This window comes from Hemicordylus capensis, chromosome 3, assembly GCF_027244095.1.
Source record: "Hemicordylus capensis ecotype Gifberg chromosome 3, rHemCap1.1.pri, whole genome shotgun sequence".
Classification (NCBI taxonomy): domain Eukaryota; kingdom Metazoa; phylum Chordata; class Lepidosauria; order Squamata; family Cordylidae; genus Hemicordylus; species Hemicordylus capensis.
The window spans coordinates 248,974,081-249,262,438 of record NC_069659.1 but is presented as its reverse complement, the minus strand read 5'-3'; the positions used below and the strand labels follow the sequence as shown (position 1 = coordinate 249,262,438).

The 288,358-nt window shown below is 44.3% G+C and overlaps 1 protein-coding gene across 2 annotated transcripts; it reads right to left on the bottom strand.

Moving 5' to 3' along the window:
• Nucleotides 1–98,625: 98,625 nt before the first annotated feature.
• LOC128348722 (heparan sulfate glucosamine 3-O-sulfotransferase 1-like) lies at nucleotides 98,626–236,170 on the bottom strand. Of its 2 annotated transcripts, XM_053304323.1 has the most exons (4): nucleotides 235,579–236,170; nucleotides 137,702–137,846; nucleotides 125,227–125,300; nucleotides 98,626–100,936 (listed from the first exon to the last, which is right to left on the bottom strand). In XM_053304323.1, exon 4 carries the CDS (start codon nucleotides 100,808–100,810, stop codon nucleotides 99,881–99,883), a length of 930 nt encoding a protein of 309 aa, XP_053160298.1. In that variant the 5' UTR covers nucleotides 100,811–100,936; nucleotides 125,227–125,300; nucleotides 137,702–137,846; nucleotides 235,579–236,170; the 3' UTR covers nucleotides 98,626–99,880. The 2 variants fall into 2 exon arrangements, with proteins under 2 accessions (XP_053160298.1, XP_053160297.1); XM_053304322.1 differs by lacking the exon at nucleotides 137,702–137,846.
• Nucleotides 236,171–288,358: the final 52,188 nt, after the last annotated feature.

Sequence of the window (288,358 nt, the reverse complement as noted above, 5' to 3'; positions counted from 1 at the left end):
GTTTTGACATTTGGTAAGTGGAAAAATATATGATTTGTTGTGGAAGACTTTTGCCATTCATGATCCACAAATACATTTAGCCAAGTGAGCCATGGAGGTGTTTAAAAAAAAAAAAAACTCTGGCAGTGGGTTATGCATTAGAGCTGAGTGCTGTGTATGAAAGCAGTAATTAAAATGGAAGTGTCATTGTTACCTGGTTATGGAACAATTGCTTTTAACGAAAGGCATATTAGCAAAATAATAGGAATGTGCATTGGTTCATTATTCGCTGTAATGAGGAATTTAATTAGATTGTAGTTTTTGGAACTTGGCATTTGGGTTATGTTTTGTTATTAATTAATTCTGATACAGAAAACTTTCCTAAGGTTCTCTCCTTGACATTGGAAATTAATCAAATGTAGGGTGCTAGTAGATGGCTTGAAAGGTGATGACCCTGAAGGAAGAAAGGTCAATGCAAATTATTTCCTGGCAGTTGAAATGCTTTTTCTTGGCCGAACAATATAAAGGTTAGGTTGAGATAAGACCTCATTGCTGCTGGAACTGCTGTGTTAAATTCTTCTACCTTTAGGCTCGTGTGTTCTCTGCCATTTGCAATATGTTTTTATTACAGACAGAATAAATTGCTCTAATTCCCAACATGTTTTGCAATCCTTTGGGCTGCAATCCTGTACGCAATAGGAATTAGAAAATATGAAGAGTTCAGATGATATTTTAAGCTTTATCTCACCTACTAGCCAGCACAAAGGCACTTAAGACAGCTAACAAGAAATGTAAAACTACCCAATCACAATGCAGTAAAAACAAATCAACATCAAAACAACAAACCATTGGGGAGTCCCTATTCCTTGTATCCACCTCACGTATCTTACTTTAGAAGGTTTGAGCAAGGCTTCCTCAGAAGATCTTGGGGGTATATATGGGGAGATATATGTCCCATTTGGGACTGGAGCATTAAAGCTCATGTGGTTTCTTCATACTTATGCTATCAAAATCTATAGGATGGACCATGGGAGAGCAACAACCAATAACCAATCTAGTTTTTATAACACAAGAATTGTTCCAAAGGCTGATTGGTTGCTGCTTCCCTCTGGCTCCATCTGATGACATTTCAGTTAAATAGGAAAGCAGAAACAGCATGACAGGGGCAGGAACATATGGGAAGAGCCCTGCTAACGATAGAGACTGGACTGTGGGCACTGGGCAGCATTCATGTAGCTCTTCCATGTAATTATTACTACATTTTTACAATAGCAGAACGTGTGTGGAGTGAAGCCCTAGGGGAGTGGCAATCATACCATTCTCATAACATCTGTCTATCACATTTTTATCCTCCAAGGAGATCAGGCCAATGTACATGGTTTCCTCTGTTTGGTCCTCACAAGAATGAGGTAGCCGATATCGGGCAACTGGCCTAAGTAATTCATGGCCTTTATTGCTGAATGGTGGTTTGAAACCAGATTGAAACCTAATGCCGCCTCTATAGCCGCTATACTGCAGTCTAAAGCTAGCCCTTAGAAAGATGAACTACACTTTCAGAAATATCATATGGTATATCTTTTCTCAGATGGTACCTCTTAAGAACATAAGAACATAAGAACAGCCCTGCTGGATCAGGCTCAAGGCCCATCTAGTCCAGCATCCTGTTTCGCACAGTGGCCCACCAGATGCCGCTGGAAGCCACAGACAGGAGTTGAGGGCGTGCCCTCTCTCCTGCCATTACTCCCCTGCAACTGGTACTCAGAGGCATCCTGCCCTTGAGGCTGGAGGTGGCCCACAGCCCTCTGACTAGTAGCCATTGATAGACCTCTCCTCCATGAAGTCATCCAAACCCCTCTTAAAGCCATCCAGGTTGTTGGCCGTCACCACATCCTGTGGCAGAGAGTTCCACAAGTGGATCACGCGTTGTGTGAAAAAGTACTTCCGTTTGTTGGTCCTAGACCTCCTGGCAACCAATTTCATGGAGTGACCCCTGGTTCTAGTGTTGTGTGAGAGGGAAAAGAATCTCTCTCTCTCCACTTCCTCCACGCCATGCATGATTTTATAGACCTCTATCATGTCTCCCTGCAGTCGTCTTTTTTCTAAACTAAAAAGCCCAAGGTGTTGTAGTCTTGCCTCATAAGAAAGGTGCTCTAGGCTCCTGATCATCTTGGTTGCCCTCTTCTGTACCTTCTCCAGTTCAACAATGTCCTTTTTAAGATGTGGTGACCAGAATAGTACACAGTACTCCAAGTGTGGTCTCACCATAGTTTTGTATAAGGGCATTATAATGTTAGCCGTTTTATTTTCAATCCCCTTCCTAATGATCTCTTCAACCTACAGATTGGGGATCCACATGTTTCAGTACTCTCACATGTTTCAATACTCTTCACCAAGTATGTGAAATGGCATTGGTCACCTTGTTGGATGACTTGCATTGCAACCTTGATGTGGGAAGCTCACCTCTCTTGGTTCTCCTTGATCTCAGTGGCCTTTGATACCATCTACCATGCTATCCTTCTGGAACGCTTAAGTGGGCTGGGCCTTGGGGGCACTGTTCTTCAGTGGTTCCAGTCCTATCTCACTGGGTGATATTCCAGTCGGTGTTGATTGGGGTTGAGTATTCTGTGCTCTGGCCCCTTTCTTGCGGGGTTCCACAGGGCTCGGTCATTGCTCCCATTCTTTTTAACATCTACATGAAGCTGCTGGGCCTGGTCATCCATCAGTTTGGGGTATGTTTTCATCAATATGCCGATGATACTCCACTTTATATATCTACCCCGGGCCAAACAGGTGATGCCATCCATGTCCAGGCACAGTGCCTAGAGGCTGTCAGGACCTGGATGGGCCAAAACAAGCTCAGGCTCAATCCCTCCAAGACCGAGTTGCTCTTGTTCAGTTTGCAATCTGGCCAATTGCCGTGTGTGAGTTCATCTCTCGACAGGGTTATTCTTTCCTTGAGAGAGACGGTTTGTGATCTGGAGGTCCTTCTGGACTCGCGGCTCCTGCTTGAACAGCAGGTGGAGGCCATGGCCAGGGGTGCCTTTGCCCAGCTTTGGCTGGTTTGCCAGTTACAGCCTTTTCTCAACTGGCAGGCCCTGGCAACAGTAACTCATGCCTTTGTTACCTCTTGTTTGGATTACTGTAGCATGCACTACCTAGAGTTGCCTTTGAAAATTATTTAGAAGCCTCAAGTAGTCCAGAATGCAGCAGCCTGCCTCCTTATGCGTGGCCATAGATTTGATAGTGTCACACCTCTTTTATGGTCGCTGCACTGGTTGCCTGTTCGCTTCCAGGTCCAATTCAAAGTGCTGGTTCTCATCTACAAAATCTTTATGGAATTAGCACCTGTATATCTCCGGGATTGCCTGTCTCGGCTGGTTATATCCTGTCCTGTGAGGTCTTCTCAGCTGGCCCTCCTTAGTGTCCTGGGCCCTGGTGTCATGTGTGGTGCCTTGGCCTGTAGGAGAGCCTTCTGTGGCTGCCCCTCTTCTTTGGAACACTCTCCCCCTACAGATTAGTTCAGCCCCCTCCTTAGCTGCTTTTAAGGCCCTTCTTAAGATGTACCAGTTTCGCCAGGCTTTTGCCCTTTAATTTTTATTATTTTTCTTATTATTTTGTTTTTAATTGTTATTGGTATTGATGTTCACTGCCTAGAGTCCTTGGAGGAGGCAGTATATAAGAAATTTTTAATAAATAAAATAAATAATAAATGTGTATAAATCAAGCACAGTAGGGAGAAATATTCTCGCGTACCCCCGCACACAGACAAATTTTAATAGATTGTGCCCATTGGGGCAGACTAGCAAAACTGAGATCTTTATTTCCTGAGTAAGGTACTTCAATAGAAGTAATCTTTCCCCAGTTATTCTTTACAGAATCATTTATTCACAAACTTTAGACTATACAAAGCTACACATTTATATACAACCATTTGCAAAATGCTTCTTTTTGTACATGTATAGTAACACTAGATGGCAGTATTAGCTAACAAAAAGGGATACTGTTTTGCCTAGACTCTGTGGTCATAGCTGGGACCTTATTATTTACTGTATTTGAAATGCTTCTGAGACAAGGACATTGTGGTTTCCATTTTCTCTGAATTGTGGGCATGTTGCTATCCATACAGCTGGAGTTTAGCCTTGGCTTAGGGAATGACTGACAAAGTATCTATTTAACTTTAGGAACATTTCTGAAGAACCAAGCTTATCGACAAGAAAAATCTCATATTTCTGTGAGTTCAAACTGAATTCAACACAAGATGTAGGATGTTGTATTGAGATGTATGGGAGTCATTTTAGGCTAACTTGTTCCTCTGCTAATCCTACTGAATAGCAGTAAGATGTTGATCCTTCTTTGGTCAGGAATAAAGCCAAACAGAAGACACCACAGTAACATTTTTCCTTAGATAAGATAGCTGTTTGCTTAAAAAAGTTTATATATATATATATATATATATATATATATATGACATCTTGCTTTTGTCTGCCACTATCAGAGTCTCTCACAAGAAATGTGTGGCTAAGAAAATTAAGGTTACCAACTTGCTCCCTCTTAGCTGCAGCCTGGCCCATGGAGACCAGGGAGATGCATGGAACCAGGTGAGGGAGGTTAGATGGTGGGGGGTGCCGCTCTAAGAGCAGGGGAAGGTGCACTTACTCCTCCCTCCGCTCTTCCCCCACCTGTGCTCCTTTTTTCTAAAATCTATCGGGGTGACAGTGTACCTCCCTGCTGTCCCATTGCTCCTGTTTACCAGATGCAACTGGAAGTATCCGACGTGCCTGTGTGCACCGGGCACAGGTGCACGCACTTGCCCTGCGTGCTCAGGCATGTCAGATACTTCCAGTTGTATCCAGTAAATGGGGGCCATGGGGGAGCAGGGAGGTGCGCTGCCACCCCAATGGACTTGAGAAAAAAGGAGCTCCGTCAGGGGAAGAGTGGAGGGAGGAGTAAGCACACCCTCCCCTGCTCTTAAAGCAGCACCCCCCATCATCGAACTGGCAGAACCAGCCGCCTTTCGAACCGGTTAGGAGCTCTGAACCGGTTCTGTGCACATCCCTAATGGAGACTCAGCAGAAGCAGCTTGCTTGGCATGGAGATAAGTGGTGGGGAAAGTTCTCTGCTCAGTTTCTGTGTGTGAGGCATAGGGCAAAGATAGGTAGCAAAGAATTATGTGTGCATCTCTGAAATATGGGCAAATGCAAAGTTCTGTGCTGTTGTCAGCAACTAGATTTCGTATGTCTTGCTTGCGCTGGGTTATGCAGACAGGTAGACAAGAGCCTGTGTGATGGCAACAGGGCGATGGGAATTCTTCATACCAGGGGCCCCACCACATACCTGGAAGTGACTTTCCATACTTTATCCACCTAGCAGAAACTGTTAAAATTTTGCTCCAACCTTTCTTTTCTATTGGGAAACCTAAGATAAGGCAGGAACTACTTGTCACATAGATTGCATAGACCTATATCTGTTCTGCCTGTAATGAGCCTATCTGACAAATGATCCACTAGCTGGTACTCTTGAACTCACAGTGCAGCTCTACTTCCAGCTGGCCTGCATGATATTTGAGGATAAATGTTGGCCTTAGTGGGGGAGGATGGGGGTGGGCCATGAAGGTCAACATGAAAGCTTCACTTTGCTAGATCTAAAACTTGCTATCTGAAGGTGTGAATATTAATTGTTGGGGAAAGTATATGTAAGAGCAATACACCTAGTGGACACACAGTCATGCAATCTACTTTAACTGTATGGATGGGCATTACCAGGAGCAGTGTTGGAGCATCCATGACACTCCAGAAGGGGTGATCTTTCCATGACCCAATGTGAGACAGTCACCTCAAGAAGTGGATTATTTGGGCACTAGAGGGGCAGCAAGATGCCCCTCCTGCTGCTGCTGCTGCTGCTGCTACTACTACTACTACTATGAATATTTATATGCTGCTCTTCAACCAAAGTTCTCAAAATGGTTTACATAGAAAAATAAATAATACATCAAGAAGATGGCCCCCTGTCCCCAATCTGAAAAGAAACACAAGGCAGTTACCAGCAGCAGCCCCTGGAGGGATGATGTGCTGGGGTCAGAGGTGTACCTAGGTAATTTTGGAGCCTGGACCAAAAGGCCTTTGGAGCCCCCCTCCCCCCCACAGGTTCTTCATACGATCGGTGTTTTGAGCCCAACGGGGTGCTATGGGGAGAGTGAGTCAAGCCCATTCTCCCTGCACATGATCAGGGGGCTAGCCATGGGTGGTTGGATTGGCCGCCCACATGATTACCAGCTCTGTCATGGAGCTGGTTGGGGTTGTGGGGATTAGGGGCTGCCCAGCCCCGGAAGTCCTAGAATGCCCTACACAAGTGCATGGGGCATTCTGGGGAGACCACCGAGACCAGGAGGCTTTGTCTCCTCATGAGTCACCACAACACAGAGCCATGCCATGGCGACTCATGATCACAGAAATGGGGTTAGCAGAGAGCTCACTCTGCTAACCTCATTTTAGGGGAGGGGCATTTAGGCAGGCTAGCCACTGCTGAACTACCAGGCTCGTGGTTTTCACAACTGCTCTAAAGCGGGCTGGGTTCCCTTAGCCCGCTTTCGAGCAGTCGTGAGAATAGCCTCACAGTGTTTTAAACACATTTTTAACAAGACCACACCACCCAGGACAAACTAGAAAGGATTTGGGGGGCCACAGGAAATGTGGAGGCCCTGCTCCAAGGATAATAATGCCTCTGGATAGGGCCAGTTGCTCTCCCCCTGCTAAATATAAGAGAATCGCCACTTTAAAAGCTGCTCTTTGCTCAGTTAGCAATTAAAGTTTGCTCACACACATTAAAACTTGCTGATATGTGACTATAATAAAGTCTGCCGTAACATATTTGCTAATATTCCTGACAATAATAGATTAGAAATTGCACATGTTACCCTGTATTAATCTGCCATGTAGATGTGATTAAGTAGGGCTGGCACTGGGGATTAAACTTGTTGGGTCCCTGCTGATCCCCGTTGTGCCCATAGCCTTTGTGTTGTGGCATCATGGCTGCAGAGACATAATCTGAGGTCTGGGACAAAATATAGACTTGGGGCCCTTCTCCTGCACTCCACCAAATGCTGTCAGTATGAGCAAATATATTGGGGGGCCACAGTCATGTGGAGACCCCAAGCAGTTTGCCCTCCCTGCCTCCCACCCCCATGTGGTGGTGGTGGTGGTGGTGGTGGAGGAGCAGCTGTCTCAGGACTACCCAAGTAGGAGAGGTTCCCTGGAGGACAGTTTCTGACAGCCACTTGAACCCTGGAGACTAAGGACTGGCCCTATCCATCCCGAGCACAACATCCCTCCAGTGGCTATCTTGTTTCTTTTTTAGATTGTGAGCCCTTTGGGGTCAGAGAGCCATTTAATTTAATTTAATTTAATTTAATTTAATTTAATTTAATTTAATTTAATTTATATCTATGAAAACCAATTTGGGAACTTTTGCTGAAAGGTGATATATAAATATTTGTCGTCATCATCATCATCCTCATCATCAGGACTTGCATGCATTTTGTGACTGCCATTGTGGAGGTTTCTTTAAATTGCTCCTGTCATAGCTGCCTTCACTTGGTAAGTTATAATGCACAGGGCTGGGCAAATGTCTTCCTCTTACCACACATTTTGTTGACTTGCCTTATGAGGGATAGTGAGGATGTGGGCATGCCATTAGTGAAATGCAATTTTAAATCATTTTCTTCAGTGATCTTGCAGTAATATAATAGAAAAAGACAAAGAACACATTAGTTACTTTGCCTCAAACCCTTAAGGACATCTCTGAGATTCCCTCCCCTTTTTGTCTGGCTGAACTAATAACATTTGGAAAGGCAAAGAGGAAGGTCAGCACTTACCCTCAGCTGCAATATAAAACGTTCCTTATCAGTGAAAAATGGCCAAGCAAATATTGCTGGCTAGTTAACTACTCCAGGGTTGCATTTTTCGCTTGCTTCCACTAATGATCTCTTCTCTTCAACTTAAATCTTTAATCCTTTTGATCTTTCCTTAACTTCAGTTTCATTGGAGGTTACAAGGCTACATGTATAATCAGTTATTCTCCCTCTGAGTAGAAGGCAGCCTGTCAGGGGTATAAATTATAGGCCCAATGCCCACAGAAGTGGGAAACCTGCTCTCTGAGCTGTGCCACAGTCTGCAGACAGAGATGCGCACATGTTTTCCCTACAAATAAAATTCTCTCCACATAGAAAATGATGTATTGGACAGAAGGTTTCCAGTCTTACATCCCCATTTCCCTTGCAACTAAGGGTGTGTGTGTGTTGTGTGTGTGTGTGTGTGTGTGTGTGTTTAGGAACATTAAGTCATTTAAAACTTCCACTTGTACTCTGAAATCGTGCAGTCATTTAGCAGGTTTACTACCTCAGTGAGAACTAGATCATAAAGAGAGATGCCTGCTCCCCAACATATGTTGGATGTGCAGGGTGCTTTCCAGATTAGCCCCTGCAGTAGGGTCACGTCAGATCTTCGAAGTGTGCTTTCACACTTCCTGTGTTGTGACACTGCAGTCCCTATGCAGACAGCAGGGTGCCGTTCACACTGCCATAGTCTTGTCTCGAATTTAATTGCTGTGATATAGAGCTAGGGCGTCGTATATCCGGCATAAGGAAGTTGCTGTTTTTCCGGGTTGTTAGTTGCTATGAGACTGCTCCCGCTACTGTTTATGTTTTCAAAGCAACTTGCCTGAATGGAGGCATTTTGCTGCTGTTGAGCAGCTAGGCTGGAAAGTGCCCAGGAGGGTTGATCCTCTTCATTGTTCCTCCTCTCACCCTGTTCCTTTTTAGAAATCCCATATGGCGCCAGTGCCTTTCTGTATTTTATATCTCTCTTTAGTGTCATGTCTGCAAAATGCAGTACTCACTTGGGAACCACTTAGGACAGGGACAGACAACCTTGCTTCTATAGCTCTTGTTGAACCATCTCCCCAACCACAATAAATTGTGCCTGGGGATGATGTAGTGACAACAATTATAACTGGAGAACCAAGGTTGCCTACCCCTGATTTAGGACATGGAATAATCTCACTAAAGAGTAGAATGTTATTATCAAAGTAGCCTGTCTAATTCTTAGCTTGCCAAGAACACCTGCTCACCCTCCCATTGATGAAGTCATCAGCAGAGATATCACTTTCTTTCCAGTCCCACTGCATGCAGAAACAGCTGCTTGTGTCTTTTTAGAATGACCAGTTGAAATGACCTAACAGAGTGGCATGCATGTTTCTGTTGGTCAAATCTGTTGACTTGTAGTATTGCGGGTGGGTATTGCCTGAAAGCAAATTAGTAAAGTTAAGGATTGTTCTCAGATAGTTGTCTATGAAGGGGAAAGTGTTTTAAGGAGGATCCATAGCCCAGTGATAAACATACACATTGCATTCAGAAAGTTCTAGGTTCAAATCCTGACATCTCCACATAGAGTTAGGAATTACCCTGGAAAACTGCTGCTAGTAAATGCCAGCAATACTGATCTAGCTGGACCAAATAGTCTACAAGTATAGTTTTTTAAAATTAAATACATGTGTCCACAAGCATTTTTCTGTACAAAGTATATACAAATACAGATATGAAGCATGTAAAATGTTCCACATTAATCCAGCCATGAACCCAGGGGGCAACATTCTTCCTTGCCTCTCTGGGGATGCTGATGGGGAAGGTGAGAGAAGGAGGGAGGAGGAAGAGGTAGTGGCTGCCACTAACGGGTAAGGGGAGATCGGGGTGGGGTGAGGGGACTGATGCCGTTCAGTGAGCAAACAATGGGAGGGAACGGGGAGGTCTGGATGTGCGTGGGGTAGCACTGGCATGCAGTTTGTGGGTGTCGTGCAGCTCATTATATGGCGCTACCTTAGTAGCTGGGGGTTTGGACTGAGCCTTATTTTTTTCTTTTCTTAAAGGAACAAAATTGAGATTCTCGGGAGGGTTCTAAATTCGAAGCCTGATGTTAAATCCCACAGTCTTATGAAATATTCATAGCCTGGGTGTTATTGGTGGTGTTTTTAGTTAATCCATTCCTGGGTCCAGGTGGGCTTTCCAATGGTGCTTTAGTTACTTTTAGTCCAGTCCTGGAGCAGAGGCGGGGCTAACAAACAGACAGCGGCAAGAGCACTGAAGGCAGACTGCACTTGCCCAGAGGTGCACCTAGGTAATTTTGGAGTCTGGACCTAAAGGCCTTTGGAGCCCCACCCCACCCCCCACTACAAGTTAAGTGACTTAACATATAACATATCCCCATCCTACATATTTCTTTCCGCACTCTCCCCTCTGTCTCTAAAGCACCTGGCACAGGTCACAATCATACTCGTCTGCCCGGTGCAGTGCAGGCCTGCAGCGACCACACTACTTAGTACAGACTAAAGAGGATTGGGGGGCCCCAAGGGGTGTGGAGGTCCTGGACGTCAGCCCCAAAGTCCAAGGGTAAGAGTGCCACTGCACTGGCCTCTCTGTAAATAATATATATTTCATTAAAACATTTAATATTCCTGATTCTACTCCACTGCCTTGTCCTTGCGTGCCACAACTCTTTCTTCTGGATTCTTTAACTGGAACCTTCCCATGCAGCAAATATCAAGGTGCATACAATCCAAAGCCCTCCTTTAAAATGATCTTTGAACAAGCGCAGCAGGGTTTGATCTCACATTCTGGTTGCCTTATGAAGTCTTTTAGAAATGAACGTGGGGGAAGAGCAAATACGTCTTTGCAGGAGTACTTTGCATTATGCCAGCCAAGGGATCCATTTATTGGAATTGTCTGAATAAATATCTCCTCACTGTAGCCCTGCATTTAATTTGGCTCAGAAGAGAGGCTTCAGTGAATGAAGCTCTTTTCCATTGTTGCCTTAAATACACTTCAGGCTTATGCTACCCTCTCTCACTTCTGCCCCCAACAACATGCCAACAGAAAACAAATTTAGTCGCTTCATCCTGTTTAGAAGGGCTCTGTGTGTGTTATACTACTTTTGTCGGTTCCCTGAGCCAAGCGTAAAATTTTGTGGGGGAGAAAGAGCTCAGCTCAGCCGGCTTGGATGCCAATAAAATGACCTTAAGAAAAATGAAAGTGCAGCAAAGCAAATAGTTGAGAGTGCAGATTTAGAGTTAAAAGTGGGGGGGGGGGAGAGGAGGCATCCTGCTAAATTTCGATAAGAAAGCTATAAATTGACAAGATATTATTGTCCTCCTAACATCCCCTCCTCCCCACACTTTTCCCAACCAAAAGAAAAGCAGCCAGTAATTACACCACTGAACCCAGCAGCTGGAAGTAACATTTCACAGATCTTCAAACTGCTACTTGATTAGCGCTTCAACGCTAAAATTAAAACGGCGAGAGCTCGAGATAAATTGCCTGCTCAGCAAACCCCACATTTTGTTTGCTTTTTAAAATAAGAGAGAGAAATTGCGACACAGTAAGGCAAGTCCAAGGAGAACCTTGTTAAAGGATTAAAAGGAGATACTACAGAATGCCACCATCAGCCCTGCCATTGTATAAATTACAGGGAGGAGGGAGAGAAGAAAAACAGTTATCTTAATATGCCTGGTCAAAGGGCAATGTGTTCTCTCACCCTACTATATCTTACTTCCTCTCAAAGAGACATGAAATTGGAATAGCATGATGAATCAATGGCTCTCTGCGTGGCTGATATATAGCATTTTGCACAGGGAGCTTAGCTTCCTGGCACTTTTTGTCCTCCGCCTATTCCCACAATGCTTTGCCTCGACTCTCAACCCCTATAAGTTTCCCTAGGCAAGGCACATGATGGTTTTGTCTGCAGTGCCTAGATACTGTGGCCTGTTTATGCTGTGTGCTGCTGAAAAGCTTGCCTTGTATCCACACTTAGCATTTACGTAGTACTTGTATAGTGTTCAAGGTGTTGCATGTACATTCTTGTAAGTCACCCTTAATACAGCCCAGTAAGTGAAGTCAGTATTATGATCCTTGTATCACAGAGACAATGGTTTGCATAAGCTGTCCTGGGACGTTTACACACAGCAGGCTTTACTGTATGTTTACGGGGAAGCTTTACTGCGAACTTGAAGTTTTACCAAAAAACCAATGCAAATAGTGGGGTTTGTCTTTACTCTTGATATAAATTTGGCGATACTTTTAACTCGCAGTGAAAAACCCGAATTGTGTGCAAACTGCTCCCTGATAACTCGCAGGGACTTCAGGGTAAATCTGGCCACTATGTGAACGCACCCCCTCCATTCCGGAGGAGATGCGAGTTAAAGGGCCTTAAAAGCCCAGTGTGAAAAACATCCTGGTGCATTTGAGAGATTTCTTTTTTTTTAAATTAAAAAGCAGCTGAGAGGTCAAACCAGATCAGGATCACAGTGTGTGGGGGTTAACCCTTTATTACTGTACTTTCTTACTATGCCCAGTTTGGATGGAAATCGTCCCCCGAAGCTGTCATTGGTCCTGGAAGGAAAGCTGCTATTGATGCCACTATGTTACACTGACTCTTACAAGCCTCTTTTCCTTGGGGGTTTTAAGGAGGAGCTGCCCTCTGCTGTCTTGGTCCTATTTTTAGACAAATAGGTTTTTTAAAATCATTTTCAAAGCCAGGAAGCGGAAAGTATTCCATAATGTATGAACCCCCTTACCCCCCGCCCAATAATCAGCATACTATCCAGGATCCTATGGGGGTTTGGGGAAAAGGTTAACAAATTGTCTTAAATTGCCTGCTGCCCATTTCTTTTGTGGGTTGGGTGGTAGGTAGCCCCCCACCATGCCCTACCACCCAGCCCACTTTGGTGCTTCTAGGAGCTACCTGTTGGAAGTGAAGGACTTTGCGCTGTCTCTTGTCTCAGTGACATAGGAGGACAGACTAGTGAATCAGAGGGCTAGAGGGTCAAGACATTAGTCATCCCTTCTCTACTGCTCTGACACTATCCCTTTGGAAAGTAGATTGCTAATCTTAGGGAGTTCCTTCCTTCCTGCCAGTTCCTTCCTCTCCCCCTTCTCTTCCTGTTCCTTCTGCCTTGCAACATGCAAGCTCCTCTCCCCTGCACCATGTGTGCAGAGATGCAGAATCCATCTGCATCCAGCTAGCTAGCTAGATTAGAGATCCTAACTCACTTTCCTATCTAGAATGGAGTTCTCTAATAAATACCATATATATTGATTTGAAACTATGAACTGGCTCCAAGTTACTTTGCTCTTAGCATACACACATGCCTAACTAAATTCTGCTGTGTTGTGCCTCTGTGCACTCTGCTATAATGAAAAAGGGATTCTCTTACCAGAGAGAATTCCAACACTACCTATGGGGAATAATGGGATGTTTTGTGTTTCCCCATTGTTCCCTATGACCAGAACACTCAAAACACTCAAAACGTTCAAGGTTGTTTTGTCAGAACAGCCAGCTTGACCGCTGTTTCGATGATACATTTTGACAATTTTGTGTTCCATTTTGAGCTTGAATTGAAATGCAGAATCCATTTCATGTGCATCCCTAGAACCTAGTAGAGCCAGCCAGCCAAATTAAGCAAAATGTCTATGGGTGACGCTAGTTAGGGCAATTACTTCAGATTGCTTTATGGTGCAATCATTCACATAGCTATCAATCATCTGAATAGCATTTTGCCATGTTTGTTACATGGTTACAGCATGTATATGGTATGAGCAGTGCAGCAGATTGTGGAAACTAATTTGCTGGATGAGGAAAGGACATTAGTTGACAGATTTAATGTGATTTATTCATCCATCCATTATTGATTCACAATATAGACTTGGTTCAGATTTTAATCTGAGCAGATTTTAATCCTGTTAAATTGTGGTCAGTGATGACTGGTGTGATTGCCACAACTTTATGTGCAACTCTTGAGTTGAACATTAGTCCACGGAGTTGAACATTGGTCCATGTGGCAGAATTTGAACTTTGCTCCATCACATGCAGGACCTTGTGATGCTCGTCTGGTTCTGTTCAATGGCTGACACGATGAGGAAAATTTCTCAAAATAGTCCCATTGACTACTTTGCCTATGCCATTTACCTAACCTATCCTTTTAATGTCAATGTGATTATTCTGAGTAATTTTCCTAAATCATGCCAGCAAATAGCAGGGAGTAATTGCTATTGTCCCACCTTAAGTGGCGCAGCGGGGAAATGCTTGACTAACAAGCAGAACTGGTTGCCGGTTCGAATCCCTGCTGGTACTATATCAGGCAGCAGCGCTATAAGAAGATGCTCAAAAGGCATGATCTCATACTGTGTGGGAGGAGGCAATGGTCAGCCCCTCCTGTATTCTACCAAAGAAAACCTCAGGGCTCTGTGGGTGCCAGGAGTCGAAATTGACTTGATGGCACACTTTACTTTTACTTACCTGCTATTGTATGTGTGAGGAACACTTCCCTTTATCTTTCAGATGAGAGCAGGAAAGCCCTCTGAGTTCTTCTACACACCCAATGCCTCTTTTCATAGTCTTTCTCCCCTGGTCCCATCATAATAGCATCACTTCAAAGTAAATCTTTCCATTCAGAAAGAAATGGTTCCAGTCAGACAAAAATTCATTATCTTTTCACTTTCAGCCAATTCACCTTAATTTTGGAATATCTGTGAACTTAGTCCGACACAAATACCAATGTCTGAAAGATGGTCCCCTCCCTCATTTGTTCCTTATTCATACAGTGATTTTAAAAAAAACCTAGAACCCTGTTAGTCAGTAACAAAAATTGTGGTGTAAATAACTCATTGGTTGTGTGATGTGAAGTGATTATTTATTATGAGCATGTACAGGTGAAACTCGGAAAATTAGAATATCGTGCAAAAGTCCATTAATTTCAGTAATGCAAATTAAAAGGTGAAACTGATATATGAGACAGACGCATTACATGCAAAGCGAGATAAGTCAAGCCTTAATTTGTTATAATTGTGATGATCATGGCGTACAGCTCATGAAAACCCCAAATCCACAATCTCAGAAAATTAGAATATTACATGGAACCAAGAAGACAAGGATTGAAGAATAGAACAATATCAGACCTCTGAAGAGTATAAGCATGCATATGTATTCAGTACTTGGTTTGGGCCCCTTTTGCAGCAATTACTGCCTCAATGCAGCGTGGCATGGATGCTATCAGCCTGTGGCACTGATGAGGTGTTATGGAAGACCAGGATGCTTCATTAGCGGCCTTCAGCAATTCTGCATTGTTTGGTCTCATGTCTCTCATCCTTCTCTTGGCAATGCCCCATAGATTCTCTATGGGGTCAGGTCAGGTGAGTTTGCTGGCCAATCAAGCACAGTACACTGTATACTTTTCAGAGGTCCGATATTGTTCTTTTCTTCAATCCTTGTCTTCTTGGTTCCATGTAATATTCTAATTTTCTGAGATTGTGGATTTGGGGTTTTCATGAGCTGTACGCCATGATCATCACAATTATAACAAATTAAGGCTTGACTTATCTCGCTTTGCATGTAATGCGTCTGTCTCATATATCAGTTTCACCTTTTAATTTGCATTACTGAAATTAATGGACTTTTGCACGATATTCTAATTTTCCGAGTTTCACCTGTATATGCTGTTTATGAAAAGAAACCCAACTGTGGTTTACAATAGACATACAGTAATAAAAGCATCATTAGTAAATGATTGCACATCCTGCCGTGCACATCCCTACCGGATGAGGGCTAATGAACTGAAGTAGAAGAGGGGTTCCCAACAGGGGATCCATGGACCCCTAGGGGGACTTGAAGGGAGCAGGTGGTACTTGGAGCCTTCCTGCCTCCCATGCTGGAGCTGGTTACCTCATGATGCTCAGCGCACCCTTCCCCTCATCTTGACTGACAGGTTTCAGAAAATTAGCACTGAGTACTCTAATTCAGGGATCCTCAGCGCTGGGCCCCCAGATGTCCTTGGACTTCAACTCCCATAATCCCCAGCCAAAGGCCACTGGGCCTGGGGTTTATGGGAGTTGAAGTCCAAGAACATCTGGGGGCCCAACGTTGAGGATCCCTGCGGCTAAATAAACTCAAACGCCCTGAAAAGTCTGGATGAATAAAAGAGGCTTCACCTGCTGCTGAAAAGATACAATGCCAGGTGAGCATGCCAAACACAGGGAGCAGCAACAGAGATGGCCCTGTAGTGGACCACCACCCATCTCATTACAGGTGGCAGGAGGACCCATAATAGGGCTCTGAGGACTGTCTCAGTACTCAGACAGATTCATGTGGGAGAAGGTGGTCCTTGAGCCAACTTGGTCCCAAGTTTTTCAGGGCTTTAGATATAAATACCAGCTCTTTGAATTGGAAATTCAAAGGAAATGGAAATGGATGGAGAGTCAGTGCAATTGTCTTAAGACTAGCATGATGAGTTTTCTCTGCCTGGTTCCAACTTTAATATTGAAATCTGTTGAGTCCTGAGTCCAGGGTGCTTTCCAACTTTAATATTGAAATCTGTTGAGTCCTGAGTCCAGGGTGCTTTCCAGACTAGCTGCTCATTAGCAGCAGAATGTCTCTGTTCGGGCAAGTCGCATTCGGGCCATTAACAGCAGGGGGAGCAGTCTTGCAGCAACTAACAACTAAAAAAACCCAGCAACTTTTTCACGCCAGATATAAGACGTCCTTGCTCTGTATTGTAGCAATTAAATTTGCAACAAGGCATTGGAAATGTGAATGGCACCCTGCTGTCTGCATAGGGACTGTGGTGTCACGATGCAGGAAGGGTGGAAGCACACTTCCAAGATGCATCCTGACCCCGTTGTAGGGTCTAGTTTGGAAAGCGCCCAGAAGGCTCCAGGATGAGACTGGGCACATGAGAGAATTGGAGAAAACAGTTTCACTTTTGCAGCAGAGGTTTGTCTGAATGGTTGAGCCTGTACAATCTCCTCAGGGTCTGAGCCCAGATGGACCAGTAACCACAGACAGGCTTCAGCTAAGTTATATTTTGCTATTTCACCAATCTAAGCTTTTCTGCTCTGGGCCTTTTCAGTAAGTTGTAAGCAAAACATAGATGAGTTTTTAGGAGGAGCCTAATGTGTGCAGCTGTTTTCACATATTCATCATTCCTAACAGCAGTTCCCAAAACAGTCTTCAAGGACAGTTCCATATAAAATGCACTTCAATAGTCCAATTAGTCCTACAATGTTTCATTTTTCTCTATGACTAATTGTGGTGCTGCTCCCTATACTTGCTTTCTTTCACATTTCCTGCTATGTTTTTTTAGATTGCAACTTTCCATTCACTTACATGAGCTCAGTACATACCAAATGGCAAATCTGTTTAACTGATGGTGCCTGAGCTTTGGGTTCCCATTCTCCAAGTACTTCTCTGACTTGCTTGTTTGTGGAACTTATGACTTGCCATTACATCTCTGAACAGGATGAACTTGTTTTGCTCAAACCATGGGTTTCCTGCAAATTAGAACTGGAAGCACAATTTTCAGATCTGGTGTGCAGACATATTATGATTTTCACAACCCTAGTTTGTCCCATTCAGATGTCAGGGCAAATTATGGTTTCCACAAACAAGTAAGTGGGGGAGGAGAGTGAAGCAGTAAGGGAAGAAGATGGAGGCTGTGCAAGTAAATTTGAGATTTGTTTTGGGGATGAAGGGCCAAATCATGGTTTGCCTCTATGTGTGAACCAAGCTATTATATGGTACCTTCTTCAGTGAAGTGGTCAGAAGTCTCCATTGTATGGCTGAGAGTGCTACGGTCTGTAATATTCAATTCCTCCTGGTTCGATCCATTCAGCCAAAAGAAATTAAACACAGCAGATCCTAGAATTCCTGGTGATACACTGAAGGCACTCAGAATTCTCTGAAGCTTTCAATTATGTTGTCAGGAACTCTATATGGATAAAGATGGGCCCTCCTCTGTTCTCAGCCTATCCTGGTTCCAGTTTCCTTCCTCTCTTTCATGGGAATGAAAGGAAGGAGGGAAATCAGGGGTATGGAAAGCTGGGGGCAGTTGATAGTTGCTGATATCAGCTAATTAAGAGTAAGTGACATGGCTTTTCTGAACTGGGAAAGTTGGGTTCTAAACCTCCCCAATCTGAAATGTGATACCATCCCCAATTGAGCTTAATACAACTTACTCTGGCTAGAACATGCCCACAGTGTCTAAATGCATTCGAAAGATGACTTGGCTTCAAAATGAAGTGTCGTTTTATGCCTATTGCACAGAAGCAGTTGATTTATTCGAGATCCATTGCTTGTCAAGGAGTTGTCATTTCTAGTCAAAGTCATCCAAGAAACCCCAAAGCTCAAATGAAGCAAGGTGACTGCCTTCTTAGAAAGGTCCCTGAAGGAGCTGGGCTGATTATCATCCTTTGAAGGGGAGGCTAGTTCCTCAACGTTCTGAGAAGAGTGTCAGGCTCCAGGCCAGAAGGCTTTTCCAAATATCTCTTGGAATTAGCATAGATGTGCTGTTGCGAGCTTTGCAGCAGATGTAAACATACTTCCAAAAGTTGATCTGAGCTTTAAATAAAAAACATGACAAGATATCTTGGTGGAATTCTTGTCAGACATCGACAGCTCTGTGTCAAGTGAGTATCTACAGAAGATGTTATCTGACAATTACACAGGATAGAATCTGCTACCAGGGAAGAACTTACACATAGATTTTATGAAGCACCTCTAGGCTGGGTAGCCTTCCCTTGGTTAATTTAAACTTTCATGTGAGATGTAGCACAACTTGTGATGTGCTGCTAGAAGCACATGCAAGTAGGTCATGATCATTTTGATGGAGTTTTTGAGCATTTGTTTAGACTCAAGATCTTAAGTGTCATCAAGGTATGGATGCAGGAAATTCACTTGCAAAAACAAGGGAGGCATAACATAATTTCTAAAGTTTATGTCAACAGGACATCCCATACAGATATTATTGTTTTTGTTGCTGTTGTTATTCAGCAAATAGCAATTGATAAGTAATAATGAAGTGGTAGGTACCAACAGCCATAAAGTAGTATGATGTTAACTATCCAAATGGTTGCTTACATACTGCACAGACCACCATATTTCTAAGGGTAATACACAAATGCTGCTGAGTTCTGCTCAAAAGCAGGCGGGCACTGGCCACAAAGCCGAGGGGCACCTCCATGCCTCCTAAGCACCGTGTCATCGTTGTTCTGTCATTATTCCCAAGAGAGCAGCAATGCAACAGCAATGATGCTCTGCTTAGGAGGCATGGAGGGGCCTGTCTACTTTTGAGTGGAATGCAGCGGTGTTTATGCATCTCCCTTAGAACAACCGTGTACTATGCAGTATCTTAGCCCCTGTATACCACTAAATATTCCAGGATTTTGTGTGCATATGTGTTACAGTAATGAGACAAAAGCTGGGCAGGATGGGTGGGGAGGCAAGCTCCTGACTGCCTCTTTGCACATGATCTCCTTTACCTGACAGCTCTGCTGTTCGCCTGACACACGAGCAGCACTGCAGTGAGCGGCAGAGCCAGGAGTCAGTGGAGGATGTCCTGCAGCATCCACTGTGCCAGCAGTGTGGTGCACTGGGGGATTACCCCGCTGCCAGGTGCTCTTGACACCTGGCTTCGTGAACACTTGGGCTGTAGGCAACATGAGCATTCACACGACGGGGAGTAGAAGGGTGTGCTCATGCTCTTCTATCCCACTATTAGTCCGGGTAATTATTGTTGCATGTATTGTGTTCAGTGGCTTTGGATACTAAGGCTTTTTTTTTAAAGGCATAAGCCCTGTTCAGACATTACAAACATTGGGTGAAGAGTAGCATGACAGGTAAATGCATGAAGGAAACTTCCCCGCATTTGACACTGCCCTATGCAGACAAAAGGCCAAATGCATGAAGACCCAGAATACAGGGCTGATGAGTGTTTGGCCACTGCATGAGGCAGGATACTGGGCTGGATGGGACTTGGTCTGATTCAGGAGGCCTTTTCTTATATTCTTATGCGCGCATCAGTGTGCGGTTTGTGGCTAGTAAGCACTGCTCCACCATTGTCACTTGCTGCTCCGTTGGGGATCAGGGAGGAGTGAGAAGAGGCACTGCTCTCAACTCAGGCTTTCCTAGGCTCAGGCCCTGAGACTCAGCAGGTAGAGAAGGTGGTGAGAGCATGTGCTTGGCACTCCTCCGGAAGTGGTGGTATGATGGGGTGGATCTAGTGACATCTCAGAAGGGTAATTACTTGAAAGATATGGGGAAGAACCTCGCTATATCAGAGCCTCAGGGATGGAGCCTGATGCACATAGTGGTGGAACCCAACAACCTCAAGCCAAGCAGAAAAGAGCATGCTCCCTTGACTCCGGCCACTCATTCTGAAAGAAAGATTTTTCCTTTGCAGGTGGCTTCCCCATCGCAAACAGATCACCTGAAATGTGATAGTTCTGCTCTAGCAAGCTTCTGCAGCTTACAGGCAGTGCTACTGCAAACCATATTCTCTTTTGGGGGGAGAGTCTCAGCAGGGTTGTGGCTGGAGCAATAGCACTGGGGCAGGGGAGTCTGCCCACTCTGTTTTCCGGACCCCAATTAGGGTTTCTGTGTGTGGTGTTTCTAGTTAATCCATTCCTTGATCTAGGCCAGTTCTTGAGTGATGATTCCATTACTATTTAGTTTAACTTCCATGTAGTTTAGACTAAATAGTGCACAGACTGGATACAGGCCAGCAACAAGCAGCAAGAGGATAGAAAGCAGCCTGCACTTGCCTTCCTGTGTAAATAATAATACTTACTTCATTAAGGAGCACGCTTAATTCTGCTCCACTGCTTCGTCTTTGTGCATCCAACTCTTTCCTCTGGATTGTATACAGTGGAGAAATCATTGCTCAGCCTGCACAGCTGTACCTAACGAGCAGCCAGCCTGCAGGCAGCACAGCTCTCCTTAACATTGGGGCAGAGCAGGATGGTGGGGAGAGAGGAGCAAATTGAGCTCTAATCCGTAGAGGTAGCTGTGCCTCCTCTGGCACCCCCTTGGCTCATTAGGATGAGCAGCTCCTGCCCACAGGGTGGCTGTGAGAAGCAAATGGAGAGGCATGGATACTGCCTTGAGCTCCTGGGAAAAGGTTAAAAGTTGAATGTATTAAATAAAAACTGATCAAAATTACTGGCTGGTATCCAGACTGAGCTCTTCATGAGCAGGCCAACTGAAATTATTGGGACACAAGTTTGTCTTGACTAGCTTGCCCCATTAATTTCAAGGGGATGACTCATGAGGAACTTAGCTTGGATGTCACTGAATTGTCACAGCTTCCTCTCACAGAATCCTGGGATTGTAGTTTTGTAAGGCTGCTGAGCATTTTCTGTTAGAGATCCTCGCCTGCTCCATACAGAAAACTACAACCCCCAGCATTTTCTTGCAGATGGGAGGAGAAGCCAAGAGACTTTGAGCAGCTTGTGTCTACAGGCATGTTCTTAAATGGATACAGAGTTGATGGGGCAATGTGCCAAGGCTGGCATGTGATAAGAAAAATAGGAAAGCTAGATGTCAGACTCAGTGGTGTCACACTGAATTATTACTTTTGAGATCACCTTGGGGAAATAATGACTAGAAAACAAAATTGCACATTGTGAGGTAGAGTAATTGACTTGAGTTACCACTTGATGTCATCCTGGTGCTACCAAACACAGCTGGAACGGAAAGGCATTTGCACAACCTTGACTTGTAGGGAAAGGATGTTGGATGTGACCATTTCAGGAAACTTGGCATATTTCTAGACTTAAGGGTTTTCTTCTTCAGCTCTCAACAGAACTTTGCTGCCAGTTTCAAAACTTCCTCAAAGACAGCTTACTGGGAATGTGACTCTTCATTTCTGCTGGGATTGCGGAGGGTGGGGGGAATTACAAGTTTTCCTTGGTCTGGGAGTATGATGTGGATGAAGCTAACATTCAGCTGAAAGATGGTTCCCTTGTCCAAAAGTCAGCTTTAGGTGTTTGCAGAGCTCTGCTATGAGTCTGCAGAGAAAGGCTGGAAGTGCGATAGACTTCAAAAAATGGCAACAGCAAAATGTTCAGGACTTTCTTGATCCCATGGCACTAAAATACCACTCATAACTAAAAATTGCTTTAGCTTCAAGTTTAGAGTGCCATTGTGCCAGAGTCTAGCATCCAAGCAAATGTTTTGCTAAGCAGTGCCACTCTCTTAACTACAGTATCTGGAATAAAATAAATGTCACTCGTTTACTTGGACAGTCCTCATCGTTGGTGAATGGTAGAGCTGAAATGAATGTGGGTGGTGATGAAGAGGTAGAATTTGTCAAGCAAAAATGTATTTGCAAAAAGTCAGGTATATGTTCTCTAAATTAGATTTTTCTTTCTTAACATTCCCAATTAGGTATGGATATAAATAGATGTAGGGATTCAACACACAAACAAATCTGATAGAATGTTATTGCCTTAATGATCGTTATGATATTTATGGTTTTAGGGTGTGTGTGTGTGTGTGTGTGTGTGTGTGTGTGTGTGTGTGTGTGTGGTTTTTTAAAAAAAGAATCCTTCAAAGTTGAGTTTAAAGTTTAGAATTTCAAGTTTAAAATTAAAAACCTTTGAATTCTGAAATTTTACAAATATGAGAAAATTGTTCATTTCAGTTCTTTTGAAAGGATATTCAGTTCATGAACAGCCTGTAAAATTTGCTGTTTTTTCATGCCTCCTGCCCAAATAACATATCATTTGGGGAAGTGTGGGTTATTAGTTAAAATAAGAACTTTCACTAGGGGTTTTTTGTTTGTTTTTTTTGCATAGGGTGTCTGTTCATCAAATCTGTATTGCTATACAGCCAGTCTAATAGGTGCACACAATACTGTAACTAAATGGTCAGTACTCCAAATAGCAGTTTAGCACAAGTGTTGGTTTGATAGTGTCTTATGGGCACGGGCAGGGGTCAAGAAATGATGGCTCAGTTCACCAGCCAGACAGATGGTTCTTCTGTCTATGTTGGTACATTATGTCAGATGGCTCTTCAAACTATGTTGGTATATTACTAATCAACATGTTTTTCACTCATCACGCACCATTTTTCACTCATCACAGACTAGTAGATTTCCTGGATCCTGCGTATGGGTCTTTATGGCAGCAGTGATAATTTCCATGCTACTTTATCCTCATGCAGCATCACCCATTGTTTACAATGCAGCATAGGACATCATCTATTGAAAAATGTCTTTTTGTAGTTGTATCTCTATTTCAACCCCTAAGATGGAAGAGTTCCACAAGAGTTAAGAATCAGATATCTATCATGGGATGGGATTTATTTGTATATAAAGCTACCCTAGTATATCCTCTGCTTCCTGAGAAGCAGTGGGAAGAATGGAACGTGTAGAAACAAACTAAGGAGCCACCGTGCAGAAAGTATAGATTAAAAGCAACTGTTCCTTGGTTCCAAAGGGATCACATTGAAAGTGGTTGATCATGCTAATGAATGTGATTAGTGAAAGTAAACCCCTAAGAGCATAGGAAGCGGCCTTATCCTGAGTCAGACCATTGGTCCATGTAGCTCAGTACTGTCTACACTGACTGGCAGTAGATCTCCAAGGTTTCAGCCAAGAGTCTCTCCCAGTAGGGATGTGCATAAAACCGGTTCTCCCGGTTCGGTTCGGGTCCGAACCGGGTCCGGACCGGACCGGGGTGGTTCGGTTTTGGTTTTGCCAGACCACCCCCCGGTCCGGTTCGGTTTCGAACCGGTTTGGATCTGAACCGAACCGGTTCGGATCACAAAAAGTGGCTGGTTTTGAAGGGGACATTGTGTTCTACCTGCCACCCAAATTTCAAGTCGATTGGACCTTCCTCTGATTTTTTACAAATTTTTTTCAAAAAATAAATTTTTGCCCATAACTCACAATGTGGAGCCCTTAGGGGCAAAAAAGCTGGGGTGGGTGGTAGCCACCCATGGGTGTCCTCCACCCCAAAAATCCCAAGGCAATTGGTGGCTCCTAGTATTATTGGTGAATTTCTGAAGAAAATATTTTTTCCCATTGGCTAGAATGGGGGTTCGGGGCTGCCCCAGACCCACCTCTGTGGGGTGGCAGCACCCCCAAAGTGGGTCCGGGGCCATGGCAAAAATGCCCTCAGTCCCTCCCAGCAATCCCCGTAGAGATAGGAGTGATGGTTCTGTTGTTTTTCTGAGGTATTCTGAGTGTAGATTCTATGATAGCTTATGAGATTTCCAATGAGACACCATGAATCCACTCTCATTTGCTATCACAGAATCCACACTCACTCAGAACACCTCAGAAAAACAACAGAACCATCACTCCTATCTCTACGGGGATTGCTGGGAGGGACTGAGGGCATTTTTGCCATGGCCCCGGACCCACTTTGGCGGTGCTGCCACCCCACAGAGGCGGGTCTGGGGCAGCCCCGAACCCCCATTCTAGCCAATGGAAAAAAATTTTTTCTTCAGAAATTCACCAATAATACTAGGAGCAACCCAACAATTGCCACCCCATCTTTTTGGCCCCTCTCTCTGGGCGCCCTAACACGTAACACCTAGTCAGTCCATCTTAATGCCTACCTACTACCACCACTCCTATCCAAGCAAGTAAGAGGAGGACACTCAGAGAGACAACACCCACTCTCTGATCTAACAAAAAGGCCACTGCTGTGCTGCCTGCCAGCACAGCAGCAGCAGCGGAGCAGCACACTAAGCACAAGAGCAGCACACACAGAGAAGAAGCAGGAGGCGGAGCAGCAGAGCAGCAGACCTGCCGCTCTGCATGATGGGTGACGTGATGCCCAAAGGAACCACCGCCTCACTCAGTGCCTGCCACTGACTAGGCCCGACAGACAGAAGCCAGCCAACCTGCTCTGCTCTGCTCTGATGCTCCCCATGGATGATGCACACACACCCTACATCTGCATCCCAATGACCAGACCAGACCAGACCAAGTGCGCAGAGTCAGCACAGGCCAGCAGCCACCAGCCCAGCAACAACAACAGCTACTACTGCTACCACCACAACCAGTGTTGCCGCTACAATAACATTCCCAGTCCAGTCACGCGCGCCACAGCCTGAGCCTAGCACACAGCCAACAGCTGCTGCCAGCCAGTGCCTGGCAAGCCCAGCCAACATGAGGAGGAGAGAGCTAACAAGTAGACGGCGCACGCACATCACCAACCCATCACGACGGCGCAACTGCAAGGGGAGAGGGCACAATTACAGGCAGGAGGAGGAGGAGGAGGAGGAGGAGGCGGGCGAGGCAATCCTAGCACAGATTTGAAAGTTTAAAATCCACCAGGACATCTTCTAGAATCTAGACTTCTGTTTTTTCTACCACCAGCTGTAGTGTCTAGTTAGTCAGTGTGCTGTGCAGCTGAGCTGAGCTGAGCTGAGCTGAGCTGCATGTGAGGAAGGGTGATTGTAGCTAGTTCTTTAGTTTCAGCAGACTGAGCATTGAGCATGGGCAGTGGCCTTGGGAAGCAACACAATTACACGACACTCACCTGCTGCTGCTGGTTCTAGAAGTTGCCTCTTCTCGTCTTCACCTCTTCGTGTGTGTGTGTGTGTGTGTGCAGTGAGTGCATGCCTTTTGCCTTGCTGGAAAGAAATGCTTCTCTGGTCCACCACCACATATCTGCTCAAGGACACAGAGGCCCAAGGCAGAGGTGGTGGCACCAGTGTGAGTGCATGTGTGCTGGTGGTGTTTGCCACCACAGGTGTTTTGTGTGTGTATGTGTGCGCTGCTAGCTAGGAGGGGGGAGGGAGGCAGGGAGGGAGGCTGGGAGGCAGGGGGGAGGAAAGGGGAGGGGGAGAGGGATGTAGAGGGGATTGAAGGGGGGAGGGTCCGGCTCAGAGTTGGTCAGCCACATATTTGTGCACACACGTGCTCACGTGTGTGCTTCGGTGGGAGAGACCAGACTCTCATCATCTGCCAGACCGGGGTTGGGGGCAGGTGAGGCGGTGGTGGGCTGGAAGGGAGGGAGGATGGAAGGTGGTGAAGAGGAAGGGGAGAGGATGAGAGGGGAAGGATGGAGGGAGGCATGGGGGGGAGGAAAAAAAACATGTAGACAGACACACACCACACTACACACAGAAAGCATCCACACACAGAGACAGTGCTAGGCATCCATTCACACAGACAGACAGACAGACAGACACACAACAGGAAGAGACAGACTGAGCCTGCACCACACACACACACACAGACCCAATTCCCCCCCTGCACAGTTATCAATCAATATGTTGTGTTGGCAGCCAGTTCATTGCTATTCTGATGGTTTTGGGTTTTTTGCCATCAGCCAACATCAACAGTGACCACAATCAAGATGAACATAAGATGATAATAATTCATTCGTTTCATTTCAAAAAATCACCCAATCATCTTCTCCATGTAAACCAAGCCCCCCACACATGATTTCTGGTGACATTTTCAATAAAATCAATTCATTTGGCATTCATCATTTTGTTCTCCCTTTGTCACCTTTTTTTCTTTCTTTTGCATAATTTTGAGGCTTGATTTTGACATGGGGTTTTTAAAGAAAAAATTATTTACATGTTTATTTACATACAGTATTTACATATCTACACTGCATTTTTGAACGTATACCCGCCGCTGCCGCTAAGTCTAGTACTCCGTGGGCTGTGCTACTTTGGGGGGGTGTGCCGTGCCCACGCCAGGTCCCCAAATGCTGACAGGTGGATAGATAAAGGGCCTGTGCTGGTCAGCATTGGGTTTCTTTTTAGGTGGGCGTGGGCATTGTAAACATCTGGCCAGTCGCAGCACTACAACTACTACTACAACTGCATCTCTGTGTGGGCACACTACACGCTGCGACTGGCTGGCACGGCTCAGCATCTGTCACGTCAGCTCAGCTAGAGGTGGAAGGGGGGAGGGTAGGGATAAGCACAGAGTTCGAGCCAGGCAGGTGACCAACCATGGGGCAACCCACGGTAATCACTCGCCCGTCTCAAACTGCAGCTTGGGGTAGCCCAACAGGGGGAGGTTCACCTTAAGGAAGACCAGCTGCTCCACCAGACCAGGGTCCAAGTGGGAGCGAGAGGGTGTCACCACGTCCCCGGCACGTGAAAACACCCGCTCGCTCTGGACACTGGTTGGGGGGCAGGAGAGGAGGCGCACAGCCACCACCGCCAGGTCCGGCCAGACTTGGCGGCGGCTCGCCCAGAACTGTGCGCAGTCCACGCCGTCTCCCTCCACAGGCTCCTCCAAGTACTGCGCAACGCATTGCTCAGCACTGGAGGGGGGCCTGGCAGGTCGAGCCTCCCGCATACCAGGCATGGCGCCATAGCAGAACCGCTGAAACCACTGGGCGGATCTCGAGTCGGTAGCAAATGGCTGCTGCGATGGCGCCGCCTGGGATGCCGCGCTGCTGGACTGGGAAGAGGGAGGGGAAGGGGAAGCTGACGCCGGCTGGCCGCCCATGCTGCTGCTGGGTGCGGGTTGGGCCGCAAGGGCTGCCCCCGCACCACTACCAACACCCTGGTCTCTGCGGGCCCTAGCGGCCTCCTCCTCCCTAACCTTCTCGACCAGGATGCCCTTCCACCTGGGCAAGTCGTCGGCACTCACGGCATTGCCCTTGAGGGCTGGGTGACAGAGACAAGCGAGGACATACTCCTCCCTGTCTCCCAGCACATCAACGAGCCGCTTGTCAACCCCAGACCTCAGCCTCCCAGCCAGAGCACGACCCTCTGGCGTGGTCAGAGAGATATGGAGTCCACCCATCAGCTTCTCGAGACCAACAGCTGTGGGCAGCGCCTGGCTCAAGGGAGTGGTGTCGCCACACAAGCCCTTCGTGGCAAGCTGGAAGGGCTCGAGTGCCGACACCGCCTCGGACATCTGCTTCCACTCTGCGTTCGAGAAGTCGCAGACATCCAAGGACTCGTCCCTCGCCAGGGCGACAAGGGCTCTCTCCTGCTCCAACAGGCGCTGGAACAGGAGGAAGGTGGAGTTCCACCGCGTCTCCACATCCGTAGGGATGAGATGGCGAGGAAGGCCAAGGTCATCCTGCTTCTGGCGAAGCAGTCTCCTGGACTTCTCGCTGCGGTGGAAGTGGGCGGCCAGCTTGCGGGACTTATCCACAAGCGTAGCCGTGGCAGCAACAGCACCTGCGATGGGGCGGGCCCCCTTCTCCTGGGACGCCCTCAGCTCCTTAAGGCCAAGGGCGTCCCTGACGGTCAGATGGAGCGTGTGTGCCATACACCGTATGTTCACACAGTCCATGACTGTCTTGACAGCGGCGGTAACGTTGGCTCCATTGTCGGTGACAATGAAGCCGCGGGAGAGGTGTGGACACCCGCCAATCCACTCCTCTATCTGGCGGTTGAGTACGGCCGCCACCTCCTCCGCGGTGTGCCTCGTGTCCATCGTCTCCACGTGCAGGACGGCCCACCTGTGCCGTAGTGCATCGGGAGCCGCGCCGGACCCGGAAGCATCGCCCGCGGAGGTCCCCTCACTTTCCGGTCCCCACCAGTGGGCAGTGAGGGCCAGGAAAGAAGCGTGCATCCCACTGACACTGGTCCAGAGGTCAGTCGTGAAATGCACGCTTGTCCCGGCCGGAGCTGCACGCAGCTCGGCCGACACGAGCTCCCTGCACCAGCGGTACAGGGAGGGGACCACGTTCCGGCTGAACGTCGTCCTTGAGGGGATGACGTATTCGGGAGCCAGGTATTGGAGAATACGGCGGAAGCCGTTGTTCTCGACCACCTGAAACGGCTGGTCATCGGTGGAAATCATCTCCCCTATGAGGCGGGTGAGGTGATGATGGTCCACGCGAACAATACGCTGGCTGCCCGAGGACTGCGTCCACCGCTGGACGGGCAGTGTAGCCTGCCTGCTGGCTGGCACACTGCCGCTGCCCGCCCTAGTGGCAGATGCACAAGGCGCACTAGCGCTGCCAGCCTGTCCCCTGAGACCTGGGTGGTGACGCTCTAGGTGTCTCCACATAGGCGTCGTACCCAGGTGCGCAGGGTCCCTTCCACGGCTGACAAGCATCCTGCAGTGGACACAGCGGGCGTGGAATGGGGCATCTTGAGGGACCTCAAAATGCACCCATGCACCACTGCCCTTGGCCTCCTGCGCCCTGGGCGCCGTCCTAGGCCGTTTCTCGCAGGGTGGCTGCAGTCCTAGGGGGGGGGCGGCCGCCGCTGCCTGCCCACTGCTGCCACCCAACCCGCCCCTTCCGCCCTCCACAGCGGAGGAAGGGCCCGGCTCAACTGGCATCGGAGAGGCAGGCCTCTCCTCCTCCACCTCGCCAGACCGCTCCCCACCAGAGTGTCGGGCTTCACGAGGGGGGGCCCCACTGAGCGGCGAAAGGATAGGGGGAAGGGGCCCCAGAGGGAGGGAGAACCTGGCTGCATCGCTGCCAGCCGCACGGTCCTCACCGCCCTCTACCTGCTCTTCCAACTCCACAGTCTCCTCCACCTCAACAACTGGCGGTAGCTCAGCAGCACCTGGTGCCGCCGGCGAGGAGGGACCCGCCACAGCCCTAACAGTGCCTCTGCCTCTGCCGCGATTGGCGGCAGCAGGCGTGGGGAACTGAATCCTGCGCACCAAAGATGGGGCCGGAGCAAAGAATTCTCCAGTGGGGAGAACTGGGGTGTCCTCAGGCTCCCCGCGTCCTCTCCCTCCCCGTGCCGCAGGCGCACCCCGCACCTGGCCTCTCCCACCTCTGCCTGCCAGCCTTGAGCGAGCCCTGCCCGCCACACGGCGCTCAGACATGCTGCTAGGTCAGAAGGAGGGAGACTTTAGGAGGAAGGCCAGACAGGGTCAAAAAAATAATTTGGAGGGGCTTAGGGGCCAAAAAAAAGGCAGCTGATTTGGAGGCGGCGGGGGGGAAGTTTGTTTTCAAAAAAGGAAGCCAATTGGGGGGAAAGGAAGACTTTTTGATATGGGGGGGGAAGCCAATCGAAGTGAGGGGGAGGGTGTCCTTTTTGAATTTGGGAGTCAACCACCAAGCCAATTGGGGAGATGGGTCTGGGAGGGGTTTTTTTTAGAAAAATAGGGGGTTAAAGGGTGGAACCCCGGTGTGGGAGGGTGGCACGGGCAGTTGGGTGGAGTAGTTGTGGTGTGGGTGGCAAGTTTTTAGCTTTTTTGGGGGGGGAGAGTGGATGGGGGGAGGGCACAGCACCTACCGGGGGTGGGGGAGGGATGCAGTCAACGCTTGGGAACCTGCAGATCAAAGGAGGAAACCCTTATTTAGTGAACTGGAACACAAAGTGTGGGTTCTGGGGGGTGGTTCTCAAGTAATGCTCCTGTGGGGGGAGCATCAAACTCAATGCAGCCTATTTAGTGACTCTAAATTGCACACAACCAAAACCAGAACCCAGTCACACCAACACAGAGGTTGAACCCACCCACTCTGTGACTCTGCCTGCCCAATGCCATGGCAAGCAAGCAGCAGCAAACACTTGATGGCAGCCTCATGGATTGAACATCATGATCATCATCATACGTGTGTATTGGCCCAGCATGTAGTGGCAGCATCAGAGCCCAGCCAGGACCCCACTCAGACTGCCCCAGAGGCAAGGAAGCACTCTGGCATGGCATGGGCCCAGCATGTAGTGGCAGCATCAGAGCCCAGCCAGGACCCCACTCAGACTGCCCCAGAGGCAAGGAAGCACTCTGGCATGGCATGGGCCCAGCATGTAGTGGCAGCATCGCATCAGAACCCTGGACCCCACTCAGACTGCCCCAGAGGCAAGGAAGCACTCTGGAAGGCACCTGTTCAAAAACCACCTGCAAGACGCATGCAATGCAACGCAACACACAGCAGCAATTTCTTTACTGGGCATGGGCATGAAGACACAAGTTTTACAACAGTACATCTCCTCTCCAAGGTTCCCTCCCTCCTCCCCACACCCAAATGCATTTCAGAATAGGGGTGTCCCTATTTAAAACCGCCAGCTAGGGAGAGAAAGGGGCAACAAAAGGTGCACAATCGCACACGCACTAACCCCTCTTCTTCCGGTCCTTCTCCTGCCACTCACTGCTGGTCACGGATTCGCCGCCGCCAGCCAGCCACCCTGGGCTGAGACACAGCAGGGCGGCCGCACGAGGCACACAGGCAACCGGGGTAGTTCAACAACGATGGAGGGGCAGAAGTGAGGAGACAACACTATTTGTGTCGCTCAACTCACCCCCAAGCAGAGACAAAATCAACCAAAAACTATAAAAAGAAAAAAAAAACCGATGGCAGCCGCCAGGTGGGTAGGCTACTGTGTGCGGCTGCAGCTGTGGGAGAGGAGGTGGAAAGTGAAGGGGAGCAGAGAGAGAAAAGACTAAGAGAGAGAGAAAAGAGAGGGGGGGCAGGGACAAAGAGAAAGAGAGGAGAGAGAGAGAAAAGAAAGAGAGAGAGAGGAGAAAGAGAGATGATAGAGAGAAAGAGGAGAGAGGAGAAGCGCAGCGCAGCAGGGAGGGGGGATTCAGGTGTGGGGGGAGGACACAGCAGTAGCAGCGGTCCAAAGAGGTGGGGGGAGCAGAGAGGGTGTGTGTGGTTGGGGGCTAGTGTGTGGCAGGGGGCCTGGGGTAAGTGGAGAGAGTCGGGGGCAAGGAGGAAAAGAGGTGGGGTGGGGGGAGCAGAGAGGGTGTGTGTGGTTGGGGGCTAGTGTGTGGCAGGGGGCCTGGGGTAAGTGGAGAGAGTCGGGGGCAAGGAGAAAAAGAGGTGGGGTGGGGGGAGCAGAGAGGGTGTGTGTGGTTGGGGGCTAGTGTGTGGCAGGGGGCCTGGGGTAAGTGGAGAGAGTCGGGGGCAAGGAGAAAAAGAGGTGGGGTGGGGGGAGCAGAGAGGGTGTGTGTGGTTGGGGCTAGTGTGTGGCAGGGGGCCTGGGGTAAGTGGAGAGAGTCGGGGGCAAGGAGGAAAAGAGGTGGGGTGGGGGGAGCAGAGAGGCTGTGTGTGGTAGGGGGCTAGTGTGTGGCAGGGGGCCTGGGGTAAGTGGAGAGAGTCGGGGGCAAGGAGAAAAAGAGGTGGGGTGGGGGGAGCAGAGAGGGTGTGTGTGGTTGGGGGCTAGTGTGTGGCAGGGGGCCTGGGGTAAGTGGAGAGAGTCGGGGGCAAGGAGGAAAAGAGGTGGGGTGGGGGGAGCAGAGAGGGTGTGTGTGGTTGGGGGCTAGTGTGTGGCAGGGGGCCTGGGGTAAGTGGAGAGAGTCGGGGGCAAGGAGAAAAAGAGGTGGGGTGGGGGGAGCAGAGAGGGTGTGTGTGGTTGGGGGCTAGTGTGTGGCAGGGGGCCTGGGGTAAGTGGAGAGAGTCGGGGGCAAGGAGAAAAAGAGGTGGGGTGGGGGGAGCAGAGAGGGTGTGTGTGGTTGGGGCTAGTGTGTGGCAGGGGGCCTGGGGTAAGTGGAGAGAGTCAGGGGCAAGGAGGAAAAGAGGTGGGGTGGGGGGAGCAGAGAGGGTGTGTGTGGTTGGGGGCTAGTGTGTGGCAGGGGGCCTGGGGTGAGTGGAGAGAGTCAGGGGCAAGGAGAAAAAGAGGTGGGGTGGGGGGAGCAGAGAGGGTGTGTGTGGTTGGGGGCTAGTGTGTGGCAGAGGGGTGTTGGGGGGAAGGGGAGGGGGCAACAACAAACAGCAAAGGAGAAACTGGAACAACTCGGGCAGCAGCAGCGATTAGGCTGGATGGGGTGGTTGGGGGAGGAGCTGGGCCTGGGCTAGGGTAGGGTCTGGGAGGAGGGAGGGTGGGGGGGGCAGGCAGGGGGGGGAGGAGGAGGAGGAGGGTAGCAAAATATATAAAGCAATATATATCAAGAGAACACAAGCCAGAAGTTTAAAAAAAAATTAAAAGAAAGACTATAACCAGCAGAAAAAACTTGGGGGTGGGGGTGTGGGGAGGTGGAACCAAACACAGACTCTGAGGGGGGCCACTAAGTGAACAGAGACAATGAAACCACAATTGCTGCAAATTAATAATAGCAAATGAATAAGTGGAACCAAGCAAAGAAAACTGGACTCGGTTTGGCAGCAGCAAACTTGGGAGAAGGCTGGATGGGGTGGGGTTGGGGTGGGGTGTGGTTGGACTTGGAGGGGCAAGTTTGGAGCAGGGAACCAAAACTGATTATATGGGACAACAAGAAACAACAACAGAATCCTCTGGGGGTGGGGGGGAGGGATTCAGGGAACCAACTCGCAGGGCAGCAGCAGTCAGCAGAAACAAACAAAATGGTACAATTTAAGCAAAACCAGCAAGCAATATATAACTGAAACCAATGGAATGCAATGTGAAAATCAAAAAGTTGGACAACAAGAAGGCAGGACAAAGAGCAATAATTAATGGAAGAAGATTTAAAGCAATGAGGATGCAGTGGGTGGGAGTGGGGGAGGGGGAGGGTAGGCCCAAAGGATGAGAAGGGAAAGGGGGGGGAGGGGGGAGAAAAGCAGACAGACAAGGAACAGGGAAAATTGGGGGAAATTAAGAAGAAAGTAAAGTGAAGTAACACACAGTATACAGACAAGAGACAGACAGAGAGAGGAGACACACAGAGAGTCACAAAGGGCAGGTGGACAAAGGATTAGACAGAGCACACAGAGAGAGACACAGGACACAGTCAGGACTCACAGAGACACCAGAGCAGCCAGCAAAGGGCAAGCAGGTCTCAGAGATGATCCCACAACTGCAGCCAAGAGAAGTTTCCAGAGAAGAGGCTTGGGTTTATATAGGTTTGAAATTCCCTCCTTTGGGAGCCCCCACCTTTGCACTCCCCCCACGGCCAACAGGGTGCCAGCTCTCAACAGTGCAACAGCCAAGCAGCCTACCAGACCAAAGGACTCATTCTGGCCAATCAAGGATCAATAGCGCAGCCAATACAATGCCTGGAAATAGCATCACAAAATGGATGCAAGGAGGAGCAAAAGTTTCGGGAAGGAGACACAAAATGGAGGACACACTTTAAAGAGACACTGAGTGAGACTCAATTTCATTCCCGAACCGGTTCGGGAAACCCGAGCCGGTTCGGTACCGAACCGGCTCGAATTCGGTCCGGCTCGGTCCCCGGGAGGGCCCGATTCGGTCCGGGATCGAGCCGCCGGATCCGGACCGGTTCGGACGAACCGGTCCGGATCCGAACCGCACCGCACATCCCTATCTCCCAGTCCTATCTGGAGATGCCATGGATTGAACCTGGGACCTTCTGCATGCAAAGCAGATGTTCTACCAGGCACGGAGGGAGGCCAGTGGCAGCCCAGGTTCAGCCTGCTAACCCTAATCCCCCTAGCCCCACCCCCTGCATCAGGATCTGATGCAGGGAGCAGTTAGTCCTGCCCCCTGCATCTGACATCAGATGCTGGGGCATGGTTTAGGTCCCAAATGGGGTTGCGAGGCCCCGTTTGGGAGCTAAATCAGCCAGTGCTGCTGGAGTGGTTCTCCCTGCCTTTTAAAGTCAGGGAGAGCCGCTCCTGGCCGCGCTGTGAACATGGCGCTGGAGGATTTAGCTCTCAAATGGGGCTGTGCAGCCCTTTGAGGACTTAAACCACAACCCTGCGTCTGATGTCCGATGCAGGGGACATGTCAGGGGCACAAGGCATGCCCCCTGAGGGGTGGCAGCCTGGGTTCTTTGAACCCATTTGCTCTATGGTGGCTCCACCCCTGTGCTCTGCTACAGAGATACTGCCCCATCCCCATCTCACAGAAAGGAAAAAGGGAGCTGGGCGATCCAACTGTGCCAATACATGAAAGTTGGAGAGATAATGCTCAGTTATGCTTCACATTCTATGCTGAGAATAATATGAAGAGGAAATAACATGTCCCAGGGATGCAACCGTTTGCTTTGTAAAGCTCACCATTCTTTCCAACTTCTAAAAACCATGCATCATCATCACCACAGCAGTGACTGAACACTGAAGACTTTTCTCTTTCTCTTGTTGATACCTTTTAGCAATGGTTTTCATCACACTTCATCAAACTACTCTTTCTTATTTTCAGCTGCTACATGGATAAAGGAAAAGATGGGTTTTAATCACTCCTCATTGAAGGAGCTGTGCTTACTTTAAATCAGACTTTAGATCAAACGACTATAAACCCCCCACCAAGTCACCAGATGCCAAACATACAAAGCATTCATGTTCAAATGAGAATAAAAACACCTGGACAATAAAGAAATTGGTCGGGGGGAGCAGATGAGCTGAGCTGTAGGGACACACAGGAATACTTGTCTGAGGGGATGCTTGTCTTTCTTAGCATCCTGTGCAGCTCATAATGCATGCAGCACATAATGCAGCTCATAATGTATGCATCCTGTGCAGCACAGGATGATGATGATGATGATGATGATTGATGATGAATAATTCGATTTCTATACCACCCTTCCAAAAATGGCTCAGGGCAGTTTACACAGAGATATAATAAATAAATAAGATGGATCATAATAATCCTGTGCAGCTAACTCTTCTATAAAAGCATCTCTGGCATAGACTGTAAAGCCATATCCTAAGAAGAAGATAAGTATACAAACATGAGTGACCAAGAATGTTAAAAATGCACAAAAGAGACAAGACTGAATCCATTTTAGATAATGGGACTCCTAAATACAGTGGGACTCCTTGCCCTGGGGGATTCATCTCTCCCCTTCCATTTCCTGCATCCACTCCCAGATGAAAATATTATCTCCTCAGAACCGATTTTAAAATACCCCAAGTCAGCTCTCTTAATTGGTGCCTTTTGTATTGTATTATCATATTTTTGATTATTTTTTTAGCCTACTTTCCTTAAGGGAAGTAAGCTTATGAGATCACCCAGCATGGTGTGTGTTGTGTGCGTGTGTGTGTGCATGCGTACCTGCACCCCTCTATCAACTTCGCAATGCCCGGACTGTTATGAACCAAATTGGGCACAGCTGTAGGGGCACATAGGGGACACACCTCCATGACATAGTTTGTGATGATGTAATCCACCCCAATTCAAGATGGCAGATGTGTGAACATTTGAAGTGCATGTGGGTCAACTTGTGAACCGCCTAACCAATTTGAACCAAATTTGGAACAGCTGTAGGGACTAGGGGTGTGCACGGAACTGGCTCATCTGGTCTGGTTCGAGATCAGACCAGATCCAAACTGGACAGGGCCAGTTCGGTCCAGTACCCCCTTGAACCAGACAGCGGATGTGTGGACTTTTGAGGCGCAAGTTGGCTAACTTGTGAACCACCTAACTGATTTGAACCAAATTCACTACAGCTGTATGGACACATAGAGGTAGCTCAAGGGCATGGTTTGTGTTGATGTCATCCACTCTGATTCAAGATGGTGGACGCATGAACATTTGGTGTGCAAGTGGGCTAGCTTGTGAACCAAAGGAAGGGGAGGGGGATTTCCAAAGGTGCTGATGAGATTTTGTAAATTAATTTCTTTGGTAATTCCCCCCCACCCTTTCTTTTAGTTCTGATTTGTTGGTGCTGTTTCACCACCCCTACTTTTCATTCCTAGCTTGTGAACCACCTAACTGATTTTAACCAACTTGGGTACAGTTGTAGGGACATCTCAGCAGCAAAATATGTGATGACGCCATCAACCTAAATTCTAGTTGGTGGATACATGAACATTGAGGCAAAAATGGGCAAACTTGTGAACAACCTGACTGATTTGAACCAAATTTGGTACAGTTGTAGTGACACATAGGGACACCTCAACGGCATAATATTTTTAGAGGATGCATGCATATTTGAGGCAGAAGTGGGCTAAATTGTGAAGATGATAATTATTAATTAACATTATAGTGATAATGAATGTAGGTAGATTAGTTCTTATCAGAACTTCTTGTTTTTAATTGATTTTAAATTGTATTTTAGAGATTTCTTGTTATTTTTACTGTGAGCCACCTAATGTGCTTTTTAGAGAGGCAGGACAGAAATATTTTAAATAAATAATATCTACAACTTGGAACCAGGCCTTAAAGCTATTTTACACAAGTTGAATTTCAATAGTTTGTCATCTGTGATTTTGATATTAGAAATTGCTATCTGACTGTTGAAATTTTTATTATGTTGTAAGCTTAGTTTACTATTATTACTCTCTGTATGTATTTAGATGCTTTTTCTTATTTCCTGGTCAATGACCATAATAAAGACTGACTATATATATGAATGGCCCCATGGGTGGCAACTTCCTGCCATTGTGTATTATTCTTTATTATTTACATTTTATATCCTGCTCTTCCTCCTGTTGGAAGTTAAAGGACTTTGCACTGTCTCTTGTCTCAGACAGTGGAGGACAGACTAGTAAGTCAGAGGGCTAGAGGGTCAAGACATTGGTCACCCCTTCTCCACTGCTCTGATACTATCCCTTTGAAATGTAGATTGCTAATCTCAGGGATTAACTTCCTTCCTCTCTCTCCTTCCCTACCTGCCCTTCTACCTTGCAACATGGCAAGCCTCTCTCCCTGTACCATGTGTGCAGAGAAGATGCAGAATCCATCTGCATCCAGCTAGATAGATAAATTAGAGATCCTAACTCCTCACTTTCCTATCTAGATTGGAGTTCCTTAATAAATGCCTTATATATTGATTTGAAACTATGAATTGGCTCCAAGTTACTTTACTCTCAGCATACACACATGCCTAACTAAATCCGCTGTGTTGTGCCTCTGTACACTCTGCTATAATGAGAAAAGGATTATCTCACCACAGAGAATTTCCAACACCTCCAAGGAGCCCAGAGCAGTGTACTGCATACGTAAGTTTCTCCTCACAACAACCCTGTGAAGTAGGTTAGGCTGAGAGAGAAGTGACTGGCCCAGAGTCACCCAGCAAATATCATGGCTGAATGGGGATTTGAACTCGGGTCTCCCTGGTCCTTGTCCAGCACTCTAACCACTACACCATGCTGGCCTTTTAGACATAGTGAAATAGATACTCAGGTATTTATCTTGCATGACAAATCACACCCATAGTTGTCTTCAAAGAAGTGGCTTTTGTATACAAAATTTTGTTTTGCGTGATGAGACTCTAAATCTGGTCCAGGACAGGGGTCATAAAGCTGTCAGTGCCAGGACACAACCCTGTGTGGCACATGAAAGAATAATTATCCCTATCTGGATGTTACATTGTACATGTGTTCAGGCATCTGTACACATGCACATGTGTTTGTGTGAATGATTGTACATGCATGCATTTTTAAAATGAACCTGGATACAGACCTTCTCAAATTCAGGGTAGAGATAGAAAGTGTATTGCTCTACTCAGTGGAACATAATGTGTGAATAACTGTACTTGTGTATAGATCTGTACATGTGCACACTGCACATGGATTATCTGTGCATTGGACCTAATGTGTAAATAGGGCTACAGTATAATGAACCACAGAACCATGGACTGCTTCTGACAATGTGGAGACAATGGGTGGGTTCACACATAATGGCAGCAAGTAAGTATGGGAGAACTGCCAACTTCTGCCTGGCACATGTTCCCACTGCCACTGCCATTTCCCTGGTGTGTGTGAACCTGGAATGTCTGGGGAATGTTGGGCGGAGAACCTCAGCCCCATCATCAAGACAACTTCCAATGACAGTTAAGAATGTCAGGCTGAGGTGGATAAGCAACATTCTTTGCCTGACACTGGAGGAAGTTTCCATGATGTCACAGAACGTGGTGGTAGTGGGAGCACACAGCCAGTGGCAATCTGCAGCTCTTCTGTACTTACTTGCCACTGTACATGTAAAACCACCCTCCATTGTGTGTGAACCTTACAACAAAATAACCCCATACATAAAATAGACCTCATGCCTCATACATAATCTTATACATAAAACCTCATACATAACCTCATACACAAAATAACTTCATACATATCTGTGATTAGAAAAAGAAGTTTCTGGGCCAGAATGCTGAACTTGGCTGGAGCCCTGGCCTCTTAACTGAAAACTAAATATAGAATTTCAGCACTACTACAAACTAAAGTGTGATGTAGTGGCTGGAGCCAGCGTGGTGTAGTGGTTAGAGTGCTGGACTAGGACCAGGGAGACCCGAGTTCAAATCCCCATTCAGCCATGAGACTTGCTGGGTGACTCTGGGCCAGTCACTTCTCTCTCAGCCTAACCCACTTCACAGGGTTGTTGTGAGGAGAAACCTAAGTATGTAGTACACCACTCTGGGCTCCGCGGAGGAAGAGCGGGATATAATTGTAAACATAAATAAATAAATAAGGACTCAAATCCTATTTTAAAAAAAGGACCCTTTCCTCATTAAATCCTGGGAGGGAAGTCAAATGCCTAACTGGGTGCAATCTATCTTTCAAGCAGAACTCAAAGGATTTAGTGTGAAGGCTTCTTGATCTCTTTTCATGATGCCAGTGACCAAGCCTCTAATGTCTAACCTTTTGCTCCAGAAGAAGTCTTTTTACCACAATGGGAAAACTTTTGAGGACATTATGTGTTCAGTGAGTCCTAAATCTTGCAATTTCTGCAGAGAGGAAAAATAATCCCATCAATGGTAGCTTGAATGAATTCCAGTGAGACTTGGATAATAACCCCCTAACAAGCTATACACGACGGATTGCTTAATCTACTCTGTTTGTATATAAAGTGTGGTGGGTCTAATTTTAGCAATATGAAAAGCAGGAAATGGGTGGAAGGGGAGGGGGATGAAACCTCCCTGCCTTACCTCCTCATGGTTCATTGTAGAAAGTCATTCCCTGCCCCCTCCCCCCAGGCCTGACTGATACCACAAGTGAGTCAGGCTCAGAGAAAAAGTGCACAGAGTGATGTAGCATGAGAGCTGAGGGGAAAATTTTTAAATTCCCCTTACCCACATGGTGCATGTCACTTTTGATGCTAAAATGAGACACTCTTATCTCCTGCATTACATGGGTTTAGAGCACACATGTTGCTGTCACGTCTAGTTGGGCCCTATCCAACAGCCCTGTTAAAGGTAAAGTGTGCCATCGAGTCAGTCAACTCCTGCCAACCACAAAGCCCTGTGGTTGTCTTTTAGTAGAATACAGAAGGGTTTACCATTGCCATCTCCCACACAGTATGAGATGGTGCCTTTCAGCATCTTTCCTATATCGCTGCTGCCCGATATGGGAAACATACCAGCAGGGATTTGAACCAGCAACCTCTGGCTTGCTAATCAAGTCATTTCCCCACTGCGCCATGTGGCATTATAAAAAGTGGACACAATAGCATCCCCAAGAGTGTGCTCTGAAGCTCTCCACCCTCCTTGTTCGTGGTTACAATGTTTGTCTCTCTAGACAAACACTACAACCATAGACAATGGGTGTGTGTGCGTGTGTGCAGAGCTTCTGGGCATGTTCCTGCTTTTTATAATGCCTGAACAGAGCTCAGATCTTACCACAGAGACTGATTCCACATATACATACATAACTTGATTTTCTCAGTATCTGGCAGCTGAATGTATTTATTTAACAACCACCAAAACCCCGAAGCAATCGGACACTCCTATGATTTTTAATGAATTTTTGAAATATTTTTAATTTATTTTTGTCATAGGGTATAATGGGACCCAAACCAGCCCATTATCCCTTATTGTAGAGCACCTAGGGGCACAAAAGTGGGGTAGGAAGCTATCAGAATTATTTGAAAGGAATTGGGAAAAAGGCTGATTTTTAAGTGATTTTTGAAGTTTACGCATCTTTAAGGTTTTTCTCCATAAAGAAGCATGGAGGTGTCAGCAAATGTATAGCTTCATGTCGGGGACAAAGGGGTGTCCAAGAGCAGAGTGTGGTGGGTGATAGTGCCCAAGGGGGGCAAGGAAGCTATCCGAATTATTTGAAAGGAATTGGGCACTATTGGGCCCTCTGTGCACTACACCACCACTCACTCTGGGCCACCCCAGCACCCCACAAGTGGCTTTAACGTTTTTCTCCATAGGTAATAATGGAGGTTTTAACAGCCCCATAACTGCACTTGGGGGGTGCTGGGGTGGCCCAGAGCGAGGGAGCCAACCACCCCCATGGGTTGCTAACCCATAGGGTACTGGGTTTTGTTGTTTCTGAAGTGTTCTGAGTGTAGATTCTTTGGTAGCATATATGTTTTTCAATGACAAACCATGAATCCACTCTCATTGTTAACATTAAAGACACATAAATTTCAAAAATCACTTAAAAATCAGCCCTTTGCCCAATTCCTTTCAAATAATTCTGATAGCTTCCTTGCCCCCCTTAGGAACTACCACCCACCACACTCCACTCTAGGACACCCCTTTCCCCCCGACGTGAAGATATACATTTGCTGCAATCCTCATTATTCCCTATGAGGAATTCCAAAATACTTTTAAAATTCACCAATAATCAGAGGAGTGTCTGATTGCCTTGGGGTTTTTTGGGTGGTAGGCACCCCTGGGTGTCTACCACCCACCCAACATTTGTGCCCCTAGGTGCTCCACAATAGGGGATATGGGCTGGTTCAGTTCCCATTACACCCTATGAGAAAAAAATAAAATAAAATTCAAAAATTCATAAAAAATCATACGAGTGTCCAATTGCTTTGAGGTTTGGGTGGCAGGTAGCCATGGGTGCCAGATACCACCCCACCCACTTTTGGAGGTTCTAACCAGTTTTAACCAGTTCAAAATGGTTTGAAACAGTTCAAATTCAAACTGAACCGGGGGGGTTCGAGCAAAACCAAAACCGAACCACCCCATCCCGGTTCAAACCTGGTTCAAATTAGAACCAACCGGGCAAACTGGTTTTGTGCACATCCCTACAAATCACATCAGAGAGCAGGAGAGTGAGAGAGATTTTTTGTTGCTGTTAGTTTGACAGCCACGGAGGAGAAGCAGAATACGGGCTTGGAGGCTTCACTGCTTCTGTTGCTGCCGATGGACTGTGGTCTGCAGAAGAGGTCAGCAGCAGAAGAGAGCCAACCCACATGTCCCAACAACACAATTAGTCCCTCCCTCCCTATGCAGGCATGGGGTGGGGCATGGGGAGCTCTGGGCGTTTTAGGGCTGCTTGATTTCTTTTTGTGCTGGCCACCCTGGATAGAGAAGAGTGGGGGGAGAGAGAACCCCTGTGGTTGCTGAGATGTGGCAACACAGCGGGGGCGGGGGGAGACAGGGATGGAAGCCTGGAACCATGTGTGTTGTTGTTGACTTTGAGTTTGCAAGATGCAGTTGTATGATAGCACTTCATGAACTTAGAAGCCAGCAAGGGTGTGAATCCCGGCTGGATAAAGATCTATTATTTAGAGCTCAGAGATTTTAGTGGGAAGAAGCAGCTGCTCCCCCACTGAATCTTTTGCAGAAAACTTGCGTTTACCCTGGTGTCTCCCAGCCCCACCCCTCGTCAGTGATCATGCACTGTCTAGTGATGCAGAACTAGCATTGCGGGGGGCAGGGGGAGCAGAGTTGGGTGTGTAGTGGTCTCTGATAGCCCGCAGGGATGTCAGGGTAAACAAAACTTATATGTGGACTGGCACACTGAATCCGGAGTGGATTCAAATCAAAAGCCCTGTCTGTAAAGCCGCCTTGGGACTATTTGTCCAACATACGTATTGGAACTATCTGACTGCACAGGCCTAATAGCCTCTATTGTTTTCCTTTGGATACCTCTTTGGCCTGCTGAGTACATTTTGCCTTTTACTGGCTTTCCGCACATTAAACTGACTGCCCCAAGAAAGGTTATACTGAAAGGTTTTACATTACGCTAACTCCTACTGCTGCTAGGTTCTGTCTTGGTATATGCAAATTGTAGAGGTTTGTAGCACATCTGTGACAGGGGCAAGCATTTCCTATGCTGAATGCCTGTAGACCTTTTATACCTCTGTGTCTGTAGACACAATTCTTGAATCACATTTTGTGAAAATGAAATGAAATAAAATAGCAAGGTCTGATTGCTTTGTCTTTTGAAACATTCACAGACTCAGACTTGCATAAAAAATGGGGAAGAGCAGAGCACCCAACGAGCACCTCCGTTAATACAAGAACATTCTGAGTTTTGTTGAAATGTCTTATGGAATGGCTGAATGAGTGCGCCATCTCACGTGTGGTCGGAAGCCCGCAGCGAGCTGCTGTCACTCACGTCGCTATCTTTATGAGCAATTTTGTCAAGCATATATGATTCCAATGAGTTTTTCACAGCAGCTGAAGACAAACAGAGAAAATGGTGAAAGCCTCCAGGAATGCAGAAGGAAAATGGAGAGAAATATGGCTGCATTACCATAAGAACAAGCAAGACACACAAGTTCAGAATAATCGAGTATAACAGGAAAAGTGGAGCTTGAGGTGAGAAGATTCTAAAGCGTTTTGGAGGAACTGTTCAGCTCTTCCTTTGAACTTTATGCTTCATTGCAAAACTTCTGGCAAGGATGACTGAAGGAAAAGCAAGGCAGTGTAGCATAGAGACTAGGGCTGCATACCTAGGCACATTTACTTGGGTGTAAGCCCCACTGAATTCAATGGAACTTACTCCTCCTGAGTAAGCATGCAAACAGTGCCTTTCTGCTTCAAGTACCACCTCTGCCATAATTATATGGAGGCTCAAGAACAAAGAGAAAGGAATATACAGCTTCAACACCGTATAGTAAACTGGAAGCTACTATTAACCATGATGCTCTGTGGATGAAGATAGGAAGATCATTCCACCCCTGTATCTTTGGGGTGCAATTCTATAATATAAATTGCCAGCATTAACATCGCACTTGAATTAGGTATAATACTAGAAGGGTCAGTTCCATTGGGATTGGGCCCTCTTGGAACTCACTAGGTAACCTAAAGCAGATTAAAAACAAAACAAACGAACAAATGGATAGGGAAGCCAAGGCCCAAATGTAGCTGATGAGGCCTTGCAGAAAAGGAATATTTTCAGTCTCTGTTTAAAAAGGCCAAGAGGGAACTGTAGTGCCACCCATGAGAAAACCCTGGCTCTGTCCCCGTCAAACAGATCTTACCTAAAGGCAGGACAGAGAGTCGGGCCTCGGGCTTACACAGCCCTCAGTCCATTGTCATTCCTAGAGAGATGCACAAATGCTGCTGCATTCTAATTAAAAGCAGGGCCCTGGCTGCAGAAGCAGAATGCCTACTAAGCACAAGGTCCTCGCTGTTCCAACACTACTCCACTGGGGATACTCGAAAGAAGTGATGGAACAGCAATGATGCTGTGCTTAGTAGGCAGGGGAAAACAGTAAATGCAGGTTCATTTGAGAGGAGGAAGTGTTCAAGATAGTCATAGGAACATAGGAAGCTGTCATATACTGAGTCACACCATTGGTCCATCTGGCTTAGTATTGTCTACACAAACTGGCAGCGGCTTCTCCAAGATTGCAGGCAGGAATCTCTCTCAGCCCTATCTTGGAGATGCCAAGGAGGGAACTTGGAACCTTCTGCTCTTATCTGAGCAGCTCCATTCCCTAAGGAGGATATCTTACAGTGCTCACACATCAAGTCTCCCATACAAATGTAATCAGGGATGACCCTACTTAGCTAAGGGGACAAGTCATGCTTGCTACCACAAGACCAGCTCTCCTCTCCCAAACTAGCTCTCCTCTCCCATTTAATCAATTTAGACCATTTAGGACCATAAAGATTGCCTCAAACATGTCAACTTTCCTGCACAGCAAACACTTCAGTGTAGGAAACTGCATGTAAATTGCAAGTAGGTCGTTATATATGATGACTGTACATGTGTTGAATAAGCCAAGACCAGGCTGAGCTTATGCCACGAGTCTCAGAGCACAGAGAAAACACAAAACATGGTACTGACTGCTAAAGTCAGCTGCCCAAGAAACTCAGCTTTTTCTTTTTTTTAATGGTTTCTAGACTTTATGGGTGTGAAAATATGCTTGAAAGTTTGTGAATAGTGCAGGTAATCCCAGATGCCAAAGGGATGGAATAAGTTCTCAGTGGTTACATGTATGGCAGAAGGAGAGGGTGCTGCTTTGCCTATAAGATGACTAGGCAAACCTGTATAAATGATGGAAATGATCTATGCTCTACAGTGAGTGAGGTGGCAAATGTACCCACTGTATATGGTGTTAATGCTTGTAGATAAGGGGGGGGGGAATTAAGATAATCAATAGATACCCAAACTGGCAAATTGCCATCTTTCTTTATTGAGGCTATTAATATAGTGCAGCTTCATACGTCTTCACGTTGGATGGCTGGTTGCTCATTCTGGACAGTTGCAGAGTTTTTACCATGTGATGGTGAAAAAACAAACCGAATTGCATCATTTATGCAGGTCACAGAATCCAGATATTCTGGGTGCTGTATTTGAAATGTTTTAAAGCACAGAATATCCACAGTGCAATCTAAGGCTTCCCAGTACATGTGCCGTACATAGCTAGGGTGGCCAACTCTGCGTTGCTGAAATTGGGACAGGGACTCGGGGGGTGGGGCTGGGGGCATGGCCACCTAGGGGTGGAGCCATCTAGAGGCAAGGCTTGTCTTTTTAAAGCCATGCTGCCACTGAGTGGCGGTGGAGCAGGACAGGCGGTGAGAGCAGAAGCCTGAAATTGCCCATCTACCTCATTTGGAGGAAGGCAGGGCTGAGGAAGGGAATCTTTCGCCTGCCCTCTTTCCGACTCCCTCCTCCGGCTCCTGCAGTCAGTGTCAGTGCTGCAGTGAGTGCTTGAGAGGGCTTTTCTTAATTCTTTTAGCTGCCTGTCAGCATGCCCGCCCCAGCCAGCCCTGCCCTGGAGCAGCCATTCCCAGAGTTTGGGAGGCACCAGGAGAGCTCTTGCCACCCATCCTGCTCCACCGTCATGACTCTACAAGTTTTTTTAAAAAAACATTTCAAGTTCAAAAAGTGGGAGAAATTGCATCCCAAATGAGACAAGCATTTACCCGCTGCAAGTCGGGATGTCCCGCACAGTGCGGGACAGTTGGCAACCCTGGACTCTGCCTTATTCCTGTCCTTGGGAATGTGATTCAAATGTTTTTGTGCAACAGCAGGGGACTGTATTGGGAGCAAGGAACCCTCCTGGCAAAATGGCAGTGCTAAGAGAGATGGCTTTGTCAGTGCTGGGCCCGGGATCAGCATAAGGCTATGCATTTTAGTAATGGGTTGGCACAAGGCATCTTGTGTCCCATCAAGAAGTTTTGTGTGTCATTAGAAGAGAATGAAACAGAATCACCCCTAGCTTGAGTGAAGGACTTGAATGATCTGCAACAGTTAAAATTCACACAGAGATACTCATTAATACATATTTGAAATAATTCCTAATATTCTAAAAAGGGAGCAAAAGCAGAAGAATGACAAATTGATATATGAGGAACAATATAAGTGACATGGCTGATAAATTATCTTCTGATATGTTAATGAGTTTCAGTTAGAGAAGCTGGCAAGAGAAGATTTATTAAGATTTTAATAAAAAAAATTAAATGAAATGGTATGAATGAATGAATTCCTCTGTACTGAGAGGCAGATGGGTACCATTTGAAGAGAAGTTTAATGTTCTAGACTGAGAAAAAGAAATGCTACTATAATTTCGCAAGCCTTTCAAATATGCATACATACTTTCTGCATTTGACTAATTAAAAGTTTTAAAAAGACTTTATTAACATAAATTTGTAACAAACATAATGAAAAACAAAGTCTGTATGATTTGAAATCTACATATTTGATTAATTCTTTATTTTAAAAAGATTAAAATATACATGCATTTCAGATTAGAGCTGAACTGAATATTTGCTAAAGTTCTTTTTGGTAAGTTTAAACTGATTATATTAGGGTTTAGTACATTTTGAAATCCCCTTTGAAGTTTTCATGAACTTCTGTGACTGAGCCCAAAGCCAAACAGCTAAATGATAACAACAAAAGGATAAATAATTAAATGTTATCCAAGTAAGAATTGCCATGTAGACCCATGGTGTCATTGTGGATTGAATTTCAAACTTTGAGGTGCTTCACACAAGCAGTGAGAAGTGCCAAAATGGGGTCTGCAAGGAAAATGGTTTTGACCCGCTCGACCCAAAAACTATCAGGCTGCCCAGACAATTACTGACTCCATCATGGAGCTAGTTGGGGTGGTGGGGTTCGGGGGCCAGGAAGTCCCAGAATTCTGGGGAGCCCTTCTTGTAGCCTCCCCATTGGGGGGCTACTCATGAGTCGCTGCTGTGTGGAGCCATGCCGTGGCTACCCACGATCAGATAACCAGGGTTAGTGGGGCATGCACTCCGCTAACCTCATTGGGGGGCACATTTAAGTGGTCTTGCCACCAGGAGCAGCATGGCTCCCACTGCAGCACACGACCAGCTGAAACCGCGCTGGGCTCCCTTAGCTTGGTTTTGGCTGGTCATGAGAATTGCCCCTTTGAGTCAGGAGATCTGGGTTTAAATCTTGCTAACCCTTGATAACAGAGACAAAGATACACCTTTTACAGTGGCGATTGTTATGTTTAGCCAGTGGGAAGCTACAGTCCCCATTCAGTCCAGTACAGCATCTTTCCAGTATCTACCTTGTATTGCTTTTTAGATTGTGAGCCTTTGGGGACAGGGGACCTTTTCATTCTTTTTTCTGTGTAAACCACATTGAGAACACTTGTGTTGAAAAGTGATAGATAAACCACCTTCTTCTTCGTCTTCTTCGTCTTCTTCTATAATTAATAAAATTCCTGTTCAGCTGTGAAGCTCACTGGAAGACTGTAGGCCCCTCACTATCACAGAGCCTAACATACATCAAAGGGCTGCTGGGCCTTGTTTTATTTAGCTTGTAATTGTTTTATTTATTCTGTTTTTTTATTTCAAGCTTTTTTGTTAGCCACCTTAGACTATTTGGAAAGGCAGGATATAAATCCCAGCAATAAATAAATATGTACACTGCCCTGAATTCCTTGGCAGAAGAGCAGGATTTAGATATATTATTAATATGGTTACTTGCCATGCTGCGCCAGAACACAACTTTAGGTGAGAAAAATATGATTCAAGAAGAATATAAAATTTGAAGGTAGTAGCTGTATTAGTTCATTGGAGTGGGGAAAACCCAACGCCACAATATGCTCAAGACTGTGTCATTTTGGTTGATCCTAATAAAAGTATTACCAGATTGTAGCATAAAGAAGAATACATTTCTAATTAACATTCCCCAGTTCCAGCAAAAGAAAAAGATTATGGGTCAATCCAAAGAACTGGGAGTACAACAAAATATGATAAAATATTTGATCTGCTCTGTCAAGTTTGATAGCTGTTAACCCATGGTTAGGGGGAGATGTCTGGATTACAATGTTCAAATTAAAGCCATTTTAGTGGTATAAGATCATTGTTCCAAGATCCAGTTTTAAAGGTCAGAAAGTACATTTCAAACAGAAAGAGGAAATATATTATTTTGAGCTTATGGATTCATGGCATTTGTTACTAATCTAAAGTTAATACAAAAAAAGTTCACTGTTAAAGGAAGCAAGGAAGTTTATCATGAAAGAAGATGGTTGTGTTTGTTCTCAGTATAGCAACATTATAGAGTTTAAGAGGTTCCAATGTATGTACAGTAAGAGATGATGCCTCTGATGGCTGGCACTGCAGCAGCTCCAGTCGTGTCATTCACCTTTTAAAGACCAAGGAACCCTCCTCCAGGTGGGATTCCAAAGGAAGGGGATTTAGAATGGAGCAGAGAGTGGCAGTTAAATTCAATTTCTGTAAGCTCAGAGTGTTAGATAGGGATGGATAGGGCTAGAGAGAGAATATCTAGATAAATAAGATCTGTTCTGGGACTGGTGGGGTTCCAGGGAGGAACCGTGTAGGACAGGATCTGTGTCTATAGGTTACAGGCGATCCAACTGTGGCTCCCTCAGTCATATTGTTTATCTATCTGTCCATGCACACTGTGTAGAACATCTGCCATTGGGTGAAATCTTTGTGTCATAATCTTACATCATACCATATATACAGAGAGATGCTTCACAAGATCAAAGTGAAGTGCCTTGAGGTGGTTTGCGGGGAGAGCAAATGTAGCCCATTCTCCCCTCAAATGAGCAGGTAGCCATCCCTGGGTAGCTGGATCAGCCGCCCACACGACTACCAGCTCTGTCACAGAGCTGGTAGGGGTGATGGGGATCGGGGAGCCTCCTGGCCCCCAGAAGTCCCAGGATGCCCTGTGCTAGTGCACGGGGCATTCTGGGGAGACCCCCAAGGCCAGGAGGCTGGCTGTAGCCTCACAATTGTGGGTTACTTGCGAGTCGCCGTGGCACAGAGTGGTTTTGTGTACCCCCGAAAACTCCCCCCGGTTTGGCTCAAATTTGAGCCAGTCCAGGGTTCAAAAAGTTAGAAGTGACCTGGGCATGCAAATAGTCCATATGCATGTGTGGCATCCTTCAAAATGGCTGCCGTGAGCTGGGAGAGGGCCGGAAAGGCCCCAAAATGGGCTGAACTGGCCCCGTAAAGAATGGGGGAGGCCGGGGGGGTGGGGGGAGGAGAGGAGAGGGGAGTGCTTCAGAGACCCCTCCACAGCCATGGCAGCACCCTACAGAGGCAGCAAAGTTACCCCGGGCCAGGTGGTGAGTTAATTTTTAAAAACTTTTCAAACCCTGGAGCAGCTCCGAGCTGGCCCTGGGGGTTCAGCTCAAGGAACCAATTCAATGCTGAACAGGTTCAATCTCGAGCCAGTTTGCGCATCTCTACATTAACTCTGTATTTTTCTTCTTTCCTCCTCCTCCTCCTCCTCCTCCTTTTGATTTTATTATAACTCTTTGTAAGAAATACCCAATATTGTTGGCAGTAGCATGAATTGGCTTGTGTGATTCTTCCCCCCCCCCCCGCTTATGACTCACCACTTGATGTTGAGAACTATCAACTAACTCTGGGCCGGTTCAATTTAATGTTGTCCCCAATGTATGTTCCAAGTCATGCTCAGAGCATGCCCATCCTGAAATCACTGAAAGATGTCCTGAAGATCCTGTGGGGATATTCTTTAATTGCATGAGAGGGGTGTTCATCCAAATCACTCCCCTATGCATGCTCCAAAATCCCATTTAAACAGGGTTTGGAGCACATGTAGAGTGGTGATTTGGATGAACACCCTCTCATTCAATTGGGATGTCCTGCAGTGACAGGTTAGGATGTCCTGCTGTGAAATCATGGTGGGCATATTCTTGGCAGATTCTTGTCCTGATCGCATGATAAGGCTGTTTACTGTTTGAACCAGCCCTCAGGGATTGGCAGTTCTAAGGGCCCTTGATGGGTAAATGCCATGGGCCCCTTCCTCCATAGGGGGTTTCCTTGGGAGCAAATTAAAGGAGGTGTGGGTGGAGAAGGGGGACCTCTGGCACCTCTTTCTCCCACCCTGCACCCGCTTCAAAGCCTGCAAGGGTTAGATTGGAGGCCGATCTTATCCTTACAGTCATTGCAAAGGCAGGAGGTGAAGAAGAAAGGGAACTTCTCTCAACCCCTTCTCAACCAGCTCCCCTTTCAAAGCCTGGATGAGGTAGATCAAGTTCTTCTCACCAAATCACATCTAACTACCCCCCAGTATAAAATGTGGTTTGGTGATCTGAGAAGAGTGTGATTTGCTTCTGAAGCAACAACAGATGAAAAGACCCGAACAAGCCCATGCAAACCCTGGTGTGCATAAAGTGCCTCTGCTATAAAAGCACATCAGAGAAGCTGCCTTGCAGTGATATATCGTGAGAGATCTTTTTGATTTTCTTTTTTTGTTAACACTAATGTTGTGAGATATTAACATGAACACTATGCAAAAACCTCAACAAACGAGCTGTGGTTCCTTTCTCACTAAACATGTAACTTTATTTGTATTAGCTAAAGCCCTGTAAAGGGGAGAGATGAAGAGTAATGGCAGGAGAGAGGGCACGCCCTCAACTCCTGTCTGTGGCTTCCAGCGGCATCTGGTGGGCCACTCTGTGAAACAGGATGCTGGACTAGATGGGCCTTGGGCCTGATCCAGCAGGGCTGCTCTTACGTTCTTAGTTTCAGCATTCTCCCTAAATCATTGTATCTCCTCCCTCCACAGATCATAGCTAAGGTTTGGCCAGTGGGTGCACTGCCATACCTAACATGTTTTCAAACAGGTTTTTAAATGTATGGCAGGCAACTTCCATTTAAAGAATGAAAGAACATTTTTTAAAAATTAAAAATTAGCAATAATTCTTGTTTAAAAAAATCAGTAGAAGGTGTCTGTTACCTTTTAAAATGCTGTTTTTATTTTCTATTTTCCCATTTTTATTCAGCATTAAACCAGCCAGCTCCCAAATGATAAAAACAAAGTAAATTGAAATGAAATAGAATTTAAAAGTTCCAGGCCCTGGGCAGCAAGCACTACTGAAAATGTACACTGTGTGTGTGTGCAGGGCCAATGCCAGACTATTTTGTGCCCTAGGCAAGGCAAGGCTAAGTACTTGCACGCCCCGCTTACACCCCCCCCAACCCTACACTCTGCACCCCTTTGAGGTCTGTGCCCTAGGTGGCTGCCTAGTTGGTCTAATGGTAGCACCGGCCCTGTGTGTGTGTGTGTGTGACCATTCCTTTCTTATACAGATTGCTGGTTAATAGTGCAGAAAGAGTGGTTAATGGTTCATCAGTGGGTTAAGAAATGAGCTCCAAGACAACTGAGAAATGGCTGACATGATGTCCAGCGCTTTGTATCGGTAACACTGTACTGCCAGCTTGCTGTGCCCTTCAGAAGTAGTGTTGGGACTGTTCAAAATGGGCAGATGTGCAAGCAGCACTTTTACAGGTCCCCCCATTGTGCTAAATGGGAAAAAATGGAGGAAATGCTGCCTTTGAAGTGCACAAGAGCCCCACAAAGCAGCATTATGGACATAACAGAGCATTATGTAACACTGTGCATAATGTCAGCCAGTCTTTCTTGTCAGCTTTGAAGGAGACAGCCGTTAGAGCTTGGAGAAAATAACACCAACGGAGGAAAGCGGATGCAGGGAGAGAGAAACAAGAGCATGCGTGAGAGAGAAGAATCAGCAATGAGCAGTTTCAAAGCAAAAGAGTGAGGGGCAGGGAGAATGGGCTGTGTATTTATAAAATTGGAAATAAGAATGATGTTTTTTAAAAAGTAACTAGGCTGAAGCTATCTTGGGGGTACAGGTCCTCCCTCTGGTACTCAGAGGTGCTCTTACCCCTGGACTTCAGGGCCAAAGTCCAGGGCCTCCACACCCCCTAGGAGCCCCCAAATCCTTTTTAGTCTGTCCTGGGTGGTGTGCCCTCAAGAACCTATGTGTTAAAAAATGATGCTTAACTAGCAGGGGTGGGGGGCCTTCAAAGGCTTTTAGTCCAGGCTCCAAAACTACCTAGGTGCTCTATTGTGGGGTAATGGATCTGCTGCCTTGTAGAAGTGCATCATGTTTGTGCTCTTCTTGTACATTTTTACTGTAAATGAAGTCAATATTACAAAAACACCATATGTCCTCAGTGCTCTCTTACAGAAAGGAAACGAAAGTCTGGTTACTCCTCCTGTGAAATTGCTCAAGAATGTTGAGGTAGTGTGACAATATCTTTGTCCCATTCTTGCTGCCTTCAAGAGGATCATAGCAGCCTTGGTATCAGTGGGCATGTCTTGCTCCTAATGCAACATTGTTCTGAAAGTGCAGAATCTGAAAGAAGCCGAATTAAAATACCCACCCACCTTCACACACCGCAAGGTCTCCTGAGCCAAACAGCCTGGCCCTTGCCCTCCTTATCCCCCCAGTGTCTCTTCCAAAGGGGTGACCCCCTTTGGTGGTGACCCCACCGGCAGTGGCCCACCACCACAGCCAACGTTCCTATATAGTCCGGAGCTAGGCAGCTGACCCCAGGAACTGCTGAGTCACCCACCCCTGGCCCCAGTTCTGCACACACTCCCCAGATGTTACCCAGAGGCAGCAGGCTGCAGTCTCACAGGGGGAAGCAGAAGCAGGCAGGTGGTAGCAGAAGGAGCCAACAGCACACACTCGGTCTCTCACCCCGAGCAGCACTAAAGGGGAAGCAGATGGTGACCTTCTCACTCCTCTGCTGGGCTTCTAGGGGACTGAGACACAGGCAACATTCCTATAAAGCCCAGAGCTATTGTTCCATGCACTAGGTTATGTTATTTATTTATTATTTTATTTTATTTTATTTGTATACTGCCCTTCCAAAATGGCTCAGGTGCATGTTCCATGCACTAGATTCTAAACTAATTCTCATTTTTATTTATTGCTATCCTTTTTTCATTAATTATGCTTTCAGTGGCCAGTTAAGAAATGCTGGAAGAACTGCAATGGATGTTATCATGATCCACCCCCAAATGGTGCCTCTGTGCCATCCCCCTCCGCATGAGTTTCTCTGGGTTTTATTTACCAGCAGAAACTGGTGGATGACACCCACATGTAGCAACATAAAGCTGCTACATTTCACACAACAAAATGTGCACAGGCCTAATTAGGTATAATTTTATACACCGCTGACCTTTTCCAAATTCAGCAGAGGTCGAAAGATGCTCTTACTGAAGACAAGTGAATGTGCCACAAGCGTTCTATTTTAGAATCCCTTTTAGCTCCTGGAAGAATAGCATCTGGTCCCATCGACTTGTTCCTATTTTGGCTGCCAGTGTGTTGCATCACCTCTGCTTGATACATTGTGTTGGACAGCGAGAGCAGGCCCTGAAGGCTTTCTGAGGACAAAATAAATAGAGGCTGCAGAGGCTCCAAGAACTCTGTGCCCTACTCCACAACAAGAAGTGTCATGTTTGGAAAAAAAAATTGAATCTTAAGCCCCTCCATCATTGGTGATATTATCTGCAACATGTTTAGAAATAATTTGGATTTACTGTATCAATCTCAACTAGTGTTTAGCTGCTGTTGTACCCTTATTTCAAACATATTTTCTAGAAGCAGAGCCTTCTGAAGTCACAGGAACTGTTGCAGACCTCTCTGGTACCCAGAGCAGCCAGTCAGCCCTATTACCAGAGTAAGCCAGGATTCAAGCAAGCACCTCTCAGGCTCCTATGAGCAGAGGCGTAACAAGACTGGAGTGGGCCCGGAGACAAAATTTTAAAATGGGCCCCTCGCTGATACACACACACACACACACACACACACACACACACACACACACACCACAATATATCGTCATGTGACATGCCTCTGGGGGGCCCCTCGAGGCGTGGGGGGCCCCAGACAGCCGCCTCCCCTTGCCTAATAGTAGTTACGCCCCTGCCTATGAGCCTGACCGCAATCCCACCCCTGCTCCCCTCCCACTGCCAAGGAACTCCTGCAATACCTTTGCTGATCGGAGGACCCTTCAGGTGTTATGAGGCAGTCTGTGTAAGGAGAATTCAAAAATACCCCTTGGTATCTACCCCCGTCAACTGAGCAAAGGGTGGTGTGTCGGAAGCCCCTTGTGTCCTGTGATCACGGTGACCTTGGCTCCAGCCTCAGAGGTTGGGCTGTCCAACTAATCTCCCTTCCGATGCCTGTTTGCGAGACAGGCCACACATCCTAGAGCTCTTGCCCCTTGGCCCTTGCTTCCTTGATCTCCCACTCGCTAGGCAGCTCTCACCAATCTGGCCCCTCATCATTGGCCAGTCCGTATTTATATACTGTCGAAATCCAGCGGGTAGTCTCGCGAGAGTTCTTAGTCATTAAGGTCACATACATTGCATTGCATTGAAACTACACAATAAGTGTGTTCTCATGAGAAGCCTAACCCAGCCTGGGTTGAGCTGCTCGTGTGGAGTGCCAGGATCCACGTGGATCCCCATGCTCCCGCCCAGCCTAATCCTACTCCTAAGCCCAGCTCTAAGCCAAGGATAAAGGCATGCCCTTAACCCAGCTGCTGGGGTCGTGTATCTCCAGATGATCCCCATTGTTAATGGAACTGACCCTGGAGTATTTGGTCAGCACCCCAATGTCTGGGTTTTGGGGGGGAAATAACTCTTAAAGGGGCCCAGTTCCACCAGTTTTAATTTGTGTAAACCTTTGGACTCAAGAAATGACTAGATTGAGGTAGGATATAGTTTATCAAATAAAAGGATTTATTTGATAGAGGGGAATACCGGAAGAGAATTGTGTGGTTACATAAGTTAAAATGCATTTCTAGATAAATTTACTACTAGGAGGCATTTTAGATTAACCTCTAATAAAAATACGGTTTCCAAGTAAACCAACTGCAATGAGGCATTTTAGCTTAAAGTATAATTTGTATGAAATCCCAGGCGAGCAAGAGAGAAAAGGAACATAGGAAGCTGCCATATACTGAGTCAGACCATTGGTCTATCTAGCTCAGTATTGTCTGCACAGACTGGCAGTGGCTTCTCCAAGTTTGCAGGCAGGAATTTCTCTCAGCCCTATCTTGGAGATGCCAGGGAATGAACTTAGAACCTAAATGCTCTTCCCAGAGCAGCCCCATCCCATAAGGGTAATATATTTTTCAGTACTCACACGTCTAGTTTCCCTTTCATATGTAACCAGGGTAGACCCTGCTTCGCTAAGGGGACAAGCCATGCTTGCTACCCCAAGACCAGCTCTCAACTTGAGAGATAAATGCCAAGGGGGGTTGGATTTAAGAAAGGGGAGCAGAGAGAGTTTCAGGGCCCAAGTTGGGGTGAAGGCTCATATTCACTTGTTCTGCACGGTGAGTCCCAGGGGCTCCTGGAGGGATTGCCGAGTCTCACTCTTCAGTGTGATAGAAAGCGGGAGGGGTGTAGAGATTAATAGAGGGAGAGATGCCAATGAGAAAGGTTTCTCCAAGGGTTCAGCTTCCTATGGGTGCGAGGCAAGCTGGATGGATTGGCACAAGGAACGATCCGGATAATGATTTCAAGCTCTTTGTAGGAGGGCAAAAGCAGTGCCCAATGGAGTCCCAGGTAGAGCATAAGAGGGAGCATGAAGGTTGCTGGATGGAATCCCGAGTGGAGCACAAGAGAGTGCTTATTACAATGGAGTCCCAAGTAAAAGGGACAAGGGGACACGAAGATCGTGGGGAGCATCTGATGGAGTCCCCAGTGTAAAGCAGGAGGGAATACACTGGGTCCTTAAACTGGGGATACTTCTATCCCAAAACATGCCTTGGGGGCCTATTCCTGCTGTTGTATTTTGCTGATTAGAGGCCCAGGGTGGGCCTGGATGGAATGCATTGTGTGTGATCACTCTTTCCTGGGTGTAACAATGTGGGGATCACCTTTTGTGTGCAAGTCTGATTGAGATGAAAATCAGAGTATGCAGGTGTGCCAGAGAGCATCCATGCCAGGATGGGCTCTTCAGTAGTTTTATCAATAATTTCAATGGGTACACCTCTAGGCCCATGTCACACTCATCTCCTTTGTGGTGGGGAGAACATTACTTCACCACCTTATCTACTTTTTCCTCCTTGGCATAATCAGCTCCTTAGCATGGTATTATCTCCGGTGAAAGCAGGGAGGGGAGCGAGGTAGTTCACTCTAAGTTTAGAGTGGCCTTGGGAGTGAACTCACTATAGCTAACCCTCAAGTCTACTTAGCTGGGACCCCCACATAGGGAGGGCAGGGCGTGGATCTGATCCCCATTCCAATTTACTTTGTAGCCAGATCTAGGGGTGACTAGCCCACTGCCAACTAAGTGACCTGTCCCCATGTATACCATAAACTGAGAGCTCACATTGCAGTGCAGCTCCTGAGCATATCCAATGTTCAAAATCCAAGCCTGGATATGCAACTGCAAACTGGGATGCTCCTCGGAGCTGGGTAGAATAAGTGTAGCTGGTAACACCATGCCCTCTCTGCTGCCTCCTTGCCGCACAACTTGGCCATGCACAAGAGCAGCATTCCCAGGAGTTGCACAGCTTTCCAGAGGCTGTCCTGGCCTCCAGTAATCCCACAATGCACTGCCGAATGAACAATGAGTGCAGTGCATTGGAGGATTCCCTCATCAGAACAGCACTCAAGGTGCCAATTTCTGTGCCTCCTCAGGCTGTGTGTAGCCCGAGAGGGAAGGTAAATTCAGTACAGCCTTCCCGCTCACCCACCCAGTTTCCGATCATGTGAATACTAGGGTCATCAGGTCCCAACATGTGGTTTGACTGTAAAATAATCAGATCCTAAGTGGACCAAAAGCAATTCCTAAATGATGTAAGAAAGTGATACAAATGACGAAGTTTTACACACGTGGCTTTTCAAGCCCTTTAACTCACATCTCCTACATAATGGAGGGGGTAAGTTCACTTATCGGCCAGATTTACCCCGAAGTCCCTGTGAGTTATCTGGGAGCAGTTCAAGCACAATTCAGGTTTTTCAGTGCACCTTTTTTGTGTAGCCCGATTTATATCCGGGTTTTTAAAAAAATCCACCTTTTGTGTCAATTTTTTGGGACAACTTCACTTTTCCCGTAAAGCCTCCCAGTAAACTCGCGGTAAAGCTTGCTGTATAAAAGTCCCTGGCGTAGAGGGGAGAAGAGACAAACATTGCTCTTGATCACTAGCCAAGCTGTCCTGGGCACATTTTTATTACCCCTGTTATGGCAGCTGTGAATGTAAAGTGATGCCTACCCACATAGCATCCTCTGCACATTCCCTAAAGAAAAAAAGCAAGCGAGGAGGGTACTCCTCCTGACCTCATAGGAACATACAGCAGGAGAGAAATAACCTGATGCTTAAATGCTAAATAAACCCCAGTGATTTAGTAGACAAGCCAGTCTATCACTGTTTCTCCATCTTCTGCATGCAAGGAGAGACCGAATAGTCCAGGGTTGGGCAAACCGGGCACTCCAGATGTTGTTGAACTACGACTGCCATCATTCCCAGCCTCAGTTTATACTGGAGGGCCAAGTTTGCCTAGCCCTGGAAATAGACATATTTAACGAGTTTAGAAGAAATTGCTTACAAAAATTATTTGGCTTATCTTACACATTTATCTCTGGAGTTGTCTGTAAATAAGTTGTATCTGGCAACTGCTCCTTGTTTGATTGAGAGATTTAGCATTTCTGACACAAGATTTACATGCTATGTATTGGTAGCGTTTGTTATAAGAAACAGAAGTGCAATGCTTCCTCTTCCCAGAAAGTTTCTTGAGAGCAGGGCCGGCTATAAGAAAGGTGCCATTCAACATGGCATCCTGCCACCCCAACCAACACTGCACAGCGCCCACACAGCTACGCTCTCTCTATATATATCGCTATCTCTTCCCACTTTCCTTTCCTCTGTCAATCAATCTAATTTTTTTCACCCTGACGTGGCTTCTGGTAGCGCTCTCATGGAGAGAAATCATTTGGAATGAGAGTTGTGAGTGTGTTAAACACAGGTGACCGGCACTCACTCACTATGCAAGGATGAAAAACTAGTCTTTCTGGGGGTGTGGTGATGAATCTGTCAGGCTTCAAAGCCGGTCACAAATTTGGATCCTCCATCATGCAGTGACTCCTAGAAGTTAGATCAAGGGAACCAAATGGCTCCCCCAATTGGTTTTTATGTTGCACACACTCAGGGTCATTCATCAAGGCTGCCAGCAATACTGACACAATCTTCCTCCATCTTCCAACCACTGAATCACTCGCCAGGTCAAAAGACGCCCAACTAGAGATTATAAGCACTACCTCTACAGCCAAGGTCTTAATACTTAATGGCACAGAGGGGAAGCAACCTACCTAGAGAGCAGGAGGCTGTTGGTTTGAATCCTGCTGGTGTGGTTCCCAGAATATGGGAAACCTCTATATTGGGCAGCAGTGATATAGGAAGGTGTGAAAGGCATCATCTCACACTGCACGGGAGATGGCAATGGTAGACCCCTCCTGTATTCCGCCAAGAAAACCACATGGCTCTGTGGTTGCCAGGAGTTATTATTTATTTATTTATTACATTTATAAACTGCCCCATCCAGAGGCTCTGGGTGGTGTACAATAACTTTTTAAAAGACATAAAACCCACAATTAAAACAATGCTAAAACAATATAACAACAATTCAAAAATGATTAAAACTATTTAAAACCAATTAAAATACTTTTAAAAACAACAACACTTTATAAGCCTCGGAAGGCCAGGCCAAATAAATAGGTTTTTAGGGCTCTCTTAAAGGCTGACAGCGAGCCTAAACTGCGGATATCTGCCGGGAGTGCATTCCATAGAGCAGGAGCAGCTACAGAAAAGGCCCAGTTCCAAGTCGCCACCAGACGTACTGGTGGCAACTGGAGACGGACCTCTCCAGATGACCTCAACAAGCGATGGGGATCATACCGAAGAAGGCGCTCTCTAAGGTAACCCAGACCCAAGCCGTTCAGGGCTTTAAAGGTAATAACAAGCACTTTGTATTTCGTCCAGAAACATATTGGCAGCCAGTGCAGCTGTTTTAAGACAGGCATAATATGGTCTCTCTGAGTTACCCCAGAAACCAATCTGGCTGCTGCATTTTGGACTAACTGAAGTTTCCGAACTATGTACAAAGGCAGCCCCATGTAGAGTGCATTGCAGTAGTCAAGCCTGGAGGTTACCAGCTGATGCACCACTGTTTTGAGATCATTCTGTTCAAGGAATGGACGCAGCTGTAAAATCAGCCGAAGCTGATAGAAAGCACTCCTGGCCATAGCCTCCACCTGAGATACCATGGTGAGGCCTGGATCCAAGAGCACTCCCAAGCTGCGTACCTTCTGGGGGAGTGTAACCCCATCCAGTACAGGAAGATCTAACTCATCCCTTAAATTCCGATCCCCCACAATGAGCACCTCCGTCTTGCTTGGATTCAGCTTCAATTTGTTATCCCTCATCCAGCCCATTACTGCCTGTAGGCAGGCATTTAGGGAGTGAATGCCATTTCCTGATGATGAAGATGAAGATGATAAGGAGAAATAGATTTGGGTGTCATCAACATACTGATAACACCCTGCACCAAATCTCCTGATGACCTTACCCAGCGGTTTCATGTAAATATTAAAAAGCATTGGTGACAAAATGGAGCCCTGAGGGACTCCATATAATAGTTCCCATTTTAAAGGGGAACTGTCACCAAGCTCCACCATCTGGAATCTGCCTGAGAGATAGGAGTGGAACCACTGCAAAGCAGTGCCTCCTATCCCCAATTTCCCCAGGCTATCCAGAAGGATACCATGGTCGATAGAATCAAATGCCACCGAGAGATCCAAAACAACCAACAGAGTCACACTCCCTCTGTCGATTCCTCGGTAAAGATCATCCATCAGGCCGACCAAGGCAGACTCAACCCCATAGCCTGCTCTAAAGCCAGTTTGAAATGGGTCTAGATAATCGGTTTCCTCCAAAACCGCCTGGAGCTGGTTAGCCACCACTCTCTCAATCACCTTACCCAACCATGGGAGATTGGAGACTGGCCTATAACTGTCCATCACTGAGGGATCTAGAGAAGGCTTCTTAAGAAGTGGTCCAATAATTGCCCCTTCAAACAAGGAGGCAACCTACCCTCCCTCAGCGATGAGTTGATGATATTAACTAAGCCATCCCCAACAATCTCCCTGCTAGATCAAAGCAGCCAAGTTGGGCATGAATCCAGAGAACAAGTGGTAGGCCACCCCGCCCCAAGCAGCTTGTTCACGTCATCAGGCATCACAGAATGAAACTGATCCAAGCTAATACTGCAAGAGGGATTGCTGGACACCACTTTAATAGACCCTGCAGAAACAGTGGAGCCCAAGTCGGCCTGAATGCAGGAGATTCTGTCTGCAAAGAACAGGACTTGACACCGACTGGACAGCACAATGTTTCCTTTCCTTTCCCACAGCCAAACTGGAGATGTCAGCACCTACCTCCTTATATGCAGATCTGTGCCAACCACATACAAAGCAGGGCCTGGAACTTTTTCTTTTTTTACAAGCAAAATGCATGTGCAGGAAGGGATGATTGAGTCCTCTCCCTCCTGTGGGTCACCCAAGGCTTAGTCTCCCCAGGCTCTTTTCCTTCTGCTGGACTCTGATACCTGAAGAGAGCCCAAATATGAGCTAAGAGCCTGGGTAAAGCAGCCACGGGAAGGTCAATGGTGGACAACAGGAGGGTTCAGTACCTTTCACCCATGCTTTCCATTTGCTTTTAATCTCAGACCTGCATCTGATTTTATAAATGGTCAGGACAGATCCATCTATGAAAAGATGGGTGCTGTCATCTCTAGTTTGGCTCTAAGGGGAAAACTACATGCTACAGCAGTGAATAGCAAAGCTTTGATGGCCTCTTCTCCTTTGCAAGGGGGTACTCTGATGTGGAGAAGGAGCAGCAGGGAAATAAACAGTCCCCTATTAGCCTTTTCCCTCCCAAATCTTCTCCTCCCCAGTCTTATCTTGCAATTAGAGATCTGGAAACCATGAAGAGCTGGGGGAGGAGTTTTGAGGGAAACCAGCTGGCAAGGGAAGGGTTAAAGACTCCCTTCCCTGCCACCCTTTCTACACTTCAAAGTGTCCCACCCTATGGATGTTTTGCAAAGGAGAGGGACCCTTGGGGGCTTCCTTTTGCACAACTGTTGTGTGACATGTCGTTTGTCCCTATTAAGCTGCCATCCTAAGCACGCTTGCCATCCTAGTCAGCTTACTGCTGACTGTGCATAAGTGCATAAGAACTATCTTGATGGATCAGGCCAGGGTATATCTTGTCCTGCCTTGTACAGCTTATGGCCGGCAGAGACTGAATGCAGCCCACCAGCTATTTACTCTGGCTTAACAGCCTGCTTGTTTTTGCAGACCCAGGCAGTCAGCAAAAATAGGACATCTATCTAGTCCCTGGTAGGTTTATATTGACTTGCTGGGCCAGGCTCAAATCCATGAAGCTCAGAGGGCAATTCTGGGCCAGTCATGCTTTCTCAGCTTAACCCACCTCACAGGGTCGTTGTGAGGCTAAAATGAAAGATAACCTTGTATGCGGCTCTAAGCAACTTTGAGGAAGGGGTAGGATATACATGTAATTAATTAATAAATGAATACACATAAAACAGGGTACATCTGTTATTTTTATGTGTATCTGGGTCATCAAGGAGAGACCATATTACTCCTGTATTGAAGGAGTTACCCTGGCTACCAATATGTTTCCGGGCAAAATACAAGGTGTTGGTCATAACCTATAAAGCTCTAAACAGCTTGGGCCCTGGGTTTTTAAGAGAACAGCTTCTTCATAATGAACCCCGCCGCCCATTGAGATCATCAGGAGAGGTCCGTCTGCATTTGCCACTGGCTCATCTGGTGGCTACTCAGGGACGAGCCTTCTCCATTGCTGCCCCGAGGCTTTGGAATGCGCTCCCTAGTGAAATAAGAGCCTCCCCATCTCTGACATCCTTTAAAAAGTCCTTAAAGACACATTTCTTCACCCAGGCTTTTGACTGATATTGTTTTGATTGTTTTGAATGTTGTTTTTAGAATATTGTTTTAAAATTTTAAATTGTGTTTTAAATTTCTTGCTTTTAAGTTTTGTTTTGTTTTTGTTTTTAATTAATGTTTTACTTTTTAATCTTGTTGTAAACTGCCCAGAGACGTAAGTTTTGGGCGGTGTGAAAATATGATAAATAAATAGATAAAACAAAATAGTCTATCATTCTGTCTGCACAAATGGCTAACCAGATACAAATGTGACACAAGGGAAGGAGAGCTGGTCTTGTGGTAGCAAGCATGACTTGTCCCCATAGCTAAGCAGGGTCTGCCCCTGGTTGCATATGAATGGGAGACTTGATGTGTGAGCACTGTAAGATATTCCCCTCAGGGGATGAAGTCACTCTGGGAAGAGCAGAAGGGCAAATAGCCACATCCCATTTTTTGCCCCTAGCATAAGGTACTGAGATATATTCTGCTTCTAGACACTTGGCTCCATGTCTAGCAACATTCCTAAACCCAACCCATCCTCCATGAGTTTGTCAAGTCCTTTTTAAAGCCATCTAAACTGGTGGCTATTGCCACACTTGAGCCAGGTTGAACAATACATCCGAACTGGACCCACCTACCCATGATTAGGGGAATGAGTGTGCAAGCCCCCCTCCCCTTCCAGTACGCCATCCCCCCTTTTCATAATCATGCGGGGAGGCATTTCATCTCAACCACCACTTTCCATGCAATTTAAATACTAAATAAGCTGTATTTTAATTATGGTGCAATGACTATGGGAAGTGGAATGGCGCTTCAGGAAGGGCATGCTCACTCCATAATCACTTGTGGCAAGGCTGGTGTGGATGTATTGGCCAGCAGCAGTGCTGGCTCGAAGGCATGGAGCTGGGCCGGGCACAGGGCTGCCAGGGGTGGCGACAGCGGATTGGGGCTGGGCACCATGGCTTTGGTGGCCAGGAGCATTGAGGGCAGCAAGGGACGGTCCACCGTCTGGGAGGAGGAAGTGCAGAGGGAGGGAGGAGAAAGGAAGCCCAGCTCCAGCATGCTTCTTCTCTTCCCATATCATGCTCAGAAAAAGAATGTGCACCCCAGCTGTAGGGCACCCTTCTCCAATGGACCCTACGCCCATGCTTGAGGACCTCTCAAACCCTATGGGCCCAGGTGCAATCATCCACCCTTGTCCAATGGAAGCTACACCCCTGCTTGAAATGATAGTTGGAACTCACAGAGGACCACTTTCCTCTGCTGTGCTTTTTATTTACAGATGTATATGCTTCAGCATGCTTATGAGATGCCCAGAGAAGGAAGTTTTAAGGCAGTCAAATATATTTTAAATCAGATTTGTTTTTATATTTTAGCTAAATACTTTTAACTGTCATTTTTATTATATGTGTTTTAACTTTTGTAAACTGCTGTGGGATTGTTTTTAATGAAAGGTGGTATATAAATTTAACAATCAATCAATCAATCAATCAATTTGAGAGAAAGAGAGAATATGGAGTCCCATGCATATGCAGAAACCAGTATCTTATGTTTTGATGGCCCTGTTTCATGTCCAGACTATTAGAATGAACAAGTAGGAGAGACAACAAAAAATGGCATCATCACACGTGTAATGGCCAACTCTAGGATACTGTGGTATAAACCACTAAACGCTCAAGCTGGACAATTCTTGACCTGATCTCATTCTCACCCACCCCAATGTTCTGCTCCTGTGCACCCCTCCTCCCCACAGTGGATATCGTGTTCTGTACGGGAGAGGGTCGGTAGTCCAAAGAACTGCTTGGGAGGAGACACCAGGCATAGTCAAAGGAGCAGGAGGTCAAAGGCAGAAAGTCAATACATGTCAGTTCTCAGGAGCAAGTGAAGCGCATAGTCAGGGGAAGCCGAGGATCAGGAATCAAGACAAGCTTGGCACAATGGAGAAGGAGCCTTTGCAACAAGGTTGCTTCAGCAACTGCTTACTGCAGACTGAGCTCTAATATAGCCCTGCTGCTGGGTATAGTCCTAGGCTCTGCCCACACTGCGAGAGACAAGTTAAAGGCTAGTTAAAGGGCTAAGCCCTAGTTCTTAATCACAGACTCCTACGGAGCTGGGGTGGTTCTTCAGTCTCTAGAGGAGGGGAAAGGTCCTCCTCTGAATCGGAGGAGGGGGACAGCAGTGTCTCCTCAGGGCAAGGTGTGGGTGGTGGCTCTGCTGGACCTGATGCCTCTTCAGTCCCCTCATCCTGGGAGCTCTCACCACTAGGTCCAGATAGAACTGGGGGTATGGATGGTCCCCAGAGGGAGCCTCAAGGCTGGATTGTGCAGGTATCTCATGGGGACCAGATGTCTTGTCCTCAGAGATCTCACTGTCTGCCCCCACCTGATGTGGCAATAGGTCCTGGTCCTTGACACCAGGAACCTCAATAGTCTGTGGCTTCCGATTGCCACTGAGCATGTTCAGTCCACCTGAGGCTGCTTGGGGGTGGGGGGCGTGTCTCTCCCTTTTTTCTTTCTTTACAAATTTATGTACTTAGCAATAACAATAGCAATAGCACTTACATTTATATACCACTCTGTAGGCGGAGCTCTCTAAGCGGTTTACAATGATTTAGCATATTGCCCCCAACATTCTGGGTACTCATGTACTTCTGTGTATAGGGACCACCTTCTCTGACTATGTAGAGCTACTACCTCATTTGTGGTCTTGCTTTTCCACCCATCCCCATTTTGCTTCCAATCTGATAGCATCCAAGCATTCGAGGCTACTATTAGTATAGGAAATAATTATGGTGTTTAGCAAATCCTCTGTTGGAAAGTCAACTGCAGTCACCTTTGCAGATACAACCACAAACTGTCATTCCCCTTAAAAATGATTTAATGATTTAGACAATTTAAAATTATCTGAATAAAATAGCCCCCCAAAAGAACTCCTGCTGTTAAGATCATGAACACCAAAAAATACAATAAATTATTTGAACAGATCAAGATAATTTAATATGTAGCACTCAAGCAAAGCAGCTGTTCAAAAGAATTACTTGCTGACTGTGAATCTTGCAGTGCCATAAATTCTTTTTTTATAAGCTGGTGTAGCTACTTTGCAAGTGGGGAGAGGAGAGTGGAAAAATGTTTTGTAACATTTAGCTCAGCTTCAGGCAATTAGACGTTTAAACAATGATGATGATGATGATGATGATGATGATGATGATGATGATAATAATAATAATAATAATAATTATTATTATTATTAGAAAGGACAATTTCACCACTGTGTTGAACATATGCAATCTTCTCCAAATCAAATTAATTCAATATTAATTCATTTTATATGTGCCAGAAGCATCATCCTATTATTATTAAGTTGGAACTGACAGCAAGGAATGGGAGACCCCCCCACCCTTTGCATTGCCAGGATGCATCATCATTAAGTATCCAACAATCTATATGATATGTTGACAGAACAAGGAAAGGGCTGCAAACAGCAACATTTTCCTCCTTGCAGTAAATGCAATCATATATATCCAAGTGGGGGTGGGGGAAAAAAAAGAAACACACAACTTATTGCTTATCATTTGTGGACTTATTGTATGAGAGTTTCTCCTGAAGACCTAATTCAGGAGGTCTGTCTGCAGCTGCCACCGGCTCGTCTGGTGGCCACTCAGGGACGGGCCTTCTCCACTGCTGCCCCGAGGCTTTGGAATGCGCTCCCTAGTGAAATAAGAGCCTCCCCATCTCTGACAGCTTTTTAAAAGTCTTTTAAAACACATCTCTTCACCCAGGCTTTTAATTAATGTTGTTTTGGTGGTTTTAATTCTGTTTTAGAATATGATTTTTAAAATTTTAAATTGTTGTACTTTTCCCCCCCTTTCCCCCATTTTTGTCTTAACGAATGTTTTACTTTGTTTTTATTCTGTTGTGAACTGCCCAGAGACGTGGGTTTGGGGGGGGGGTATAAAAATGTTTTAATAAATAAAAATAATAAATAAATAAATAATTGAGGGAGAAATGGATTTCACATTATTATGAACATTACTAGCTGATGTTGAATTCATACGCCAATGTTAAAATGATACTTCTTGTGGAAAACCAGATCATTCTGATTGGTCAGATGTTGCGAGCAAGCATGGGTTGTAACATGAAGTTCCCTTGAGCATTAGAAAAAAAGGCCTCCAAAGTGGGAAGAGCTTTGAGTGAACAGAGATGAGCATTTACCAAAAAGCCCAAATAGCAAGTGAATACAGTGTGGAGAGATGATAATTTGTTAAGGCAGTAGCATCCGAGAGGCACCTTTAAGAGTAAAAGAATGGTTGCTTACCTCTGCTCTCGCCACACCTGAACGCTGCTCGGAGAAGCAGCGTGCTGCCCAGCACCCCCTGCGGTGGGAGATCACCTCCGCCACTCACCTGGCTTCCACGGAGCCGATCCTCTGCCCGCGGCCAGGTGAGTGGCAGAGGCGATTCCCCGCCGCAGGGGGTGCTGGGCGGCATGCTGAGAGAGCGGAGGTAAGCAACAATTCTTTTACTCTTAAAGGTGCCTCTCTCCGCTCCTCCACTGACGCCCTCACCGGCCACTACTGTGGTCAGCTCATTGTTGGTGGGCATCTTCTCATATTGATGCTGCAGCAAGGGAGTGCAGTTCTTTTCTCCACAATGAAGGTAATGTCCAAAGTCCCAGGCAGGCCATAAGGGAGAAGCCCACACTGCATCCTCTTCTCATGACAGTATTGCTCTTCCTAGCAATGGGAGCAACAAGAGGGCCTCTCCCAAACCAGGATCACAGATAGTTCTTTGCCACATGGACCAGGACTTTTAACATTATCTTAGTAAATACTGTAAATCAATTAATTAATTATAACAATTACTATTACTACTACTACTACTACTACTACTTTTATTTATTTATTTATTTATTTATTTATTTATTTTATCTGACACTCTATGCAGCCCTCTGGCGACCTGTGGGCTGTGGATTGTCAAGAATTCTTTGCATAGTGGGACAGGTGCAGAGGGGTAGAGGGAGTGACATTTGCCTCTCTCTACTCACTCCAAAGGCCCTTTCCACTTGTATAAATAAATACGTTTCTCAGGGCTGCACAACAAACTTATAAAAGTTGAAAGGACTTCTGGAGCGATGGGAGGGTTGCAAAAATCACTTTCCCCTCCCACACTCCCCCTCCCTGTCCAGTCTGCTGTGGAACTAAGCTGAACAGGGCTGTCCTTAGAGAGCCCTAGCGGGGTGTGGGGCCTGGGGCAAATCAGCCAGTGAAGGCCCCCCTTGCAGTCAATTCTATCGGGGGCTAAAAAAGCGGGGCCCAGGGCAGTTGCCCTGCTTGCCATGCCCTAAGGACAGCCCTGAAGCTGAAAACTTCTTGTGTACCTGCAGCCTCTTTCTGGAGGCCAAGGACAGCAGAGAACGTTGAGCATTATTATCATTGGCTTTCATACTGTGCAGGAACTGTAGATCTAATAATGATAATGGCTTACCATGCAGGACACATTAGATCTAAAAAATCTAAGGGAGAGGTGCGCACACTGCTGTAATGCACTCTGAAGCATGCCCACATGGCTGTTCCATGCCTGCTAAGTACTGGGTAAGCATTGCTTTTGACCATTAAAGCCCTTAATGTTTTGGGCCCTGGATACCTGAGGGGCCACTTGCTCCCAAGGGTTTCTCCCCACTTGTTCAGGTCATCGGAGGTTCTGCTCCCTGTGCCAACAATGAGGGAGGCTCAGCTGTCACAGAGGCGGGACAGGGCCTTCTCAGTTATTGCCCCCAAACGTTGGAATGCTCCCCCAGTGTGTATGCATTCCTCAGTCTCCATCAGAGTCTTCAGAAAGCAAGTGAGACCTTGGCCCTTTACCCTGGCTTTTATATGAGTGTTTTTTGTTGTTGCTGCTGCTCTGTATTTTATTGACCTATTGTGTATGTTTTTTAAATTTTTAATTAGATTTGTATTTTTATATTCCAATGAAAGTTGGTAAAAAATTTAACAAACACAGTTGTAATGCTGCTCTCATCATCCCCAATGGGAGTAGAGTCACAACTGCTTTTATGCAATGCTCAGTAGGCATGGAGAAGCTCCACCTCTGCAAGCAGTGCAGGCGTGCTTTAGAGTACACTGCAGCAGTGAGCAAGCCTTTCTCTTGGATCTACCTGCATGGCATGTACACCAATATTATTATTATTACAATTAGAATAGAGATGGGATAGGTCTTTCTGTTCTGGATGGGGTAACACTCTCCCAGAAGGAACAGATACACAGTTTGGGGGTGCTATTAGATCCAGGCCTCGTCCTGTTCTCTCAGGTGGAGGCTACGGCTAGGAGCACCTTTTACTGTATCAGTTTCAACAGCTGATTCAACAGTTGCGACCATTCCTTGAAGAGAATGATCTCTTTTAGTTTTAGTTTGTAAACTGCCCAGAGCCGTTCGATGGGGTGGTGTAGAAATGTGATAGATAGATAGATACATACATTCATGCTTTTCAACAAAATAAAAAAGTTTACAAAGCTGTTTATGAAGCTGTTTTACATAGGAAAAACATGGAAATGTTTCCCTGTCACACAGCAGTTATAGTCTACAAAGAAGTGCTAGACTAGGACCGGGGAGACCCGAGTTAAAATTCTCATTCAGCCATGATACTTGCTGGGTGACTCTGGGCCAGTCACTTCTCTCTCAGCCTAACCTACTATACAGGGTTGTTGTGAGGAGAAACTTAAATATGTACACTGCTCTGGGCTCCTTGGAGGAAGAGCGGAATATAAATGTTTTTTAAGAAATACAGGAGAGAAACACAAGTGGATGCTATACTAGACCCCTGCTAACTTGGCAAAGAGGCACCTTTTAATGTGGTGATTCTCTTTATGTAGCAGGGGGAGAGTAACTGGCCCTATCCACCCCCAGCACAGTACCTCCAGTGACTGTTGCTGGTGTCTATCTTATGTTTCTTTTTAGATTGTGAGCCCTTGGGGACAGGGATCCATCTTATTTTTCTGTGTATACCGCCCTGAGCCATTTTTGGTAGGGCAGTATAGAAATTGAATTATTATTATTAATAATAATAAATAATAATAATAATAATAAATAATGGGTTGAATAGAAACAGTTGCTCTCCCTCTGCTAAATATAAGAAAACCATTGCTCTAAAAGGCCTTTTTACCCAGTATACTATTATTATACAGTATACTATTACTATTACTATTGCAACATAGGAGAAAAAGCAAGCATGCAAGCAAACACACTGTAACGGTTCTGGCTAGTAATTCTTTTCAATGTTATCTCAGCTGAAGAACATTCTTCCCAGTACAGTTTACCTGGCATCATTGTTACTGGCTGACATACTGCACAAAGCACCATCTTCCTAATAACAGAACTTGTGCACAGTTGTGCAAGAGCACTCTTGCACAAGCATGGGAAATTGTGCAAATGCAGTTGTGCAATCAATGGCCATTGGAAATAATGGCCATTGATTGTGCAACTATGTTTGCACAATTTCCTGCATTTGCACAAAAGTGCTCTTGCACAACTGCTCACACATTCTGTTACAAGGCAAATGGAATGTTGCACAGTATGTCAGCCGTGTCTTTTAGGCACCACATGAAAGCTGTCCTGTTTACTTGCTTAATATTATCTTATATTAAAATTTCTCATACACACCCCACACAACCCTAAACATGCAGAACTTTTATATACTATGTGTTTTTGACTAACAATAGATTAAAAAAAACAAACCAATTTGTAAACCACTTTGAGTGGTATGTTCAGTGGAAAGGCTTAGCAAAATTTTGCTAAATCAAAATGAAAAAAACATACAAGAGAAGTGGAAACATACTTAGTAAAAAGTAAATTAAAAGCATGAAAGGAAGAGCAGCCTTAGTAGGTGCTAGGAAAGTTAAGTGTTAAGGCTAACAAAAAAAAGTGTTAAGTCCAACAAACTACAGATATGAAATCCCTTTTTTGGAGCAACTCTCATGTAAGTTTTTCATAGAATGATGTCTCTTTCACTGTCTTTGAATGAAAAGAAAAACGACGGATAGCTACACCATAAAGAATGTCCCTGCTATTTCTGCAAAGTTTGTAGTTACTGGCAGTAATTTGATTGCTTAAACAATAAGTTATGGCAGGAATAACTACTGGAAAACTCAAACATAATGCAGTAAAACAAATAAAACTAACAGAACACATTATAAGATCTGTTACATTGGGCAGACGTTCAGGATTTTAGCTGGCATAATTTGAAATAGGAGCAGTAATGATATCTGAAAAATATATGAGGTTAGTAGGACAGCATTTCTTAACCTTCTTCCATGTTTGTGTATGCAACTGCCAGCAACATTAATGCTCTCTAGCTATAAAACTTCCATTTACAAGTGAAAGCGGAAGAACTAGTTAACAGTGGTTTTGCTGTTGTTTTTATTCTCTCAGCTTTGGGAGAAGCATTTTAAGGTCAAATGCCTTCATTTCATGAATTAGTAAAGTCAGAATTAATTCAAAATTTCAAAAGGACTCTGTAAAGGGAGACAAATCAAAGCCAGTCATTGAATGACAGTGAAGATGTGTTTATGTAAAATAAACACCTTGGGCTTCAGTATTAAAGCTGAGGCAGGGAATCCTACTTCCTTTGATCACAATGCACAGAAGCGTTACCAGATCAACATTTCAAAAATAAGGAGCATTCTTGGAGCAGAGGTGTCTGTTCTACACAGCTGGTGTCTGAATAAAGGACTTCCCAAAATGGGCTTGAGAGGCCTTGTGTTCTGAAAGAGACCTTAAAAGGAAGCTTTCCAAACATCACCTCAAGTAGGCCCAGAGCCAGCAATTCTGTGGTGATGGCTCCTTAGGGTGTGGGAAATCTTTGCAGAACAGCTAGAAGATAAATATCGGCAGCCAAATACATTTAAGGTTACTTAAGGGCCAGTTCAGATGATACGTTCAATGCATGATTAGATTCCTCTGCCCATGTACGTTTCTTATCCAATGTATGGTTTTCATCCAAATGGAAAACCATATACATTCTCTATCCTGGGTTTAAATAGTAGATGTAAAGTAGGATTTAGAATGTGGGGTAGTCACTATCATGTGATTAGATGACTGTCCGTATTGCAGTGTGGTGTTTCCCCTACCTAATAATAGAATTCAAACTGTAAAAGCAACAGAGACCAGAACTGGATCATCCCGTTTTGTAGACAGGACTTACTTGTGACATAATTTTTTCCTCCCTGCCTGAGGTAGAGAGATGTGAGGGTTCTTTTAATCTCTACCACACTAACTGACACAGGTGGGAAATGTGCTGCTTAAGACAAGCATGCTGTTTACAAGTGTCACCCACTTTCTGGGACCAATAAATGTGAAAATCTGTGTGTATGCCTGTGTGAGTGTTTGAATTTCAAACATTAATTTTTATTTTTTACTGTGACAGGAAAAAAGGGCAGTCCTACCCAACAAGGAAGAGCCACCTAATGGTGCAGCAGGGAAATGACTTGCCTAGCAAGCCACAGGTTGCCGGTTCGAATCCTCGCTGGTATGTTTCCCAGACTATGGGAAACACCTATATCAGGCAGCAGAGATATAGGAAGATGCTGAAAGGCATAATTTCATACTGCGTGGGAGGCGGCAATGGAAAACCCCTCCTGTCTTCTACCAAAGACAACCCACAGGGCTCTGTGGACACCAGGAGTCAACGCCGACTTGACGGCACACTTTACCTTTACTTTACCCAACAAGGAAAAGCCTTAAGGTATGGGGGGGTCACCTCTGGTCCTTAGTCTTCACTCCCACACCTTCCAGCACCCCACTTACAGTCTCTTCAATCACTCCCCACCCACACCTCTCCCTGCTTGGATCTGACAGAGCATTTTGCCCAGGAAGATCCCAGACAGGTATGGGGTGAAGGATTGAAACAGAGACAGCAAGAGGAGAGTTCTCAAGGTGTGGAGTGGGAGACCCAGATCACCAGGCAGGTTCCTTTAGACATAGGGTCCCATGCCTTCTCTTCTTCATCTTCCAGCACCCCACATACATATTACTCCTGTGTAATGACCATATTATGCCCCCAGTAATACTTTATTACACCTTAAGTGGCACAGCGGAGAAATGCTTGACTAACAAGCAGAAGGTTGCCGGTTCGAATCCCCACTAGTACTATATCAGGCAGCAGTGATATAGGAAGATGCTGAAAGGCATCATCTCATACTGTGTAGGAGGAGGCAATAGTAAACCCCTCCTGTATTCTACCAAAGAAAACCACAGGGCTCTGTGGGCGCTAGGAGTTGAAATCGACTTGATGGCACACTTTACTTTTACTAATACTTTATTAGTGTATGACCATATTACTCTCACAGACCATATTACTTCTGTGTTGAAAGAACTACACTGGCTGCCGATACATTTCGGGGCAAAATACAAGTTTTATTTTATTCTATTACCTATAATAGCAATAGCACTTACATTTATATACCGCTTTATAGCCAGAGCTCTCTAAGCGGTTTACAATGATTTAGCATATTGCCCCCAACATTCTGGGTACTCATTTTACCGACCTCGGAAGGATGGAAGGCTGAGTCAACCTTGAGCCCCTGGTCAGGATCGAACTTGTAACCTTCTGGTTACAGGGCGGCAGTTTTACCACTGCGCCACCAGGGGCTCTAAAGCCCTAAACAGCTTAGGCTCTGGGTATTTAAGAGAACGTCTTCTTCAGCATGAGCCCCACTGCCTGTTAAGATCATCTGGAGAAGTTCATCTGCAGTTGCCGCCAACTTGTTTGGCAGTTACTCGGGAATGGGCCTTCTCTGTTGCTGTTCCTGGACTTTGGAATGCGCTCCCTGTTGAAATAAGAGCCTCCTCATCTCTGGCAACTTTTTAAAAGGCACTGAAGAAACATTTATTCACCCAAGCTTTTAATTAAATTTATGGTTTTAAAATTTTAATGTTGGTTTTAAATGATTTTGTTGTTTAAATAATTTTAATTGATTTAGTTTTGATTTTAATTGTTTTGTTTTTATTTTGTTGTAAACTGCCCTGAGCCAGTTTTGGAAGGACAGTATATCAATCAATCAATCAATCAATCAATCAAACAAACAAACAAATTCAGATGCAAAACTGTGAGGCGGGTCTCAGAATCAAGGAGACCTGCCTTGTCCAGGTTTGCAGGGAGAGCGGGCTAAGCTCGCTCTCCCCGCAGATGAGCAGAGTGGCAGCCCTGGGCGGCTGGATTGGCCAACCACACGACTGTTGGCTCCATGATGGAGCCAGCGGGGGCTGGAGGATTGGGGGCCGCACGGTCCCGAGAGACCCCCGAGCTGGGAGGCTGCTTTTCAGCCTCCTGCCGAGGGTCTACCTGTGAGTAGCCACACCACGGCCATTAACAATTGCTTAAACCGGGTTTGCGGAGCTCTTGCTCTGCAAACCTGGTTTAAGCACCGGGCTACAGAACTGGGTGACCCACTTGTGAACCACCAGGCTCACAGCCGAGCCTGGTGGTTCACACGATGGGAGGAAATCAGGCTAGCCTCTGCTAGCCCGATTTTCTCCCATCGTGTGAATCGCCTCTGTGCCTTTTTATTCTCCAGGAGAAATCTGGGTTGTGGGCTTGGAAACTGTGAGGATCCTCTCCTCTAAAAGGGTTTCTTCCAGTTTGGAGCTCACCGTCTATCTCTCTATCTCTCTATCTATCTATCTATCGCTGCTTAGACCTCACTCACTGACATGATACCCCCAGACCAAACCACAACAGGTAGAAAGATATCATTTTTGCTGTTAGGTTCCAGACCTCGCCCAGACTAGCAAAAAAAATCCCAAACTCTGCAAAGATTCATTACATTTCCAGAAAATGCAGAAAAATTATCCCATTGAAAAGCATGGAAAACGAAGCACAGAGATAGGAAAAAGACTAGAATCACAGGGAGAGAAAAGAGGTTCATATTTGGAGAAATGCTTGCAAGCTGCAATCCTTTTACTAATATATAATGAAGCTATTCACACGATCCGTGTGAAGAGCTAGCAGGCTATCTGTGGGGAAGGAGGGTTCGACATACCTTCCCCACAGATGATCAGAAGTGGTTCCCTGGATGGGCAGATAACCTACCCAGACGAGTGGCAGCTCTCCTGTGGGCCACCCGCGCCTTGCTCGGCTGCTCCAGGGATTGGGCTCAGGGAGATGCCGCCCTGCCCCGCCCCGCCCTGCCTTGCCCAGCCCCACCCCACCCCCTGGGACCCCAATAATGCACCACATAAGTACGCAGTGCATTACTGGGAGCCCCCTCCCCCCTGAGTGCGTCCACCACGGCTGCAAGCAGCTGCAGCGGACACAGGATCACTTAGCCCAGTTTGGGGGCATGCTCTCACCCAAAACATGGGTTGAGCAGTGGGCTACATAGGAGAGCTCGCCACCACGCCATCGCATTGCCTCCGGGAGCCATGCGGCTCCCAGCGGTTCACATGAGCAACGAAAAAAGGGCTGGGCTTTCCTAGCCTGGTTTTCGCTGCTTGCGAGATTAGCTTCAATATATATTCAGGTGCACCCTAAAATCTCCAAACAGGGTCATTTAATTTGGGCACTTCAAGCCAGGAGGCAGGTAAGCAAGTCTCCAGGAAAGACGAAGTAGCCAAAGCTCTCAATTCTTTCTGGGAAAATAATTGCATTGTGCCACCTCAATTCTGCTTTGGAAACTAATTGCATATCAACAGCTGATCACTGTACATGGCTACATCATTTCACATACTCATATCTATGGGAAGGGGTTGTGTTTGAAACAGGAAATAAAACATAGGAAGTCTGAGACAGGAACCACTGAGAAAGAGGAGGAGAGGGATAGGCCTGCATCTGTGAAAGGAAGGTATAATAGGATTCTGAACATGTGACTGGAAGAAAACATTCTATCCACATCAATCTATTCATCTGAATTTGTTTTCCAAGTGGGTTAAGAAACCACAGATATATTGAATGTATGTTGAAAAGCATCATCTGAACTGGCCCAAAGACCAGTTTGCATGCACAGAGCCTGTTCACATGAGCAGCCCTACCCTGGCTTGAACAGCCCTACCTGATTAGGGCTGCTCATGTGAAGTGATGGAATCAAGGCTGATTCTGGTGCTGTCTCCCCAGGTATCCCGAGAATTTTCCCCAGGCTTTTACCCAAGTCTGGGGTTGTGTGTATGCTCAGGCTGCAGTCAACCCTGGCAAACACAGAGCTCAGCACCTAGAGCGCCCAGCTTGAGGGAAAATCCCTCAGTGCACTGAGCTCCCGTGCATGTAGGGATATCTGGAGGCCGGGCTCCATTTTGCCAGCATCTAGAGATCCGTGTTTCTCAGAGAAGTACGGATTATGTGGGCATGTGAGCCACACACCACACAGAAAATAAATGATCCTCCGGGGGGTGGGGGGGAGGTTACACCCTGATGCATGCCCCACCCCACCCGAGTAACAGTTGTGTGAATGACCTTGCTGACTTCTCTCTCCATCCATTAGGAAGAAGATTGAAATTAAAACTGCTAATATTATAATGTCCTTATACAAAACTATGGTGCGGGCACATTTAAAGCACTATGTACAGTTCTGGTCACCATACCTCAGAAACGACATTATAGAACTGGAAAAGGTGCAGAAGAGGGCAACCAAGATGATCAGGAGCCTAGAGCACCTTCCTTACAAGGTAAGGCTACAATACCTGGGGTTTTTTACTTTAGAAAAAAAGACAACTGAGGGGAGACATGATAGAGGTCTATACAATCATGCATGGTGTGGAAAGAGTGGATAAAGAGAAGTTTTTCTCCTCCCCTCATAACATTAGAACTAGGGGTCATCCGATGAAACTGACTGCCAAGAAATTTAGGACCAGCAAAAGGAAGTACTTTTTCACACAACACATAATTAACTTGTGTGGAATTCTCTGCCATATGCTATGGTGACTGCCAGCAGCCTGGATGATTTTAAGAGGGGTTCATGGAGGACAAGTCTATCAATGGCTACTAGTCTGGTGGCTATAGGCCACCTCCAGCCTCAGAGGCAAGATGCCTCTAAATACCAGTTGCACAGGAGCAACAGTAGGAGAGAGGGCAGCTCTTGCTTGTGGGCTTCCCAGAGGTATCTGGAGGGCCACTGTGTGAAACAGGATGCTGGACTGGATAGGCCTTGGGCCTGGTCCAGCGGGACTGTTCTTATATGTTCTTATCTCCAAACATGACCACTTAATTTGGGTACTTCAAGCTAAGAGGCAGGTAAGCATGCTTCTGGAGAAGACGCAATAGCCAAGCTCTCAGTTCTGATTTGGAAAATAATTGCATATCAACAGATGATCACTGTGTATGATTTTATCATTTTGCTTACCTATATCTATGGGAAGGGACTGTGTTTGAAGCAAGAAAAACAACAACAAAGACAGTCTGGGGCAGAAACCAGAGAGAGAGAGGAGAGGGATAGACATGCATCTGTGAAAGGATGGTACAAAGTATTCCATACACGTGATTGAAAGAGTACACTCTACCCACATTGGTCTGTTCATCTAAATCTGTTGTTCTGAATCTGAAACCACAGATATACTAAAGACGTTTTTAAAAGTATTATCTGAACTTTCCCTGTGTTTTGTTTCTTAGTGGCCAGTTGGGTAGAATAGTGCCCGCATGGTATTCTTATATTTCTACAAATAAAAGGACTTAAAGAAACTTCAGTTGTCATTGAATGGGTTCAGAATATCCCTGGGCGTGGCAAGCCCTCACAAGGTCCACTGTGGCTACAGCTCTTGTGTACCATACTGGGAGGACTGGTTCAGATGATATGTTTCTGGCCCATGTAATTAAAAGGGGCATATACAGAGTGCCTGCTCATTCAGGCATGTTTTTGTGGATGTTCGGATGTGGTTCCAGCACATTCCTCTATCACATGTTAGGGGTCAATCATCCTATCCATCCCTCTACACACTCCAAATACTAGTGGAGTACATGTAGAAGGGTGGTTCAGATTCTCCTGTGTCTGGCGGGCAGCTTCGTGGAAGGCCCCGCCAGACCTAGTTAGTGAGCAGCTAGCCATAAAGCCCGGAGCACAGGGGGTTCCTGATGTCAGAGCACTGGAGTTTCTCTGAGCACCTCCTGGATCATGGGAGGTTCCTGACGTCAGAGAAGGCACCTCGTGGAGAAGGGCGAGGCCAGGTGAAGGAGGAGGGAATCGAGGGTCCGGAAACAGCTGCCTGTAAGGGAAGGGAAAAGAGTTAATAAAGCAGGGCAGAGGCCTGAAAGGAGAGGCGGGGCTGCTCAGCATGCCAACAACTATTTAAGATGCGGGCAGCCAATGATGAAGAGTGGTGGAGTCTTCGGCAGAGAGAGAGGTGGCCACAGTGACCCCACAAAGCCAAGAAGAGGAGGAATTGGGTGATGGTGAACCCACTCCCCTCTGAACTCTGAGGCCTCACTGCAAGTGTGTAAGGCAGCCCCGGTTGTGACATCCACCCTCCTATTTTCATTTTTTAGTCACCCCAGCAGCTCACATAACTGTGTCTGGGCACACCTTCTGTGAAGTGCTGCTTCATAGCCATGCCAAGAAAAGCTTTACCCATTTTCTGCCTGCAAGCCAATACATATAATTTCAGCAAAAATATGCTATAGCTATAACTTATATGTAACATTAACATTAAAGAAAAAAGCTTTGACATAACCTAAAGATGTGTGAAAGAATATCTTTCACAGCCCTGAAATGAACTCTTGGTTGAACTAGTCAGCTATTAAAGGTTTTCCTTTTTGCCCCTGATTAAGCGAAATTTGGAATTGGGTTATGGAAGAGTAAATGAAAATCAATTGTATTAGCGACCCATGTACTGTAACTAAGAGACAGTTTGTTTGGCCAGTCACTCAGACACTGGCTACTAGCCATTGGGAGTGATTTCTTTAATGGGCTATTTATTGATTTTAATTTACAAGGGAGTGCATTTTTACCAAATGCAAATAAAGTACTTGGAGGACTGAAGGATAACATTTATGACCGCAGAGAAAAAACACACACATTACAACCAAGGAATCCAGGCTTCAGCTATAAAATTCCAGAGTGCAGTTTGCTTATGAGAAGCCGCATTCACATGTTATGTTAAGCACTCATACAACAATTGCACAGTGTTCACAGGTACAGATCTGTACACAGGTACAATTATTCACACAATATGTTGCACACAGGTACAGCAGTACATTTCCTACTTTTAAGGATCCTGTACCCAGGTTTACTTTTAACATGAACTCAGGTACAGTCATTCATACAAAAATATGTACAAATGTACACACATCTGTACATAATGTCTGAATAGGGCTTTAGACACTTTCCTAGCGTTACACTAGCCCTAGTCAGACATTAGGGCTATTCATACAAGCACGTCTGAATAGCGGGGAGGGCCAGGGAGAAGGCAAGATCCAGCTTACCTTCCCCCCAGATAATTGTCGATTATTTCTGCACACAATCCATGCTGGTCCTAGCAGTGTGGATCACTGGGAACTGGGACAATGGATCCCAGCCTCCAGGAATCCCACAATGCACCATGTGAAAAGCATGGTGCATTGGGAGATTCACCCAGGAGTTGGGTGCCTTAGGAACCCAAATCTGTGCTGATACACAAGACCCCGTAACCGCCCTGAGCCATTTTTGGAAGGGCGGTATAGAAATCGAATATAATAATAATAATAATAATAATAAGAAGAAGAAGAAGAAGAAGAAGGCCCACAGAAATCACCATCATAATAGGGGCCACCATAATAGGGGCCAAAATCACCCAATAGGGGCCACAGAAATCACCACACCATAGGGGCCACAGAAAATACCATCAGCCAATAACAAAAAGCAACTTTACTGGGAACAGCCTATATTCTGCGACAATATCTGTAACAACAGCAACAATATTGATAATAAAATTCAGCCATCTCAGGTCCTGGGAAGGACTTGATGTCTGGATAAAACAAACCAGTCAATGACACCTATCTGACTGTGTAAACAATAATAATAATAATAACTGGGGGAAAGGGCACACCTGCACCCTTTAACCCTGGAGAGCCAGCATGGTGTAATGGTTAGAGTGCTGGACTAGGACCAGGGAGACCCAAGTTCAAATCCCCATTCAGCCATGATTCTAGCTGGGTGACTCTGGGCCAGGCACTTCTCTCTCAGCCTAACCTACTTCACAGGGTTGTTGTGAAAGAGAAACTCAAGTATGTAGTACACCGCTCTGGGCTCCTTGGAAGAAGAGCGGGATATAAATGTAAAAACAACAACAACAAAAACACCAGGTAAAAGCCTAGGTTAAAAAGTTGGGCTTGCTGTGGGGAGAAGAGCCGGGATCAGGCTTGATCCTGGCACTGCACACAAGCAGCCCTACCCAGGTAGGGCTTCCCTAACTTGCACAGGACTGCTCATTTGCATATCCTTATTATGTTGTAAGGGTGTGCCGATGTCGGTACATTTGTACATGTTTTTGTGTAAATGACTGTATAATTCAGTACAGGCCCCTCAAATGCATGGCACAGATAGGATTACTGCTGTACCCACATTCAAGATAATGTGTGAATAATTATACTGCTGTACAGAACTTTACCTCTATACACTGTATACTTGTTGTACAAGTGTTGAACATAATGTATCAATAAGGGCTACTGTAGTATGGAAGCCACTACAGCACTGCTGGGGACTGGAGTTATTTAAGAGGCCACAGGCCATGTGGAAGGAGTCTATGCTGTGACTCCATCCCATTGCCTTGTCAGAAACCGAGATGGTGCTGGCATGGTGAGGAACCAACATGTGGGTTTCTCTCATTAGCTAGAAATACAGCACTGCAGTGGCCACTGGCATGAGATTCTACACTTAGTATGAAATTCTCTAGAGAAGGAAATACAGCTCAACGAACCTTCCACATTATTTTGTTTTGCACAATAATTGCACAGTTATTCACTTATTTGATGCATGAAGTCCAGAAATCTGTCCTCAAGATAACATGCAAGTTCAGGGAATATTGCATTTTCCAGAGAGCAATACCTTACAACAGCAAGTGTGATTCTTTAAGCAACTACTGGAACCATTTTCAAAAAGGACTGTGATTATGTGGCTGTCATAGGCAGCTGGACATTGCCTCCTATTGGAAAGGTGACAAGTGACACTACTTCTCCTCCCATGCCTGTGCCATGTTTTATATCAGTGTCTCCCAGCATTTTTATCTGGTGAAATACTTAATTCCTTGCCTCAAAATTGCAGCATGCTGGCCCTCCGATTGGCTCCTCTCCCCAATCGGAGAGGGAAGCAAAGCTGCTGCATGGTTATTTTTTAAGGAGCCAGCTTGCTCTCTTATGCACTGAGAGAGATGTGCCCATCCCAGCGCATTCTGGGGTGAGCGGGCAGCGAATGTGGGGTATTTATGTTCCCTGCTTTTGAAGCTGGTTTGCTCCATAATGTATGGGGAAGGGCACATCCCTCTTGGTGCATGAAGGAGTGAGCTGACTACAAAAGTGGAGCATTTAAAGGCCTCACTTTAGGAGCTGACTCAGCAAGTCAGCTTGGCACACCAGTCCATGTCCTATGGCGCACTAGCATGCTGCAACACACCAGGTGGGAAATGCTGTTTTATATTACTAATTTTCCTAGAACCTTAATATTCTCTCTGATTTACTATTCTAGTGATATAGGAACACTCACCTTTAAAAAAAAATGGTGAATGCTAGCAAAGCTAAGCAATACCCTCCATTTTGTGAGCCCTCCATTTTTGTGTTTTTAATTTTGATTAGTTCTTTGACGGTTGTGCTGATTTAATATATTTAGGACTGCCCGCCCAGTCTTTGTTACCAATTTTATGGCTGCACCAATTAATCTGTTATTAGGTTTGCTCTGAAGTGTGGTAGTTACCACCCTTCATGACTATGCATTGGATAGTCACCACCAGCCAGCGTGGTGTAGTGGTTAGAGTGCTGGACTAGGACCGGGGAGACCCGAGTTCAAATCCCCATTCAGCCATGAAACCAGCTGTGTGACTCTGGGCCAGCCACTTCTCTCTCAGCCTAACCTACTTCACAGGGTTGTTGTGAGGAGAAACCTAAGTATGTAGTACACTGCTCTGGGCTCCGCGGAGGAAGAGCAAGATATTAAAAAAATGTAAATAATTAATGTGAGGGATTTAACTCAGTTTAGTGCAAACCTTCATATAGCCAAATTATACACTGATGTAGTGGGAAGGCTGACTGTCGATAGGATTAGGATACACCCATGTTAGAGCACTCAGAAGGGCACCATAAAATACAGGCACATTTCTTGAAAGCAAGGTTAGGTTTTACTGAAGAGCAAGTATTTACAGTAAAGGCAGGGGTTAGTGAATCAGCAAGGTTGCTGGTAATGATTTTAATACTCTGAGAACGGTACAGAATGGCCTTCAGTACATATTTGCCGGTTATCTCAGAGAGACAGGAGTTGAGTTGGTTGGGAATGGGGATAAAGAGAGAGACATAAAAGGAGAGAAAGAAAGAGAGACACTGATCTGTAATTACCTATCCCAGGCCAGGGATGTGGATTCCAGGGGTTGCCGTTTCAGGCTTCCTTTTGTTCCAGATATTGCGCTATTAAGTTGGTACTTGGGGGAGTAATGCATACCTGTTAAAATACAGAAAATGTAAGCACTTCCTGATTGTCCAGAGGATGCCTTGCATCATGAAAGAAATGGAGAAGCCCAGAAGCACTGGCTGACATACACAGAAAGGATGCACTCATGCAGTGATAGAGCAGCCTAACATAACTTCCCAGCTAGGTACAGAAGGGAAGCAGCAATGATCAACACTCTCCCCTCGGTGGCATTCAAAAAAAATTTTTTTAATGAGGCTATATGAGGCTATGCAAATATTTGAGGAAGTTGCTGGTCATAGACCGTAATCAAGTTTAAGTAAAAGTGAGCATCAGGGACTTAAGAACATAAGAACAGCCCTGCTGAACATAAGAACAGCCCAAGACCCATCTAGTCCAGCATCCTGTTTCACACAGTGGCCCACCAGATGCCTCTGGGGAGCCCACAGGCAGGAGTTGAGGGCATGCCCTCCCTCCTGCTGTTACTCCCCTGCAACTGGTACTCAGAGGCATCCTGCCTTTGAGGCTGGAGGTGGCCTATGGCCCTCCGACTAGCAGCCAATGATAGATCTGTCCTCCAGGAAGTTATCCAAACCCCTCTTAAAACCATCCAGGTTGTTGGCTGTCACCACATCTTGTGGCAGAGAATTCCACAAGTTGATTATGCATTGTGTGAAAAAGTACCTCTGTTTGTTGGTCCTAGATTTCCTGGCAATCAATTTCATGGGATGACCATGAAATTGTGTTCTAGTTCTAGTGTTATGGGAGAGGGAGAAGAACTTCTCTCTATCCACTTTCTCCACACCATGCATGATTTTAGAGACCTCCATCATGTCTCCCCGCAGTCATCTTTTTTCTAAACTAAATAGCCCCAGGTGTTGTAGCCTTGCCTCATAAGGAAAGTATTCTAGGCCCCTGATCATCTTGGTTGCCCTCTTCTGCACCTTTTCCAGTTTTACAATGTTCCTTCCCTTTTCGCTGTGGTGACCAGAATTGCACACAGTAATCCAGGTGTGGCCACACCATAGTTTTGTATAAGAGCCATATCATATTAGCAGTTTTATTTTCAGTCCTCTTCCTAATGATACCTAGCATCCCTAGGCCCCCTGCTAACTGGGCAAAGAGGCACCTTTTACCATGGTGATTCTCTTTATTTAGCAGGGGGAGAGTAACTGGCCCTATCCACCCCCAGCACAGTACTTCCAGTGACTGTTGCTGGTGTGTGTCTTATGTTTCTTTTTAGAATGTGAGCCCTTTGGGGACAGGGAGCCATCTTATTTGTTATTTCTGTTTGTAAACCTCCCTGAGCCATTTTTGGAAGGGCGGTATAGAAATCGAATTATTTATTTATTATTATTATTATTATTATTATTATTATTATTATTAGCATGGAATTGGCCTTTTTCACAGCTGCCGCACATTGAGTCGACAGTTTCAATGAGCTGTCCACCATGACCCCAAGATCCCTCTCCTGGTCAGTCACCGACAGCTCAGATCCCATCAGCATATACTTGAAGTTGAGATTTTTCATCCCAATGTGCATCACTTTACACTTGTCAGCACTGAACCACATTTGCCATTTTGTCGCCTACTTACCCTATTTGGAGAGATCCTTTTGGAGCTCCTCATAATCCGTTTTGGATTTCACTACCTGAAAGAGTAGCAAATTTGGCCACCTCGCTGCTTACCCCTACTTCTAAATCATTTATGAATAAATTAAAAAGCACAGGTCCCAGTACAGATCCCTGGGGGACCCCACTTATTTCTTCTCTCCAATGTGAAAACTCTCCATTTTATACCTACCCTCTGTTTCGTGTCTTTCAACCAATTAGCAATCCACACATGTACTTGTCCCCTTATCCCGTGACTGCTAAGTTTCCTCGGGAGTCTTCGATGAGGAACTTTGTCGAAAGCTTTTTGGAAGTCCAGGTATACTGTGTCGACTTGATCACCTTGATCCACACACTTGTTGACACTCTCAGAGAACTCTAAAAGGTTGGTGAGGCAAGATTTACCTTTTCAGAAGCCATGCTGGTTCTCTCCCAGCAGGGCCTGTTGTTCTATGTGCTTTACAATTTTATCCTCGAGGATGCTTTCCATCAATTTGCCTGGAATGTATATTAAGCTAGCAGGCCTGTAATTTCCTGGATTGCCCCTGGATTCCTTTTTAAAAATCAGTGTTACATTGGCTACTTTCCAGTCCTCCGGTACAGAGCCGGATTGCAGGGATAAGTTATATATTTTAGCAAGGAGGTTGGCAATTTCACATTTGAGTTCTTTGAGGACTCTTGGATGGATATCATCCAGCCCTGGTGATTTGCTATTTTTCAGTTTTTCCGGACAGTTTGGAACATCATCTCTTGTCACTTCTAGCTGACTCAGTTCTTTAGCCTCCATCCCAGAAAAGCCTGTTTCAGGAACAGGTGAAGACAGACAGACACAAAGAACTCATTTAGCTTCTCTGCAACCTCCATATCCTCCTTAATAATATCTTTCACTCCCTCATTGTCTAATGGTCCAACCGCCTCCCTGGAAGGTTTCCTGCTTCTGATGTATTTAAATAAGTTTTTGTTATTCCCCTTGATGCTTTTAGCTAAATGTTCCTCAAACTCTCTTTTTGCTTACCATATTATCACCTTGCATTTCTTTTGCCAGAGTTTGTTTTCCTTTCTATTCTCTTCATTTGGACAGGCCTTCCAATTTCAGAAGGAAGTCTTCTTCCCTTTTATCGCTTCCTTGATGGTACAGGTGAGCCATGCTGGCATCCACCTGGAATTAGTGGTACCTTTCATCCTTTTGGGTAAACAATTTAACTGGGCTTCTAGTATTGTGGGTTTGAGTAAACTGCATGCATTTTGGAGCAAAGTGATTCTCCTGATTTTCCCTTTCAGCTTTCTTTTCACCATATTCCTCATTTTGGAGAAGTTTCCTCTTCTGAAATTTAAAATGTCTGTGTTAGACTTCCTTGGTGATTCTCTCCCTGCCTGTATGCTGAATTTGATTGCACTATGGTCACTGTTCCCTAAACGGTCGTAACACTGATATCACACACCATGTCCTGGGTGCCACTCAGGATTAAGTCCAAGGTCACCTTCACTCTGGTTGGTTCCAAGACCAACTGTTCTTGGGCACAGTTATTCAGCGTACCTAGAAAATGGACCTCTCTGTCCTGACCTGACTGTGAATTTAACCAGTCAATGTGTGGATAATTGAAGTCGCTCATTATTACAGCCCTGCCTCTCCTTTACGCCTCCCTGATTTCCTCCTGCAACTCCCAGTCACTGTCAGCGTTTTGATCAGGAGGGTGATAGCACATCCCCAGTAGCACGTTCTCTTTCAGGCCTTGTATTTTCAACCACAGGGTTTCTTTGGAGGGCTCCAGTCCACCTAGGTTTTCTAGCTTGTTAGATTCTATGCCTTCTTTAACATACAGTGCTACTCCACCTCCAAGGCACTCCTCTCTGGCCTTTCTATAGAGTCTATATCCAGGGATAACAGTGTCCCACTGGTTCTCACTGTTCCACCATGTTTCTGTTATGCCCACTATATCTATTTTTGCATTGGCAACCAAGCACTCCAGTTCACCCATCTTGGCTCGGAGGATTCTGGCATTGCAATATAAGTACCTATACACTGAATATCTCTCCTGATGTATGCTATCTTTCTTCTGACTCTTTGACCAGCTGGCATAGCCTCCTGTCTGCTCTTTATGTGGTTCTGCTCTGTCTCCTTCTGTTTTATCTGAATCCTTTGCCCCCTTGCATTTTAAAGGATGGCATTTGCTGAACCGGATACTGCCCAGCTCCTGTCGGCTATTCCCCAGGTGTCATTATTTGAAGAGCTGCTCTGCAACCTTTTTTATTTTAAGCACCAGCAGTCTGGTTCCATCTTGGTACAGTTAGTTGGGAAGTTCTGTTTGGCTGCTCTCTCATTGCACTGCTGCATCCTTGCTCTGTGTATTAGCCACTGGCTGAGACACTACAGAATACTCTAGGGATGGCACAAACCCTGGTCCATATGGACTCCTACAGATCATGTTAAATTGCTTATTAATAAGATTACTGGCAGTGGTCCAGTGCTGTTTCCTATCCTTAGTAGGAGATATCCTGGGAGATTTCTCTGGAAGGTGGAGAAGCCATCAAAGGTTATTCATCCTCCCCATTCCAGCTAAGGGGAGGAGTCTGAGCTAAACAGTGTGTGTGTGCGTGAAGAACAAAAGAAGCAATCTGAGACAGACAAGCAATGTTAGGTGAGTCAGATAGAGACAGACACTTTTGGAGATACTGAGAGTTGAATCAGCTTGGGGTGCAGGGCCATTCTCTGGGGGTCTGATGTGATCCATTGCTTTCCTGTATGAACTGCTGCTTGCCTCCACCTGATACTCATTTTGTATAGTTGTAAATAAACTAAATATTACAAAGAGACGATCTCCCCTCCAAAGGAAGGCAAAATTTAGGTAGTGCTGCCCTCCTCGCCAAACTTCTTATCACTCGGGGAAGTGGAGTGTGTGTGCGAAACAGCAGCAGTCATTATGGACAGAGCACCCACCTTTAATAGGATGATCTGGTAGGAACTGCATTAAATAAACCAATATACTTTGCAAAGGTTTTTGCAATCTTTCCATAATGGAGGTACTGCTACAATTATTGCATAGTTACAGAGCCATTATCAAACTCAAAGAATTGTTGCAATTACAAAAATAGATAAATAATAGAAGGTCTCAATACAACCTTCAAAAGCTGCAATCAGGCAGGCAGTGGTATTTGAAGAAAGCATTCACATGTTACCTTGGGGAGTTTGCACCCATCAAGATAAATGGAACAATAGCAGGTGGGTTGTGAGAATAGCCTCCAAAGTATTAAATCTGGCAGTGATAGCCTGTCATAGGGATAAACAGATACGTGCGCAGGGAAAAAGAGTTCATTTTATTACGGCCATGGTTAGTTTTCTGCAAACTGAGAGAAAAAGACAAGCAACATCTTGATGGCAGTATCTTAGCAACGGGAAAGGGGATCAAATTAATTTTTAATAAGCAACAGCTTAAATTTTCAGAGTGCCAGAGAGTTCTTGAAGGCATACACTCAGAAATGTTTTGTGCAGAAGCTTAAGCTGAAAGGGAGCCCAAGGGTGATTAGGCACAAACCACCATCCTAATCAGAAACATCAACACCGGGATCATTTGGAGATAGATGTCTATCCAGTTCTTCTCCAGGCAGCTCATTACATTCTTAGAGGAGGCATGTTGTACACAATATTTAATCAAATTGTAAACTATTCTATAGGGGCATAGCAAGGTTGAAGTGGGCACTGGGACAAGAAGATGGGCCCCTGGCCTTGCTGGGACGATTGCTGGTCTTGCGGTAGTGAGCATGAATTCTCCACTTTGTTAAGCAGGGTCTGCCCTGGTTTGCATTTGGATGGGTGGCTACATGTGCACACTGTCTGTTGTAAGATATTCCCCTTAGGGATTGGGACCACAGCTCAATGGTAGAACATCTACTTACATGCAGAAGGTCCCAGGTTCAGTCCCTGGCATCTCCAAGTTAGGGCTGAGAGAGGCTCCTGCCTGAAACCTAGGAGAGCCACTGCCAGTAAGTGTAGACAATACTGAGCTAGATGGACCAATGGTCTGACTTGGTATAAGGCCGCTTCCTATGTTTATATGCCTTCTCCACCCCCACTTTGCGCCCTCCACTCCACCCTGTGTGTTTGCTGCAGAAGAAATATATGGACATGGTGGAGAAAGAAAGAAAGAAAAACCATTCTTACCATGCCCTTTCTCTTCGGGAGGGAGTAGAGGAGAGTGAAGAGTGGCCTGTTTCCCAGTCAACACACACCCTCATGGGCCCAGGGGCATTTGTCCCTTCTTGTTCAATTATAGCTACGCCTCTGCTTTTCAATCTTAAACCACTCCTTAGTGTCCTAACATTGTCCTTAGTGTCCTAACTGAACCAACTATTGCTGTCTCTCTTCTTGATGTCTTTTTAAATACTTTGAAATCTGTCAGGATTATCCTTACTTCTCTTGCCCATGTTTTCCATTCTCTAAGGGCTGATGTAATAAATCTTGTCTGGGACTGCACCACTGCAAGACTGCAGGTGAGGAAATAACGTTTTGAAGTGCCCCTAGATGTAAAATGTGTCCTATATTATTCAAGAAAACCTTTCTGTTAATACAACCCAAATAGTGTTGCCCTGGTTTGCTTTGAGTCACACTGTTGACTCACATGCAATCTGCTATAGTTTCTAAATTAGTTTTGTCAATCCTGGCTGCATAGCCTAATGGAATTCTGATGACATCTCTTCCACCCCCATCCTGCTTATGTTTATTCCAGAGTTTAATTTGTTAGGCTCATATGGAGGTGGTTTAACTCTCCTGCAGGAAACTGTATCAGTGGCTGTCAAAAAAAGGATCAGATTGGCTTTCTCAATCTTGTCAACAACGCAGACGAGAAGGAATAGGATTGTCAGTTCTGCCAACACAGTTCATAAACAATATGCACTTAATAACTTCTGCCTCTTCATTTTGATGCTCAAAAGGCAAGCATAATTAAATGTTTGTAAAGTGCATTATGGGGGAAATATTGTAAGTCCCAATTTTGATTAAAAAGTAAAATTTAGAAATCATTAAGATTGTTTCAGCTAACTTCAAGAGCAGAAAACCTCAAAGCCTTCTGACAATTTTCCTAAGTAGCCTAACTTTAGAATGGAAATTCTACCTAGGGCACTGTTCACACATTCATTTTTGGGGGGGGGGAGGGGGGATATGTTCCACATATTTTTTCATTCACCTAGCACTGACAATGTGCCAGAAAGAAGTGACAGAGAAGCTAGAGGGTTTAAAACAATCTCTCTCTCTCTCTCTCTCTCTCTCTCTCTCTCTCTCTCTCTCTCTCTCTCTCTCACACACACACACACACACACACACACACACACACACACACAAATGGTCAGTGAGGCAGTGGAAGGTCAGACTTCTCCAGAATTTTCTTAAGTAATCTTTATCCCATGAGAGTGGGTAGAGGGGAGTAGACAGTTCTTGAAAGGTTGGAACTTCACCCACAGCAGCTATTGCCATTCACCATAAACTAGGTGGTCTCACCATTCCACATTACAAGCGACATCTGCAGGGGAGTAGCTAGGGGAGAGAGGGCCCATGTTTGCCCCTCTCTCCAGTGGTCCCTTGGAGTGAGGGAGATAATGAAGAAGATAGGACAGGGTCAAGTTGGTGGGCCCTCAGTAGCTTGGGGGCCCGGATTCTTTGAACCCATCTGCTCAATTATACCTACAACCCTGGATATCTGTGACACTGGTAGGGATGTGCATAAGCAGTCACTGTACTGCAGGTTCAGTTGTGACATTCTATAAAGAGAGGTAAGCCTGCCAGAAGCCACACCTCTGTTCTCAAAGGCCTTCTCCTAATCCTTGATAGATGAGGTAAAAAATGTTCTCAACAGGACTGGCATCACTGGGCAACTACCAAGGGCTCAGGGACCAGAGAACAATCCACTGATGATCCCTGAAACCACCTCTGTATTTATAGCTGTTGGGTGATAGTGGTGGAGCAACTCTCTCAGGACCCACCCAAGTAGAAGGCAGTTTGCTGAAGCCCCACTGAAACCTTGAGATCTGGTTCTCAAACTAAGACTAAATTCTGTAGGTAGTTATGTGGGAGAAAGCCCCACTGAACACAGAGTGGCTTAGACTTAGCTACAAAAGCAACTGGGGTGTATGACACTCTTTACTACTATTTCATATATTTTATTCCTATGCTTTGGCATAGAAAGAAGACATAAATGTTCTGGGATGAAGTCCTAACTCAGTTTAAGCTCTGTTGCAGCCACCAATGTTAATTCTTTGCCCAATAATTAATATATGGATACCCACCATCAGATAAACAAAAAGAATTCATAGAAAGTGACCAAAGCATTAAATTATAGACACTAATCTTCAGTTTCATTCCTTGAAAAATTACCTAGATAACTAATTTCAGTGTTACTTTCTACATTTTTGCAGTTACAGGTTTACTTCAAAGAGTCATGAACTGAGTGGGTTATGTTATTTTGAAAATGTTGGTTTTGTAACTCTACAATTGCTTAAAAGATGGAATTGGATCAACATTTTGATTTTTTAAAAAGTTAGTCATTACGCTTCTAATAAGCAAATCAGAGCTCCTGATATTAGTAAATTCTTTAATTGAGTTTATTCTCCCAACAGTTTGCTCTCAATTGCTGAATAAATAATGGATGCAGCCTCTGCTGGTAAGCCAGGTAGATTTATGCATCAGTTATCCATCCAGATCAGCACTCCTTCAGATGTAAATTTCAGAAAAAACTAGGCATTAACATTTCCATACACAGACTTCTTACCAACTGATGTTTCTGCATCAGGCAGGGCAATTCTATGGTGCAGCTAAAATGGGCACCACTACACCAGACCTTCCTCAGTACAAGTAGTTTGGATCCAATATGCTGCTGCAGCAGCATCACCAGCACAGTAGCTTCAGTATAGAAAAGAGAGCTAACAAAGCAATGACAGCCATTCCTTTGGCATCTTTTTCAATTCCTTTGTCACCCAGCAATCATGAAGTCCTTCCCAATGATGCCCCCAGATTAGCCATGTATTGATTTGATTTGATTGATTGATTGATTAAGTGCCATCAAGTCGGCGTTGACTCTTAGCCATGTATAGAAGGCACAAATTAATAGGCAGGGGAAGTGGGAACACTGTGATGATGTCACTTGGCCCATTCCATACTCTCTTTCAACAGAACAAGCACTTAACCAGCAAGAGTGTACAGAACTCCCTACAATGCATAAGAACATAAGAACAGCCCTGCTGGATTAGGCCCAAGACCCATCCAGTCCAGCATCCTGTTTCACAGAGTGGCCCACCAGATGCCCCTGAGAAGCCCACAGGCAAGAGGCGAGGTTGTGCCCCCTCTCTTGCTGTTGCTCCTCTGCAACTGGTATTGAGAGGCATCTTGCCTCTGAGGCTGGAGGTGGCCTATAGCCACTAGACTAGTAGCCATTGATAGGCTGTCCTCCATGAAGTTGTCTAAGCCCACTTTAAGCCACCAAAGCTAGTGGATGGTTTTAAGAAGCCATAACCCAATGGTTTGGAGGAACAATAATTATTAATGTTATTTATTTTAAATATTTACATCCCACCTCTTGATCATGATGATTCCTGAGATGACGAAGAAATAGAATTGCAATAAAACTATAATACCTCAGATTTAAAAAAAGAAACCACAAATCAGAATAGCAGTTGGGTTAAAAGCTGAAGAGCAAAGCGGCATGTTCAATTCATTTCTAAAGCACAGCAGTCAAGGAGCCTGGTGAAAAGACAAGAGGAAGGTTTCCAGTCAGCATAACATCCTCCTCAGGTAGGAGTTAACAATTCCCTAGTTCCCAAACCGGGGCCCCCCAACAACCCTCTTGCTAAGAAAGCAAGGCTGTACTTCACAGCAAAGGAAAGGCTACCCTTCCTGTCTCAACAATCAGGCATCGCCAGCGCCTGAGAGGAAGTCTCCCTATAGAATGCCCATCAGTGAAGGGCTCTCCCCAGAAAAGGACTCGGCTCCCATTTGAGGGCCAATTGCTCCACACAGACAGTATGCTGATAAGACTGCATGTAACACCTCTCATGAGGAAAGCACACTTTTTGGGAGGAACTATTTGGACAAGGAAGAAAGGAAGCTACAACAGCAGGCTCTAAGAGATGCCTGTAGACTACAGTGGGCAAGAATGCTGCAATGGGGCATGGGGGGTGAGGAGGGGCTTGAATCCTCTCCTAGGAAGATGGAAATGCACTTCCACAGGCCAAAGTCTACCTTTTGAGGGAATAGTGGGCAACCATTTTAGATGGAAGACAAGAGGAACAGAACTGATATTAGCTACCCAGGAGTACTCTATCCAGTAAAGAAGTTTCTGATGGGGGCTTTGCCAAGATCCAAATGAGTGACATGCCCACCCACTCCAGTCTCACATAAATGGTGATTAGCAAGGGAGAGCAAGCAAAGCAGTTGGCCATAGTCAGCCCCAGCAATGCATCCCTCTAGGAGAAACATCCCCACACCAGAGATGGTTAACTGTTGCAGCCAGTTCAAGTGAGTGGTGCAAGACCGTTGGCCTCATTCTGGTAGCTGCCTGTTCCAGCTGGGGGCCCAGATTGCCTTTCACATTATCCAGCCCTTCATCCCATCCTGCTACATCTTCCCTGTGTTGATTTGGTTGGTTACCAATCATACGGTGGTGATTTCCCCACCCAATCTTGTTATCCATTTGCCCCCTCCACCCTCCATTTCTTGTAGTCTAGCTGCAAGGTTGATCACACTAGCAGTAACCAAGCAGGGAATCAGGAAGACACAGAGCTATTGGAGCCTACCCCTTCACCCTTGCTGTTGTGCCAGTGGCTGGATTGTGTATGGAATTCAGACTTCTAGACTCTTGGTGGGGACTAGGATATAGTGCTGGAGAACACCCTGAGTCTTCCAGTTGGATATGCTGTCCTAAGGCAGTAAAAGTGAGTAAGAAGTGGGTGAAGAATCAGTGAAGAAAGTCCCTAACAATCTTCCCTCTACAACTCCCAGAATCCCCAACTGCAATGCCTTTTGTTTGGGGATTATGGGAGTTGTAGTCCGCAACATCTGGGAATCCCTGTTAGAGGGAACACTGGTCCCTCTCTGTTAACTCTCATTAAAATAAATACACAGCTGCAACAGCCAGTTTATAATCAACGGTGTCACTGCTATGATGAGTTCTGATAAGAACATAAGAACAGCCCTGCTGGATCAGGCCCAAGGCCCATCTAGTCCAGCATCCCATTTCGCACAGTGGCCCACCAGATAAGTGTTCTATCTGTTCTAGCAGGGCTCCCGTGTGCTTAATAGTATGAAAGGAGCTTTGCAAAATGATGGGCATTCTGAGGCAATTAGTTGGATGGAGATATTGCACTGCCACAACTCCCTTTGAGTAGTTATGGTACTGTACTGGTGTTTGTGTGTGTGGGGGGGGCGGTTGTGGTCTCAGGGGCAGCTCTATCATATGGCCCTATGAAGAACAGGCGGTGAGCATCCCTCTGTTGAAGGACTGGAAACAGAGAGAAGGAATAAATGGAACGTTTTCACAATGAAAGTAGGTAGGAAGTGGGGTCCCCCAGGGAACATAGGAAGCTGCCATATGCTGAGTCAGACCATTGGTCTATCTAGCTCAGTATTGTCTTCACAGACTGGCAGCGGCTTCTCCAAGGTGGCAGGCAGGAATCTCTCTCAGCCCTATCTTGGAGATGCTGCCAGGGAGGGAACTTGAAACCTTCTGCTCTTCCCAGAGCGGCTCCATCCCCTTAGGGGAATATCTTACAGTGCTCACATTTCTAGTCTCCCTTTCATATGCAACCAGGGTGGACCCTGCTTAGCTAAGGGGACAAGTCATTTTTGCTATCACAAGACCAGCTCTGCTTCCCAAGAAGCAGTACTGGGACCAGTGCTCTTTAACTTGTTCATAACTCATCTAGAAGTTTAGATTCAGATAAAGCTCACTCAGCCCTGGCCTATATGGCTTGTTATGTACACTAGGGGATTCCAAAGGCCTTATTTTTATTTATTTATTTTATTTATTTTTGCATTTTTATACCGCCTTTCGTTAAAATATAGCCCCAAGGCGGTTTACAAAAGTTAAAAACATACAATAAAAACACAATAAAAACAACATGCCAAGAGTATAAAAACATATAAAAACAGGCATAAAACAATACAACAAATAAAAACACCCAGAAGCAGCAGTAAAAACGATTATGTAAAAGCCTGGGTAAAAAGCCAAGTCTTTACAAGCTTTCTAAAAGCCATGATGGAGTCCGAGGAATGAATGGCCACTGGGAGAGCATTCTAGAGTCTGGGGGCAGCAACAGAGAAGGCCCTGTCCCGAGTGCACGACAGCCGGGCCTCTCTCATTGTCGGCACCCGGAGCAGGACCCCCTCAGATGTCCTCGTCAAGTGGGCAGCAACCCTTGGGAGCAGGCGGTCCCTCAAATACCCCGGGCCCAAACCGTTTAGGGCTTTAAAGGTCAAAACCAGCACCTTGAATTGGACCCGGAAACGAACCGGTAGGCAGTGCAGCTCTTTCAAAATGGGGGTGATATGTTCCCAACGGGCAGCTCTGGATAAAACTCTCGCTGCCGCGTTTTGCACTAGCTGCAGTTTCCGGATATTCTTCAAGGGCAGCCCCACTTAGAGCGCGTTACAGTAATCCAGCTGCGACGTGACTAAGGCGTGGGTAACCGTGGCCAGATCTGCCTTCTCGAGAAAGGGACGCAGCTGGTGCACCAGCCGAAGCCGTGCAAAGGCACCCCTGGCCACCGCCTCCACCTGAGCTTCCAAAAGCAGAGCCGGGTCCAGTAGTACCCCCAAGCTGTGTACTTGCTCCTTCAAGGGGAGTGCAACCCCATCCAGAACCGGTAAAATCTCCTCATCCCAATTGGCTCTCCTACTGACCAACAGTACCTCCGTCTTATCCGGATTCAATTTCAGTTTGTTAGCCCACATCCAACCCATCACGGCCTCCAGCTCCCGGTTCAGGAAATCCACCGCCTCCCTAGGATCAGATGACAAGGAGAGATAGAGCTGAGTGTCATCCGCATATTGCTGACAACTCAGTCCAAATCCCCAGATGACCTCTCCCAGCGGCTTCATGTAGATGTTAAACAGCATGGGAGACAAGACCGAACCCTGCGGGACCCCACAGGCCAATGGCCACAGGGCCAAGCAGTAGTCCCCCAGCACTACCTTCTGGACCCTGCCCTCAAGAAAGGACCGGAACCACTGCAATGCAGTGCCTCCGATTCCCATGCTCGAGAGGTGGCCCAGAAGGATACCATGGTCGATGGTATCGAACGCTGCCGAGAGGTCCAGCAGAACCAACAAGGACGCACTCCCCCGTCTAGTTCCCGGCGTAGGTCATCCACTAGAGCGACCAAGGCAGTCTAAGTCCCATACCCGGGGCGGAAGCCAGATTGAAAAGGGTCCAGATAATCCGTATCATCCAAGACCCTCTGCAGCTGGGACGCCACCACACGCTCTATCACCTTGCCCAAAAAGGGAAGGTTAGACACAGGTCTATAGCTGTCCAGGCTGGAGGGATCAAGGGAGGGCTTTTTAAATAGAGGTCTTACCACCGCCTCCTTAAGGCACGATGGCATCCTGCCGTCCCTTAATGAAGCATTAACGATCACCTCCAGCCATCTGCCTGTCCCCTCCCTGGCAGCTTTTATTAGCCATGAAGGGCAAGGGTCAAGAGCGCATGAAGTCGCCCGCACACTGCCCAGGATCTTGTCCACATCCTCAGGCCGCACCAACCAAAAAGAATCCAACACAACGGGACCAGATGGTACCAAAGGCACGTCTGCCGGAACTGCCAAAACTCTGGAGTCCAGGTCAGCACGGATGCAAGCGACTTTATCTGCAAAGTGACAGGCAAACCGATCACAAAGAGCTGTAGATGGCTCCTCCCCCATTGTCCGGGGGGATGTGTGGAGCAATGTTTTCACCACACGAAACAGCTCTGTTTGCCTGCACTGAGCAGACGCAATGGAGGCGGAGAAAAAAAGTTTCTTCGCCGCCCTCACCACCACGGCGTAGTCCCTAAAATGGGTTCTAGCCCGTGTTCGATCGGATTCGTGACGACTCTTCCTCCAGCGTCGCTCCAGCCGTCGCCCGAGTTGCTTCATCGCCCTAAGCGCCGAGGAAAACCAAGGAGCAGAACAGGCTCCACCAAGCCGGAGAAGGCGCTTGGGGGCAACCGTGTCAACAGCCCGGGCCATCTCTCCATTCCAGAGATCAACCAAGGCCTCGACAGGGTCACCAGCTCTGGACACTGGAAACTCCCCGAGGGCTGTCTGAAATCCAAGCGGATCCACAAGCCTCCGGGGGCGGACCATCTTAATCGGCCCACCACCCCTGCAGAGGGCAGACGGAGCAGTCAAACTAAACCCCACCAGGTGATGATCTGTCCATGACAAGGGAGTGGTCTCAAATTCCCCCACCTCCAGATCATTTATTTCCTGGTCGGCAAAAACCAGATCCAGAGTGTGTCCCCGCCACGTGGGTAGGGCCCGATACCAATTGAGACAGGCCCATGGTTGCCATGGAGGCCATGAAATCCTGAGCCGCACCCACTAGGGGTGCCTCAGCGTTGACTTTGAAACCCCCCAAAACAATAAGCCTGGGGGAACCCAAGGCCACCTCCGAGACCACCCCCGCCAGCTCAGGTAGGGAGACTGAAGTGCAGCGGGGTGGTCGGTACACCAGCAGAATCCCCAGCCTATCTCGGAGGCCCACCCTCAAGGACAAACACTCGAAATTCTGAGATTGCCTGACCGGGCACCTGGAAACGGGGATGGTCTCTCGAAAGATGACTGCAACACCTCCTCCCCGACCCTTGAGGCGGGGCTGCTGCACGATCTGGAAACCTGGAGGACAAAGCTTAGAGAGACCGACCCCGCCCAGTGCATCCAACCAGGTCTCAGTCACACATACCAGGTCAGCATGCTCATCCACAATCAGATCGTGGATGAGAGATGTTTTTGCATTAACTGACCTGGCATTCAGCAGCAGCACCCTAATCCTCGAAGGAGTGTTCTCAGAGCTCCCTAGGGTCAGAGGGTTGGGAGAAGGGCCGGAAAAAGGAACAGGCCTCAATTGCCTGGACCGTTTTCCCCTGTAACGGCCTGCCCAACTCCCACCGCCATACCTCCCTCTGCCCGCTACCTGTGATATTGCTGCCCCCACTCCAGACCCACTTTTTTGCTCCCCCAGACACATCTCCCCAGACTAACCCACCACGGCTTCTTGGCTTAATTAAAAAACAAAACAAAACCAGGCTTGCGTAGTCTCCTGCTGACTTCTTAATTGTGAGAAGACGACTCTTCAGGGCGGAAGGAGAGAGATCTTCTGGGCCTCAGGCAGCTTGCCCCATGGCAGAGAGCCACAAGGACGAGAGCCCTTGTGCTCTCGCCAATAGGCTCGCGCCCTTGGGCTAGCCTGCCCTATATAGCAGCAGCAGCAGCAGCCAAAGCCCCAGCAGCAGCCCAAGGAAATGTTACACACACCTGAGGAAAGGTGGGGCAGGGGCAAAGACAGCAGTCAGTCAGTGCCCCACCCAAGCTGTTCCCCTTCTGTCTTCTTCCCCCCGGTCTTGTGTATGCTTCCCCCCCGGTCTTCTCTGGTGTCAGGGAGCTGCTCTGTTGGCTGGGAGGTATGAATCCGAAGCTTTATCTTCTCTACCGTTTTAAAGCATTTGAAGCCATTGTTGCGAGCCAGACAACCCAAAAATGAGTTTTATTTTGTTGTGATCAATTCAGCGTTTCTCCACAGTAGAACCCAAACCCTGGCAGGCACATCCTGGTATTGAGCCCTTTGAACTTCCTAGCCTTGTTCCCATTATTCCTTGTGCATCTTGTCCTCCATTGCCAGGGGCTTGTTTCCATCAAAGCTGTGTTGTTTAAAGTGTCTATATGATGTCTACAACCACAGTAGAAATTGTGTGGAACCCATCTGACCAAGGTATGGCAATGTTGTTACCAAACAGCCACCCCCAACTCCAGGAAGGAAGGATGGTGGAGGCCCCTCCACCACACTACCGCCTCACAGACCCTACTGCCATTGTGGTCCCCTCCAAGATTGCCTTGCCCGGCATCATCTGAACCCCTCACTGCTGCCTTTGCCCCCACCCTACCTGTTGGGGTCAGCAGCACTTCTAGATTTTGATCTGATCACACCCCTTGCTGGGGCTTTAAGAAAAGAAGTGTTGTGTGTATTTGCTATGTAAGGTGATGTCCTGGGGTCATTCTGATATCACTATATTTTGACTGGTTTCTCTAGCACATGGCTAATGTGCAGGCATCCTCACTGCACAATGATGTGATTTGTGGGTGGTGAGAGGGTTGTTAGACACTGTGGACATGTCATTCAGTGGCTCACATACAGAGCAGCTAGTAGTGCACTAGCACAATATCATTGTGTAAGTGCACCATTAGGGTGTCAGCCAGAGAAATTTAATAATGAGAAACACAGTCTTGTAAATAATTTCACAAAAGTAACTAACATCCCGCCCCACCACTTAATTTTACTTACACGGGTTCACACCAGCCATTTGTGGTCTAAAAGAGAAACAAATCTAACTTTTGTAAAACTTCCCTGCTTGGTTCCCTTTACCACAGTGGACATGCAAGAGGCTAAAAGGTCTGGCCTATCTGGATGCAGGACTGCAATTTTGGAAAACAAAGCTTCAGGATGTACAAGTTGTCCTTTGTCAACAGTGGCTGTGCAAAACTACGTCAGCCAAGTAACACTGCATTAGGGATGTGCACCAACCAGTTCAGCATCTCCTCTGAAAAGCGGCGAACTAGTTTGGGTGCTGGCATTTGAACTGGCTCAGTGGGGGAAGGAGCGGTTCTCCTAAGCAGGTAAGGAGCTCCCTACCTGCTTGTCCCCACCTCACAGCTTTTCAGCAGGGGTGCCCACTCTCCAAACAGCCACGCAGGGCTGCAGCACGGTTCCCTGAAGCCTCTGCACAGTGCCAGCACGCATATGACCAGCGTGCATGCCATGCCACATGTGTGCCAATGCCATGCGGAGGTTGCGAGAACAGTGCCACAACCCTGTGCAGTGGTTTGGAGAGTGCGTGCGGCTGGTGGGAAAGTGGTGGGGTGGAGCTCCTTACCTGCTTTTTGAGGGGACCATTCTTCAAAAGGCTGCCTGCGGCTGTGGCGCTCTTCTGTGGAGCCTCCACGCAGCGTCGGCATGTACATGGCCGGCGGGTGCTTTTTAAGGGATCTGCTCCCTGCCCTGCTGGCAGCTGCACGAATGGCTTGTGCATGTCCCTACCTTGCATGCATGCAAGTTGCACAGCTGCACAAATAAAGTTACACAAGAGTGAGCCCCTTATTTCCAAAGAGATTACTCTTGCGAAACATCATTTGTGCAACTTGTGTACACACAACATTACCAGGCTGACATACCTTTCTGCAGTATGTCAGTCAGTATATACCGTCTTAGCCTATTTCCGCATGAGGAAAAGCAACTGATGTTATATTGATTATTCAATTAACGCTTTTTATAAACACCTAAAGGAAAGTTAACGTTATTAAAATGAGAGACCACTAGTACATTGTCAAGTAAAAATATATTATAAACAAATCATAATGCATTCATGAAGACTTCTATTTTTATAGATAAATCAGAAACCTATAGTTGATATTTTGAATACTGTGTGTATAGTACACAATACCACATGAAGTTACTTTGCACTCTTAGTACATCTTATGATCTGCAAATAGATATTACAAAAATTACTCCACAGTTTGGAGAGCAGGCAATTAAACTCCTCACCCCCCAATAAACCTTATGCCAAATTAGTTCTATAAACTATTGGAACAACTGCTTACAAAATACAAACAAGACTAATATCTGTGTACTGATGAAAGGTATTTAAAAAAAAAAAGTGGCTCATGGTTTGTGTGATTAAATGGACACTTGTGTAATTTTGATGTCTACTGTGTAACATGGGATTATTTTTAGAGCCCTCATTTGTTTGCACTGGGAATATGAAAAGCTTAATATTTATTCAAACAGGTTAAGTGATGTATTGCCCATGTGGGTAATACATGTATTAATTAAAAGACCCTCCTATATAGGGAGCTTTATCAGAGATCAAACTTTTAACCATTCAAAAACAAAAAGTCAAACTTTAGGCTCCTTTAAGTGGGATATACTTTACAATAATTTTTTTCTAACAAAATAAATAAATAAATAAATAAATAAATAATAATAATTAAACATAACCACTTCCTTTCTCCCTTCTAATATATAATTATTTAACTGTATGGAAAGTTCTAGAAATCAATCCCAATGTCATGGAGTTGGATAGAAAAATAAAAGCAACCAACAAAACCTGAAGGTTAGAATAATACAATTTCAGTTACACATTTTTTTTTTTTAACATTAAGGAATGGTTTTCTGTAGAATGCCATTTGTTCATAAATTCCTTAATTCAATTAAGGAATGATTTTCTGTAGAATGCCATTTGTTCATAAATTCTGAATAAAAAGAAAGAAATGAGTCAGCTCGGCTATACAAGAGTAAATCTGAAATAACTCCATTTAAGTCAGTGGACTTGGACGGGTGCAATCAAGTTCACAATAGTTAAGAGCCAACGTTAAGCCTATTTCCCCCCCACTGACACTAAAGAAGAGTGTGCCATTAATGCAATGGACTCCTAGTGTTATATCCCAGGGAAGCAAACTCTAGTCTTCATGTCAGGGCAATTGCAACCCAGAGTTCATCAGGAAGTGCTTGAAAATACTTTACCAGAAGACATTAAAAAAAAAAAATCCTTTCTTCCACCCGACCCCAAAGAAAAGTTGCTAATGCCAGTCAAAAGAATGATTAATCATTCTATAAAAGTTTGCATTGTGCTCTCTGAAATAGGAGTACAGTTGCTCTAAAACAGTACTGTTGACAACAGGATGTGGACGCCCTTTTGATTCATGTAAACATCTCTCTCTTCCATCACTCCTGATGCAATAGAACCCCTTGGTCTGGTTAAAATAAAAATTTGAAGACAGGATTCTAGAAGGCAGGTTAAGAAATCTTTCTACTTTTTGTAATTCGGGAAGAGGGTCCTTGATTAAAGTATTCCCATCGACTATGTGAATCTGATCCAGGCTGAAATGTTGAAGCCACCTCTCCATATGGATGTCATACAGGCTTCTCTGGATAGCCTTGTATCTGGTATTAAGTGCTCCGTTTTTAATAACAATGTCTTCAAAGAGTTGAACAGGCTTGTGACTTTCCAGTCTATTGTAATAGACTTGGGTATAATCAGAGATAACTCTCTCTGTGGGGTCTCTTAGAATAAGCAGCAGTTTAATAGAGCTATTCATATCATGAATCCTTAAGGGAGCCTGTGGTGAAGTAAAATAGCCTGGTGTTTTCTCAATAGTTATTTGATTTTCATATGAAAATGGCATCAGGCTTCTATACCAGTCTATTCCTTTCAAATAATTCTCATCCCAGTCAAAAAAGTGAACTTCAGTAGCTGCTACCACAATGTTTGGGTGAACATCCAACATTTCAAGTAAGGCCCTGGTCCCTCCTTTACGAACTCCAATGATGATTGTCTGAGGTATTCGTCTGTTTGTTCCAGGAGGTCTCACTTGTGCCGAATAGTGTTCACTTTTATTGCTGAACAATAGGCCTTGGGACTTCAGTGTCTCCATAAGGACCCCATTCTCAACTGGAGCACCATGGGCACGAGTCAGCAAAAGGTATGCTGACACTAGTAGAAAGGCCATGTGGAGATAAAGGAATGATCAGTGCAAAATGCTGTTGTGCTTGGCTGATGAAACAATGTGCACATTTCCTCTTGAGGAGGCAGCTGATGGAACTGGGGTCAAAGCAGCAATGGATTTCTCAAGCACCTGAGGATTGAAAAAAGCAAGACTGTAATCAGTATCCCGCTGCTTGCAAATGATAACAAAAGGCATACATATGAAGCTTGACTTCTCTATAACTATCTAAGAAAAAAATAACATATTTTATTTAGATAATTTCTCAGACTCTCTTCAGTATAGGATTCCTAAAGTGGAGTATACTGATAATGAAATTACAATGAAATAGTATTAACACAAAAAGAAAGATGAAAAGCACAGAAAAGGCAGTCATAAAACCAATAAAATCCAACAGAATCATACCATAAAATTAAATTGGTCCTAACATATACTGAAATGCCTGGACCGAAAAAGGAAAAAAAAGGTGGGGAGAAAGCCTTTGCCTGGCACCAAAAGGACAATAGGGTTAGTTCCCATAAATTTTCCACTAGGGATGCACAATCAGTTGGGAATAAGGTGATATTTCTTCCAAACTTCAAATAAATGCTTGGCTTTTACAAGAGGCTGGAGCATGAGTAGAAAGACATCATAATGACGTCCCCCCCCCCCAAAAAAAATTCCCTGGTGTCCCAAACAAAGTATAAAAGTAAATAATAAACATAAGCCTCCACCTATCCATCATGCAGCCTTTACACAGGGCTAGGTCTTTCCTATCCAAAATGTACTTCACCAATAAACCTATTTAGCTTAGATTGTACAACAATCTCCATGCGTGTTCTTTGGATAATTACAGCAACAAAACTCTGCACTCTACTCTGTAACTGGAGAGGGCAACTTCCGTTGTTAGCGCTTTGAAAAATTACTTACAAATTCCAACACTTAATTCTTCCCCCACTGACAATGAAATAATGTTTGCATCTCATCTGTATAAAATCTCATGGTCCAGCTTTTATACCAACAATACTACTGGTCAGCAAAAGATGATGCTGATCAACCCAAAACTTCTAAGTGGCTTATGTTTATTATTTACTTTAATACTTTGTTTGGGACACCAGGGCATTTTTGTTGTTGTAATGGTGTCTTTATACTCATGCTCCAGGCTCTTGTAAAAGCCAAGCATTTCTTGGAAGTCTGGAAAAAATATTGCCTTATTCCAAACTGATTGTGCACCCTAGTGGAAAATATATAGGTTGGCTGCACAATAACAGATCCCACTATGATTCATAATTTGAAGTGCAGAAGAGTGGGGATCTGCATAGGCATCAGTGCTGCATAGGCTAAGAATGTTGGGAATTTATCAGATGTACATCTAACCCTGTAAAAAGCACTCACACAAGCGTGCACTTACATTCCATCTTATGATGGTTCATTCCATGATGGTGCAAACATCAGATGGGCTTGTGGAATCAATATGACTTACAAAAGTAGCTTGCTAAATTGAAAAACCCAGTCTTAAAATTTATCCTTCCAGTTGTTGTTGTTGCTGGTGTATATCTTACGTTTCTTTTTTAGATTGTGAGCCCTTTGGGGATAGGGAGACATTTTATGTATGCATATATTTATATCGATGTAAACCGCTTTGGGAATTTTTGTTGACAAGCAGTTTATAAATATTCATCATATTCGTAGGTTTATAGACAACCTCCTCAATCTGTAGTATCTCCTAAAGCAACAGACTGAGAATTGGAGTCCAATCCTTTGTACTTTTTATATGTCAAAGTTACTGAAGGAAGAGAGAGAGAGAGCAAGAGAGTGGAAAGAAGCCAAAAGAAAAACAATATCATTAGGTCAGGATTACACAGAGATAGTACTTCAGTAAGCCTTCTGAAATTCTGATGTTATGTGCTCCTTGGGAAAACTCACCATATTGTAAAAGTCATACAGTAAAGTTTCTCACACCACTATATGGTACATTCCCAGCCCTGTCTGGGAATCCTCCTCCCATATAAACTTTCCCAAGCACTAATGTTAACTTCTGAGGAACTTCTCCATTTCCCAAACCTGCTGTCAGAACCTTTTTGGTCACTGGAACTACTTAGCAACAGAGGTATACCGGACCTTATCACTGCTCTCTTTTAAAATAAAACTTATTATAAAATTATTTTAGATGAATTGTTACTATGTTTATAAATATTTAAGATTTACATATAATTGTTACAGATTATATACCTCTTGCATTTCATAAGGTTTTAACACAACTATTTTAAACTGTTTTCTGCTGAATTTCATAACTCAGATTTCTCAGGTTCAAGAAAGGATCCAAACTTTTCTTTTTCTCTAAACCCATGCATGTTTATATTTTACAAATAGGCATATTACACACACACACACACACACACACACACACACCTGAAGATAACACATCATGGATCTAAGGAAATGGACTGTGATTCATGAAAGCATACATACGTCAATAAAATGTTAGTCTTTAAGATGTAACAAGACTCTCTTGTTTTTCATAATTATATAGTTTATCATCTGATCTGCTGAAAATATATAAAAGGGTTTAGTAAGTTCATTTCCTACTAAACATATCAAATAATAAATATAGGTGCATGTAGTCTGTGTTTATTAATTCAGATGTTCACCATTTTGTCATTACCTATCACACTGGAATCCCCAGGGAATGTTCCTTTCCCATGGTCTTGTAATTTTGACTTGCAGTGTAAGAACAGTTACAAGCACCTTGTACTTTCAAGCCAACACTCTTTAGGAGCGTCAGCTGTGTTCAGTTGTTCATTTCTCCTATTAATCTCAACCTCTATGATCATTAGAGTTAACACTGCAAGTGAAGTTCAATGGATCTAGGCTCCCAGGAAGATAGAACTGTCTTCGGGATTGCAAGTTGGTAGTTTTTAGAAGTTTCTACATGTGGTAGGTCACAAGCTCATAGAATAAGACCCACACAAAATGTCAACACAAAGAATCCCTCATCTGTTATTTTGGGAAGGTTACATTTTCAATTTCAGCAGGTCAGGTTGAGACTATAGCTCTACTAAAGGTGTGAAGCAAATGATAACATAGCAATAGGTAAAAGCTAGCTTAGTTTCAACCACCTGAACAATACTCCAAAAAGAATGCCAGCCTGTCAAGCAGAGAATCTTTTGTCTGTGTAGCTTGAAAATTTGTATATTAATGCAAAAATGAAAGACATGTCTTTGAAATGGAAATAAATGCCATGTGTTGTAAGAAATGGCAATTTTCCCAAGGAAGCTGAAAATGGCACTGAAAATGTTCAATAATTGACTTTAAGTGTAAACAAGATCTGGTCTCAGATTGATTCACAATGTCCTAATTAAGACTATGGAAAGACAAATCATTACACATGGGGAAACAGTTCCCTTTCAATATCTGGCACTGGGGAAACAAAATTATTCTTATGCAGACTAACTATTCTCACTACAAGAAGAAATATTTTACTTCTAGACTACAGGTTTCAAGCTGCATTTTAGAAACATTCATGTAAACGTGAATGTAAATTATTTACTGAACATATGAGTCTTAACATAAAATGTTGACTTGCAAGTGTCATCCATAAATGATCTTGCTTTTTAAAATTGTGTTGAGCCTTATGTGAAGTCTCTTCCATTTGGAACCACCACAGCAGTGGCATGAACCACCATACCAGTGGTAGTGGTATAGAAACTGAATGAATGAATGAATAAATGAATGAATGAAGGCTGCTTCCTCAAGATGGGATTCCCTGCAGAGTGGTAAGCACATGAATCCTGGAGCCATGGGCAGGGCCAATTGTAATGGTTTCTCTTACTTGAGTGTTGCCCAGCTTCCTGGTGCAATTTAGGGAGAAATGATCTATGCAATTGACTTCTCACACATACACACACACACACACACACACCCGGCTCTGATTTCTTGACTACAAAAGATAGCAACCCAGGGAACCACTTCCTAACCCTTGTTAAATGGGCAAAGAGGCATCTTTTAAAGTGATGGTGGAGAGTGGATCCACTCTCATTTGCTACCAGAGAATCTACTCTTGGAGCACCTCAGAAAAAACAAATTCCAGTACCCCATGGGATTGTGGGTGGTTGACACCCTATGTGCACTACACCACCACTCACTCTAGGCCACCTCAGTGTCCCTCAAGTGGAGTTATGGGGCTGCTGAAATTCCCATTATTCCCTAGGGGGAAAAAGCTTAAAGATGCACAAACTTCAGAAATGCTTTAAAAATCACCCCTTTGCCTCATTTCTTTGAAATTTGAGTGGTAGTTTCCACCCATTGGGCACTACCACCCACCCCACTCTTTTGGCCCTGGGACCTTTTTTTGCTCAGAATAGATTTAGAAAATTCGGGTACAAATTATATCTGGGGTGATTCAGGAGGGGGGATCAGATTCAGACCCAAAACAAATTGGGGGTGTTTCAATTTGTGTACAAATCAAAATGAAAAAATCGATTCATGCACACGCCTAATAGGGACACAGTTTCTTTATCTGTGGTTTAAAAAACAGGCAAAAAATTTCTCAAAAATCTGGAGGATATGCAGCTTTTGGAGAACCTTTTTGGTGAGCTGGAGGCTGGTCAAATAAGGTACTATGCTTTATTCACTTTATTTCTGGGTTTTTTGGACCCTTTTAAAGCTCAAATAACCTAACTCGCCAATTCCCACGGACTCAAAGTTTCATTATTCGCGGTTTCCGTATTCACACCTATAGATGAGAGTAGAATCCCTGCAAATAATGAGAATTCTTTTTTCCTCTCAAGGTGATGTATACTTTTATAATGTATATTTGTTTTAGAAGTATTTTGGAAATTTGTATTGTATGTGCATAAATTAAAATAATAAAAGAGAGAAAATAAATAAATCTCAGTTATCTTCTGCATTGCACAGGGTAATGATGAGATACATAACAACCCCTGTTAGAGAGCTCATATACTCTAGCAAGTTTGTAAATTCATTGATTATTCTACATCGCAGAAGTTTCTGCCAAAACAAAACGTTACCTAGGAATGGGGAATAATTTGATTCAGAATGCATTATAGAACTGAAGCCTAAATGGATCAAAATTGCCTTTGGGAGCAATTCCATCAGAACAACATTCCAGATTCAGCCTAAGAGAATTGATTGATTTTTATGAAGCTCAGAGATGTTGTTTCCTGTGGTTATGCTATAATTAGTACATAAACGTAAAGAGGGTTTAAACTGGAATTAGAGTAGGTAATTTGGATATGTTATCTGAATAATGTTTACACATCTGCAGAATTAAATGCACAGTTTTAGAAGGCAATATGGATGACCTTGTAATGAACAATGGATTTGAAATTGTAACTGTGCATTTCCGCTATCTCACAGTACATTGCTTCATGGAGCATAATTAAAAAATTAGTTCTGTCTTTTCCCCCACTCCCAAGTACAGCATCAAAATTATAGCACCTTATTACACCTTATGTTTTTCTATTATTTGCTAATGTTGTTGCTTAGTAACCAAATGATATGGTATGTACCAGGCAAAAAGAAAAAGCAATGCTTGTTAGGAAACTGAGGTTCCTGAATGAAGAAAACCAAAATATTTGAACAGCAGGTAATATTTTAGTCACAATCCTTACATGAAAGAGTCTATCCTTATGTAACAAAAGAGCAATTTAACTGTTTGAAAGCATTCAAATATATTTTGCCAGTATTTAAAACTGCAAGCATCAAAGAGAAAAGGGAAAGCCGACAGGAAAGAGTAAACTTGCAGGGGCCAAGTGAGAAATTCCACAGGTGTCAGAAAAATGGAGTGACTGAGAGCCAAGGCACTGCTAGCACTAAACCTGAAATGCAATTAACCAGATACCTAAACCTTGGGGGGAAATGCAACATAACACAATCTTGTTTAAAATGAAATCGATTTATGAGCCATAGGAGCATCAATTATAAGCTAAACAGGACAACTGTGAAGCACTACCACAAATCATCCCCTCCGCCTGATATTGCCCTGCATTAATTTTGTGCAGACATCCCTGCAAGATCACAGACTACACATGCATGTCTCCTGGCCCTATCTCTGCATTTATAATTGGTTCTCTCTGCATCATTAATATACTGGATCTACACGCCACCCACCCGCTTTCAGTATTTGATGAAGGTGGAAGGAAGATATTCCTTGAATTCAGCATCCTATTCAAATTCTCCCCCAAAAGTTAATTGTCATGGTCACTTTGTCACCATCGGCTGGGAAGCTAAGGACATACAGATAGGTGGACCTATTTGCTTGAAAACAAATCCAGGTTTGAGCATTTGCAATAAGAAGCAAAGCCCAATATATTCCTTGAGACTATTCTTGTTGTGACTATATTTCACAGCATTTATTGATTCCCCCACCCCATGTAAGCCACTTTGAGAACTTCTTGAAAAGTGTTATATAAATATTCATACTCCGTATTCATAGTCAGCACAGGACAGAACTGTCATGCTATAAATGATCAGTTCTTCATGTTCTTAGAATCGCCACTTGTTTAAGCAGAGAACACAGATGGGAAGATGGGGCCATAGGTCAGCGGCAAAGCATTTGCTTTGCGTGCAGAAGGTCTCAGGCCTCCTGCCTGAAGTCTTGGAAAGCCACTGCTAGTCATTGAAGACAATATTGTGCTAAATGAACCAATGATCTGACTTGGTATAAGGCTCTTTAGCTTATTCATAAATGATCTAGAAGCTGGGGTAAGCAGCTAAGTGGCCATATTTTCAGATGACACTAAACTATTTAGGGTAGTGAAGACCAACACAGCTTGTGAGGAACTCCAAAAGGATCTCTCCAAACTGGGTGAGTGGGTGACAAAATGACAAATGTGGTTCAATGTAAGCAAGTATAAAGTGATGCATATTGGGGCAACCCCCCCCCCCAAAAAAACTTCACATATATGCTGGTGGGGTCCGAGCTTCCGTGACTGCCCAGGAGAGAGATCTTGGTGTTGTGGTGGACAGCTCGTTGAAATGCCAATTCAGTGCACGGCAGCTGTGAAAAAGGTGAATGCTATGCTAGGGATCATTAGGGGATTGGGAATAAAAATGCTAGTATTATAATGCCTTTATACAAATCTATGGTGTGGCCACATCTGGAGTACCGTGTACAGTTCTTGTCACCATATCTTCAGAAGGACATTGTAGAACTAGAAAAAGTGCAGAAGAGGGCAACCAAGATGATGAGGGGCCTGAAGCACCTTCCTTAAGGCTGCAGCATCTGGGGCTTTTTAGTTTAGAAGAGGTGACTATGGGGAGACATGATAGAGGTATATAAAATTATGCATGGAGGAGAGAGAGATATATCTTTTTCTCCATCTCTCACAATACTAGAACCAGGGGTCACTTTTTCACACAGTGCATAATTAATCTATGGAATTATCTGCCACCATCTAGTGGTGATGGCCACTAGCTCGGATGGCTTTAAAAGCGGCTTGGACAAATTCATGGAGGACAAGTCTACCAATGGCTACTAGTATGGTGGCTATAGTGCACCTCCAGACTCAGAGGCAAGATGCCTCTGTATACTAGTTGCAGGGGAGCAACCGCAGGAGAGGGGACATGTTCTCAGTTTTTGCCTGTTGGCGTCTCAGAGGCATCTGGTGGTGCACTGTGAGAAACAGGATGCTGGACTGGATAGGCCTTGGGCCTGATTCAGCAGGACTGTTCTTATTTATGAAGGCTTATTTATGAAGGCTTCCTGTGTTCCTAGATCAAATGTTGATTTTTTTTTGTTTTTATCCTGCATATTGTCATTTTCAGCAAGTGCTCATGCAGTTACTTTGAGCCTGCAGTTTGCTGATGAAACTTCCTCTAGCTTATCAGCTCCCACCTGAGCTGGAATGGAAGGTATGGAGCCCCACCTCTCTCTCTCTCTCTCCCTCTCTCTCTCTCTCTCTCTCTCAAATATTTCTATACCACCCAAAACTTGCATCTGTGGGCAGTTTACAATTAAAATAATGTAAAACATTGAAAACCTTTAAAACCCAATATTAAAAATTGAGATAAAAATATTTAATCTCTCTAAATGCTTGCTTGGAATCTGTAATGGGCTGGATGAGGGAGAACAAACTGGTTGAATCCAAACAAGACAGAAGTACATGTGGGGAGATGGAAGTGGTTTAGATCTGACTGTTCTGGATGGGGTTACACTCCCCCTTAAAGATCAGGGACATAGCTTGGGAATACTTATGGACCCAAACCTTTCCCAAATATCTCAGGTTGAGGCAATGGCCACGAAGATTTTCACACAGGGCTTTTAGCTTTTAAAGCCCTTTGGCTCGCATCTGCTCTGGAAGGGAGGGGGTACGTTCACATATCAGACAGATGTACCCCTAAGTCCCTGCAAGCTATGAGGGAACATGTCACATGCAATCCAGGTTTTTCACTGCACGTTAGAATGCGGCCCAATTTATATCCGGGGTTTTAAAAATCCACTTTTTGCATCAGTTTTTTGGGATAACTTTTGAGTTTGCAATAAAGCCTCACAGAAAACCCACGGTAAAGCCTGCTATGTGGAGAACTCCCAGGTGCTTTTTATCAGCTTCAGCTGATACGTCAACTACGTCCATTACTTGAGACGAACAACCTTAAAACAGTGGTGCATATGCTGGTAACATCCAGGCTTAGCTACTGCAATGTTCTCTATGTTGGGCTGCCTTTATGCGTACTTCGAAAACTGCAAATGGTGCAGAATGCAGCAGCCAGGTTGGTCTTCAGGGTCACCCATCGAGACCACATTACTCCTATTTTAAATGTACTACACTAGCTGCCGATCAGTTTCTGGGCAAAACTAATTTTGCTAGTTATTACCTATAAAGCCTTGAATAGCTTGGGTCCAGGGTATTTAAGAGATTGCCTTCTTCTTCATGAACCCCACTGACTATTAAGAGCATCGGGGGAGGTCCAGTTGCAGTTGCCACTGGCTCGCTTGGTGGTGACCCAACACCAGGCCTTCTCTAGGGTTGCCCCAAGGCTCTGGAACACACTCCCAAATGAAATTAGAATCTTCCCATCTCTGGCTGTTTTTAAACGACTTTTGAAAACACACCTGTTTTATCAAGATTTTAGTTTATGATGTTTTAAAGTTTTATTTATGGTAATTTTAATCTGTTTGTATTATTATTTTTTCTATTGTGGTTGTTTGATTGGAATGTAAAACACCCTGATATTTTATATAGAGCAGTATATACATGTGACAAACAAATACATAAATAACTTGCTTTCTGCATATTTGTGACTAAGCCTCTTGTCTGCTGTGCTGTTTGATACCTGATCCTCTCCTCTGCTTATTTCAGCCTTCATTTCCCTTCCCTTCCTTTATTTCCCATGTGTTGATATCTAGACTGAAATCTCTCAGGGTAGGAACCTGTAATTCTGTGTTAAGCACCATGTACATAGATGCACTGTATATATTATTATTATTATTTATTCGATTTATATACCGCCCTTCCAAAAATGGCTCAGGGCGGTCTACACAGAGAAATAACAAATAAATAAGACGGAACCCTGTCCCCGAAGGGCTCACAGTTTAAAAAGAAACATAAGATAGACACCAGCAACAGTCACTGGAGCTACTGTGCTGGGGGTGGATAGGGCCAGTTACTTTCCCTCTGCTAAATAAAGAGAATCACCACGTTAAAAGGTGCCTCTTTACCAAGTTAGCAGGGGTATAGAACATTAATGATCTTAGAATTACTAAGATTATACAAGCTGTTGGTCAAAGTCTCATTGGAATGATTCTTCATGAATTTTTCAAGTGATAATTCAATGAAAATAAAGCAGTTTGATTGGTTTGATTTATTACATTTGATCATGTCCTTGCTCCAAAGAGCCTAGAAAGGGAAACACTGTTCCTTCTCTCACCACTGTATCATTACAAACACCCTGTGAGATAGGCTGGGCTACTGCCCGAATTATTAGATGGGGGGGATTGTGTGTGGGTGGGGTTAATGAAATCCACAAGCTCTACCCTGGAGACCTCCTCCCAATTTTAACCAAATCATGCCCTACCCCCCACAAGCATTCTAAATACAGCAACTCGGGAGGCTGGCACAAAAAGCACTACAATTTGAGCACTGGGTTGGGCTGAGAGTTATCATCTCCTGGTCACTCACTGAGTGGTGGACTAGTGGGGATCTGAACTCATGTCTTCTTGGTCTTAGTCCAACCCCCTAACCACTATACAACCTCTCTTTTCTCATTTGGGCATAGTTCTTTTACATGCATATGTTTGCAGCATAAGTGCTAGTCTTTATCTTAGCTAAGAAGTTGTGACAACTTCACTGATTACTGCTGAAACTGGAATAGAGTGTGAACACTGAATCGAAGCAAAATAGCTGAAGGCTAAATTACATGCTACGTAAAATGTGTAGTTTGGGGTTTCTCCCCTCCTGTTAAATAGCAACTGTGTGAGTGTGAGTGATGAGGATTGAGACCATCAACATGAGAAGGAGCAATTTAACCCATTCCTGATGCATCAAAATCCTGATGAAAACTGTGCCCCCAAAGCTGATATTAGCCCCAGGTGGGAAGTCTTCACTAGTGCCAATTGAAACTTATCTTCTGGAACTAATAATAGTTCCAGGGGTACAATTTTTGTGGGTAATGCAGCATAGTGGGAAGGGGTAACTTTCCCATGTGCCACAGTCTTGATCCTGATCCCTGATGGCTATTTTTTAACTGCCGGGTTGGAGGAGGGGGGCAACTCAGGTAAAATTGTGCATTTACCCTAATACATAGTTTGGCCCTGACACATGCTTTCCTAAACACCCTCTACAAATTATATCAAAGGGGCAAAATAATGGTAACTAGTTCCATATGCTCAAGGGGACTTTCAGCTTATTCCAATGAAGAGAACGCTGTCCTTTTCAAATGGAAACCTCTTTTTAAAACTGATGGGACTTACAAAAGCAGTTTGTGATATAAGAACATAAGAACAGCCCTGTTCGATCAGGCCCAAGGCCCATCTAGTCCAGCATCCTGTTTCATACAGTGGCCCACCAGATGCTGCTGGAAGTCTACAGGCAGGAGTTGAAGGCATGTCCTCCCTCCTGCTGTTACGCACCTGCAACTGGTACTCAGAGGCATCCTGCCTTTGTGGCTGGAGGTGGCCTGTAGCCCTCCAACTAGCAGCTGATGAAAGACCTCTCCTCCATGAAGTTATCCAAACCCCTCTTAAAGCCATCCAGGTTGTTGGCTGTCACCACATCCTCTGGCAGACAATTCCACAAGTTGATTATGCATTGTGTGAAAAAGTACTTCTGTTAGTTGGTCCTAGATTTCCTGGCAATCAATTTCATGGCATGACCCCTGGTTCTAGTGTTATGGGAGATGGAGAAGAATTTCTCTCTATCCACTTTCTCCACACCATGCATGATTTTATAGACCTCTATCATGTCTCCCTGCAGTCATCTTTTTTCTAAACTAAAAAGCCCCAAGGTGCTCTAGGCCCATGATCATCTTGGTTGCCCTCTTCTGCACCTTTCCCAGTTCTACAATGACCTTTTTCAGATGTGATGACGAGAATTGTACACAGTAATCCATGTGTGGCTGCACCATAGTTTTGTATAAGGGCATTAAAGCAGTTTTATTTTCAATCCCCTTCCTAATGATCCCTAGCATGGAAATGGCCTTTTTCACAGCTGCTGAACATTGAGTCAACACTTTTAACGAGCTGTCCACCATGACCCCAAGATTCCTTTCCTGGTCAGTCACTGACAGTTCAGATCCCATTAGTGTATACTTGAAGTTGGGGTTTTTTGTCCCAATGTGCATCACTTTACACTTGCCAACATTGAACCACATTTGCCATTTTGTCGCCCACTCCCCTAGTTTGGAGAGATCCTTTTGGAGCTCCTCACAATGCGTTTGGGATTTCACTACACAAAAGAGTTTGGTATCATCTGAAAATTTGGCCACCTCGCTGCTTACCCCTACTTCTAGATCATTTATGAATAAATTAAAAAGCACCGGCCCCAGTACAGATCCCTGGGGACCACACTTCTTACTGCCATCATTGTGAAAACTCTCCATTTTTACCTACCCTCTGTTTCCTGTCTTTCAACCAGTTAGCAATCCACACATGTACTTGTCCCCTTATCCCATGACTGCTAAGTTTCCTGAGGAGTCTTTGATGAAGAACTCTGTTGAAAGCTTTTTCAAAGTCCGGGTATACAATGTCAACTGGATCACCTTGATCCACACACTTGTTGACACTCTCAAAGAACTCCAAAAGGTTTGTGAAGAAAAATTTACCTTTTCAGAAGCCATGCTGGTTCTCTCAGCAGGGCCTGTTGTTCTATGTGCTTTACAGTGTTATCCTTGAGGATGCTTTCCATCAATTTGCCAGAAACGGACGTTAAGCTACCCAGCCTGTAATTTCCCAGATCGCCCCTGGATCCCTTGTTGAAAATCGGTGTTACATTTTCTACTTTCCAGTCCTTCGGTACAGAGCCCAATTGCAGGGATAAGTTATATATTTTAGCAAGGAGGCTGGCAATTTCACATGTGAGGTCTTTGAGGACCCTTGGATGGATGCCATCTGGCCCTGGTGATTTGCTAGTTTTCAGTTTTTCCAGACAGTTTAGAACAGGATTTCTTAACGGGCCCCCAGATGATGTTGGACTACAACTCCCATCATCCCCAGACATGGCTTTTGTGGCTGAGGATGATGGGAGTTGTAGTCCAAAGACATCTGGGGGCCCAAGGTTAAGAAACTCTGTTTAGAACATCATCTCTTGTCACTTTTAGTTGACTCAGTTCTGTTTCAGGAACAGGTATATGCTCAGTATCCTCTGCTGTGAATACAGATGCAAAGAACTCATTTAGCTTCTCTGCAACCTCCATATCCTCCTTAATAATCCCTTTCACTCACTCATTGTCTAAAGGTGCAACTGCCTCCCTAGCAGGTTTCCTGCTTCTGATGTATTTAGAGAAGTTTTTGTCCCCCCACCCCCGTTGGTGCTTTTAGCTAAATGTTCCTCAAACTCTCTTTTTGCCTCCCTTATTGTCACCTTGCATTTCTTTTGCCAGAGTTGGTGTTCCTTTCTGTTCTCTTCATTTGGACAGGCCTTCCAATTTCAGAAGGAAGTCTTCTTCCCTTTTATGGCTTCCTTGATGTTACCTGTTAGCCATGCTGGCATCTACCTGGACTTAGTGGTACCTTTCCTCCTTTTGGGTATACAATTCTAACTGGGCTTCACTCGTATGGCATTGGAGTCTGCTATTCAAAGGGGTGGGGAAAGTCCAAAAACCTTTATGTATGACTTTTTGAAACCAGGACAAGGCCTCTAAGATACACCTATTTGTTTTTACTTTCAAAAAAGAAAGGAAGGGGAAAATCCTTCAGTAGTAACTTATTTAGTCTTGAAGACAGATAGGGCATAAAATAGATATAATCACAGAGAAAGGTGATGTAGTAAAAACTCATGAACCAAAAGTCTGCAATGAACTTGTTTGGTTGACGCTTCCATTAAAGAGGCAGCATTTTCTTTTCCATTAAATGCTCATAGTAATGAACCTTGAGGAATACGAAGAAAAGAGGAAGCCCGCTTACTTTGGAGATACAGATATAAGCTACAAAGCAATTGCAATTGGCTCCGGGCTTCTTTCTTACCTGGTACACAGACAGGAATAGATTAAAAAGTAATGCTATGGAAGGCTAGCATAAACTATAAGTACATTAAATGGTTGGGCAGGTGATGATTCCAGATAGGCATTTTAAATAGAGTTATTTTCCCAAGGCCAGAATAACTTTTTTCTTAATTTCTGTTTCTGATAGCTTTAGGTGTTTCCTGATGTAAGCATGGCTTCTAAGAATTTCTCATTTATCCTGCCGTCCCCCGCCCAAATGCATACACATCTAGAATGTTGTGCATCAAATTATAAGGGTAACTAAGATGTTTGCACATCAATCTTTATTTATGGTTTTCAAATAGCTTACAAAAACAAAATTACAAAAACACCATCATAACATCTTGAAAATTGAATCTCCCATGTACACGTCATATTCTACTAAAGGCAAACTGGGTTAATGAGCATAGTTCCTGTAAATTATGTATATTACAAAACATGTAATGCTGTTACTAACTAGGAAAAAATCCAACTATAAGCACTATATCACAATATGGGCTGCAAATGTTTAAAGTATTGTTGAACCAAGATATACTCCAAAGAAGAGATGCTTCCTATTGTGAGGTTTTACCATCGACATTGGGATCAACACTCCAAATGGTTAACAAAGGGGGGCTGGATGTGGCTTTGGTCAGCGAACCCATCGTAATAGTGCTATTTTACTGGATCATTTCTTTTTAAAAATGTTAGGTTTATATATCTTGCTTTTACTGGTTGTTCATTTATAACACTAACTCTCTATTATAGGCTTTATAATGAGCATGCTTCATTTAAATATAAACTCTCATCTGTAAAAGATTAGAAATCATTTTCTGCTTAGCAAACAATAAAAAGAGACAAAAATATTCAGAAAAATGGGCCAGCGAGGTGACAATTTAAAAAGCAGTAACAGAAGTTTTGATCAATTTATCCTCTTTGGTCTTTTGGCCATGTCCACAACTTATTTTCAGTCTGAGGCAAAATGAATAGATGGCTAAATATATCAATAATATAAACAAAAGAGTTCTCATTTAACACTTGCAGCAAGAACCAGCTTGACCACAAAACAACGTGAAGTAGTTCCAGCTGAAGAGTCTGGAAAAAGTGCCATTAAAGTTCCACTTGAACTCTGTATGGTATTAAAAAAATGAGATCCAGTCTAGGGGGTGAAGAAATGGGAAAGTAATGACTATTTCTATTGCCCAGGAGAAAAAATGTCTAAGGCTGGCATTATTTATTGCAGAAATTGATACAGTTTGGGAAAAGGCACTAGTAACATATAATGTATTCCAATCCAACTTGTGATGTGGGGATGGGAAATAGTCTACTGATTTAACTTCTCCTATACCTGGAAGAAAAGATTGCTAGGTAAGCAGCCTCTCCCAGTCCCTTAATCTAGAATTTATTGCACAAACATCAGAAGATGAGAATATAAAATTGGGATATTTCCAATATAAAGAAGGAACTCTAGAGAACCAGATGTTAAGAAGCCTGTTTCTATTCCTAACAAATAATGGTACCAGGGGCTTTCCTAACTCTTCCTCTTATTCTTTATTGTTTCCCATCAATTTTAATTTTTTTTTTTTAAAAAAAGATCAATAAGTTGCACAAGGCAATGCCGGCATTTCTGACCCACAGGAATTGCTGCATACATAGTGTTGCACAAGAGCACAATTGTGCAACTACTTAAAACAGTGCATGACCACCTCTACAGTGCTGCTAATGCTGTTTCCAATGGAAGTAGCTGTTTTAAGTAGTTGTGCAACTGCGCTGTTGTGCAACACTGCTAGGGTGTGGCTTTCACATGCACAACAGTCCCAGTGAATCAGAAACTCCGGAGTTGCCTTGAGCAACATGTTGGCAATAGTCAACACTATTTAAATTTGTTTACAAATATTATTTGTTTATTTGTTTATTTATTTAATTTTTGTACCACCCTTCCAAAATGGCTCAGGGCAGTTTACAATTAAAACAAACCATTAAAACAGTAAAGAGCTAAAACAAAAATTAAAAAACAATATAACAACAATTAACAATTTAATAACATTTTAAAACAACAGTTAAACAGTTGCAGCAATTAAAAACCCTGAAACCGGGTTAAAATATTAAAACCGATTTTAAAACCCTGGAAAGCCAGGCCAAACAGAAATATAACAGAATACAGCCAGAAAGCCAGGCCAAACAGAATATAACTTTAGCTAACAGAGTTCAATTCTGCCAACCTGAGATGGACTTTACATAGTTCAGCAAGGTTGCCGATAACAACATGCTCCTTCTGAAAATGGAATTGTATTTGGCTGGTCTTGCTACTCTGCTACTCTCCTTATCAACATTGCTTCCCAACTTTGAGATTTTTTTGAGCCCAACAGGTTGGATAAGCTAATACTCTCGGCTTGGCCCATCTGCATGGCAATTGATGGATGCTTCACTTTATTCTCTAATCAGATCCATGGGCTACTGGCAAACCTCTAAATTTGTGCTCCATGGGATTGCTGTGGAATAACATTTGGCTCTTAAACTAGACTTGATGCCTCCACAGAGGCTTGCTGATTGGATTTTTCTGTGAACAGAGCTCTTGCCTATCAGTCAACTGTCAGCTTTAACTGACTAAGATTAAGTAGTTGTTGATACGTACCACGTAGAGTGCAAGTGAATGGACAAATGAATACACAGGCCTTTAAAAATAAACTCTGAAATCAATGTTTCTGACTGTGTTGTATCCCTAAAAATCTTTCTGCTTCAGCAAACAAGAAGGGTTAATGCAAAAAAGCAGTGAGACCAAATATCCTTCTCAGGAGATTTGCACATAGTTGCTTTAAATGGCCTTGCCAAAAGTGGATCAAGATGTTAAGTATTACCAGATTATGATGATGATGAGGATTTATGTTTCATAAGAAAACCCCTGCTGGATCAGGGTGAAGTCCCATCTAGTCCAGCATCGTGTTTCTCACAGTGGCCCACCATATGCCTCTGGGAAACCCACAGGCAAGAGTAAAGGGCATGCCCTCTATCCAGGGGCGTAACTACTATTAGGCAAGGGGAGGCGGCTGCCTGAGGGCCCCCACGCCTTGAGGCCCCCCCCAGAGGCAAGTCACATGACTATATATTGTGAAGTGTGTGTGTGTGTGTGTATCAGCGAGGGGCACATTTAAAAATTTTGTCTCTGGGCCCACTCCAGCCTTGTTACGCCCCTGCCTCTATCCTACTGCTACTCCCCTACAACTGGCATTGAGAGGCATCCTGCCTCTCAGGCTGGAGGTGGCCTACAGCCCTCAGACTAGTAACCACTGATAGAGCTATTCTCCATGAATTTATCTAAACCCCTCTGAAAACATCCAGGCTGTTGGCTGTCACCACATCTTGCAGCAGAAAATTCCACAGATTGATTGTACGTTATGTGAAAAATGTACTTTCTTTTGTCAGTCCTAAATTTATTGGCAATCAGTTTCATGGGATGACCCCTGGTTCTAGTGTTATGTGAGAGGGAGAAAATTTTCTCTCTATCAACTTTCTCCACACCATGAATGATTTTATAGACCTCTATCATGTCTCCCCTTAGTCATCTTTTATTCTAAACTAAAAAGACCCAGGTCTTGCCTCGTAAGGAAGATGCTCTAGGCTTGGTTGCCCTCTACTGAACCTTTTTCCAGTTCTACAATGTCCTTCTTAATATATGGTGACCAGAACTGCACTTAGTGCTCCATATGTGACTGCACCATAGTTTCATATAAGGGCATTATAATATTAGCAATTGTATTTTCCATCCCCTTCCTAATGATTCCTAGCATGGGATTGGCCTTTTTCACAACTGCTGCACATAGAGCTGACATTTTCTACAAGCTGTCCACCATGACCCCATGACTCCCCTCCTGGTCAGTCACTGATCCCATCGGTGTACATGTGATGGGTTGTTCCCCCCCCCCCCCCGAATATGCATCACTTTGTTGCTCATTCTCCAATTTGGAGAGATCCTTGCAACCTCTTTTGGATTTCACTACCCAAAATAGTTTAGTGTCATCTGCAAATTTGGCCACCTCACTGCTTACCCCAACTTCTAGATCATTTATGAACAAGTTAAAAAACACTGCTCCCAGTACAGATCCCTGGGGGATCCTGTCAATGTATTCCTACCCTCTGTTTCCTGTCCACACATGAAGCTGTCCCCTTATCCCATGACTGTTAAATTTTCTCAAGAGTCTTTGATGAGGAACTTTTTTGAAAGCTTTTTGAAAGTCCAGGAATACTGTGTTAAGTGGATCACCTTTTTCCACACACCTGTTGACATTCTCATAGAGGTTGGTGAGGCAAGATTTACATTTGCAAAAGCCATGCTGGTTCTCCTTCAGCAAGGCCTGTTCTTCTATATGCTTAACAATTTTATCCCTGAGAATGATTTCCATCAATTTGCCAGCAATTAGATGTTAAGCTAACAGGCTGGTAATTTCCCAGACTCCCCCGGATCCCTTTGTGAAAATTGGTGTTATATTGGCCACTATCCATTAGTCCTCCAGTACAGAGCCTGATTGTAGGGGTAAGTTATATATTTTTGCATGGAGGTTGGCAATTTCACATTTGAATTCTTTATCAACTCTTGGGTAGATGTCATCTGGCCATGGCAATTTAATTTTGAATTTTTCCAGACAGTTTAGATAATCTCTCATCACTTCTATCTGACTCAGTTCTTTAGCCTCTGTCCTTGAAAACCTTGGTTCAGGCAGAGGTATACAGTATGCTCAGTATGCTCTGTCATGAAGACATATGCAAAGAACTCATTTAGCTATTCTGCAATCTCCATATTCTCCTTAATAATCCCTTTCACTCCCTCATCATCTAACATGATCCACCTATAGCCAGGTGGGTCGTGGGAGTGGCTAATGCCTTGTTGCGGGAGGGAGCTTTTCCACCATCTCTTAGAGAGGCAGTGGTGCAGCCCTTCCTTAAGAGATCCTCCCTAGACCTGGAAGTATTGAATAACTATTGCCTGGTTGCTAATATACTTTTCCTTGGCAAGGTACTGGAGAAGGTGGTGGCAACTCAGCTTCAGGCATGCTTGGAGGCAGCTGATTATTTGGATCCTTTCCAGTCCAGCTTCAGACCTGGTCACAGCACTAAAACGGCCTTGGTTGCCCTGGTTGATGATCTTTACTGGGAGAGGGAGAGGGGCTGTGTTACCCTGCTGGTTCTCCTTGATCTCTCGGTGGCTTTTGCTACTGTTGACCATGGTATCCTTTTGGAAAGGCTTCGGGAGTTGGTGGTTGGAGGCACTGCATTGCAGTGGTTTCGCTCCTATCTCCAGGGTCAATATCAAAGAGTTGTCATGCGGGAATTTTGTTCGGCTTCCTGGGAGCTGACCTGTGGGATTCCACAGGGGTCGATCTTATCCCCTATGCTTTTTAAACTCTATATGAAGCTGCTGGGAGAGGTCATCAGGGGGTTTGGAGTGAGGAGCCATCAGCATGCTGATGATGCCCAGCTCTATCTTTCTATTCCATCTAAATCAGGAGAGGCGGTTGAGGTGCTTGACCATTGCCTGAAAGTGGTAATGGGCTGGATGTGGACCAAAAAAATTGAAACTGAATCCAGATAAGTTAAAGGTGCTGTGTGTCAGGGACTCTTGAGTCCATGAAATGGGGAGATATTCTATTCTTGAGGGGGTGGTAGTACCCTGGAAGGAACAGGTGTGTAGCTCAGGGATACACCTGGATTCATCACTGTTGCTGTAGGCCCAGGTGGCAGCGGTGGCCAGGAGTGCCTATTTTCAACTCAGGCTTGTCCGCCAGCTACTGCCCTTTCTGGACAGAGGTAGCCTGGCCACAGTGATCAATGAAGGTAACCTCCAGACTGCACTATTGTAATGCGCTCTATGTGGTGCTGCCCCTGAAGATGGTTCAGAGGCTGCAACTAGTACAAAATGCAGCAGCAAGACTGCGGATGGGCACTTCTGGCCAGAAGCACACCACACTGGTCTTAAAGGAACTGCACTGGTTGCCAATTTGCCATCGAGCCCGATTCAAAGGTTTTAACATTGACTTATAAAGCCCTGAATTACCTGGACCCCAAATACCTGAAGGAACGCCTTCTCCCATATAGACCTGCCCCTCAGTTCAGATCTGTAGGAGAGGCCCTCTTGGTAGTGCCACCATTGTCAGCCATTAAAGAGATAGGAGCACATGAGAGGGCTTTCTCTGTGGTGGCCCCTAGGTTGTGGAATGCCCTCCCTATGAGGTGTGCCAAGCTCCGACATTGTGCACATTCAGGAGAATGGTGAAGATGCACCTCTTTACTCTGGCCTTTGATTAGAGATGTAGTGGTTCTTCCCCTCTCAGGCACTGTATTTTTTACTGTATTTTTTATTTTATGATGCTGTATTTTAATTATGTTGTATATTGGTTTTATTGTAACCTGCTCTGAGACCTTTGGGTATAGAGTGGGCTAGAAATGTAAATAAAATAAAACAAAACAAAAATAAAAATAACAGTACAATCACCTCCCTGGCAGACTTCCTGTTTCTGATGTATTTAAATAAGTTTTTGTTATTCCCCTTGATGCTTTTAGCTAAATGTTCCTCAAACTCTCTTTTCACCTCCCTTATTGTCTCTTTGCATTTCTTTTGCCAGAGTGTTGATTTATGCTGTTTTAAACCACCCAGAGATGGCAGTTTGGAGTGGTCTACAAATCTGAGAGAGAAATAAATAAATAAAATATTGTCACACAGTGTAAAATCATTTATGCCATGCACCTGATGTGAAAGGAATTTAATAAATCTTTAAGTGTGTGTGTGTGTGTATCTTGCTGTAAAGCTAGCACACACATCTAAAGCTGAAGTATTTGGAAGTATATTTAGTCATCAGTCCAGAGCAAGTTTGGTATATGTGCACAGTTGTACACTCCAGTCCCATTGATTTCAGTTGGTGTTAGAACTGTTGACATTCTGAATCATACCCATTAGGACTAAATAACTTTAAACCTCAGGACTTCAGTTCAGCTGGGTTATGCTTGGCTGTAAAAGGCCAAATGTTCAATTTATCTTGCCTAATGATGCTGGTGGTTTAAAATATAATACTGAGTAGAACTTCAGAATATCAGGTTATGTTATCAATTTAATGATGTCGAGTAACATTCTCCCACCCCACAATTAGATTCAATTTACTTTTAGCAAGAATGTGGTATTTAGGCACTTGTGTCTAATACTAATTCCTGTAGAATGCAGTTTTAATTTTTTTCCCTTACGAAGTGTTCTTTCTTGTAGTTTTCAAAATCGAATGTCTCTTAAAAACATGATGGAGGAAAGTCAAATTTTGGAAATGGCCCTGTGAGCTTTAAATCCAGACTGGGACTAAGAACTTAAATAAGTGTTACTTTTAAGACTTTCTCCCTGTTTCACATCACTGGCAGCTGAACTACTTTATATGCTGAATTTCAGCTCAATTTGAATTAATATCCTAGAATTTAAAAACACTCAGAAACTGAGTTTATAATGGAGACAGTGACAAGAAAGACCTCCAGCTGTATGAAATCCATGGGGTTCCATATAATTAGAGCTTGAGAAGTCTTTGCTATGACAAATAATTCTGCTGACAATGATACATCTTAGCAATGAGGTAGGAATGGAATGAAACTATGAACTGGACAAGGCAGCATTAATACAGAAGTTGAGAGTCACAGATTTCTAATATCTGGATAATTGATTTTCTAGTTACCAAAAGTGATCGACTGGGTGTGCAGTAAGATAAAATGTCATTAAAATGTATTCATTCTTAGGTTATCACCCTCTTATGGCCAAACTATATGCTATGATAAGTGTGTACTTAGCATACATACACTTATGTGCATATAGTGTGTATACTAACATTGTGTACATCAATTTAGTGTACCTCATGTGTACATCATTTAGTGCTTTCATCTTTTTTTTGCACAGCTTTATTAAAAGAATAAAAAAGTGTGCTTCCATTTTGGAAAAAAACACCAAAACAAAATCACAGCCAGGAGGCCTGATATAGACTGAAACAGCAGCATGGTGGGGATGGGTGTTTAATTTGTTCCCTTGCATGATGGTACCAAAGATAAACCTCCTTCCTTTCTCCACACCACAGTCCTGATCAGGCCTCCATTGCTGCCCTTATAGAAAATAGAGAAAGGGCGGAAGCACAACACTTATAGCTTGGTATGTATATGCCATGCACATTAGTAACGGACTAACTGAGAATCCCTGATACAGCCTATTCGACTCTAAAGAATACTTCCCTTACTCACTCCCAAAACCTTAATTGTTTAAACATTTATTATTACTATTACTATTACTATTATTATTATTATTTACATTTTATATCCCGCTCTTCCTCCAAGGAGCCCAGAGCGGTGTACTACATACTTAAGTTTCTCCTCACAACAACTCTATGAAGTAGGTTAGGCTGAGAGAGAAGTGACTGGCCCAGAGTCACCCAGCAAGTATCATGGCTGAATGGGGATTTGAACTCAGGTCTCCCTGGTCCTAGTCCAGCACTCTAACCACTACATCACGCTGGCTGTGATCCAAAAACCCTACATTTTATGTCAGCAAAAAACAGGTTGCCAATGTGATTTCTGAATAAAGCGAAGGAGGAACCAGGTGATTCAGAGACAGAAGTGGCAAAAAGGGAGCTGTTTCACTCTTCCCCTGCCCTTCTTGGCCCACCTATTTCCCCACTCCCCCTCCTCACCAGCCATTTTGCTCCAGTTTTCCCCTCACTGAGATCCAGTAAGAAATAAATCCAGTTGGAGGCAAATAGCCTAGAGACATAGGGCCCCCTTTTCTCTGCAATTATCCACATGCATTCTCCATTATTCTACAGAGACAGGGCTGGGAACCTATGTTTGGTTGGATAATGTGTTCAGTGTGTGTGTGGCTCAGTGTGAGTCCCCTTTTGGTTCCTTTACCTTAGTGTTCAATTTCTAATTTTCCTGTGACAATTCTCTAACTATATAGTCATTATTCTGGTAAAAATAATAACTGCTCATTTAATACATTTAGGCCTGAAATCAACGGTTCATGTTCACTACCCATTCTTCAATTGACACAAAAATATGTCCTGCCATTCTAGGCTTAGATGCATGTATGGCAGAATCCAAAAAATGTTAGTGCATTTGTAAAGAACGCACTAAAAGTATTCATGCATGGTTTTCCATAACAAGCTGAAGAAAAGGAGTTATTAGAAATAATCCTAACAAATTTCAACCCAATTCATTATCTAGAGCAGCTATATTGAATCTCTCTCATAAATGCCTCTAATTGTGCAGGTCAGCCAGCAGGAAACAACAAATATTTGGAGCATCACTGTGATAGTATATATTTTCTTACTGCATGTAACACAGAGAGAAGAATAATCTCTATTATACTGCACTTGAACCAACATATACTTGGGCTTTTGCTAAGAGAAATGATAAATGTGGAAGACAACTGTTTAATCTAGAAGCTGAATAAATGGTGACAAGTGGATAAAAAGCAGCCAGGTCAGACAAAAGCTCATGTCATAGATGCCAGTAATAAAAACTGACAACTGCATCTGGAAATGAACTGTATCAGGACAGAAGTTAATCTCATTCAGGAAAGCAACAGGTGGAGAAGAAAAAGATGCAAATTTAACAAAATTACAGGAAGGAACTGAAGAACTGTGGGTTTTTACTAGGAATATGCAAAATGTTTCAATGTCGAAATGTTTCGATTCTGGGTTGCACCTCTCAGATCTCAGCAAAGTGTCTTAGGCCAGCCTTGACCTTGCCCGGCTCCCAGCTCTATAGGATCCAGGTCTTATGGCTCCACATCACTCTTGCTGGAGATATAACTGGACCTCAATCTCTGTCCTCTCACATAATTTTGTTTTTAAGTGAGTGTGTGTGTGTGTGTGTGTGTGTGTGTGTGTGTGTGCGCAGATAGGGCTTTGAGACAATCAAGAGCAAGATACACACTAACTTGGCTCACTGCTAACCACCATTAATATTGCTTTCCTATATATAGTTCTTTAATAAGCCCAGTTGATTAAACTGGTCATCACTATAGATCAGTTGTGTGATAACAGTATAGGAAAAAAAGTGTTGTGATAAAGCTGGCAGCTTTCATTAAGTGCATTTTGTGTTATTTCTAGCACCATGTAACAAATCTCATTTCTTAATATTCCCAATTGATATTTCTTTTGATCCTAAATCTTCTGAACTGACTGATTTCTGAACTGACTGACTGAAACCTTACTATTTCTTCCAAATATTCACCTAGAAGTTTTTCAAACTGGGTTTTTAAAGCCCTTTAACTTGCATCTCCTCCGGAATGGAGTGGGTGCATTCACATAATGGCCAGATTTACCCCGAAGTCCTGCGAGTTATCGGGGAGCAGTTCACACACAATTTGGGTTTTTCACTGTGCGTTAAGAGTGTAGCCCGATTTATATCCGGGGTAAAGAAATCCACTAATCGCGTCAGTTTTTGGGGACATCTTTGAGTTCGCAGTAAAGCCTCCCAGTAAACTCACAGTAAAGCCTGCTGTGTGTAAAAGTCCCTAGAAAAGAAACTAGAAAGTTCTAGAAAGTTTCCTCTCTAGGTTAAAATTGCTTTTTTGTGCTTCTTTTCTTTAACCTAAAAGTGCAAGGACTAAAGTCTTAGCAGTGCTTTGCATCTCTTTCCAAATACTGCAGTGCTGCATAGGATCTTTTCTTCTTTTTCTTTTTGGTATCAGAGGCTAAAGTTACATATCCATTAAATGTTAAGATTTTTAATATGAAAATTGTCTGGTAAAAACTGTCTGCTTAGAAATAATAATTTATTATATTTTCTACCTTTCTTTCTTTTAGGGCTTCTGTCCTTCCCACGCCTTTGACTGGCAACATCTGTTACATATTTTGTAGTCTATCTGGAAACAAACAAAACAAACCAATCATTATTCATTTAAAGTGATGCTGTGTTGAATTTTGTCATTACAAACCTTCCCTTTCAGAACTATTGATTATAAAATATACAGTTCCTACACTTCAGAAACATATATGCAGAAAACAATAAATCCAGCACTGAAATTGAAAATATGGAAGAATTATTTCTATTTATAACCCACTAAGACAGCAATGAAATTGAAGAATGCAAGCAATCAGTTAATGATGGCAGCTCTTTCAGAAAAATATGTATTTCCCAGAAATAAATTTGAGAAAAGGCTGTATTCTATCTCAAAAACTCCTGTTTATGTTGTTTAATGCTTTCTAGTGCAACATTATCATTTGAGGATTATTTACTGTATCTGCAGTATTCATATTTACTCAGTAAAACTGGTTTCATGCTTTGGTCCTGCTACTATTCAGAGTTTGTGTGTGCAGTAGTGTATAGTAGCAGTATTTAATTAGTCTGTTTACTCCATAGGACAAGCCGTAACAGTAAAAGTTAGGAAAAATCATGCACCATAGTCAGGAATAAGTGGACAGGCAAAGGGAGATTAAAAGGCCAGGGACTATGGGCCCAGACACCAAAGAAGGATAGGGTTGCTGAGCATAGTCTAGACCAGGGGTTCTCAACGTTGGGTCCCCAGATGATGTTGGACTCTCATAATCCCCAACCAAAGGCCACTGGGGCTGGGGATGATGGGAGTTGAAGTCCAATAACATCTGGGGACCCAACATTGACAACCCCTGGTCTAGACCATGGATTCCCATCCTTTGGTACGCCAGATGTTGCTGAACCACAACTTCCATCATCCCCAGCCACAATAAATTGTAGATGGGATGATAGGAGTTGTAGCTCATCAGCATCTACAGTACCACAGGTTGAGAACTCCTGGTCTAGACCTTAAGAGGACTTTTTGTATCCCTAAGATTTTCAACAGAAGTGGGATTCTGGCACTTGTAGTTTTTAAAAAATTAAACTTATTAAAATGATCTTTTAAAACAAAATTTTAAACAAAAAACAAAATTTGTACCCCTAACTACAGACATCAGTGTTATAGCCATAAACATAGCAAGCTTCCACACCAAAGTTAGGGTCACCAACTCTGCCTAAATCTATTCCTTGATATTTTTTCCAGGATTTTTCACAATACCAACCACTAAATTCTCTGGGATTGTTTTTAATAGTTACTTGGATATTGGTGCTAATTTTGGAGAGTCCAGATCAATTTTGGAGGGTTAGCAACCCTAGATATAACACAGAAAGCATACTGGATAGTAAACTTAAAGATGCAAATATCACAAGGCATTATTACATGAATACAGTTTTATATTTTTCAGGTTGTGATGCTGATATATTGATGTCTGTTCCATAAATAGAAGAGAGGCACAGAAGAGAGAAGAGAAGAGAGGCACAGAAGAGAGGCACCTTTCAAAGTAGTGATTGATTCTCTTTATATTAAGCAGGGGGAGAGCAACTGGCCCTATTCAACCTTAGTAGAGCTTTCGCACAGGAGCTGTTGCTGGTGTCTACCCTGTGTTTGTTTTTAGGTTTGGGGACTGGGAACCATCTCCTCATTACTGTATTCTTTTTTGCTTTGTGAGCTTTTGCTGAAAATAGTATATATTAATGTTAATAATAGTAGTAGTAGTAGTAGTAGTAGTAGTAGTAGTAGTAGTGAGCAAGAGGTTGCTGGTTCAAATCCCTGCTGGTATGTTCCCCAGACTATGGGAAACACCTATATTTGGCAGCAGCGATATAGAAAGATGCTGAAAGGCATCATCTCAAACTGCATGGGAGATGGCAATGATAAACCCCTCTTGTATTCTACCAAAAGCAACCACATGGCTCTGTGGTTGCCAAGAGTTGACACTAACTCGACAACACAACTTTACCTTTTTAGTATTTATTATTATTTCTTGTTTACACAGACAGGTGTTATTGACTGGTTTGTTTTATCTAGACATTGAGTCCTTCCCAAGGACCTGGGATGGCTGAATTTTATTATCAATATTGTTGTTATTATTATAGATATTGTTGTAAACTATAGGCTGTTCCCAGTAAAGTTGCTTTTTTGTAATTGGCTGATGGTGATTTCTGTGGCCCCTATGGTGTTGAGGTGCTCTTCAAGTTGCACATAGGGCGCCAATTACTACTGGGATTATTTTGTTCTTCTTCTGCCACAGCCTTTCAATTAATTATTAATTATTATTATTATTAATAATAATAATAAGGCAGATTATGTCAGCAGTGAGGAATTTCCAAACTTTGTCAATTCTTGTTTTGTTGCTAGTAATAAATAAAGGAAAAGCGCAGATGGTATCTGCTGACAGATATTGTAAGGCAGCAAAATGTAAACTGGATTTAAGTGATGCAGCCAGTCAGTGCTCAGCCTGCCAACTCTTTGAAGGTATTCTTGAAGATCTCTCCCCCAACCACCATATTTTCCACAATTTCAAGCCATTAAAATATGGCTTTTTATAATATAGAAAATCCACTTTTAATAGTTAACTATAGATTAATGCTGATTCCTCAAGACTCAAAGTCAGGAGCTGGCCACCTATTCACCACCCAGAAAAACTAGGCTTATTAACAAAAGGAAGAAAGGAAGACTGTCTGCACAAAAGTAGCAGTGAAAACTCTCAGAAAAGTGCTTTGGCTACCACCCCTTGTAGAAGGTAGATATTGTACAGAAATTTTCATTGTACAAAATACTCTCAGTCTTTTAGTCTGAGCATTCTCCTAGATGTGTAGATAAGTGTTTCAGTAAAATATTTTTTACTTAAGATTAATAGTTTTAAAAGTACATAAACTTTTGAAAGCAAGAAAAATTACCAGATCTCTATCATAACGCTTTACAGCTACTTCCTCCATATACAAAACAAGGAAACCTTATGTAGATTTAACTAAAGGTTTATGCAGCAACAACACAATTTTCTCCTCCTTTCCCTCCCATTCCCCCCCCCTCATATCCCACCCCTGCAGGACAAATGTCCAAACAAGCAAACAAACAGCAAAAGATTACTGGATAGAATACAACAGATACCCATCTCTGTTCATGTCTTAGCTATGATTGTAAAAATATATTCAACTAACTTTGCTAACTCTAACTGGAGCTATTTCTGGAGCTTTCCAAACTGTGGGTTTCCGACGAGTTTGAAGTTCACCCAAAAACCCAACACAAAAAGTGATTTTTTTTACCCTGGATATAAATTGGACTACCCTCTAATGCACAATGAAAAACTTGAATTGTGTGTGAAGTGCTCCTCAATAGCTCGCAAGGCCTATGGGGTAAATATGGCCAATATGTGAATGTACACTTCTATCCCAAGTATTATCTATGGGCCAGATACCATGAGATTAAAAAGCTGGTTTACTATCTTGTTCCTCCAGGGGTCTGCAATCTTTTTAACCCAGCAGCTATGCAAATAATGAGATCAGCCTGGGAGATGTGGAGATCTATGGCTTTGATTATGATTATACATTAGCACAATATTAGTCTAATGGAAAGCAGTGCCAACCATCCTCAAAGCTTCACTTTGCTCCTTTAATGCCAGGTTTGTCCAGAATAAATCAGAAATCTTCCATGATTTAATTCTGGATGAAGTAGCTGACCTAGTATGTATCCAAACCTGGAGTTTGAGTGAGGCTGGTGGCCCAGTCTAGTCCCAGCTTCCCCCTCGAGGGTCCTCTGTTGAGGAGCAGGTGAGAGGATGTGGGCGGGGAGGTGGAGTAGCTGTGGTCTATAAGAATAACATCCCCTTTACCAGGATCCCTGTTGGCATGTCTGACCATATTGAATGTGTGTACTTGAGTAGGGGGACCAATGATAGACTGGGACTTCTGTTGGTGTACCAATCACCCCACTGCCCAACAGAGTCCCTAATTGAACTGACTGACTTGGTTTCAGACTTTAGTGTTGGAGTCCCCCAGGCTGTTGGTGGTGGGGGACTTCAATGTTCACTTTGGGACCAATTTGTCTGGAGCGGATCAAGAGTTCATAGCGGCCATGGCAACTATGGGCCTAACCTAAGTCATCTTGGGACCTATGCACATTTCTGGTCACATGCTTTATCTGGTCTTTCACTCTGATCAGGGTGGTGAAACATTTCCATTTTGCAGTATAAGAGCATTGCATGGAAGGCTTTCTAGCAGCTGAAATAACTTCCAACACTGCTTTATCCTGAATTAAAGGTGGGAGATACTCCATGCTGTGAAGTGTAAGCTCTGGATGTCTGGGTGGAAAACTGACCCGCGTTCCAGGGTAAGGAGAGCTGGACGGTTGAGTAGAGTTACATACTGATCATTGGAGAGGTCTACCAATGTGGGGAACGAAGTCTGACGAGGCAACCAGGTAGCAATAAGTATGCAGTTTGCGGAGTCCTCCCTGATCTTCCTCAGCACCGCTAGTATAAGGGGCAGTGGGGAAAATAGGTAGATAAAACCTTCGTTCCATGGCAACAGAAAGGCATTCCCCCAGGGAGTTGCAATTATGACTTGCTCTGCTGCTGAACTGTGCAGATTGCCTGTTCTCCTCTGTTGCAAACAAGTCTATACTGGGATTACCCCAATGGCTGCACAAGTCTTTGACCACTGTGCCATTCAAGATCCATTCGTGAGACTGCGCCCGGTGGGCCCAGCTCAAAGCATCTGCCCTTACATTCTCTTTTCCAGCAACATGCATGGTACTTGGCCAAATTTATTTATTTTATTTTACTTAATACAGTTATATACTGCCCCAAACCGCATTAGTTCCAAATGTTCATAGCTAGATGGCATAATACGTAGGAATGTGTGTCTCCTTGCCGGTTCAAGTACAACATTGTCGTGACATTGTCTGTCATGATCCTCACAGAAGCACCTTTCAGTAGTGGAAGGAAGGCTCTCATCAGCTTCCAAATGGCTAAGAGTTTGAGGCGATTGATATGCCAGACGCTTTAGTGTTATCTCTATATACCTGACACACTGTGACTGGCACAGTGGGTGACCCAAACTGAATTGGAAGCATCCATTGTTATCAACGTTGTGAATGGTGGATGTACAAAGGGTCTGCCCATGGTAAGATTCGGGTGCCTCAACCACCAATGTAGAGTTGCAGATGGAGTCTGGCATCAGCAACATAGTGTTTTGACAATCTTCCTGTGTGCAGAACACTGACAGGAACCACTGTTGTAAGGGGTGCATGTGGAGGTGCGCTACCCTCAATATACCAGCGGTGGAAGCCATGAACCCCAACATTTTTTGAACAGATTTCACTGGGTGTCACTTGGAAGCTAGAATTTTGTGTGCCATGGTCCTGACATCCGCTATTCTTCATGGGGGTGGAGAGGCAAGCATGTTTTGTCAGTTGAGGATAGTGCCTATGAATTCTGTAGATCAGTTTTGACTTCTTCCAGTTGACGCACAGTCCCAGACAGTCCAAAAGGTCAATGTAGTTTGAACGTGTTGGTGCAAGTCCTCTGTAATATGAGATAGTAATATGTGAAAGGCCCTTTGGCAAAGATGAGCCATGACTGCCGACACACCCTTGGTGAAGACCCTTGGCGCCATGGACAGACCAAAGGGCAGTACCTTGTATTTGAAGACCCGTTTCCCAATGCAAAAGTGGAGATACTTTCTGTGTTGTAGTCTGATGGAAATATGAAAGTATGCATCCTGTAGGTCTATGGCCACAAACCAGTCATTGTGCAGTAGGAGTTGCAAAATCTGGGCAAGGGTGGTCATACAGAAACGCCTCGATAGAATAAATTGGTTGAGGTCTCGCAGGTCTAGGATGGGTCTCAAATCACCACCTCCTTTTGGGATAGTGAGTACCAGGAGTAAAAGCCTGTTGCGGTATTTATGCATACTCGCTGAATGCCATTTTTCTTGAGCAAGGAGTTCACTTCCTGTCACAAGGTTGGGATCGATTGCGTACAGCACATTCCTGAAAAAGGGTGTGAAACTTGATCGCTTATCCCAAACGTATGATGGTCAACACCCACTGGTCCTTGGTAATATCCTGCCAGGTGTTTGCAAATGGGAGGAGCCTGGAGGCAGATAGAGCATCAGGCTCTCTTGCTAAAGAACGGTTTGGTCCTTGGGTTGGTTTTGGAAACAGGAATGTACAAAAGCAGTTGTACTGTTGGTATCTATTCCTCTGTTGGTCCTGGCAACAAAAGGGCTGAAAGTTAGATTTTTGGCTCGCCTGTGTTGCCCATTGGCGTTGTTTGTTCTGCTTTTGCTGGAAGGACTGAATTCCCATGGATTTTGCAGTTGTCTTCAGTTTATGGATTCTTCCCAGGATGCCATTAGTTTCCTTTCCAAACAGGTTGTCCCCATCAAAGGGGAGGTCCTCAATTCAAAGCTCTGCTTCATGGCTTAGAGAAACGGATTTAAGTTAGGCATGATGACACAGAGCTAGAGTTGCGGCCATATTACGAGACCCACAACCTACTTTGTGCCATTCTGAATGACGTTGTTTGGTGATTCGAAGGCCTTCATTAAGAAAGGTCATGGTGGCTTCCTTCTTGTCTGATGGTAGTTGTTGCAGGAAAGGCTCAAACTTCTCCAAGACAAAATGGTTATAACCAGCTACACACCCTTGATAATTAGAAATACAGAGATGAAGGTTTGCCATTGCATAAATGTGCTTCCCAAACAAATCCAAATTTTTCCCATCAGGGTCTGAAGGAGCTGACAAAAGCTTCTGCATAGCACCATGTTAGGAGGATTCCATTCCAATAGAATTTGTTTTGGGGTACAGAAAAAGGTATGGGGCGTCCGACTGGTGGACCTGTCAGTGTTCTCTCTAATCTTTTTCATCTGTGTGCAGAATGAGTTTTGTTCTGGGTGGCAGTATCAAGGCAGTGTGTGTGCATGTGCATTCAGAGTGGGATCTAAAATTAACTGGTTGAATCCTTCTGATTCAACCTGAGTGGGATCTAAAATTAACTGAGCAGACATCAAAAAATGTGTGAGCATGTGCACAAGCACACACCTTAGAGGGAACAGTGAACCCTAGTTCTCCAAATTTTGGGATGTTGGTTGGATGGATGCTGGTTTGGTCCAGGTGGTCTTAATAACTTCTGAAACAGTGGGGAGCAGCAGCAAAGATACTAGTGCAAGTGTAGATGGTTTAATTAGTCCAAACACTGGGTCAGACATCTCAGGTTTCAATTGTTGAGTCTTCAGCCCCATGGCAGATGCCATACGCTGGATCTGTTTCAAATAGGGTCTATATTCTTCCGAGGGCTGGCCCTTATCCCCATCCAGGGTGTCTCCTGGCACTGGTGAATTCAGAACCACATCAGGATCCTTGCTAGTCAAGGACGTAGCATCCTCCCAGAGTCAGAAGCAGTATCTGCCAGACTAGCAGTGGCAGTAGGCTTGACATTCTGGCCAGACTGGGTAGGCTGCTTGCCCACCAATTCATTCTGTGGCTGTTGCAGTTTTCTCTTTTCCCTTCCTGTGCTTTCTGGGTATTGGGTCACCTTGAGAGTCCCTAGGTGAGTGGAACCTGGTCCGTTAACATGGCCAGTGCACCCTTGGGTCACTCTCTTCGCCATTCTCTTTCTCTTGGGCTCCAAGAGTGCCTTCCTCTAAAATCAAGTGGAGCTCTAGGTTCCACATACATATACTTCCAGGGAGCTTGGCCATAATCACAGTCATAGTAGCCAGGGAGGTAGAGCTGGCGCCAGTCAGTAGCATAATGCTGCCTCTTTTTGGCCCAGTGCCTGAAGGAGTATTCCCTCTTAGCCTGCTCTTCCCACTCCTGGTACTGAGATACCTCATCTGATTCAATACCGGAGCTGTCAGCCCCATGATCTCAGTCTGTGTTACCTCCCTCCTCCTGTTGCTCCTCCTCCAAGTCTTGCTCCCGTAGTATCAGGGAGGTGGCTACAGAGATGGTCAGTGGTTTCTGGGGCTCTGTATGCTTTTTCTTCTGGTGTTTCTGGTGGTCCTCCTGGTGCTGCTGGTCTCTTTGGAGCCTTCGAACCCAATGAGGAGGGGTTTGGGTTTAGGGCTACCTCTCTCTCCGCCAAGGCAGTAGGCGGGCCCTCCCTGGGTGTTGCCAGAGGCCTGGAGACCTCCTGTAAGGATGGAGGAAGCTCTCATGAAGAAGACATCTCGCAGCTAGTACTGCGCTGACAGAATGGCTCCGAAAGGTCAGGGGACTGAGCTGAGGTGGCAATTAAAGCCCTTTCCCACAACAATGCCCGTAGTCACGAGGCCCTATTCCTCTTGGCCTGGTATGAGAGGGGATGCTTATGTCACTTAGGGTGCGGGGCCTCTACCAGAGGGCTCTGAGAGATCTGGAAGGTTCCCCAGGGTCTGTCTACGCAGGCACAGACATCCTTAGTGTGGAAGACAATAGGGCCACTACCAATGAATATATATATATATATATATATATATATATATATATATATATATATATATATATAAAATATCAATATATAATGAGAGTGCCAATCTTGCACTTCCAAATACATTGGTACATCTGATTAACAAATGTACATGTTGGCCAACTTAGTGCTGCTTTTCCTTCTACCAGAATGTAATATTTCTCACAGCAAGCCCTTATACTTTGCTAATTTAGCTGAGATCAAGATTCTGAATGCTATAAATGATCCTTTACCATGCTGAGCAGTATTATCAGCTGTCAGGAACTGCATCAATTGAAAACACTGGAACTGTTTTAACTGCAAGTATTAGTGCTTGGCTCTCAGATATTGAATGTGTGGAAGCCCATAGGACCAAAGAGATATTGCAGATTTCTCTCTTTTTAAGGCAACAGTGGGAGAGAAATATTGCTTAAGATTAAGGGCTAAACAATATTGGAAGATACTAGAAGAATAGTAGGGCTGAACCAGATGAAACATTTAGACATATCATTGCCTAGTTAGAGGCTTGTTTCAATGTAAAAGAACACCTGCACAGCAGTCTGATCCAGATTTCGACCATGGTGTAGAGGTAGTAGTGTCTGACCCACATCGTTTTTCTATGGGGAATTCCTTCCAAAGCTGCTATAGCCATTGTAGCACATAAGTGGCTAATACACCAGGACTGTAGAATGGGACACAGGTGTAGGTGTATAGTACATTATAGCATTTTACAGATGCAGCATTGTACACTAGGTGGCTAAAACACCAAAATGCTGGCAAACCTAGTTGCCAACTCGCAGTAGCAAAGCCTACAGCACTATAGCAGTAGAAACAGTGTGAACGTAGCAACACAAACAGCCATTTCCACAGCATACCTAGAAACTCTGTTGCTACGCAACGATTATGGGATCGCACAAGAATATTGGTCATATACAGAAAGCAGAAAGCAATATGTGATGATGGCTGCAAAGTATGACATCGTCACTCTACCCTGTCCAAATCTCTCTTTCCCCTCCACCTACACTGGCAGTAAGTGCCTGAAGTCCTCCTCGGAGGCAATCAATGGCCCAGTGGCTGCGATATGCAATTTATTCCACCTTTGCATAAAAGATAGGAACATAGGAAGCTGCCATATACTGAGTCAGACCATTGGTCTATCTAGCTCAGTATTGTCTTCACAGACTGGCAGTGGCTTCTCCAAGATTGCACATATTCTTCTCCACTGTAAATTCCATTTATCCCCTAGGGAATGTCTTATTGCTCCTTTAATATGTAAACTAGTAGATCAATCCGATGGAAATCTTGTTAAACATCTGCTCTCAGATAAAGATGCTTCAATTTCTATTTCTGTAGCTAAGTTTAGTTATATTGCTTTAAAGAGGTATAATGGGACATTATCCTAATTGTAAACTGCGCGCGCGCACACACACACAGTTACTAGTTTTTATTCTCTGTTTGGACAAATGACTGTAAATAAAATTACAATACAATAGGAACAAAGGAAGCTGCCATATACTGAGTCAGACCATTGGTCTATCTAGCTCAGTATTGTCTTCACAGACTGGCAGTGGCTTCTCCAAGGTTTCAGGCAGGAATCTCTCTCAGCCCTATCTTGGAGATGCTGCCAGGGAGGGAACTTGGAGCCTAGATGCTCTTCCCAGAGTGGCTCCACCCCCTAAGGGAAATATCTTACAGTGCTCTCAAAGGTATTCCTGTAAGAAATAGAGAATAAAGGTGCTAGTCTATTTCCCATTGGTAGCCCCTCTCTTTGTACATAGTACTTTCCATCAAATTTAAAGGTGTTACATTACAATGAATGTGGTTTGTAGAGCACCAATGACATTTAAACAACAGTTAGTCAACTTTAGATTGTGTGAGAGTAGATGCAATGTACAAGATTGTGAAATTTGTGAGGAGCGGGAAGGAAATTATGGAAAGAAAGGTGAAATATATAAAATTCAGTGTTTAGGTTGCACTTCATTCTTTATTGGGGAATCCGGTAGACCACTGAAAGATAGATATAAAGAACATCTAGCAGATATGAGGCACTGTGCACAGAGAACAAAACCCTGGTCATTGCGTATGAGGAAAAAGCATGAAGGCAAAATAGTGCCTACTAAAATATCTATCTGGGGGATTGAAAGGAACCTACAAAGAAGGGAAATAAAAGGAAGCATTTATAGAGAAACTGAGACCTGACAATAATGCTCGGGAGGCACTAGGTGATGCCATAAGGTTTATTAACCTCTGAGAAGAATCAGGTGATTCCCCTTCTCTCTCCCTCTGCCCGCACATTATCTCTCCGCCAGTCATGGAATGGAGTGTTATCACATCTAAGGAATTTAACAGCTGGGAAACAGAGTAGATTTTTTATCTGTGTAGGGGTGTGCACGAATCGGTTTTTGTGTTTCGATTTATACCAGAATCAAAACACCCTCGATTTGTTTTGGGTCCAAATCTGAACCCCCTGAATCACCCCAGATTCGATATGTACCTGAATTTTCTGAATCTGAAATGATTTGGATCCCCAAAACAGGTCCCAGGGCCAAAAGAGTGGGGTGGGTGGTAGTGCCCAATAGGTGGAAGCTACCACACAAATTACAAAGAAATTGAGCAAAGTGGTGATTTTTAAAGAATTCTGACATTTCCGCATCTTTAAGCTTCCCCCCCATAGGGAATAATGGGGATCTCAGCAGCCTTAGTTATAACTCCGGGGGGGGGGGGGTTGGCACCAGGGTGGCCCAGAGTGGGTTGTGGTGGGGGGTATTGCCCAATGGGTGCAAGGAAGCTGCCACCCAGATTCCAAAGAAATTGTGCAAAGGGGTGATTTTTAAAAGCTCTTTGAAGTTGGCATGTCTTTGGGGCAGATTTGGGGGCAGAAAAGGGGTTGTGGGGGCAGAAGAGTGGGTTGGGTGGTAGTGCCCCAATGGGTGCCTGCTACCATCCAGATTTCAAAGAAATTGACGGAAGGCGTGATTTTTAAATGATTTTTGAAGTTTGTGCGTCTTTAAGCTTTCCTTCCATAGGGAATCATGGGGATTTTCAGCAGCCCCATAGCTCCACTTGGGGGGCACTGAGGTAGCCCAGAGCAAGTGGTGGTGTAGTGCACATAGGGTGCCAACCACCCCCAAACCCACAAGCCCATGGGTACTGGGTTTTGTTTTTTCTGAGGTGCTCCAAGAGTAGATTCTCTGGTAGCAAATGAGAGTAGATTCATTGTTTGTCATTCAAAAGCCTGGAAAATCTGTCAGAAGTGGCAAGAGCCAAAAGAGCCAATCCGGAACCAGGAGGGAATCATCAGCAGATCAGCTCATGCTTTCGTTCACCGATCTGAACCTTGGAAGGGCGGGAAATTCAAAAGGATGTCAAAACACAAAATGGAAACTACGTGGAAATCACCACAAAATGTAGGTCCGAAACAACAAAACATTTGGCTCCAAAATTTGGGTGATTTGTTTTGGAGCTGAATTTTGCCAGGCTTCCAGAGGTACGATTTGTTTTGTATACAAATCACTCAAAACAGGTAGATTCAGGTACAGATTGTTCTGTATCTGAAATGTTTCACACATCCCTAAATCTGTGCTCATTTGTTTGCTTAACTTAGAATGGTGTGTTACACACTAAAACATTTTATGTTTGTGTACCAACTTTTAGTTTTTTTCTTTTTGTGTGCAATAAAGGGTCTTTTTGTTGAGGAGTTATTACACGCATTGCATCGCCGACATATCAACTTATACTTTAACAATAAAGACAAACAGTTGCCCATATGTCTATTGGCTTCTCTGCAAGGGGAACAGGCTTGACTACTGCAATGCACTCTACATGGGGCTGCCTTTGTATGTAGTTCGTAAACTTCAGTTAGTTCAAAATGTGGCAGTCAGACTGGTCTCTGGGGCAACCTGGAGAGACCATATTATGCTTGTTTTGAAACATCTGCACTGGCTGCCAGTATGTTCCCAGGCAAAATACAAAATGCCGGTTATTATCTTTAAAGCCCTGTACAACTTATGCAAGTTACCTCAGAGAGCGCCTTCTTCTGCATGATCCCCACCACACGTTAAGGTCCTCTGATGAGGTCCGTCTCCAGTTACCACTGATGCATCTGGTGGCGACTCAGAGGTGGGCCTTTTCTGTAGCCGCTCCTGGACTGTGGAATGCACTCCCTGCAAAAATCCATAATTTGAATTCTTCATTGGCCTTCAGGAGAGCCTGCTTGGCCTGGCCTTCTAGGGTTTAAAAAATGTTGTAAATGGTTTTAATGTTGTAACCCGGTTTTTCAGGGTTTTTAAATTTTTCTGATGATTGTTTAATTGTTGTTTTATGATGTTTTATAGTTTTTGTTTTAACTGTTAATTGATTTTAATGGTTTTGTTTTAATTTGAATACATCCTGAGCCATTTTGGAAGGGTGGTATAAAAATTGAACAAACAAACAAGCATTTTGCAAGAGAGAAGGGCAAGGGAGAAGGGCATGAGACACATGGACAAGGAAAAATGCACGCTAAAACAGTAAGCTCACATCGGGCAACGTCTGATCTAGCCAGTAACTCAATGGAAAACAACAATGCGAGATTGTAGATGTACATATCAGGCAGTATAGAAATATGATAAATAAATAAATGCAATGAGAAATAATAAATGTGAAGTCAGGCTCTGCCTCAAGAGATTTAAATGTGGACAATGCCTATCTTTCAGGCATCATCATTATTTTATTTTATTTTATTTTATTTTAATATGAGATCATGCCTTTCAGCATCTTCCTATATTGCTGCTGCCCGATATAGTACTAGTGGGGATTTGAACTGGCAACCTTCTGCTTGTTAGTCAAGCATTTCCCCACTGCGTGGGGAAAGTAAGCAAAACTTTATTTCAGTCGTAGACCAGCAGTACAACAAATAATAAAACAAATAAAAAGAATAAGATAATCATGTAAAATCAGACTAGAGTAATACTCATTTGGCATATTATATAGCAATACTTTGCCACAATATGGATAACATCTGGGTTAAGGTGAGTAAGCAAAAGCAATATTTGGCTACAATATGGATAACATCCAGGTTAAGGTTAGTAAGCAAATAGTTTAGATAAAAATCATCTCCACAATCCAGAAAAATAATCAAAAGTGGGGCAATTAATTGGCGTCTTATGTCCTTGTGATATTCACAATACAGGAACATGAGCAGTTGTGATATTCACAATACAGGAACATGTGTATGGTGTACCCTGGAATCTCCCATGGAGAACCGCTGTTGGAAGAGCATTTACATGGGCAAGTGTTAGAGCTAGTCTAAACTTTGAGATTAAGATACTACTTAGATATGTAGCAGGCCTAAGCTCAGTGCCCTGACTTTCTATGTAAATGTCACTCTGTAACTTTGTGTGTTCCATCTAGCTAGCCAGATCAGCCGAATCAACCCGGGAGATCAATGGGGTGACAGATGTCGCAGCCAGATCACCCTCACATCTGTGTGTTCCATCTGCAACTCCACATCCTGGATGCATTAAACAATAATTCTTCTGGCCTGGTAAAAGCCTAATCTGATATGATCATCTTATGACACATGACACGAGCTGCCTGAGGTAACCCAGGCAGCTTGTGTCATCTGGAGCACTGGCAGTGCTCTGGTCTCAGCTGCTGCAGACTTGAGTAGCCTGGCTTCTCCCCCAGAACTTTACTGAAGTAGAATGAACTGACAGTTCATTCTACCGTTCCACCAACGGGTTGCTCTACCTTGGTAGGTGATTGTGTGTGCCATTGCTCCAGGAAGCTAGGATCCCCACCAGCCCACTGCTGTTTTAGGCAGCGAGCGGCAGGGGGCGAGGCTGCACGGAGTGGAGTGGAGTGGCAGCAATACTGAGAGAGGTCACTCTGCTGCTCCCGCAGTGCACTGTGGGATGTAGGAGAACATCCTCCTTCTGAACCCACCTTAGGACTCCATCACCACACTGATCATATGGGCACACAGCACGGGAGCCGCCGCGCATGGGAGGGTAGGGATGTGCACAAAACTGGTTTGCCCGGTTCGGTTCGAATTCAAACCAGGTCCGAACCAGGAGGGGGTGGTTCGGTTTTGGTTTTGCTCAAACCTCCCCCTGGTTCGGTTCAAATCCGAACCGGTTTGAACCGGTTCGGACACCCAAAAATTGGTAGGATGTTAGCTGGCACCCAGGGGTACCTGCCACCCAAACCCCAAAGCAATCGGACACTCGTGCGATTTTTTATGAATTTTTGAATTTTATTTTTTTCTCATAGGATATAATGGGACCCCAACCAGCCCATTATTCCTTATTGTGGAGCACCCATGGTGCCAACAACCATGCATGGTGCCAACAACCATGCAAAGCCTGAAGCAATCAGACACCCCTATGATTTTTTAATGAATATTTGAAATATTTTTAATTATTTTTCTCATAGAGTATAATAGGACCCAAACCAGCCCATATCCCCTATTGTGGAGCACCAAGGGGCACAAAAGTGGGGTAGGTGGTAGGCAACCAGGGGTGCCTACTATCCACAAAGTTCCAAGGCAATCGGACACTCCTCTGATTATTGGTGAATTTTAAAAATATTTAGGAATTCCTCATAGAGAATAATTAGGATTGCAGCAAATGTATAGCTTCACGTCGGGGAGAGAGGGGTGTCCTAGAGTGGAGTGTGGTGGGTGGTAGTTCCCAAGGTGGGCAAGGAAGCTATCAGAATTATTCGAAAGGAATTGGGCAAAAGGCTGATTTTTAAGTGATTTTTGAAGTTTACGCGACTTTAAGGTTTTTCTCCATAAAGAAGCATGGAGGTGTCAGCAAATGTATAGCTTCACGTCGGGGGCAAAGGGGTGTCCAAGAGCAGAGTGTGGTGGGTGGTAGTGCCCAAGGGGGGCCAGGTAGCTATCAGAATTATTTGAAAGGAATTGGGCAAAGGGCTGATTTTTAAGTGATTTTTGAAGTTTATGTGTCTTTAAGGTTAGCAGATGAGAGTGGATTCATGGTTTGCCATTGAAAATCTTATATGCTACCAAAGAATCTACACTCAGAACACTTGGGTGGTGCTGGGGTGGCCCAGAGCGAGGGTGCCAACTACCTCCATGGGTTGCTAACCCATGGGGTACTGGGTTTTGTTGTTTCTGAAGTGTTCTGAGTGTAGATTCTTTGGTAGCATATAAGATTTTCAATGACAAACCATGAATCCACTCTCATTGCTAACCTTAAAGACACATAAACTTAAAAATCACTTAAAAATCAGCCCTTTGCCCAATTCATTTCAAATAATTCTGATAGCTTCCTGGCCCCCCTTGGTCACTACCACCCACCACACTCTGCTCTAGGCCACCCCTTTGCCCCCGACGTGAAGCTATACATTTGCTGACACCTCCGTGCTTCTTTATGGAGAAAAACCTTAAACCTTAAACCTTAAACTTCAAAAATAAGATTTTCAATGACAAACCATGAATCCACTCTCATTGCTAACCTTAAAGACACATAAACTTCAAAAATCACTTAAAAATCATCTCTTTGCCCAATTCCTTTCAAATAATTCTGATAGCTTCCTTGCCCACCCTAGGAACTACCACCCACCACACTCCGCTCTACGACACCCCTTTCCCCCCGACGTGAAGCTATACATTTGCTGCAATCCTAATTATTCTCTATGAGGAATTCAAAAATACTTTAACAATTCACCAATAATCAGAGGAGTGTCCAATTGCCTTGGGGTTTTGTGGGTGGTAGGCACCCCTGTCTGTCTACCACCCATCCCGCTTTTGTGCCCCTAGGTGCTCCACAATAGGGGATATTGACTGGTTCTGGTCCCATTATACTCTATGAGAAAAATAATTAAAAATATCTCAAATATTCATAAAAAATCATAGGACTGTCCGATTGCTTCAGGGTTTGGGTGGTTGTTGGCACCCATGGGTGCTCCACAATCAGGTATAATGGCCTGGTTCGAGTCCCATTATACCCTATGAGAAAAAAAATTAAAAATAATTTTCAAAAATTCATTAAAAATCGCACGAGTGTCCAATTGCTTTGGGGTTTGGGTGGCAGGTACCCCTGGGTGCCAGCTACCATCCTACCAATTTTTCGATGTCCAAACTGGTTCAAATCGAACCACCCCTGGTTCGGTTCAAATTCAAACCTGCAGCTTGAACCTGATGGCTGTTTTGGTTCGAATTCGAACATTCAAACCACCCTGGTTCGAATTCGAACCGGTTCGCACATCCCTATGTGAGGGGAAGGAAGGTAAACCTTCCCCTTCAGCCCTCCCCAGCCTCAGAAGCTAAGGTCATGTGAATGACCTTTAGGTTTTATAGAAGATCTCTGTAAATATATATTTTGAGTTGCCTTGAGCAGTGAAGCAAAGAACTGAAGTTTTCAGTGAACATCATAAAACTGAAGGCAGTTTTGCCTTGGGTTTCCATTAAGGTGCCTAATAATAAGACTGCATCAGGAACCATAATTATAGGACTTTCACAAGAATAATGATTCCAATTATAGTGGAGTATTATTTAGCTACTTATGGGTTTCAAATCAAGTCCCTTTTTGTGACTGTGTAGGCAGTAACATCCATATGCATCATATTTAATCATGAACTATAATTCATGAATTATAATTCTTTGAATTTTAGTTAGAAGCAGACTATAGATATGTAGATACTATATTTAGGGGATAAGCAAAGGAAATAAAGCAATTCTTTAGTGTACATCAATTATTTCATGAGCCATATCATATATCCAACCGTGCACCACATAAAGAGTGTTTATGTACATTACAGTTCCTACAGAAGCAAAGGTTGTGACTCAAAGGTGTAATGGCTGCTGGTCATTTCTTTTATTAGATAAATTACTGGAAATAGCTTGGTAAGGGCTCATTTTTAATGTCTGGGAGAGACTACAGAGAACCTAGAATATGGGGAAGCCATGAGAGCTTCTAAAGCGACACATTATACCCCACTATGCCCAGCTGAAAAGAGGAATTGGGTGTGAGTGAAGAGACACAACAAGTTCCAGCTTGGGGATGTGAGTGAGTCTGGAGGGGCAGAGAGAGATTAAGCATCTTGGGGCAAAGGGCTGATCTCTGTGCATCCTTTAGAGACGTATCCCTAAATAAAGGATATTTTCATTTTCTTGCAACAAAAAGGGCTTTTTTTGCAGGGAGGGGTGAGAAGCAAAATTGCCTTCTTCCCCCACTCCCTGAATGTTGTGATTGCAAGGCAAGCCTCACCTGTACCTAGTTCTTAGCTATTTGCAAGGTTGAGAATCCTTTATCCGGACAGCTTCGGACCAGAGGTGTTCCGGATTTTGGATTCTTCTGGATTTCAGAATATGTTCATAAATGAGATATCTTAGGCATAAAGGTTAGTGGGTTTTTTTCCTTCAACAACCCCTGAAGTTCTTTCCCGCCTTCCAGCCAAGCTCCTTCCCCTCTTGCAGACCGGCTTGAGAAGCGTGTGAGTGGCAGTGCAATCCCATTCACAAAACCAGCTTGGCTCCACCCCGAAGGAGGGCTCTTCCCCTGTTTGGAGCGCCATTGCAGATGGAGCCCTGGGTGGTGCTTTGCCTCCCTGGCCCCTGCCCTGCCTGAAAGTGCCCTTAAATGCCATTAGCAAAGTGTTTGTCCATGTGGGAAGGGAAGAGGAGCCGAGGCTGAGGAGGGGTCGGGCAACCGCCATTGCAGATGGAGCCGCGAGTGCTGCTTTGCCTCTCTGTGAGTTGTGGGTGCTGCTTAGTTTGGGGCCTTTTTGCTGCTTTGCCACTGTTAGCTGCTGAGTTGGGGCTGGGATTGGTTTGGGGGGTTTGTGAGTGGTTGAAGCTATAGGTCAGGAATCCAAGCGGAAAATACAAGTGGGGTTTGGTTTTTTTCTTGGCGTGGTGTCCAGATTTTGGAGCTTTCCGGATTTTGGGAGTCTGGATAAAGGATTCTCAACCTGTAATGAAGCTCTTGCTCCACCATCCTTAGACTGTGTCAGTCTGTATCAGCCAGTGAATTTTCACCTCCAAAAGTGTATAGTTGAAGTTCACTGGCAGTGAATTAACTCAGATTAACCAGTTTCCTAAATAAAATTATAGTTGTATGCTATGTCTAATAATTCAAAATAAGAAAAAATTGAATGAACATGATCCATTAAGAAATTCCAGATAGCCATACTGAGAAAGAAGAGCTTGTTCTTAAAGCCAAAAACTGCAAATCTAAACAAGAAGCCAAAGTGGGAAAGGTGAACCATGGTGGATCTCCCAGAGTTACAGCCACAAGAATGGAAGACATGAGCACATAAAACTAAAAGAAAGGCAACCCCTACTGTATAAACAGATCAAAATAAGTCACATCAGAAATTGCATCTAAAAAACCCAATATCAAAACATAAGCTTGGATCCAAAAAGCCATGAGTGAAAAGAGAAAATATATTTTTCTTATGCAAGCACTAGCAGATCATGAGCCCTTTCTCATGATCACATGAGCAGGAGTGGGAAGGCGGCAGCAGCTTGTCTTTCCCGCAGACAATCTGGGTGCACGGATCATGCACCCAGATGGTTCATGGCTGCCACGGGCAGCGCAGAGGTACAGGGATCGGGATGCGGCGTTCCAGCCCACCGAAATCCCACAATGCAAGTGAACAGTGCATTATGGGGATCTCCCCAGCAACAGGTCAGTGCTTCAGCTCCAGTTGAAAGCAGCTGGTGCTGACACATGGCCAGGTAAACAGTTAAGAGAGCACTTGCTCCTTAACCCGGCTTCTAAGCCAGGTTTGCCGCTGAGGCACCTCTGGGAGCCAGTTCCCACGGGCAGCCAAGCCTGGGCTTAGCTGCCCTAGCCTGATCTAGGCTGCTTGTGAGAACAGCCTTGATATCTCACAATGAAGTGTTGCAGTATATCAGGAGTTGCATTACACTTACAAGAAACATGATGAATGAAGGTAGGTATGGGTTACAAAAATATATTGAAAATAACTTGGGCATAGTCTTGTGACTTCAGCATACAGAAGAATCTCTCTGGATCTGGGGTCACCTGTATTATGCAGCATTCTTTGAAAAGGTGGGAAACCTCTTTACCTTGAGCAGAAAAGGTTTTCCATCAGTAGCACCTTTGGATCCAAGCTAGTTTTGGTAAACACTAAGAATGAATGAAATGAATGGGGTGGGGGGGGAATGCAAACATGAACATCACAGTAACAAAGAGAGGTAATTTAGTAATGTTTGCTAAAAATAATTAATAGTTTAATAAAATGGAAGAGGCATCTGAAAATAGAACTGGAACCATAAGATCAGGAAATGGCATTGACTAATATTAGTAAAACATCATTAGATTTCCATCTTAAATTTAGAAAGAAAGAAAGAAAAATTCTTGGAAGTTACTCAGCTCCAGCATACTACTTTCCTCTTGTATTATTAAATAATGGCAATTGCTGGAGATGTAATTTAGAAGGAGGCTGGATTAGTTCGTTTATTTTTGGAATGTAGATTTGTAGGCTTATTCTGGAAAGATGTGTTGAAGGGAGTAATTATGGTTATGAATATCCGTTTTGTATTTACATCATAAACAGTATTGCTGGGGCTAATTCCAAATGCATGGAAACTGTCCAGATAGAAAAAGGCATGGTTTCTTTGAACTTTGATGCTGGCAAAGAATTTAGTACTCAAAACTGGAACATAAGAACTTCTTTGAGATGGAACAGTATTTAACTGATTTGCGGTATGGAGCTGCACATGAAAAGTCATTTATTTGGAGTGGGGAGCAATTATTTATTTTGTTTGCTTTGGGTGTTTAAGTGGGGAAAGGAAAAAGGGATGTGATATTAGAGTTATTTGCATTTTAGGTGAGAGTTTAAATGTGAGACCATTGCAATAAGGTGGGGGGCAGGGCAAAGTCAATTTTTATTATTTATTCTCTTCAAAATAGTGAATATTGTTTTGAATGCTGTTTTATGGAAATACATGTTTAAGACATCGTTAGTAACAAAAAACAAACAAACCCAATAGTTAAGGCTGGCCAGTGTGAAGAAAAAGCATGTTGAGGTCATTCTCACAACCAATACTGGTGTGGGGAGGGAGGAGGAAGGCAGAGTTCAACCTACTTCCCCCCCACATGATCGCTCTGAGCTTATTCAGTGCATGCACTGCACACACACATGATCTGTGCTGCCAGGAGCAGAGTGGATCAACAGAGGCTGGGATTCATTTTCCTGGCCTCCAGATAGCCCACAAGGCACTGCATGATGAACACAGTTTCTTGAGCAATTCCCCCATTAGATCGATGCTGTAGGCTCCTGTTTCTGTGTCTCCTTGGGTTGCATGTAGCCCGAGGAATTATATGATCCAGCAGCTGGGTTAAGAGTATGCTTGCACCCTTAACCTCAGCTAAGAGCTAAGCTCAGAAGTGGGGATTGGCTGAGAAGGTTGAGAATACCAGGATCCAAGCAGGTCCCAGTGCTTCACATGAGCAACCTAGTCCAGTCTAGGGGTGTGCACAAAACTGGCTGGGCCAGTTCGGTTCAAGTCTGAACTGAATCCGAACCATAACGGGCCAGTACGGTTTTTCTCCCCATCGAACCCCCCAGTTGGGGGGGGGGCCTTCGTGAGCATTTTAATGGTATTTTTTTACTCACCCCTCCAGGGGGCTTCTTCGAGGCCGCTGAGGGGGTGTCTACTGAGGTTCCCCCTCCCGCTGCTAGAGATGGGCATGGAACTGCAGATGTGCAGTTCGAAGCTGGCGTGGGTGCCACTTTAAGGGCGGGGAGGGTGCACTCAGCCCTCCTGCCACTTTTCCCTCTGCTGGCGCTCCTTCCTGGTAAAAACCTTCGGGGCGACAGTGTACCTCCCTGCCAACCCTTCCCCATCCTTGGCCAGAAGTACTGGGTGCATGTACATCCGTCGCATATGCGCAGGCACACATCAGAAAGGTGTACACGCATGGGATGTATGCACGTGCACCCAGTACTTCGGGCTAAGGATGGAGAAGGCGCAGCAGGGAAGTGCGCTGCCCCTGGAAGAGAAGGGGCAGCAGGGAAGGTTTTTACTGGGAAAGATTGCTGGCGGGGGGAAAGCGGCAGGAGGGCTGAGCGCACCCTCCCTGCACATCTGAACAGGTTCATGCACATCCCAACCCGCCGCTGGCCTTCCTGATTGCCTGGTTTGGGCATTCTTCGGCCCGTTCCGGGCCTCCCCCTCCTTGCAGCAGCCCTTTTGGAGGCCGTCACACATGCACAATGGGCCTCTGTGTGGCCTGGGTCATGAAGGTCCCATGTAAAAACTGCAAATCTAAACAAGAAGCCAAAGTGGGAATTTAGTACAAAAGAGCAACCATATGAGCACAAAGAATAAATAAAATATGAGGAAAATGCATTCAATCTAACCTGTATCATGCTGGGCCCTAATTCAGAGTCCTTAACAAGAGTCCTCTTACAATCACCCCTATTCAGCTTCTGCAACAAGCCTGGCTTGCCTCTTGCTCAGCCTCAGGTCCTGCTCTTCCTTCCCAGTTCTGGGGATTTAAATCTCAGATGGTTTCTTCAGATGCTTTAGAAGTGATTCAGTCCTCCAGAGAGTCACTACCCTCCCCAAATCAGTCAGCTCTCTTTCTAGCATCAGCTCTGATTATCTCTGACTGTGACAGCAACTTGCACTCCTTGGACTCCTTCACTTGAACCCTTCAGTTCTCCAACTTGCACACTAAAACTCTGCTGAAGGCAGCCTCCTTATATCTTTCTCCCTCCAAATATTTTCAAACAAACCATTCAAAACAGCTCATGTTCCTTCCATTATTTCAAAACATACCAAATCAAATCAAACCTCTGCTTCTCTCCAGAATTAAACCAGTATAATTCTCCCTCCAAAACCAAACGGTAGAACAGGAGCTGTGAACATTTGACCCCTGCACAGCTTTTTAACATAGGGAGTAAACAAAACAATTGCAATACTGAAATCTTATATACAAAAAGAGGAGCTTCAGGCCTCATTTCCTCACACTGAATGACACCACTGTTCCCTCTAAAGGGATTTCCAAATGTTGTTCACTACAACTCCCAGCATCCCAAGCCGCAATGGCCTTTGACTTCAGATTATGGGAGTTGTAATCAACAACATCTGGGAATCTCTGTTAGAGGGAAAACTTTAGGACACCAGCGGCACCATAAGGACAGATGCCCCAAACTGGAGAACTTTGACACCCAGCGTGGTGACATCAATGACCACGTCATTTTGACACAGATCTACATCAATGAAAACTGTTATCTGTCCAAGCTGGCTTTTGCAGAATGTCTCTGCAAAGGATGCATTGACATCATAATCTATTTAGGGCATCAGGAAAATCTGTATAGTAATTTAATCATCATCATCATCATCATCATCATCATCACCATCAGCCAATTACAAAAAGCAGCTTTACTGGGAACAGCCTATATTCTGCGACGATATCAATAACCATTGACAATAAAATTCTGGCATCCCAGGTCCTTGGGAAGCACTCGATGTCTGGATAAAACAAACCAGTCAATAACACCTGTCTGACTGTGTAAACAAGAAATAAATAAATTAATAATAATAATAATAATAATAATAATAATAATAATAATAATAATAATAATAATGCACATTTTAAGCAAATACAATCAGGGGGAAATTTGCATGGTAAGAATTTCCAGGAATCTTTCTGGAAAATCCTAATCTCTGCTGATGCATATGGGTCTCTCCAAGCATTTTATACTGACTGCAGAACTGGTTACCAGTCTGCTTCCAGATGTGGTTCAAGGTGTTGGTTTTTATCTTTAAAGCTCTAAATGGCTTGGGTCCAGGATGCCTTAAAAGTGTAATAAGCATGTTGGCAACATGATCAAAGATTTTGACTAATGCTTGTAGAAAGGCTCTATTTAGATGCAAACCAAAGGGGTCAATCTAGTCCATCATGAGTAGAGTGTTTTCACCTGCATAAAGGAGTATCCCCACAGGGCATAAGAGTGACCCTACTTCCCTCTTTCCCCTCAATGTGTGAGCTTAGATATGTGCACAGGCACCATACTATGTTCAGGAAACTGGGATGCATGTCTTCAAAATCTGTATACAGCCTATTCCCTCCACTTGGATCAAGAAATGTAAACTTACAAGCTGAACCTAACACTTGCTCTGACAGTTAAGTGGAGAGCATGTGAACAAATATTAAACATAATATCATTGAAGTAATGCTATACTAAATCAGGCAGATATGCTAATGCAGCTATTAGGGATTCTAGGAGAGCTGGTTTTGTGGTAGCAATCATAAGTTGACCCCTTTGCTAAGCAGGGTCTGCCCTGGTTTGCATTTGAATGGGAGACTACATGTGAGCACTGTAAGATATTATCTTTTAGGGGATGGAGCTGCTCTGGAAAGAGCATCTGGTTCCAAGTTCCCTCCTGGGCATATCCAAATAGGACAGAGAAAGACTCCTGTCTGTGACCTTGGAAAAGCCACTACCAGTCAGTGTAGACAATACTGAGCTAGATGGACCAATGGTCTAACTCAGTATATGGCAGCTTCCTATGTTCATTTGGGATGGCACTAGATTAAATCTATGATCTTCTTAACAAGAGCTGAATGAATGAAATATTGTTGCATTATACTGCACAGCTCTGGAAAAGATTAATAATTTGGACAAGTTCTCCAGTAGTAGTAGTTGTTGTTGTTGTTGGGGATTGGGGTTTTTTGCAGGCAAGCTTATCACTCCTTGCCCTTTTGAATACTTATTGCTAGCAAGTCCAGAAAAAGTGGAAATAGAAGGTGGTTACATATATGATGATGCATAGTAACATTAAAAGAACTAATAATACTAAGTATGTATGAGGGTAATTAGGTGTTAAAAATACGAGTACTAAAAAGGCTAAAAGTACTAAAATACTAAAAATGAAAATGAATAAAATAATAATAATACTATTAATATTATGTTTAAAAATCATAAAATGCATAAAAGACATTAAAAGGGGGACATAAAATAATAGAGTTTAAAAAACCCATAATATAAAAGAGCTATAAAACTCAGAATAAAAATTATATTGAGCGTTAAAACCAATAAAAAGGGAATAAAAAGGGAGGTGTGAGCAATTACACGTCACATCAGGGCTAAAAAGGCTCACAGCCCATCATCTGCTGACGGATGCCGATCACAGCCGCACAGTATCTGGCAACGCTATAAATTATGGTAGGCTTAAGGTCACAGAGTAGCAGGGAATGGTAGAACTGTCTTGGACATCCCGGGAACTTGCTTAACAGTGGAAGAATGAGAGAGGCACGAATGTCTCTCTAGAACGAGCAGTATAGGGGGACATGCTCAGTAGTTTCAATCTGCCCTGAGCCACAGGGGCATAGATGGTCTGCAAATGGGATCCTTCTATAGCAGCCTTCTAGCATTCCTGAGGGGAGGCCATGGCAGCGAGCCAAGGTGAATACCCTTCTGTGGTTTGGGACCTCCAGTTGATTGAGCTATGCTACAGGAGAAGCATAGTCATCTAAGCCCATCACTGATATAAAATTTTGAGACACTGCTGAGATCAGTTTGGTGCTCAGTGTCTGTAATGCACTGCTTGATGGTTGCTTTTGCCTGATCATAGTCCATACTGAGCAAGGTCAGTGGGGAAAGGCCCAGAGTAGGCATTTTGGCCTCAATTGACTGTATCCAACTGGAATGGTAATCATCCTGTAGAGTTAAGGGGGCAAGGCCAATTGGGCGAGAGGATAATCTGAGCCAATAACAAAGAGTGTTCGCCCACACCCTATCCTCAGTCTTGATCAGTCCTGTCTCCAGTCGCAGAGTGGCATTGGGGACACATCTCGGAACACAGAGTGCTGCCCTCAGGAATTCAATTGTTTTCCCAATTGAATTTGGGAAAGGGGCCCAACTGAGCACCATAGCAGAGTTAATTTAGGAGATTATTCTCAGGGCACAGAATATCAATAAGGGCACATAAATAGAACATATATTTTGATTCTTTTTGTGAACACTTAAGAAGATATGTGATATGATCTACTCTAATCCAATTCCTATGCCGCTATTGTGCACAACATTAAATGCTTTTGGCAAAATATGCTGAGGTCTGGTTGTCAGAACTGTGGCTGTAGTTTTCTTTTTACGAAGTTAATAAGTTGCCATTTCAGTCTTAATGAGTATACTATAAATGGAACACATTTATTTACATTTTAAATTTACAAGCGATGGAAAGGGATTTGTTAAAAAAAATAGGTCAGCAGCAGATCCTTTAACGCATATGATTAATAAGAAGGCTAAAGTAATATAAAAAAAGGAAAATCAACAGCAGTCACACTATCAACGTCATTTAAACTGTGCACACTTTACACCATTATGGTTGATCCTTCCTATATTAACTGGATAAAAGGAAATGTATTGATTATGGATACATTTACAGCACGAAGATGCTGTTTATTAAGGATTGTTTTGATTCCAAAACCTTTAATTGCATGAGCAGAAAGTCCCCAAAGCTTTTTGATCTAACACATTTCTCTATCATCCCAGTTAATCTGAAGGTGTGCACTTGCTATGAACTCTGAAGTCCACAAAGTGTTTCTGTACCAGGTAACTATTGTGTAGCTTACAGAATCAGTTAAAAGTGATAAAGAGGTTAATATGATGATAGGAAAGTCAAAAATACAATGAGCTAAAATTTTAAAATACCTGCCAAAACTTACAGTTAAAAGCAGGTTTCTATGAGAGAGAAACGCTGTCCACTTGTTCAAGTACTGGGTACAGTGGCCCACACATGACACAGTGCTGGGAGGACAGAGCTGATCTGTCCACATTGCTGCAGGCTCTCGGTGCATCCACCCATGCCCTGTACATGAGAATAGCATGCCCAGTTTCTAAAGGAGTGGAATTAAACTGGACTTACGCATTTTACTCCCTTCTCCAACCCCACATCATTCTCCCTTAAATACCAATGAGTTTCTTTTTAAGCACCAGTGCTATTTTAAAATACATTTATTTTGTATCCAGTGCAGTGCCCACAACTCAAGCAAATACCAAACAAGGCAATATACAGTAGCATTGGGACAACGGAGTGCTAATGGGATTGCCTAGCAGTTTCTGTTTAACAACCATACTATTATTGAGCTGTGTTTCAAATAGGCAAATGAATGTAGAAGGGGTAAACAAAAGAAAAGCACAAAGCATACAGACATTCAAATTGAACAGGATTATGATTAGCTCTTAACAGAGAAGTAGTCAGAGTACCAGGACACTAGACACATCATCGTAGAAAAAGAAACATTCCATATGCTGTCTTTATCATCCTGTGGCTGTGGAAAGGGAGCTGTAGCCATACAAAAATGTCAACAACCAGGAAAAAGGACTTGATAGTAGCACTGTGCAAAGCTTCAGATGGATATTCGATTTGGATGATGTTCACTCTAAATATCCCACTGAATATCTAAATCTGATTTGAATAGGTATCTCTGAATCAAACCAGCAATGTCAAAATGTATTTGAAGCTATTCAGATACTTTTTTTCTTCAGTGGCATTATAACTGATTGAAACTGACAAGAGAGGGGAAACGGGTGATGAGGGATGAAAGAGTCCTTTGAAACTGGTATATCAAGTTGGCCAGTAACTTCATCTTGAGTCTTTTCCAATAAGAACATTTTAAACCACCCAAAATTCAAAATACTTGTACAGAAGACTCTTGCACCTATTTGCTTAAAATGTCACAAGCATAATAACCTCAGAAAGGACTATCATCCTTGCTGTTCTCATCCTACTAGTAAATAACAAAAATGAATTATAAAGCATGCATCCATTCATTCATTCATCAATCATATTCATAAACCACCTAACACCTAAATCTCAAAATGATGTACATAAATTTTCAAAAACTTAAAATTAACTTTTTTCCCCAGGAATGCTGTGCCTATTTACATGAAGTTTTGCAGGTGTACTGCCAACGTAACAATTTACCATTCCTGCTGTTTTCATCCTATTTTGCAGAGATGTGTATGAGTTATAGACATTCTAATGATTCTCAGTTATAGTGTACAGATAACTATTCAGATGTATCAAATACTAGAATCCTGATATTTGAACAGGAAAAGCCATCTGAAATACTGAACTGAATAGGACATACACTGAATATCTGAATCTGAAATGAATACTTGCCTAGTTGCACAGGCCTACATGATATGTAGTCACATGAACACTCCAAATTGAGTATTTTAATAGAACACCTAAATTTGAATTAAGAAACAACAGGTTACTCACCGGTTTGTCTAGTGGCCATCTGTACTTCTACACAAATGGGCGATGCGGAGACCTCGTTGGAACCTAACAAGCTCAATTCTCCTGCTTTGGGCGGGAACTCAGCCCCCAGCTGCTATATGCAGCTGCGCCACTCCTCATCCCCTCAGTCACAGAGTCCAGCTTCAGTGAACCCTGCAGGGAGGACAGGAGGGCGTGTAGAAGTACAGATGACCACTAGAAGAACTAAAGTTAGTAGTGTGCACGGATCGGTTCGGAGGCCATTCTACTGGCCTCCGAACCGGTCCGGACAAGGGGTGGTTTTGGTTCGGGAGGGTTAGGGTGGGGGGTTCCATTAAGGGTGGGGGGGCTTTACTCACCCCTCCCGCGCTTTGCTGCTTTGGCGCCATAATTAGTTTAAAAAATGCGCCGCAGAATCGCTCGCCACTCCGGGGCTCCTTCTTGACTTCAAAATCGGGCGGCAGGATACTTCCCTGCCGTCCCCGAAGCCCCCTCAAGCCATTTTAGCTCTTTAAATCTCACCCCGGACCGAGTGCTAAAGCGCTCGGGCGGGCGGCGGGGAGATGTCCGTCCGTCCGCCCGCCCCCTTCCCTGCCTTCTGCGAAGTGCAGGGAGCCTTCTGCATGCGCGCGCAGAATGGATAGATAGTTTCCACTATTGAACTATGTTATCAATTAACCCATAAGCAGTTGCCTGCTATGTTTAAGGTACACTCTGTTAGGTCCATGGTGGCCTCTGTGGCCTTTGATCGGGCAGTCCTGTTGGACGCTGTATGTCAGGCAACTACTTGGGCTTCACCCCATTCATTTATTTGTCATTATGCAATTGATACTAGGGCACAGAATGATGCTGTGTTTGGCAGGAGTATCCTGCAATCCATTTTCAGTTGATGTACTTGTTTCTGAAATAAAAATTTCTGGCAGATTATATTTGCCTCTGTTCTTTCCTCCTTCTTGGGTGCTAGCCCATTTGTGTAGAAGACTGGGCCGAAACATGTAGACCTTTACGCAGCCCATCATATAGAATGAACAAGGAAGGAGATTTCCTCCAGTCAGTAGACCCCTGAATGTAGAATGATAATGCCCTTTGAACGTCCAAACGGTGTAACCATCTTTCCGCATCTGATGAAGGATTTTTTTTGGGGGGGGGGGACAGGCAAAGTAAGTGGGGACGAAAGGTGAAACATGGATCCACTTTGGGCAGGAACTGGACATCTGGCCTGAATACGACCATGTCCTTTTGGTACTGAAGGTATGGTTGGTCAACCCTCAGGGCCATCAACTCACTGATCCTCCTGGTGGAGGTCACGGCCACCAAAAAGGTAGCCTTCCAGGTCAGAAAACAAGGATCAATTGAAGCCAAGGGCTCAAATGGTGGCCGTAGCAGGCCAGCCAATGCCACTGACAGGTCCTAGGTCAGTGACATGACAGGATCATCTGGGAACATATGAGTCAAACCTTTCAGGAAACATGTTACCACCAGATTTTTAAACCATGAAACCCAGTCAGTGGGGGAACATGCCACAATGGCAGCCAAATACACCTTAAGGGATGAAAGCTTTAAACCAGATTCCTCAAGAGACAACAGATAATTACACATATCTTGAACGGGTGGATTAAACACATCAATGTTATGAAGCACAACGAAGGAACAGAAACAAGCCCACTTGTGATCATAGGATTTCCATGTGGACTGCTTTCTGGCAGGAACCAGAACTTCCCTAAGTCTCAATGGGAAGTCGGCAGGACCTTCCATGCCATCAGATGGAGGGACCAAACATCTGGGTCAAGCACCCATCCCTTCTCCTGCGACAGCAGGTCCAGCAGGGCAGTCAGGCATTTCCAATCCACTGCCAAGCATCTCAGGACCGGAAACCAAGGCCTCCTGGGCCACCAAGGGGCTATCAGGATTGCCCGGGCCCGATCCACCCTCAGTTTGCACAGGACTTTCGGAATGAGGGGAAATGGGGGCACAATACATAAAGAAGGGGACCCATCCAGGATAGGATGAAGGCATCACCCAGAGAGCCCTCGCCTTCCCCTCCCCTGGAGCAATAGAGGGCACATTGTGCATTGTCCCAGGAAGCAAATAGGTCCAGCGATTGGACTCAACAGTTTACACATATGTCTCTGAGAACACCTTGGTGTAAAGCCCACTCGTGGGAGACCACCGTCAATCTGCTCAGAGTGTCCGCTTAGACATTCAGCGTACCCCGTATATGAACTGCCTGAGGTGATACCACATGTGCCACACACCAATGCCAAAGCTCCAGAGCCAGAAACAGAAGGCTCCTTGAGGATGTGCCGCCTTGTCAATTGACATAGGCTTTTGCCATTGTATTGTCTGTTTGTATTATCACTGAATGACCCCCAAACAGGGGCAGGAAGCCTTTGAAAGCATTGAAAATGGCCAACAGCTCCAGATAATTGATGTGTTGAGTCCTTTCTTTGGGGGACCAATATCCACTCATACGTAGCCCTTCCAGTTGTGCTCCCCAACCAAGCTCCAATGCGTCTGTTGTGACCACCCATTGGGCTCGAGGGGCCTGAAAGGGAGTACTGACACTCAAGTGCTGAAACTCCATCCACCACTCCACTGTCGCCCATACCCATTGAGGGGCGTGTGTTCTAGATGGCCCGAATCCTAAAGGGGATCGGACACGTCTAAAAACCACCTCTGAATGACGCGCATTGGAAGATGTGCTTGAGGTAGCACATACAAACTCACTGCCATGTGACGCAGTAGGCGCTGTATGGAGTGCATAGTCTGTGGGCCACCGGCTAGGAAAGCGGCCACCAGTCTCTGCAGAGTAACTATGTGGCCCATCGGAAGGAAGACCTTTTCCAAGGTAATGTCAGATATCAGTCCAATGAACTGAATTCAACGGATGGGTTCCAACTGAGATTTTTTGAAGTTTATTTGGAAACTCAGCTCCTGCAGAGTATCTATCACGATCTCAAGGGTGTCCAGGACCACATGCCGGTTGCTCATCAAGATGAGCCAATCGTCTAGATACAGCAGCACCTGCAAACCTTGCTCCTGCAGAAACGCCACCCCCGAGGCCAGACAATTCATAAAGACCCTTGGTGCGGTCGTGAGGCTGAACGGCAAGGCCTTTAATTGATAGGGAATCCCCCTGATCTGAAACCACAGGAAGCGTCGATGCTGAGGGTGTATTGAAACGTGATAGTATGCATCTTTTTAATCCAGGGAAACCATCCACATGTTCTTTTCCAGGATGGTCATAATGGTCGGTACCGACAGCATTCAGAATCTTTTGTAGACCAGATGTTTGTTCAGGGTCCTGAGGTCTAGTATAGGGCGCTGCTGTCTGGCTTTGGCACAAGAAAGTACTGGGAATATAACCCGGGGCTGTTGGGGTTGGCAACTGGCTCAATCACATCCTTTTCCAGGAGAGCAGTGACCTCTTGATCCAACTCTGGGGTAAAAGGGGTCACCACATTCCCTGACACTGGCTGTGTCCCGCAAAACTCCAGGGCATAGCCCAAATGTATAATGTGAGGACCCACTGGTCTGTAGTCACTTTGTCCCAGCTCACCAAGAATGGGCCCAGGCAAGTCCTGAAGTGCCTTGAGTCATTGCTACTTCTGGGAGATATTTGGGTGCTGTTTCTGAAAGGCTGGCTTACTGGGCCGGCCACCCGATTTGTATCTTGGTTGGGATTTGTTGCCATGAAAGGACCATTCTGAAGGTGACTGTTGCTGGGAAGATGCCCCCTGTGTCTCGTAAGGATACCACATGGCAGTTTTCTGTGGTTTGGTAGCTGGTGAAGCATACGACATAGAATGTGTTTTGCTCCTCAGCTTCTGAACTTGCTGGAGCATGTCATCAGTCTGTTTTAAAAAGAGACTGGAGACCTCAAAGGTCAGGTCCTCGACCCTTGCACGAGCCTCCTAGTTAGGTCCACACGAGCACAGCCAAGCATGTCGTCTGAGAGCCACAGATGTGGCCATCACCTTGGCCACAAATTCCACCGAATGTCGGGCCGAATAAAGTTCCTGTATTGCCAGCTGAATGGCTTCACAGAAAAATGTTTTTGCTGGATCCCTCTTGTCCTGTGGGAGGAGATCCAGGAAAGGACCCACCTTTTCGCACAAAAAGTGGTTATTTCAGGTGTTATAAGCCTTATAATTGGCCAGCCTTAAGTGGAGGGCCGAGGCCGAATACAGCCCCCTCCCAAAGGAAACCAATTTTCTGCCTTCCTTGTCACTCAGTGCAAACTGCTTGTGACCCTTGGTCCTTTGAAAGGAAGCCTCCACAATGATCAAATTCGAGGTGTGATGATTTTTCAAAAAGGCCGTATTATCCTGCAGTTGCACCCTGTAGAAGTTTAAATGCCTGTTAGGCTGAGAAAGTGTTGTTGGCTTTTTCCAGTGAGCTCACATGACCTTCAGCAATGCCGAATTCAGGGGCAGAACAGCCGGTACCTTGGCCTCTGAGTCGAAAAGGCTAAACAAAGGTTCCAGTTCTACCTTTTGCTGGTTACCGAGACTCACTCCCAAGGCCGACACCATTTAGGCCACATAAGCAGAGTACAGTTTGAGGTCCTCTGATGGGGAGACAGGCTTTGAGCCAGACTATATGTCGAGTGGGGACAAGCCCAGGGAAACAACTTCAGAATCCTGGGAGCTAGTATTGATTTCATATTCGGGCTCTGGGGGAACCAGGAGGTCTTGTGTCATGGGTGCCGAACCAAAAGGGGAGCCTGGTTTGCTACCTGGGTTGTCCGGTACTGAAGCGGAATTATCTGCCTGCAAACTTTGGACGGGCACAGTAGCCTGATGCAGCACTGCAACAGAAGGGAGAGGTATGCAACACTCGTTATGATCCCTCGGGGAGCATTGAGGTGAGCGGGAACGCGGCCTCCCTTCCGAGTGTGAGGGGGGTTCACACCAATCTCTCATCATTACTGATTTCCCATAGGACTTTATGAGTAACAGGACCCATAACTGGGTTGAGCATAGTCCGAGTAGTCAGACTGATAGTCCAATTGGTATCGATCACACGACCCAGAGTCCCGGTGCCATGCACCGTAAGAAGGCTCAGCATCCACCAAACATGAACAATATTCTGTCGTCCGGTATCAATCTTGATACGATCGATCTTGATATGATTGATCATGATGGTCCCAGGATTGATCCCATTTGTAAGCTGAGGAGCATTCTTCTGAGTCCCAGCGGGTACCATGGGCTCTAAAAGGGATACCCTCTTGGTGCTTTCGAGGGGGCAGCCGGCATCTAAGCAGCCACGATGCGTCTTCTGCTGGCTTGGCTGGAGAATAAGTTTCCTCCTCCGATGAAGCACACCCTGGTTCATCCATTGCCACCAAATGTTCTCTACTCGAAGTAGCCCAATCGTGGGCTAAGTCCACCAACTTCGTAGCCACGGGTGGGCTAGGTCTTGTTGACACCGATGACTTCTGCGCTGGGTGATCCGAGGCCACTTTAGTCTTTTTGGCCACAGGAACCTCTGACATAGGAACTTCCTCTGATTTCTTCTTCTTGGGTAGAGGAGGGTGGTGTTGACCTGCTGGCAAACGACAATGCAGCTTCTTCCTTTTTTATCTTTGGTACCGACCCCGAGGTATTTGGAGAGAACTTCGGTACCACAGGCACCTGATGCTGAGGGAGGACCTCCGAGCGCGGACCTCTGAGTGCATTGGCTCGCTCAAAGCCATCAAAGGTTGAGCGGTAGAGCATGCCGAGTCCAGGGTCGGGTTTTTGGCCTCTACAGGAGCAGATAGCATGCACTCAAACTGTACCGATGAAGCCATTTTTTTACGGACCACTTCAATGATAGGGCTTCCAAAGAACCGAGAGCCAGATCCCACATGGCTGTGCACAGGCGAGAAGCCAAATTTTTGCGAGCCTGCTTCATGAACTTCTGGCAGTGAAGACAGGTCTCGACAGTGTGGGATTCCCCCAAGCACAAGAGACACTTGGTATGAGTATTGGGGGAAGGGGTCTCAGATCTGCAGCAGATACATTTTTAAACTTCGCCGTGCTCAGCATAAACGCCGAAGGCTGGCCGGCCACCATGCTCCATCCCAGATGGAAGCGAAGCTCCAAGGAAGGGAAAAACCTGCAAGAAACAAAAAGCCCAAGAAAAAAATGCTACTATGTGAAAGAATTAAAGAAACAAAGAAAGAAAAACTAAGAAACTAAAGATTAGGGAGAAAAAACAAGGGGATATCTTGATTCTACTCGTTGCCGAGCTGAAGACTCCACAATGTTCACTGAAGCACGGATGAAGAAAGACTGAGGGGATGAGGAGTGGTGCAGCCGCATATAGCGGCTGGGGGTGGGGTTCCCGCCCAAAGCAAGAGAATTGAGCTTGTTAGGTTCTGACGAGGTCTCTGCACAGGGGCATAGCCCATTTATGTAGAAGACAGAGACCACGTCGAAGAATCCTAGATTTCTAGCAACTTTAGTAGTGGCTTGTGAGTACTACTTTGGGGAAGAGGGACAGTGAGGCCGAGGGAATAAAACTTTAAATGGTGGCGAACTTACCTGCAGCCACCAGCTGGTATCTACATGGCAGTGGCCAGCAACTCAGCATCTTTCCCTGCCCCTGCTGCTCAGTTGACCTCCACACATGCACAAAGGCCATTTGAGGGGTTAGCATGGCAGGTTGTGCCATGTTAACTGCTCAGATGGCTTCCATGTATGTGCAGAGGCCAACTGAGCAGCGGGGGTGGGAGGTGCCACATGGGATGATGAGTCGGCAGCCACCGCTGTGTAGAGCTTACCAGGTAGTGGTGATAAGTTCGCCACCATTTAAAGATGTATTCCCCCACCCTCATCAGCCCACCTTGAGCGGTGCTCGCCAGCCCGTACTGAACAATTTAGGTATGCATTTGAGGGCCTCTTTACATGTGACATTTCCCTGCAGCAAAATAAGTTCCATCCTGTGGTAGTGTGGGGGAGAAAGAGCCTACAGAATAAGTTCATTGTCATCTGTGAGGTTTAGTGAGAACCAGCATGGTGTAGTGGTTAGAGTGCTGGACTAGGACTGGGGAGACCCAAGTTCAAATCCACATTCAGCCATGATATTTGCTGAGTGACTCTGGGCCAGTCACTTCTCTCAGCCTAAACTTCTTCACAGGGTTGTTGTGAGGAGAAACCTAAGTATGTGTAGTACACCGCTCTGGGCTCCTTGGAGGAAGAGCGAGATCTAAAATGTAATTAAATAAATAAATAAATAAAATAGTGTTCCTTTTATCCTGTTCCTACTAATTCTGGGGGGGGGGTCAATTTTGTGAGTCTGTTGAAAGATTAGAAAACCCCCAAACATGGATCAAAACTATACTTACCTGGTTTTATAGAGTAGCAGTTGTTACAAATACTTGAAATGATGAAAACTTTCCCCAGCAACTGTACTGTGACAGGAGGACTCCAAATATCATCGCTTGGAGTAATGTTTCTTTTTTGTATGGAATAAAACCTATAATAAAGAAATAATTCACAAAAACTTCGTGTTCTTTTAAAAAGAAAACCAAGCCCTCAGGACAAGTTCTTCTCAATTGAATCCTGGGCCACAGCAAATGTGAATGTCCCCAGAATGATGTGCTTAAGGGTAGTAAATGAACACCTGACAGTTCTCTGTTTTAGAGGAAGCAATATGCATGTTCTTAATGCAAAATGCTTCCTGACTGAATGAGAATTTGCCTTAGGAACAAAGACACGTAAGCACAGAATAAGATTCTGTTTTAAGTTCCCCTGCACAGAGTTCAGAAATATTGTTCTCTGTTCATTTTTAACATGCAAATATAACATGTATTCTGGTCTAAAGATTATATAGGCCACAAACATTTTTGATCAAGACTATGTAAGCTTACCAAAATATGAAAGAGGTTTTTTCTTTCCTTGACCATGAGAAAGTTTTAGTAGGCCAATTAAGATTTCAACTGAGGTAGGCAAGAAAGAATCTTGCTGTTGTGGAGAAATGATGACTTCAAGAGTACAGCTGAGATGCATGAAAAGTCATCTGTACCAAAGCAAAATTGCAGGTATGTGTTATTTTCCCAGAGTTGTTCAGTGGACATTTCTAGAAGTTTCCTAGAAATTACTGTTTTTTAAATGCTAGCAGTTTTGAAGTACTGATAGTATGGAGTTGATGAGATATTCTTTTATAAAAGCAGCTGGAGCATTAGTAATAGATTTCAGCAGTCTTCTAACTGCATCTCCAGGAAAAAAAAATTCAGTCTAATATATAAAGCTGAATTCCCCTTGGAATGCTGAAGAGAACATGTTTTCTTACTGCTTCAAGCACACCAGCAATAATCTGCAGAGGTTTACATGGCTTTCTTGTCAACCGCTTCTAGTCACAGTAGGTGGGAAAGCTGATTCTCTTATACAGTATGTTGTCGTTGTTAATTAAGTTTGGCAATGGCCATTCAGAATTAAACTTTCAACACTACTAATTTTTTAAAAAGGAAAATCATCAGGAAAAGGGATAATCAGATACAAAAGATTCTGCTCAGAGTGAAGGCCTGCTTTCTATTTTTATTTTTAAAAACCTTAAAAGCAAACATCTAGAAGCAGTATTCACAAACTGCCTGCCTTGCTGAGCTAGAACATGACTGAGTTTTTCTAGAAGCGGGGGGGGGGGGGAGCAGAGGAATGAAAAAGCACCAAAGAGTCAAGAAAAAAAGGGGGTGGATCCCCAAAATGTTGTGTCTTAGTCAAGGATTGTATCCTATGCCATAGGAATATCTGTAGCTACTGATATTCCTGTTGGTGTGGTTACAACCCCCAAAGAAAGATATGACACTAAACAATTGTCTATGAAGAAGAGACCTCCTAAGCATGAAATGTGTCAGGCAAGATATTTTATGACTGAATAAAGAAATGATTAATCCCCCAGCATCTTTGCAATCCCCCTCGCGCACTTGTTTTTCTTGGTTTTTCTAGAAGCCCAAAGTTAAAATAATCTGGAAAGTGGGTGACACTCAGAGGATTCAAATCTATCAAAGGCAACTTTTTTGTTGGAAGTTTGTACTATGATATTTGCTAGGGCTGTGCATAGCATCAAACCAATAACTGGTTCTGAAGTAATGCAAGCCCTGTCAGATCATTTTTCTCTGCAAATGACACCACAAACATCATATCAGCATTGCATTGAACCTATTGGAGGATCAGGGGGCTTACCTTAGCTGGCCTTCTGCAAAGAAAGTGGCTGTTGAGAAGACTGCCGTGGAAGCTGCAATTCAAATCACCACCTTTCCCTACATCTTCATGCTCTAAAATGCATCAGGGCAGGAAGCAACTTCATTATGTTGAATTTTTTCCCTGGTGCATTACGGGGGAAGAAATGGCCATGCCCTACAGTTATGGTCAATTCCCCCTGGCCCCAGTAATGACATTGTTTTCTGGTGCATTCTAGGGTGCAAAGATGAAGGGAACGGTGGCTATTTGAACTGCTGCTGATGCACCTGCCTTCTCAGCAGCCCCTTTATTTGCAAAGGTTTCTTTGTTTAGGGTAAGCCACCTCAGCCCGACATCTTGATGCATCAAGCCAATAATGATTATTGGCTTGATGCAGTCCTGAACACCTTCTGCATCATTAGCACGATGCGAGAATGGCCAGGATCAGTATCGTCAACAGGACAATAATTCTATCCATGCACAGCCCTAGTATTTGCACAATTATTTATGGGCAGCAAATCAATACAAAACTATTTCAGTAACTTCCAAGTGAAGTATTACTTAAGAGATTTTAGAAGTTATTCCATAGATGCCTGCCAGGTGCGAAGGTTGTGGATGTCATGCTGTGTCTAGATAGGCTGTTAGGCAGTGCTGGGAAGGAGTCAGCTGTTGTGGTGCACATTGGTACCAATGATGTTGGGAAATGCAGCCAAGAGGTCCTGGAAGCCAAATTTAGGCTGCTAAGTAGCAAATCAAAGTCCAGGACCCCCAGGTTAGTGTTCTCTGAAGTGCTACCTGTTCCACGCACAGGGCCAGCAAAACAGGTGGACTGAAGAGTCTCAACAAATGGATGAGATGGTGGTGCCGGGAAGAGGGGTTTAGATTTGTTAGGCACTGGGATACATTTTGGGGCCAATGAAACTTGTACAAAAGGGACAGTAACCACTTGAACCAAGATGGAACCAGACTGCTCATGCATAAAATCAAAAAAGTCACAGAGCAACTTTTAAAACGATACCTGGGTGATTGCCAACAGGAACTGGATACAGTGTTCCCCCTAACAGGGATTTCCAGATGTTGTTGACTACAACTCCCATAATCCCCAATCAAAAGCTATTGCCGCTGGGGATTCTGGGAGTTGCAGTCAACAACATCTGGGAATACCTATTAGAAGGAACATTGACTGGGTGGTATCTGGTTTGGTAAATAAAATCCACTAAGGTGTGAGGGTGCAAACGTTTCAGATAAACTAGAAGAGGACAGAGTAGAACCAGGAGTGGAGCAGATGGAAACATATGAAAGCTAGTCAAAAAGATCAAACAACAGTAAGGGAGATAGCACACACCAACATCAGGAAGCTTTTCACACGGGGCTTTTGCAGCCCCTTAACTCACATCTCCTCTGGAATGGAGGGGGTGCGTTCACATATCGGCCAGATTTACTCCGAAGTCCCTGTGAGTTATCGGGGAGCAGTTCACACACAATTTGGGTTTTTCACTGCACATTAGAGTGTAGCCTGATTTATATCTGGGGTAAAAAAATCCACTATTTTTTGGACATGGTGGTTTTTGTCCCCAAAAATGTGGGTTTTTTTGACAACTTTGAGTTGGCAGTAAAGCCTCCCCGTAAACCCATGGTAAAACCTGCTGTGCGTAAAAGTCCCTGGAGTTTATATACCAATGCCAGAAGCCTCTGAGCCAAGATGGGTGAACTGGAGTGCTTGGTTGCTAATGAAAACAGACATAGGAGGCAACTTGGAAACCTGGTGGAATGGTGAGAACCAGTGGGACACTGTGGGACCTGGATACAAACGCTATAGAAAAGATAGGAAGGGGTGGATTGGGGTGGAGTAGATTAAAAAATATTAATTTTTAAAATTAATATTCAAGCATCATGTGTCATGAAAATCTCCAACAATCTTTTTATTCTATGACTTGTATAAGATTTGAGAAATCTAATATATTTGTCACAATTACATTGTAAAAGTGTCTTTAAAGTTTGAACATTATTTTTCTATAAGAGACAGAATAGAGGTTCTTTAATCAATTAACTATATCAATTACTCTGTAGCTGGATTAAAAGCCTTAGAGAAATATATTATTAAACAACTTTGCTCTTCTCATTTTAGTTTTTTATGACAACTACTGTTTGTACATTGGTGCTGTAAGGATTGTAAAAGACCATTAAAGACATGCTACATATATTTAGAATAATCAGTGAAACAAATGTGACATTTTCTTCATATATACTGGGCAATGTCCAGACTAAATTAGTCATGACTAAAAAAGGTAATTCACACAATCAAAAATTGTGTTCTAACCAGGTTTGGGAGCTGTGTGTACTCCTAATTTTCGATTGTGTGGAAGCAAGGCAGGAGGAAAACCTGGGTAGCTTTCCCTCCTACCTTGCTTCCACACAACCAAAATTTGGGAACACACACAGCTTCCAAATTATTATTATTATTATTATTATTATTATTTTATTCAGTTTCTATACCGCCCTTCCAAAAATGGCTCAGGGCAGTTTACACAGAGAAATAATAAGCAAATCTAGGTACAACAGTTTTTTCGATTGTGTGAATGACCTCTAAGTTTCATTGAAATTAACAGCATTTAAATTAGTCATGAATAAGTGGTCTTATTGATTCCCAAGGCCAATATGATCTGCAGCATTCTGGTGCTGGAATGCTCTGCACTGGGGCTGCTGCTTATTTGTAAGGCAGCCCTAATAGTGTTGAGAACCAACTGGCTGCACAAGCAGCCCTACCATAGTTATTTCCATTGGGCAAACAGAAATAATGGTATTGCTGCTTGCACAAGTGCTAATCTCAAAAGAGGCAGGGCTTCTTTAAGAGACTGAAGAGGCCCTCGCATGGAGCATTCCGGGACCGAAACAGTGTGCATCATGTTGCCCAATAGTGCTTAATCATGACTAACTAGTCTGGATGTTGCCCAATGATACTATTTAACTTGGAATAGCAAATCTACATGTTGTTTCATAGTATGACAATGAAGTATTGACATAAAAAATACTTGATAAAAAAAAGTTTAAAAGTAAGTGTTATTACTACGCTGGTGTTAAAAAAAGAAGGGGGTTGGTGAGAGTATGCAGTCTCTGCACATCTGAAGCTTAAAGGTTTGCAAGCCCTGTTTGATAGAAGCTGATCCAACATATTTTAGTTTTTGTGATCCCAGGCCTCTTTGATATATTCAATTCATTTCAAGATGCCACCCATTAAATTATTGGAGATCTCTATAAAACATTACATTTGCCAAAAAGATTTACTGACTTCAAATTAATTAAATAAAAAGATAGATCACTAACATTTTCCTGTTTACAATAGAAAGTATCACACAATGTACTGAAACAAAACAGTTGTTCAGCTGACTTCATTTATAACTCAGCACAAGAAAACAAAACCTCTGAAATTAGCTAACAGGTTTGCCTTCAGGGGAAAAAAGGATGAAGATTAAAGTTTCATCACAAAGGCCACAGAAAATATCAGGAAAGAGCTAAACGTAAATAAGCCAGTGTGGTACAGTGGTTAGAGTGCTGGACTAGGACTGGGGAGACCCAAGTTAAAATCCTCATTCAGCCATGAAACTTACTGGGTGACTCGTAACCAGTCACATATCTTTCAGCCTAACCTACCTCACAGGGTTGTTGTGAGTATAAACATAACAATGTATGGGCTCCTTTGAGGAAGAGTGGGATATAAATGTAAAAATAAAAAAATAAGTTACCAGGAGAGTCAAGTTGTGGTAAAATACTGCTGAACTGTACCACTTCATCATACCATTTAACACCTGCAGTCTGGAATTCTCCCTCACATGAAAGACTCAATTAGCCCTTTCATATAACCATATGCGGGGTGGCTTGTGGAAGCAAAAGGACCACAGACAAGTAGAACCTTTGTATGGGTCTGCAAACTCAGCACTCACACAATCCAGGCAGCCGCAGTCTCCATCGCTGAAATTGGCAGCTGGGTCTTCCAAGGATCAAGACGCTATCCCAGCATGCACTGAACTGCCAGTAGACTGAAAACCCTAATTACACCATTGGTACTCCTCTGATTAGCCACAAAAGGGTGGGAGGCAGGACCAGCCCCACTAAAGGCATTGTAAGCAAAGGACCATAGAGTGTGCTTTGCGGAGTGGCACATTCCCAGTTGACAGCCCCTGTAGCCACAGCACTCTATTGTCATATTGGCTACTGCTTCCTGAGACTTTTTAACAAATGCAAACGCATCCAGACAACCAAAACATCATGATAGGAGTGCTCTCTTTTCTTCCTACCTGGGTAAAGAGCAGGTACAGGATCTAGGTTACCCAGATTTAAGTGAGCTGATTTGGAGGGATTCCTGTGGGTTCACATGAGCATTAATAGCCGGGTTTACTGCCTCCTACCCTCTTTTTGCTGGTTGTGAGAATAGGCTCATTAAGTGTGTGTGTGTGTGTGTGTGTGTGTGTTTAAGTGCCTAAGTGGCAATGCTAGCTTACAGTATTTATCCAGATATATATATTTAAACATACAAGTAACTTTTTAATGTACTTGCAGGGATCCTCAACGTTGGGCCCCCAGATGTTCTTGGACTTCAACTCCCATAATCCCCAGCCAAAGGCCACTGGGCCTGGGGATTATGGAAGTTGAAGTCCAAGAACATCTGGGGGCCCAACATTGAGGATCCCTGTACTAAAGCATTCAAATACATAACCTCCTCAGCTGTAGTCTGAAATAGTACAATTCATCAAGAACAGTGCCACAAAGAATCCTGATCATACAGCCAGGCTTTTAATCGTACAGAGGCTTGAGTCTCTGAATTAACACAATCTACATAGTGCTGTTCCAAGTGATTTAAGAAATTAGAAGAGAATCAGTTCATGTGGAGAAACGAGTGGTTGGGCCAACAAAGCCAACACATTACCCAGCCTTGAAACACAAAACAATCCGAACAGGCTGACCAGATTTCATGTTATTACCATAATTCAGAAACTAAAAACGTTCTCTCAGTCACTGTCACACTGGTTGTGCCAAGTGGGAATGTTAATGCAGGAAGAATGTGAAGAAAATGTACCATGTGTAGATTTCATATGTGTTTTACAGGCCACTTTCATGCAGAACATAGAGATTTCAAACTTCCCAGTCAACTCCTACAGTCTACTATTATCTGAAGTAATTAAAAGCTAAGTGACAGGAGGCTTATATGAGCTCAAATGCCAGCATCTTAATCTCAGAAGCAAAATTCAACAGATGTTTATTTTAGCGGTGTGGAAGTAAGAGTCAAAATATATGAGGATAAAACACAAAATATGCAACTAGTAGCAACCTCAGCTATAGATGTTTTTGGATGAGGAGTTTGGTTACAATATTGTTTACCAACAGTGACTCATGTTTAAAGATGTGACTCTCTCTTTAGCATGGGTAGAAGCTTTATTTTTAAAGTGACAAACAACAGAGAAAAAGCCAGCCCATCGTGCCAGGATACTCTCTGTAAAATAATTTTAAAAATAGACATGTTGATGGGCCGACTGAAGCTGCATCTCAGATGGTTGAGAGGGCCAACTGATAGGCACTTCAATTCCACAATCTTGCACAAAGGGAATCACATGAAGAAATCCAACAAGCATGGAGACGTAGTCACCTAGTATACTAATATGGATTTATTAGACTTCTATCTAGGTCATGATAAGAAAACTTTTTTGCTATTGTGAAGTATTTATTTATTATTTATTATTTCTTGTTTGTACAGTCAAACAGGTGTTATTGACTGGTTTATTTTATCTAGACATCGAGTCCTTTCCAAGGACCTGAGATATAGGTATCGCCACAAAATGTAGGCTGTCCTGAGGAAACTTGTTTTTTGTAGCTGGCTGATGGTGATTGTGTAAAAGAGGTTGGAAAATGTAACCAACAAATGCAAGATCTAATAATAACATGAGAACTGATAATCAAAAGAGCAAAGAAAATTGGTCTGCACCAGTTGATGATGAACTGCATGGCTTCTGACTTAGACATCTAACAGGCCTTCATAAACAACTATCAAAACAGTTCAATCACATTTTGCAAGGAGGAGATATTGAACAATGGTTAACAACTGGGAAAACTCACCTCATAATGAAAGATCCAGCAAAAGGTGCAGTTCCAAGTAATTATAGACCAATAACCTGCCTACCAACCAGGTTCAAATTATTCACTGGCATAATAGAAGATGAAGTAACACAACACCTATTAACCAATAAGCAGCTTCCAGTTAAACAGAAAGGAAATTGCCTGAACATCAGAGGCACAAAAGACCAGCTGCTGATTGACAAAATGATTTTAGAAAATTGCAAAAGAAGAAAAACAAATCTAAATGTTGCATGGATTGACTATAAGAAGGCCTTTGATTCACTGCCTCATACATGAATACTAAAATGTATAGAAACAACTGGTGTCAGCAAAAACATCCAGATATTTATATTTTAAAAGTAATGAGCATGTGGATTACACAGTTAACAATCAATGGCGAGACACTTGGACAGGTTAGCATCAGAAGAGGTATTTTCCAAGGGGACTCACTATCCCCTCTGTTGTTTGCAATCGCCATGACTCCACTTTCACAAATACTAAACAAAACAGGCCTTGGATACCAAGGATCTAAAACATCAAGTAAAATAAACCATCTGCTGTACATAGACCATTTGAAGTTGTATGGAAAGTCCCAATCAGAAACTGAATCACTGCTAAACACTGGGGCGATTCTCACGATCAACAAAAATCGGGCTAGCAGATGTTAGCCCGATTTTTGTTGACCGTAAGAACCACCGGGCTCGCAGCCAAGTCCGGTGGTTCTTGAGTGGGTAACCCACTCGAGAACCCCTGGTAAAAAACAGATTTGTGGAGCGAGCACTCCAGCAAACCTGCTTTTTACGATCGTGAGTAGCTGTGCTGCACCTTTGCACCACACCTACTCACAAGTAGACTCCCAGATGGGGGTCTCCCCAGTATGCCCTGTACGCTTGCACTGGGCATACTGGCTTAGCCCGCTCTTCCCGCTCACCTGAGGAAACTGGGTTTCACTGATCGTGAGACCCGGTCCACCATCTGCATATTCAGTAATGATATAGTAATGGAGTTTGGACTAGATAAGTGTGCCATATTAATAATGAACAGAGGAAAAATAAAAAGGAATAGAATTGCCCAATGGAAACAACATCAAGAACTTCGAAGAGAAAGAACATTACAAATACTTGGGCATTCTTCAGGCTGATAACATCAAACACACTGAAGTTAAAATAAAAATTGGAAGTGAATACATCAGGAGAGTTAGAAAAATTCTGAAGTCCAAACTCAATGGTAGGAACACCATATAAGCCATAAACTCCTGGGCTATACCCATTATTATTCTATTTGTTTACACAGTCAGACAGGTGTTATTGACTGGTTTGTTTTATTCAGACATTGAGTCGTTGCCAAGGACCTGGGATGGCTGGATTTTATTATCAGTGTTGTTGCTGTTGTTATTATAGATATCGTCGCAGAATATAGGCTGTTCCCAGTAAAGTTGCTTTTTGTAATTGGCCGATGGTGATTTCTGTGGCCCCTATGGTGTTGAGGTGCTCTTCAAGGTCTTTTGGAATTGCACCTAGGGCACCAATTACTACTGGGATTATTTTGGTCTGCTTCTGCCACAGCCTTTCAATTTCAATTTGTAGATCTTGAATTTTATTATTTTTTCTATTTCTTTTTCTTCTATTCTGCTATCCCCTGGTATTGCTATGTTGATTATTTTAACTTGTTTTTCTTTCTTCTCAACTACAGTTATATCTGGTGTATTGTGTGGCAGATGTTTGTCTGTTTGTAGTCGGAAGTCCCATAATATTTTTGCATCTTCATTTTTCAATTTTATGGTCCCACCAATCTTTGGCTACAGATAGCTTGTATTTTTTGCAGATGTTCCAGTGTATCATCCCTGCTACCTTGTCATGCCTTTGTTTGTAGTCAGTCTGTGCGATCTTTTTACAACAGCTGATTAGGCGGTCCACTGTTTCATCTGCTTCTTTACAAAGGTGGCACTTATGGTTGTTTATTATTATTATTATTATTATTATTATTATTATTATTATTATTAACAACAAACTGCCCCATCCAAAGGCTCTGGGCGGTGTACAACAAATTCAAGAAGACATACAAACACACACCCTTTAAAACACAGTGCTAAAAACAATATAAAAACAATTCAAACACAATTAAAAACCATTTAAAACCAATTAAAATACTTGGACCCCCATCGGCCTTAGAAGAGCACTGAGGGCCTTGTTGTTGCACTGCAAGGAGGACTGCCTCGAAATTAACTATCACAAAACTAAAATCATGGCTTTGCCAGGAGGCCCAAGATCTACTCTTGGAGGATTGAAGATCAGAAGATTGAGCAAGTTGCACATTTTAAGTACTTGTCGAGAAGTTTTCCAATCTGGCGGATCTAGAAAAGCCCATGGAGAACACGTGGCTTTAAATGCCCAGAGAAGCTCCTCTGCTATTCTTCAATACCTGCGGACAAGAGGAGGTCATTATCTACCCACAGCACTTGAACTGTTGAAAGCCAAGCCACTAGCTCAACTCCTCTATGGTGCTCAGTTAGGTCCTATTCCCAACATTGTGACTCTGGAATGGATACAATCCAAATTCCTGAGGGCAGAGCTCTGTGTTCTGAGATGTGTCCCCAATGCCACTCTGCGACTGGAGACAGGACTGATCAAGACTTTGGCTAGGGTGTGGGCGAACACTCTTTGTTATTGGCTCAGATTATCCTCTCGCCCAATTGGCCTTGCCCCCTTAACTCTACAGGATGATTACCATTCCAGTTGGATACAGTCAATTGAGGCCAAAATGCCTACTCTGGGCCTTTCCCCACTGACCTTGCTCAGTATGGACTATGATCAGGCAAAAGCAACCATCAAGCAGTGCATTACAGACACTGAGCACCAAACTGATCTCAGCAGTGTCTCAAAATTTTATATCAGTGATGGGCTTAGATGACTATGCTTCTCCTGTAGCATAGCTCAATCAACTGGAGGTCCCAAACCACAGAAGGGTATTCACCTTGGCTCGCTGCCATGGCCTCCCCTCAGCAATGCTAGAAGGCCGCTATAGAAGGATCCCATTTGCAGACCATCTATGCCCCTGTGGCTCAGGGCAGATTGAAACTACTGAGCATGTCCCCCTATACTGCTCGTTCTAGAGAGACATTCGTGCCTCTCTCATTCTTCCACTGTTAAGCAAGTTCCCGGGAAATCCAAGACAGTTCTACCATTCCCTGCTACTCTGTGACCTTAAGCCTACCATAATTTATAGCGTTGCCAGATACTGTGCGGCTGTGATCGGCATCCGTCAGCAGATGATGGGCTGTGAGCCTTTTTAGCCCTGATTTGACCCTGTAATTGCTCATGCCTCCCCTTTTTTTCCTTTTTTATTGGTTTTAATGCTCAATATAATTTTTATTCTGGTTTTTATAGCTCTTTTATATTATGCGTTTTTAAAACTATTATTTTATGTCCCCCTTTTAATGTCTTTTAATGCATTTTATTATTTTTAAACATAATAATAATAATATTATTATTTTATTCATTTTCATTTTTAGTATTTTAGTACTTTTAGCCTTTTTAGTACTCGTATTTTTTAACATGTAATCACCCTCATACATTCTTAGTATTATTAGTTCTTTTAATGTTACTATGCATCATCATATATGTAACCACCTTCTATCTCCACTCTTATTTACTTGTATTCTTTAACATGTATTTTTATGCTGGTCTATGACTTTAAGGATGATGATAATGAATTAAAATACTTTAAAATACTTTATGGATGTATCTCACACATCCATAAGCTGTCCATGTACAAACTTCAGCAATGAAGACATAAAACCCAGAGTCCACACCATACAGATGAGAGCTGTCGTCATCAAGTCTGCTTTGTAGCTTCCCAGAAACATCTGGCTGGCAATGGAATAGAGGACCTTGGTCTGAGCAAGATTAAGTTATACCTCCCTCACAGGGTTTAGCACTTCTGCAATTGGTTCTGCAATCGAGCAGAAAAATTAATAATCATTGCATCAATTCTATCCCAGTCACAAAAGAAAATAAAGCCAAAGTCATAATGCAAAAACTTTCAGAATGCCTAGCTAAATGTTATATGCAAACATAGACAATCAAACTCTTACAACTTTTTTTTTTAAAGAAAAAAAAAGTGCATCAGTAGGGGGAAATTTGGTGTAGGTAAGCAGTAGAGGGGAAGGAGAGGAAGTTCATAACTATTTCTTCACCTAGTGCTCCTCTGTTCCAAATCCCCCCAAGTGCCTCCCCCCACCACCTTATGGGGTTCCAAATACATGTTTGCAAACACATGTGTGAAATGCACAGATGGGAAAAATCTGCTCCACTGAAGATCTTGAAGTAGAAGAAAAGCATCCCCGCCCCTTCTCTGTTCCAAATTGTCCCTCCTGGAGTAGCTTCTCACTCTTATTACACAAACAAAGGCAATTGGGGAATCATTATATACATTTGTGTGCAGCACTTATTTAGGCTCTTAGTTCCAGATTGCAATCAAGAAAATGTCAGGTTGGAATACATTTGGCTTTCATGGAACCCTAGAGAAAATTCTGGCTAAGACCCCTTGGAGAAATTTACATGGAAGACACTACCAAGTAGTGGGGAAAAGTTTTTTGTTTTGTTTTTTTAAAGGAAATATAAGCAGCAGCTGGCAGGAATCTAATAACCTGTGAATTTTTCCTGAAAAATTCATATGGTCGACCAGTTCTAAGTTTACAGTGTTCAATTCTACAGGAATAAATTCTCACTGAAAACCTGGGGGTGGGGAATTTTTTATTTTGGAACCATCTTGAAAATCCTTAGTTCTTGTTGGTCTCCTTGTCACTATTTTAGAGGCCATCATTCTAACAGATTGATTTTTTAAAAAACTCTTGCCTTGGTAAATGAGGTAGGAGCTCTTCCCAATCTATTTCAATTTAGGTCACAATTTACAGCATTTAACCACAGAAAAGAATAATACTATATATAGGTCATCTGACAACCTTACTTGATGTTTGTTCCAAGGAATGTGAAACACTTTTCCAGGTATCAAGATAAACAGAATGTTACTGATTTTCTGGGGACTGGGTTTTGGGAAAAGATTGTTTCATACATTATGTGGTATGCAAGAATACAGCCTACCCTGGCTCCCAATGCATACCTCTATGACCTATGCAGTGGCAAATCTATGATTCTTGCACATATTACATTTCCAGATGAGCATGTAAAACACCACTATGAGTGAATGCATGAAAAGTGCAATATGTGAAGCAGCCACAATATACTAGAGAAAAGACTAGCATCCTAACCTTTAAGATAGCCCTAAAAACTTACTTGTTTGGCCTGGCCTTCCAAGGTTTTAACATTGTTTTAACGTATTTTATTGTTTTAAATGGCTCTGAATTGTTTTAAAATTGTTTTTATGTTGTTTTAAACTGCGGGTTTTTAAATGGTGATTGTTTTTATGTCTTTAAAATCCAGAGCCTTTGGATGGGGGTTGTGTGTCTAGAAATGCAATCAATCAATCAAAGTTGAAGTCCCTACTATGGTACAGGTATCTGAAAGTATCCCATACAGGCACTTTCCTAACCTGACAAATCTAGGAATTAGTGTGGTTCAACCCTCATCCATAATCATGATTTATTTTTTTTAAACACATGAGTAGGACTTCCAACTCCCAATAGTTACACTGGATGCCCCCCAACTTTTGCAGGACACAAATTCCACAATAATTTAACATTTCACTCCAGGGGAGTACAGCAGTAACCCCCGACACCCAAAGCATGGAGCCCTGTGCCATGCATGACTCACTGAGAATAAGAGCTGTTAGCAAAGCCCCACACTAATGAGGATCCATACTTCAACATCACAGCTCTCAGCATTTCAGCTGAAGGACACACTATGGCTGACCTAAAGGCAATCTGGGAGCTGATCAAGTACATTTTATAGGCCAGTCACCACAATCAACTTTTGTTTGTTTGCTCCTCTGAGCACAAACTTCCTGGATACACACAATACCAACATCTTCTGTCCATCCAAGCCAAACACAGATTACAGTGCTTCCCTTTGTGAATGGTGTTGCATATCTGGGGGTATGTTTGGCTTGTTATGTCTCACAGTGCATACACAGGTCAATCCCTTCCTCAAGAGAGCCCCTGCCAGCTATACACTGAAAAAACTTATCCCTTACCCCAATTCTCTGAGGGCAGGTTCAGATGAATATTTATTTATTTACTATTGCATTTTTATTCCCCCCCCCCCCACACACACACTCCCAATCTGGCCCAGAGTGGTTTACAAACCAAATAAAAACAGTCAAAATCAGTCAACAACAAAAACAAAAATCCGAAACTACCATAAAACAGTCAGTTAAAAAAATATTTAAAAACCCTAAAAAACCCAGTACATTAAAAAACCCTTACAACAATTTAAAAATCCTGGAAGGGCAGGCCAAACAGATAAGTCTTAAGGGCTCTCCTGAAGGTCAATAAAGAGTTCAAATTACGGATTTCTACTGGGAGTGCATTCCACAGCCCAGGAGCGGCTACAGATAAGGCTCGCCTCTGAGTCGCCACGAGATGTACCAGTGGTAACTGGAGATGGACCTCCTCATATGACCTTAACGTGCAGTGGGAATCATGCAGAAGGCAGCGCTCTCTGACGTAAGCTGGAACTAAGCCATTTAGGGCTTTAAAAGGTAATAACCAGCACTTTGTATTTTGCCCGGAAATATATCGGCAGCCAGTGCAACTGTTTCAAAACAGGCATAATATGGTCTCTCTGAGTTGCCCTGGAGACCAATCTGGCTGCCGCTGAAGTTTCCGAACTACTGAAGTTTCCGAACTACATACAAAGGCAGCCCCATAGAGAGCATTGCAGTAGTCGAGCCTGTAGGTTACCACTGTTTTGAGGTCATCCTCTTCAAGGAATGGACGCAGCTGTCAAATCAGCTGAAGCTGATTGAAAGCACTCCTGGCCAAAGCCTACACCTGCGATACCAGGGTGAGGCCTAGGTCCAGTAGTACTCCCAAGCTGCATACCTGCTCCTTCTGGGGGAGTGTAACCTCATCCAGCACAGGGAGATCCAACTCATCCCTCAGATTCTGAGCCCTTACATCTTGCTTGGATTCAGCTTCAATTTGTTATCCCTTATCCAGCCCATTACTGCCTGTAGGCAGGCATCAGGGAATGAACAGCATTCCTGATGATGAAAAAAAGAAGTAGATTTGGGTGTCATCAGCATACTGATAACACCCAGCACCAAAACTCCTGATGAACTCACCCAGCGGTTTTATGTAGATATTAAAAAGCATTGGTGACAGAATGGAGCCCTGGGGGACTCCATATAACAGCTCCCATTTTGAGGAGCAACTGTCACCAAGCTCCACCATCTGGAATCTATCCGAGAGATAGGAGCGGAACCACTGCAAAGCAGTGCCTCCTATCCCCAACTCCCCCAGGTGACCCAGAAGGATACTATGGTCAATGGTATCAAACGCTGCTGAGAGATCCAAGAGAATCAACAGAGTCAACAGAGTCCCTCTGTCGATTCTCCAGTAAAGGTCATCCATCAGGCCGACCAAGGCTGTCTCAATCCCACAGCCTGTTCTAAAGCCAGTTTGAAATGGGACTAGATAATCAGTTTCCTCCAAAACCACCTGGAGCTGGTCAGGCACCACCCTCTCAATCACCTTGCCCAACCAAGGGAGATTGGAGATTGGCCTATAACTATCCATCGCTGAGGGATCCAAGGAAGGCTTCTTAAGAAGAGGTCTAACTATTGCCTCCTTCAAACAAGGAGGCACCCTACCCTCCCTCTGCGATGCATTTATGATATTAACTAGGCCCCCTCCAACAATCTCCCTGCTAGATCGAAGCAGCCAAGTCGGGCAAGGGTCCAGAGAACAAGTGGTAGGCCTCACCGCCCCAAGCAGCTTGTCCACATCCACAGGAGTCACAGATTGAATACTGATCCTACCTAATACTGCAAGAGGGACTGCTGGACACCTCCTTCATAGACCCTGCAGAAATAGTCCAAGTCGGCCCAAATACAGGAGATTTTATCTGCAAAGAACTCACCAAAAGCATCGCAGCAGAGTGCCTCCAGGTTGCCCTGCACACATGGGATAGAAACCAATCCACCATAAGTAGCCCATTTATTTTGAGGTAGCTTTCTATCCTGTGTCATATTTTTATTAACAACAAATATAACTGGTGAAGTGCCATTCTTGTGGCACACCTGGAATTTCATCCAAACTGATCCAGTGCTACCCTTCAGTATAACTAGTTGCTAGCCAGAGTCATAGGGGATCAGAACTGAACCACATCCTCACAGCTTCTTAACCCTCATCCTGATTTTGGGGTGGACTTCTTACCCAGTTCTGTAGAGGTGTATAAACAAGCAAACCACTGCACTACCAGCTTTGCACTTGTTGTCATAGGAACATAGGAAGCTGCTATAAACTGAGTCAGACCACTGGTCTGTCTAGCTCAGTATTATCTTCACAGACTGGCAGTGGCTTTTCCAAGGTTGCGGGCAGGAATCTCTCTCAGCCCTATCTTGGAGAAGCTGGGGAGGGAACTTAAACTCTTACCTGCACTCTGGTACAGGATATATCCACAAGAATGGCACTTCACCAGTTATATTTGTTGTTAATAAAAATTTCCCCAAGCAAGGGAAAGATGTATGCACCTATACTCCTCTCCCATACCATCAAAGAGGGGCAACTGGACTTTTGTCCAAAATAGTCCCACTGAGGTGGTAAGGAAGGCAGGTTGAAGAACGTACTAGGGATGTGTGAACTGGCTTGATCTTGAGCTGGTTCTGTTTGAGGGCTGCACCTCAAACCAAACCAGGCCTGGTCTGGTTCAGTCCTGGTTTGGGGGTGCCAGATACAGCCACCCCCAAGTCTCCAGTGACCAGCTTGGCCCTTTTCGGGGCAGTTTCAGGACCACCACATGTGTGTGATCCAGGTTGTGGCCCCCAAAATGACCACTGCATGCACAAACAAGGCCAAAACAGCCCTGAAATAGGCCAAGCTGACCACTGGAGATGTGGGGGGAAGCCAGTGGGGGGAAGCCAATGGGGGCAGGGGAGCTGCCAGAGACTTCCCAACAGCTGCAAAAGCACCCCCCCCCAAGTACGCCAAAGCCCTTGGTGGCAGTAAGTCAACCTTTAAAAAAAAAATTTGGACAAAAAAGTAATGTTATCTGGCACCCCCGAACTGGGCCCGAACCAGTTCAAATCTGAACTGAATCAGGGTCCCCATTTGGGGTGGGGGGGAATAAAATATGCCAGTTCCAGTTCAGATTTGAACTAAACTAGGCAAATCAGTTTAGTTCACATCCCTGTAATGTACTGACAAGAAGTCCCATGGCCATAGTGAATGAATTAATAGATTTATTGAGATCATTGATCAGACATACATACACAGCAATGCTACTACATTCAGGTAAGAATTCAGTCATACAAAGTACACCAACATATAAGCCTTTTGTATCGGCATCTACGAAGTAGAGCCAGAAGTTAGCTGTTGACAGAGCTTGACAGCAGCCACACAAAATTTGGCAACATTATGAGTGACAGGTTTCTTATCTGCAAGTAGAAGTGTGGCATAAAATTCAGCAGTTCGGCAGGGAAAATGTGATAACAGGGGAATAATAAGATCATGCTGACTATCATTATAGAAAGAGCAAAACAACAGCACATGGTGGACAGATTCGACCCCACATGAGCAACAATATGACTGGCCAAAGGGATTTTTTAAAAAACCTTCCAGAAAAAACTGCTGATGGTGGGGCATTGATCTTGCTCTGAGAAACTCTGTGATGGCTCAGTAGAAAAAGTGACAATAGGAAGCTAGGAGGTTAGCAGGAAGCAAAAGTCACCAAGGCACTCTCTTATGCTCTCTGAAATGGAGCTTAAAACATTCTGGTGTGCAATGTCCAAGATCCTCTGTTTGAGGATCTCCTTGGTTTGATTGTAATCTAATAATGACAAACTAGCTGAACTAGGCATGAAGCATCTGTGCCTGTACTTCCGCTCCCCCCCCACTTTCTGCCCCCCTCCCCCTCCCCCTTGCTGGCTTGGCATTTGGCCAGCAGGCAGGCCCAGAGAGGGCGGCTGTGCTGCCCCATCTGCGCTTCACATTTTGGCCAAGTACCTTCCTTTGGGCCAGTAGGCAGGATGGGGAAGGAGGCTGCACCACTCTCTCTGCTGCCTGCCCACCCTTCACATTCGGTCCCAGTGTGGGCCATTCTTCCTTTGAGCTGGCAGGTGGGCCTCTTGTTCGCCACCGCTGCTTCCCTGCTGCCCGCCTGCCGGCCACTGTTTTCTTCCCGGCCTGCTGTTTTCTCTGCCCGACCACCCACTGCTGTCTTTTTGTCCTGTTGGCCTGGCTGCTGCCACCATTTTATTCCCTCCCGCCTGTGCCTGTCGCTATCCAGGCAGCTGCTCATGAACTCTCGCGAGAGCTGCCACACATGGGATTAGCGACGGGTACACCTATATATGAAGAAGATATTCAACAGAAAAGCCAAGAGATGGCCATTTGCCCAATAGTGCTTGTGCCAAATGGATTGAAACCTATAGGCCAGTACAAGGGGGATCAGCCCCAGAGGGGAAAAAAAGTGACCGTGAGCCAGTAATTGAAGATTAAAATCCATGCTTTTGCTTCCACCCTCTGTAGGTCCATTTCCAGCCTCAGTATTGGAGATACATCTAGGGGCCCTAGATACTGCTCTTATTAACTTAAATTGAATGTTCTACAATGGCCTATAATTAGGGCATGTTCATAGTAGTTTCTGCTCCTTCCACATGCCTATTTGTCTGCAACTAATACTTCTCTGGGATCCAGAATTGGTGATCTCTAACCTATAAACTTCAACCCACTATTAAAAGGGGAACTTGAAAGAATTTTCTTGATTTACATTGGTATTGGCTGTTTTCTGTGTTTATATAATGGTTTGTTATATTTTATCATCTGAAAGGTATGTTTAGTATATTTGAAATAAACCTAGCAATGTTTTCATACTACAGTGTGAACACTCTCTTCCAGTCTTTGATGCTGACTTAGGATTTTTTTTAAAAAAAAAATCAAGGTGTTTCAAAAACAATTGTTAGTTTTAGTTTCCTTCAGAGATCAAAGTTAAGAGAAAACATAAAAGCATTAGAGATTTCTGACTGAATTTTTACACTTGTATACATTATTCATATATTATGATGGATATTAAAAATTTCCTTAAAATTGCATATATTTTGCTTTAGAGGTGGCACAATTGCAGTATTATAGCATGCTCATAAATTATATTTTGCAAGTTTAGATATGCTCCTGACTGCCACTGGCGTCCTGCTGAATAGGAATATTGTAAACGTGTGTGGAAGAGTATAGCCCATTCCTGGCTGCCTCCCCTTCTTACATCTGTAAAGGAGCTCTAACTGCCCAACTTTCCATCCATTCTCTCTTATTTACCTTATCTCTAGTTGCTCTGCAGAGGCAGACTTCATGTCAAGGAAGAAATGCAAAAATGCCTTATTTTCATGATAATGATGATGTGTAAGACACTGTACGTACCAACACTAAGCTCTCTAAAGGACCTTAATTTTGATATCCCTATCAAGAAGTCAGCAAGGTCTAACCATCTCGTCTATTTACCAAAATGATAGAATATTCCAAATTTCACTGCCAGGGGCAGCTTTGTCGTTGAGGCAAAGCAAGGTGACGATTTCAAGTGTAGGTACACCAAGGACTGGTGAGTCTGGGCATCCTGCCTTGCCCCACCTGCCTGCTGCCATCCCCATACTCCTTGCCATCCTCTGCATGTTTTGTGTGTCTGCCTGGACCCAGTGCTTACATTGTCCCACCCTGCTCCACGCTTCAGAGCATCCAGACACTGCCCCACACATCCCCCTGACCGGCCTCACCTTTGGCATGTTTTCCACCAGGCTATTTACAGCACGAGCTCTTCATCCTGGCTGGCTTGGTCCCATTGTCACTGGCCCTTCCAATGGTGCTGAATGAATTTTCAACCCACATCTCTTTCTAGAAGTTAGAAGGGCTAATCTCTTACTATTACTGCTGTTCCATACTGCTATTCTATAACATACAGTATAATTCTTTAGACCAGAAGCTTAGACATTCTGGGACAGGAACCACTGGAGGAAGTCAGCATTCTCAAGTTAGAGGTGGTGATAGAAATGACGGAACTAGGAGTTTTTTTTTTCATAGCAGGAATTCCTACAGTTTGTCTGACTTTACTCCCACATTGGACATATAGAAATTTTTTTGCACGATTCATCCGAGAGATCAATACTTAAGGCACAAACTTCACATTTTTATTTATTTATTTTTACTGTCCATCCACAAAAGTTAGGAATTCATAAATTAAAAATTGAATTAGAAGTTAAAATGGTTGCACTTCTGAGAATAGTTCCAACAAATGCACCCCTCTATAGGGTATAGTTGCTATAGGGCACAGTTTTTCATTGATTTGGAATACCCAAAAGAGATTTAAGGCTATATACATGATTGTGTGGGTGGACAGGCAAAGGAGAAGGCAGGATGAAGCCTACCTTACCTCCAAATGATCCTTGAAGGTCCTCTTTGGTGTGGCACTGTGCGCCCACATGATTGATGCTGCATGGAGCAGCACGGATCTCTGGTGGCCGGGACTTGGTGCCGTGGCCTCCAGAAATCCCACAACGCATTGCACGATGAGTTGCTCTGACCTCCAGGAATCCTCCAATGCAATGCATTGGGGGATTCCCCTGGGAACTGGGTGCTCTAGGTGCCCAGTTCTGTGTATGCTTGGGCTGCCTGCAGCCCGAGCATACACACAACCCCATACCTGGGGTAAATGGTGCACTCGTGTCCTTTAACCCAGGTATAAGCCAGGAACAAAACCTGGATTTGTGGGGAAGGCAGCTCTGGGATTGGGATTGATCCTGGTGCAGTACATGGGCAGTGCTTCCCTAACCTGGGTAGGGCTGCATACCCATGAGCATACCCTTATTGTATAAAATTAAATCTGCCCAGTCCGAGTTATGCTGCATTATCAGTTCATCAAAGTACATGAAAAATCTACAAGGTGACAGAAAAAGTAACTACTGATCCCCATCATCCCAGGTTTGTTTATGTATTCCTGTCCCACACACCCCATCCTATTAGGGTATAGCTTTACTTCCTTTTTTGAATCATCTGAACCAATTTGTTCTTTAGGTGTCTCTTTCGGCTGCTCTCACACTCTGTTTAGGCACACTGCATTGAGGATTGTGTAGGATGATTGGAGTGGGGGCTGCAGGACTGTCCCAGGGAAAGGGATTAAGTATATTGCCTATGGTTCCTACCATCTCTGTAAGTCTAGGAAACACAATGTTTTAGGTTTTCCAACAGCAGAGCAAACACAAGCCACAACACTTAGAGCTGGTTCAAACATGCATGCACATCACTTGCCTGCATCACTCCATTACTCAGCATTTGATGACACACAGTGAGAACAGTCTTCATTGAAAAGTATGTGCATTTGATACGAAGCTTCTGTGTGTTGTGTTTGACCCGTGATGGCTAATTCACACATGAAGTTACCACATGAAGCTTGAGTCACCAAGTGATTAATGTTAATGCGTGAACTAGCCCACAGAATTAAAAGAGGCACAAGTGCAAATAGCACAGGGGAGGGAGCCTAGCTGTATAGACAGATTCACAGAAGCAATAAGAACAAATATATATTCTAGAATAGGATGCAGCATTATAGTCACACTTGGCGTTCTTCATTTCTGCCTTGTTCAAGTACAATGAGAAAGTGACAGTATAAATGAGTGGGGATGTGTTAATCCTAAAGTCCCAGTTTCTTATCCAAACAATTGTTCTTTAGAACCAGTGTCAGTAACACACCCAACAATCATTGGAATCTTTCTGAAGGATATACATTCTGCCAGCTATTATCAGAGACAAATCAATGCTGACTACTTTTTATCCTTCTCTGAATATGATTTCAGAAAGATTCCATCACCATACCAGTGTCCTGCAGATACAGAATGTTTCTTAAGGATTGAAGTCAGTCCTACCTCTCTTGCACCCAGCCACACTTCTAGTGGTTCTAACCTAGTGTACTAGATACACAGAATAAGTTTCAGACAATTACTGCACTTCCTCCAATTTTAAAATATTTTGCTAATCTCTGTTTTTCCAATGTATTCTCAAAGTACAATGAGCTGTGGGTTGCTTGTTTTACACCATTGTCAGAGTATAATGTTAATAATAAAGCAAGGTAGCATGATGGCTAGGTAACATAAAGCAAGGTAAAGGTAACATAAAGCAAGGTAACATAATGGCTGATTAATCCATTTTCAGAGAAGAAAGCGAAATTGAAATTTGTGCTCTTTCAGATTTAACTTCAGCAGCAGATTGCTTGGCTTTTAGCAAGGCAATTCAGACACACTAGTGAACCAACCACCTCATATCGCTGAGACATGCCAATTTTACAGCTAGTATCTCTCTGATACTTTCAGAAGAATTACTGAGGGCAACATTTCCTCTCTAGTCCTTTAAACATAATTGGCTCAGTGGTGTGCTGGGTTGCCAAGTAGACGCTCATTATCAGGGGAGAAATGGTGGCTTCCTCTTAAGCCGGATGATACAACCAGTGCAACCAACTGATTATTTTTTTCCTTAGCACTGACCATGCACACATTGCTGCACAGTAAATATAGCTAAATGTTTTCAGTATAAAGAATTACAAACATAAAAACATTGTGGGGATGGACACATGTGAAGAAATCCACCTGACCTTAGAGAGCGCCGGGGGAACACAAGGGAGAGGGGAGCCAGAATAGTACCTACCTTTCCCCCAGAAAAGCCAGTGTGGTCCCGGGTCACATGGCATGATTGAAGCTTTTGCGAGCTGCACAGCATTCTGGAGGCTGGGAAAATGTGTCCTGGCCTCCAGATATCCCACACTGCACTGCACAATGAGTGCAGTGCATTGAGGGATTCCACCATGAGCCGGGCACTCTGGGTGCCCAGCTCTGTTTCTGCTCAGGTTGGGTACCAGGAGGGCAGCACCAGGATCGGCTTCAATCCCAACACTTCACATGAGCAGCACTACCCATGTAGTCTGGGTAGGGCTGCTTGTGTGAACAGCCTCTGTGTGTATGCAGCAACTTAATGTTCCAACCATGCAGATCCCTAATGGAAATGCTGACTGGTATTACTGTTTTGGCCAGAGAGACAGCTCTACGAAACATGCCAAGTTTCATGATTCGAGTTATCCTAAAGGAAAATGAAAGGTCAGAGCTGACATAATTCTTAATGGTGGCAGAAGATTAACTGTCTGCAACCTTGCGAGCCAACTAATCAAGGATTAGAAGCTTCTTTTCCGAAAGGGAATTTGTTCATTGCCTCTGATTATATGCCCACAAAACATGGTTCCCTTAACACTGTTGCAGGCATGTTTCAAAAACCCTGTATTTTGGAATGAATCCTTGCCGGCAGACATGCTATCATCAAGAAGTCCTGCCAGTTCTGTGCTGTCTCAGAGTATATCTTTTTGTACCTTATAAAGTGAATAAAAGCCTCAGCTAACCTGATTATAGCAAGGAGACGCAACATTTGGGATGTCCCTCAATTTCATTTCTTATCTTTTAAGCTGAGAAACAGGGTATACAGAAACCAGCAGTACTCATTTTCTCTTGTTTAATAGCTCTCCAGGATAAAACAATTTCATTAATGCTTGGCATCTCTCAGAAGGGCAGCTTGCTCAGTGAAGTAACTCTGGAGAATTTTCCTTTGCTTGCCACAAGGATGAAGGGAGACATTACTTCTAGTATACATTTATTTAGCTGCAGCCTTTGCAACTGGTAGTATACAAAGGAACAACACAGGTCCTTCTTTTGGGTAGTTACAATCTATATGTAAGAGACAACTCCCAAGGGACAGGCAAATGTGCAGGGATAGGTAAAGGCAAGGTGTTAGTAGAGGTGCAGTTAAGGCAGAACTAAAGATAATGAGGAAAGGCTTTGCTGAAAAGGTGAGTTTTAGAAAGGGGGCTTGAAAAGGAACTAGAAATGGCTTGAATAGAAAGGCTTGGCACAATGGAGCTCTCAGGGTAGAAGATATGGAGATAATCATATTGGACAGAAGGTAAGGACAGAGGGTTTTTGTTTTTTTTTTAAAAGCTGTTTTGACAGTCATAACCATGTAAAGAGTAGCAAAACCCATCAAATGTAAAGAGATCAGCCAAGAACATCACAAACAAATTATGGTCCAAGGGCTGATGACAGAGTCAACTTGTTGAAGCTAAGCAATGTCTGGATGGGCAACTGCCTAGGAATACCATGAATGCATACTATGGTTTGAGCTTCCACATATACTCCCACAGGGGAGTAGCCTAGAGGAGAAGGTACAGGGGGCTGGACTTTGCCAGCTTGTCGCCTTGGCCGGGATTATAGCCTCCCCCCGCCCTGCTCGTCTCTAGCTTGGAGAGCCTGAGCCTTTGCTCAGCCTGCTCTCCACTGTTTGCTGCTTTGCTAGCGTGTGGCCATCCTTATCCTAATTGCCCAATAACTTCCACCTGTGGGCACTCATTTCATCAGCTTCATCTTGGAGCCCTTTGTGAGAGGAGGGACTCTGAGTTTCTGGATGCTTCTAAGGACGGAGAGAGCGCCGGTGGCACAGCCGATGGTGCAGCCAACCTGTGGGCAACCAGCAAAGGGGGCTGGCCTTTGGTGTGGGACTGAGGTCTTATAGTGGTGGGGAGGTTATATTAAGATGTGGTTGGAGGTCTGGGCTACAGTTTGTCAATCCTCCTTTTAGTGGGTTGTGTCAGGCTTTTTGCTACATGTATTTGGGCTCTCTTGGGAAGGGTGATCCGAGGGGTTCATCCAGCACCTCTGGGGCAGCTATTGTGGTGTGGAATAGAAGAACTAGCATTGGCAGAGCAGCTGGCCATTGCAGGGGAAGTGGAACTAGTAATTTGTTTTTTTATTTTTATTTTTTATTTTATTGTTAAATTTATATACTGCCTTTCATTAAAAACAAACCCAAGGCAGTTTACAACATACAATAAAAACAACAATTAAAAGTATTAAGCTAAAAATATGAAACAAATCTAATTTAAAGTATATAAAATATAAAGAAAAAACTATACATGGGTAAAACACACAGAAGCAGCAATAGAAATGATCATGTAAAGGCCTGGATAAAAAGCCAAGATTTAACAAGCTTTCTAAAAACTGTGATGGAGTCCGAGGAGCGAATGATCACTGAGAGAGCATTCAAAAGTCTGGGGGCAGCAACAAAGAAGGTCCTGTCCTGCGTGCATGACAGGGCAGCCCCACGTAGAGCGCGTTACAGTAATCCAGCCGTGACATGACTAAGACATGGGTAACTGTGGCCAGATCTGCCTTCTCAAAAAAGGGACGCAGCTGGCGCACTAGCTGAAGCCGTGCAAAGGCACCCCTGCCCTCCGCCTCCACCTGAGCTTCCAAAAGCAGAACCGGGTCCAGTAATATCCCCAAGCTGCGTACTTGCTCCATCAAGAGGAGTGCAACCCCATCTAGAACAGGTAGAATCACCTCATCCCGACTGGCTCTCCTACTGACCAGCATAACCTCTGTCTTGTCCAGATTTAATCTCCATCTATTAGCCCACATCACAGCTTCTAGTCCCCGATTCAAGACATCCACCACCTCCCTGGGATCAGGTGACAAGGAGAGATAGAGCTGAGTGTCATCTGCATATTGCTGACAACTCAGTCCAAGTCTCCGGATGACCTCTCCCAGCGGCTTCATGTAGAAGTTACAGCATGGGGGACAAAACTGAACCCTGCAGGACTGCACAGGTCAATGGCCACGGGGCCAAGCAATAGTCCCCCAGCACCACCTTCTGGACCCTCCCCCCAAGAAAGGATCAGAGCCACTCCAACACAGTACCTCCAATTCCCATACTCAAGATGCGGTCCAGAAAGATACTATGGTCGATGGTTTCAAATGCCGCCGAGAGGTCCAGCAGAACCAACAGGGCCGCACTCCCCCTGTCTAGTTCCTGGCAAAGGTCATCCACTAGAGCGACCAAGGCAGTTTCAGTCCCATATCCGGGGCGGAAGCCAGATTGAAAAGGTTCCAGATAATCTGTATCATCCAAGACCCTCTGCAGTCAGGACACCACCACATGCTCTATCACCTTGCCAAAAAAGGAAGGTTAGATACAGGTCTATAATTGTCCAGGTAGGAGGGATCAAGGGAGGGCTTTTTTAATAATAGTCTTACTACCGCCTCCTTAAGGAACGATGGCATCCTGCCCTCCCTTAATGAAGCATTAATGATCACCTCCAACCATCTGCCTGTACCCTCCCTGGCTGCTTTTATTAGCCATGAAGGGCAAGGGTCAAGAGTGCATGATGTCACCTGCACACAGTGCAGGATCTTGTCCACATTCTCAGGCTGCACCAACTGAAAAGAATTCAACACAACAGGACCAGGTGGTACCAGAGGCACGTCTGCCAAAACTGCCAAAACTCTGGAGTCCAGGTCAGCACGGATGCAAGCGACTTTATCTGCAAAGTGACAAGCAAACTGATCACAACAGGCTGTAGATGAGTCCTCTCCCATTACCTGGGGGGATGTGTGGAACAATGTCTTTGGTACACCAAACAGCTCCGCTGGTCTACACTGAGCAGATGCAATAGAGGCAGAGAAAAAAACATTTATTCACCGCCTAAAATGGGCTCTAGCCTGTGTTTGGTCGGATTCATCACGACTCTTCCTTCAGCGTTGTTTCAGCTGTCGTCCAAGTTGTTTCATCGCCCTAACCTCTGAGGAAAACCAAGGAGCCAAATGGGCTCCACCAAGCCGGAGAGGGCGATGCATAGTTATAGCCCTATCTCCAATCTCCCATGGTAGGGCAAGGTGGATAACCAGCTCCTGGTAGTTCTGGAGGAAACTGATTATCTAGACCCTATTTCAAACTGGCTTTAGAGAAGGCTATGGGGTTGAAACAGCCTTGGTCGGCCTGATGGATGACCTTTACCAGGGGTCATCGACAGAGGGAGTGTGACTTTGTTGGTTCTTTTAGATCTCTCAGTGGCATTTGATAGGGGTGTGCACGGAACCGGCTGGCCCAATTCGGTTTGAGTTTGAATGGAACCCGAGCCAGACCGGGCCAGTTCATTCCAGCACCCCCTCAAACCCACTCACCCCTGGTTTGGGGGGCAGGGGTTCGTTGACCAAATAGTAAAAAAATAAAATTTAAAAATTTCTGTTCTTACAGCCATTGCCTCATTCGTGTCATCTTCAGCCTTTTCTGGGCCTTTCCCCTGGTGCAATGGCCATTTTGGAGGCTGCTGTGCATGCACAAATAGCCCATATGTAGCCAGGTCATGACCCTGGCTGATGATACCCAAATCTACTTCTCTGTGCCAGCTTCATCAGGCAGTGGCTTAACTTCCCTAAATCCCTGCCTATGGGCAGTAATGGGCTGGATGAGGGATAACAAATTGAAGCGAATCTAAGCAAGACAGAGGTGCTCATTGTGGGGGATTGGAATTTGAGGGATGAGTTAGATCTTCCGGTGCTGGATGGGGTTACACTCCAACAGAAGAAACAGATACACAGCTCGGGAGTGCTCTTGGATCCAGGCCTCACCCTGATATCCCAGGAGTCTATGACCAGGAGCGCTTTCTATCAACTTTGGCTGACCCAACAGCTGCATCCATTCCTTGAAGAGAATGATCTCAAAACAGTGGTGCAGCAGCTGGTAACCTCCAGGCTTGACTATTGAAATGTGTTCTACATGGGGCTGCCTTTGTACATAGTTTGGAAACTTCAGTTAGTTCAAAATATGGCAGCCAGACTTGTCTCTGGGATAACGTGGAGAGACCATATTATGCCTGTTCTCAAATAATTGCATTGGCTGCCAATATGTTTCTGGGAAAAGTACAAAGTGCTGGTTATAATCTTTAAAGCCCTAAACAGTTTAGGTCCAGGTTACCTTACAGAGTGCTTTCTTCTGTATGATCCCCCTAGCACATTGAGGTCATCCAGAGAGGTCTGCCTCCAGTTACCACCGGCACATCTGGTGGCAACTCAGAACTGGGCCTTCTCTGTAGCTGTTCCTGGCCTATGGAATGCACTCCCGGCAGATATCCATTGTTTGGGCTCATTATTGGCCTTCAAGAGAGCCCTAAAGACTTACTTGTTTGGCCTGGCCTTCCATGGTTTTTAAATTGTTTTAAAGTATTCCTAATTGGTTTTAAATTGCTCTGAACTATTTTAAATTTGTTTTTATAACATTTTAACCTGTTTGTTTTAAATGGTGTTTGTTCTTGTATTTTACTTGTTTTGCACTGCCCAGAGCCTTTGGATGGGGCTGTATAGAAATGTACAGGCAGACCATGGTTTAGAGCAACTCACCTATTTTGGTTTCCCATTGCTCAGCACCCTGATTCATAAATTCACTCATTTTCATAGTGCAGTAGCACAGCAGGGATGTGCACGAGCTGGTTTGGCACCTCCTCTGGGAAGCGACAAACCAGCTCGGGCACCAGCGTTCGAGACAGCTCAATGGGGTGAAGAACACATGCATGCTGGCCATGTGTGTCCTGACGTCATGCTGAGGCTGCAGGGAACAGCATCAAAGCCCCATGCAGCCAACTGGGGACTGGGCACTGCACCCAGAAAAGCAGTGGGATGGGAAGGAGCAGGTAAGGAGCTCCTTACTGGCTCCTTAAGGAACCATTCCCCACCCCACCAGACTGTGCATGAGCTGTTCATGCACATCTCTACAGCACAACATCCTGAGGCAGCACAATGGACACAAATGTGGTTTATCAAATGTTTGTAAATTTGGACATCAACCACAGTGCAAACTATGATTTGCAAGCTAGCTTTGAACTGTGGTTTGATAGTCTTGTTTGGCAGCCCCTCACAAACCATGTCTTGTGAACTGGCATAGGTTCAGACAAACTATGGCTGGGCTTTATAAACCATGGTATGGTGTTATTTATGAATGCAGTCAATATTATATGTACAGATGGAGAACAACAGGGACTTGAGGATCAAACCCTATAAGCAGTGGAGGAAAAAAGGAGGAATTCTATGAAATAATTTTGAATGCCTCATCCAAGATTTTTATTTTGCAAGACTCACAGAGAGGTGGAAGCCATACCAAGTTCAAGCAAATGAGGCTGAAGGCTAAGGAGGAGATTATGCTATAAAAACTGCAGCCAGAAAGAAGATAACCGAATCAGAAAAGGGAAGTTATGTGCTTTCAGTTGCAAAGCTGTACGAAGAGGAAGCCTTTCTAATCCACTGCAAGTACAGTAGCATATATAAAGGCTTCCTGAATGTTATTCCAATCGGGTGTTTGTCAATTTGGTTGAGAAGTCTAACCAAGAAGTTGCAAAAAAAGGGGGGGGGAGGGGAGACAGACTTATGGATGAAAGCTCCAACACCGTATTCCCGAAGCTTTTCATTAATTCCTCCTAATAATGGAACAAAAAGGCAGAAAGTGTAATGGAATTATCCTATTTTCTGCCCAAAGAAATGTGACAACCCATTTTGTAAAGAAGTAACAGCAGAGGTGCAAATCTGCAATTTAATTCACAGTAGAGGCTGCCTAATGTGCACTGCAGGTCTGCATCCTGTCAAATACTCATTCCATCTTTCCCCCAATACAAACATCATCCATCATGGGTTTGGATCCAATGGAACATTTGTTTATTGCATTGTTATACTGCCTGATAAAAATGTCTCTAGATGGAAAATAAAACATAGTCATACACTTCCATAAGGGGCACAAAAGCTGACCAATTTATCCCACACAGCTACAGCTCACACGCACACTGCATTATAAACGTTATTCAAAGATGCTTAAACCACAGGAGTAGTTTAGAGAAGGAAGGAACCTATAGCAGGAGCAGAAGTCCAATTCTGGGAACAGAACACTACTCATATTTCTTAGTATCCAAGTCATGGTCCCCACAGCTTGAGAAGTTCTGTTGGCACAGGATTATCTCATGCTTCATCACACCTGCTTAAAAGGGGATTGTTTCTATGTGTTCATTTTATCAGATTCATTCAAAGCAGAAGCAAGAGTATATCTGTGATGTCCATAATCCATAAGTGGGCAGTGCCAATGGAAGATATAGTCTACTAGATGAAACTAAGATGGGGGGCTGGGGGGAATCCTCAGTGTATTCATGAATTGAATATCCTCAAGGTCATTTGGATGAATAAGGTTGCTTCATAGTCAGATGGCTCAAACACCTCTAATGCTTTTATATGAAAGAGGATTAGCAATATGAGGCCGACTTATGACTGCTAGAAATGATAAATGAAAGGACAGGGAAATCTTAACATCCTCATATAAGAAGAATTATACAGAGAATTTGATAATTTCAGATGTTTTATGAGTAATACTGGGGAAGAGGAGAGGCATTTATAGAATGCAAAAATGTTTATCTGTAGTACAGTGAAAGAAATTTTAATTTGCAGTTTAACGTAATGAGCTTTGGTGGAGATCCATAGAAATTGAGTGACAATTCACTTCAGATGCTTTATATAAGTGAAGGCAGAAGACAGATATTCATGAGGTAATATTTTTGATCATCGGGCAGTGCTGCATCACTTGAAAAAGTGGAGCAGTTGGCATTCTATTTAGCTGTTATGGAAGCCATTAAAGAGCTTGATATTTGACTCCATGAAATCATTCACACAACCAGGCAGGTGGGGCAGAAGGCTGGTTCAACTCACCTCCCCCCGAGATGACTGCAGACAAGTTGCTGGGAGAGTGGAGCACACTCCGGGACAATCAGCACAGAGCTCCGGAGGCCAGGACAACACATCCAGGCCTCCAGATATCCCACAATACACCATGCGAGATGTGGGATGCCCCCAGGAGATGGGTGCTCTAGGCACCCATCACTGTGTCTGCTGGGGCTAAACATAGCCCCAGTGAACACACGATCCTGGAGCCCAGGTTAAAGGCTAGCTAAGAGCCAGGTTTAAAAATGGGGCTAGGCAGTGCTGCCCTGCTTGGATCAGGCCCAATCCTGGTGGTTCTCATGCGCAGCCTAACTCAGGCTGGGCTTCCTTAGCCTGGGTTCTGTGTGTATTAGAATAGCCTCCATATCTTGTATTTGACACCACAGGACAAACTCATTTTGATTAAATTGAAGTTCAGCACTGACATGCTAAAAGGGTTGGACTCCTGGGTAGGATGTTGATCTTGTTGGTTTTGTGAAAGAGTTAGGGACAGAGTCATGGGATTTTTAGCCTTGGGCTCCTGGCTCACATGACCCCAATGCTTTGCAGGAGCACTGGATCTCTGGCCACAGAGAATGAGCCCGCTTTCCTGCAGCAATTCTGCTGCTAACTTTAAAATGTTTTCCCACTCAGTTTAGCAGCCAGGTACCTGCATTTCAAAGTGCCTGCAAGAGCTATCAATTTGCATGTAACATGTGAGGGCTTCTCATGTCATTGTAAGGGTGATTGCTGGTACCATTGTAATTCACCTGGAAGTTAAGCTTACGTGTACAACTCACAGGGGCTATTCTCAAGATCAGCCAAAATCGGGCTAGGAGAGCCTAGCCCGATTTTGGCTGATCGTGTAAACCACCGGGCTCGCAGGTGACCCCGGTGGCTTACAAGTGGCTAGCCTGCTTTTGTAGCCTTCCCCTTAGCCCGGGTTTGTGGAGCGTGTGCAACCCCGCCACCTCCCAGCTCTGGGGTCTCCCCAGTATGCCCTGCGCACTTGTGCAGGGCATACTGGAGCTTCCGGGGGCTGCACAGGGGCTCCCCAGCCCCCGCCGGCTCCATCACGGAGCCGGCAATAGTTTGGGTGGCCAGTCCGGCCACCCAGGGCTCCCTCTGTGATCGACTGCGTGGAGAGTGGACTCACCCCACCAAACTGGGTCTCACTGGTTGTGAGACCCGGCTCGCAGTGTTGCCTGTGGCGAAAAGAAATTGCTGATTAAAAGTAAGTTAAAATCATTATTTATTTGTTTTAATTTATGTCCACAACAACCCATGACAGAGGGAAATGCCCTCTGCAAATGTATTTAAGAGAATGTCTTCTTCACTATGAGCCTCATCACCCACTGAAATCATCTGGAGAGGTTCATCTACAGTTGCCACCAGCTCGACTGGTGGCTATACAGGGATGGGCCTTCTCTGTTGCTACTCTGAGACTCTGGAATGCGATCCCTGCTGAAATATGAGTATGGATGTGCCCAAATCATTTCAGCACCTCTTTGAAGAGCTGCCAAAATGATTCGGCTCCCTACAGCCGAAACGTTTCAGTATGGGGTGAGGGGTGCCTTTGAGGCAGGCGGGCAGGTCCTACCTGCCCTTCCTGTGAGCAATGGAAAGTGGGCTAAGCTCCCTTAGTCCGCTCTCTGTCGATCGTGGGAATAGCCTCATTCTATCTATATAATCTATATAACTATGTTCATTTTATGAGCTACCCAATACAAGACTGAATTGCTGGGATTTAGGTGTATGTTTGCGCGGAGTCGACCTCCAAAACTTGCAACCAGACCACAATCCAATTTATATGTAGTATGCAGGACTTTTACATTCCAGTTTTAGCATCTATCTTTCCTTCTTTCCAAAAAGATACTGAAGTCATTCACACAATCAAAAACTGAGTCCTACCTGGGTTTGGGAGCTGTGTGTGCTCCTAGTTTTTGGTTGTGTGGAAGCAAGGTTAAAGGGAAACCTGGGTAGCTTCTCCTCCTACCTCATTTCCACTTGATGAAGCTCTCCACATGAGCACTGTGGAGAGCCTGCAGGGGATTTGCAGGGAGAGCAAGCTTCACCCACTGCTGGCTCCATTACGGAGCCAGTTGGGGCAGTGGGGATCAAGGCCTCCCAGCCCCTGGGAATCCCAGAATGCCCCATGCAAGTGTGCGAGGCATTCTGGGGAGCCCCCTCCCAACACTGGGCAGCTTGCTGTAGCCTCCCTATTGGGGGTCTACTCATGCCACAGTGTAGAGCTGCACTGCAGCTACACATGACCAAAAAAATGGAGCTAGCAGAGCATGTGCTCCACTAACCTCATTTAATGTAGGGGCATTTAAGAGGGGCTAGCTGCCAGGAGCCGAGCAGCTCCTGTTGCAACACATGAGCAGCAGAAACGAGGCTAGGCTCCCTTAGCCTGGTTTCTGCTGCTTGTGAGAATCGCATCAATCACTTCTACTCAGGTTTTCCTCTAATCTTGCTTCCACACAATCAAAAACTAGGAGCACGCACAGCTCCCAAACCCAGGTAGAACACAGTTTTTGATTGTGTGAATGACCTCATACAATTTTACAGAGAAAGGATAAGAGCATCCCCTCTTTGATCTGTGATGATTTCAGAAGCATGGAACAGAATGAAATGCCCATTATTTCTTAAAAACCTTCTTCAAAGGTGTAGTGAAAATGGAGAATGCAGAATTCTCTGTATTTCAAAGTGAAAACACACTTGTAGAAAAGAAAAAAGTCTAATTTCTATATGTGGGCAAAGGTGAAGATCGACAACAGAAGGATTTAGGTTGGTCTTGCATAACAAGCAGGAAAATATCAAATATGTAATGTAGGTGGTATAGAAGGAGAACCAAAAAAGTGTGACTGTGAGAACTGTGTTATGATTGTCAGTTTTGTTTCACATGCTGTGTATGTGGGCAGATCAAATTATTTCAGAGTTAAAACATCTCATTCTTCTCTAATTTTATTTAATTTTCATTTCCCCCCTCCTCATCCAAACCATTTTACAGCAATGCAAGATTAATAATTACCCATATAGTGTTAACCTCATTGTTCCACTCATGATCCTTAGAAGTTCTGCCAAAAGTAATGTCTATTCACAGCCAGGCTAGACTTGCTCAAATAAGCATATTACTTTAAAACTTGCCACTGAAGCCTTGGCTATTCAAACTGGTACCCACAGATTAATGGAATAAACTCCAGTTGATTTAATTGCCATTTCATTTAAGCAAGCTCTTAAACTTGTTTTGTCTTAGCTAGGAGAAAAGCATTTTGTCTTAGCTAGGAGAAAAGCATTGTCTTAGCTAGGAGAAAAGGGTTCCCTAGAAAACTGAATAGGCCTGGAAGGAAGTATTTTTTGTTATTTTTGATACAAAAAATATGCATCTGAGAAACAGCCTGGTATAACCTGAGTTTACTGATTATTGGACCAGTTCTGCATTACTGCTACCTATGCTTGCAGTTGTTGCATTCTGTTCACTCCCAAGCCTATTCAGTGTTCCCTCTAAGGTGTGCACATGTGCATGCACTCACATTTTTTTATGTCAGCTCAGTTAATTTTAGATCCCGCTCAGGTTGAATCAGGAAGGCCCCACCCTGAATACATGTACACACACACTACCTTGATACTGCCACCCAGAACAAATCTAATTCCACACACAGATGAAAAAATGAGAGAACTCTGAGCCTATTCCGTTCTTATTCTTATTTTTCTGCTAGAATACAGTCGGATCTTTCTGTTCCATCCTTCAAAAGAAAAATGTACCCAGAAATGGCTGCCATTAAATTTTGACTGTTTCTATAAGTGGGGGGGGGGAACTACCACCACTAACTTGCCACCTCTCTGAGCAGCAGAAATTTTCAAGCTTTTACAGGGTTCATTCCCTGTGAGATTTACAGGCCGGGTTGAGACGTAGCACAAAACATGGTTGGTGTCACTTAATGGTTTGAGCTTCCAGACACAGAACAGGGAAACCATGATACAGAACTACTTGTTTGCCTTGTTTCTATCTGTTCAGGACTCAGCTTCATATGTTCATAAGTTCACTCCCATTTCCAGGCTGCAGCAGATGACGACAGAGCAACAGCCTTATTTGTGGTTTGTCAATGGTCTGTGAATCCAGCCCTAACAGCAAAACAGTTTGCAAGCTACACTTTGTGCTAATCAGCTTCAAAATGTAGTTTCAGATCATGGTTTGTTGGGCCCAAACAAACCATATTTTGTAAGCAGGCTTGGATTCCGGCATTAAAACAAACCATGTTTTGAGCTAAACAAAACATCATTTTGTATTATGTCAACTCAGCTGCAATGTTTCTATAATATGTCATTTATGTCCTTACTTACAAAAATACAAATTAAGCAGGATATGGAGAAGAGGCCAGAAATCCACAGGTGATGGGAGTCTTGCAATGATATCACTCCCTTGCCCAAGAATTCGTACATCCCACCCATCTCCAAAGCGGCTGCTTGTCAACTCAAAACCTCAGCCTTTTCTTGTCAAAATGTCAACCGCAAAAATGTTTTCCTCTGTTCTAGAGTGACAAGAAATTCCAGTGACTTGGGAATAGCCATCAAAGATGACTAATCTTGGTAGTTCAGCTATACAAGAGTCAGAGGAGGGCATTCTGTATAACCAAAAAGCATACTTACAATACTGTAACACTATTCTCATGAGCAGCTTAACTTGGGCTAGGACAGCCCACCTGGGCTGAGCTGCTCATGTGCAGCACCGGAATCGGAGCCAATCATGGCGCTGCTGCCTTGCCTAACCCTCCTTTTAACCCCAGTCTTAACCCTAGTGCCCTTAACCCTTAACTCTAGTGCTGGGGTCGGCTGGACGCAGCCCAAGCATACACTGAGCCGGACAGCAAGAAAGCCCTGCTGAGGGAGGATCCGCTGGACTTCTGGCATGGTGCATTGGAGGGTTGCCAGAGAACTACCTCCTTTGGCTCCCTGCTCTGCCGATCACTGCAGCACTGTTCATGTGCCCCAGCAAGCAGAAGAGTCTGGATGAGGACAGAGATCATGTGGGGGGAAACAGGCAGGAGCCTGCCTCCTCAACAGGCCTCTGCCCCATCAGCAAAAATGGTAGTGAACATGACTTTTATGTTATTTTGTACAAATAATGGGTATAACAGAATTTTAAGAAGTAATTTCTCCTGTTCTTTTCCATTACTATTCCGCCTCACATTCCACTCTACATGGTTCCCGATTAGCCTTTCCAGACTACACACTGCAATGTGATCACGGTGAATCTCTGAAGTGTGCTTCCACACTTCCTGCGTTGTGACACCGCAGTCCCTATGCTGACAGCAGGGTACCATTCATATTTCCAATGCCTTGTTTCAAATTTAATCACTGCAATATATTTAGCAACTTTATTGACTACCTGACTTCCTTAGACTCGAGGTGGTTTACATAAATTAAAACAACGAAGACAAGAGAAGGAGGGGGGAAATTGGGGGAAGAAAGAAAAGAAAAAAAGAAAAAGAACTTCTCCCCCCACCATACACATTAAAAACTAAAAGCCTGGCAAAATAGATAGGTTTTCAGGAGCTTCTTAAAGGACAAAAGAGAGGGGGCATTACAAATCTCAGGAGGCAGAATGTTCCATAAGGAGGTGACTGCAACAGAGAAGGCTCTGGGAAGAGAGCTGGTCTTGTGGTAGCAAGCATGACTTGTCCCCTTAAGCTAAGCAGGATCCATCCTGGTTGCATACGAAAGGGAGACTAGAAGTGTGAGGGCTGTAAGATATTCCCCTTAGGGGATGGAGCGGCTCTGGGAAGAGCATCTAGGCTCCAAGTTCCTTCCCTGGCATCTCCAAGATAGGGCTGAGAGAGATTCCTGCCTGCAACCTTGGAGAAGCCGCTGCCAGTCTGTGTAGACAATACTGAGCGAGATGGACCGATGGTCTGACTCAGTATATGGCAGCTTCCTATGTTCCTATGTTCTATGCCCTCCCACAAGCCCAAGCTCCACGTAATTCCCCTGGGCCCAGAACTCCAGGAAGACCCACCTGAGATGACCTCACAGGGCAGGTCAAAGTTTGGACAGGAGAGGTGGTCCTGAAGGTACACAGGTGCCAAACTCTGAAGGGACTTTTACGTGATAACCATCACCTTGAATTGAACCCGGAAGCGAACAAGCAGCCAATGCAACGACCTCAGCAAAGGTGAAACATGATCATATTTTCTGCTGCCCATAATCAGCTGGGCCATGGCATTTTGGGCCAGCTGTAGCTTCCAAGTTGTCTTCAAAGGCAACCCCAGGTAGAGTGCATTGCAGTAGTCCACCCAAGATGTGACGAGGGCATGAGTTATGGTTGCCAGGAACTGCCGGTCGAGGTAAGACGCAGTTGGCACACTGCTAGAGGTCATCCACTAGAGCAACCAATGCCGTTTCCATGCTATGCCATGGCCTAAACCCCGACTGAAAGTGGTCAAGGAAATCCACTGCATATAGGATTCTCTGTAGTTGAACAGCAACGACTTTCTCAAAGACCTTCCGCCCCCCAAATTATCTAATAACTCTGGATCCAGGGAAGAAGACTTCAGGAGAGGGTGTACCGCTGCTTCTTTCAAAACTAGAGGAACCTCTCCTTCCTTGAGTGATGAATTCACTAGCTCCTGGACCCAGGACCCCCCCCCCCCGCCCCCACCCCAGCCAAACCAATAAACCAGGAGGGGCAAGGATCAAGTGGACAAGACACCGTACTCATACCACAGAGAACCCTATGCACATCATCAGCCTCCACAAGCTCAAACATATCTCAAATGACATCACAAGACATTACCTTCATCACTTCAATGGGCATAGCACAATCAGAGTCCAACTCAGAGCAGAGTTAAGTGACCTTATCGGCAAAGAATTTGGCAAAAATGTCAGAGTGGCCCTTCAGAAGGTCTTTCTTCTCCCATTTCCCCTAAAAGGTATGGATGATCAAAATAATGTCGCTGGACAGGATTCCATCTATTTATTTGTTTGTTTGTTTTTATACCACCCAAAACTTGCATCTCTGGGCAGTTTACCCATTGCAATTATATAGTACTATGGCATCATATATCCAGCATTAAAAAGTTCCTTTTGGGGGGGGTGTTAGTTTTTGCAATCTGCTCCCCTGCTTTTTATGTTTTGAAAGCTATTTGCCTGAACAGAAGCATTTTGTTGCTGTTGAGTGGCTAATTTGGAAAGTGCCCTGGAGACCTTCTAGAATTAAATTATGAAATGCTACAGTTTTCAGTTCACTTTTTCTTCTTACCCCTAGATGCATACCCACAGAATAAATCCACTCAAAAAGGAATCCTCATGCAATTGCTTCAGGATTAATTATTAAAATGGATTAATTATTAATTATACATAGGTGCTAGTGCGTATCAGTAACTTATTTATTTTATTTAACATATTTCTATACTGCCCAAAACTTGTGACACTGGTTTTACATTTACATTGCAACACAATTTACATTTAATAATGTAAACTGGGTGGTTTACAAGGAACTTGCAAGGAAAACAAGTCCACAAATTGAAAACTATGGCAAGCTGTGCGTGCCATAGACGTCAAAAGCAGATGCATGCTGCATTGGGGGCATTCTGGAAACAAGGCCAGATAATTCCATACTCCAAAATCTGGGGAGAAGTTTGGATTATAAGACTTTAATAATTATGTCTAATTTCAATTCTAGATTTTAAAAAATCATTATCCCAGATATCACTATTTTTAAAGACTGGGCAATATCAGGACTAAGTAAAGCATGGGGGCACTCATATGACCTACCCGATGGGCTGGTGGGGGAAGGCTTCGCAAAACTTGCCTTTCCCCTAGATGAGAAACATCTCACAGGATCCCCGCTGCTCTGTGCATTGTGGAGCAGGGTGGATCGTTCTGAGGTCAGGACTTGTTATCCTGGCCTTCAGGTATCCCACAGACTACTGCATGTTACGCATGGTGCACTGGGGATTCCGCTAGGGGACAGGCACTCTAAGCAACCATCTCTGTGTCAGAGTGAGCTACAAGTGAGGAGGAGGAGGAGCGCAGGTCAGGTGAGGGTGGAGAGAAATCTGAGGTGAGGGGCTGTGGTGGGAGGGTGAGGGGAGCAATCAAGTACTAGCACGCAGATGCTCTGCACGGGTTAAGCTAGTAGTATTGAATTGTTTTCTCTATTGCCATACAGCTACATAAAAAAAACCTGTAAATCATGTTGGGGACCTCTTTTATCAAGCCCTTCATATTCCTTTTCTGGTCAATTCTAAATCTACCTTACTATTATTAGACCTTACTATTAAGCAGATATTTCATTTTTAATCTTTGCCCCAAGAGCCACTACATATTCAACTACATCTGACTGCTATTATCCTGAATTAGAAGAAACAATGCAGTCATATTTTTGTGTTATCTAATTTAACAAAAAATGTGACAGCATTATTTCTTGTAATTTAGTATAATTTGAAATTTGGAAACCTTCTTTTCAATACCACAAGCCCAGCATCACAAAAAAAAAAAAAAAGAAAGAAAGAAAGAAAAGAAAAGAAAAGAAAAAAGAAAGAAAGAAAAAAAGCTTTCCCTGTGCAACTGCAGTCGTATTTTCCTCTCCACCTAAAGAGAATTAACTTATTCTGTTTTCAATCACTATGATTCCCTTTTAAATTTGATATATACAAGACCCCTTTTGAAAGCTTCCCTCAGTTTCTACACTATATATTAATTAGGATATCTACATTTAAACCACTAAAATCTTCTATCTGAGGTTCTAACCTCAAATTCTATGTCAAAATACATTAAGAAGCTTCCCTGTCAGGTAGACCAGCTATGTCAACTGGGAAGGGTATCTGCAACAGAAATAACGTCAGCACAAGACAAGAGTCGATTCGAGAGGTCATTCCAGAGAAGTCATATGAGTGCTGGCAAAGCCGGAACAGAACAAGTTAAGAGGAAAAGAGAGCACCCTAACTGGAATGCAAAATGAGAAGGGGCAGAAGGCCACTGGATACAATGAGACTTGGTAAAAGGATTACAAAAGAAGGGTGTAGTGAACATCTGAAGAAGGCCTGATACGAGTAATTCATATCAGAAAAATTGGAAGAAAAAAATAGTACAAATGCTACTTCTCCCCTATATCATATCCTGAGACTTGGTGGAATGGCCTGCATAGTGCTACTGTGCTGGTAGCATTATATAATAAAATAATAGAACAGAAACTGGATTAAATTTCAGGAAAAATGACTGAACTGAAAACAAAGAGCAGCCATTTTTAGCCTACTTTCCTTAATGAAAGTAAGCTTATGAGATTACCCGGCATTGTGTGTGTGTCCTTGTGCCCCCTACCATCAAGTTCGTGATGCAGGGATCATTACGAACCAAATTGGGTACAGTTGTAGGGACACCTCAATGGCGTAGATTGTGATGTCATACACCCCAATTCAAGATGGCAGAGGCATAAACGTTTGAGGTGCAAGTGGGCTAACTTGTGAACGGCCTGATTTGAACCAAATTTGCTACAGCAGTAGGGATACATCAAGATGGCTCAAGGGCAGAGTTTGTAATGATATCATCATCCCCAATTCAAGATGGCAGACACATGTACATTTGAGGTGCAAGTGGGCTAACCTGTGGACTGCCTAACTGAATTGGACTAAATTTAGTGCAGTTGTAATGAGTAACACAAAGGGACACCTCAACAGTGTAGTTTGTGATGTCATCCACCCCAATTCAAGATGGCAGATGCATGAATGTTTGAGGTGCAAGTGGGTTAACTTGTGAAATGCCTAACTAATCTGGACCCAATTTAGACCAGTTGTAGGGACAGTGAAGGGAAGGTCGGCAGATTAGTTCTTACCAGAATAACTAATTCAAGATTTACAAATGCTTTCCCTGATAGAGCACAATTGACTAAATATCTGGATTGCTTTAAATATGCAAAACTTCCCACAACCTACTAGTCTAGGTTAAGGCCAATGCTGCCATATTCTGCATACATGTGGCTGGTTGACAACCAAATGGAGGAGGGGAGATTCCAAAACTATCTTTGGATTGCACCATCCATTTACCATGATGTGAAAATAGCCTCAGGAGTAAATTGTACTTTAAAACTTTTCAAAACAGTGCCTAGCCTGTTAGTTCATGTTAACTTATTTACTTAGTTTATTCTAAAGGTTCTTTTATTAAAAAAATCACACTGCCAATTATTATTAAACACTGGATAACAGTTTAAACTCCTCTAGACAGAATGGGATAGGCCTTGGGCCAGCCAGAGTCCAACAATTCTCAGCAGCCAGCTTTTTATGGCACCTGGAAAATTAAGTGTGGCACCTGAGCCAGGTAATGGACAGACGTAATGAGGAAGAGTCATAAGCAAAGTGAGCAGTTTTCCCTCTAAGGTGCGCACACGTGCATGCGCTCACAAGTCTTGATGTCCATTCAGTAAAATTTAGATTCTGCTCAGGTTGAATCAGGAAGGCCCCACTCTGAGTGCATGTCTGCACACACTGACTTGATACTGCTGCCCAGAACAAAACTCATTCCACACACAGATGAAAAAAATTAGAGAGAACACTGAAAGAGAGGGCAAGTTGTTTTCTTCTCTGTTTACATTGATCCTTCACCTGCTAAAGTCAGACAGACACAACTAGGAGAAGGAGGGCGCAATCTGCCCACACTTACTTGCTCCCCCCATTCCTGGTTGCATCCATCCCATTGTTGCCTCAGTCAGACAGACACAACCAGAAGGAGGAAGAGGGAGTAACCTGCCTCCACCTTCCTTGCTCCCTCCTCCTCCTGGTCACATTGGTCCATTGCCTGCCTGAGCCAAACATACATGACTAGGAGGTGGTGGGAGCAACCCACACACACTTTGTTTGCTGATAGTCACATCCATCCATCATCTGCCTGAGCCAGACATGACAACTGAACAAGCAAGGTGGGAGACCATCCCCACCTGCAGTGGAGGGCACGGCTGGAGGTGAGCAGCAAGTCTTCCCCCATGGAGTGGAGAGCATTGCTAAAGGTGAACAGTAAGTCCACTCTTCCCATAGAAGAGAAGCCCTGCAGCATTGGGAGAGATCACCTGCTTCCTAGACAGCCCCCAGGGTGAGAGACTGGTGTGGGCTGTCTGCCTGTTGTTGTTGCTGCTGCTGCTGCTGCTGCTGCTGTGCTGAACATCTGCCTGCAGGAGTGGGGGGAGGAGGCGAGTCCACCTGCCAGCCCCCTGCCTGACCTGCAGAACTGTGGCCTTTGGCAGTGGTTGCTTCGCAGGATCAGGGCCAGGGGTGAGTCAGCAGTTCTTGCTACCAGCTGACCAGAGGGGCTCTCTCTGGCCTTATATAGGAATGCTGCCTGTGGCGGCGGGCCCGCAACAGGCAGGGTCGCCACCGAAGGGGCAACACCAAAGGGGGTTGCCCCTTTGGGGGAGCCACCTCAGGGGACAGCGAGGGTGAGGGCCAGGCCTCTTGGCCCAGGTATTTGCATGTGGGAGGTATTTAATAAAGGAGATTCTGTTTTAACTAGTCCTGGGTGAGGATCTTTTAGAATGTGGCTGGGCTTACCTGGAGATGGGGAGACAGGGGGCATGTCCACTGACTGTGGGGCAGCCATTCCGGTGGTGGTGGGGAACAGAAGCAGGCCGTTACAGGGGAAGGGAACATAGAAATTTTCTAGCTGTTTCCCCTTCTGGCTGTCCTGCCAGCTCTTTGACCTGGATGAAGGTGCCGACTGGCTATGTATTACAGAGACCTGGTTGGGGGAGGCTGGGGGCCCAGTGTGGTCCCAGCTTCTCCCTCCAGGGTCCTCTGTTGAGGAGTGGGTGAGGGACTGGGGGCGGGGAGGTGGAGTGGCTGTGGTCTACAAGAATAATATCTCCCTTACCAGGATCCCTGTTAGAGTGTCAGACCATATCAAATGTGTGTACTTAAGTTTGGGGACCAGGGATAGACTGGGACTTCTGTTGGTGTATTGATCGCCCCGCTGCTCAACAGAGTCCCTAACTGAGCTGACGGACTTGGTCTTGGACTTGGTGTTGGAGTCGCCCAGGCTTGTGGTGTTGGGCAACTTCAATCCTCATTTCGGGACCAATTTATCCAGGGCGGCTCAGGAGTTCATAGCGGCCATGACAACTACGGGCCTATCTCAGGTGGTCTCGGGGCCGACATACATTGCTGGTCACATGCTTGATTTGCTCTTTCACTCTGATCAGGGTGGTGTTCCATGGGTGGGGACTCCTGTGATCTCCCCACTGTCATGGACGGACCACCATCTGGTTAAGGTTGGACTCACAGTCACACTTCACCTTCGCAGGGGTGAGGGACCTATTAGGATGTTCCGCCCTAGAAGGGTATTAGATCCCACAGGATTTCAAGAAGCCTTGGAGGGATTCAGTGTTGGGAGATTGAGAGGGTGGTGGCCTCCCAGCTCCAGACAGTCTTGGAGGAAACGGATTATCTAGACCAGTGATTCTCAAACTTGGGTCCTCAGGTGTTATTGGACTTCAACTCCCATAATTCCCAACCAAAGGCCACTGAGGCTGGGGATTATGGGAGTTGAAGTCCAACAACACCTGAGGACCCAAGTTTGAGAATCACTGATCTAGACCCATTTCAAACTGGGTTCTGGGCTGGCTATGGGGTGGAGACTGCCTTGGTCGGCCTGATGGATGATCTCCAACTGGGAATTGACAGAGGAAGTGTGACTCTGTTGGTCCTTTTGGACCTCTTGGCAACTTTTGAGACTATCAACCATAGTATCTTTCTGGAGCATCTGAGGGGATTGTGGGTGGGAGGCACTGCTTTGCAGTAGTTCCACTCCGACCTCTCGGGCTGGTTCCAGATGGTGTCCCTTGGAGACTGTTGTTCTTCAAAATCTGAACTTTTGTATGGTGTCCCTCAGGGCTCCGTATTGTCTCCAATGCTCTTTAACATCTACATAAAACCGCTGGGAGAGATCATCAGGAGATTTGGTGCAGGGTGCTATCAATATGCTGATGACACTCAAATCTATTTCTCCATGTCAGCATCATCGGGAGAGGGCATAACCTCCCTAAATGCCTGCCTGGAGGCAGTAATGGGCTGGGTGGGGGATAACAAACTGAGACTGAATCCAGATAAGACGGAGGTACTCATTGTGCGGGGTTGGAACTCGAGAGATGATTTTGATCTGCCTGTTCTGGATGGGGTCACACTTCCCAAGAAGGAACAGGTATGCAGTCTAGGGGTGCTTCTGGATCCAAGTCTCTCCTTGGTGTCCCAGGTTGAGGCAGTGGCCAGAAGTGCCTTCTATCAGCTTCGGCTGATATGCCAGCTGAGTCCGTATCTTGAGACAGACGACCTCAAAACAGTGGTACATCTGCTGATAACCTCCAGACTGGATTACTGCAATGTGCTCTATGTGGGGCTGCCCTTGTACGCAGTACGGAAACTACAGTTGGTCAAGAATGCGGCAGCCAGGCTGGTCTCTGGGTCATCTAGGAGAGACCATATTACTACTGCATTGAAGGAGTTACACTGGCTGCCGATATGTTTCCAGGCAAAATACAAGGTGTTGGTCATAACCTATAAAGCCCTAAACAGCTTGGGTCCTGGGTATTTAAGAGAACGTCGTCTTTGTCATGAACCCCACCACCCATTGAGATCATCAGGAGAGGTCCATCTGCATTTGCCACTGGCTCATCTGGTGGCTACTCAGGGACGGGCCTTCTCCGTTGCTGCCCCGAGGCTTTGGAATGTGCTCCCTAGTGAAATAAGAGCCTCCCCATCTCTGACAACTTTTAAAAAGTCTTTAAAGACACATCTGTTCACCCAGGCTTTTAACTGATATTGTTTTGATTGTTTTAATGTTGTTTTTAGAAAATTGTTTTAAAATTTAAAATTTGTTTTTTCAATTTCTTGCTTTTAAATTTTTTATTTTATTTTTAATTAATGTTTTACTTTTTAATCTTGCTATAAATCGCCTAGAGATGTAAGTTTTGGGCGGTATAAAAATATGTTAAATAAATAAATAAACAAATAAATAAATAAATAAGGCTGAGGGCACTGTTGGTGGCAAGCAGTAAATCCTCCCTCCTCTGTCAGAGCACAATCTGGCTTCTACAGCCAAAGAAAATTTGTCAAGGCTTACCTTAGGCATAGAAAAAACCTGTTCAAAATGAAAAGGTGTAGTTTACACTAGAAGATATTAAGGCTATTCACAAGACAGAGAGAGTGGGTGTGGGGAAGGCTGTGCAAAAGTTACCTTCCCCCCAGACCAGCCTTCTCTCCAAGGTGCACGCCTGCGCGCATGCACACGCACACACACCCAGCCCTCCGTGCAGCTTCCTTAGACTGCTGCTCACTGTGGCTGCAGCTGCAGCAGAGGCTGCTCCCTTCCTCTGACGCCTTTTAAAACTGCCGCCTCACCAATGATCTCCACTGGCCGGCTGGCCATGGGCTCTTCCTAAGGAGGGAACTGTCTCCCTCCTTAACTATGCTCGTGCAAGCCGAAGCAGCGCCTCCGCCTCTGCCTGCCACTCGGGCTTTTCTGAAGGAGGGAATCCTCTCCCTCTTGAGTGTCCCGTTCGCAGCTAAAAAAAATTTTTTTTTGCAGTATTACTATACATGTGCATGTATGTTTGTGACAAATTTATGTGCACACAATACCTTGAAACTGCCGCTCAGAACAAAATTGATTCCACTCACTGACAATAAAAATTAAAGAAAAACACTGTCTCAGACAATCCTAAAATGGTGGTGGGAAGCATACACCACGCTTCCAAATGATCTGCACTACTCCACATGGCTCTCTGGAAGTAGGGATGGTGTGTTCAGGCCTCCATGTATCCAACAATTAATATGTATCCCACCACTATGAGCATGGTGCATTGGGGGATACCCCTATGTGACAGGTGCTCTAGGCGCCCATCTCTGTGACCGTTCAGACTGCAAGCGGCCCAAGTAAACACACAATCTCAGCTAAAGGCCAAGGTAAAAAGCTGAGTCAGGCGGGTGGGCAGCGCTGGGATCTGCACGCATCCCGGAACTTCACATGTGTAGCCCAACCTACGTTGGGCTGCATGTGTGAATACCTTTGTGTTCTATTTTGTAAATATACCTGTTAGAATAAAAGGATAAATAGAAACCAATTAACAGTGATGTAGCTATGAAAAATATTTAGATGCCTGTTGCAAAAGAGCAGAGGCTAGAACCCTGATTTTGGTCACTCCCATGATTAATTTAAATTGCCAGTTTCCCTAGATCATCATCTTCCCAGTGATCACTCATTTACATAGGCACTTGTAGGTGTGATTCATGCTGCCCCCTTGCCAGCCCAGGTGCCCAGCAAAGTCGTCTTCTCCCTGATCTACTTGGCTTCAAGTTATCCCTGCTGCTGCAGCAGCTACAGATTTCAATTTTGGCTGGACGTTCTTCAGCCTAAGGCACAGAGGGCTGCTGTGATCCCAGCTCCTGCCTGGCCTCACAGTCTCTTCTAGCCTTCTCCTCAGCCTCAATTTTCCTGGACCAAACCTCCCCAATTGAACTTAACTGCCTGTGTTAAGCAGCCTTAACTTCCTTTTTCATTCTAGCCCACCTCCTCATCAACAACCTGTTAGCACCTTTGAACTAGTCCATACCTGCAACAGTATCCTTACCTGTTGCCTCTGAAACAGCAAAACAACCCCAAACCAACAAAGCATCCTTATCGTTTACCCCCTTTCCCAGGGGGTAGGGAGCAAAATCTACACATACAAAGTATGCAAATAAGGGGGGACACACATACAACAGGTTGTATCCAATGTTAATAATGGCTCAAACTGGGTGGGGGGGGGATGACCACCCTCACCATCCCCACCTTCAGGATGCCCATGTCTGTGGCATGACCCAGCTTTTAACCTCAGAATCCTTTTATAAGGGGGACAGATTCTCCATAAGCAAATTGTACTTCTAAAAATTTTGCAAGAAAATGTTTAGCCTGTTAGGCTAACTTATTTAGTAAATAAATTTATGGGAGGGAAATCTTTGATAGAAATTGCTTTTACTGTGTTTCCTGGTAGTACGTGACAGAGTTAATCCAAATGAATCCCACTGGCAAAATAAAATTGTGCTAGATGTTTTTGTATCCCCATTGGCTTTCACTTGATTAAAGGAAACTGCTTCATTATAAGAGCAAAGTAGAACAATCCCCTTCAGGATTGAAGGACAATTTTCCAAGTGCATCATCATGTTAGTATGAGAAAGGTACAATACCATTTTCTAAATACATAGTCATCAAAATTGGGTATAACTCGCTATTTTGATGAGATTTAGAATGATTGGCTTATCACTTAGAAAAGATTCAGATTGCAGAGAACTCTTTTAAAAAAGCAATTCCTGAAGTCTAGTCATTTCTTCTTTCCTCATTTTCCTCAAGGCAAAAGTACAACACTTTGAAATTTCCTTTCAGTATCAATGACATATCATTAAATTATCTCTACTACAAATGTGCTAAACTGACATGGATATGAAAAGCAATGATTCAGATGACTGTATTATGTTTCTTGAATAATTTGATTGTACTGGTTGTGGCATCACTAAGATGACATTCAGGTACTTTGAAGTTTTTTCTACAGCCCAAAGAATCGCACCCTACAGCTGAATTTCTGGATTTTAAAGTTACATGCAGATGCAGTGGACTACCAAAAGAATAAATATCCTGAGGAAATAAATAAATATCCTGAGCCACTACATCAGGGCTGCACAACTTTGGCCCTCCTGCAGATATTTGACTATAACTCCCATCATCCCTGATTACTGTCCACAGTGGCTGGGGATGATGGGAGATGTAATCCAAAAACAGCTGGATGGCCAAAGTCATGCAGTCCTGCCCTACATAATAGCTAATCTCTATATGCTGCAGTTATGCCAAACAGTGGGGAAATGGAGTCTAATCAACCTCCATGGAAGTTTGGAAAGTTTACTAGAAGCAAAGTGTAGCTGCACCTGTCGCAGTTAACAGGGCAAATCAACTGTTCTAGTCATTTGTCATGAACTTGGTTGGTTCATGTTCCTCACTCGATTAATGGAGAATCAAGTGATTCATGGGTGAAGAATTAAAAAGAGATAATCTACATGCAATGCACCTACATGCAATGCACCTACATGCAATGCATTCCGATAAAGTCAGTTCACGTATTTAGTTGCTAGTAACTGTGTTAGCTAATAAAGTTATTAATTTGCATTTATGAACTGACCCGTAGAAATGGAAGTTTAAATTAAAACAAAAAACAGACTGTCCTGCAATGAAGCACCAAGATAGTAGACAAAACACAGCTAGCAGCTTAAGTTCTAGAAATGCTTTCATTCATATCAAATTTAAAATGTATATTTTAAACAACATACAGGCAAAAGTATTGCCACATTCACTTTCAATGGTCTATATTCAGGAATAATTACAATAGCAAAGCAAAGTGATGAGATTTAAAATGACTAGCTCATCATCCAGAAAAGAATGGACCAGCATGACTCTCACTAGAATGAAGGGGAAAACAGCACTGGCAGCAGAGTGTCATAAAACATGTTATTTCATGCTTCAGTTTCAAAAAACAGACACACTGGCTCAGTACAGCTAGGGTAATTTAAACATATAGAGGCTGTTCTCACGTGCAGCTTAACCCAAGCTAGACAGGCAGTGCTGCCTAGCCCAGCTTTTTAATAACAACAAACAACTTTATTTGTTAGTCGCCCCATAACAAATTGTTCTGTGGGTGGCTCACAATAGAAGATTAAAAATACAATCAAACAATACGTACCACATTAAATCATGACAAAAAGAAAGGTGAAAATACAAAATACAATAAAAACCATCTTTAAAACTCATTTTAAAATTAGCTAAAATTCAGGTCAAATCTGAAAACCTGAATTTAAAAGGCCTGGGTGAACAAAAAGGTCTTTGCACGGCAGCTGAAAGAACAAAGTGACCAAGCCATGTGAACCTCACTGGAGAGGCTATTCCATAAATGGGGTGCAACCACAGAAAAGGACCTCTCCCTGCCGCATATCATTTTGCATAGCCTCTGGGAGGAGGGCCTCCATTTCTATAATATTTTTTCACGTTCCATACCCTTGTACTTGGGGACTAGGTAGTGACAGCAGAACACATGACTTAATGAGGTACCTTGTACTTCTCAGGAATAACTATAGTTGGGCAAGAACTACCAGAGCTGCTTTAACATTTCTGTCTACCTTCCTCTCTTCCCAAATCCCAGTATGTATGGGAAGACAACCTTGTAAATTCTTCTTAGAACCTGGGGTCCCTTAACTCAGTAAGAGGTTTGTTTCACTTCATTCAGATATGCAAATTATATGTATGAAGAGTAAGAGATCTTTCTTTTCCCCAGAAACATGTACATATGCTTGCACATGTGGAAGGGGCATAGCTAGGGGAGAGGGGGCCCATGTTCATCCCTCTCTCTGGTGCCCCCCTAGAGTAAGGGAGATAATGAAGAAAATAGGGAGTGGTGGAACTGGAGGGCCCTCAGGAGCTGGAGGCCTGGGTTCTTTGAACCCTTTCACTCAATTATAGTTACACTCCTGAATGAGGCAGTGCTGAACTCCCTTGATCCCTCACTCTCTCCAGTACAAGAGCAATATAACATCAGTTGACTTCTTGAATGTATTTCCTACAACCTTGATTGCAACTCTTACTGCTCACCAAGCCCCATGCACTCCTGTGGAACATGATGTGAGAACCTGGAATTTCCAGGCAATCTTGGTCAAACCACTGCAATTAAACCACATTTAACTGGGAAAGATAACTATTTATCTGATCGATGTTAGTTATCTATAATTACCTATCCTAGTTAAATGTGGTTTATGTCACCACAGAGGTTTAACTGCCACAGAGGTTTGACTGGGACTGCCTGGAAATGACAGGTTCTCATGTCACATTCTGCAGAAGCTTGCAGGGTTTGGCAATTGTGGATAACTCTTTATGGTTATGAGAATGTGGCCTATGTCAAACAATTGTTGAAATGAGTTGGCAGTTTGGCTTGTAGTTTTTAAGATGGAAGTAGTGTGGCTTCAACAAATACATACCTTCATCTTGCTGAACGTCAGTAGCTGTGTAGAGCTTACTCACTGTCCTTTTCTTATGATCAACGGCCTATTGCCAAGAACACAGAGGCCATAAGCCAGTTGTAGATAACCATTACATTTACAAAAACACAAATGGCCCTTCCTGGGAAACAGATAAAAGCCACAGCATTTATTTCTATCAAATGGAGCATTGTCAAGATGGATGCATAAGTGTTTGGGAAGATGTACTTTACTAGTCTGGAAAAGTAGAGATAAAAATCAAAGACTGGCAGTGAAGGACACTTTAATTTAAACTTGATTGTCATTGCTGCAACCCTCACCCCCCCCCCAAATTCTAAATGTTCACATTCCAAAGAGCCTGCTTTAAATAACAAATACTCCAACACTTTTTGTTCTCTCCAAAGGACAATCCATGAATAGGTTTACAGACACTTAAAACAAAATTATCTTGATGCAAATAATCCAATAAAGTAAAGTGTGCCATCGAGTTGGTATCAACTCTTGACAACCACAGAGCCCTGTGGTTGACTTTGGTAGAATACTTGAGGGTTTGCCATTGCCATCCCACACAGTATGAGATGATGCCTTTCAGCATCTTCTTAAATCGCTGCTGCCCAATATAGATGTTTCCTATAGTCTTGGAAACATACCAGCAGGCATTCAAACTGGCAACCTCTGGCTTGCTAGTCAAGTCATTTCCCTGCTGAGCCATTAGGCGTCATAAATAATCCAATGCCCTCTTCTAATTTATTCATAAAGCGTTTTCACAGGATTGGATAAATGAATAAGAACAAAAGAACAGCCCTTCTGGATCAGACACAAGGCCCATCTAATCCAGCATCTGTTTTACAAAGTGGCCCACCAGATGCCTCTGGGGAGCCCACAGGCAAGAGGTGTGTGCATGCCCTCTCTTCTGCTGTCGCTCCCCTGCAACTGGTATTGAGAGGCATCGTACCTCTGAGGCTGGAGATGGCCCACAGCCATCAGACTAGTAGGGATGGATCCGGACCGGTCCGGAGGCCATTGTAAAGGCCTCCGGACCGTCTGGACCAGTTTGGACCTGGCCGGTCCGGTCCGGGTGGAGGGGGTTCCTTTAAGGGCGGGGAGGGTTTACTTACCCCTCCCGCCGCTTTGCCCCCTCCAGCTCTCGTAATTACTGTAGAAATTGGGGCGGCAAGATACCTCCCTGCCGCCCCTTCTTGCTGCTCAATGGAAAAGGCTCTGACAAGCCTTCTGCGCACGCGCACGCCGCGCACGAGATTCACGTCTCCCGGAGGCCTGGTCTACCCAGCCTTGGCCCCTGCTGGCGGGTAGACTGGGCCTCCGGTGGCCGGAGGCCCAGTCTACCCACCGGGACGAGGCCGGGTAGACCAGGCCTCCGGTGATCGGAGGCCCGGTCTACCCGGCCTCCTCCCAGCGGGTAGACCGGGCCTTGGTCTACCCGCCGGCAGGGGCTGAGGCCAGGTAGACCGGGCTTCCGGGAGACGTGAATCTCGCGCACGGCGTGCGTGTGTGCAGAAGGCTTGTCAGAGCCTTTTCCATTGAGCAGCAAGAAGGGGCGGCAGGGAGGTATCCTGCCGCCCCAATTTCTACAGTAATTATGAGAGCTGGAGGGGACAAAGCGGTGGGAGGGGTAAGTAAACCCTCCCCGCCCTTAAAGGAACCCCCTCCACAGTGCCGGACCGCAGCTGTGCGGTTCCGTGCACACCCCTACAGACTAGTAGCCATTGATAGACTTGTCCTCCATGAATCTGTCTAAGCCCCTTTTAAAGCCATCATAAGAACATAAGAACATCCCTGCTGGACCAGGCCCAAGGCCCATCTAGTCCAGCATCCTGTTTCACACAGTGGCCCACCAGATGCCACTGGAAGCCACAGGCAGGAGTTGAGGGCATGCCCTCTCTCCTGCTTTTACTCCCCTGCAACTGGTACTCAGAGGCATCCTGCCTTTGAGGCTGGAGGTGGCCCATAGCCATCAGACTAGTAGCCATTGATAGACCTCCCCTCCATGAAGTTATCCAAGCCCTTCTTAAAGCCATCCAGGTTGTTGGCTGTCACCACATCTTGTGGCAGAGAATTTCACAAGTGGATTATGCGTTGTGTGAAAAAGTACTTCCGTTTGTTGGGCCTAGATTTCCCAGCAATCAATTTCATGGGATGACCCCTGGTTCTAGTGTTATGGGAGAGGGAGAAGAATTTCTCTCTCCCCACTTTCTCCACACCATGCATGATTTTATAGACCTCTATCGTGTCTCCCCGCAGTCATCTTTTTTCTAAACTAAAAAGCCCCAGGTGTTGTAGTCTTGCCTCATAAGAAAGGTGCTCAAGGCCCTTGATCATCTTGGTTGCCCTCTTCTGCACCTTTTCCAGTTCTACAATGTTTCTTCCCTTTTAGATGTGGTGACCAGAATTGTACACAGTACTCCAGGTGTGGCTGCACCATAGTTTTGTATAAGGGCATTATAATATTAGCAGTTTTATTTTCAAGCCCCCTCCTAATGATCCCTAGCATGGAATTGGCCTTTTTCACAGCTGCCATGCACTGAGATGACACTTTCAATAAACTGTCCACCAATGAATTTGGCCACTTTGCTGCTTACCCCAACTTCTAGATAATTTATGAACAAGTTAAAGAGCACTGGTCCCAGTACTGATCCCTGGGGGACCCCACTTTCTACCAACCCCCATTGTGAAAACTGTCCATTTATTTATTCCATTTATTCCTACTCTCTTCCTGTCCTACTAGTTACCAATCCACACATGAACTTGTCCCCTTATTCCATGACTGCTAAGTTTACTCAAGAGCCTTTGGTGGGGAACTTTATCAAAAACTTTTTGGAAGTCCAAGTATACTATGTCAACCGGATCACCTTTATTCACATGCCTGCTGACACTCTCAAAGAACTCCAAAAGGTTAGTGAGGCAAGTCTTTCCCTTGCAGAAACTATGCTGGTTCTCCTTCAACAAGGCCTGTTCTTTTATATGCTTTACAATTTTGTCCTTATGTATGCTTTCCATCAATTTACCTGGCACCAAAGTTAAGCTGTAGTTTCCTGGATCCCTTCTTGAAAACTGCAGTCACATTGGCTACTTTCCAGTTCTCTGATACAGAGCCTGATTGTAGGGACAAGTTATATATTTTTTGCTAGGAGACTGGCAATTTCACATTTGAGTTCCTTCAGATCACTTGGGTGGATGCCATCTGGCCCTGAGAATTTGTTAATTTTTAGTTTTTTTGAGACAGTTTAGAACATCTTCCTTTGTCACCTCAAATTCACCCAGTTCTTCAGCTGCTAAACTTGAAAAACTCAATTCTGGAGAGGGTATATGGTCAGTATCCTCCTCCGTGAAGACAGATGCAAAGAACTCATTCAGCTCCTCTGCAATCTCCTTATCCTCCTTAATAATCCCTTTCACACCTTCATTATATACCAGCCGCCTCCTTGGCAGGTTTTGTACTTCTGATATATTTAAAGAAGTGTTTGTTATTCCCCTTAACACTTCTAGCTATATGCTCCTCAAACTCTCTTTGCATCCCTTATTGTGTCCTTGCATTTCTTTTGCCAGAGTTTATGTTCCTTCCTGTTCTCTTCATTTGGGCAGGACTTCCATTTTCTGAAGGAAGTCTTCTTCCCTTTTATAGCTTCCCTGCCTCTACTTGTCAGCCACAGAGGCGTCCTCCTGTACTTGATGGTACCTTTCCTTCTTCTTGGTATACATTCCGACTGTGCTTCTAGTACCGTGGTTTTAAATAATTTCCATGCTTTTTGGAGTGATTTGACCCTCCTGACTTTCCCTTTCAACTTCCTTCTCACCAGTCCCCTCATTTTTGAGAAGTTTCCTCTTCTGAAGTCCAACGCATCTGTGTTGGACTTCTGTGACAATTCTCCACTCACATATATTCTGAATTGGATCACACTCTGGTCACTGTTACCCAGTGGTTCTGCAACTCTGACATCTTGCACCAGGTCATGGGCACCACACAGGATTAAATCCAAAGTTGCCATCTCTCTGGCTGCTTCCATGACTAACTGTTCTAAGCACAGTCATTTAGCACATCTAGAAATTTGGACTCTCTCTCATTACCTGAATGTGAATTTACCCAGTCTATGTGTGGGTAGTTGAAGTCACCCATTATTACTGCCCTGTCTTTCTTTGATACCTCTCTTATTTGTTTCTCCAGCTCCAGGTCACTCTCAGCGCTTTGATCCAGAGAGCGATAGCACATCCCTAGTAACATATTTCCTTTCCGTCCTTGTAATGTTACCCATAATGATTCTGTGGAGAATTCTGGTCCACCTATGTTTTCTAGCTTATTGGAATCTATCCCTTCTTTGATATACAGCACCACTCCTCCCCCAACCCTCCCCTCCCTGTCCTTTCTATAGAGTTTATATCCAGGAATAATCGTATCCCATTGGTTCTCACCATCCCACCAGGTTTCTGTTACACTCAATATATCTATGTTTTCATTAGTAACCAAGTACTCCAGCTCACCCACCTTGGCTCGGAGGCTTCTGGCATTGGTATACAGACACCTATATGCCGGGTCCCTCACCTGATGTTGGCGTATGCTATCCCCCTTAACCATCATTTGACCTATTTGGCGAGCTGTCCTGTGTTTCCATCTGCTCAACTCCTGGCTCTTCTCTGTCCCCTTCTGGTTTATCAGAAACATGTTCACCCTCACACCTTAGGGGATTTTGCTGGTCGAAGCAGATACCACCCTGTTCCTGCCGGTAATCCTCTAGGCATCATTTAAAAAGCTGCTCTACGCCCTTCTTGATTTTTAGCGCCAGCAGTCTGGTTCCATTTTGGTTCAAGTGGAGCCTGTCCCTTTTGTACAGGCTTCACTTTCCCCAAAATGTATCCCAGTGCCTAATGAATCTAAACCCCTCCTTTCGGCACCATTGTCTCAGCTCTGCCTGTCTCACTGTCCCTGCGCGTGGAACAGGTAGCACTTAAGAGAATGCTACCCTGGGGGTCCTGGACTTCAGTATGCTACCTAGCAGCCTAAATTTGGCTTCCAGGACCTCCTGACTGCATTTCCCAACATTGTTGGTACACAACAGCTGACTCCTACCTGCCACTGCCCAAGAGCCTACCTAGACGCAGCATGACGTCTGCAACCTTTGCACTAGGCAGGCAAGTAACCGTGTGGTCTACACGCAGGTCACAGACCCATCTTGCTATGCCCCTAATGACTGAATCACCCACTACTAAGAGGCCCCCACCCCCTGGAGGCCCCCACCCCCAAGGAAGGAGTCCCTGCTAAGGGAGTATTTTCCTCTTCCTTAGACCAATGTCCTCCTTCCCTGAGACCCTTATTCTCCATGACAGCAGAAGCGCCATCAGCATGGGAGTGGGATGCCTCTACCACATCCCCGAGGGTCTCATCCACACACCTCTCTGCCTCCCTGAGCTTCTCCAGGTCATAACTAACTTTTTCCCTGAGAGCCAAGAGCTCTTTGCACTGAGCGCACACCTACAACTTCTGCTCTTCTGGCAGATAGTCATACATGCGACATTCTGTGCAATACACCGGGAAGCAGCCCCTCCCCTGCTGGCATTCTACCTTCATAACTAGTTTTATTGGCTATCTAGAGTATATGGGATTTGAAGCTAGGACTGGGTACAGTTGTCAGCTAATTAATGGTTTTTAGTTTTGTCCTCCAAGAAAATTACAAAGGTTGAGTAGTACTCACCTTATTTTTGCCTTGTGTGTGTCTCCACAGCATTTCCCATCAATCTCCCGCAAAACTCCTTCATCATCTGTTAGCAAAGCTCCTGGGAGCAAAGCTCCTCTGGTCCAAGCCTTGTATTCAATACCAGCAGTCAAAATGACTCAGCTTAGGAATGTGGAGCCTCACACAAGCTGGGGCCCTCACCTGGAATGAATAAATCCCCCACTCAGGCTTCTCCTCTGGCAAAGACAGAAACACTGCCAGCCAGCTAGAAATCCAAGTTTCGGATATTTCCAGCCCTAGCAGACTTAGCTTCTTCTTCCCTTCTTGTTTTCTTGATGATTTATTAATTTATTTTATATCCTTGCTGTGCAAATGTTGCTACAAGCTTGTTGCTTCCTTCCTCCTCAAGACCAGCAAGCAACTGCCTCTCAGGAAGGCATCTTCCTCTTTCAGGAATGCAGCTTCCTCTTTCCACAACACCAGCAGTAAAACTGACTCAGCTCAGGAATGTGGGGCCTCCCACAAACTGGGGCCCTCACCTGGAATGAATGAATGAATGAATCTCCCACTCAGGCTTCTCCTCTGGCAAAGACACAAACAGTGCCAGCCAGCAAGAAATCCAACCCTAGGAGATTTCCAGCCCTAGCAGACCAAGCTAGGGCTGGAATGTCCAAGCAATAATTCTTAGAGCTCAGTCTGGTAAAATATCACTTCAAAAATAAGTAACAAAAATATCTAGGTATGAGAGAAAAAAATCATTGTCAAAGTCTCTCTAGATTTACAATACTCTGTAAGGCTGCATATTGATTGATTGATTAAATGCAGTTAAGTCTGTGTCGACTCTTAGCGACCACATAGATAGATTCTCTCCAAGATGATCTGACTTCAACTTGGCCTTTAAGGTCTCTCAGTAGTGCATTCACTGCTGTCATAATTGAGTTTATCCACCTTGATGCTGGTCATCCTCTTCTTCTCTTTCCTTCAGCTTTCCCAGCATTATAAACGTCTCAAGGGAGCTGGGTCTTGCATAATGTGTTCGAAGTATAATAGTTTGAGCCTGGTCATTTGTGCCTCGAGTGAAAATTTTGGATTGATTTATTCTATGATCCATTTGTTTGTTTTCCTGGCTGTCCATGGTATCCTCAAAGGTCTTCTCCAGCACCAAAGTTCAAAAGCGTCAATGCTTTTTCTATCTTGCTTCTTCAAAGTCCAGCTTTCGCATCCATAGAGTGTCACGGGGGAAATCACTGTCTGAATGATTCTTATTTTTGTAGGTATCGATACATCATGACAACTAAACATCCTTTCCAAGGCCTTCATTGCAACCCGACCAAGGGTTGCAATGAAGGCTACATATATGCAACACATATTTAAATACTCTTTCTTCTTCTCCCTCTTATTTCTCCATTGCAAGAGAAACTGAAAAAGCAATCTTAGTAATGCATGGAGTACTCTTTCTACTGAACAGCAGCAAAATACTGTTCTTTTTCTTTCTCTGCTCTAAACATAGAAAGGTGGTACATGCTGCACAATTCATCATCAGTTCTTCACTCTTCTGAAGACAACAACAACTATTTATATACCGCCACTTAAAAAAAAAGTTTCCAAAACAGTTTATATAGAGAAATAAATAAGATGGATCCTTGTACGCAAAGGGCTCACAATCTAAAAAACATGATAGACACCAGCAACAGTCACTGGAGGTACTGTGCTGGTGATGGATAGGCCCAGTCACTCTTCTCCTGCTAAATAAAGAGAATTGCCATGTTTAAGAAGTGCCTCTTTGCCAAGTTAAAAGGGGAGTTATTTGTTTCCCATTACTTGAGTCACTCTTCCTACTGGAAAGTGTCCAAATTGGCTGGGCAGCAAAATACTGTTCCAAATAAGGATGTAGGATTGGGCATTGGAGACAGGGAAGGGGAACTTAGAGATTTGTAGCAATGTTGTGATTATTTGAAAAAGTTCTGCATTGAATCGGAAATATTCAAGAACCGAGAAATTTTAGCTCGAAATTAAAGGCGGGCAGGGGGAGTAAGAGGAAACACTTATATCGTGCAGTAGTGATATAGGAAGGTGCTTAAAGGCACCATCACATACTACATGGGAGATGGCAATGGTAAAACCCCTCCTGTATTCTACCAAAGACAACCACAGGGCTCTATGGTCACCAGGAGTCAACACCAACTCAGTGGCATACTTTACTTTTAAGAGAGGCTTAGCAGAATGCTTCCTTCATTCACATCACATTCAACATTCATGAAAAGGAGGTGCACCAATGTACATTGGGTGGGGTAAGATTTTATTTATTTACTTATTGTTCAATTTATATACCATCTTTCATAGAACTTATCCCAAGGTGGTTTACAGAAGTTCATACAACAGAATTCCATAAAATCACATTAAAATGTTAATTTCAATTAAAATGATGAAAATATAAAATGTCAGAGGAAGAGGAGGGCAGTTGGGAAGAATGAATGCAAAGCAAGTGACAGTTTGAGACAGTTTGTGACAATTGGTCCAAAAAACTGCAGCTAACTATTCATTCTTAGTACAGACTTTGTGAGGAGGAGGAGAATACCAACTGAACCCCAGAACATCTGCTGGGACCAAAGGTGAAAAAAGTAGCAGTCTGATAAAGACAGGCAACAGTCCATGAGGAAGAACAGAAAATCATACTGTAACATTCCCCTTCATGTGGGTCTACTGATGACTCACCATGCTTATCTCTTGATAGGTCCAACCCAAAGCAGGAGAGTCCAGGGGATTGACCAGACAAACTTCTTTATTTATATTGAATAAGGTACTGCACAGCTTAATATAAACCATACCAGATTGGTTCCAACCAGCCTGGGAGTAAAATGCTAGGGGAGGAGAGAGGTGGCAATAAATTACACTTAGTTTTTAAAATAACACACGTTTTTAGTTTTTAAAATAACACTACAAACTGAGAAAAAGATATGGCTTCCAATTGTAAAAATGATTAAAGATTAAATTGTTAATTCAAGGAAAGAAGAAAAGGAAGTAATGAAGGTACCGGCAGTTAGAAACCAGAAAAGGTGTGAAAGCCTGGCGTGCAGCAACTGTTTAGAGTTGGTGAATCAACTGTAGAAAGCCAAGCAAAGAGAAACAAATGATGAACTGAAGTTTAAAAACAGACTGTGAGAAAGAAGAGAAAAAGATCAGTTGAAAGTAGTGTCTTCACTGATGAGAAGGAGCAGCTAGAAATTTAGAAAGCTAATAGAATAAACTAGGTGACGGAAAGAAGAATGGTATTTAAGAGACATTAAAAGTGTTCATCTATATATGTAGGTGACAACATTGAAAGCAAAGGCAGTCAGAAAAGTGATACAGTTGTGTTTAATTTAAGTTCATTTACCAGGCACAAATTATTGAACTGTAAAGACAGACAGAGGTATATTGGGGGAAAGAAATAAATTTGAGAGAAAAACTCATGAATGTTTCTAAAAATTTTTTTTTAAAAAATCAAAAAGATCTCTTTGATTTGAAAGCAAACAGATAATAAATATCAGTGACAATGTAGGATTTTTATACAGTATAGGAAAGGGAAGGAATGTATAAACATACACTATTAAAAAGGAGGTAGAGGTAAGTAATGGGACTTGAAAGTAAGCCCCATTTATCTTAGTAGAACTTGTGTAAGCGTGCTTGAGATTTTAGCCTTAGAAAAATATAAAAATTCAGTATATGAAAAACAGCTGAAGACAATAAAGAAAAAACTAAGGCACAAAAGCAGACTAAGTGATTTTTAAAAGCTACTTCTCCCTCATTTTTTTTTCTTATTAGATTTTGTAGTAAAAGGACATTAAATTATTTTTTACATTTTCTTCCTGGGGCATCTCCAACTGTGAATTATTTGTGTCCTTGTCACCTTGCCTTTCTAATTCATATTCATTTGCTCTTACATTTGTCAATGTTCTTTAATTTCCTCAAGAAATCATTGTCCTCCCTTTGCCTAATAGAGGACATTATTTTTCTTTTCTTATATATCAAACAAAAAGCAGATCATCTGCACTGCACGTGACTATGTGGGCTAGGTAAGAATCTGTAGGTGATAAACTTATTATGCCAAGTTGCACACTGGTGATCCGGCACAATATGTACAAAGGAAGGAAGATGTGCACAAGGTTGCAATACTCATCTGGCTGCACAAATCACAGATTCTGCTACTAATAATATATATTATGCTCAGTTCAACTTCTGATTGGCTACCCTGTTCATTTAAGGCCATAGAAGGAAGCAGGCTATAAATGGGGTAATCCGTTTTTTCAATGTATGAGCAACATCTATCATTTTTGATGACTTAGCTGTTGCAAGTATGCTCCAATTTGCTTCCTTTCACCTTGATATTTGGTGAATTATTTTCACTGCTTTATTTATAAATAGGGTGGGCAAAACTGATTCAAATAAAACCAAACTCCACTTGAACAGGCCTGGTTTGGCCGGTTCAAACGCAAACCAGGCTGGCCTCAAAAAGAGGTGGCCAGTCTGAGCTTGAACTAGACCAGGTTTGGACCAATATGGACTGGTTCAACCAGGGTTCGTCACCCCTTTGCTTGTAAAGGGGAATCCTCAAACCCTGGTTCAAGGGTTATGCTTCAGAGGTTATGCTTGAAACCCTGGTTCGAGGGTCAAGCAATCCGGTGAGGATTCCCCTTTTCAAGCAAAGGGATGGGGGAAATTCAAAGGGCAGCTGAGGGGTGCGGCAAGAGGGCACCTTACCAGCTTAGTTGTTGTCAGCGGTGGTGGCAGTCACACAAATGGCCTCTGTGCATCCACGGAAGTTGGAACTGGCCTCCACCAGCCTGCACTGCTGGGGATGAGTACCAGTGGGTCTTAGAAGAGCCACCGCCATCGCTGATGACAACGAAGCCAGTAAGGTGCCCTCTCGTCATCCCCCCCAGTCATCCTTAGAACACTTTTAAAGGATTCCCCCACGGCTTTGCTTCTAAAAGGGAATCCTCACCAGTTTCCCCTTTACAAGCAGAGCCTTCAAACTGGGTCGACCCAGTTCAACCAAATGGACTGGGTTGCCGGCTGGTTTGATCAAACCATCTCATGAACTGGTGGTTGGGTTCTAATTTGATTTCATGCACATCCCTATTTATAAGCTGTCCAAAACTCATGTCTCTGGGTGTTTTACTGGAGTGTCACTCGGCCATTTACTGGTCTTCACTGGAGTATTTGATCTGGACTCCTTATCTGATATGATTTTACTCTGGATTGATTCTAATCACCAGTTTCCAAAAATTTGGGAGCACACATAGCTCCCAAACCTGGGTAGAACACGGTTTTTGATTGTGTGAATGACCTAATTGTTTACTTTCGTAGGAGCTGTCCAAAGTGTCAGGCTGGTCTTTTCATCAGCCCTGCTAGCTAAAGAGTCATATTATGTTACACTGACTGCATTACTTGGTTCTCCACATTTGTTTTTACTGTTTTGGGGGTTTTTTTAAACCCAAATAGCAACTGCAGGGGGTATTGAATCAGGATCAGCACTGTTGGTGTGCACATATTTAACTCTTTCCTGCCACATTCAATCCCCAAAACTGCTAGTAACTGCTAGCCTTGGAGGAAAGCTTCCTCCCCAAAGCTAATAGCAGCCCCAAGAGTACAATTTGCTTTGGGACAAATGGAAGAAATTTCAACAGAAGTGGAAGAATGGGTTAGATACCACTTACCTGTACACTATGGTTGTCATCCTAATTAGGCAATATAGTTTTTATTGTTAAATCTATATACTGCCTTTCATTAAAACAATCCCAAGGTGGTTTACAGCAAAAATTTAAAAACAAGATTATAAAAATGACAGTGTTAAAATATTATGCTAAAAATATAAGAGAAATCTGATTAAAAAATCCTTCCATAGCTATCATAGAACTTAAAAAAAAAATTGCAGGGCCAAGTTACACATTCGATAAAACATGTAGTTTCCCGAGATCCTTTAGGTGCAAGAGACTGATCTTGGTTTCTTACATGCATGAAGCATCTGAACTGCCTCTGAGCTATGAACCCTTATCTAATACTGCAAGATAGTACAAAGGCTGTATTTAATTGCAAAATCAATATCCTTTAATAGTTATAGCAACCAATTAGTTTTCACTCTTATTGAGGAAATGCATGCATCACAACATGGGGATTTTGATTTAAGTCCATCTTGGTGACTTAAATCATGTATTTAAATCAATCCACCCTACTGTCTACTCTTGTTCCTTTACATTAAAAATTCTAATTTAGGTGGTAAAACCAACAATAAACCCATATTACTGCAGTTTTCTGGGGACTGCATAACACAATAAAAGTAGTAAGTATGTCAGAGCTAGTCTGTTATTTCATTTTGATATCACAAGAGGTTTTTCAAAAGCCAGTGCAAGCTCCTTCCTATGCCAACATATATTTTTAAAAAAGCTTCACAACAAGTAGTTCTAAGTGGAATTTATGAAGCCGACTTTCTACTTTCTTCAGCATCCAGGTCACAGTAAGGGCTTAGAGAGAAATTATTCTCGGACCTCTGAAAAGTATACAGTGTACTGTGCTTGATTGGCCTGCAAACTCTCCTGACCTGACCCCATAGAGAATCTATGGGGCATTGCCAAGAGAAGGATGAGAGACATGAGACCAAACAATGCAGAATTGCTGAAGGCCGCTAATGAAGCTTCCGTAATACCTCATCAGTGCCACAGGCTGATAGCATCCATGCCACGCCGCATTGAGGCAGTAATTGCTGCAAAAGGGGCCCAAACCAAGTACTGAATACATATGCATGCTTATACTTTTCAGAGGTCCGATATTGTTCTATTCTTCAATCCTTGTCTTCTTGGTTCCATGTAATATTCTAATTTTCTGAGATTGTGGATTTGGGGTTTTCATGAGCTGTACGCCATGATCATCACAATTATAACAAATTAAGGCTTGACTTATCTCGCTTTGCATGTAATGCGTCTGTCTCATATATCAGTTTCACCTTTTAATTTGCATTACTGAAATTAATGGACTTTTGCACAATATTCTAATTTTCCGAGTTTCACCTGTATATTGGTCCAAGCATTGTGAAGTTGATTTGGGGGAGACACACACACAGAATGCCAGGTGATCTCTACAGCTACAGTTGTTCAGAAAGAAAGAAAATATAAAATTAAACCAGTTTACACTGGCTGCCATCCTGGGCATGTGGTGCAGTCAGAAGTACCTGTGATGCAAAAGTTTTCCCAACCAACACAGCACTAGCATTTGCATGGAGGAATGAACTTTGCCGATCTCCCCTTCCCTCAGAAGTGCCCTGCACCACCCAAAAAGGTCCCCAAGCACCGCATGGCCCTCAGGGACATATTTTTGGGTGTCAAAAGGCACTTCTGGGGGAAGGGGAGATCAGCAAAATTAACTTTCTCCCATGCTATCTCTGTAGCTAAATTAGTAGATGTTTTCTGCTGCACAGGCACATCTCACATAGCATACATAAAGCCTTAATCAAGATGTCAGCCATTTATTTTAGTGGGACAAGTATGCTTAAGTCTACCACTTAAGTAACATTTTTCTGTGTAGTGTTTAAACATTCATTCATTTGCTAGTAATAATAAAACTCAATTCACTCATTTCTACAGAGTACATACCTTATGAAAGGTGAAGTTACTACCAGTAGGACCACAAGGGGGGGACTGAGCGGAGGGCACAGAAGGGGCAAAGTGCATTTCTGGTGGGCAAGCTGTGTTATATATATTAGATTTCTGAAACAAAAAATGGGACAGCTAGAGGGGCAACTACTTCTCTGAGGGAGCACTTGTTCTCTTTTGCCCCCTTTCTGGAGCCACCCTTGGAAGCTGCAGCTCTGAAGTTAATATTGGAAATACAGAGACACAACTGTGTTCCTGGATGTACAAGACAAAGGAAAGCTCACAGTTTTTTTCCTAGAGCATCTCAGAAAAAGAGCTGGCTGAGACTATTCCATTTCACCTGCTGTCACTGCAAGATCTGTCAAAGAAGTAAACCACTTCCAACACAATTCTGCAAAGACAAGTCTGTGAGTGGGAACTAGTAAAGAGACTTTAGGAAACAGCAACAGAGAGGAATAATATCATTCATCCTGGCAAGCCCCCCAAACTCTTCTTTCTACAGTTGAGGAAATAATTGAGTGGAAGTAAGAAGAAAGTTCACTTCGCAATAGCAAATACTGTAGAAACACATCTGCTGAAACTTGTAATAATCAACTTCAAATTTGTAGATGACAAAACATGGCAAATTTCCAACACCCAGGATTATCAAATCCCGTTCTTTTCTTCCTTATCACTCAATATTGTCCTTTAAACTTATATCTTGTTGGCTTGGATCCAGATATCCTGTTCTGTGCACAGAACTTCTGTTTGTACAGGTATTTCTGATTTCCTTCCCTATTTCCAGCTCCCCATATCTCCCAAGAACTGGGTCCAGAGAGTCAAAGAACCACCCTAAAAAACTTCCATGCTGATGAGGAGGAAATGGTGACGAGGAGAAAATGAGTGAGCAGCCCCTTAGAAAGGTTTTCTGTGCACACAGTGGGGATCTTTGGATCACAGCCATTTAGTTTATTAAATAAATTACTATTTATTACATATTTCTTCTGCCCTTCCTCATGTGCACTTCCCCCACACATAGGTACATATGCACAGCGCTCCATTGAGACAAATTAAGATGAAAAACCAAGATAACCCAGAGCATGTTGTGGCTGAAGCCCTATTTAGACACTGAAGCTATTCACATGTGCACCAAAAACTGGGCCAAGGGAGCCCAGCTCATGTGTTCATGCCATGTGGCTTCACACAGTGCATTATGGAGGCTACAGGGGCCTCCCAGCCCCCAAACCTCCCTGCTACCATCAGAAGCCAGCAATCATCTGGGCAGCTGATCCAGCTGCCCAGCAACATGGACGAGATTGTCTGTGGGGGAGGTACGCTTTTTGCAGCTTCCTCCCTTCACCCCGCCCAAGCCCATTCTCCAGTTGTGAGAATAGGTTCATTATTTTGTACAAGTGTACAGATGTCTGTAAATTTGTACATGTTTTTGTGTGAATGGCTGTTCCTGTGTGCATTTTAAAAGTGAACCTGGATATAGGTTCCTCAAATGCACAGTAGAAAGTGTACTGCTGTACTTATGCTCAACATAAAGTGTGAATAACTGTACCTATGTACAGATCTGTACACTATACACTCATTTTACGAGCATTCAGTATAATTTCTGAATAGGGCTAATGAACATGGGTATCTCTGCTCTTAGACCAACACTTTAGCAACCCCACAGTAGCTCTCTGTTTAAGTATTCCACAGGCAGTTCTCCTTCATGAATTCAAGGCAGACAGTTTCCTTAAAATTTACAGTATTAAGAAAAGTAAGGTCACTGGAAAAGGATATCAGTTTACTGTAACTGTACTTTGTGATTATCAGTTCTCTCAATACATATCTCAGAGTATCTCTAGAACTTTCAATTCTAAAGTCATTTCCCCTGTAGATGCCTAACTGTTCTGGTAAATCCAAGACTATAAACACACTTTCTATTTTTTTAAAAAACTTGCTGCTTCCTCAGAAGCAACTTGTATACCTTATGGTTGTTCCATAGTTTGCTATTAATAGTCCCTATGCAGTCATCAACACGCCACTACAAGTTATGGAAAATCTGAATATATTTCCTTATTTTTGGTACAAGTTATTGCTTCCAAAATTTAGGTATTTTAAAAGGAATGTCAACTTTTTAAATTTAAAAAATAGGAATAGGGGGACAAAGGAGAATAAATAGGAGAAAAGGTGCCAATAATACCAGACAAAAGCAGCCAAGGGAGAGGCAGCTATGCAGAGGGTTGATACTAGGCAAATTCCACACTTCACAAGCCACCTGTCATTTTCAAGCTGGACTCTACTGACTGGACATCATATTGAGTCTTCTGCTCCCTGTAATCACTGCATAGCATTTCACTTCACAAAAGACAATGTACAGTGCTGAGAAAACATTTGTGAACCTCGTTGGATGGTCTATAGGTTAGCACTATTCTTATTCAAAACATGATTAGATCCTAAGCTAAACCCTGATAAGAGAGAAAGGCAACCCTATTGCAAGCCGTCCAAGTCCTGATGCAGCAAAACAGCTGAAAACCATGATGCCTCCACCACCATACTTAACAGCCGAGATGAAGTTATTACTTTGGAAGGCAGTGTTTGATTTTCAAACGTTTGTGATGGTGTCCAAAAATTTCATTTTTTAAATTAATCTGTCTAGAGAACATTATTCCAGAAGCCTTGTGGGTGATCCAGATGCTCCTTGGTGAACCCGAGCAGGGCAGCAATGTTCTTTTTAGAGAGCAGTAGTTTCTTCCTAACTATCCTGCCATGAACACTAGGGATGTGCACGAACTGGTACGTACACTCCCGGGAGGCAGGGGGCCTTTAAGGGGCAGGGAGGGCGCCCTTACCTGCCCCACTGCTTTCCCCCCACCAGCGCTCTCTCCAAAACCACTGCTGCAGAGCTGCAGTGTACCTCCCTGCAGCCCTGGTCAGCATTGTACCAGAAATGGCCGGTGCACCTTGGCCACTTTCAGTATGATGCTGACTGGGGTTGCAGGGAGGTAGGCTGCAGCCCTGAGACAACAATTTTGGGGAGAGCACTGGTGGGGGGAAAAGCAGGGAGCACCCCAATTTGGGGCACCCTGGAAAAGTAGTGCCAAACTGGTTCGTGCAAATCCCTAATGAACACTATTCCCATTCAGTTTTTTCCTGGTGGTTGATGCATGAACACTCACATCAGCCACAGCAAGAGAGGTCTGCATGTCTTTAGATGTTAGTCTGGAGTTCTTGCAACTTCATGGATGACTTTCTGGGTTCCTCTTGAGGTAACCTTGGCAGGACAACTGCTCCTGGGTAGTGGCAACCCACTAGGGATATGCATGGAACCACGGAGGTGTGGTCCGGCACTGGGGGGAGTGTGGCTTTAAGGGCAGAAGGGGTAGTACTTACCCCCCCACCTGCCGCTCTTCCTCCTCCGGCACTGGACTTTTCTAAAACGTTTTTGGGGCGGCAGAGTTCCTCCCTGCCACCCCTGCCCCCGTCGTCTCCCAATTTTACAAGTAGTAAAAGCTGGCGCCACGCATGTGCCCGTCGCAGCGCATGTGCGCCTGTTGTCGCCGCATACGTCACAATGATATATGTGGCATGCACACACCACTTGAGGCGACGGGCGCACACACTGCGATGAGCACTTGTGTGGCGCCAGCTTTTACTACTTGTAAGATCAGGAGACAACGACAGGGGCAGAGGCGGCAGGGAGGATCTCTGCCACCCCAAAAACGTTTTAGAAAAGCCCAGCGCCGGAGGGGGAAGAGCAGCGGGGAGTGGTGGTTAAATACTACCCCCCTGCCCTTAAAGCCATACCCCACCCCCCGCCGAACCGGCCGAATTCCAGACCGGTCCGGAGGCCTCTTGCATGGCCCCAGACCGGTCCGTGCACACCTCTACCCACTACTAGTCTTCAACTTTGTCCATTTGTAGATTACCTGTCTGACAGTGGGTGGATGGAACCCCAAATGCTTTAGAAATGGCCTCGTAACCCTGTCCAGTAAGATGAGCATCAATCACTCTTTTCCATAGGTCCTCTGGAATTTCTTTTGTTTGTGTAATGAATTCCCACTGACTGTCATGGTGCAGACCTAACTCAGGATCTTTAGGACCTTTATATAGGACAGATGCCCAAACTCAGTCATGCAGTTTTCCTCTGCAGGGTGGTTTACTTGTTACCCAATTATTTAGGCACCTAATTGTGATCACCATTATGTGCCAAGGACACTAGGGGTCCACTTACTATCTCACACACAGATCCTGAATTAGTCTCATTGTTCCTACTTTGTACATTATTGTATCCCAATATACACAGCATTGTTTAATTCATGCCCTTTTATTGCATTAGGAAAGACTGGTTTCAATTGCTCAAGGGTAACATAGTAAGACTTGGAGTTTACAAACTTTTTCTCAGCACTGTATAATATCATGGTGTTTCAGTCTTTGTCAGGTCACCAATCAGAAGGAAGTAATGTTTGCTGCAGTGAACAACTTTGTTTTGCATCAGGAGCTGAAATGGTTGTTCAGACCTGTTAAGACAGTAAAAAGAAAAGCTATCAAAGAATAAATATCTCAGCTAAGCAAGCCTGAACTGTCAGGTTTGCAGTTTGAAGACAGATGATGCCATCTAGTAAGGTTCTGTACACACAATTCCTAAAAAATGTATGGCTGCAGCTGATCCCTGAGAAACATCTTTCTGACATGCTAATCTCTAAATATATAGTGTAAAATTTATGATGCTAAGCACCAGTGAATAATATTCAATTCAAGAACAAGCTAAGGAGAGCATGCTCACATCATGACCCATATAGACCAGTAGTCATAGAGTGAATTATATGTCATTTACAGTATGTTGAGCAATGTTGCAGTCTGTTTTGCCCTGCTCAGCTTCTTTTAAGCCTTCTGTCATCAAGAAACATAGACTATGCTTTTAAAGGCAAACAATACTTCAGCATTTTGCAAGAGTTGAAAAACCAGATGGGACTTTCTTGACATATGCCATTAAGTACTGGGTGCAGAGATAAGAATGGCAATGATATGGTTTGAGCAAGAAAAGCAAAGGGAATGCATACAAGCCTGTTACACAGTGACCCAACTAGCACGGAAGAGAAAGTAGAGCAATTACAATAAAATATCATACTATTTCTATGGCATTTGTGTGATCTTCCTACTCCTTTCACGGCACTTTCATTTTTGACCTGATTATTCAACCAGCCAACTGTTACTGTAACTTAGTCAAAATACTTTTAAGTAACATACACAATTTCCAGTCCCTTCTTATCCACCAGTCAGAGGTCCATCGCTTTTCTCCATCATCAGTAGCAGAGCATATATCACTCACATTCAACTTAAGTTAGAATAAGTTGCAGTCTATTACATGGCTCAATAGTTCCAACATCCTCAAAGTTTGTCATAACAAGTTTCCCAAAAGACAAAAGAAGAAGAAATGTTGATCCTTTCTAGACTATAACCAGACAAACAAAAGTGAGTCAGCTACTTGAGCATGACCTCATCTCACAGAGGCCCAGGTTCAAATGACCAAAGACATCCAGGTTCAAATCCCCACTGTGTCATGAAACTCACTGGGTGACCTTGGGCGTGTAACTCTCTCTCAACCTAGCCTACCTTACAGGGTTGCTGAAAAATAGGGGATTCGTCCTGAATTCCTTGCAAGAAGGGTGGGATAAAAATGTAATAAAATAAAGAAAATCTGCAGAAAGAGGAGGGTTTTTGTTTTTTGTTTAAGGGAAGGAACATTAAGAAGCAAAGACAACCAATTAAAGAAATAAAGTTAAAGCTGGCTCTCCTACTGTGCATATTGAACATTTTCAAACATGATAATAAATGTTCAAATGGACTACCATGTCACCACAATTAGAATATGGGGGCCAGGAGATGAGATCTGTATTCTGAGCCAGTCATCATGGTACACAGAAGAAACTGGGCAAAAGTGGGAGAAGGAACTTGTGTCATTGTTGGATGGTCCATCTCACACTTTAAGAATATTGAATGCACTTTGAAATAGGAGTGAAGTATTGACTCCGCAAAAACCAGTGGCAAGACTTCAAAAGGAAAAATATTTTCAATAAAAGTAACAAACCTCCCTGCTTCATGTGATCTTCCACATAGTTTCAATGTTCTGAATTGTGATATTGTTACCAATAGGACTGACTGTTCTTTACCAAAATTAATATCCTACATGTTTATCACCAATGGAACTAAGAAATGCCCTACTACCCTGAAAATACAGTATACCTGAGATCCTGAAGCTCCAGAGGATCATGTGAGGAACTTCCACATATATAGTGTACAATTTCTTTCTGCAGATAGTCCCCTTGCCATTTATTTATTGTATTACTATACCGCCTGGTATAGAAATAGCCAGGCAGTGCATAAATTAGAACATAATATAACACAACACAAAACAGTTAAAATTCATAAAACAGGTAAAATCTCAATTGAAATTGAGACACATTGAAATTTAGACAAGGTACTCCCAAAATTAAGGGGATTTCAAGGAGATGCATCCAACAAAAGAGCCCCTATTCCAGCAGCAATTCTACCACATGATTAGCTGTTTGTCTCTGGCTCAGACAAGAAAGCCTGAACAGGAGCCATCCTGACAGTTTTGAGTTAGGCAGGAAACATGAAGACAAATTTATCAGGCCCAAATCAAACCCTCTGTCCTCTGGATCATACTAATAGCTGAAGATGCAAAAAGCAGGTGACAGCGCCCTGTTCCACACATTCAAAAATCCCCCACGTGAAGTGACCCCATCACTGTACTGGTCTTGACACATATTAGGCTTACATTAATCCAGTTCGCAAAACTCACATTCCATTTCAGATAACCGAGATCAGATAACCAAGCTTCAACTTTAATGAAAGCACAATGGGAATAACATACATCCTCTATATCTAGATAATCAAATACTTAACTGCAAGAAGTTGGCAAATGCAAGGTTGAACAGGACTGAATGAGATAGATAAAATAGGATGAGGTGAAACAGACAATGCAAGGCTGGGAGGGTGTTCTCACAACCGACTCTACCCAGGCTAGCGCATCCCTAAACAGGTAGAGCCGATTGTGAGAAGTGCCAGGACTGGTGCTGATCCCAGTGCTCCTCACTCAAGTTGCCCAGGTTTTAAACCCAAGCTAAAAGTGAGGGAGGAGGATGCATGTGCACCCTTCTTCCTCACCACCTGGTCGTGTGGAAGCTCAAGCTGCTGGCAACTCAAGCTTCCACAGAGCCAGGCAGGAGGAGTGCCTGGCAGCAGTGCACTCAGTGCATTAAAATCCCCCAATGCACTGTGCTCATTGCATGGTGCATTGTGGAATGCAAGAGAACCCAGTCTGCTTCCCACTCACCACTCCTGGAGAGCTCGCACACAAGTTGTGTGGCCGTGTAGAGCAGCTCCAGCCCAGGAGCTGCTCCAATCGTGTGAGGAAGGCAGGCAGGCTCCTCTCCCTTCCCCCCGGCCTTCTCCAGCCACAGTTTGTGGGTCTTGTGAACAACCCTTGGGTTTTCCAGGTTGCAATTCTTGATGGCAGTGAAGTTCAAAAGGAAGGATTTTCTACTTCTATGCAAGCCTAACCTAAGCAAAGATAGAAATTCTACTATAGGCAAGCAGTAATAGCTTAATAACAACAACAGTAAGGCATAACCAGTTGCTCAGAAGTTCACGGAGGAAAAATTAAGGCAGCTCTAAATACAGAGGCTAGGGGGCAGCATGCCAAATAACATAAATTGTCCAGTTGGGGCAGAATAATCACTGCAGCCCCAAGAGAGAAGAAACACATAAGCCATAGGCTCAGTGGTAGATCGCATTTGTTACACGCAGAAGGTCCCAGATTCTTGCCATCTGCTGTTAGGCTAGAAAATACTCTGTCTAAAACCCTACATAGGCACAGCCGATCAGGGCAGACAACACTAAGTTAGATGAACCAATGCTCTGACTCAACACAGGTGGCCCTCACTATTCACAGTTTCAGCACTCATGGTTTCATGTATCTGCATTCTGGCAATATGTACCTGACCTCATTATCCACAGTATGTGGCATCGCATATCCATGGTTTTTTGCAGTGCAGTTCTGCTCTTATGTGGTCATGCTCTTGCTGCATGTGCTCACAGGTTGCGAGAGGAGTTTGAAGGAGGACAGTAGATTGCTTTGGTCTGCATGTTTAGAGTTTTTTGTGCTTCTAAAAATTTTGAGTAGCATTTGGCAGCAATGGCTTAGGAGCCATTGCCTTCAGGAACCATTGCTCTGGAGCTTTTGGAGACTTTTGGGGGCCATTTCTCTGGAGCCTTTGGGAGCCCTTTTTGGGCCATATCTGTGGAGCTTCTTGAAGGCATTTTCTGGAGGCTCTTGCAGCATTGTGCTGCCCTCATAAGATGCTAGTAATCACTTCTATAATTTTAATTTTGATGAAAGTTTATGTTTTAATTAAAATTATTTAATGTTGATAATTACAGAACTGTATTATTTAATTTAAATTGCAATTGCAATTTAAATGAAAAATTAAAAATAGATTTTAATTATCCATTAAAATTGATTCTCCGCTCACTCTTTGATTCTTACACAGTCCTCTGTGTGTGTTTACTTGAATTGGATTGAATTTTGTGCCACCTCTTTGGCAACCTACCAACCAATCAGGCCAAGGGGCTATGATGCTGCTAAGTGCTGGACCAACAGTGGGGCGAGGAAACATCATGATTACGCATTACTGAAGAAGCTGGAGGGCCCTGCTGGAGGATCTGGGGAGTGGGAGAGCAGGAGAGCTGAGGCATCCAAGGTACTGTGCTCCATCCTTTCTGCTTTTACCCTGTCTTTTCAGTGATTTTTGGGTCATTTTCCTGGGCTCCAGAACCTAACCCCTCAATTCCCATTGACTTATGGTTTCATTATCTGTAGTTTCGTTATCTGTGGTTGTAGGCCAGAACAGATCCCCCGTGAACAGGGGTGTAACTATTATAGGGCAAGGGGAGACAGTTGTCTGGGTGCCCACTGCCTTGGGGGGGGGGGGCGCGCAGAGGCAAGTCACATGACTGACTCCCCCAGCCACGCATCCGCCCAGGCGTCCTTCAGTTGTCTTCATCCTCCGAAATTGATGTGTTAAGACCTGGAGTTACCAGAACAGCATGTCTTTCTCTAGAACCATTAAATGACTTGCATCGTCCACAATTTACAAAACGGCCGTTTCATCCATGCCAATGTCTAATCCCCAGAAGGACCTGCTCTCGTGATTTCACTTAATTTTTAGCAAGAGAAATCACTTGACTACAGCTTCCAGAGGATCAAACATTAGCATGGATATCCTGTCTGAGGGCATACCACATGGGAGTTTTTTAAGGGTATGAATTGAGATAAAGTGTATGAGCACATTTTCAAGACACTGATAATAACAGTATTTTAACCTTTACTTGTTCAAAGCTAGTGGGGTCATTGGGGAATTTGCCAGAGGCATTACAAAGCACCCTTTAAGCTGGGACACCAGTAGTGCTCTAAACAGGGCCCTTCCAGACAACATAATTTTTCCATTGCTACAATTAACACCAGCTCCAATTCAGCACTACTTGTGCAATATCCCACATCTTGCACATCTCCCACTCTTACATAATGGTTTGGAAGAGAGCACTCTTGCTGCAGTGGAAGGGGATGTTTCCAACAGCATGAAGACTCTTAAATGTAACCAGAACTTTAGCAGTGGCAAGGCAAAGCAGGGGAGCTCACAGCCAGAAATTAAAATTTAAAAATCCAAGCAAAGAAAAGTAAAATAAATGGTGAGCCAGAGGGAGCAGGAACATTGCTGTGTATTCACCATTTAAAAATAGCACTGCATAAGCATTCAGATACTGAAGTGGCACATCATGGCAATATGCAGCCACCAAAACACATTTTAAAACATTTTTTAAAAGGTCACAAAATGGTACAGTTATGGGTGAGCATAGGAGAGAGTTGTGCTGTCATCACTAAAGGCATCACAGAGACCGTGGCCAACAGGTGCCTATGGTAAGTAAGTACGCAGTATTCCACATGGCAGTTACTCTAGCTGGGGAGAAAATGTGCATTGTCCCAGGAACGAACACACATACAAACAAACACATATATACTGCTACATCAACTCTTGAGGAAATGTGATATCTTTGCAACACACCTTGAGAGGGAATTCTGGATTCCCCACAATTAATAACTGTATGTACTAAAAATTACCTGGAAAGAACTTTTGGGGAAACTAGTTATAATTTAGTCTCTAACTGAAGGCCAGATGTAAACAGCTGGATGACTGTCTTAGCAGACACAAATTAAATTTAGGTTTAAAAAAAATTGCTGCCTGATCCAACCATATTTGCTTAAAGTAAGGTCAATTGATTTTGATGGGGTTTACTTTCACATAGGTATGTGTAACATCAGTCCCATAATTTAGTGGGGAGACGTACTGAAATTAGGAAGGATTATACTGCTTACTAGTAGCCACCTAATGGCACAGTGGGGAAGTAACTTGCCTAGGGAGCAAGAGGTTGCCGGTTTGAATTCCCACTGGTATGTTTCCATGGGAAACACCTATATCGGACAGCAGTGATATAGGAAGATGCTGAAAGGCATCATCTCATACTGTGCGGGAGAGGGCAATGGAAAACCCCGCCTGTGTTCTACCAAAGAAAACCACCTGGCTCTGTGGTCACCATGAGCCAACTCGATGGCACAACTTTACCTTTACCTTACAATGCTTACTATGATGCTGAATTCCTTACATTATTTCCTGGCTCACTTTCAAGAATCAGAAATGGCCACAACTCAAAGGAATGTATCAGATATTCAGAAGTTTTTTCCTTCTTAAGATGACAGAGAATGAGTTTTGCTGTCACACAAAGGATCTGGCTGTCACATCTGGTTCTTGGATAAGGCTGATTTTATAACATGAAGGGAGAACTTTTAGCTTCCCTTTCCCTAGGTATTCACATAAAGTGGATATTACATAGGGGCACAAACTATTGAGTGGGCACTGTACAAGACTAAAATGGCTTAAGCACCCCAACTGTAAAGTGTGCCATCATAGCATAACATTATTATTATATTTATATATGCACAGTGCAAAACCAGTTTTTAATGAAATGGCTATGTCAGAAACAGACTACCATGATAAACACACAATGCACAGTTAAATTCATTCATTTTGGATATATTACAAACTAAATTAGCTGTACATGATAGCCAAGAAGTGAGACCTTTTAAAATATAAAGGGATGAACTGAAGTAAGAAGTCAAACTGTATGGATATATGGCAGATTTATAAGTGAGTACTCCAGGAGAAGTTACAGTGCCTGCAAGTTCTTAGTCATTATACTTGAGAGCCTGAATGTACATGATTACTTTTCAAAGATCCTAGTGAAATTCAGCACTCATCTAAATAGTAGCAATCATTCTATATTTTAAGACTGAAACATAATTCACCATTTTAAAAAAACACAGTGCTTAAAGCAAACCATCACAGCTTCAGAAACTGTTTTAAAAGCTTTGCAGTGTGCAGCCCTGGAACATGAGAAGTAATAGTACAGTGCATCTGAGCACATGCAGAGTACCTTTCCCACACCATAGAACCAGCACAATCAATATCTACAAAGCTGAAAGCAGGAGGCTGACCCTCTAGATCAGAGGGTACAACTACTTGGCAGCTCTCTCTCTCCGATTTTAATATGTGATTGCAGCTTACTGTAAACTACATTAGTTGCCCTGCAATTGACACTAGTTTAAATGACATCAGCCTTTTTCAAGTGGGACATTTAAATTCAGTGCTTTGCAGATGTGTTATATGCTGGACAAAAAAGCAAACCATCATAGCCAAGAACAAACAGAAAATATATTCCCTTAACCAAGGAAACTAAACTCTACAGATCAGGTGCAAGGGAAGGAAGGGGTTCCAGCAATCTCCTCCTTCCTTCAAATATACTTTCCAATATATAAGTTAATTAGCAGGCCTTCATTACTCTTGTGTAAGGAAGTCTAACTGAAGTCAATGCATTAGCTATGTTTAATATTTCATCGCTTCCCTTTCCTACAAATTAACTGCAAGTTTGGGTAGGTTTCTTTAGAAGTCACGATGCTTTTCTTACAGCGTCTGGGGGGGGGGGCAACATGTACAGTAGACCAGGCAAGGGCAGCTTTTAAGTATTCGCGAGTCAAAATCAAGAATTTAGGAGGCATCACACACACAACCAATTTACACGTGGGCATTTCACTCCCCGTCACTAGAGGCAACCAGAACCTTGGAGCAATAGTTGGCACCACCACAGAACCCTTCCCCCGCCCCATATATTCCCCCCCCAAATTGCCGCGTCCCCCCGCCCCGGGAAGAGACAGCAGCTTTCCCTGTGCAAAATCCTCGGCGTTATTATTACCTCCTCAGGAGCCATGGAGAGCGCTGGTTCTTGGGCTGCAGGATCTATCCATCTGGCAGACAGTGGGGTCGGCTGCAGGTGTTGGAGCACACAACGAAAGCTGGAAGCGCTCTCTCGATTCACCCCACAGTGTTAAGGCTGAAGGCTGCGGTACAGTCTGCCCCAGATAAATGCATTAACAGCAGCCACCTCATGATTCATTAATCAGTCCCAGTGACCAGAACCACAGAACGCGAAGGGAAAGGGAGGTGGGGAGGAGGAGAGGCGAGGGCTTGGAACGGCAAGCCTGGTCCCCGCTGGAACTCGCGCGCGCGGAGTTCATTAATGGATTCATGACTCTCTCAGTCCCCGCCTTGGAGCGCAGCGGGAGAGCAGAGAGTCGGCTGCCCAGAGCAAGCCAGCTGGAACGCGCTGAACTCACCGGACGCCCCGCGCGTGCCAGAAGGCGACTCGCTCCAGGCGTGCCACCGCCGGGCTGGGCAGGCTGAGAAAAGGGGAGGAGCTTTGGGGGCAGGTGACTTTCCAGACAGCCCGCGCTTGATTGCTCCGAAGGCAGGCGCCTTGTGCTCCACGCGCAGCTCGCGGCGAGGCGCAGGGGACTCGACGGCGGGGGCACGCGATGCCCGCCCTTTTGCGCGCGGATCTGCCCGAGCTTGGGCACCAGACGGGCAGCGAATCAAAAGCATGGGCGCTGTTCTGACGAGAATGGCCCGTCCAACAACAACGACGTGGTGGCATATAGAGCAGCCTTTTGAGCACTCTCTGCCATAGCAGGAACTGAAATGCGTGGCGGGGGGAGGGTGCAGAAGGACAGTAGGAAAAGAGCCTTTCTGTAGAGGAATGTCGACTTGGAGCATTTTCACAAGTGAGACCCTCTTATGCACGCTTGATGAAATAAGTACTTGCTTAGGAATAATAAATATGCCTTTTACAATCCCCAACTATGCATGTTTAATAAATAATAATTAAGTTAATTTAGATTTGTGTATTAAATACAGAAGTAAGTCTCAGGACCTTCAGCAGGGATTTCAGCCACTTCCAGTCACTTGTGAATGTTCTTAAGGCAGGAGAGAAAAGAAGAGAATCTTGCTCTTCTAAAAAGAGCATTCTCCTTCATGTAGTGTTTGAGTTACAGATGCAGAGAAAGCAAAAAACAAAAACACCTATTTAAGCATTACTTGTAAAAATAAATATGGTCGTTATCTGTGCTCCAATCCCATCCACTGTTTGGGGGAAAGCCCTCTTTCCCATAATATCTTGACCTTGCCATGAGTTTTAGAGATGGACAAAATGAGCAGGAATGATTCTGTGGAAAGAATCCACACCCCTGAAAAAATGGGGCCTCCACTTCCCTGACATTGGTTTCGTTTCTATCTCAGCCCAAGTAATTCAGTGTAGGACACAGCGGTCCATAATTTTTGAGTGGCCTTGGCAGGTAGCTAGTGAAAAATTCTGTTTAGCAGGGGTGTAGCAAGTTTGGGGAGGGCACTGGGCCTAGATTTGGAAGTGGGCCCTCTTCCAGTCATGCCCTTGACACCAGCACATCAGCTTTAAAGGTGTGGCCAGCACTGGGCCACAGATATGCTGCCTGTTGTCCTCTCCCAGCTGGCAAACAGGGTGCTTCCGTTCTCTCTCAAGCAGGAGGAGCAAAACGGAGCACCTGGCTGCTGAGCATTTGGACACATTCCTTGTCAGCCTCTCCCGGCTGGCTAGCATTTTGTTTACTGGCGGAGTACTTCCTTTCTCTCCCTTACCAAAGAACCCAAGCCCAGCCAAAGCACCAAGTTTGCTTGGGTTCCAGCCATGCCCTTGCACGGGTGCCAGCAGCATGCCAACACACTGGTATGTTGCCAGCATCTCCCAACTGGCAAGTGCTTTGTTTGCTCACTAAGTGCCCTGAGCAGGGGGATCCTCTGATGGCCCCTATATACCAGTGGTTTGGGGGTGGGGGTTTTCTCCTCACACTCAATGGTAGCTAAGCCCTAGCTGGTTGCCATCATTTCTTCCCCTCCTTGTGGGAGGAGTAGGAAACGAGGCTTGCCCCTAACCTCACACTGGGCTTGGAAGCATTCAAGACTTCTCAGTGCTGAGTTCCTCCAAAGCCTGGAGCAAAATGTGAGAGGTGTGCCTGCTTATTTCTAGGCTTGTGCATAAAACTGGGTTGGCCTGTTTGGTTCAAATTCGAACCAGCTTCAAACCAGGATGGGTAGGTTTGGTTTTGGTTTTGCTCAACCCCCCACCCCCAGTTTGGTTCAAATGCAAACCGGTTCTAAGAGGTTCTACATAGGGTATAATGGGAACTCAAACTGGCCCATTATTCCCTATGTGGAGCACCTAGGGGTACAAAACTGGGGGGGGGAGTGGATGGGTACCCTAACCCACCAAACCCCAAAGTAATCGTACATTCCTGTAATTATTAATGCTTTTAAAGATTTTTTTGCATTTCTTCCACAGGGCATAATGGGGATTTCAGGATGCCCCATTCCCCACCTTTGGGGAGGTGTCTGGGAACCCCAAATTGGGTTTGGGGACATGGCCGGTTGTGCTAGAGCTCCCCCCAGGCAGCCCCAAATCGGTGGGGTTTACAGGGTTTTTTTCAGGATTTTTTTTAGTTCTCGCCTCTCTTAACAGTCTATCTCAGAGTGGATTCTCAGTTTGTATATAATATTATTAAAAGCTTTTCAGAAGGGCTGCTTGGGGGGACTCCAGAGCCTACCAGAGAGCAGGCGCGGCTCTTGAACTCTCCTCCGGGGTGAGTGGGGGGCGGCTTCTTTAAGGTAAATGGAGCCGGTGCTCCATGCCGCCCCACAGCCCCCGCGGCGGGGAATCACCTCTGCCACTCACCTGGCTGCTGGCGGGGGCTCGCCTCCGCGGGAGCCAAGTGAGTGGCGGAGGCAATTCCCTGCTGTGGGGGCTGCTGGGCGGCTCCATTTACCTTAAAGAAGCCGCCCCCCCCGGAGGCATGTTCACGAGCCACGCCTGCCAGAGAGCCAGACTCATCTGCAATGCATAGGAGTCTGTCCCCATTCATATAAGTAGAACAGTGAGAGTGACCCTAATTGCTGTGAACTCTGAACTCAGAGTTCACAGCAATTAAGGTCACACACAGTTCTACTTATGAATGGGGACAGACTCCTATGCATTGCAATGAAAGGAAAAAAAATTTTTTTTTAATTATTTTTTAAAAAACAATAAATCCTACAAACCTGGGGCTGCCTGGGGGGAGTTAAGGCCATACCTGCCATGCCCCCGGACACACTTTGGGGTACCCTTGCACCCCCAAAAAGTGGGGAATAGGGCACCTTCAAATCCCCATTATTCCCTATGGGAGAAATTGAAAATTGAAAAAAATCTTCAGGAAATCATTAATAATCACAGGAGTATCCAATTGCTTTGGCATTTTGTGGGTGGTAGGCACCCCTGGGTGCCTACCACCTACCCAAGTTTTGTGCCCTGAGGTGCTCCACATAGGGAATAATGGGCTGGTTTGAGTCCCCATTATACCAGATGATAAAAATAATTTTATAAAATTCAAAAAATCATTAAAAATCATAGGAGTGTCTGATTGCTTTGGGGTTTGGGTGGTAGTTGGCACCCATGGGTGCCTACCACCCAACCCAGTTTTGGAGACTCAAACAAGTTTGAACTGGTTCAAATAGAACCAGGCTCTGTTGGGTTCAAACTCGGACCAGCATTGCCAATTCAATGCCCTGTTTGGTTTGAGTTTGAACCTTTGAACTGAACTGGTTTGCATTTGAATTGGTTCAAATTAGAACCTGTTTGCACATCCCTAATATTTCTCACTACTGGAAAGCACAATTATTTATTTATACCCTACCCTTTGTTCAATGGCATTGGGACAACATACATAGTGTCTCCCCAGTTTTATTTTTGCAAAAGGCACATGAGATAAGTTAGGCCAAGAAATGATGACTTCCATTGACTCAAGGTCATCCAGTGAGCTTTATAGCTAAACAGGTATTTGAGCCTGGATCTCCCCAGTTGAAGTCTGTCACTCTGTCCACTATACTTGACTGTTTGGCTGAGTAGGATACGAACAAGTCAGTCCACCATATTGGCTTAGACTGAAGCCAGATTTTGAGTGAAATCATAACAGGAGAAGGGAAAGCTTATCAGGTTGTGAAAGGTTTTCCCCCTATCTGCTGGGCTTGGGATCTCCATGGTAGTGATGGGTAAACTACATACACATCCTAACAGCTGCCTATGCAATGAGTTCAGACCCATTTTAGAGAGCTCCTCTGTACTCACCTGCAGGAAAAACATAGGAATATGGTCATTACTCAAGGACTCACTGGAGGGCAACAGCTCCCCACCACCACCATCCTTGTGGCCACCTGACAATATTTTATCATAAAGGTGCACATATTTTGCTGTAGGCTGTCATTGTCTCCTGCCTCTGCTCTCGCTACATGGGGGTAGCACAGTGTACTTATGGAGAAAAGAGGCAGTGATGACATAGCACAGATGTCCAGTGAGTGTCTTCATGATAGTTATTACCTAATGACAGAGTTCCCTAGAGAGGTCTTTAATCACAGATATTGGAATCCCTGGACCTCACATCTTTAGGTTTCCCCCTCTCAAATATCCACTGTTAGATCCCTCGGCCAAGTATCCTTTTGTTCTTTGATTTTTCCTTGTTCTTTGACCTTGAACCCAATGGTAACATCCCTTCACAGCAGGAAATGAGACCAATGGGAACTCAGAATGTTGCATTCTCAACTGTGGTCCAATGCTTTGGACCTTCCAAGTGGTCCAATTTGGACCTTCCACTTCCAAATTTCTTTGCTGCAAGTCCATCAAACAGTAGAGGAGGAGAAAAGAGGCCTTGACTTATATCAAGGACAGTGAAGAAGATGCACTTCAAATGGTCAATAACGTGAAACTATTCAACACCAATAAAACAAAGCAGGCCTACAAGAAAGAACAAGTCAAGAACCGAGCAGAAAAATGGAAAAATAAGCCCCTGCATGGTCAATATTTGCACAATATAAGTGGAAAATCAGACATCACCAAAACCTGACAATGGCTTAAGAATGGCAACTTGAAGAAAGAAACAGAGGGTTTAATACTGGCTGCACAAGAACAGGCACTAAGGACAAATGCAATAAGAGCCAAAGTAAAAAAATCCACAACAAATAGCAAGTGCCGCTTTTGTAGAAAAGCAGATGAAACAGTGGACCACCTAATCAGCTGTTGTAAAAAGATCGCACAGACTGACTACAAACAAAGGCATGGTAAGGTAGCAGGGGTGATACACTGGAACATCTGCAAAAAATACAAGCTACCTGTAGCCAAAAATTGGTGAGACCATAAAATTGAAAAAGTTGTAGAAAATGAAGATGCAAAAATATTATGGGACTTCCGACTACAAACAGACAAACATCTGCCACACAATACACCAGATATAACTGTAGTCAAGAAAAGAAAAACAAGTTAAAATAATCAACATAGCATTACTAGGTGATAGCAGAATAGAAGAAAAAGAAACAACAAAAATAACAAAATACAAAGATCTACAAATTGAAATTGAAAAGCTGTGGCAGAAGCAGGCCAAAATAATCCCAGTAGTAATTGGCACCCTAGGTGCAATTCCAAAAGACCTTGAAGAGCACCTCAACACCACAGGGGCCACAGAAATCACCATCAACCAACTACAAAAAACAACTTTACTGGGAACCACCTATATTTTGCGACGATATCTATAATAATAATAACAATATTGATAATAAAATTCAGCCATCCCAGGTCCTTGGGAAGGGCTCAATGTCTGGATAAAACAACCCAGTCAATAACAATTGTCTGACTGTGTAAACAAGAAATAATAAATAATAATAATGTAAGAAGCTCTGTTAGGGACATTTTCACCATCATTGGCTTGCACTTTAATGCTGCTTTCTGTGGTTGGGATAGATAATATGAATGGACTACTCTGTATGAAGCCATCCACCTTTCCTCCATATGGTCCAACTCTTCCTATTTATCATGCAGAGTCCCTATCTTATGTTTCAGTGGTCTTATGTTTGCTTTTTAGGAAAGTCTTGTTAAAATGTATTGTAGAGGTATTATGAATGTGTCTCTACTTTTCATTGGTGGAATATTTTAGGGTTTGTTTTTCTATTGGCTGATGTCCCACCCTCATCTCTATACGTTCTTATGTGCCAATTCCAGCATCTTCCCAAGGGCCTTTTGTTTACATTCATATATAGCAGTGAAGGCCAAACCTCACTTCATATACAAAGTATGAGAAAGTGCTAGTGTCGTGTACTATAAAGTACATGTGCAGACCACCCCTGCCTTCAGGAGGTTTTTCCACTGATCTATAGAACTGGTGATCAGGCAACAGAGCTACAGTGGAGATGGAGGAATGGAGTATACATCTAATTCTATGGCATAGAAGGACCCATGGGCTGCCCTGCTTTTGCCCACAGATTTCTGTTGCATGTGCTGTAGGCTTACCATTTGGCAAGGCTTTTTGGGCGTTTATGCAGACTGAAGACTGAAGGCATTGTTGTTTCTGCTCCACCTGTTCGACTCTTCTCACAGAACCGGGTATTTTGGCAATTATTTCCAGAGTTTCTTCTCACGATCAGTGAGAAGAGCCTCTAGGGGGTTAGCGGGGAGAGCGGGCTTAGCCTGCTCTCCCTGCACACGAGCAGGGCGGCCGGATCAGCCGCCCACACGACTGCCGGCTCTGTTACGGAGCTGGCAGGGGCTGGGAGGATCGGGGGCCGTGCGGCCCCCAGAAGTTCCAGCATGCCCTGTGTGAGCGCCCCGGCATGCTGGAGAGACCTCTGAGCCGGGAGGCTGCTTTTCAGCCTCCCGGTCGGGCGTGTCCTTGTGAGTTGCTGCGGTGCAGAGCCGCGTCGCAGCAACTCACAATCCATTAACCCAGGTTAGTGGAGCACTCACTCCGCTAACCTGGGCTAAGGGGCGTGCTACTTAAGCGGGCTAGCCGCTTGTAAGCCACCGGGCTCCCCTGCGAGCCCGGTGGTTTACATGAGCAGCAAAAATCGGGCTTGGCTCTCCTAGCCCGATTTTTGCTGCTTGTGGGAATAGCTTCCCAAAGTCATAGCTGTGTTTGTAGCAGCACAAAGAAAGAGTATTGTAACATTTTAAAGACTAACAGATTTATTGTAGCATAAGCATCTGTGGACTACAGTTGACTTCATCAGACACATGAAGTGTAATTCTCAGTAGGCAGGTATACAGGTATGTACCCATGGTTATACAGAAGAAAAACTGGAAACAAAGATGCAAAAAGGTCTCTTGCATTTCCTCTTGCATTTGACATTACTTTCCATTTTTTCTCTACACCCATGGATACATATACTTGCATAATGGAAATTATACTTCGTGCATGTGGATTGTTGTCCACAAAAGTTTATGATCCAATACATTTGTTACTCTTTGAAGTATTGTGGTGGCTCAAACCATTCCCTTGGTGATGTTATATGATGTTTCGCTACTTCTTTTCTTCTCTCTCCCCACTTTTCATTGTTTATTCAAATATGTATTTTATTCAGTGATATATTTGCCTATGTATATGAAGTTGTATGATGTTATCAGTGATGGTTACTCTTTTTCACCTTAATTCACATCTCAATGAAGAGGGAGGGAGGATGGATAACAGGGGGAAAGAGGATTATAGAAGAAACTCAACTGATACCTATTTTCGATAATATCTCCCCAGTCTACATGATTAAAAGGGGAACACACCAGCTGCGGGCTCATCATGACGTCCCAGTGCCCTCCAGTGCTCCCTCTAAGGCATGCGCTTGTGCAAGCGCAGACAAGTTTTAAAATGTCCGCTCAGTTAATTTTAGATCCTGCTCAAGTTGAATCAGAAAGGCCCCACTCTGATGCACATGCACAACACTGCCTTGATATTGCCACTCAGAACAAAACTCATTTCACTCACCAAAGAAAAAAATTAGAGGGAACAACATTGCCCTCCAGGCACTTCCCTTTATCACATGCCATCTGAATGGCAGCTCTACATACTCTCCAAATGCTAGCTTAAACAAGCATCTATTCTTTTAAATAATTATATGCAGCCACTGGGTGACTTTTTTCAGTAGTTTGGGAGGTCTGGCATCAATATCAATCAGGGGTCTAGAGTGCACAGAACCAGGCCGGGTGGCTCGATGGGGTGTGTATGTGTCTCACTTTAACGGCGGGGGAGGGTGCACTTAGCCCTCCCTCTGCTTTCCCCCCACTGGCGCCCAGTATTTTACATGTCCTATGGGATGGCAGCGTACTTCCCTGCCAGCTTGTTTGCTCTTCGGCCGGAAGTGGTCGGAAGTAGCTGGCAGGCATGCACCCACATTGCAAACATGCACCTGCCTACTCGACGTACGAGCGTGACATGCGCACCCAGTGGGCACATGCGCGCCAGCTACTTCCGGCCACTTCCAGCCAAAGAGCAAATGGGGCAGCAAGGAAGTACACTGCCGCCCCGTCGAACATGTAAAATACTGGGCGCCGACAGGGGAAAAGCAGAGGGAGGGTAGGTGCACCCTCCCCCACCCTTAAATTGAGACACCCCCACCATTGAGCCACCCGCACCTTCAAGCTTCAAACGCCCCAGTGTTCAAACCTGTTTGGAGGCCTGTAAAAGGACCTCCTCCAAACAGTTTCAGGCACATCCCTAGTCTAGAGCTCCTTCCTTTCTTCTTTGTCTGTCTGTTTGTTTGTCTGTTTGTCTGTTTATTTGGCAAGGCTCCAACACTTGTACTGGGGCTTTTTAGTTTAGAAAAAAGACCACTAAGGGGAAACATGATAGAGCTCTACAAAATTATGCATGGTGTGGAGAGAGTGGAGAGAGCAATTTTTCTCCTGCACCAGGAGTCATCCCATGAAACTGATTGCCAGGAAGTTTAGGACTGAGAAAAAGAAGCACTTTTTCTACACAGTGCCTATTTAATCTATGGGATTCTCTGCCACATGATATGGTGATAGCCAACAGCCTGTATAGCTTTTAAAGGAGATTAGACAAATTCATGGAGGACAGCTCTATCAATGGCTACTAGTCTGGTGGCTATAGGCCACCTCCATATATCAGTTGCAGCAGGGGAGCATGCCTTTATCTCTTGCCTGCAGGCTTCCCAGAGACATCTGGTGGGCCCCTGTGGAAAACAAGATGCTGGATTAGATGGGCCTTCAGCCTGATCCAGCTGGGCCGTTCTTATATGCTAACAACAGGGCAGCTCCATTTTCTGCTTTCCATCAAATCCAGAAGCAGTATTTCAGTTCTTGAATGAATGTTTGAACAGAGTTATGGGCTGGATAAGGGTCAAGAGATTGAAACAATGCAAACAACACAGAGGTGCTTATTGTTGGCCATCCTAGGGCTAGAAGGTTGTTGGTTTAACTTGACTTGGATGGGGTACTCACCCCTAAAGTGTACCCCTGGACCCAGCTTGCTGTTGGAGTCTCAGATGACTGCAGTGGCCAAGAATGCCTTTCACCATCTTAGTGCTGTCAGTGCTCTGACTACTTTTCTCAGACAAGGATTTAGCCTCAGCCATCCATGCTTTTGAGGTGGGGCTGCTTTTGAAGGTTCAGCAACTTTCACCTTTTGACAGCAATAAGCCATTGGAAGCATATCACTCCTATTCTGGCTCAGCTGCACTGACTTCCTATTAACTCCTATGCTCAGTTCAAAATATTAGAGGTCACCTTTAAAGCCGTGCCTGGTCTTGGTCATGTGCACTGAATGAGCATCTTCTCCCATAACTCCTGTACATTTCCTCAGATCTTCTTGAAGGTGATTCTCCACATCCCATCCTTTATGGAAGTAAAAACTAAGGAACACAATGAAGCATATTGGCCACATCTCTGCTAGTCTTTGGCTACTGGGAAAGAGCACATGATTTGCATGCAGAGGGTGCCAGGTTTGACCCCTTCAGATGTAGAAAGCATTTCTTGCTGAAACTGAAGCTGGGATCTACCTGTTTGGACTTAAACTGTAATCTTTTTGGCTGTGTTATGCTTGTTGAGTTTGATTTCTTATTATGTTTGGGGGGATGTTTTTATTATAATGATTATTTGTTTTTTCTGTGTTTTATACCTTTTCAGGTGTGATAATTCTGGCAGGATATGTGGTAAAATGTTAAACAAAATAAATACACTTTAATGAATACAATCACTATTAAAATCCAGAAAAGTAAGATGCAAGTAAAAAACTGCTCTCAGAAGATGTTTGCCTGCACAATATTTATTAACCTTTTATGGCTCCCCTTTATAGTACATTTTTATTTGCTTCCTGTATAAAAAGAGCTTTAGCTAAAAAAAAAGCCAAAAAAACTACAGTTGAATATTCTTTTTTTATTTGTACTATTAAAGCAAAATTTAGAACTCTGTATTTCAGGCCTGAACAGTAAAATTCCCAGTTTGAGAAAACAATTATTCTGAGGACAATTAAATTCACATAGAGTATTTTTAAGTGATTTACTTTAAATTTTTAAATATTTTTCTCTGTTTTCTTACATTTGTTTTAATTTTCTCTCTGTGTTATAGCTGCTGTTCCACCAAACTGCAAGTCATAGTGCTTCAAGCATGTGTGCATAGACATACAATTAGAAAAATGTAGAGATAGCTGCATAGCACACATGTAACATACTATAGCCAATTTCTGTGGATAACGAAAACATGAATAATAAGACCTTGCATCTATGGGGATATTGAAAAAGACCTTGCATTTAATAAGACCTTGCATCTAATAAGACCTTGCATCTATGGGGATATTGAGCTTAAAAAAATCTCTTAAAAGGCAGGAAGGGGACAGAAATAAGGGTAGAAAAGCATAGTACCTTGTTCTCCCCCCATCCCCCAAATTGTCTTTTTTCATTTAAAATCTTTTTTTCTTTTTCTTTTTACAAAAAAGAGCCACAAAATGGCTCTGCACTTCAAAATGGCAGCCAGAAATGATATCGGAAGTTTTGTGGCAGCAGACTAAGTTTTGAACCTGAGGCTAGTGGTGGACTGGATGATGGTAGGAACACACAGAAACTTAATCCAGACACAATAGATGTAAGGTTGACTGGGAATATGGATGACTTGGAAGTAGGTTTGCAACTCATGTTGTATAGGTTTGCACTTCATGCTTAATATTATTTTACCATTTCTGCTAAGGCACGTGCTTGCTCTCACGCCCTGTGATGATGCTTTTGCTTTAAATGGGGGAAATTAGCTCTGAAACTAATTGCAGACATGCATACAGCAATATGTTTTTGGACCATTGGTTGTAGATAAAGACAAATCAGCACTGGGGTACTCCTAGTGGAGCAATGGACTTGACACAAGGCTTTTGAAAACAAAGAAAAGGTTTATTAAAGATAGAAACATACAAGTAAACAGTGGTACTTGGCAGTCCTCAGAGAACCTGTAAGGGCTATGCACCTACAGCAGGGTTTCTCAACGTGTGTGTCCCCAGATGTTATTGGACTTCAGCTCCCGTAATCCCCAGCCCCAGTGGCCTTTGGTTGGGAATTATGGGAGTTGAAGTCTAATTACATCTGGGGACCCACAGGTTGAGAAGCCCTGACCTACAGGAATGCCATGTCTTAAGCAAAGCACCAATCTGCCAATTTGGTGCACTCTTAGAGCATAGTGGGCAGGCTGTATCTGAAAAACCACATTGACAGAGAGGGTCTATATGCCTTGCCTTGCCTAACTCTGCGGAGTTTGTGTGCGTCAACTCCAAATATGTTGTCCAGTCTTTTGAACTTCCTGGCAGAAGGCATGGTTAGGCATTTGGTTAGGCTTAGACATGGTTAGGCTGACACCCATGAAAATAGAGAGCAGGAGAGCCTAGGCAGTTTGGGATGTGAGTTCACAACTAATGAACAACTAAGGAACAACTTTAGGTTAGAGAGTCCCCAGCCTTTGCTGCAAGTCTTGAGGAGAACTAGAGGGTCCCAGACAGTGACAGAAGCAGGTTTTGGGAATTCACATCTGGCCCATGTCAGGGAGACCTTAGCCAAGTTGGTGGAAGTTGCTAGCTAAGGCCAGGAACTCCAGGTTCAGCTCCTGGGGGAAGGACCAGCTTAGCAGAGTTCTGGTGCAGTAGAAGGCAGCTTAAGACCATCAAACCTTCAGCAGAAGCAATTCTAAGAGAGGTGTGAAGGAACTCCTGACTAGAAGCAATTCCATCAGAGGCAATTCCAACAGGTGTGGTGATTTCAATACGATGTGGATGATGTGAACGTGCACAAGGTCCTTGTGTGTCCTTCTGGGCACACACACTCTAAGGGGGAAAGGTGGGGGGCACTTATAGGTATTTCTGTGCCTAAGGGCTCAGCTAAACTGGTAATGAGGATGGAAATGGATGCTAATAGCTCTAAACACAGAGCAGGTGAGGTTAAGGGAAGAAATGTTTTCTGTGCCCATTCAGGTAGCATGGCAATAGAGGTGCCTTTCTTCAATCTTGTATACTCAATGAATTGCCCTGCCCTGATTATTGTGGTAGGACCTGTTTGCTGAACTTAGAAAAAAGAGAAGGTTTGTATGGCCTTCAATACTCTCAAAAACATCCACTTGTCTTTTGTCCTCTGAATCCCATGCTTTTCCCAGGCCAGGGGCAATGCAGTAGTGTTAAGTAGTATCTCCCCAGCTGGCCTCCTGCCTTTTTGCTGGAGAGCTTGTGGCTTTGGCATTTTTAGCCCAATGCAAGTCTAGATTTCTCTAAAGTACTAAGATGACAAATCTTATTGCTGATCACGTTTCTACTATTCCATTGCTTCAGACACTGTAATTCATAGGCAAAGAGTCACGAAACAACCAAAAGAGGGAGAGGCAGGCTTCAGCTTACAACTCAGTGCTTTAGTCTGGGTCTGCCCCTTGATTCTGAGCTGCTTATTGGTGCTCAGGTAGCAACTGTGGCCAGGAACATACTTTTCCAGCTTCGGTTGGTTCATTAGCTGTAGCTATTCCTGGAGAAGAATGACCTAGCCACAGGCATTTTATACCCTAACAACATCTAACCCACTAGCACTCTAGATCGGGTTGCTTTTGAGGAGAGTCTGGAAACAGAGTCAAAATTTTCTGATTTATTTTTATAAATGAAATTGCCTGGGATTCCATGTGTGTCCATCTGTGTGTACGTTGTGTGTGTGTGTCCCCTATCAACTTCACGATGACAGGGCCAATATGAACCAAATCAGGTACAGTTGTAGGGACACTTCAATGGCATAGTTTGTGATGATGTAATCCACCCCAATTCAAGATGGTGGATGCATAAACATTTGAGGCACAAGTAAGCTAACTTGTGGACTGCCTAACCAATTTGAACCAAATTTGCTACAGCTGTAGAGACACATAGGAATGCCTCAATGGCATTGTTTGTGTAATGCACCTCAGTTCAAGATGGCGGATGAGTGAACGTTTGAGGGGCAAGTGGGCTAACTAGTGGACTGTCTAACTGATTTGAACCAAATTTGGTACAGTTATAGTGAGTGACACACAGGGCACCTCAATGGCATGGTTTGTGATGATGTCATCCATCTCGGTTCAATATAGCAGACGCATAAATGTTTGAGGTGCAAGTAGGATAATTTGTGAACCGCCTGATTTGAACCAAATTTTCTACAGCTGTAGGGGACACATAGGGACACCTCAATGGTGTAGTTTGTGATGATGTCATCCTCCCTGATTCAAGATGGTGGACGCGTAAACATTTGAGGTTCAAGTGTGCTAACTTGTGGACCATCTAACCAATTTGAACCAAATTTGGTTCAATCAGTTGTAGTGAGTGACACATAGGGACACCTCAATGGTGTAGTTTGTGATGATGTCATCCACCAGAATTCATGATGGTGGATGTGTGAACGAGGACTGTCTAACTGATTGTGGACCCCCTAACTGATTTGAACCAAATTTGGTACAAGTGTAGGGACATATAGGGACACCTCAAATGCATAGTTTTTGATGATGTCATCCACCCCAGTCCAAGATGGAAGACACATAAGTGTTTTGGGCACAATCAGGCTAACTTGTGAACTGCCTAATGTAGACAAAATTTAGTCCAGTTGTAGGGATAGTGAAAGGAAAGTAGGCAGATTCAAGGGCAAGTGGCTTAGGCTGGTGAACCAAGCCCAGATGAGTTTTTATATAAAACCATCAGGGGGCCTAATGGCTCAACAGGGCACGTGATTCTCCCTGAACTGTAATTTCCTTTTTTTGCCACAGTCAGGGGAGTACTGTCAAACAATAGGGGTACCCAGCCATACCCAGCTGTTGATTGAGGTAGGATAAAAGCCTCTCCTACCCAGCACTGTTTCCCACACTATCACTTCCTCCGCCTCCAACCTTGGTTTTAAGTTGCAGGAAACTGGCAAACAGAAATGTGCTCTGCTCCTGATTTAGGAGAGGAGGCTTCTCCTACCATAATCCTGGTTGTTTGAAAAAGCCTATTGTTTTGTGAGAAACCCCACACAGCTGCTCTTCTAGAATGTACTTTTTATGTAATAGTAACTGGTAAAATTAGACCACACTAGCCATGTTTCAAAATATACAGCATTGTAATATTAGTATTAAAAATGGTATCCATATATGACATATAGATGACATAAGAAGCAAAAGAATGTCATCGTACTGGAATCCTGGTACTTGGCTTTTGCTACAGCTGGCATTTATACAAAACTAACTTTTGAAAGACTCCAGAGAAGTGCATTTTGCCTAATGTTTATATAGTAATTAAGTAATATATCCTTGACCTCTTAATAATTATTGAAACAATGTTTCCCACAAAAGACATACTCCCATTAGAAAATCTTATTAATATTAAAGTGGCATATTGGAATTACTGGGTGTATGTCAATGTAAATTGCATTAGACAACTTATGCCTGTTTTGAATGGCTAATGTTAATGGTTAATAATCTACTATTCCCTGGTGAATAATTTCAGTTTCAAAACTGTCATACATTTCTTCAATTATTCTGGAGCCCAAGTTAAAAACGAATCCCCTCAAAAACTAAAACAATAATCGGGGTCAGTTCCGCAAGTGAATTAGTGCATTGAGAATGTGGTTCTGGATCTATGCTAAGTTCAGCATATGCAGAAGTAAACTTACAATTGCTTCAGCAGTTCACTTCACAATGCAACTGTTTGCATTTCCAAGTTGAGTATGTGCATGCATGCAATAATCTTTTCATTACACTATTCCATTAATTTTCATTATTAAAAACTCATGTGTCGTTATTCATTTGTTAAAAACACATTCATGTCATATTTTAATTTATCTTCCTTCATTTCCATCTCCCATTACTTTCAGTAGAAGACCCAATTCCTCTTCTGCTGCCTGTTTTCCATCCAATTTTCAATAATTCGATTGCTTCTTTAAGAGATCAGACTGGCCAAATCTCAGACAGATAGGCAAGTAAAAAAGGCACACATATTATATTCACAGAGATCAGACTTTAATTAATATAGCTCTACATAAGCACATAGGAATGGGATAGCTTGGAATTGATTGAAAATGCTTTATAAGAGGTGACTGACTGGAAAATGTTTTTGCACAAAGATAAAGAACAGAGGAACCTGCAAATATGAGCAGCATCCAGAATAAAATAGTCATGACTAAGTCCCATTGAAATTAATGGGATTTAAGTTAGTCATGTCTCAGTCTCAATGGTGCTTAGTAATGACTAATCTGGATGCTGCCCATTCAGTTTCCAAAAAAGAAAGAACATACAAAGAACAAGCCTTCCGCTCTCTTTTATAGTCTTCCATCCCTCCCCTTGCCATTGTGATTGGAGGGCTGTGTGTAAAGAAGACCTGTCATGATACCAATACAAATATGGCAAACATTTATATACCACTTTCCAACAAAAGTTCCCAAAGCGGTTTACATAGATGTTAATAAATAAATAAAATGGCTCCCTGTCCCCAAAGGGCTCACAATCTAAAAAAGAAACATAACAAAGACACCAGCAACAGCCCCTGGAGGAATGCTGTGCTGGGGATGGATAGGGCCAGTTGCTCTCCCCTTGCTAAATAAAGTGAATCACCACTTTTTAAAGGTGCCTCTTTGCTCGGTTAGCAGAGGACACTTGCTGTTGGACACTTTTGCTAAAATATGTTTGAAACAAATATTGGAGAATTGGGCTCAGACTCTCTTCCGCCCACTGCCCCCCATGATCTCATTGGGTCTATTCTGACTGCTAGGGAGAAATGAAAAACAAGTGAGTGAAACAAATGGAACTTGACATTTGGACCTCATTCCTGCCGCTGACATTCATTGCATAACAAGTAACAAATGAAACAAATGGATCAGATTCATTTCAATTTTTTCAGTCATTATGAAATGAATACACTTTCCTAATATTTGCTGGGTAACCCATTTAGTTTATTTTTTAGTCGCTTTTTGGAAGCACAGTAAAAATGGATCATGCTGTAAGTTGCATATGTGCTGAATCAATTTAACATCTGTTGCAGCACATGCCAAATTCTAGAGTGGAAAACAAATCCACTCAAGTGATTTTTTCAGTATGCCAGTTTTGCACCCAAGTACAAAGTGTTAAGAGAGAATTATCCCTACAGGCTTTTAATGGTGAATCAAGACAGAAGAAGATACGGCTGCATTCTCACAATCACAAGGATCCTGGTTAACAAGTTAATCAGGATCAGTAAATCCCATGGAGCTGATTGTGGGAATGCAGAAATTCAGAGCAATCCTGGCGAAACTGCTCCAGTTAACCAACATGTAAGCAGGACACATGGAACAGTTTGACCAGGATTTCCCTGAAATTCTGTGTTCTCACAGTACGCAATACCTAGAGGTCGTTCATGATACAGTGGTGGGTGAATGGCGGGAAAGGCTGGTCAAATTCACCTTTTCCCCCAGACAATCACTGGCTTGTTGCTGGGAACACAGACCACGTTCCCAGACGATCTGCACTGCATTCTGCAGCACAGAGCTCCAGAGGCCAAGATGACGCAACCTGGCCTTCAGATATCCCACAATGCACCACGCAACATGTGCAATGCATTAGGTGATTCCCCCAGGAGATGGGCACTCAAGTAGCCTGCACTCTGTGTCTGTTGGGGCTGAACATAACCCCAGTGAACACAAGATCCCAGAGCCCAGGTTAATGGCTCACTCGAGCCCTTAACCCGGACTAAGAGCCGGGTTCAAAAGTGGGGCTAGGTGGTGCTGCCCCTCCAGAACCAGGCCTGATCCCAGCGGTTCTCATGCACAGCCTAACCCAGGCTGGGCTTCCCTAGCCTGGGTTAGGGTGCATGTGAAAACAGCCTCTTAGTGTCAAAGGTGGTACTTTTAGCATGAGAGCTGTAATTGTTAGATAGGAACTTTTTTCAAACACATAAATAAAATCTGCAGTGCAGTACAGGCATGACTGCCATTTGTGCCATGAGACAAATATACATTTGGATCAGCCCTTGGATTTTTAATCTTAGATGTGAACCTATTCAAGCACTCCAGCAGCTGACATCCCAACTAACAAAACATGCACACTCCAAGGGACTGCAGAGGTGAGATTGGAGCCCTTGCACAACTCCCCGTTCCGCCTGCATATGCACGGTTGTGCAATCGCTCTTAGAGTCCGGAGCATGAGGAACAGAATGCCCTGTAAGATTATAAACATCTCATTGATCCTCAGTGTTGTGTTTCTGAACTTGCAGAGAGCTTCTGGAGTGCGCACTCCACTCCAGTAACAGTGTGCACTTTGGGGGAACTGGAAGAGCTGTGGAAAGACTCCCAGCGCACCTCTGCAGTCCATTGAAGTATGCTTGTTTCTTTAGTCAGGATGTCAGACAGTGCTTGCAAAGCTTCTTGCATAGTACCAATTACTGCTGGGAGCCTGTGAAATTCTTAGTGCTGGCCATACATTTTCTGCCCCAAGTAGAACATCAAATGGCACCCCTTTCCTTTCTTCCTATCAATCTTTCCCTTTGTTTTCTAATAAATTGCCTGCATTCCTTTATATCTGCTTAGGGAAGCAATTGTGAAATTGGGGTTTTCCATTGGGTTCTTTTCTATACACACTTGTAAAATAACAAGCAAGTTCACTTACAAGTGACTAAGCATGCAAGTGTGACAAATCCCCCCAAATATGTCACCACCTGAACTGTTCTGCTTCATGGCCAAGCGGCCCCTGGAAAGACCCTTTCCCTCAATCATAACATATTATCACCACCACCACCATTATTGTTATCCAGCCTAGACAACCCAGATGTTCAGATACCCCATCTAGGCAAATTTGTGATATCAGAAAGTTATATTGTGACTTTTCACCTAGTTTTTCTCTCCTTTTTCCTTTCCTTTCCTTTCTGCAATCACTGCATCAAGGTAACTGATTAAACTTCCATAATAAATTAAAATTTGAAGAGATTGGAAAATGCTTAACTTCTGCAATATGATTACTGTGGGGCTGTAAGGCATGCAATATTAACAAATGAGAGCTGTAGCAGCTCTCTGATAAATTGACCAGCACAATCACAAGCTTTCCATTTTACTGAGCAGATTCTTCTATGCTTCTGAATGGGCCTGAAATTAGCAACATAATACACTCATGAATTACGTTTTCTTTCCTTACTCGAATGCAGCTTCTACCATCACCTTTGAACTCCCTGCCAATGGGGATTAATGTAGTGACTTTATATCATGATAGTTGCTTTAATAATACCACATGTTTATAGTTAATCCATAAGTCCCAAAAGTGCTGTATGCATTAACATATAAATAACTCTTGTGCACCCTTTCAGCTGGAAGAATAGCTCATTCAAGAGTTATGCTATTGTTGGGGGTGGATATGAATGCAATGCCACAACAGCAAAATTAAATAAAAGAGTTAGCAGTATTGGGGCCAAAGGCTTGTTTAAATTACTAAATGCCACTGGTGTTATTGAATATCACAGGTGATGTTTTGCTGTGTGGACCCTGCAGTACAGTTTTTACTAGTGATCTAACACAACTACAGCAGTGCTGAGACAATGGAAATGTAAGGAGAGCCTGGCTGGATGTGACCATCAGGAGAGGAGAGCTGGTCTTGTGGTAGCAAGCATTACTTGTCCCCTTAGCTAAGCAAGGTCCACCCTGGTTGCATATGAATGGGAGACTTGCTGTGTGAGCACTGTAAGATATTCCCCTCAGGGGATGGAGCCACTCTGGGAGGAGTAGAAGGTTCTAATTTCTCTCCCTAGCATCTCCAAGATAGGGCTTAGAGAGACTCTTGCCTGCAGCCTTGGAGAAGCCTCTCCCAATCTGTGTAGACAATACTGAGCTAGATGGACCAATGGTCTGACTCAGTATATGACAGCTTCCTATGTTCCTATCAAGTCCAGCATTTTGAATGCCCATAAGACAAGCATGATGGCATAACCTCCCCCTTTGAAATTGCCATCAAATAAAAAGTATAGGTGTCTTTGAGTACAATAGTGTCTTTGTACAATTGTGCCATAAACCTCCACATGGTGTCTTTGAGTACAATGCACAGATTAGGAATAGCCTTCCTCTTCTGTTGCCCCTTCCAAAACTGGTATTTAGAGGTATACTGCCCCTGAGCATGGAGGTTCCATGGAGTTAGTATGACACATGATCAGTGAGAAACCTGTTCTCCATGCATTTGTCTAATGCCCTTTTAAATCCCTCTAAACTAGTAGCCATCCCCACGTCTTGTGACAGGAAATTCCATAAACTATTATGTATTGTGTGATCATTAGTTTTTTGTACTTTCCATGTCTGTTCTGAATCTCCTCCCATTCAATGTCATTGGATGATGTATTTCTGCAATTGGAGTCTTGTTGCCCCTTCTCCCACTGGGTAAAGTCCAAACTGGATGTGGCATGTGAGGTTTGTGTTGTGATTGAAATTTCTTAATTTTATAAAAATTTAAAAGCAGTCCTGAGGTGAAAGGAGGCAGTTTGGATTGGGGCAGCATTGCTGGGAAGGGAGGGCGGGGGGAACCCTTTCCCACCATTTTCCTAATTTAAATGATCTCCTCCTTTGAAGTTGCCATGAAGGAAAACTTGTCGGTGCCCATGTGATATCTCTGAACACAGTGCACTGATTAGGATTATCTGCCAATGCAGGCTGTGCAGCACCCCAGGAAAGGTGAGGGGAAAGTACAGGGTTTTTTTACATTGCATTTGCTGTGGCTCAATAACAGTGGCTAAAATCTGAATTGTGCTTTGCCAATGTTCTTCATTCCTGATGAGTATGATTCCTAAGACTGCATATTTTTATAGCAAGGATTGTCTGGATTGTCTTTTATTATATGTTAGGTTGATTCACTCAACCATTTTCATTACATTGTGGTTACATGGTGAAAGCTTCCATTATTTGTCTTCTGGGGGTGTGCATATGCAACTTTGGTCATGAGATTACTATTATAAGTGCTCCAACCTACTGAGATTTTGTTGCTTAGCAGGTGTGGAATATTTGCAAAAGGGCCATGGCCACCCAGAAGGGCAGGTAAGATTTGCCCGGTGTCGGGGAAGGGCATTGGAAACTACTGTGGCAAGGGAGGGGAAAGCAAGGTAAAGCAGCTGTTGTACCTGCCTGGCTGATCACTCCTTGTTACACCCTGCCCTACCAGTTGACATCACGGTGACATAGCAACTACTAATCACAGAGAAGACTACAGCTCTCCAATCTGACCCTGGGCTATTTGAGGACAGGAGAGCAGCTGGACTTCAGCTCCATATACCTTCCCACCCCCTGTAGTTCCAGGCAGAAAGCCGGCTGCTGATTGACAGGATCTGGGATGTATCTGATAGGCACTGACATTCTTGGTTGTTTTGTTTTAGTTTTGGGTTTTGCCTTGTTCATAGCTTTCCTTAGTTATCAGGAAATTATGTCGTCTCAGTAGTCATTGTTACAACTCTTGCATCAGTAGTCCTAAGGGGTGGTGTAGGGGCAAGTCCTCCCCCGATTCTTGTAGGTTGCCTCCCCCTACCCCACCAACCATTCCTAGACCCCTGTGGTTACTTGAAGAAAAGGCACTTCTCACATACTCCGTGCTTTTCTTTATAGTCATCAATTCCATCATTATGCGCTAGTCAGAGAAAAACATATTCTGCCAACACCTGTAAATTATAACTGAAGCATGAGCAGAAAACTCAAATAAGGCTGAAATCCTAAGCATCCTTACTTGAAAGTTAACTCCATCCAAATCAATAGGACTTACTTAAGGGAAAATATGTTTGGAATGGGAATGAGAATGTGAAACATTTGTCTTTCAGGAATCTAAATGTGGGACAAAGTTCAGCCTCCTTGTAATGCACTTTGCCCACTCAAGTACCCCCCCCCCAGGTTCTTTCTGGTCCCACTGTGTATTGAACAGAGACTAAGGCATGGAGGCAAAAAAGAGTGCTGGGTCATCCTGAAAATCTGGATGGGAGTCTTTCAGAGTCCACGGACTTAAGGCAGTGAAAGATACTGTTGTGGTGCATACAACCAACCCTACCCACATCAGGGTAGAGTTGCTCGTGTGCACCACCATGATGGAGGCTGATCCTGGAGCTGCCTTGGCAGCAAGCCTGACTTTTAAATCTGGGCTTTTACCTGGGTTAGTGTGCTCTCTAACCCATGGCTGGGGTCATGTGTATACCCAGGCTGCACACAGCCCAAACATACACAGAGCTGGGCACCTAAAGTGCCCAACTCATGACCAAAAGCACCTAAAGTGCCCAACACCCAGGAGAATCCCCCAAGGCACCATGCTCATTGTGCAGTGCCTTTTGGGATTCCTGGATGAAAATGTAAATGAAGGCAATGGCATATTCTTTCACATGGGGGGTGGAATGATGGTCCAAAGGGGGCTTCAGTTCCAGTAATTTTCTGCAATGAAACAAGCCACTCATAGGACTTTGACTTCTTTGAAGTTTTTTTTTTAATCTTAAAAAAATCATTAAAAACCAACAGATTGACCAATCCACTTCAATACACAGAGTCTTGCTAATCCATCCTACATCTGTGTCCAGTTTCAGAACTCTAGGCCAAGCCATTCCAGAAATATAAAAGGGATTTTCCTTTGGGGAAAATCATGGGGCCCTCTAGGAGAGTGGGTACATGGGCATATAAAAGCCAAACCAGCTGTCAGTTTTCTGCTTAATAAAATCTGTGACCTTCTTCAGTGTGTACTGGAGTAGGACTAGAATGTCCTACTTTTACATTATTCCTTGCTGCTTCCACTTTCAAGCACAAGATGGACTGAGCAGGACATAGTGAGTCACCCCTCTCTGCATATGTGGTAAAACATTTGCTGGACTGGTCAAGACACCACCAACATCACTTTGTGCTGGTGTTTCTCATGGAACTGCCATTTTTAAAAATGGAGAAGCATAACAACATAATATCATACCTGCCCCCAACATGTTCCTAGTTACCCATTCAGGTGAATGAGAAAATAGAGACACATTGGCAGGTATGGAATGTCCCAAAACAACAGTGGTGTATCACTAGAATACTTAGCATGTATTTAGCATTTTAGGGTGTTCAAAGTAGTTCCCGCAGATTATCTCAGTAATCCTTACAACCATGTAAATAGGTCAGCATTACTATTCATATAGTGCAGATATTGGCCAGAAGCTGAGAGAGACTGGTTTGCCTGAAACCTCAAAGTGGGTACCTATGGGGAGATTTGGCTTGGGGACCTGGCAGCTTTACTCTTAGCCACCACAGGGCATCAGCTAGCAGGTTCCAGATCTTCATCTCCACATCATACAATGCCCTTCATTTTCTTGGAAGACCTCCTAACCAATTACTTTGCCGGGCATAACCTTCTTTGCTTGTGAGATCTGAAAAGATCATAGCCTCAGGTTGTCGGGCTGCTGGGATTTAGCATTTATTCACCAGTCTTAATTAGAGTTTCTTTTTGTTTTGTTGCTTTTCTCCTGATAATTAAAAAATAACAAACACAAAACAAAGAGTAATAGTGAAACTTGACAGCCGGCAAAGTTAAATGCTACGGAAGCAACAGTGCTGACATTAGCACTTCAAAAGAGAATAGCTATTTTGAAATTTAACTCCCTAACAAATACAGCAGAGAATGAAATAAAGGGTGGGAGAGGAAGGAGGAGGAGAAAATAGGAGGAAAGGAGGGTAAGAAAGTAAGTAGATGAGCTTAATTTGTCACCTGTTTGGTTTTAAAACTGGTCTATTGTGCAAACGTGTGATTTTAAAAGGACAAACAGTTCAAAAATAATGCTAATCAAAAGGTGTACAAGATAACTGTATAAGAATGTCCCACATTCAAATGAGCAATGGCTATATTTTCTCCTCTAATGTTGAAGAAGCCAACTTTACATTCTCTTTATTAAAACTGACATTTCAATAAGTAGGGGAAAATTCATGTCTATGCTATATGAAGTCCGCTAGATGGAATCAGATGCATAAACCTTACTCACTGTTACCGGTGGCAAACAATAATCCCAACTGTATTTGGTGGTTATAGGCCACCTCCAGCCTCAGTGGCAAGATGACTCTGTATACCAGTTGCAGGGGAGCAAAAGTAGGAGAGAGAGCATGCCCTCACCTCTTTTCTGTGGCCTTCTCAGAGGCATCTGGTGGGCCACTGTGGGAAACAGGATGCTGGACTAAATAGGCCTTGGGCATGATCCAGCAGAGCTGTTCTTATTGGAATGTCAGGCTCCACGCTTACCAATTACCATATTGGTTTTTAAAAATGTATTCCTTTCTGCTCTATTGTTTATAATCTATTAGCAAGTATTATACACACAGCTATAAGCAGATTTCTGCAGTGCATTAAACGGATTGATAAATTGGAAGAGCTTCTCAGTTTATAACCACACTGGATCTTGGTTGCATAGAAAAACAATACATCAAGAGCTCTCCAGGGAGGCAGAGGAGCAATAGTTTCTTCACAATTGAAGCTTTCCTATCAGTACAGCTGCTTAATAGTTGTTCCTCATGAACAGCCAAATAATCATGATAACAAGAGAATGATGGAGCACTGTGTGGAAGTGATAACCATCTGAGGACTGACTTAAATGTTACAAGAACGTACAGCCCATCATGTGAATTCTGGGGGAAAGAGCTTGCCCTTCTGGCAGTGCTCCTTGTAGTAGATAGGCTATTCACATGAGCGTGAAAAACTGGGCTAAGGGAGCCCAGCCCAGTTTTGCACACTTGAGTGAATGACTGGGATCACGCCCAATCCCAGTGGCTACACAGAGGCAATCCCACCTGTGAAGCCTCCTGCTTAAATGAGGTTAAGGGAGCAAGCGCTCCCTTGACCTCATTTTTTTGATCGTGTGTCTGAGGCAGCTGCTTGCAGCCACAGTGGGCACACTCGGGGTGGGGAGGGGGAATCCCAGTAATGCACCATGCACTCTGGGGGGGTGGGGTACCACGCAGCAGCACTTCCCTGCACCTGACCCCCAGAGTGGCTGGGCGAGCCGTGGGAGAGCTGCAGGTGAGCCGCTACTTGTCTGGGAGGTGATCTGCCCACCCAGTGAAGAGCAAGTGATCATCTGCGGGGAGGGTTGGGCAAACCCGCTTTCCTGCAGACCACAAAGGACCTCTTCTCACCAATTGTGAGAAAACTTCCAATGTTTGAAATCCTCTTACCTATACACTGGCACAAACATGTACAGTGTAGAGCTATGCACAGAACAGATAATCAGATCACATCTGATTCTGTTCTGATTCAAATACAATTCAAGGCATTAAAGCAGCCCCTAAAAAGAGTGATTCCCAAGAAGAGCACATTAGCCTTCCTCAGGACTGCAGGTGTAGGGAGGAAAATATAAACCTCTGCTGCATGTATTTGAAAGTGAAGCCACCACAGCCACTGCTCCCTCATTGCTGGGAGCATTATAAAAGGTTTATTTTTTCTTCTTCTTCTTTTCTAAGTCTTACCTTGTGTCCTGCCTGGTAAGTAAAGGGTTCAGGAGAATATGGGATTGGTGTTCCCTTCTTTCATTCCTATTGCTTGAAGCAATTAAATAAAATTGGATCACTGAAGCAGGCCATATCAGGGCTAATTCAGCCCGATTTGGTCTGCACAGCCTTATTATTTACGGGCCATTGTAAACTGATACATCATTGCTTCACTGGCAGTATTCACTCTCTTTAAATGGGTATATCAGTGGATATGACTGATACAACATGGATCTTCAAAACAATGGGAGCCCTTGGATGGTCATCAGTCTTTCAAAGAGTCAAGCAGATCAACGATCACCCTGTAACTGATTGATGGGCCTTGCCTCATGGAGGGAGTGATGATAAACTTCAAGCATCCTTAATCATTTTCTATTCACTAGTGATGGAGGTGTGCAAGTGGAGCACAATGACAGGCGTTCTCAAGAATGGGCTTGAGGTTTACAAGCCAGTCTTGAAATCACTGCTCCCTATTAGGGGCAAAGCAAAACATTCCCCCCAGTCTTTCAAAATACCCTTGAGATGTATATTGTGGACTAGAACTCAAGAAAGCAGAAAGGAGATATGCATCTTTAGAAAAGTAGCATATTCATAGCAACATCTCATTTCAGTTGCCCCAGTTAGGCGGCTGGAGAATCAGTGTGGTGCTAGCTTCCGTAAGACATGCGAAGTCACAAGAGAAGAAACAAGCTCCCTTGGACTACAAACATGGCTAGACTTTGCTCAAAGGTATGTCAAGGGATCAAAGTTCATAGGAAGGCTACTCAGAGATCTTGTTTAAATTCTCAGGGTGTTACACATTGTCTCACTCTGAGGCCAGAAAGGGATTTTCTTCAAGTCAGACAAACAGATGACCTATATTATCATAGTAGCTTCTTTTGAAGTGTTTGGCATGGTTCGCTGCTGCAGTCATCTAGGCATATTGTTCTCAACGTTAACACCCAGGTTTGGTGCATACCAGTTCTTCAGTGGTTTTGCTTACAAGCTATATTCCCTATGGGACCTTATTTTATTTTATTTTATTTTATTTTATTTTATTATTACCCCAGCATTCAGCCTGCTAAGAGTGTCCAAGACATCTAGGAGTGTTTTGTGGGATCTTACCTTAGCATAAAAGGGCTAGAAATGGTTAGTTAATGAGTTCTGGGCATTTATGATCACCCTATCACTGAAGGTCCCGTTTCAGTCCATGACTGGTGGTAGGTATATAGTAAGTAACACATGTTTCTCCCCCACTCCCCATTTCGTCTTATTAGCAGAGTTATGCAAGAAAAACCTTATTTTTCTTCTTTTTATAAAATGTGCTGCTAGTCTCAACTGTATTCATCTTGGTGATGAGAAAAGTGGAGCTGGGAATTTTATTTATCCAGGCACTGGGGAATGATCATTATCCTTTTTATCCAGTAAAATATTCATTATGGTTTAACAGATGACAGGGAGAGATACTGAAGAGACAAATGCAGCGAACAAGGACAAGGCTTACCAGCCTTACTATTTTCAAAAGGAGAGAATGAAGTTCTATCAATCAGCATAATGGAACAGAGGTTCACTGATAAATGATTACATTTTTGAAAAGGCTAATATTCTATACCTTCAACGTATTTGTTCTTTCTTTGAAGTTTCTATCCCTATTTATCTTTGCGTGTGTATGAGAAGTTCCCACATACAAAAAGCATTTCAAATTCCCATTTTATCTGCATGGTTGGGTCAGCACTTGTTTAATTAATTTTTGTAGGATAAAAATTGCATTTGGATTCACATTAATAAGTCTTTTAACTACCTTGTGTGGAACCTGGCAGCAGGATTAGGCCTGAAGAGGAAATGTATTTCAAATTAACTGTCTTTTAAAATAAAAAAAAAGGTGCATCTAAAATGTAAATGGTAGACTCCAATATATATAAAGCTCTTTGACTCTCTTTCCTGCCTGAGTAGATATAGTCATTTTAATTTAAATGAATGTGAGGAATTGTGAAGTGTTCTAAATACTTAGATACATAAATACATAATGCCAATGAATGAGTTAGTTACACTTCCTTGGGATGGAATTCGTTTTAGTGCATTAAAGAGTGTGCTTGTTATAGCTCCTTTCCTTAAGAACTGCTAGGTTTAAATGTTGTTCATTTGAAAGTAAGTCCAGTTCTACATTATAAACAAGACACTGGGAAAATATGAGTGTCCCTTACAAGAAGGACCTGTCATTCAATCCTGTCCTTTACAAACTCTACCAAATTATGTCACATGGCTTCCATGTAAATTCACCTAGGTTCTCATTTGCATTTTGGTACACCTAGCCACCTAATGGCACAGCCAGTTCAAATCCCCACTGGTATGTTTCCCAGACTGTGGAAAACACCTATATCGGGCAGCAGTGATATAGGAAGATGCTGAAAGGCATCATCTCATACTGTGTGGGAGGAGGCCATGGTAAACTCCTCCTGTATTCTACCAAAGAAAACCACAGAGCTCTGTGGTCACCAGGAGTCAAAAACGACTTGATGGCACACTTTACCTTTACGCTTAACTAATTTATTTTTGTATTCTGCCCAACTTTATAGAAAGAAACACACCAAAAAAGCAAAATTAAAAGCACCACCCTTCTGGCTTAGCCCTGCTAAGCCCAAACCACAAACTTCATGCATTTTGCTTTGAGAAGATACAGTAATGGCATCTTTGGATATATCAGAATGCAAGAGAACAAATTTAGCTTAACTGACCTATACTGAGTTTCTCACTGAAAGCCAAATCATATATTAACGCAGGTCGTGAGGTTCAAAGTTGCCTGCAAGGAACTGCATGGGCTGCTCTTTGAAAGCTGATAATGGCAAAAAATATCTCCCAGCTCCAGTTACCACATGAAAGGCTTCAAAGTCCTATTTTTATATTTTGCAAGTCAAGTTGTTTTTGTTCCTCATTATGATGATTATTTTATCTCAGTTGCAATTGCTGAAAATTGGTAATTTGAACATCGGAAGACTGCCTTATACAGAGTCAAGCCATTGGGCTATCCAGCTCAGTACTGTCTACTGACTGGCAACAGTTTCAGATGTGTTCCCCAACCCCCAACCCCCGCCCCCCCCCCCCGCAACCCCAGCCCTAGCTTGAGATGTGAGAGATTAAATCTGGGACCTTCTATGTGCAAAGCAGATGCTCTTCCACTGAGCTACGGACCCCTTGAAAAGTGTCTGCACATGTTCCTCTCTCCTAAGAATTTCTTCTAAATGTACAAAGCTACCTTTTCCTGAATCAAACCAATGTCTACCCTGACTGGCAGCAGCTCTCTGGGGGCTCCAGTAGGGCTCTTTTCCAGTCTTGCCTGGAGATGTCAGGGACCTTCTGCATGTCAGGGACCTCCCTGAGACCTTCTGTATGCAAAGCATGTATTGTAGCACTGAGCTACAAGCCACTACTGATTTGTATTTGCATATGCCGATAGGCATTGATCTTCCAACGCTTCAGGAAGGGAGAAACTTCACAGCACATAGAAATAATAATGGCATCTCAAGAGGTTGTTCTCATGTGCAGCCTAACCCAGGCTAGGGAAACCCAGCCTGGGTTAGGTGATGCATGAGAACTGCTGAGATTGGGCCTGATCCCAGCGGGGCAGCACTGCCTAACCCGGCTTCATAGACCAGCTTTTAGCCTGGGTTAAAGGTTCGAGTGCTCCCTTAACTCAGGCTTGCAGTCATGGAACGCCCGTCTAGAGCGCCCGTCTCAAGTTTAGTGTGTGGTGCAGTGTAGGATTTGTGGAGGCTGTTTTATCCCAGCTCTCCAGTGACTGCTCATCTGGGAATGCAGTCTGTGCTCCCAGCAACATTTCTGCAATCATCTAGAAAGGTGAGTGAAGCACAGCCTTCCGCCTGCCCGGTTGTGTGAATGACCTCCAAGTGTTGTAATGTTGATAATTCTCATCTTTGCTCTGAGATAATAAAGCTAACTCTCTACTATGCAATTTTGTCTTGTGCTTGAGATACAGAACAAACGACACAGTAGATTCTCTCACAGCAGTACTTTCCACAGTGAGGGCTGTTGTCTAATCAGGCATGCATCACCACCCCAATAGGAATAATTGAGCTCCTTTTGGTGCCAGGCGTCATGTGTTCTTGTCATATCAAACAAAACAAAATATAAAACCCAACAGCCCACCCCAAACCCAGAAAGCAAGATACCTTCAAGTTCAGTACTGACCTAAACGTGGTGCACACAACCAACATACCTGCTGGGGCAGAGGGCTGGTGGGCAGGCAGGCTCCTCCCTGCCTTCCTACACACAGTTGTGTTTTGCTCAAAGGCTCTATTACTTGCCCGACACACGATTGGTGCCATGCAGCAGAGCAGGGAGCTGGAGAAGGAAGTCCTCTGGCATCCCTCAGTGATCTGTACCAGGAGCATAGTGCATTGAGAGATCCTCCCTCAATCAGGCGCTCTTGCCGCCCAGCTCTGTGTGTATATAGGCTGGGTGTGCTCTCACCCTTAAACCTAGGCTAAAGGCTGGGGTAAATTCCTGGGCTTGGGGCCAAGGCAGCACTGAGATTGGGAGCAGTCCCGGTGGTGCACAGGGGCAGCCGAGCCCAGGTTGGGCTGCCCAGTCCTGAACTTGGCCACCCGTATGAATAACCTCATTTACTAGCGTGGACCCCAATGCTACAATAAATAGACCCATTTGAATGAGAAGGGGATACATATAGAAATTGACTGTCTATTTAATAACTGGCTGTATACTAGCCACTCCCCAAAGTACAAGCTGACTGGATAGGATGTACAGGCTGAGTTATGATGTGCATGGTCCTGCAGGGTTAGACGAGACGTTATGAGGAATTTCCCCTACTGTAAGAGCTGTTCAACAGTGGAACGCCTGCTTTGTGCAGTGGTGGACTCTCCTTATTCAGAGGCTTTCAAACAGAAGCTGGGTGCCCACCTGTCAGGGATGTTGTAGCAGTTTCCAGCACTGGGCAGAGGGTTGGGTTAGAAGACTTCCAAGATCCTACCCAACTCTAACATTCTACCATTTTATGCATACCTAGATAGCCCCCATGCTCCTAAGCATAGATAACTGGATAACTGAACTCCTGGCATATAAGAAATGTGTAATATTAATACAATATAATAAATGTGTAATATTAATACAAAGCCATATTCTAGTCGTATTTGAAAGCATATGGAATGCTTTTGACAGTAATAGTTGTGATTCACAGTATTTACCTGTAAATCTAGCTCTAGATCTTGCCCCTAATCTTTCTCAGGGTTCTTTTATCTGTTAGCCCCCACCCCACCCCCAAACCCTGGTCCTATCCCACACTGAATACCACCCCACTCCACCCTCCTCCTATTCTTTTTGTCTTTCACTTCCTTTTTCTCTTCTCTGGTCTATCATTTTACTTACCTGATCTGGAAATGAAGACTGCATTTCATACACATTCAACCAGATGGCTTGTGGACTCGGGCAACAGGATAGCATACTTCCAATACCTGAAGGGCTGTCATATAGCGGAGGGCAAAAACTTGTTCTCTGTCGCTGCAGACATCAGAACACGATCTAATGGGCTTAAGTTACAGGAAGGTAGATTTCTGTTGAACAGTAGGAGAAACTTCTTAATGGTAAGAGCAGTTTGGCTAAAGAACCAATTACCTGGTAGAAACATGCACAAAACCAGTTTCCCCGGTTCAGTTCGAATCTGAGGGGCGTGGCTCAGTTTGAATTTGAACCAGTTTGTGCAGGTTCGGGGGTGCGAGGCTAGCATGGGGGGAGCTGCTGGAGACCCACCCACCCTGCAGCTGCTGCAGCACCCTCTATGGCTGCAGAAGGCCTCAACAGTGGTAAGTGCATTTTTTTTTTAACCGTGTCTGGCACCTCCAAAACCACCCCCAAATGAACTGGGCCCAGTCCTGCTTGAGGGCGAGTCCTTGAACCAGGCCAGTTCACACATCCCTATTGCCTGGGGATCACACTCCTCCTTCTCTGGAGGCAAAGACTGGGCAGCCATTTGTTGGAGATGCTCTGGTTCTGTATTTCCTGCAGTGAGCAGGGGGTTAGACTAGAGAGCCTAGAAGGCCCCTCCAACTCTATCATTATTACAGAAAATATTGCACAATATAAAGTGCTAAGTTGAACCACCATTTCAAGTCTACTTCCAGCTGATTACAGAAAAGCAGTGTTTCAGCATCCCTAAAGGCCCTAGTGCTGAAGCAACTTCTCTTGCGAATGTTCTCTGTAAAAAATGGCATCTATTAATGTGGCAGTTACTTTGAAGGAAAAAAAACTTAAAAGGGGGGGGGGATCTATGCAACCTTCTAGGTTGCATAGATTTTCTTGGCATGAATTCCCACTGAAGTCAATGGAAGTTTTTTATATGCAAAATCAATTACCTTTTGTTCAAAGAGAAATAGAAGGCTGGAAGACCTAGAAATGTAATGAAACATAAAATAAAGACTTAATTCACATTCTTCTACATAGCTATTACAGTATTTGATAATACTATCTTTTGAATAAAACTTGTTTGCATTAAAAATTGTTGCAGTCTTCTTTGAGAGTTCAGTTACTAGAAACCATTCTCTTCATCTGTGATTTTACACACATGTATGTACACATATGTTATATGGATTCAGTGGAATTTGTGTGCAAGTTCCATGACAAGGAAGGTGACATGGAGCTAGATTCATCTCATGGAGTTCTCCTTTAACAACCTCCAGATTCAGACCCTGGAATGATGAGTTACCATACATTACGGGAACGAGAGTTTTAAACAGAACCTCAGTCCTAAGGTTCTGTTGCTACAACTGATCAGTCTTGTATCATTTTTATCACTTAAGTTGATTTGAGATATAAGGTACAATATATAAAGGTAATTACTCTGGCCAAATAAATATATACTTCACCTGTACCTCAACACCACCCAATTTCTCTCTTGCCATGCCTTCTTTTCTATATTTCACCTAATAGCATAAAGGCCTAACAACATGTTACATGTGAACATGCATAAACAAAGCCCAGCGACCTTCAGGAAAAGTCACTTAGGAAAAGTTTGAGCAAAGGAGTCAGGGGCAAGCCTAATAAGATGGACTGCAGTGGTTATCTCAAGAGGTGAGTGTGCCATGGGGCAGTAAGTTTGGGCACTTCACTCTGCCCTCTCACAGGGCACCATTCCACCTGCCTGCTACTGGCCCAGCACCACTGCCCTCCACCCTTCTCTGCTGCCACTGCTCTGCTCTTTCCCCTCGCCTCTCCCCACAGTGTGCTATCCTTGCCTGCCACTGCTACTTCTCAAGCAGAGCAGAGCTTCTCCTGCAGCAACAACTGGCTCGCCCAACCATCCCCACCACCAATGTTCCTGCAGCAGCAACCAGCTTCTCTGGCTTCATCATTCTGCATCTCTTCTGCATTTCTCTCCTCCATTTCCTGTTCTGGGAGGAGACAAACTAAAAGAAGCTGGTTGCTGCAGCAGTGGTATTTTATTTGGTACAAAATCAGTCCAGAACTGTACAATGTGTTAAAAGCTAATTCTTATTATGGTTTTAGCTTGGATTTTTAACTTGTTTAATTTGGTTAATTTTATTAGTCTGATTTTATATTGTAACTATTTTATAAATGTTGTGAGCCGACCCGAGCAGTGGTATGTGGGAGGGGCAGGGTATACATATTTTAAATAAAACAACAACAATAATAATTCTGAGTAAACAGTTCATTTATTTTATTTGGTACAAAATCAGTCCAGAACTGTACAATGTGTTTTGTGCACCAATATTTTAAGATAAGACTTTTGATACCCCAAATATTGAAATGGCCGCTGTCCCCAATTCCCCACCAACTAGACCCCAAAGCTACCAGGAGAGAACTTCTCCCTGCTCATCTGTTCTGATCCTATAGCTCGTTCATTCCTGGAAGCCTTCTCCATGCTCCACTGCCATGCTCACATCAATCTGCCTCCACCACCACACTCCATAATCATTGTATCCTAGGTTCCATTAAGTTTAAGCTACGCTTCCATCTGAGCCTTAAATCACTGGCCAACTAGACTGCTTTCTTCCCCATTCTCTCCAACCATGTCCATTTCTGGACTCACCTTACCAGCCTTTAATATTGGGGTTCTATCCATTTTCTGCACCTACTGTTCTGAAATAAGATGCATGAAGGAGATTATGGACAAGGAAATTCTATGCCTTCTGCTGCTTCTGAAAGAATGGTGTCTGCTTACCCAGGGTCACCCAGTGATAAATGGAACTGTAACAGTCATACACATTTATTGAATAGTGTCTCATTAGAACACCCCCAAATTGTTTTACTCTTGTAACAACTTACCCTTCATATTTCTATTGCAGTTCAGTGCTATGAGGTCTTAGGAGACTCAACAGCAGTCATTTTAAACGTGTTCCCCTTGGATTCTTGGATATTTCCGTGCTCCCTTAAACTTGTGTTTATAATCTAAAACCGAAATACTTTTATGCCCCTGCACCCCTCTTAGAGAGCTCTTCCTTTGGGCTTTATTCCCAGAGTCTACATTAAAAGATAGGATTTATCAGATCACAGCAATACCTGTCTATTCAACAGTTCAAAGTAGCCCTTACCTGTGAAACTTTCAACAACATCAGTCGGCTTTTCTGTCAACTAGTTTAAATCCATCTTTTTTTGTAGCTGAGCTTCTCTATTACAGAGAATAACAAACATCTATACTGCAGTTTAAGTTCCTAGACAACAAGCAGTTATTGCATTTAAAAACTGACTGGCTATATATGGTTTCCAGCTGAGCTGGGGCACAGTGCTGGTCTGCTGGAGGCTCCTCTGATCAATTACTTGACAAGGGAAGGGGAGCCATATTTATATGCCAAGAAGCCCCTAGCAAAAACATGAGATTATGATTCAGATTGGCAGAATCCAAGATCCCCACAATGCTTCCACAAGGGCATCCAGAAGTACCCCGACAGATGCTGAGTACCTTTAACAGCTATGTGACAGGCAGAAATGCAGCAGGCAATGCCCGCTACCCACCACTCTATCTCCACACATGTGCATGCATGTTTCACTCACAGCTGCCATGCATCAGTGGTGCAGTCAGAGGGAAAGCTTGAGGAACAAATACTCACTTAAATTGCAGGGGTGGGGGAGGAAAGACACTTTGCAGCAGGGGATTATGTGTTTTGGAGATTGCAGATTTGGGTTATTAGATTTGGCAGAGTGAGTTAAGTAAAACAAGGGGGAGGTGGAACACATCAAATGCTTAGTGGAGGAGAGATCTGCACCCCTTGCATGCTTAATAGACTTTTTAGTTTTAAGTCTACAGAAGCAGTTGTGCATACACCTTTTTCATATTAATAGGCTTAAACATCACAAGAATGAAGATGGGTTGGATTGCTGGAATGTAAGAGTATGGGTGGCTTGGCCCAATTTTAAGGTTATATATATTTGCCTTTGTTTGTGTCCCGATCCAGATTATGTAAGCACAATTTCTTTGTATTTCTATTGCCAAGGCAATCAATGACATCACAAGTCCCTTGCAGCAATTACTTGCTCCTTTTTTTAGAAACAGCACCTTTATAAAGGACATTTCTGTAAATATAATACATTCAGTCATTGTAAGTGCTCCGGGTGAGATGAGGATCATGTGGCCTTTCTTTTTTCCTTGTTAAAGGTTAATATTTTCATGCATTTGTGAAGTACTGTCGACTGGCTCGCTAGCATGTGGGCTGCTCATTATGAGATAATTGTCTCAAAGATTTGCTGAAAGTGCTTAAATATTAAATATATGCCACTTATAAGCAAATAGTCACAGAGATTTCAGCAGAAATGCTCGAAAAATGTAGGTTAAATGATAATGGTAGCTGAACACTAAGATAACAAGGCTATGAAAAAGTTCCTATTATAAGAGCTGGCTGCACCACTTCCCTTGCTTTGTATTTATTAGTAATTTTTACTGAACAATTAAAAGAAAAAAAGATAAACACATCAATTCAATGCAAGAAATATCTCTTTATAATGTAGACAAAGAATGTGGCCTGGAGGTGGGTGGGAGTGGGAAGAGGCACTCCAAAATGAAAATAACTCAGACTCCATGTCAGCATGCTGGATCATAAGAAGCTGTCGTCTACTGAGTCAGTCTATTTATTTTTGACCAATTGGCAGTGGAGGCCAAGGCCAAATGAATGACTCAATAAAGCAGACACAAAAAATCCAACCCCAACTCACAATATGATATCATCATTATTAGTAATCTGTAGCTCAAAGTATCCAAAATTAGTTCTATAGTTGTTCCTTAACATCATGATATCAGTTGATTTATCTCAAGTATCCTGAAGGATTCCTACAGGACCAGATCCTCTTCTGTTCCCATAAGAAATTCCATATCTCTGACTTTTAGATATACCATCTTATTGTTAACATGTCATCATACTGATGTTAGGCCTCCTTAAACAGAGGACTTTCCCAGCTCTGCTGTTAGAGATCCTTTAAATTGTAGATGCCAGGAACTGAAGCTGACATAAGGCAGTCGATGTATGTGCTCCACCATGAGTTACGGTTCCTAGATATAAGGAAGGTGTTCCACTAGGGATGTGCATAAAACCAGCATGTCCTGTTTGGTTCAAATTCCAACCCAATTTGAACCAGGGAGGGTAGGTTTGGTTTTGCTCAATCCCCCTGCCTGCTTTGGTTCAAATTTGAATCCAATTTGAACAGGATCTACATAGGGTATAATGGGGACTTGAACCAGCAAAGCATCTAGGGGCACAGAGGTGCCAACTACCACGCAAACCTCAAAGCAATTGGACACTCCTGTGAGTTAAATTATTTTTTGAAATGTTTCCAATTTTTGCATTTCTCCCATAGGGAATAATGGGGATCTGAGGCAGCCCCATTCCCCATCTTGGGGGTTACCAGGGCATCCCAGAGTTGGTTTGGAGGCTCAGCAGGTTGTGCCACAACATTTTGGAGGCCGCCGCACCTGCGCAATGGGCCTCTGCATGCCTTGGGTCCAGGCCATGCAGAGGCCCATTGACCAGGCACGGTGGCCTCCCAAATGGCCACTGCACCGAGGGGGAAAGGCTGAAGAGTGGATGAAGAGAATAAGGGAGGCCAGCAGGGAAAAGGGGAACCACCATGGACATCTCACCACCACCTCTGACAACTCCCCCAAAGGGCGTAAGTGTAATTTTTTAAAAAAACAAACAAACTCGAGAACCCCCCCTCCGGACCAAACCAAACCGGGGGAGCGGTTCAAGGGGGTGCTAGACCAAACTGGCCCCATCCAGTTCAGGTCCAGTTTGGACTCAAACCAAACCTGAGCAGCCGGTTCTGTGCACGCCCCTAGTGAGATATAGTCAGCTCATAGCAAAGGTGAGTTTCTGATTTGTTTCTTACCCACTACACTACCCCATCCCTCATATATAGGCTATGACTGACATTCTGCACAACTTTCCATTTGCCTTGTGGCAAAACATGTGCGCAATTGCACAAGAGTACTCTTGCCCAAACACAGGAGATTGTGCAATAGCAGTTGCATGACTGACAGCCATTGGAAATAATTTATTTATTATTTATTTGTCAAAATTATTTTATTATTTTATAATGTCTGACAGTGCAACTGCACTTATGACATTTCTTGCATTTGTGCAAGAGCATTCTTGTGCAACTGTGCACAAGTTTCATTAAAAGGCAGACAGAATGTTGTGCAGTATGTCAGTCATTGTCCTCAATGTACAATTCCAAACATAATCCTACTGAAATTTTAGAACCATGGTGGGCATCCAAATGTTTAGCACAATGGACTCCATTGTTGAAAGATCTGGCTGTGTTCACAAAGGATTATTTCTGCAAGCAGAACTCTCCTTCCATTCACATCTATTACATTTCAATTCTAACAATATTATACGGGGAATCCCCCACCCTTCTCTTCTAATTGGATAAGTCATCAGAGTTAGTATTATATGACAATGATTCACCTAATTCATTTTTCATTAAAACTTCTGAAATAGCAGAAATTAAATTTGGTATACATTATCACCTTCTTCTTTGTAGTTATATGTTTATCTGGGAATTTGTTATTTAAACTTTGTATTATAATTCCACTGTCACCATTTATTCATTTTTTTATTTGCCAGCTGTTACATCTTTGTGCGTGTTTGAAAGATTTTTCTACATGAAGCTTAATAGATTGCACAGTACTTCAGAGATAGAGAGTACATTCTTATGATGTTTTAATTCAAAATGATTTACTCTGGTAGCAAAACTTGTCTTTGTTCACTTCTGTTCTTAGATCTACCAGGAATAAAACCCTGCATTTAATCCTCCCTACCCTAACAATGAGACTTCTGCCAAGTTGCACATTCTGTGACCACTGCCTGAAATGGAAAGGATGGGGTCTGTATCTTCTGGGTGAATACAGACAGTTGTGTATACATCCCAGTAACACCTTACCACAATGCACATGTAACTCCTCGATAATCCAATCAAAGATTTCTGCACCAGATCAGAAATTCAGGGAAGTAGAAAAACCAAGAATTTTCCTCACCATTTGGAAGGACACTATAGATGGGTAACATGCACATCATGGTAAGTTATCACTTTAGGCTTATTCAGACATTAATTTAAAAATGACACACACAATCACAGCATCTAAAACCAGACTGGAAGTCCCACCTCGGCCCCATCACTCACCCCCACAGCCCACTGCTCATGGATATGATGATATTCATCTGAAGAGGCGAACACATGGTGCTTCTCTGATTGGGAGATTCAGGTGGAATCATGGAAGTGCCCATCATCATGGAAGTGGTGTCCACCTCTTCCAATGAATGCTGCCATATCTGTGAACAGTGGACTCTTCATGTTTAGAGCAGCATTCTTCTGAACAGATGAATGCTGTAAGCATGTCTGCATCTGTTTCCATGATCAGGAGTCTGGGGCTCCCCAGTCTCCCAATCATGGTTCCAGTCATGGAACTGGAGACAGACACACTCGCAACATTAGTCATTTCAGATGAACACTGCTGTTAACTATGAGCAGAGCACAGTCAAGCATGACTGACAGGGCTGGGGCAGGACTCATTTTAGATGCTCTACTCGTGTAGAGTAGCATCGGAATCACGTCTGAAGAGGGCTCGAGTGTCACGTGATCACCACTCCTCATGCACACACAGGATCACGGCTCTTGCATCTCAACGTTTTGATCAGTTTTGGCCTTGTAATCATGACCACACTTGGAGTTCAATCATTTTAGCATGGAACTGTGACTTCTGGGGCATATGATGCATACATTGTATTGCTGCTGTGCTATTGCAGTTAAAGAAACAGTACATTACACCATTTCATCAACCCAAACGGCCACAAGAGGGCAGTGGCTTTTGTCACTCATTTGTATGTGTGGTGCTCATGCAACTAATACTTTGAAGCCTATTGTGTAGTAATCACATAGAGAGCTTGAAAGAATAATATATTAAATTCAGATCTGCTTTAAAATAGCTACAAACTAAAAAAAAAATGAAGTGAAAGAATTTCACCCTCTGATGTGAGAATATATCGGTTGTGATATTCATTAATTAGCACATAATTAAGCAGATACCTATTAATTAGATACAGATACGTAGGGGTTTCCTTTTATCCCCAGCTTAATTTGCAGATATATAAAACTATATCTGGTTGGTGGTGTTTATTAGCAAGGGGTGAATTTCATTTGTTGGGGAAACAATTGTGTGTCCCAAGCAGGTCAGATGCTAAATTTAAAACATGACACACTTTCAGAATAATTTGTTCTATTATTTAGCACAATTCCTGTTATTTGTTAGTGACAGAGGTGGAGTTGCTTTCATATGTCTTTTTTCCATTAGTGATTTACACATTTTAAATGATAAAAATGTTCTCCAAGTAGGGCCTGCTCTAGAGATGGGATGAAATGTCCACCTAGAAAATGATCAGGGTTTCCCCCAACCAAGCAATCCCTTCAAGAAATTGCAAACGTTTGAGAGCTTTTTCAGGACTTGAAAGGATTGCTAACACAATAACCTTGATAGTAGCTTAGACACAAAACCTTACCCTGAATAGTATCAATTAGTGGTGTGCACGGAACCATCTGGCCCGGTTTGGTTTGAAGACCGACCGGCCTTGAACGGAACCGGGCCAGTTCAGTCCAGCCCCCATCGAACCCACCCACCCACCCCCGGTCCGGTCCGATCCCAGACCGGTCAGCAAACTTTTCTTTTAAAAAAAATTTAAAATCCAAAAAGTAACTACCTGTAGCCCCTTCGGGGGGCTTGCTGTAGCCGTGGGGGATGTGTGTGTGTGTCTGCGTGGGTTCCCTCTCCCCCCGCTGACTTCCCTCATCACCGCCATGGCCAGGTAAACATAGTCTTTTTGGCACTTTCGGGCCTCCATAAAAGCGAGCGGCCGCCATTTTGGCTGCCGCTGCTCATGTGCAAATGCCCTCTGCAAGGCTGTAGGCCATGCCAGGGCTTGCAGAGGGCATTTACGCATGTGCGACAGCCAAAATGGTGGCTGCTCACTTTTAGGGAGGCCCAAAAGGGCCAAAAAGACTATGTTTACCTGGCCGCGGCAGTGATGAGGGAGGCCGGCGGGGGGAGAGGGAACCCCCGTGGACACACACACACACCCCGCGGCTACAGCAAGCCCCCCGAAGGGGCTACAGGTAGTTACTTTTTGGATTTTAATTTTTTTAAAAAAAAAGGTCACGGACCTACCAGACTGGACCCAGCAGTCTGGTTCTGGTCCGGACAGAACCGTGTGGGTGTTCCATTCGGTCACAAGCCTACGAAGCCCCGTACCGAACCATTGGACAGCGAACCACCGGACCGGTTCTGCACATCCCTGGTATCAATGGAGTTGGGTTACCAGGGGGTCCCCAATCAAACACAATGGTGGTGGTGGTGACACATTTTATATTGTTCTTTACAGTGTTCAAAGCACTTAACATAAATTACTTTGTTGAAATCTTTACAACTCTGCGAGTTAGGTGAGTATTATGATCTCCAAAGGGCAGATGGAGGCTTGAGACAGAGTGGCTTGCTGAAGACCACCTAATAAGGGCTCTAAAGTCTCTTCTTTTGTGCAGTTTGAAATATGGAGAAAACCTAAAAATAAAAATCGATAGATTTAGTCTGAGCCTATAACTTTAGTTTCAATGCTCCATGTCATTGAGTACACAGTTGTAACTGCTATACCTCCCCCCCAGTTCCTAGGCAAGTCTCCCCCTGCTTCAGTCACTAATATAAAGGCTTTCTTTACAACAATGAGGGCTAGAAACCACCCCTGCCCCCAGGAAGAGCTGATATTTTGACCTCAGATGTTTGCACCAGTGGATGGGATCAACCTTACTTGAGACTGAAGCTGAAGCTTACTTGAGGTTGAAGTTTGGAAAGAACTGTGCTAAGGACTACTTATCATTTTTAAAAAAACCCCTTTTACCTGGAGCAACTGTTCCTGTGGATTTTATATGCATGCTCAGTTATCCTAAGCTTTCTAATCATCTCAGTGAGCAATACATTGAGCCTCAGAAGGTTTCTTCTGAGGCAGAAGAAGTTGGTTCATTAAACTGTATTATATGGCTTACTTTGTACTCCTTAACATTGTCTGATTTCTTTAGATGTCACCGTAACTAATCGTTTTACCTACATCGTTTGAGTACATATGACTAGTCAATGAGACAGGCATATGATAGATTTTGTTTTAGAGAGCTGAAGGTGGCGAAACAGGCACATCACTGCTCCTGGTGTGCTCACAAATGGAAATAAAATAATGAGGTCATTCACACAATCAAAAACTGTTTTCTACCCAGGTTTGGGAGCTGTATCTGCTCCCAGTTTTTGGTTGTGTGGAAGCAAGGTAGGAGGCAAACCTGGGTAGCTTTTCCTCCTTTCTTGCTTCCACACAACCAAAAATTGGGAGCACACAGAGCTCCCAAATCCAAGTAGAACACAGTTTTTGGTTGTGTGAATGACCTCAACATAAGTGGACAAGTGAACCAATGGTATGAGGTCAGATTTCAGATTTCTATTTAATCTGGGTAAAGCTGGCAGCCATTTCTTTTGTACTGGAGTGAGCATGATGGCATAGGAAGCCTATATTTTGTATAGTTTCTGTTATTCCTTTCTCATCTCAACACTGAAATAAATATTTTTTTAATGATACGATCAGATGTTCTACTGTCATTCTTGCCCATGTGTTTTGTAGGTTTTTGTAGTGCTTCAAAACCTGTGTGATTAAAAACAGGCTTTGAAGCACTCTGTCAGATGAAAGATGACAATTGACAGAGACAACTGTGTGAGAAAAAAGAAAAGTTTGCACATCATTTGGGAAATGGTGACTCACTCATACTGTTATCTGTCACCAGACCAAGAGAGCAAACAACAGGTGTGTGTCTGTGTGTGTGCTGTTAATTTTCCACAGTACAAATGGATGTTTGCTACATCAGAGCTTGTTCCAAATGAGTTCTAGTTGTTACACAAAAAACAGCAACAAGAAAAGTACTTGTTGATACTAGCACTGTGTCTTTATGCACTACATAGCATCTGTACCAGCAAATTCAAATTGAAAGAAAAAACTGTTCTGGATTAATATCTGACAGCTTTACAAAATGACACCCATACAAAATTCCCATTTAGTTTGTCAATAACTAATATGAGTTTCAACAAACCATACAACATTTTTCTTATTTCCCCCACCCTCTGCTCATGTCAATATTGTGGCTATAAAATAGGAACTGATTTCAAGGAAGTGTAGCATAAAACAGGTTTCTCTAGAAAGAAAATTGCCATCAGCTTAGTGAAACAATAGACTCTAGAGGCAAATGAAATGTAAATGGCTAGTACTGTTTGCAAGTTAAGAAAAACACAGTATAAAAAGCCAAACTTTTATTGCTTGGTGAGCTCAAAGCAGCATAACTCTTTATATTATTTATCATATTTAAACCTCACATTTCAGACCAAAAGTATCTTCCAAAGCAGCTCACAGCAATATGGACATCTTCATACATTAATAGAGGCTACAAGCACATCAGTCCTGTGTACAGAGACTTGGTTCTATGGAGCTATAAGAGCAATTTCCCTTAGCAAACCAGTATAATGGATGGAGAAGGAGCCTTACTGCTGCATAGGCAGGGAGATGCTTTGCTCCACATTCCAAATTCTTAATTGCAGCTACTTCCTTGACTTCCATAAAAGTTAATGGAGAGAAGAAATTGACTAGACACAATCTTATGGAGCTTCTGGTCTAATCAATTTCACTCTTGTAGGAAACTTCAATTTACGTATAAGATATTGTATAGCGGGGTATGGCTGAGAGGTGTGGTTGGTTTTTAACTTTATAAAAAGAACCAATGCACACACCACACACATGCATCCATTTACATACTAGTTCTTGATCTAAGCCATACACACACACATACCCCTTAAAAACAGTTTTTTGAAACTTACAGTTTCAGTTTTAGAGTCAGCAACCCGTGTACAGGTTTAGCTGAAGTCAGTGGGACATACCCAAGCATATCTGGTGTCAGAAATTTTGGAGAAGGGAAGGAAGAGAACTCATTTTTTCCCTACTTTATAGACAATTAACATGAATTTCAGATAGTCACATTATGTCACTGAAATGCCAGCTTGTTTGAATGCCAAATTTAAAACACTGACATTTAACACATCATGTTTGTATATGACTGCTGCTACTTCACCCAACTGGCATTAAGAAGATAAGCATAAATAACACCTCTTTCATTTACTTTGTGGCACATTTGAATGGCACGATCTTTTATCAAATCCAGCTCAGAGTCTTTGGGGGCAAGGCTTTGAAGTGATCTCTTCTAGTTATTGACAAAAGTTTGTCAATTGCAAACACCTGCAGTTTCTCACCTATATATCCTACATCATCTACATATAGGGGCCAAAAAAACCCAACTTCACATATACACTGATGGGGGGGGGTCTGAGCTGTCAGTGACTGATCAGGAGAGTTGGGCAGCTCGCTGAAAATGTTGACTCACTTTGAAAAAGGCCAATTGCTTGGAATCGTTAGGAAGGAGTTTGAAAATAAAACTGATAATATTATAATGCCCTTATACAAAACTATGGTGCTGCCATATTTCAAGTATTGTGTTCAGTTCTGGTCACCATATTTTAAGGAGGACACTGTAGAACTAGAAAAGGTGTAGAAGAGGATAACCAAAATGATCAGGGTCCTAGAGCACCTTCCTTATGAGACAAGGTTACAACACCTCAGGCTTTTTACTTTAGAAAAAGAATGAGTGAGGGGAGACATGAAAGAAGTCTATAAAATCATGCATAGTGTGGAGAAAGTTGATAGAGATAATTTTTTATCCCCTTTGCATAACACTAGAACCAAGGGTTATCCCATGAAACTGAAGGTCAGGAAATTTAGGACCTACATAGCACATAATTAACTTATGAAATTTTTTTGCCACAGGATGTGGTTATGGCCACTATCTTGGATGGCTTTAAAAGGGGCTTAGATAAAGTCATAGAGTACAGGTCTATCAATGGCTACTAGTCTGAGGGCTATAGACCACATCCAGCCTCAGAGGATGCCTCTAAATACCAGTTGCAGGGGAGTAGCAGTAGGAGAGAGGGCATGCCCTCAGCTCTTGCCTGTGAGCTTCCCAGAGGCATCTGGTGGGCCACTGTGTGAAGCAGGATGCTGGACTAGATGGGCCATGGGCCTGATCCAGCAGGACTTTTCTTATGGTTTTATCCAGAATATAACAGAATGGTGAGATTTAAAGCAGTGTACCTCCAGAATATAAATAAATCTTATTGTCTGTTAATTGGTTTTTTCCCATTCTATGCTGAAATGTTACTGTGTACACTTAGGGGCAATTCACATGACTGGGCAGGCGGGGGAAAGGCTTCACAAATCTTACGTCCCCCCACAACCCAGATGATCCATGGAAGATTGCAGGGTGCACGGACCACGCTCCCAGACAATCCGCTGCTGTGCCAGGAGGAAGTCGGGACATAGCATCCCAGCCTCCAGGTATCCTAGAATGCACCATGCACTGAGAGGCTGAGACTAAGCTTTCTGGCTTCCAAGTATCCCACAATGCACTGCACACCGAGCGTGGTGCAATGGGGTATTCGCCTAGGAGATGGGCTTTCTAGGTGCCCTTTTCTGTGTCTCCTCAGGCTGAATGAAGCTCAAGGAGTCAAAATATCCTGGAGTTTGGGCTAATGGCTCATTGACACCATCAACCCAAACTAAAAACTGGGCTAGGTATTGCTGCCCCACCAGTATCAGGCCCAATCCCAGTGGTTCTCACATGCAGCCTAAGGCTGGGCTAGTCTGGGTTAGGAGACTAGCCCAGCCATGAGAACAGCCTCATAACCTTTAGGCATCATACTATACAATGATATGTGTAATAAAAACACTGCTTATATGATACAACTTAAGAGAAGACTCTAGAACTGAATCAATTTCCTCCCAAAAAATATTCATTCCAAATGTTGATGTTGATTATTCCCCAGTCACCAAACACCTTTCCCCCCAGTATTTGACATCAAATGACATTTTACTCCAATATTTCATTTTAAACTTTGATGGTTGATTACAGTATTTGATATTTGACAGTCAAAGTGAAATAGTATTTAGCATTTTATGGTATATTATAGTTTACATACAATAGTATTTAGTATTTGATAGTATTTGATAGTTGACATGTAATGATATTTAAAATTTAGTACTATTCAATAGTTGTATACACACGATTTCCCCCAATCTAATTAAGTACCTGGTTAATACCTAACAGAAAGGGGAGAAGAAAGGAGGGGAAGCTATGCCTGTTTATCACAGCTATGCCTGTTTATCACTAACACTAGGAGAGAGAAAAACCTGGAAGAGGGAGGGTATGAAACAAAAATGTTACTTGCACCCTTTAATGGTCTATGTACTTTAAGATTTCCTTCATTTCTTTGCCATTGAACTCAGGCCATAGTTTATCCAAATATAATGCTTCCCATATCTTTCTTTTAAGTGTACACAGTTCAGATTCTAAAATACTTACTTTGAGAGGCATTGTTATTCCATTATGTTTATTTTTCATATGTATCAGCCATGGTCTTTCCTGGTTTATGTATTTAGAATCTGCTAGGTGTTCTTTGAATCTGGTGACCAGATGTCTTCCTTTCCCCCCTATGTAATTTTTACCACATTCTCCACAAGTGATTTTATAGACAACCCCTTTCTGCTTACAATTGCCTTCCCCATTTTCACACACTGGGCAGGCTTTAGTTTCACACTTTTTGTCGTATTATCTGGATCTTACTAGCTGTTGGTTCAAGGTTTTGGTGGTTGAGTACACTACGTTAGCCTTGATCCCACATTTCCTTAAACTTTTCTGGTATTGCCTAATAAAATTATTAGAAATAAAGGGAATCTTTAACACTTGGTCCCAAGTTTCCTCTTCTCTCAGTGTCAGCAATAAACAGGCATAGCTGTAAATCATCAATCTTCCCCTCCTTTCTCCTCCCCTTCCTGTTACGTATTAGCTTTACCTTTAATTAGATTGGGGAAAGTCGTGGATATAAGAATGTGGATTTTAAACAGTAGGAAATAGAACACTGAAGCTGACATATATGTTAAAACGTCTGTTCTTTGTTGCAGTTCCCTTTTCATGTTTTAACTTGCACCAAAAAAAAAAAAAAGGTCTGGAGAGAAGTTTATGAAATGTCATATTTGATGGCTGCCGAATCAAGAAATGGCAACTAAAAGGAAGTTACAATTTTTGAAGCAACCTTCCACATTAAAACGTTTCAGATTTGAAAACTTGCATTCAGAATTGGAATTCTTAAAGTTGAAACTGACACATTTAAAATGTTTTGGGGAAAATCTTACTCAGCTATAGAAAAAGCAAACAAAGGAATGGCATTACCTTTTATGCAGCTCATGCAGTGGCAAATAAACATGCAGGGGGAGAAGGATTTCCCTAGTTCTCAAGTCAGGAATATAAACAGGGTGGGGCACAGTGTTGGTGTGACTGCCCAATACCAATATTTCCTGAGTACTTCCTGAGAGCCACCTTGCTCCCAAGGTTCTTCAAAAGCTTGAAAAATCAACTATGATATCAAGTAATAGCAATGCAAAACCCAGGTAGTTGCCTTGCACAGACACATTTTCTGAAATATTGCTAAGTACTAGATTCGCAGAACTCTTCATTCTCCTGGCAAAGTATGTGCTGCATATTCACTATGGTGACTTGGACATCTAACTGCAACTTGTGCATTTCATCCATAGGGTTAATTCTTAAAATTATATTTAGAATTTGATTACTGCAATTATCTTGTATTTGTTAGAGATGTGGGGTGACTGCACTGCAGCATCACAACTGGGGCTATGAACTCTAATAGAGAGGCAAAAATAAAACCCCTCCTTTGTGTCATCTGGAAAAGACCACAGAGAATTGCTGGAAGCTGTTCCCAACGATTTCTCTTGTGCTAGATGAGTTATGCAGAGCAAATTCATAACCTCCCAATGGAACAGATGGATGCAGAAGTAGTGATGTGCGGTTCGGTCCGGATCCGGATCGGTTCGTCCCGAACCGGTCCGGATCCGGCGGTTCGATCCCGGACCGAATCGGGCCCTTCTGGGACCGATCCGGACCGAATCCGAGTCGGTTCGGCTCCGAACCGGCTCGGGTTTCCCGAACCGGTTCGGGAGTTCAATTGAGTCTCTGGAGTGTCCCTTTAAAGTTTGAAGTGTGTCCTCCATTTTGTGGCTCATTCCTGAAACTTTTGCTCCTAGCATCCATTTTGTGATGCTATTTTCAGGCATTGTATTGGCTGCGCTATTGATCCTTTGATTGGCCAGAATGAGTCCTTTGGTCTGGTAGGCTGCTTGGCTGTTGCACTGTTGAGAGCTGGCACCCTGTTGGCCGTGGGGGAGTGCAAAGGTGGGGGCTCCCAAAGGAGGGAATTTCAAACCTATATAAACCCAAGCCTCTTCTCTGGAAACTTCTCTTGGCTGCAGTTGTGGGATCATCTCTGAGACCTTGCTTGCTCTTTTGCTGCTGGTGTCTGCTGTGAGTCCCTGCTGACTGTGTGTCACATTAGTGTGTGTCTGTCTCTCTGCTCTCTGTGTGTGTTGTTGTGTGCCACCTTGTCCATCTGCCCTCTGTCTGTCTCTGTCCAAACCTCTTTAATACTTTCCCCTCAACTTTTTCCAACTTTTCCTGTTGTGTGTTTTCTGTTCTCTTCACCCTTTCTCTCTCAACCCTTCTTCCAAAGTTTTGGCTTTCCCTCCTTCCCCCCCCCCCACCCCCCTCTTCTGCATTGCTTTCCTGTTTTTGTGCCTTGCCTGACTTTTGTTCCACTTTTTGAGTTGCATTCAATTATTGCTTCTGTGTAAATTTATATATTTGCTGATTTTGGTTTTTAATTAATAGCTATTGTTATTGCTGGCTGCCTGTCTGAGTTGTGTTTCTGAGGATTTAGTTTATATTATTGCTGCAATTTGATTCCTTGTGTTCTGATTTTGATTGTTAATTTGTTCCCCTCTGGCCCTGCTCCTAGCTTCCCCCCTCCCTCCCTCCCTCCCACCCAGATAAGATTGTTTCCCTCCTGTGCTGCTGCCTGTTGAGCCTTGCATTCTTTGGATTTCTTTGTGGAATTAGGTTCTGGTTTTGGTTTTGCTCCCTGTGTGTGTCACCCACTCCCCCAGTCCCTCCCCCTGGTAGTTGTAAACCCCCCCCCCCCGCCCTGAGACTTTCTGGCTGCCCTTTGGTTTCCTTTTTTTTACTTTGTGTATAGATTGTTTGGATTCAAATTTGATTGTTCCCCTGTGGTCCTGCTCCTAGCTTCCCCCCTCCCTCCCCTCCAGAAACCCACTCCCCCCACTGCCACCTCCTCCTCCACTCCTGCCCTGCCTGCCCCCTCCCACCCAGACTGAGTGTTGTTCCCCATCCTCCCTGGTGCTGCTGCTGCTGCCTGTTGAGTCCTGTCTTAGTTACTTTGGTTTTTTGTGTGAAATCAATTAGCTTCTTTTGGTTCTGGTTTTGCTGTGTGTGTGTCCCATTCCTCCCTGCTGGTTGTTGTTGGTTCCTCTCCCCCCCCCCCCAGACTTTCTGCCCATTGTTCCCAGGTGTTGTTTTTTTTTTTTACCCCAGGCCCCCTGCCACAGACTAGCCCCCAACCACACACACCCTCTCTGCTCCCCCCACCCCACCTCTTTTCCTCCTTGCCCCCGACTCTCTCCACTCACCCCAGGCCCCCTGCCACACACTAGCCCCAACCACACACACCCTCTCTGCTCCCCCACCCCACCTCTTTTCCTCCTTGCCCCCGACTCTCTCCACTTACCCCAGGCCCCCTGCCACACACTAGCCCCCAACCACACACACCCTCTCTGCTCCCCCCACCCCACCTCTTTTCCTCCTTGCCCCCGACTCTCTCCACTCACCCCAGGCCCCCCTGCCACACACTAGCCCCAACTACACACACCCTCTCTGCTCCCCCACCCCACCTCTTTTCCTCCTTGCCCCCGACTCTCTCCACTTACCCCAGGCCCCCTGCCACACACTAGCCCCCAACCACACACACCCTCTCTGCTCCCCCCACCCCACCTCTTTTCCTCCTTGCCCCCGACTCTCTCCACTTACCCCAGGCCCCCTGCCACACACTAGCCCCAACCACACACACCCTCTCTGCTCCCCCCACCCCACCTCTTTTCCTCCTTGCCCCCGACTCTCTCCACTTACCCCAGGCCCCCTGCCACACACTAGCCCCAACCACACACACCCTCTCTGCTCCCCCCACCCCACCTCTTTTCCTCCTTGCCCCCGACTCTCTCCACTTACCCCAGGCCCCCTGCCACACACTAGCCCCAACCACACACACCCTCTCTGCTCCCCCCACCTCTTTGGACCGCTGCTACTGCTGTGTCCTCCCCCCACACCTGAATCCCCCCTCCCTGCTGCGCTGCGCTTCTCCTCTCTCCTCTTTCTCTCTATCATCTCTCTTTCTCCTCTCTCTCTCTTTCTTTTCTCTCTCTCTCCTCTCTTTCTCTTTGTCCCTGCCCCCCCTCTCTTTTCTCTCTCTCTTAGTCTTTTCTCTCTCTGCTCCCCTTCACTTTCCACCTCCTCTCCCACAGCTGCAGCCACACACAGTAGCCTACCCACCTGGCGGCTGCCATCGGTTTTTTTTTCTTTTTATAGTTTTTGGTTGATTTTGTCTCTGCTTGGGGGTGAGTTGAGCGACACAAACAGTGTTGTCTCCTCACTTCTGCCCCTCCATCGTTGTTGAACTACCCCGGTTGCCTGTGTGCCTCGTGCGGCCGCCCTGCTGTGTCTCAGCCCAGGGTGGCTGGCTGGCGGCGGCGAATCCGTGACCAGCAGTGAGCGGCAGGAGAAGGACCGGAAGAAGAGGGGTTAGTGCGTGTGCGATTGTGCACCTTTTGTTGCCCCTTTCTCTCCCTAGCTGGCGGTTTTAAATAGGGACACCCCTATTCTGAAATGCATTTGGGTGTGGGGAGGAGGGAGGGAACCTTGGAGAGGAGATGTACTGTTGTAAAACTTGTGTCTTCATGCCCATGCCCAGTAAAGAAATTGCTGCTGTGTGTTGCGTTGCATTGCATGCGTCTTGCAGGTGGTTTTTGAACAGGTGCCTTCCAGAGTGCTTCCTTGCCTCTGGGGCAGTCTGAGTGGGGTCCAGGGTTCTGATGCGATGCTGCCACTGCTGGGCCCATGCCATGCCAGAGTGCTTCCTTGCCTCTGGGGCAGTCTGAGTGGGGTCCAGGGTTCTGATGCGATGCTGCCACTGCTGGGCCCATGCCATGCCAGAGTGCTTCCTTGCCTCTGGGGCAGTCTGAGTGGGGTCCTGGCTGGTCTCTGATGCTGCCACTACATGCTGGGCCCATGCCATGCCAGAGTGCTTCCTTGCCTCTGGGGCAGTCTGAGTGGGGTCCTGGCTGGGCTCTGATGCTGCCACTACATGCTGGGCCCATGCCATGCCAGAGTGCTTCCTTGCCTCTGGGGCAGTCTGAGTGGGGTCCTGGCTGGGCTCTGATGCTGCCACTACATGCTGGGCCAATACACACGCATGATGATGATCATGATGTTCAATCCATGAGGCTGCCATCAAGTGTTTGCTGCTGCTTGCTTGCCATGGCATTGGGCAGGCAGAGTCACAGAGTGGGTGGGTTCAACCTCTGTGTTGGTGTGACTGGGTTCTGGTTTTGGTTGTGTGCAATTTAGAGTCACTAAATAGGCTGCATTGAGTTTGAACCACCCCCCAGAACCCACACTTTGTGTTCCAGTTCACTAAATAAGGGTTTCCTCCTTTGATCTGCAGGTTCCCAAGCGTTGACTGCATCCCTCCCCCACCCCCGGTAGGTGCTGTGGCCTCCCCCCATCCACTCCCCCCCCCAAAAAAGCTAAAAACTTGCCACCCACACCACAACTACTCCACCCAACTGCCCGTGCCACCCTCCCACACCGGGGTTCCACCCTTTAACCCCCTATTTTTCTAAAAAAAAACCCTCCCAGACCCATCTCCCCAATTGGCTTGGTGGTTGACTCCCAAATTCAAAAAGGACACCCTCCCCCTCACTTCGATTGGCTTCCCCCCCCCATATCAAAAAGTCTTCCTTTCCCCCCCATTGGCTTCCTTTTTTCAAAACAAACTTCCCCCCCGCCGCCTCCAAATCAGCTGCCTTTTTTTTGGCCCCTAAGCCCCTCCAAATTATTTTTTTGACCCTGTCTGGCCTTCCTCCTAAAGTCTCCCTCCTTCTGACCTAGCAGCATGTCTGAGCGCCGTGTGGCGGGCAGGGCTCGCTCAAGGCTGGCAGGCAGAGGTGGGAGAGGCCAGGTGCGGGGTGCGCCTGCGGCACGGGGAGGGAGAGGACGCGGGGAGCCTGAGGACACCCCAGTTCTCCCCATTGGAGAATTCTTTGCTCCGGCCCCATCTTTGGTGCGCAGGATTCAGTTCCCCACGCCTGCTGCCGCCAATCGCGGCAGAGGCAGAGGCACTGTTAGGGCTGTGGCGGGTCCCTCCTCGCCGGCGGCACCAGGTGCTGCTGAGCTACCGCCAGTTGTTGAGGTGGAGGAGACTGTGGAGTTGGAAGAGCAGGTAGAGGGCGGTGAGGACCGTGCGGCTGGCAGCGATGCAGCCAGGTTCTCCCTCCCTCTGGGGCCCCTTCCCCCTATCCTTTCGCCGCTCAGTGGGGCCCCCCCTCGTGAAGCCCGACACTCTGGTGGGGAGCGGTCTGGCGAGGTGGTGGAGGAGAGGCCTGCCTCTCCGATGCCAGTTCAGCCGGGCCCTTCCTCCGCTGTGGAGGGCGGAAGGGGCGGGTTGGGTGGCAGCAGTGGGCAGGCAGCGGCGGCCGCCCCCCCCCTAGGACTGCAGCCACCCTGCGAGAAACGGCCTAGGACGGCGCCCAGGGCGCAGGAGGCCAAGGGCAGTGGTGCATGGGTGCATTTTGAGGTTCCTCAAGATGACCCATTCCACGCCCGCTGTGTCCACTGCAGGATGCTTGTCAGCCGTGGAAGGGACCCTGCGCACCTGGGTACGACGCCTATGTGGAGACACCTAGAGCGTCACCACCCAGGTCTCAGGGGACAGGCTGGCAGCGCTAGTGCGCCTTGTGCATCTGCCACTAGGGCGGGCAGCGGCAGTGTGCCAGCCAGCAGGCAGGCTACACTGCCCGTCCAGCGGTGGACGCAGTCCTCGGGCAGCCAGCGTATTGTTCGCGTGGACCATCATCACCTCACCCGCCTCATAGGGGAGATGATTTCCACCGATGACCAGCCGTTTCAGGTGGTCGAGAACAACGGCTTCCGCCGTATTCTCCAATACCTGGCTCCCGAATACGTCATCCCCTCAAGGACGACGTTCAGCCGGAACGTGGTCCCCTCCCTGTACCGCCGGTGCAGGGAGCTCGTGTCGGCCGAGCTGCGTGCAGCTCCGGCCGGGACAAGCGTGCATTTCACGACTGACCTCTGGACCAGTGTCAGTGGGATGCACGCTTCTTTCCTGGCCCTCACTGCCCACTGGTGGGGACCGGAGAGTGAGGGGACCTCCGCGGGCGATGCTTCCGGGTCCGGCGCGGCTCCCGATGCACTACGGCACAGGTGGGCCGTCCTGCACGTGGAGACGATGGACACGAGGCACACCGCGGAGGAGGTGGCGGCCGTACTCGACCGCCAGATAGAGGAGTGGATTGGCGGGTGTCCACACCTCTCCCGCGGCTTCATTGTCACCGACAATGGAGCCAACGTTACCGCCGCTGTCGAGACAGTCATGGACTGTGTGAACATACGGTGTATGGCACACACGCTCCATCTGACCGTCAGGGACGCCCTTGGCCTTAAGGAGCTGAGGGCGTCCCAGGAGAAGGGGGCCCGCCCCATCGCAGGTGCTGTTGCTGCCACGGCCACGCTTGTGGATAAGTCCCGCAAGCTGGCCGCCCACTTCCACCGCAGCGAGAAGTCCAGGAGACTGCTTCGCCAGAAGCAGGATGACCTTGGCCTTCCTCGCCATCTCATCCCTACGGATGTGGAGACGCGGTGGAACTCCACCTTCCTCCTGTTCCAGAGCCTGTTGGAGCAGGAGAGAGCCCTTGTCGCCCTGGCGAGGGACGAGTCCTTGGATGTCTGCGACTTCTCGAACGCAGAGTGGAAGCAGATGTCCGAGGCGGTGTCGGCACTCGAGCCCTTCCAGCTTGCCACGAAGGGCTTGTGTGGCGACACCACTCCCTTGAGCCAGGCGCTGCCCACAGCTGTTGGTCTCGAGAAGCTGATGGGTGGACTCCATATCTCTCTGACCACGCCAGAGGGTCGTGCTCTGGCTGGGAGGCTGAGGTCTGGGGTTGACAAGCGGCTCGTTGATGTGCTGGGAGACAGGGAGGAGTATGTCCTCGCTTGTCTCTGTCACCCAGCCCTCAAGGGCAATGCCGTGAGTGCCGACGACTTGCCCA

Bases quoted from the DNA above. Each gene is read 5' to 3' on its own strand.
- LOC128348722 (XM_053304323.1), bottom strand. From the start codon at position 100,810: ATGGCCTTTCTACTAGTGTCAGCATACCTTTTGCTGACTCGTGCCCAT.